General features: G+C 45.2%; 2 protein-coding genes across 4 annotated transcripts; one reads left to right on the top strand and one right to left on the bottom strand.

The window, feature by feature from the left end:
- Positions 1-77596: 77596 nt before the first annotated feature.
- Positions 77597-88799, top strand: ODC1 (ornithine decarboxylase 1). Its single transcript, XM_054023250.1, has 12 exons — positions 77597-77862; positions 80031-80170; positions 80257-80385; positions 80589-80762; positions 80938-81110; positions 81918-82052; positions 82263-82344; positions 82862-82945; positions 85307-85469; positions 85563-85675; positions 86588-86802; positions 88321-88799. Exons 3-12 carry the CDS (start codon positions 80284-80286, stop codon positions 88463-88465), a joined length of 1386 nt encoding a protein of 461 aa, XP_053879225.1. The 5' UTR covers positions 77597-77862; positions 80031-80170; positions 80257-80283; the 3' UTR covers positions 88466-88799.
- Positions 88800-139741: 50942 nt separating this feature from the next.
- Positions 139742-265497, bottom strand: HPCAL1 (hippocalcin like 1). Of its 3 annotated transcripts, none has more exons than XM_054022824.1 (5): positions 265034-265497; positions 240028-240073; positions 148726-149128; positions 147449-147554; positions 139742-140918 (listed from the first exon to the last, which is right to left on the bottom strand). In XM_054022824.1, exons 3-5 carry the CDS (start codon positions 149101-149103, stop codon positions 140821-140823), a joined length of 582 nt encoding a protein of 193 aa, XP_053878799.1. In that variant the 5' UTR covers positions 149104-149128; positions 240028-240073; positions 265034-265497; the 3' UTR covers positions 139742-140820. The 3 variants fall into 3 exon arrangements, with proteins under 3 accessions (XP_053878799.1, XP_053878800.1, XP_053878801.1); XM_054022825.1 differs by lacking the exon at positions 265034-265497 and adding an exon at positions 263955-263975; XM_054022826.1 differs by lacking the exon at positions 240028-240073.
- Positions 265498-288358: the final 22861 nt, after the last annotated feature.

Raw genomic sequence — 288358 nt, 5'->3', positions numbered from 1 at the left:
AGCCCTGATTGGCTAATCAGCCCCACAAGGTGAGCAAGTGGGGAAAGCAGCCAATCAAAGGGGTTCCCTCCCCCAGAGCCCCAGCTTGCTTCTTAGAAATGTATTTCCCAGGTTGGTGACCGGTTGCAACCTGGCTTCCTTTAAGCACTGCTCTATGTCGTGTGTCAAATTCCATCCCCTCCTCAGCATGCTGGCCTCTTTGCCTTCTGTCTAATAAGTGTGGCTTAGCCAACCATAAGTTACCATATGCAGATATTCATTGATCTATATGCATTTATGACAGGACAACTTAGATGCTGGAAAATGTGGCCCAGGGAGCTTTAGACTAAAGCTGACTTTAAAAAAAAAACAAAAACGAGGGCAAAATTATGCCCTGACACATTGAAGGTGCAGTGAGTGGGTGAGCGGCTGAAAATAAGGTCCACAGGCTGGCCTGCTTGTACAGGACAAAATGGTTATGGGAATGGGATCCTAGAAAACATACTGCAAAGCTCTTCCTGATTGCTGTTCTACAAAGAGACAGCATATGCTTCACTAGCACTGGCTCCTAACACTTTCTATTTCTTGTCATGCAGATGCTTCACTACACATTAGCTGGAGGAGGAGATAAGGGGAGGGGTTTGCTGATTCCTTTATGAAGTTGTTTTCTGGTTTGCTTTTTTAAAGGTCCCACAAATCCTGTCCGCAAGTCTAGGGCTGAGGAGAGCTCTTTTGGCCTTCCAAACAGTTCTGTCCTATTTTGCTCTTGCACACTAAGTCAGTGAAAACAGGATGGAGGATTTGCAAAATGGTAGTTTAGGAGCCTCAAGCCTGGCACACAAGTTACTTCTCCCAGCTGCAGGTTGTGGCCCTGATGGCTGCTGACTGACTAGCATATATCACCAGATCAAAGCCAGAGAAGAGGAATAGCATCAATGCTTGAGGGACACAAAGAATCCTGAAAGCAGATCAAGGAAGCAGAGGAAGTAGTAGGAGTTTGTCAGGAGGCCAATGGTGCTGCTAACTTCAGCAGCCTCTTGCTGAGAGTGGGCAGGCTTAATAACTATCCCAAACTGCATCAAGAATCCTGTGAGGAGGTGCAGTGCCTGCTTCCTGCTAGCATCCCAGTGGCAGGGTCAGCTTTAGGCCGATTCCCCCGAATCAGGCCCCGTGCCTAAGAGGGCCCTGTGCCCTAAAGAAGAGCGCCTAACTTAGGCACCTTTTTTAATTTTTTTACTCACCCAGCGGTGGTCCAGGTCTTCGGCGGCACGTTGGCGGCGGGTCCTTCAGTGCTGCAGAAGACCTGGAGCGAGTGAAAGACCCGCCGACCCCCGCCGGGTATTCGAATTGGGCCCCACACTTACTAAAGCCGGCCCTGCCCAGTGGGCAGTAGCTGTCAGATAGAACAGGCATGAGGGTGTGGGGCCATGCCTGCAACACCAGGTTGCTGCCTATGTATATAGATAAGGGAGCATGGGGACACCATCGTAAAGACTGGTAAGGCTGGTGTTGGGAATCTGGTTCAGAGGAAGGTGAAAACTTTCTAGAATGTACCTCTCCAATTATGAAATTGTGTACATTAGGGAAAATATTCTGTCTTGCATTTGATCAGCTAAATGCCCTGAAGCATAGTAAAAGTGTTATTAGAGTTCATAGAGTTAGGAAATAAATGAGAAAGGGAATTCTTGGAAGCCATAGATGATTGCTTCTTGGAACAGATTGTCCTTGATAAAGAGAGGTGTTCATGCTTGGTTTAGGCCTGTGCAAGTTATGGGTGAGGGAATTAACAGTGATAAAACTGCTGGATAACATTAACCTTACTAGAACCATGCAATTCTCTGTCATTGCAATATTAAGGTTGCGACTTGAACTACCAGAAAATTAGGAAATTCAGAATTGAAGTTGCCACAATTCTGCCCAGCTCTATCGATCAAACTTAAAGAATCCCTGCAGTCCACCAGGAGCTGTCTTTAGATCCCCCTGGTCGCTGTTAACAGCACAGCTCTATGCAGGGTGCTGGCTCTCCTTCCTTCTGCTAGAAGCCTGATCATCCCTCCTCGAGCTCCAGGTAGCTACTGAATTTGTTCTGCCCTGCAGCTCTTCTTATATGGGCCGGCCCGGCTCTGATTGGCTGCTCCTCGCAGTCCCTTTCCTATTGGCTGCTTTTTGCACAGCCGCCCTAGAGCTTTATTAATCCCTAACAGGCCAGTGTGGAGCAGGCACCCCATCACATAAGGTAATAAATAATAGCCAACATGGATTTGTCAATAATAGCAACCAATCTAATCTCTTTCTTTCAAGGGATTGTTGGTTTAGTGGGTGGGGGGGAGCAGTAAATGTGATGTGTCTGGACTTTAGTATAAGGCTTTTGACACAGTCCTACATGACATAAGCTAATTAGGAAAGCATGGTCTAAATTACATTACTGTAAGGTGAGTGCATACCTAGTTGAAAAACTGTATTTAGAGCAGTTATCAATGGTTTGCTATCACTCTGGGAGAACATATCAAGTGGAGTCCCATATGGGTCTGTCTTGGGTCTGGTACTGTTCAATATTTTCATTAATGACACCAAGCTGGGAGGGGTGGCAAGCACTTAGGAGGACAGAATTAGAATTCAGAATGATCTTGATAAATTGGAGAATTGGCCTGAAATCAATAAAATGAAATTCAATAAAGACAAATGCAAAGTACTACCCTTACAAAGGGTACATAAATACAAAATAGGCAACAGTACTGGAGAAAATAATCTGGGGGTCATAATGGATCACAAATTGAATATGTCAACAATGTGACGCCCTGGCAAAAAAGGCAAATGCCATTCTGGGGTGTATTAACAGGAGCGTTGTACGTAAGACATAGGAAATTATTCTTCTGCTCTACTCGGCACTGAGGAGGCCTCAGCTGTAATATTGTGTCCAGTTTTGGGCATCACACTTTGACAGATGTGGACAAATTGGAGAGTCCAGAGGAGAACAATGAAAATGACAAGAGCTTTAGAAAACATGACCTGTGAGAAAAGATTGGAAGAGTTGGGCATGTTTAGTCTTAAGAAGAGAAGCCTGAGGGGGAACTTGATAATGGTCTTCATATATGTAAAATGTTGCTATAAAGAAGATGGTGATCAATTGTTCTCCATGTACACTGATGGTAGGACAAGAAATCATCAGCTTAGTCTTCAACAAGAGAGGTTTAGGTTAGATATTAGGAAAAACTTTCTAACTAATTAAGCACTGAAACAGGTTACTTAAGGAGTGATGGAATACCCATCAGTGGAGGTTTTTAAGAATAGGTTGGACAAGAACCTGTCAGGGATGATCTAGGTATACTTGGTCCTGCCTCAGCGCAAAGGATGGACTTCATGACTTCTTGAGGTCCTGTTCAGCTCTACATTTCTAAGACATCACTTATATACATTTTCATAGCAAAAAGTAGATGGAAACAGTGTTACCATTTTGCCCATTACTTTGGGGTATGTTCATTTATTATGGTTACTCTTCTGGAGGAGGGAGGGAGGTTCTGTAATTCTATCAATGTACTGCTTGTGTCATTTGTGTTCTCATATGGAGCTCTACTTCTCCCTTCTGCAAATTCCCTCCCAATGGAGCTATCCTGCAGGACCTAGGTTCCCTAGGGCTGGGTTATTCCAGCCCCAGAATCAGATGTGCACACACACACATATACATATTAACAGAGTGTGTCTGAGAGGACTGGGTTAATCAGCACAGGTACACCCCAACATAGAGATACGATATAAACACAATCCTTGGTGATGGTATGGGAACACACCGATCTGGAGTAAAACAAGGATGGGAGGTCAGGATAATGGATGAGGGTGTTTTGTTCAAGCCAACAGGTACAAGGTGTAGGGTTGGAAACTAACGTCAGAAGAGTAATACAAAACATGTTTGTATCAATGAATAAAAGGCGAAGTCATAGTAGGGACAACTTTGTCCAGGCAAGGGGGCAGCAGAAAGTCCTGCTGCTGACTGAGCTAGTCCATTGTGATGGGTATTCATGTGATAGTGTATCTGTAGCTCCTATGGGGCGCTAGCACCATGCTTTGCCAACAGTAAACCTGACCAAGTGCTTTCCCCACCGAACTGTGCTATCTGCGCAGGACTGGCACAGCATATGGAGAGCAAACGCGTGTACATCAATTGACAACAGTTACTATACAGTATTGTCCATCCATATTATAGGTTACCCTTACTGCTGGTTGTCACCACCTGGTAAGCTTCGCTGGGAAGGAGACAGGAGCGGCTAGCTTCTTTGTTCCATTGGATTGGCCTGAATTATTGTGGCCACACACTGGAATTACGATGTCAAGAACATTCCCGGCATAACAAGTGTGTGCAGTGCTCTTTAGGTTTGCATTGCTCTGTAATACTCCAGTAGTTGACATCTCTACATTCTTATTTTACCCCTCATTATCTAATTCATAGTAAATAGTTCCCTCTGTGTTTTCTGTCTTATCTTAGGGTATGTCTACACTACAAAATTAGGTCGAATTTATAGAAGCCGGTTTTAGAGAAATTGGTTTTATACAGTCGATTGGGTGTGTCCTCACATAAAATGCTCTAAGTGCATTAAGTCAGTGGACCACGTGGTACTGAGGCTAGCATCGACTTCCGGAGCGTTGCACTGTGGGTAGCTATCCCACAGTTCCCACAGTCTCCGCCGCCCATTGGAATTCTGGGTTGAGATCCCAATGCCTGATGATGCAAAAACAGTGTCGCGGGGGGTTCTGGGTACATGTCATCAGGCCCTTCCCCCTCCGTCAGAGCAACAGCAGACAATCGATTCGCGCCTTTTTACCTGGGTTACCTGTGCAGACAACATACCACGGCAAGCATGGAGCCCGCTCAGCTCAGCTCAGCTCACCGTCACCATATGTCATCTGGGTGCCGGCAGACATGGTACTGCATTGCTACACAGCAGCAGCTAATTGCCTTTTGGCAGTAGACGGTGCAGTATGACTGGTAGCTGTCATCAGCTGTCTGGGTGCTGGCAGACGTGGGGCTGCATTGCTATACAGCAGCAGCTCCTTGCCTTTTGGCAGTAGATGGTGTATTATGACTGGTATCCATTGTCGTTGTATTCCTCAGTGAGTTCGATCAGAGGCACCTGGGCAGACATGTTTTGTCTCCTGGAGACTCAGTCCTGCCGGCAGTCCTGTTGAACCGTCTTGACAATGATGGCTAGCAGTTGTAGTACAGCATCTTCTGCCAAGCACCCAGAAGATGCCGATGGCTATCAGTCATGCTGCATTGTCTGCTGCCAGCTTAAGATGTAAAAAATAGATGGACCAGATTTGTTCTGTATTCATTTGCTTCCCCCTCCCTCCGTGAAATCAACAGCCTGCTAAACCCAGGGTTTTGAGTTCAATCTTTGGGGGGGGGGGGCATTCTGGGTGACAGTTGTTTGTGTTTCTCCCTGATGCACAGCCACCTTTGTTGATTTTAATTCCCTGTACCTGTAAGCCATGTCGTCACTCGCCCCTCCCTCCCTCCGTCAGACAATAGTTTCACGCCTTTTTTCAGCCCAGACGCCATAGCACTGGGATCATGGAGCCCGCTCAGATCACTGCAGCATTTATGAGCACTATGAATACCACGCGCATTGTCCTGGAGTATATGCAGAGCCAGTATATGCCAAAGCAAAACCAGCCGAGGAGGCGATTGCAGCGATTGCAGCACAGTGACGAGAGTGATGAGGAAATTGACATGGACATAGACCTCTCACAAAGTACAGGCCCCAGCAATGTGCAAATCATGGTGTTATTGGGGGAGGTTCATGCCGTGGAACACCGATTCTGGGCCCGGGAAACAAGCACAGACTGGTGGGACCGCATCGTGTTGCAGGTGTGGGACGATTCCCAGTGGCTGTGAAACTTTCGCATGCGTAAGGGCACTTTCATGGAACTTTGTGACTTGCTTTCCCCTGCCCTGAAGTGCCAGAATACCAGGATGAGATCAGCCCTCACAGTTGAGAAGCGAGTGGCGATAGCCCTGTGGAAGCTTGCAACGCCAGACAGCTACCGGTCAGTCGGGAATCAATTTGGAGTGGGCAAATCTACTGTGGGGGCTGCTGTGATCCAAGTTGCCAGGGCAATCAAAGACCTGCTGATATCAACGGTAGTGACTCTGGGAAACGTGCAGGTCATAGTGGATGGCTTTGCTGCAATGGGATTCCCAAACTGTGGTGGGGCGATAGACGGAACCCATATCCCTATCTTGTCACTGGAGCACCAAGCCACCGAGTACATAAACCGCAAGGGGTACTTTTCAATGCTGCTGCAAGCCCTGGTGGATCACAAGGGACATTTCACTAACATCAACGTGGGATGGCCGGGAAAGGTACATGATGCTCGCGTCTTCAGGAACTCTGGTATGTTTCAAAAGCTGGAGGAAGGGACTTTCTTCACGGACCAGAAAATAACCGTTGGGGATGTTGAAATGCCTATTGTTATCCTTGGGGACCCAGCCTACTCCTTAATGCCATGGCTCATGAAGCCGTACACAGGCAGCCTGGACAGTAGTCAGGACCTGTTCAACTATAGGCTGAGCAAGTGCTGAATGGTGGTGGAATGTGCATTTGGACGTTTAAAAGTGCGCTGGCGCAGTTTACTGACTCGGATAGACCTCAGCGAAGCCAATATTCCAATTGTTATTGCTGCTTGCTGTGCACTCCACAATATCTGTGAGAGTAAGGGGGAGACATTTATGGCGGGGTGGGAGGTTGAGGCAAATCGCCTGGCCGCTGATTACACGCAGACAGACACCAGGGCGTAGTGTGCATCAGAGTACAGCAGGGCGCAGTGTGCATCAGAGAAGCTTTGAAAACGAGTTTTGTGACTGGCCAGGCTACGGTGTGAAACTTCTGTTTGTTTCTCCTTGATGAACCCTCTGCCCCTGCCCCCCCGCCTCCCCCGGTTCACTCTACTTCCATATAAACTAACCACCCTCCCCTCCCCCCTTCGAGCACCGCTTGCAGAGGCATTAAAGTCATTGTTACTTCACATTCATGCATTCTTTATTAATTCATCACACAACTAGAGGGATAACTGCCAAGGTAGCCCAGGAGGAGCTGGGGGAGGAGGGAAGGAAAAGGACACACTGCAGTTGAAAACTTTAAAACTTTAACACTTATGGAAGGCCAGCCTTCTGGTGCTCGGGCAATCATCTGGGGTGGAGTGACTGGGTGACCGGAGGCCCCCCAACCGCGTTCTTGGGCGTCTGGGTGAGGAGGCTATGGAACTTGGGGAGGAGGGCTGTTGGTTACACAGGGGCTGTAGCGGTGGTCTCTGCTCCTGCTGTCTTTCCTGCAGCTCAACCATACGCTGGAGCATATCAGTTTGATGCTTCAGCAGCCGGAGCATCGACTCTTGCCTTCTGTCAGCAAGCTGATGCCACCTATCCTCTTCAGCCCGCCACTTGCTCTCTTCAACCCGCGATTCAGCCCGCCACCTCTCCTCTCATTCATATTGTGCTTTTTTGCACTCTGACATTGACTGCCTCCACACATTCTGCTGTGCTCTGTCAGTGTGGGAGGACATCTGGAGCTAGCCTCTGTGAAGGAGAAACATTTGCAGCTGGTGGAGGAGAAGGGAGAGGTGGTTAAAAAAGACACATTTTAGAGAACAATGGGTACACTCTTTCACGTTAAATTTTGCTGTTCACATTACACAGCACATGTGCTTTTGTTACAAGGTCGCATTTTTCCTCTTATATTGAGGGCCTGCCGGTTTGGTGTGAGAGATCACTCACGCAGTGCCAGGCAACAGATTTCGGCTTGCAGGCAGCCATGGTAAGCCACAGTCTTTTGGCTTTTTTAACCTTCTTAACATGTGGGAATGGTTTCAAACACTAGCGCCTTCATTTCCCATACCAAGCACCCGTTGGGTTTTCCATTTAAAATGGGTTTGCAATGTAAAAGGAGGGGCTGCGGTTTCCGGGTTAACATGCAGCACAAACCCAACTACCCCCCCACACACCCTATTCTCTGGCATGATCACTTCACCCGTCCCCCATACCATGTGGCTAACAGCGGGGAACATTTCTGTTCAGCCGAGCAGGAACAGGCACTTCTGAATGTCCCTTTAATAAAATCATCCCATTTCAACCAGGTGACCGTGAATGATATCACTCTCCTGAGGATAACAAAGAGAGATAAGGAATGGATTGTTGTCTGCATGTCAGCAAACACCGGGACCATACGCTGCCATGCTTTGTTATGCAATGATTCCAGACTACGTGCTACTGGCCTGGCGTGGTAAAGTGTCCTACCATGGCGGACGGGATAAGGCAGCCCTCCTCAGAAACCTTTTGCAAAGGCTTTGGGAGTACATGAAGGAGAGCTTTCTGGAGATGTCCCTGGAGGATTTCCGCTCCATCCCCATACACGTTAACAGACTTTTCCAGTAGCTGTACTGGCCGCGATTGCCAGGGCAAATTAATCATTAATCATTAAACACGCTTGCTTTTGAACCATGTGTAATATTTACAAAGGTACTCTCACCAGAGGTCCCTTGTGTGCCCTCAGGGTCTGGGAGCACACCTTGGGTGAGTTCGGGGGTTACTGGTTCCAGGTCCAGGATGATAAACATATCCTGGCTGTTGGGGAAACCAGTTTCTCCGCTTCCTTGCTGTGAGCTATCTTCATAGTCTTCATCATCATCTTCCTCGTACCCCGAACCCGCTTCCCTGTTGCGTGATTCTCCATTGATGGAGTCAAAGCACACGGTTGGGGTAGTGGTGGATGCACCCCCTAGCATGGCATGCAGCTCCGAGTAGAAGCGGCATGTTTGCGGCTCTGCCCTGGACCTTCCGTTTGCCTCTCTGTCTTTGTGGTAGGCTTGCCTTAGCTCCTTAATTTTCACACGGCACTGCTGTGCATCCCTGTTATGGCCTCTGTCCTTCATGGCCTTTGAGACTTTTTCTAATATTTTGCCATTTCGTTTACTGCTACGGAGTTTAGCTAGCACTGATTCATCTCCCCATATGGCGAGCAGATCCCGTACCTCCCATTCTGTCCATGCTGGAGATCTTTTGCGATCATGGGACTCCATCATGGTTACCTGTGCTGATGAGCTCTGTGTGGTCACCTGTGCTCTCCACGCTGGGCAAACAGGAAATGAAATTCAAAACTTTGCGGGGCTTTTTCTGTCTACCTGGTCAGTGCATCTGATTTGAGAGTGCTGTCCAGAGCGGTCACAATGAAGCACTGTGGGATAGCTCCCGGAGGCCAACAACGTTGAATTCTGTCCACACTACCCCAAATCTGACCCGCAAAGGCCGATTTTAGCGCTAATCCCCTCGTTGGAGGTGGAGTAAAGAACCCGGTTTAAAGGGCCCTTTAAGTCGAAAAAAAGGGCTTCGTCGTGTGGACGTGTCCAGGCTTAATTCGATTTAACGCCGCTAAATTCGACCTAAACTTGTATTGTAGACCAGGCCGTAGTTGGCTCAGACATTCTGTCTTCTTAGCCTACTGTCTTTATTTACCACAAAAATTATGTTTTCAACCTAATAATTTATTTCCTTCCCTAATCCTATCTTCCAAAAAATGAGGCCTCCCTCCATGTGTTAATTACTTATGTCAGGCCAGGCCCCAGCTTGGTCCTTCATATCAGGACACACAGTGTTGTAAGCCTCCACCACATCATAGTTGCAAATCTGTAAGACAAAAGGGGAAGGAACTATTTCTTGCTGCTTCTTTTACTTACTTTTGTGAGCTTTGAGTTGGCTTCCTTGAACCCAGCTCTGCCCTTTACTTCCCAGGTCAAGCCAATCCAACACCAAGCACAGCCAGTACCACCTTGCCTTTGGGAAAGACTAGTAGGGAGCTTGATCTTGGATCATGACTTTAGATCCCACTTGGTGCTCGATTAGGTCTCCTTTGGCATCAAACCACACTTGGTCTTCTGTACTTCTGCCTTATCAGTTGACACACTCTCCTTTCCTTGGTCTTATTCCTCTGGCTCTGTGGATGAGGGGAAAGCAGTGGGTGTGTTATTCCTTGACTTTAGCAAAGCTTTTGATACGGTCTCCCACAATATTCTTGCCACCAAGTTAAAGAAGTATGGGCTGGATGAATGGACTGTAAGGTGGATAGAAAGCTGGCTAGATCGTCGGGCTCAACGGGTAGTGATCAATGGCTCCATGTCTAGTTGGCAGCCGGTTTCAAGCGGAGTGCCCCAAGGGTCGGTCCTGGGGCCAGTTTTGTTTAATATCTTTATTAATGATCTGGAGGATGGTGTGGACTGCACTCTCAGCAAGTTTGCAGATGACACTAAACTAGGAGGCGTGGTAGATAAACTAGAGGGTAGGGATCGGATACAGAGGGACCTAGACAAATTAGAGGATTGGGCCGAAAAAAACCTGATGAGGTTCAACAAGGACAAATGCAGAGTCCTGCACTTAGGACGGAAGAATCCCATCCACTGCTACAGACTAGGGACCGAATGGCTAGGTAGCAGTTCTGCAGAAAAGGACCTAGGGGTCACAGTGGACGAGAAGCTAGATATGAGTCAACAGTGTGCTCTTGTTGCCAAGAAGGCTAACGGCATTTTGGGCTGTATAAGTAGGGGCATTGCCAGCAGATCGAGGAACGTGATCGTTCCCCTTTATTCGACATTGGTGAGGCCTCATCTGGAATACTGTGTCCAGTTTTGGTCCCCACACTACAAGAAGGATGTGGAAAAATTGGAAAGAGTCCAGCCGAGGGCAACAAAAATGATTAGGGGTCTGGAGCACATGACTTATGAGGAGAGGCTGAGGGAACTGGGATTGTTTAGTCTCCAGAAGAGAAGAATGAGGGGGGATTTGATAGCAGCCTTCAACTACCTGAAGGGGGGTTCCAAAGAGGATGGAGCTCGGCTGTTCTCAGTGGTGGCAGATGACAGAACAAGGAGCAATGGTCTCAATTTGCAGTGGGGGAGGTCCAGGTTGGATATCAGGAAAAACTATTTCACTAGGAGGGTGGTGAAACACTGGAATGCGTTACTTAGGGAGGTGGTGGAGTCTCCTTCCTTGGAGGTTTTCAAGGCCCGGCTTGACAAAGCCCTGGCTGGGATGATTTAGCTGGGAATTGGTCCTGCTTTGAGCAGGGGGTTGGACTAGATGACCTCTTGAAGTCCCTTCCAACTCTGATATTCTATGATTCTATGATTCTATGATTATTACAAGTGTTTCCCCTCCCCCCGAATCTGAACCAGGTGAATTACTCCAGTAACTCCCTGAATTTTCCCTTGCTTTGTCCCATATGACAAGTGCCCTGTCATAGTTATTGCTGCCATGCTGTCTAATAACATTTCCTTTACCCCCTGCTATAGTGGTTTTTACCATGTGGCATCTCCAGCCATCCTGTGAAAGGGGAGCTACAAAAGACAGCTGTGGTGCGGAGGTCTGGAAGCCCTATTGGGAGTTTACCAGGTGATGCTGCTCATTGGGCTGCCCCCCCGGACAGCTTTTCATCTTTTCACTTCTTCCTTTAGTTTTTCTTCCTTATGCTGCCAAAATGGCACCCCGATCTTCCACGTCCCTGATCTTTCCTAATGTGCTCTGTTAACTGTTTTACCAATATAGTGAAAGTATTGTTTGCTACTTCTCCCTCCTGTGCACTTACTTTTCCCATTTTAACAGGCACAGGTCTAGGTCTCAGTTTAAGTTTTACAGAAACCTGGCTCTCATCATACGGTGGTGGTTGCAATGTGGTGGTTCCTGCCCATGGGCTGCTTGGTGGCTGTTAGTTTGGGTCATTCCATGTGTCCCCATTCCATCTTTTCTGTTTGCTAGGGCCTCCTTTTTTCCATTTCTGTCCCATCCTTCAAGCACTATGTAAGTACCTGAAGCCCGTTGTTGTCCAATGAGATTTATAGTGGGGGATGGCAGTTCTCTTTTTTGTAAATTCTCAACAGCTGTTTCCAATTTTCTATTCTGTCCCTATGCTTTCCAGTGCTCTGTTGCTTCTTCTAACTTTTTCTTTGTTTCTGTTACTTGCCTCGCCAAGGTTGTGATGTGTTGTCTAGGACTCCTCACTGCTATGGCCATTCATTGCAATATTCTACATTTATTATTACTTTTTAAAGCCTTGGTCTCTGCCATCACTTTACATGTTTTCCCATATCCTTTTTGACCTCATGTGGATCTCCTTTGCTGGCTACCCAGTGCATCCACACCTCATCAAATTCTGTGGGGATATTTGGGGAGAGGATTAAGGGATCTCCTAGCTCAGAGTTTTCTGCCATCACAGGTTGCTTGTCACTTACCAAATCAGTGGTCTAGGTCACCAATGTAGAAAGGTGGCAAGTTGTTGCTGCGACGCTATCAAAGCCGCTACGCGATTACAGCTGCTCAGTGCTTCTGTCCGTGGTGCTCTGGTGTCAGAGATAGCAGAGAGTGCAGCCTTCTAATTCAGCAGACTTCAATATTACTCATAGAAAAAGACCACAGGCACGGTTTGGTGACAAAGACACTGGGCCAGATTTATTTCCCTCAAAGCACAGTCCTAATGACTCGCACAACTTGCACCAGTACATTAACACAGGAGTGCCCCATGGCAAGGAGTGGCTCAGTCAGCAGCAGGTGTCTCTGCTGTCCCGTAGGCCACACAAAGGGGTACAGTGAGGTACCCCGATATTTATAGACTGAGACAAACAACTGGGATAAACAACTTATGTACTGCCTTGTGTGTTTCATGACATTTGTTTGTTACTTTCCCTTGTTCCTGATATCTCAGACACAACATCCCTATTCATTGTTCTGTCAAACCATCTTATCTTGTACTAGACTGGGGTGTATCTGTACTAGCCTTCTGGAATATATTTACATAAATATCTAGTGCATAAATATCTTTGGCGTGTCTGTTTTAGCAACACTAGTTGCAACTTTGCCAAGTTTATGTACTGGACAGTGGACCTGTAAGCACCTGCTTTAATGAATGGCATGACTTTGGTTCACAGCCTCTCGTGTAGGCCTCAGGTCTTGCACCAGGCCTACTGCTCCAGGATCTCTCTCTCTCTCTCTCTCTCTCTACTACCCGTTCGACTCAGACAGCGCTCTTCTTCAGGTCTGGGAAAGGTACTCCCAGCGTCACAGCTAAATACAAGGTGGAACAGATTGTTTAGCATAGGTAGTTAACTCATATACTAAGGACTGTTCAAAGTAGAGTGGCCTGCTATTAAATCTGCACACCTCTTTGAAAAGATAAGCCTGGGAACTTAAATTCATAACTCTTCTAGATTTATGGCTTATTACAACAATCTGAAACCCACTAACCCCTCGTTTTGTCCTATGACTGCAGGGGTGTTAACAGGTGGTCCCTTAGAATATGTGCATACTACTTAGGCTTAACAATCTGTTCCATCTTGCATTTAGCTGGGATGCTTCGAGAACCTTTCCCAGATCTGAAGAAGAGCTCCGTGAAGCTCGAAAGTTTGTCTCTCCCACCTACAAAAGTTGCCTTGTCCCTATGTCTTCATGGTAAGTCTGTTATAGTGCTTTAGGAGTTCACACTTGTTACTGAGTTGGTGGAATCTAATTATAGAACATACAACCAGATTGGGGTTTCTGCCCTGCTTTTTGACAGTCTGACCTGAAGTTGGCACTCAGTCATGAGCCACTCCAGACTGTGTGATACATGGGACAGGGAATCAGGAGTTTTAATACTGGCTCCACTACCAGTTTATCTGGGCAAGTCACTTAACTCATCTGGTTCATTTTCTCCAGCTAGAAAACAGTGATGTTTAACTATTTTATAAGAGTCTAGTGAGGATTGATTTATTATTTAATGTGTGTAAAAAACTATAAAAGTGCTAAGTATTATTATTAAGCCAGAAGGGTGAGTCAGTGACCCATTTCCTATCTGAGCTTGCCTTCAGGATATTGATGTTTTGGCAGATTACAGAAACTGAATTCCTGCTTATATTGTGCTCATATACCAGGGCAACTAAAGAACTGTTTGTGGGCATTATCTTGCCTAAAGACTTATGATTATAGGAGGAAGATGCATAGATTCATAAAGCTAGTAAATCTATAGGGCCTTCACAGGCTGCACCTATTAGCCTCTCTGGGAAACAGACTATTTGGCTCATACCATATAGGACGGAGGAAGGATGGTCAAGTGATTAATGCTCTAGCCTAAGACTGCAGAGATTGCCTGCTCTCCCACAGACTTAATGGGTGGCCTTGGACAAGTCAGTTCCCTGCCCATGAAGTGGGAAAATATACTTCCCTACCTCACATCGGTGTTGTGGAGGTGCTCAAATACTATGGTAATAAGAGCCATGTAAGTAACTAAGGCTACATCTACACTACAGGGGGGAGTCGATTTAAGATACGCAAATTCAGCTACGTGAATAGCGTAACTGAATTCGACGTATCGCAGCCGACTTACCCCGCTGTGAGGACGGCGGCAAAATCGACCTCTGCAGCTTCCCGTCGATGGCGCTTACTCCCACCTCCGCTGGTGGAGTAAGAGCGTCGATTCGGGGATCGATTGTCGCGTCCCAACGGGACACGATAAATCGATCCCCGAGAGGTCGATTTCTACCCGCCGATTCAGGCGGGTAGTGTAGACCCAGCCTCAGATTCCTCTAATAGATTATATTCACCAAGATTCTGATTCAAGCAACCGTCCTTATTCAACGAAGCACTTAAGCATGTAGTTAAGTCCCACTGAAGTCTACAGGGGTTAAGTGCTTTGCTGACTAATACAGGCTTACATGCTTTCTTGAACTGGGACCAAAGAGCAGGGCTTTGTCACAGAAGTCAGATGGCTTCCGAGGAGGTGCAGAAATGGCTCCAAACTAAGACCATACAGTATCCCAGATAGAGGACATCCCTGACAAATGCCTCTGCAAACTGGGAAGCAGTGGCTAAGACTATTAATCTTTAGGATGCTAAAAACGGTATGGTACAATAAAGAAATACATGATGAGAACACTGGCTTAATCCCAAAAGCTTCTAATATTTTTAAAAGATAACTATGGTTAATTCTATCAAAGGCCTTCTCCTTCTCCTTGAAGTAAGCCTCTCATCCAGATTACAAAATTTGCCAACAGTAAAAACATAATGAATTAAAAAACATTTATCAAAAATACAGCAGTGAGGAATACAATATGTTTGATCAGGGTGTATCAACGAGTCCAGACAGTCCTTCAGCTGGTTAGCTAAGCCCCTGGATAAAATCTTATAGTCAGAACAGAGAAGAGAAATAGGTCTCCAGTTCTGTAAATCACAGAAGTCCCCTTTTTTGTGCAGCCATGTGATCACAGCCCTGCAGCAAATGAGGGTCAGGTCTTTCTCCTGGGTACACTCCAGCACCACTAGAAAAATATCAGGCTCAAGAAGATGCCAGAAATGCTTGTAAAATTCAGATGGCAGCCCATCATTTCCTGGGGCCTTGCCTGTCGAGAGTTGCTGGACTGCAACAGAAAACTCCTGCAGTGACAATGGGGTGTCCAGGCACTGCTGTAGCCCACTAGTCAGACAGGAAAACCCCTGGGGCAGCTCCTCCATTGCCAGCACCTCACAGGCTTCACGGCAGTATAGAATACTGTAAAAAGAAACAGCTGCTTTTAGGATCTTAGCAGGGTCAGCCATCAGATGACCATCCTGCAGACATAGGCATAAAAGCTGCTGACAGGCTATAGACTTTTTCTCCAACCTGAAAAAGAATCTTTTGGGAGCATCAGTTTCATGGAACTGAGTAAAATGGACCTGAACCGGGACACCTTGCAGCTTATCTTCTAACAAGCACCTCAGGAGCTGGAACTTCTCAGCTAAGGTTTGGTGCATCCGTGTCAGATTTTCCATAGCAAAATGTGCTATGAAAGTCCAAGATATCTCATTCCAGGGCACTCATGGCCTGATGCAAGGACCACATGGCAACCTGGGTATAATCTTGGCAGAACAGTTGGATATGGACCTTTCTGACATCCCACCAGTATCTCAGGGACTCATAAAGAGGCTTGTATTGCTGTCAATGCTCCCAAAAAACAGCAACCATCTGGGTGAAATTCAAGTCCTGTAATAATTGGTATTAAATCACCAATGGGAAGTACAGGCAAGAAAAGGAAGAGACACACTGACAGAGATATAATGATGATCAGACAAGTGAGTGGGAGACATGGAAGACCAAACAAACATATTCACACTGGCCTTCATGGTATAAAAGTGATCCAGTCTAGCCCGTAAGACCTGGTTGGGAGTAGCCTTCAGTCAAGAGTACGGCCTAACAGTGGAGTGAGAGAACCTCCAAACTACTAGCCCAAAGGTCAGCTGGAGACAATACATTTCCCTGGCTGATGGAGGGTGTGGCCTCCTCATGGTTCCTGTGGCTGATAGTTCCTGTCTAAACCGTAATCTACAGTGCAATTGAAATCCCCTCCCAGAACAATAATGGTATCAGGGTCACTGCTAAGCATGGCATGGGCAAGTGTCTGCAGAAAGGAGACATGATCTCACCCCAGTGTAGGGACATACACAGTAAAAAGATTAAAAACAATAATGCCAATATGTGTTTCCAGCTGGAGGAGCTGCCCCTCCACAATCGCCTTCACAGAGAGGATCTGTCCCCCGTACGCTGGGAAAAGAGGACAGCTACCTCAGAGGTGACATTGGAGCCAGGGCTCAAGAAAGTTTCCACTTCCCAATCCTTCAACTAGTTCTCCTGATTATCAGGTTCTGAGTGCATTTCTTGCAAAAGGACCACATCAGCCCCATTTTGTCTGAGATAGTCAAAGAGTTGTGCCCTTTTATGACCATCCTGACATCCATTAATATTTAGAGCTAAAATTGAAGAGCACCATAGAGACAAGAAGGAAAGATCTAAGCAATAGAAAGAAACAATGGAAAGTGGAAGTACTTTTTGAACAAAGTGAGCCATGGGGAGGCCTATATATCTTGAACAATCCCTGCACGTACCCTTACTCAACAACCTTTTGAGACTGAAATGTTTCCTAAGATCAACCAAGGTAACTCTCAAGATAAGGTCAGCCGAGTGAACAAAGCGCTGTAAATCAGGGAAATAGGCTTCGACCTCAGCTCCCCACTTCCCTTTAGTGCTATTTAAAAAGTCACTAATCTCCTTCATGCTGTACCCACCTTCCTATATAGCCAACTGGCAGGGACATTCGGAACCAGTGAGGAGTCAGGGAGATCATTGTTGTCTTCTTCATCTACCTCAAACTCCATCAGCTCAGAAGAACATTGAGCCACCACTGTAACATTCCCATCATTCACGAAGGAGAAAGATTCAGTTGGAGCAGCTGGGACATGTATTTTCCCGAGAGTGGTAGGCACTGCAGCCCCAGGCTGGTACCCAGTGTCATCACTGCAGCATAGAGGACATCAGGGGCTTGAGGACTCTCCATACCAGGGGAAGACAGTACCCCATTGGGAGCCCCAGGCATGGAGCTACCTTCCAACCCAATGCTGTCCTCCTTCTCAGGACACACAGCTCTATCCTCAAGCACTGGCAGCAGCTCATGGGCCTCCAGAGTCTTAGTCCTTTTAGAGATACTCCCACATAAATCCATCCTGTGGTTCTGTTCTTCACCCCCATCTCTAGAACCTGTCTCTGTTTCCTCTGCAGGGAGGTGCTCCTCAACCTCCAGGACTCACTTATGTCCAAGCACAAATGATAGGGTCACAACGGAGGGGTCCTTTGGGGGAGCTGCTCCATGGACAACAGCAGACCACATATGGCCTGTGGTGCTGGAACATTGTTAGTAGTGGGGGTGCTGGAAGCCAGCTCCCTTACCCCTGTCCGCACACACACACCCAAGCTGAGGCTGGGACCGGGGCTGTGTCTCTGGAGGGGAGGACCCGTACAGAAGTAAGGGGGCCGAGGCCACAGCTGCGGATGGGCGTGGGGCCAGGAGCAGAGCCCTGGGCCGGGGCCAGCAGCCGGGACCCCACGTGCAGGGCCAAGAGCAGAGCCCCTGCCATGGGGCTGGGTTTGGGGCCCTGGGAGTGGAGCCCTGGGAACAGGACCAAGAGTGGAGCCGGCAGCTGGGACCCCAAGAGCAGAGCCCCAGGCGTGGAGGCTTGGGAACAGGGGGGTGGGGCCGGCAGCCGGGACCTGAGCCCTAGGTGAGGTGAGGGGTTGGGGAGCGGAGTGCAGGCAGAGGGCCAGGAGCAGGGCATAGGCGCGGGAAGCACACCCATGTTTTATGCGCGGAGCCAGTGGCTGGGGAGTGGGGTGCAAGGCCAGCAGCCCTGCATAAAACCTGGGGTTGCTGCAGCACCCCCCACACCCCTAATTCCCATGCCTATGCATATGGCAAGTGGGGGAGATATGGCAAGTGGGGGCAGTACAGATTAAGGCTGTTTCCTGCTGGTACCTTGATGTTTTAGCCCCCTCGCCAGTCCCCACTATCCTAGGGTCCCACATTTTTACCAGGGACTCTTGTATCAGCAGTGTGTAGGCAGGAACCCCTCCAATGACCAATGTCACCACACAGGAAAGATTTTCAGATGTAGCAAACACTATAATCTGTTCCATCTATGTAGTGCTTCAAAACCAAGTTCCAGGGCTGTTCCAAGTTATATAGAACCACATAAACCTGGTGCCAGAACAACATAACATGGCTCACATCTGCGTTCTTGCAGCCTAGTGGAATCATCCTAACATCAGAACCTACCTTCCCATAATGGGAGAGAGAGCAAACACTAGTGTTTTACTGTAAGGGAAAGGGGGAACACACTGGAAAAAACTACTTTCATAGCAGGAGTAAACAAGGGAAAAACTTATACAAAAGACTCCTTGATGTAGAGTCCCTCCTGTACCAAACAATTCACAAACTGCTCCTGTGCCAGGAAAATCACGATAGATTTGCTCATTCAAGAGGCAGATTTTATATTAGCACAGCCAATACCCTTACCTACACTCAGCAACACATCCTCCACAGTGCAGACAGCAGGCACACACCAAACCCCATGCTTGGGGGGGTCAAACTGCTAAACTCATCTGGAATGGACCCCAAAGAGAACACACACCCCCTAACAAAAAAGGGGACAACAACCACAGGTGCCGCTTTTTAAACTACTGGGGGGTTCTCAAGCCCCGGCTCTGCCCCAGGCCCCACCCCTACTCAACCCCTTCCCCCAAGGCCCCCCGCAACCCTGCCTCTTCCTGCCCAGTTCCGCTCCCGAGCATGCCGCATCCCCTCTCCTCCTCCCTTCCCCCCAAGCCTCCCTGCATGCTGCGAAACAGCTGTTTGTGGCAGGTGGGAGGTGCGGGGAGGGAGGGGGAGGCGCTGATTCGTTGGGCCGCCTGCGGGCTGGAGGCACTGGGCGGTGGGTGGGGGAGCTGATGGGGGGCTGCCGGTGAGTGCTCCACACCCACCATTTTTTCCCCAGGGGTGCTCCAGCCCTGGAGCACCCACCCCACGGAATCGGCACCTATGGCACCAGCAACACCCCTAAAACAAAGAAACAGCAAGTAACAGAATAAAAACAAACACCGACTATCAAAAAGCCAGCTAGTGTACAAAGCACATAACAAACACAACCTCCACCGAGACAGAGAGAATGAATTACTCTATATAGCTTGGTGTTTAGCGCATTCACCTGGGGGGTGGAAGACCCAAGATCCAGTCCCCCTAATCCAATAACTCTTTAATTATTTATCCAGAGTGCAACAGCTTCAACGAGTGAGATTGAGGGAGTCCCATATCAGAATAGCCTATAGCCCAATGGTTAGAGCACTCATTGGTGCAGTGGCAGATCCCTGTTCAAATCCTTCTACCCCTCAGATGGAAGGGTGTCTTGAACTGGGAGGGGGGAGTCTACCACACCCTGACCACGGGGCTAAAAGTTACAAGGGAAGTTTTCTTCCTTCCCTCTGGGGCTTCTTGCTAATGGCATAGGCATCTATAGCCAAGAAAGAGTTTGCAGCTGATAATCACAAGCAGAGATAGGCACCTAGGTGGACTTGGGCAATTATCTCCAAGAGCGGGGCAGTGCTCCTCTCATAGTGACATCTTCCATTGGCTAGTTTAGGCATCTCCCTGCCTAGCATGCTGGTTTTGTGGATCTCCATCTGAGGTGCCTAGCTCTTCCCATTTGTTGTATAGGAGCCTAGGTTCCTAACTCAGGCTTTGTGAAGTTCAGTGATTTTTCTAAGTGCCTAAAAGATAGGTATTGTGACACTCAGCATCACAACACCTAATTCCTTTTGTGTATTCTGGCCTAGGTGCCTAAAGATGCAGCTAGGTGCCTAGGATTTTCAAAGGCACCTAAACAGATTAGGGGCCTAACTCCTGTGCTATCAATGGGAGTTAGGCACTTAACCTGTTTAGGTGCTTTGGAAAATCCCACTAGGTGCCTATGTGCATCTTTAGCCACTTAAATGCCTTTGAAAATCTGGCCCCTGATTCCTTATTTAGGCGCCTAAGTAAAAGTGAACTGATTTTCAATGCTGAGCATCTGCAGTTTCCATTGAGTTCATCTAGGCGCCCAGGTTTGAAAATGGTCTTTATCGCTTGCGTGCCTAATGAATATTCAAGTTCCATTCAAAAAATTATGAAAAACCAGATGTTCAAGCATCTAATTAGTTTTTCTGTTTTTGAAAGCTCTGAAGTTAAACAGTCCATTAAGGCCCACATTCTTAGGGAATTAGGATGACAATGCCCTTTTGAATTACTTGCCAAATCTGAACAACACGAATACACAACTTTGCCTCGCCTATCTCTCTGCTCCCACTTCCTCCCACTCGCCCTTTCCCTCTCTGCCCTGCTTTTAATCCTCTCTTTCAACCACTCCCTTTTATTTCCTTTTCCCACTCTTGGCTTTGCACCTTCTTTCAATCCAGCCCTTTTGCTTGGGACAGCTGCCCATTTCTTGCATGTCAAGAAAGTGCCCTCCCACTCCCAACTAAAATTCCTTTCATTAAACCCACTTTTTCCATAACGCTTTTCAACATTGAGCTCCATGTCTCCAATATCCCTTCACCCGCTCAGGATTGGACAGATGTCTGTGATGTGCTATATTTGTCTAAGGGCTTGTCTATACTATGGGCACTACAGTGGCACAGCTCCAGCGCTGTTGCTATGCCACAGTAGCGCTGTAGTGTAGATGCTTCCTACAGCGATGGAAACACCCCTTCCATCACTGTAGGTAACCCGCCAGCCTGAGTGACGGTCACTAGGTCAGTGGAAGCACTATTCCATCAACTAGCCACATTTACACCAGGGATTAAGTTGGCATAGCTACGGTGCTCAGGGGTGTGGATTTTTCACTGCTGTAGCTATGTCAATCTAAATTTTAAGTGTAAACCAGGGCTGAATAAGGAACTTAGACCACAAGCAATGTGCCCTCTAATTTTCCCACCCATGTGCGGAATGAATTTTGTTATGTGCAGCAATATGGAGGTGACATGTGACACATCACCTCCAGATTGGTGCACATAACAAAATTCATGTGGTGGGGGGGGGGGCGAGGGGTTCGGAATGTGGGAGGGGGCTCAGGGCTGGGGCAGAGGGTTGGGGTATGTGTGGAGGGGTGAGGGGTCTGGCTAGGGGTGCGGGCTCTGGGGTAGGGCTGGGAATGAGGGGTTTGGGGTGCAGGCTTCCCCAGGACTATGGCGGGAAGAGAGGACTCCCCCCAGCTCTCTCTTCCTGCAGCAGCACCTGGGCTGGGGCAGGGGGATAGGTACCTCTCCCCTGGCCTTGGGCTGGGGCTGGGCTGGGGCCAGGAGAGGGGCACCTTTCCCCCCAGCCGTGGCAGGTCCGGGGCTGGGCTGGGTTGGGACGGGGGAAGGGTGCCTCTCCCTAGCTGCTGCAGGTCCCGGGCTGCGGGAGAGGCATCTCTCCCCGCTGCAGCCCTGAGCGCCTTTGTGGCACTTAATAAACTGCTGCGCAGCCACGCAGCTGAGAGGGAACTTAGCCCACCAGCTCTATCCATCCATTGAATTCAGTGGAAACTCAGGATGCAGCGACCTTGCAGGATCAGCCCTTAGATTGTTAGCGCGGGGATTTTGTCTTTTTTGGATCTGTAAAGGATGTGCAAGCTCACAGACCTCGATAGGTAAAGCTGTATACATGGAGGGATAATGTTCGTTGATATAGAATAACGTTCTTTCCATCCACATGATGCCCATCCATGACTTTGCTCTTAGAATTTTGTTGGGCAGCAAGATCGTCCAAGTTCCAAAGAAGGAAGAATTACAGTACATCAGCATGGTTCCTGTGGCTTGTCTACACACAGAGGACTACGAGTTTAGGTCGAATTTAGCAGCGTTAAATCGAATTAAACCTGGACACATCCATACGACGAAGCCCTTTTTTTCGACTTAAAGAGCCCTTTAAACCGGTTTCTTTACTCCGCCTCCGACGAGGGGATTAGCACTAAAATCAGCCTTTGCGGGTCAGATTTGGGGTAGTGTGGATGGAATTCGACGTTATTGGCCTCTGGGAGCTATACCACAGTGCTTCATTGTGACCACTCTGGACAGCACTCTCAACTCAGATGCACTGACCAGGTAGACAGGAAAAGCCCTGCGAACTTTTGAATTTCATTTCCTGTTTGCCCAGCGTGAAGAGCACAGGTGACCACGCAGAGCTCATCAGCACAGGTAACCATGATGGAGTCCCAGGATCACAAAAGAGCTCCAGCATGGACAGAACGGGAGGTACGGGATCTGCTCACCATATGGGGAGATGAATCAGTGCTAGCTGAACTCCGTAGCAGTAAACGAAATGGCAAAATATTAGAAAAAGTCTCAAAGGCCATGAAGGACAGAGGCCATAACAGGGATGCACAGCAGTGCCGCGTGAAAATTAAGGCACTTAGGCAAGCCTACCACAAAGCCAGAGAGGCAAACGGAAGGTCTGGGGCAGAGCCGCAAACATGCCGCTTCTACACAGAGAAGCATGCCATGCTAGGGGGTGCTTTGAGTCCATCAATGGAGAATCACGCAACAGGGAAGCCGGTTCGGGGTACAAGGAAGATAGCTCACAGCAAGGAAGCGGAGAAACCGGTTTCCCCAATAGCCAGGATATGTTTATCACCTTGGACCTGGAACCAGTAACCCCCGAACTCACCCAAGGCGTGCTCCTCGACCCTGAGGGCACACAAGGGACCTCTGGTGAGTGTACCTTTGTAAATATTACACATGGTTCAATAGCAAGCGTGTTTAATGATTAATGATTAATTTGCCCTGGCAATCGCGGCCAGTACAGCTACTGGAAAAGTCTGTTAACGTGTATGAGGATGGAGCAGAAATCCTCCAGGGACATCTCCAGAAAGCTCTCCTTCATGTACGCCTTTGCAAAAGGTTTCTGGGGAGGGCTGCCTTATCCCGTCCGCCATGGTAGGACACTTTACCACGCCAGGCCAGTAGCACGTAGTCTGGAATCATTGCATAACAAAGCATGGCAGCGTATGGTCCCGGTGTTTGCTGGCATGCAGACAACATCCATTCCTTATCGCTCTTTGTTATACTCAGGAGAGTGATATCATTCACGGTCACCTTGTTGAAATGGGGTGATTTTATTAAGAGGACATTCAGAGGTGCCCGTTCCTGCTCAGCTGAACAGAAATGTTCCCCGCTGTTAGCCACGCAGTGGGGGGGGAGGGGTGAAGTGATCATCCCGGAGAATTGGGTGTGTGTGGGGGGGGGGGTAGTTGGGTTTGTGCTGCATGTTAACCCGGAAACCGCAGCCCCTCCTTTTACATTGCAAACCCATTTTAACGGGTGCTTGGTATGGGAAATGAGGGCGCTACTGTTTGAAACCATTCCCACATGTTAAGAAGGTTAAAAAAGCCAAAAGACTGTGGCTTACCATGGCTGCCTGCAAGCCGAAATCTGTTGCCTGGCACTGCGTGAGTGATCTCTCACACCAAACCGGCAGGCCCTCAATATAAGAGGAAAAATGCGACCTTGTAACGAAAGCACATGTGCTATGTAATGTGAATAGCAAAATTTAACGTGAAAGAGTGTACCCATTGTTCTCTAAAATGTGTCTTTTTTAACCACTTCTCCCTTCTCCTCCACCAGCTGCAAATGTTTCTCCTTCACAGAGGCTAGTGAAGATTAGAAGGAGAAAACGGCGGACTTGGGATGATATGTTCTCGGAGCTCCAGATGTCCTCCTACGCTGACAGAGCACAGCAGAATGCGTGGAGGCAGTCAATGTCAGAGTGCAAAAAAGCACAATATGAACGAGAGGAGAGGTGACGGGCTGAATCGCGAGCTGAAGAGAGCAAGTGGCGGACTGAAGAGGATAGGTGGCATAAGCTTGCTGACAGAAGGCAAGAGTCGATGCTCCGGCTGCTGGAGCATCAAATTGATATGCTCCAGCGTATGGTTGAGCTGCAGGAAAGGCAGCAGGAGCAGAGACCGCCACTACAGCCGCTGTGTAACCAACAGCCCTCCTCCCCAAGTTCCATAGCCTCCTCACCCAGACGCCCAAGAACGAGGTGGGGGGGCCTCCGGCCACCCAGTCACTCCACCCCAGATGATTGCCCGAGCATCAGAAGGCTGGCCTTCAATAAGTGTTAAAGTTTTAAAGTTTTAAACTGCAGTGTGTCCTTTTCCTTCCCTCCTCCCCCACCCCTCCCGGGCTACCGTGGTAGTTATCTCCCTAGTTGTGTGATGAATTAATAAAGAATGCATGAATGTGAAATAACAATGACTTTATTGCCTTTGCAAGCGGTGCTCGAAGGTGGGAGGGGAGGGTGGTTAGTTTACAGGGAAGTAGAGTGAACCGGGGGAGTGGGGGGGACGGAGGGTTCATCAAGGAGAAACAAACAGAAGTTCCACACCGTAGCTTGGCCAGTCACAAAACTCGTTTTCAAAGCTTCTCTGATGCGCACCGTGCACTGCTAACTGCCCTGGTGTCTGGCTGCGTGTAATCAGCGGCCAGGCGATTTGCCTCAACTTCCCACCCCGCCATAAATGTCTCCCCCTTACTCTCACAGATATTGTGGAGTGCACAGCAAGCAGCAATAACAATTGGAATATTGGCTTTGCTGAGGTCTATCCAAGTCAGTAAACTGCACCAGCGCGCTTTTAAACATCCAAATGCACATTCCACCACCATTCATCACTTGCTCAGCCTATAGTTGAACAAGTCCTGACTACTGTCCAGACTGCCTGTGTACATGAGCCATGGCATTAAGGGGTAGGCTGGGTCCCCATGGATAACGATAGGCATTTCAACATCCCCAATGGTTATTTTCTGGTCCGGGAAAAAAGTCCCTTCCTCCAGCTTTTGAAACAGACCAGAGTTTCTGAAGACGCGAGCAACATGTACCTTTCCCGGCCATCCCACGTTGATGTTAGTGAAACGTCCCTTGTGATCCACCAGGGCTTGCAGCAACATTGAAATGTACCCCTTGTGGTTTATGTACTCGGTGGCTTGGTGCTCCGGTGACAAGATAGGGATATGGGTTCCATCTATTGCCCCACCACAGTTTGGGAATCCCATTGCAGCAAAGCTATCCACCTGCACGTTTCCCAGAGTCACTACCCTTGATATCAGCAGGTCTTTGATTGTGTTGGCTACTTGGATCACAGCAGCCCTCACAGTAGATTTGCCCACTTCACATTGATTCCCGACTGACCGGTAGCTGTCTGGCGTTGCAAGCTTCCACAGGGCTATCGCCACTCGCTTCTCAACTGTGAGGGCTGCTCTCATCCTGGTATTCTGGCGCTTCAGGGCAGGGGAAAGCAAGTCATAAAGTTCCATGAAAGTGCCCTTACGCATGCGAAAGTTTCGCAGCCACTGGGAATCGTCCCACACCTGCAACACAATTCGGTCCCACCAGTCTGTGCTTGTTTCCCGGGCCCAGAATTGGCGTTCCATGGCATGTACCTGCCACAGTAACACCATGATTTGCACATTGCTGGGGCCTGTACTTTGTGAGAGGTCTATGTCCATGTCAATTTCCTCATCACTCTCGTCACTGTGCTGCAATCGCTGCAATCGCCTCCTCGGCTGGTTTTGCTTTGGCATGTTCTGGCTCTGCATATACTCCAGGACAATGCGCGTGGTGTCCATAGTGCTCATAATTGCCACGGTGATCTGAGCGGGCTCCATGATCCCAGTGCTATGGCGTCTGGGCTGAAAAAAGGCGCGAAACTATTGTCTGACAGAGGGAGGGAGGGGCGAGTGACGACATGGCTTACAGATACAGGGAATTAAAATCAACAAAGGTGGCTGTGCACCAGGGAGAAACACAAACAACTGTCAACTAGAATGCCCCCCCCAAAGATTGAACTCAAAACCCTGGGTTTAGCAGGCCGTTGATTTCATGGAGGGAGGGGGAAGCAAATGAATACAGAACAAATCTGGTCCATCTATTTTTTACATCTTAAGCTGGCAGCAGACGGTGCAGCATGACTGATAGCCATCGGCATCTTCTGGGTGCTTGGCAGAAAATGATGTACTACGACTGCTAGCCATCATTATCAAGACGGTTCAATAGGCCAGGAGATAAAACATATCTGCCCAGGTGCCTCTGATTGAACTCACTGAGGAATACGACAATGATGGATATCAATCGTAATACACTATCCACTGCCAAAAGGCAAGGAGCTGCTGCTGTGTAGCAATGCAGCTCCACGTCTGCCAGCACCCAGATAGCCGATGACGGCTACCAGTCATACTGCACCATCTACTGCCAAAAGGCAATTAGCTGCTGCTGTGTAGCAATGCAGTACCACGTCTGCTGGCACCCAGATGACATATGGTGACGGTGAGCTGAGCTGAGCGGGCTCCATGCTTGCCATGGTATGTTGTCTGCACAGGTAACCCAGGTAAAAAGGTGCGAATCGATTGTCTGCCGTTGCTCTGACGGAGGGGGAGGGGCCTGACGACATGTACCCAGAATCCCCCATGACACTGTTTTTGCATCATCAGGCATTGGGATCTCAACCCAGAATTCCAATGGGCGGTGGAGACTGCGGGAACTGTGGGATAGCTACCCACAGTGCAACGCTCCGGAAGTCGACGCTAGCCTCGGTACTGTGGATGCAGTCCGCCGACTTAATGCAGTTAGAGCATTTTATGTGGGGACACACACAATCGACTGTATAAAACCGATTTCTATAAAACCGGCTTCTATAAATTCAACCTAATTTCATAGTGTAGACATACCCAGAGTTATTCTAGAAGAGCTGTTCCTGATTAACTATTCTTGATTAACTCCATGTATGGATGCCCTTATTCTGGAAAAAAATCAAGAATAGTTAATCTGTTTTAAATTCACACCCTACCTTATTCCAAACTAACTTTCATGTGTAAGCAGGGTCTGAATGAACACTCCCCTGACAGCTAGCTGGGAGGGGGAGAGACTTCAGGAGCAAACTGTATTTACGGGAACACACCTACTCTGCTTAGATATCCAGCAGATAGAGCAGTGTTGCTCAAAGTGATCAACTTTGGCTGGTGTTGGGTTACAAATCACTTTAGTACTGAATGCAGGGGTAGTGAAATGATGTTATCAATGTTGTTGTCTTTATTGTATGAATAAAGGGGAGCAGAACTGTGCTTAACCTGTGCCAAATGAACTCTCAACTGAAAGGACCTCGTTAAGCCAGGGGCTTGAATGCCAGACCTCTGTGAAAGTAAGAGGGGTAGGGACAGGTGTCCCAGCCAGTAGGTGTTGATTCTCTCTAAGGGTCCCCGGTCTGGTTTAGCCTGTTCCTCCCCACTGTTCAAAGATAGAGCTAAATAGACTTCATTAGGAGCCTTGTGTTATGTTAAGAACTCAATGAGAGCTGAAATCAGTTGTGGTGGGGCTGTGTTTCTGCCCAGCCTGCTGAGAGCTAAAAATTACTAAGAGACTGACCGACAGAGGTCACAGCAGAGAGGCAGGAGATAACTGATGGGCGGCTGGTGAAAGTGGCAAGCAGTCAGACAGTGAAGTGGCGAGCAGTCGGCAGGGTGGCCGGGCGGCAAGGAGAAGTGGCTGGCAGAGCTGCCAGGCAGTGAGGAACGGCGACTGGCAGAGTGGCCAGGCGGCAAGAAGCAGCAGCAGCAGGGAGGACAGAAGCAGCGATTGTCGAGGCGGCCAGCCAGAGCAAGTGCTCAGATGGCAGAGCATGCCAGGTGTCTTCTTCCCCGGATGGGAGGTGAACTCAGAGAGATGCACTTCTGAACCCTGGGTCCTCATTGACCAAGGACAACACTGTGAGTGGGGTATGGTGAGGAGCAGAAAGGGGCATAGAAAAGGAACTTTTGGTTGTAGAACTCAAAAACATGAGGCGGAACTGAAAAACATGAGGCTCACAGTTTTAGGTTTATGAATCCTGCTTGTTGCATTTTCCCTAATTAACGTTCGGTGACTTCCCTCCTTTCATTAAAAGTTTCTTTGCTACACTCAGACATTTAGATTGTGGGCTGTCTATAGCGGAGCCTGTCCGTTTGCCTCTCAATGATGCCAGATCAACTTTGCTCAATTTACAAGTAAAACAATGGGTTTTTCTACTAGTCAGCTCTACAAACTGCTTGGAACATAATCATCACTTATAATGATTCTATAGCTGTCATCTAGATAACAATTCTGTTAGTGAGGCAAGAGCCAGAAAATAATTCAGGTCATTCTCTCATGGCTGTGTTGGCTTTGCCATGCTACCTAGAATAAAAATACGTTTATTTTGGTCAGTGAAGTAAGTGGGTACGACAATTGTGGAACAGATCAGCTGAGTAGGAAGGTATCATTTTTACAATCATTTTTCAGACCTTAACCTCTCTTTAAAATTTCAAAGTTAAATATGTACAGCCTGAGTAGATGATGACTAATAATAACAATCTACAAATATTTGAAGTAAAGGGTCGATAACTGGGAGAATGGAATGAAATTGAGAGGCAAAATTTAAGCCTAACAGCATGGAAAAACACCCTGACCTTAAGATCTCTTAATTATGGAACAGGCTTCCTAGGAAAGTGATGAAAACTTTGGGACATTTAAGATTAGACTAGACAAAGCAGTAGTAAATGTACTAGTTTGCTAGAAGACGATAATGGCTACAATCAGTCACAGGACTGGCTAAAGTTGATTGCATCTTCATTCGGGCTATCTGGAAGGAGCAATTGAATGACTCTCTGTAGTGATAGCTGGAAACAATAGAAGCCATTCCTCCCCCCTGCCCAGGAGCGGTGCCAGAGTTTTTGCCGCCCTAGGTGGCAGTGCTCCTCCTCTGAGCATTCGGCAGCAGGGGTCCTTCCGCTCCGCGTCTTCAGGGCACTTCGGCGGTGGGTCCCAGAGTGAGTGAAGGACCCGCCGCCGAATTTCCGCCAAAGATCCGGAGCGGAAGGACCCCCCCGTTGCCAAATTTCCGCCGAGGGTGGCAAAATGCCACCCCCCCAAATCCTGCCGCCCTAGGCAACCGCCTAGGATCACCTAGTGGAAGCGCCGGCCCTGCCCCCGCCCCCCTAAGGCACTGACTAGTATGGCAAGGCCTGAGCAGAAGTTAAGCATGCGGGCTGAGGGGCTTCCCTGAGAAGTGATTGCAAACACAGGGGCTAGGGGATTGATTGCAGCTCTGTGTGTCATGTGTGAGTGGCAGAAAGCCAGTAGAGACCGAGAGAAGCAGTGGAGAGCATGCTCCTCAGGGCAGAAAACTTGCTAGAGAGGCAGACTTGGATTTCTGAACAAGGAAACTGCCTCTTGTTTGTTTCTGATGCATTTAGGGAATTTTGGGTACATTATTTTTAAATAAATAGGATTGCACTGAAGAAACACCTGGCTCTTGTAATCAGTTTCTCCTCCTAACAGAAACAACTCAGCAAGCCCCCCAAATATTGGCTAACTGCTTGGCTCCAAGGGGCAACAGTACAATAGGATCCTTTGGCTGGAAGTTAGACTAGATGATTGCTGCCAGGTGTTTTCCATCTCCCACAGCTATCACTCTATGAATATTTAAACCCTGATTTGAAAGGGCTCTCCCTAATAACAATTTCTAACAAACTGCAGGTTCAAAACTCAGATATCCAAACATTTAGCTTTGTTTTATTTGGTGCAAGTCCCCATGGTTGGATAGCTATATTACTATAGAGCTAAATTTATAAACTGGTTGAATAACTAGCTGATGACATTTGAAGGAGGTAACAGAGCACTGAAAGTAAACAGAATTAGATCATGGATTAATTTACTGAATCTCTTATGGATGCAGACTTATAATAGATATTTTGAAATATTTTCCTAGTGTCTGGGAGCTGATGTCTGCACTGGAATACAGCACTGGAATCATTCATTCAGTTTTTCAAAGTCATCAAGTGCCCAGCAGATGTGGCATTTCTAAAACTTTACTGGCACCCATCTAATCCAGATAGACTGAAGTCCAGCAAAAAGGCTGACAGACACAATACAATAAGGAGTTACATAACACACGTCAGTAAATGGTGAGTCATTGATTACACGGCATTTCAGACTAAGTCACGGCAGTGACTCACCATGTCCCACCCTTATTCAGATTCACCTGAATATACACTCCTGCCTGTTGATTCATAATTTACGTTCTGCTTTGTTTTCCCTTTCTGTCAAGCACAGCATTCAAAATAAAGGTCAGTCAATTATACCAAGTACACCAGATCATCTTAAGAGGCAAAATCTTAACCCATCTCACTCCATTTTACCAAGCTGCCCTGTCAGCTTGTAGTGGCCGCTGCTGGAAGGGGTGTGTGTGTGCGTGTCCTCGCCCTGAGAATTCACTCCCCTCTTCAAATAAAGTAATCCACGTTTATTGACCTTTTTAAAACCACCTTTTGGAATGGGCCAGTGGGGAGGGTTGTGGTGTCTGAGGGCATGTGAGAGCTGAGGGGTTGGGATGTGTGAGGTTCTCTTGTGGGATGGCTGCTTTCTGTCAGGTGGGATTGCCACTGTTTTATTTTTGGTTTTATTCTTTGTTCTGAACTGTGGAGGGGAGTTTGAAAAGCACTTGCAACTGGCCTAACTCTGCTCCTACTGAAGTGAATGGCAAAATACCCATGAACTTCAATGAGAGCAGAGTTAAGCCAATACTGAGTGCATTTGGAAATCTCACTCTGTATTGTTAACCCTTGCCAGGGCACCTAGAGCCTGGGATAAGCATGTTTGATGATCAAAGGAAATAAAGCAGACAAATATATTTTCTTTTTCCAAGCCGTTTCCTTTTTGTTCTGTTGCCTAGTTGCCTGAAGATACAGGACTGGGAAAAGAGAAGTGGAAGAGCGAATATGTGTCTATAAGGAAACCATAGCACTCTTAACTGTGTAATGTTAAAGTGAAGTTCTTCTCTGAAACATGGCTCTACAAACAGCATTGGAGGGTTCCAGGAGGATTCAGTCTCAGTGGCTTCCCCAGCAAATTTGCTAGATGTACAAGTAAAACATTTATTTTTTGTTACTATTCACCCAGCACACTCAACCTGATTTTGGAGAATCAAACTGGGTTCTTTCTGGCTCATTCTCATTACTAGTAATAAAAACTCCATGGGCTAAATTCTGCTCTCTGTTAAACCTGTGCAGTTCCAGTGTCTTCAATGGGGTTGCATGTTGCACACGAGGGCAGCAGTTGGCCCCATAACTGGAATTTAGTTACAAATGAAGTTGGTGATGAATGAACTAGAAGAGACTTTCACTTCCCCATAGCTGTTGCCTCTGCTGCACTCTCAGGAGTATAAAATAGCAACAGCTTATTTGTCAGTAAAATCAGTGGAGATATGTCTAAATACACCAGGGAGGTGGAGGAGAATCCTGGCCCCATGCAAGCCAATGGCAGAACTCCCAGTGACTTCAGTGGGGTAAGGATTTCATCCAGGGAGCAAACCCAGGGAGTTAGAAGGTGCCATTGTTACAGTTGCTGTTCAGAGCAGAGCTTCACTTTAAAACGGGAGCCTTAGGTCTGTGGCCCTCTGTTTCTCTTCACCACTCACTGAGAAGGGTGGAGGGGAGCAAACCAATGGAAAAAACACACAAAGGGAAAAGGAACTACCCTCTCCTGGCTGCCTTTCTCTAACCTACCTCCCACGGGGTGGTGAGGTTTGTTTAACATTTGAAAAATGCTTTGGGATCAAGAAATAAAAGTTATACTATTATAGCCCCATTCTTCTAAGCACTGTATGCTCTGTTTATTCATTCCAATACATGATGATTTTGGCCATAAAATGCAATCTGATTGTCTCAGGAGGCTTTCAGCCAGTGATTACTATCTAATAAATGTGGAAGTTGGAACTACAAAGCCTGTTCACCAGGCAGATCACCATGCCACATCCAAATGTGCTTTGTCAAACAATCCTCATTACAAAATCCCAAACCTTTACAATTACAAATATTTAATGAAATCCGTATTGTGAGGCTCTCCTGATCCTCTCTTTGCTTTCTTCTCTCACCTCAGCAACAGCAGACTGAGCAATGCTTTGTAAAAGAAAGATGCTGCTGTCCTGCAGTCACTCACCAGATCAGGAGCAGGGCTCCAGAAGACTGTCTTGCTTTGGTTACTCACTGAGCCGTGGCTGTGGCTTCCTTTTTTCAAGCCTTGTTCAGGCTGCTGCTCCCCAGACAGCTGAGTTGCTGGGGGGCAGGCGTCGACTGTTTGGACCATGTCTACACTGCAAACTTACATCGGTATAGCTATGTTGCTCAGGGGCGTGAAAAATCCACACCCCCCCCCGAGCGACACAGTTATATGGAGCTAAACCCCTAGTGTAGATAGTGCTATGTTGATGGGAGAGCTTCTCCCATCGACACAGCTACCGCTTCTCACAGAGGTGGATTAACAACGCCGAAGGGAGAAGCTCTCCTGTTGGCATAGGAGCATCCTCACTAAACGGCTACAGCGGCGCAGCGCCACCGCTGCAGCTTTGTAAGTGTAGACCTGCCGTGAGTGTGTGAGACCTAGCTCACAGCAGAGCTGCCGAGGGTGGATAGCAGAGAAAACAAGGGACGGGGCTTTTCAATAGCAGAGATTTAAACACTAGGGGGTAGATCCTCAGATGATGTAAAAGAGAACTACGACAATTTCTGCTGGTCTTTATTAGCCATAAGCAGCGTTTCAATGTGTCTCATACTGTCTCATTGTTCAGCTGTGATTAGACTGTGCAGTTACCATTCAAAGACTATTGTCAAATGGCTGAAATTCACCCTGTGGTTGAGGGCCTGATGCACCACTTACGTTCCACTCCGGTCTCAGAACTGGGCTCAGGAGGAAGAATTGAAGCTTGTGCTGGCCCTCTGCACAGGAATGAATTTTACGCTGCATTTTGATCTTTATTATTTAATATTCATTTGTATTTAATTATGTTTTATTTTATATGCCAGTTTACTTTATGACTATTCTCCTGGGTGGATTAATCTGTCATTAATGTATTCAATTTTAAAGGCTTCTCCCCCCCCACACACCCTATTAAATGATTTAATAAGCTCAATAAGAAACGCAGGGTGTGTTTTATGCAGCCAGTCTACTCACACCCTGAGTGTGTTGAGGTACAAAGTGCACACCCAAGTTGTGTACATGCACACATACTGGCCTGTCCTGTTGCTGACATCCTTTCTCCTCCCCAGGCTGATTGAGGTCATTATGCCTTGCAAGAGGTAAACTCTAGACTTATCTCAAAGAAAGCTGTTTATTGTGAGCAGAGCTGAAACTAACTAGCTTAGGTCAGTTGAACTGGATCTCTGCCGGTTTCCAGTGGTCAGTTATAATCCTAGGATCTTGAGCTGTTGTAAGCACTGAAGAGGTGTAAGATATCCGGATCCAGCTGCTGTTTTTAGTGCACTTTGTTTTTTCCATGTTTGAGCCCTGTGCTAAACCAAGTCATTGGTTTCTACAGTAGAAAGCAACTACCACTCACCCATTGTTGCAGATTGTTCCTATAACAACACACTGAGAGACATTGAAGTTGATTACTATTAATTGGACTCTGTCAATCTGTGTTCCCCCCACCCCCCAATACAGAGGAAGGTAACTCTTATGCAGTGTGGGGGAGTCCCTGTGATGTAGGGCTCCTGTAGTGTTTCTTATTCCACCACCCCCCTGGTGTACAGGGCATTCCCCGGACATCCCTACACTGTGGCAATTTCCAGCTGCCATAGTGGACCACAGGGACGATACCTGGGTGTAAATTAAAACAGCCCTGAGACTGCTCTAACCTATGTTGGGGGCTGGCCCAGTTCCTGGCTTATTTGGGGGACTGTAAAACCACCTTTGGTCCCTCTCCTTATGGGTGATGAGCAGTTTAGATGCAGATCAGGATTGGAACTACTGATTTCTTTGCTCTTTATTTCATCCTCTCTTGCTCTGCTGAACATGCTCTTCTACTGCCTGGCCCCTTTTATACTTCCCAGTTGTCTGGTCCTCCTCTTTTTCTGCATATATCTTCCTGCTTTCTGCCTTCCCTTCTCCAGCCATGCTCTGTGGCATCCTCCCCTCCCCCGTACATACTGCCCAGCTTCATTGTTACCTTCCCCCTTGGACATTCCTATCCCACCAGCAGCTCTCATCCCTAAAGGGGCCTTCTGTTTTCTCTCAGATAGCAGTACCTGGTAGCAGAAGCAGCTATGTTGGCTCCACCCCTTTTGTTTGCCACTGCTTTTACAAGCCTCCTCCGGGTGGTTCATTGTAATGCCGGACCCAGGTTTGGGAACTGCTACCTTAGAGCATTAAAATAGAAATAACTTTTAGAATCTAATTCATGTTTCACCAGATCTGATGTATGCCTGGTTCTTGCATTTCCCTTCACGGGGCAGTGAAATTATACCGGTGTATTTCTAGTCAGTTTTGTGTGACTTGCACTAGCACATGTTGCAATGTTTGAGTTGCAAACACTGCTAGGAGCTATTTAAATTAAGAAAAATGTTTTGATTGAACAATTATTTCAGACTAATTTTGAAAACATTTCTATTAATGTTAAGTTTTAAGTTTAAGCTCAGTGGGGTTTGAGCATTGGCCTGATAAACCGAGGGTTGTGAGTTCAATCTTGAGGGGGCCATTTAGGGATCTGGGGCAAAAAAATCTGTTAGGGACGGTAGTTGGTCCTGCTGTGAAGGCAGAGGACTGGACTCATGACCTTTCAAGGTCCCTTCCAGTTCTATGAGGTAGGTAGAGCTCCATATATATATATATATATATATATATATATATATATATATATAAAAGCTTTTAAATGTTTATTTAGACAAAGCAAATCTGATGTCTGCTTACCATATCTAGTGCTTTCAGCTAAGGAGCTTTTAAAAATTAGATTGCAAGCATTAGGTTTTAGCACAGCCCTCTAAGATAGTGAGGTATTATTCCTGTTTTATAGATGGGGGACATTGCGGCACAGAGAAGTTAAGTGACTTGTCCAAGGTCACAGAACAAGTAGTAACAGAGCTAGGAATAGACCCCAGAATTTCAGTTCACTGTTTATTTGCCTTTATAGGTAGTTGTCATTGTACAGATTATACAGTATATTATAGTGATGCTATTATAATAAGAGATGTGCATAAGATATTGCTCAACCGTATGTATTACATATGAATAATGAAAATAAAACCACAGAAAGGACCCACTGAAATACAAGATCAACTTTACCATTAGATCATATATTGACTGTGACAAATAAAATTACTATTTTATGGGGTTGACAGTGCTTACTCAATAGCCACCTCTTTTCTTGAGAATGTGGGAACATGAAGGAAAAGCCTAGAAGGTTAAATAAATTTTGCATTCACTTTAAAAATGTATGTGCATAAAGAAAAAAAAATCCTACTGTCCGCCAAAGGGTAATTCATACATGTGAAAACCCAAGAGCCTAGAAAGCTGCTGACAGATGCAGAACATAACCACTGCAGCATGATCTCATACTAAAACCTATATTTCCTCCCTGAGAGGGCATCTCTCCTAGTGGTACTAACAGGAGTTCTGCACAGGCATCCAGAAGAAACTACACAGGCCTGATTCTAATCTTCCTTACACGTGCAGGGCCCCGATCCTGCAAACACTTATGCACATGCTGAACTTCAGGCACGTGTGTTAAGCACAAGCATAAGTGTTTGCAGAATCACAGCCTAAATCGGGACTAACTGTACTGATGGCAATAGAGTTAAATTGGAAGAGAAGGATGTAAGTGTTACCAGACTCCACCTATATACTACTATCAATGTGTCAGTTGTGTGAGTTTTGGCTGATTCTTATCTTGCTTACCCCAGTTTTATACCTGTGTGACTCCACTGACATAAGTGTGGATTTGTGAGGGGGTGTATAAACCCCACACTGGGACAGAAGGGGTTAAGGAGCAGTTCTGGGCCCAGGTGGTTCCACTCTGCTGCACCTGCAGAGCCTGTTCCAGATGGAGGAGGTGCTTAAAAGAGAGCCAGACAGCTCAAAAGGGGGGTGGGAAATTAAGCTCTATGAGACTATCCAATTTTGTGGCCATTATGACATCTGAATTGGCAGGCATGCTGTTGGCCTGGATAAGCTGAGCTACAGTTCCTATCCTATCTGATTTTTTACTGGGTATAATGGTGATCAGAAAAGGAACCTCAGAAAGCAGAAATGACTTAATCAATGAAATATTGTTCTTAACTATGGAGATAGTACAATTAGATATACCTATAGTAATAGCGTGGATTCTGGTGCATGTCGGGATACCTGGCAATGAAATGGCAGATAAAGCAGTGAAAAATCCCTTAAAAAATGAGGTTGATATAAAGATCCCTCTGAGTACACAGGACTTCAAAAATTTGATAAAGAGAGAACCTAAGAAGGAATGGCAAGAAACATGGACCAAAGAGAAAAATGGACAAAAGTTCTATGAACTATGTCCTAAACTTGAGGATAATATTCTGCTTCACAGCTATGACAGAAGAGACACAGTAACCATATTTAGAGTGCTAACAAGTCACTGTGGCCGGAATGGTAATTTATATCTATTAAATATGCACACAGACAAGTTATGAGCAATATGCAAAGTTAAAGAAACCATTGAACATGTGCTGTGGCGATGCAGGGAGACTTATATGGAAAGAAAGATTCTTTATGAAGAACTGAAACCATCTCAAGGAAAGGATTGGTGAGAGTACTGGGAAAATGGGGCAGCATTACAAAAGCATTACTGTTTTTTTAAGGATACAGGACTTAAATAGCACCTAGTTCTTGAGCTGGCTCCCTGCAAGGGAGTGACTCTCACCCCAACCATGTACAGGATTTGGTGATAGTGACATGATTGGAACCTTACAGAAGTTAGACCCATAACAGTGCCAAGGGGTAAAACGAAATCTCTGTAATATTTCAGGCTGCATGTTGCAGACTCAACCATCATTGCCTTGGGCTTGCAACTGGAAGGGTATCTTCCCTACCACAAGGGCTAGAAACTTTTTTTTTAATTAAAGCTTTTAAAACAAATTAAATGCTGACTATCTTGGAGTCAATGTATCCACTTTCCCCCCTCCACTCTGTAGATCCCAAGAACAGTAGGTGGTAGATGTCCAAGAACAGTAAGGAGCCAGTGAGGCAACCCAAAGGCTTTGTGAAGATGTCCCGGTCTCTGTAGAATGCCTGAGGTAATTTTGGATGGGTGACAGGATTGCTCTGCTCTGAAGAAAGTCTATGTACACCATATATAGTCCAAACTTCCTGGAGTTAGGAACAGAGAAATTGGCATACTGGATCAGACACAACTAACATCTAGTCCTGTACCCTGTCTCTGATAGAAGCCAGGAGATACCCACACTGAACAACCTGGGGTTAATGAGCTAATGTGGGTTCAGGTAGCTCTGCCCTGTTACACCTGTGTGAAATGTCAGGATTGGAGGGAAGAACTTAAGAGGCAGAGCTCCAGCTCAGTTGATGGCAGGAGGTTGGCTAGACTGACAGACTGGCTGCTGAGATGGAAGACTTTCTGACCTCAAATGAAGTCACTCTGGAAGCTGAAATAGAGCCTGTTAGAAAGGGAGAATGGCTACAAAGCAGGAGGGGGGAAAAGAAAAGAGTAGAAGCAGAAGCAGATGATGATGACATTCGCAAAAAAGCAAAGCTGAGGACGGAAATAAATCAAAATGTCATAACTGTAGGATTACTAGCCAAAGAAATAAGATTAGTTGATGTTAACCCTGTGAAAGTAGCTGACTGGATTAAAAAAGGCACAGAGGATATAATAAGAGCCAGGAGATTGCGAGATGGGGATCTTTTAATTGAATGTAAAAACAAAGAGCAGACTAATAACCTGCTAAAAGCTAAAACACTAAGGAAAGTTAAAATAAGTTGCCAGCTACCAAAGAATTGGACTGAAATGAAGGAGGTAATATATGGAGTGCCATTAGACCTGACCAATGATGAGATAATAGAAAGCATAGAAACTAAAATGTTAGTAAGTAAATGACTAAATAGTAAACGAGAAGGAGAAAGCAGGCCATCAACAGCAGTACCGATTATATTTAAGGGAAGGACTCTACCTGAAAAAGTAACACTAGGATTTCAGCTATTCAGAACCAAGACATATACCCCCAACTCTTCTAAGGTGTTGTAAGTGCCAGTGGTATGGGCATATAGCAAATATTCACAAAAGGGAAAACGAGATGTGGTAAATGTGATGGGGGGAACATTTCTATGAAAATTGTATAGAATGGGCAGAGGTCAAGTGTAGTAACTATGGTAGTAATCACAGTCTGGCATATAGAGGGTGTATTGCAGCAAGACAAACTAAAGAGATACAAAAGACAAAAAATTGTTAATAACATATCTTATGTGTAGGGTCCTAACAAATTCATGGTCCATTTTGGTCAATTTCATGGTCATAGGATTTTAAAAATTGTAAATTTCATGATTTCAGCTATTTAAATTTGAAATTTAATGGTGTTGTAATTGTAGGGGTCCTGACCCAAAGAGGAGTTTTTGGGGGGTGGCAAGGTTATTGTAGGGGGGTTGCGGTACTGCTACCCTTACTTCTTTGCTTCTGCTGGCATCAGCGCTGCCTTCAGAGCTGGGCAGCTGGAGAGCGGCAGCTGCTGGCTGGGAGCCCAGCTCTGAAGGCAGAGCCACTGCCAGCAGTAGCGCAGAAGTAAGGATGGCAATACCATACCATGCCATCCTTACTTCTGAGCTGCTCATGGGCAGTGGGTCACATAGGCTGGGGGAGGCTTTGCCTTCCAAACAGCCAGGCGTGACGCCGCCCCCTGCTGTGACCACTCCCTGTATGCGGCTCCAGTCCTCCAGCTCCAGTCCAGCCCCTCAGTGCTCTGCTGAGGCTGGGGCCCTGCACTGCCCACCTTCCCACGCCCTGGAGCTGGGGAGGCTGGGGCCGGCCGCCCCCCACAGGCTGGAATGGCTGGGGCTGCACGCTGCCCACCCTCCTGTGCTCTGGAGCTGGGAAGGCTGCAGCTGGTGGCCGCCTGCCCCACCCCAGGCTGGGGAGGCTGGGTCCGCGCGCCTCCCACGCTCCGGGGCTAGGGCCGTGGCCGCCCGCCCTCCCGGTGCTCCTTTGTGGCTGGGGGGGTGAAGTGCAGGATTTGGCTGTTGGCTGCAGTAGAGAGGGCGGTTCTGGGCTCCGGTGGGTGGGGCACATGGGGAGCTTTGGCTCTGGTAGGGGGTGCAAGGGGCAGGACTTCAGGTGTAAAGGGTGGGGTTTGGGGCTAGCCTTCCCCAGCTGGCAGTTCACGCATCGCCCATGGTGCTGCTGCTGCTGGCAGCTCTGTCTTCTGATCTGGGCTCCTGGCCAGCCGTCGCTCTCCAACTGCTCTCCAGCCCCCCAGCTCTGAAGGCAGCAAAGACATAAGCATGGCAATACCACAACCCCCCTAAAATGACCTTGTGACCCCCCTGCAATTCCCTTTTGGGTCAGGACCCCCAATTTGAGAAATCTGCATAATACAGGGTAAAAGCACACAAAAGATCAGATTTCATGGGGGGAGACCAGATTTCACAGTCCTTGAAGCATTTTACATGGCTGTGAATTTGGTAGGGCCCTACTTATGTGGAAGCTGTATGGATACTCTCAAAACATCAGGTGGAGAAGGAAATGAAAATCAACACAGGAAAAGCAGAACTGCAGACACAACCTCACTCTATAAAGAATATGATAAACATTATGGAAGGAATAGGCAATAATATGCTAGTAGTGGAAAAAAGAAAGGTTTATAGTATTTATGATAGAAGTGATACATCACACATCACAAGCAGGGTAAAAAATCAGAAAAAATGAAAATTATACCAAGGGCAGTGGAAAAATGCTTGTATGTTAGCAATCTGTCAATGGATTGAATCCATGTGATTTTGAATGAGGTTAATGGTGACATATGACTAATATGGGGATCACAATCTTTTGTTGGAATATGCAGAGTTTGATAGCATATGGTCAAGAACTAAAGGAAAATATCCTGGACATGAACGCTAAACGACATTTCATATGTAGCCAGGAACATGGTTAAAAAGCTTGCTCTTAAAATTCCCAGGTATATTGCCTTTAGACAAGACTGAAAACTAGGAAGAGGAGGAGAGGTTAGTACTTTCATAAGGGAAAGGGCAAACAACTTGGAAGTAGAGAACGAAGACATCTCAAATATAATATCTATAACTAATGCGGGAAATTAGAATGCTCTGAGTTACAAGAAATAGTGAAGAATGCCATATATTATATGTGGTGACCTAAACAGTCAAAAAAAATTGTGGAGCAGTACAACAATGGATAACAATGGTGCATGCTTTGAAAAGTTAATTGATGAAAACAATCTAGCGGTTTGAAACGATGGCACCCCAACTAGATTTAATGCAGCCGATGTTAGTTTTTCTTGCTTAGACCTGGGAATTATAACAGGAGGTACTGCAAGTAGATGCAATTGGGAAATAAATAAGGAAGAAGGAATGAGGAGTGATCATTTCCCTACACTTATTAGTATTCACGGGCAAGGTAAGATTGCATGTAATGAAAAAGTACTCACCTGGAATTTTAAGAAAGCTAACAGTAAATGTACTGAATTTGTGAATGATCACGGTGTGAGTGATGACATAGAGAATTTCAATGATAATGTGCTAAAGGGATTAATAGCAACAGCTACTGTAGCCATAGGTAAAATTCTGAAGTACCCCAAAACTGAAAACTCACTTCCATGGTGGAATGAGGAGTGCAAAATGTTGATTAAAGAAAGGAATAAAGCCTATAAAGAGAAAAAAAAAGGTGAAGATCTAATGAAGTATAAAGGAAGTAAGGCAATAGCATAAATAATTATATTTTTTAAAAGTCCAAGAAAGAGTTAGAGGCAGTAGCATTGCTAGAGGGGTGCAGGGGAAGCAGTCACTTCCCCTGAGCACATTTTCTAAAAGCGGTGCCTTTCCGGGCAGTCAGAACTGGGCTCCGGACTCGCCCCAGCAGCTCCATGCAGAGTGAGGCGGCCGCGCGGCAGGGAAGGCAATCACCTCCTGAGCCGTCCCAGGTGAGCTCTTGCTCCTGGGCTGGTGATGCAGGAAGCCGAGACCTTCCCCCAGAGTCAGTATTGAATCAGCGCCGAAGCATGATGCTCAGGGGACACTGTGCTGCCATCTCTCAGAGGAAGCTTAAAACCAACATCCTGACCATGTGTGATCACTAAAGAATCCACTTCCTCACTGCTTAACCCTCCTGTCCTGGCCAGTGTGGGCGATTGCATCCTGCTGACCCATCTTGCCCCTGCAGTTGTGACAGGAGGAGACATTTTTTCACTTTGTCGCCTCTGTTACACCATTGTGGTGCAAATTGGCTGTCAAGTTCCTCCCCAGAAGCAGCTGCATTTCAGGCTGGGATGAATGGTCTCTCTGTCTGTATGGTTGTATTCTATAAAGCACTACGCATGAAGTGCATCAATGGCAAGTACTGGTATCCTGCTGGCATGATAGCCAGGGCACCATGATACTGTGTTGCATTATTTGCATCTTTAGTTGTGATGATCCCTCACTGCAGGACACTATTGTGTGTCCTGGGACACAGTCATTATGCGACACCATCACAATGCACTACATTAACATGCAGCTCTTTAATGGCTCATGCTCATGGGACACAGGACATTTACAACACTGGAATCATAGGATTGGAAGGGACCTCAGAAGGTCTTCTAGTCCAGTCCCCTGCACTCGTGGCAGGACTAAGTATTATCTAGACCATCCCTGACAGGTGTTTGTCTAACCTTTATTAAAAATCTCCAGTGAGGATGATTCCACAACCTCCCTGGGCAATTTATTCCAGTGCTTACCCACCCTGACAGTTAGGAACTTTTTCCTAATATCCAACCTAAACCTCACTTGCTGCAATGTAAGCCCATTGCTTCTTGTCCTATTCTCAGAGGTTAAGAAGAACAATTTTTCTCTCTCCTCCTTGTAACAACCTTTTATGTACTTGAAAATTGTTCTCATGTCCCCTCTCAGTCTTCTCTTTTCCAGACTAAACAAACCCAATGTTTTCAATCTTCCCTCATAGCTCATGTTTTCTAGATCTTGAATCATTTTTGTTGCTCTTCTCTGGACTTTCTCCAATTTGTCCACATCCTTCCTGAAATGTGGTGCCCAGAACTGGACACAATACTCCAGCTGAGGCCTAATCAGCCTATTACTGTCCTGAGACCTCCAGGTGAAGCGGCAATCCAACTGTATGGAAGCAGGAGACATGCATTCAATTCCCAGCTCTGCCAGTGACTCCCTGGGTGACTTTGAATATGTCACTTAGTCTGACTGTGCCTCTGTTCTCCATCTGTAGGTACATTGGAGCTGGAGGCATCATGCCCAGCTGGAGGAGACATACTGGTGCTAGCTCGGATCAAACTACAGTGCTAAAACCAGTAACAGCATGAGCACCAGGAGGGGCTAGTCACCTGAGTGCTTATCAAGGGTCTCAGGTGGGATCACACTCAGGATGGCTAGCTCCTTGATCAGCGCTAGCACGGGTATGTCTACACAAGCCAGAAATTACACCTCCCTTTTCCAGTGTAAACATACCCCAAATCATGGGGATATTTCCTTTCGTCCACCCTCTGTAAACTCTTTGTACTCTATATGTACAGCTTCTAGCACAGCGGGGCCCTGACTTCATGTGAGGCTTCTAGACCCTACTGGACTTGTTATTAATAATAATGAATATGCCACCAAGAAATAAGGGAACCATTGGCTGGAAACCAAGCGTGCAGCACTACAATAGGCACCTGTCACTTGGAAGTTAACACGGCTTCCAAGCTTTCAGTTTTCTCACATCAGGACATCCAAGGAGACCTCGACAGAACAGCACAAAAGCCACAATCTGGTGGGCAGAGCTCCTGATGGCTCTGAAGCCCAACTGGTGCTGGCGGAGGAGGTGGAGAAGGAAGGAAAAGGGGGGTGAGGGGGATGTTTTTTTCTCATGGTCTCTCTTCAGCGGCATCTTTTCTCCACGAGCAGCGGCAGCCCGGGGAATGACTCTGCCACAGCCGAGCCGCCGCTCTGCTCCGGGGGCAAGGGGTGACAATTACAAACTACTGTATTCTGTGATTTACTTTCTAGAATCTAAAGTATATCTAAGTATAATCTAAAGTTCTCCTGTGAAATGCCAGCTGTGCAACCCTTCCGTGGCTGGATCATTCTTATGTTTTTATTTGAAGTACAAATAAATATGTATAATGAATTTAAAAGTATGTAATTAGTAATTTGATGTCGGGTGGCGCCTTTTTTTAATGTGTTCGCTCCCCCGATGTTAGAACCTGGCTACGCCACTGGTTAGAGGAAGTACTGCAGGTGAATAAATAAAGATACTAAGAAATCAGAAATATACAGGCAAATTAGAAGAATGAATGGAATTCAGACTAAGGGCTGGTCTACACTTAGTCCGGACTTCGGACTAAGGTACACAAATTCAGCTACGTTATTAACGTAGCTGAATTCGAAGTACCTTACTCCGGACTTACCGCGGTCCAGACGCGGCCGGAAGTCTCCCCCCGTCGACGCCGCGTACTCCTCTCGGCGAGCTGGAGTACCGGCGTCGATTGTGAGCACTTCCGGGATCGATCCGGGATCGATTTATCGCGTCTTAAATCAAAGTGTAGTTTTCAATCATATTAAAAGACAATTCATTGAAGAGAGTCTTGATCTATTATGCAGTTGAGGTAAACATGAAGATACTACACTGAATGAATGGTTTTGTATGTGGGAACTTGAGAAATCTATTGGTATCAGCAAGAATACATCTCCAGGTAAAGATAATATATGCAACAGAATGTTTCAATAGCTCTCTGAAAGCAGTTTGAGGTTTCTCTTGGAATCATATAACACTATATGGGAAAAACGATATAATAGGGTGGAAACATGCAGTAGTAATTCCAATATGAAAACCTGACAAATTATCCACAAAAGTTGATGCTTATAGACCAATTGCCCTTACAGCCTGCCTGGGTAAAATTATGGAGAGAATGGTGAATGAAAGATTGGTTTTGTATTTAGAAAAGTATGGCATGATAGATAAGGTGTGGAGTTGTTTTAGGAGATGAAGATGCACCACTGATCACACTGTTAAATTAGAAACTGAAATTTTAAAAAATTAGATATAACTATTTTGAAAGGCATACGACATGAGATGGAGGTAAGGCTTATTGTATGAAGTAGGTGCTTTAGGGATAGGAGGAAGAATGTATGGGTGTATTAGAGAATTTTTGAGTAAAAGGACCATGCAGGTCAGAATTGGGAAAGTTATGTCGAATATATATAATTTTAAAAATGGTTCACCACAGGGAAGTGTTATCAGCCCAATCTTATTTAATATTATGATAAATGATCTGCTAAAATGAATAAGTGCTGTGGTAGGTGTCATTCTATTTGCAGATGATTGTGTTCTATGGGTTGGGAACAGGAATATTGAGGTGGCAAAAAAGAGAATAAACAATGCATTCCGAGAGATCTCTGACTCGCAAAATGCAAGGGGTTTCAAAATTTCCATTGCTAAAACCGAAGAAGTGATCTTTACAAAAAGGGAAGGTACAAAGGAATAGAAACTGTATCTGTATGGAGAGCAAATAGATATTGTTAAAAGGTTTAAATTCCTAGGAGTAATACTTGATACTAAATTACTTTGGAAAGATCATATAGACTATGTTAAAGATAAATGTACAGGGGGGATTAACCTGCTTAAAAGTCTTGCTGGGACTAATTGGGGGGCAGATAAGAAAATACTGCTGATAGTATAAAGAGCCTTAATCAGACCAGTTATTGACCACAGCTGCCAAGCTTTTGGGTCAGCATCGAAATTGGAACTTAAAAAAATAGATTTAATATAAGCCCAGGCACTGCAAATTGTGTGTAGTGTATTTATTACACAACCTATACGCATGCGATAGATAGCTTCTAGTTACACTACACATGAAACTACTGAGCCTAACTTTCTGGGCCAAAGTACCAAACAAATATATGAGGATACTTGGGAACTAAGAATGTAAACTATAGCACATGATGTTAGAACTCCACATGCCGTTCAAGTTAACGTATGGAGAAGTGTGCAGAAGTTGAAAGACATGGAAAAGCTAAATAAAGTCAAAAATTTTACTCATGCAAAAATTAGTTATGAAAGGAAAGTTGTGTGTCCAAACATGGATTTACATTTATTTTATAAACTTTAAGATAAAAAAGAGACAGTAGGTATTAAAAATGAAGTATACTAGTATGTAAATGATAAGGATGTAAGCAGAGTCTGAATGAGCTCTCTCCTGACATCTAGTGATTAGCTGTGGAAGAGGACTTCAGGAGCTGATCTTGTTTACATGGGCACACCCACCCTGCCTAGGTGCTCAGTATGATGGGACTGCTTGCCCAAACGATCACTTTTGGCTGGTGTTGGATCCCCAATCTCCTTGTTATTGGGGCAGGAGTAATAAAGGGTTGTTATCCTTGTTGTGGAAATCAAGGGCAGCAGAACTGTACTTGGCATGCCCTGATTGAGGGACTCACCGTCAACTAAACGACACTCACTAGGCAGGGGACATGAGTTTGAAAGCCCAGTGAGTGGAGAGAAGGTAGAGACAAATGTTTGTCCTTGTGGTGTGGGGCGTGCCCAAGGGACCCAGATGCCTTTGTCTCTCTACTGTGTAATAATGGAGCTGATTAAGATTCAATTGAGAGTCATGTTACACACTGCAGAGCTGAAATCATTGAGGATCATCCGAATAGCTGAAATTATTGAGAGCTGTGTTAAGTGGTGGGACCTGAAAACATCTTGGCAGCAGGGCTGGTGCTACCATTAAGGCAAACTAGGCGGTTGCCTAGGGCGCCAAGATTTGGGGGTGCCAAAAAGCGGTGCCCCCAATTTTTTTTTACAGCGTTCCTGGGCTGGGCTGCCAGCGGCGTGCTGACACGTGCAGCTCAGACTCCCTCTCCCAGCGCAGCGGCCGCTCCACTTCTCCCACCTCCCAGGCTTGCGGCGCCAATCAGCTGTTTGGCGCCGCAAGCCTGGGAGGGGAGGAGAATTAGACTGGGGGCAGCGGGGGTGGCGTGCTCGGGGAGGAGGCGGAGCAGAGGTGAGCTGGGGTGGGGAGCTGCCGCACGGCTCCCCGGGTGGGGGGAGCTGCTGTGGGGGGGGCGCCTCAGGGCGGAGTGGGGGGCGGGGAGCTGCTGCATGACGGGAGGGGAGCGCAAGGTGGAATTTTTGCCTAGGGCGTGAAACTTCCTTGCACCAGCCCTGCTTGGAAGGTTGGTGATCAGCTGGCAGGGCAGCCAGCAAAGTGGCTATTGGAGAGGTGTGATGATTGGCCAGCAGGGTGGCTGGTGGAGAAGAGCAGAGCACCAATCAGCCAGCAGGGTGGCTGGTGAAGAGGAGTGGTGAGTGAATCCCTGGGCAGTAGAGCGAGTAAGGTGCCTTCTTACCACCCCCATCCCCCAGGGAGGGAGGTGACCTCTGCAGATGTACCTCTGAACTCTGGGCCTGCACTGATCCAGGACAACAACTGTGAGTGGGGTCAAGAGAAGGGATGGGCATGTTAAAGGGACTTTTGGTTGCTGGATTTAAGAACCTGAGAGAGAAGGACACTGCCCAACTTACTTGGGGGTGGGTCTTTTGCTCATGATTTATGTTTATGAACCCTGTTTGTGGTGTTTTGCCAGTTTGTTGCTGGGTTATTTCCCTCCTTTTATTAAAAGTTTCTTTACTACACTCAGACTCTCTGCTTGCAAGAGGGGAAGTATTGCCTCTTAGAGGCACCCAGGGAATGGTGCGTAATTGTCCCAGGTCACTGGGTGGGGGCTCCAGATGGTTTTGTGTTGTATTGTTGAAAAGAAACCCCTAGGTACTGAACCCAGATCTTGTTGCTGTCAACTCTGACTGGCAGAAAGGTTATAAGAATGGCCATACTGGGTCAGACCAAAGGTCTATCTAGCCCAGTATTCTGTCTTCTGGCAGTAGCCAATGCCAGGTGCCCCAGAGGGAATGAACAGGACAGGTAATCATCAAGTGATCTATCCCCTGTCGCATATTCCCAGCTTCTGGCAAAGAGAGGCTAGGGACACATCTCTAAGTGGAGTCAATTTTGTTAAATATATACAGATGGGTCCAAATAAGAAAAGACTGGAAGAGTAGAGAAGGCATATTTTATTCCAAAATTTGGAATTAATACATCTAAAAGACTATCCAATTTTGTAGCTGTTATGACAACTGAACTAGTAGCATTGAATTGGATCTAGGATGTATGACCAGGAGCAGCGGTCATTTCTTCAGAACCAAACTCAATCCTTATATTGATAAAAAAGGGCATCTCAGTAAGTAAAAGTGATTTAATCAATGGAATTACTCTAATAACAGAGTTAGTACAGATGGGGATATATGGAGCCATTAGTTTGGATCCCAGGGCATACTCGGACAAGGAACGAAATTGAGGACAAAGCCACTAAAAATGCTGTAAGAGTGGAAGGATAGACATAGAAATAACCTTGAGTAAACAGGAAGTCAAAAGCCTACTACAGAAAAAATTAAGAAGAATGTTAAAAAAAGTTTTAAAAAAATATAAAAAGATTATTTTGAATTGTGCTCCAAAGTATAGGATAACAACATACTTCAGGGCCTGGATTGGAAAAATGAAGTGATTTTGTTTAGATAGGCCATTGTAGCTTAAACAAAAATATTTTTTGAATAAATAGACACAAAGATGGACTATGTGTGCTCTGTAAGGTGGAAAAAACAATTGATCACCTTTTATGGGTATGTAATGGCTTTGATAAAGGGAAAAGTTTTATGAGGCATTTAAATGTCGGGGGGAGGGATAGCTCAGTGGTTTGAGCAGTGGCCTCCTAAATCCAGCATTTGTGAGTTCAATCCTTGAGGGGGCCACTTAAGGATCTGGGGCAAAATCAGTACTTTGTCCTGCTAGTGAAGGCAGGGGGCTAGACTCAATGACCTTCCTAGGTCCCTTCCACTTCTAGGAGATAGGATATCTCCATAAATTTAACAAAAGTTCCATTGTGTTGTTTAGTAAAAGTATCAGGGAAATGGGGCATTATTAGAAAGGCGTTGTTATATTACCTGAAAGACACAGGGCAGAGCAAAAGAATATAAACTGTAAAGTAATTAGGAATGATAGTTGGTGGCAGCTATAGATTATTCAGCCAAGTCTGCTTTGCCATTAAAGAAAGAAAGAATTGATGGCAGACCAGGGAGGAGGTCAGACCTTCAGAGCTCATTTCCTGAAGAGAGGCCTGACTGCAGGCAGGAATCCCCTAGCAAACTGTTGCACAACAATCTCTCACTGAGGAAAGGGAGGGACAGATATTGATGCAACTTGAATGGGAACCTCTATTACCTGTGATACAATTTATTTGAGTTTTTATTCCTTGACCACTCTGGAAGAGAGACATTAAAGTGACCTGGCCAGAGGGTCAAGTCACAGGAAGAGGCAGACCACCGCAGGTCTGGAGTGACCGTTTGCAGGAGATACCTGACAGGGAGCAAGATGCTATGTCTGGCCACAAGGAGGTGGTAGTCAACCCATTCACAGGCAGGGCTGGCTCCAGCTTTTTTGCCGCCCCAAGCGGCGAAAAAAATAAATAAATAAAAGATAAAACCACGATTGGCGGCACTTCGGCAGCAGCTCAGCCGCGCCGCTTAATCCTTCGGCGGCAATTCCTTCACTCTGAGAGGGACTGAGGGACCCGCCGCCGAATTGCCGCCGAAGACCCGGATGTGCCGCCCCTTTCCATTGGTCGCCCCAAGCACCTGCTTCCTGTGCTGGTGCCTGGAGCCGGCCCTGTTCACAGGCCAGTCCAAGATGCTTCAGAGGAAGGTGTAAGCACTCTGCAGTTGTGGTGTAACCTGCCACACACACTTCACTTCCTGGTGTCTAGTACTTAGGGGTTGGTTCAAGTCCTGAAGCATGAGGTTTAACATCGTTTCCAAAATTTTTGTTGTCATTAATCATAATTCTGAATATTCTTGATATCCATATAAATATCTAGTCCCTTTTTTAATCTTGTTAAATTCTTAGCTCAATGAGTTCTACAGTTTTATCACACCTTGTGTGTAAAAGTATTTCCTGTATAAGTTTTTAAGTTGATTCTAGCTTTATAGGCAATGTTATGGTGGAGGTTGGGTGAACCCTCATTGAAGTTGGTGGGTGTGATAGCTGTCTTTTATTCAGGATAAATGTAAGAAGCAATTTAGCTCCTTCCTGGAGTAAATTAGCTGAAACAATAGGCACCACCACCCATAACCTGGGCCACATGCAAGGCTGGTCAGAAGCAGAGCTACATGGGCAGAGGGGTTTTGCTGGTATTTGATGGAGGTGTCTGAATATGTGAGCAAAAGAGCTCAGAAGCAGCCAGAGAAAAGCAAAAAGCCAAGCAGACAACAAGAAAAGAACTAGAAGTATGGCATGGACAGAAAACTGAGAGCGCTTTTTGGACACAATTCTGGCTAGAAAGAGGCTTGGAACTGTGAGCAAAGAAACTGTCCCCAGTTGTTTGATTCCTACTGTGTTCAGAGAAACGGGATTTTGTGTACATTTTTTGTAAATAAACAAGATTGCATCAAAGAAATACCTGACTCCATAGTCCATTTTTCCTCCTGACAGAAACAACCCACTAAACCCTGAATATTAGCTAACTGCTTGGGTCAAAAGGAGTAACAGTGTGTAACAACCAGCAATAACACATCAGCTTAATCTTTTTCCTCAAGCTTGGCTTTTCCCAAGGTCTTGCCTGCAGGATGTCCTCTATGTTAGATCTCTCCCCTCTCTGAGTGATAGGCTGGAACTAACAAAATCCACTTGTCAGCATAAGTCAGAAGAAATTACCATGGATACAGGGTTCCAGCACTTACTTTTAGGGTGACTCCACAGAAGAGTTCTACATTTTTATGCTAAGTCTTGATAGGCACCATCCTGTTACAATGGCGTCCATTCAAATGTTTTAGATTACCAAACATTGTTTAGGGGCTTTCCAATTTTCAGATTTTCCTCCCACAATCACTGCTGTAACCAGGAAGTTATCCATATACAATTACACTTTCCCTCAGGACAAAATGGAAACTAATATTGAGCAATATCTTGATTTCACAATCAAACAGGTGGGACCATCTATTTTGTGCCTTAATTGTAGCACTTCCATTTTGGGTTGCAATGCTGAACTTTTTCTTGCTTTCCAGTGCAGGTCAAATGATTATTCGTTATTTTTACAGTGCCCAGAAGTGTGGTACAGGCTCTACCAAAGCATATAGAAAGGTCTGGACCCAGATTCTCAAAGATATGTAGGTGATTAACTCCCATAGACTTCAGTGGGCAGTAGATGGTAAAATACCTTTAAGGATTGTTGGTGTGCACTAAAAAGTCTCTAGTGTGCTTTAATATTAAAGCCTACTAGGGAACTTTTAGTGCACACCATCAGGGTCTATGCCGACCAATTAACATGCAACATGTTAGTGTGCTTTAGAAATCACACCCCAGTAGAGCACACACGTTACCCCACTGTATAGACATGCCCTAAAGTCCTGATTCTGTAATTGACTCTGCCTAGGCACTGGTCTCAGATGGTTCACTGAACTCAATGGGTATTTGCATAGAGGCAAGGATGTGCCCATGCACAGTCAGCTGCACAATTTTTAGATTTGCTACAATGACAGGGGGACAAATAGGGTGTATAGGGGAGAAGAGCTAAAGAAGGGCAAGTTTAATATTGCTATCATATGGTGACTCCACTTTGAAATAAGCACGTAGTAAGACTCCGCCACATTTTTTTTAAAATTAACTCACTTTTTGCTGTTGGAATGGCAGCGAGTTTTAAGGAAGGCTTAGGGGCCTGATCCAAAGCCTATGGAAATCAATAGAAAGACTCCCACTGACTTCAGTGGGTCTTGGATCAGACCCTAAGGCCCAATTCAGGAAAGAACTTAAGCATATGCTTAGGACCCTTGAAGTCAATCGGACTCAAACACAAGCTTAAAGTTAACTATGTGCTTTAGTGCTTTCCTACACTGGGGCTACAATGAGGAGAGGATGGTGTTTGGCAAATAGGGATTGGTGATTGGTGGGGGGAGAGGGGAGGAATCCATGTATAGGAGTGGCCTGGATGAGGTTGTCAAGGCTGGTATCCTTGGCAGCAGGGAAGAAGTGGGGGAAGGTGCACAGCATGATAGGAGGCAAGGTTAGAGATACAGGCCAGGGCAGAGCCTTGAAGCAATAACATCAAGTGTGAATTGACACGCAGGGTAATGGAGAGCCTGATAAAATCTCATGCTTAAATGAATTCCCCATTTGGAAATTTATCAGTAAAGATTTTTAGGATTGCGTCTAGATGATCAGTGCGACTAGGTAAGGAATGATAAATGCTCCAACAAGGAAATACACTAGCAATAGGGAATGTGATTCTGTCACAGACCCACTCCAAGCCATCTCTGCATGTGCTGGGTTATGGACACTGGTGTGTTTGAAACAATATTTATTGTCCACATAAGTCAGGGACATTCTATCTTTTTTTAAGAGCAGCTTCATCTCTGGCTAGTCTGGACAACAGTAACAGAAGCAGAAATTCTTTTGTACAGATGCTTATCAGTTAATTTTGATACATGAGGATGAGGCAGGTAATATAATCAACTTCATGGAGGAAGCTTCTAATTATATCATGAACAGATCTGAGCTCTTATAAATTAAGCCAGTTACTGTAAGTACAGACATAACACTGTCTCAGATATCACATCATTTGAGGGCACATTACAAGGTTCCCCCGACTTGAGGTCCTGCCTGTTTCTCTGAACCATACTGCTGCAGCTGGGAAAGGCTGAGGTGGTGGAGCTGAATAGTCCTTGGTTTAAAAGACAGGAGACTGGTGATATAGATACCTCTCTATGAGGTAGGGTGACCAGATGTCCCGATTTTATAGGGACAGTCCTGATATTTGGGGCTTTTTCTTATGTAGGTGCCTATTACCCCCCATCTCCTGTTCTGATTTTTCACACTTTCTATCTGGTCAACCTACTGTGAGGGACTCTGAGATTTATAACCAACTGCCTCCCTAGCCCCCCTCTGCCTTGGTCCAAATGAGCCTGGGTCTGCTACATTATGCAGCATGCCCTGAAGAATCATCCATTTCCGCAGGCTTTTGGAGAAGGAGGGCTTAATGGGTGTTGGAGGCTGGTGTGAGGGGTGCCTGAGTCTTTTGTGAGGGGAGGGAGGCTTAGCTGCTCCTTTTCTTATTTGTCTGTAACCTTTGTCAAAGGCATCTAGAGGTACCTTTCTGTTATGTCTGATGAAACATTAATACAGTATTTTGGTTTAGTTAGAAGCTTATTATTCACTATTTGTATTACCGAAGCAGTGCCTAGGAGCCCCCCCCCCCCTCCCCCCCCCCCCGTCATGTATCAGCACTCCATTGTACTAGGTGTTGTACTAACACAGAACAAAAGGAGCCCTAAAGAGACGAATTATTCATGATTCTGATACTTTACATGGGTGGGAGGTGGGGTCATTTAAATCCACAGAGCTTAGGAAATTGCCACCCAAATGAATTATTTAACTCTGGAGTTGCCACTGTGTGGGAGAGAACAGGATGATAACACTGACCCAGGAACCTATCCTTGTAACAAAGCCCGATGCCAACTCTGTCCACATATCTATTCAAGTGACATCATCATAGGACCTAATCACATCAGCCATACCATCAGGGGCTCGTTCACCTGCACATCTACCAATGTGATATATGCCATCATGTGCCAGCAATGCCCCTCTGCCATGTACATTGGCCAAACCGGACAGTCTCTACGCAAAAGAATTAATGGACATAAATCTGACATCAGGAATCATAATACTCAAAAACCAGTGGGAGAACACTTTAACCTGTCTGGCCATTCAATGACAGACCTGCGGGTAGCTATCTTACAACAGAAAAACTTCAAAAACAGACTCCAACGAGAGACTGCTGAGCTGGAATTGATATGCAAACTAGATACAATCAACTCAGGATTGAATAAGGACTGGGAATGGCTGAGCCATTACAAACATTGAATCTATCTCCCCTTGTAAGTATTCTCACACTTCTTATCAAACTGTCTGTACTGGGCTAGCTTGATTATCACTTCAAAAAAAAATTTTTTCTCTTACTTAATTGGCCTCTCAGAGTTGGTAAGACAACTCCCACCTGTTCATGCTCTCTGTATGTGTGTATATGTATATATCCTCAATATATGTTCCATTCTATATGCATCCGAAGTGGGCAGTAGCCCACGAAAGCTTATGCTCTAATAAATTTGTTAGTCTCTAAGGTGCCACAAGTACTCCTGTTCTTTTTGCGGATACAGACTAACACGGCTGCTACTCTGAAACCTGTCAGGATGATAATGTCATCCTTCCTATTTAGCTGTTCTCCCAGGAGAGAAATGTTTAATCCCTTTAACTGCTCTTTCCTCTGACAATCACTAGGATTGGGAGCAATGTCAATAATGTACCTATTTCTTTTTTAAATAGAATAAGGTGGAAGGGATAAGAATGGAGAATGCTAGGAGCTTCATGGAGAAGGGTATGCACCAGTGTAACCCACATGCTTGCATTGCAGCACTTAGTCGTGTAATTAAGGGAAGAAACAGTTGGGAGGTTGCATAGATCTTATTTTTGTTTTGGGGGACTCTGTGTGCCTACAGACTTGCCAGAACTGGGCTCTGCTGGACAGGCCACAAACATCCAGAAATTGGATGAGGTGGGAATTAGACATATTCCTTAGCTGTTTGAAGCTGCTTGGGTGATTTCCATTGTGGGCAAGCAGCCTGGCAGGATATAACTAGAGTCACTTTCTGAGAGTGGAAGGGGTAGGACTTTGTTTTGTCAGAAAATGCCAATTCACTGGACTTTGAAATGTTATGTCGAATCTATTATAGATTCAACTAAACTTTCACTGAAACACAAGCAGGTTTCCACTGAAATCAGAATGAAAGCAAATTCAAAAATTCTGACAATCTAAAACCCACAAGTTTCAGCCAGCTATAGTCTGCTGTAAGGCTTGTGTTCCAAGAACTTTCCCAGACTGTCAGATTTAGACTTCCTCGTCCCACTGGAGAAGAGGCGGTCTAAAATTGGTTCAGGCTGTGCAAACCACAGACTCTTGTTGCAGAGACTCAAAAGGAGTATCAAGGAGACTGTGGCACTATCATTTGTTTCTGAGACTTTAAGGATCTTGCATGTCCTATAGAGAGTTTGGATACCACTCCAGAGAAAGGTTTCAGAGTAGCAGCCGTGTTAGTCTGTATCCGCAAAAAGAAGAACAGGAGTACTTGTGGCACCTTAGAGACTAACAAATTTATTAGAGCATAAGCTTTCGTGGACTACATCCGAAGAAGTGGGCTGTAGTCCACGAAAGCTTATGCTCTAATGAATTTGTTAGTCTCTAAGGTGCCACAAGTACTCCTGTTACTCCAGAGAAACTAAGAGAAAAGCCCTAGGGGAATGTATGTGTGTGATTGAACTTGTGATAGTAACAAGTATTAATACTTGGGGAGCGAGCGCCCTTAAAATTTTGTCAGTAACAACTCTTTCAAATACAATATCCACAATTGTTTCAAGGGTTATAGTAGAATCGTAGATATGTAGGCCTGGAAGTGACCTCAAAGTCATCAAGTCCAGCTCCATGCTCTGAGGCAGGACCAAGTAAACGTAGACCATCCCTGACAGGTGTTTGTCCAACCTGTACTTAAAAACCTCCAACGATGGGGATTGTACAACAATCCTTGGAAGCCTGCTCCAGAGCTTGCTACCCTTATAGTTAGAAAGTTTTTTTCCTAAATCTCGCTTGCTGCAAATTAAGCCCATTACTTCTTGTCCTGCCTTCAGTGGACATGGAGAACAATTGATCACAGTCCTCTTTATAACAGCCCTTCAAATACTTGAAGCCTGTTATCACTGTCTTCTTTTCTCAAGACTAAACATGCCGAGTTCTTTTAAGCTTTCCTCAGAGGTCAGGTTTTCTAAACCCTTTTATCATTTGTTACTCTACTCTGGACTCTCTCCAATTTATCCACATCTTTCCCAAAAGGCGGCACCCAGAACAGGACATGCTACTTCAGCTGAGGCCTCACCAGTGCCAAGTAGAGCAGGACAATTAATTCCCGTGACTTACATATGTCACTTTGAGTTAATACACCCCAGAATGATATTAAATGTTTTTGCAACTGCATCACATTATTGACTCATATTCAATTTGTGAACCACTATAACCCCCAGATCCTTCTCAGCAGTCCTACCACCTAGCCAGTTATTCCCCAGTTTGTAATTGTGCATTCAATTTTTCCCTTCCTAAATGAACTACTGAGGAAACTGTTATGTATTCACATATATGTAAATGTTTTCCTTTAGAGATTTGGTGTGGCTCTCATTCTATCAGAGACTTAACTCCCATGTAGAGTCCTGAACAGACTAAACTTTGGTCTGTACTACAGCAGAGAGGTGAGCTGAGGTACAGGCAGGGGGGGGAAATATACCACCTGTCATTAGCATATTGATTTCCCCAAACCCGTTACACCAGCCAGAGCCTCCTGGTTGAGGCAAGAGTAGGAGGTAGGTTGAAGTAACTGGTGGCTACTAAATTTTGCACTTTCTCTACAAATGTGGCTGATATCCATCCTAGGGGTAGGCTAGGTGACATGTAATCTCTGTTTCAGTTAGCAAAGGTTTTTGGGATCAGAGGTGCTGTATAAATACAAAATATTACATGAATGTGTGTCCGTACACCAGCCCATTTGACAAAGGCCACTAGCCATCAGATGTTAGTGGCCTGATCTAAAGCCCACTGAAGTCAATGATAGTCTTTCCACTGACTTCTGTGGGCTTTGGATCAGGCCCTAACTTGAACATGATCCAGTCCAGGGGTAAGAGGCTCTGTATCTCATTACTAATCTCCTGAACCATCCTGTCTCCCCACCAGATTTATTGCAAAAAAATAATCTTGTCCTCAGTCTGACTAAACTGGCAAACATCCCAGCAAAAGTGCCAAAAAGCCCTGAGTGTCTGATGTGACTAATGTCTCTACTAATGTCCCCTTAGCCACAATACCTTTACCATAGCAATTGCTGCAGCATATGATTTACATCCATCCTTGAGATTCCTGAAAACTTACGGTGACGTCATGTTTAAAGGTCTTGGAAGGAAGAAGTGCTTATACTGCTGATGGCTATGTAAGTTCATGTGTCTCATAAATCTGATGCTGAAGTGTGTTTTTGTCAAAATCAGAGAGTGCCACACACAAGCTGAGGTCTCTCTGCTGAAATGACGCAAATCCTAAATCTTATTTTGATGCAGACAGCTAGCGAGAACACAACTTCCCTGCATTCTTATCCTCCTACAGAACTTGAAGTGGGGATTCTGAGTCACAGCACAGGAGATCATGCCTACACTACAGCCCGTGTCCTTGTTAGTGCTGCCATCAGCTTGAAGGACAGATCAAAGGTGTAACCTGATCCTCTCTCTAGCAGAGGACTAGGGTTTTAGCATCTTTGTTGACTTTGTTTTTACACATATATACATATATCTGGGCCAGCCTGTTGTTTCACAATGTCCTCCCCCTCTTCCTGCCCCCGCACACACACACAGTTGCTGCCTCTGTCCCACCTCACCCATGCTATTCAATTCAGGCCTTATGGAGGAACTACAGAGATACTTCCAAAGGGCTGGTAGAATGAAAAATGAGGCAGCACTCACTCTTCTATGCTCCCTCCACCAGATATACCATTTCTCTTTCCTTCCACTTCTATGACTGAAGAGAATGATAGAGGTCTGAGTAACTATGGTGGAAAATCTGTTGGTGAGCAGCCTGCCTCTGAAATCTTAGCTCCTTCCCCTATGAGCTTCAAACCATAGGGCTACACTTGGAATGGTACAGAGGGGCCTAGCACTGGTCCCATGTACTGAGGGGAATGTCACCTTCAATGCATAGGCTGCCAAAGATGAAGGGCTAGATTCTGACTATATGCCTGCAGAAGGGTAATTACTCATCCTTAAAGCCCTCAGTGGGCTACCCAGAGCTTGGGTCTAGGTATGAAGGAGAAAGCAAGACTGCTTTCCTGTTTTCCTGTTGGAGCAGGTGGGCAGAGAGTGGGTGGGGAAATAGGTGAAGCCTTGCCCATTGGCCAGTGCAGCAGGGGGAGTAGTTTATTAGTACAGGTCTATACCAGCAGGAAATTACTACCCCCTGGCACTCCCCTCAGGAACAAGAAGGAAGCAGGGGATAGAAACTGTGACTCAGACAGGTGTCTCTGAGGCACAATGCCTCCAGGGACTGACTACTCCTGGGTTGATGCCGCTTATGCATCACCCTTTGCTCAGAGCAAAGCCTAAAATCAGGATCTAGCCTGAACAGGAGATGAAATAGCGATCAAATTAAGATGAATTGCATTAAAAGCCATTTCTTGTCTGGTATTTTGATTCAGAGCTGTAATTTGTGGCATTCTAAGTCTTCTAAATGGCCTCCTCCCTTAAGAAAGTAACTAACGCCCAGTGGCTAGGAACTATGAAGACAGCTCTGCATGCTAATATCAAGATGTCTACTCCCTGCAAGATCCTCTCTGGGACCAAGGCTTAAGGATGTTATGTTTAGGGGATGCTTTTAAAACTGTAGTAAAAACTGTGGTTACATTGAATCTCTCTGTTAGTGAATCCGTCAAGGAGGGAGTTGCAGAGGTTAGTTTAAGGGTAGAGCCTACTGCTTTAAGGGGATTGTCCACTCCAGGTGCAGAATCATTTGGGAGAGATAAAAGGAGCCAGGGAGAGGATTGTCTGCGATCAGTACCATTCAGACTCTCATCCAATGTAGTCAGTATAGAGGGGCAGAGACATTGCTGGTAATGCAGGGTAAGAAATGACTAATTTATTATTATTAATAAAATGGGTATTGTGGTAGCACCTAGAGGTCCCAAGTGAGATCAGGGCCTCATTGTGCTAGGCACTGTACCTACACAAAGAAGGCCCTGCCCAAAGACTTACAGTCTAAATACATGTGACAGCCACAGGGTGAAAAAAGCATTATCTCCTTTTTTACATGTGGGGAACTGAGGCACAGACCGATTGAGTGACTCGCCCAGGGTCACCCAGGAAATCTGTGGCAGAGTCAGGAATTGTATCAGATTTCCTGAGTCCCAGTCTAGTGCCTTAATCCGAAAACGATCCTTCTGAAACTAGCAATAAGAGCTGACTTCATGGGCTCTTCCATGATGATAAAAAACTCAGTCTCCTCTTAATCAGGACCCAGACAACAGGCTAGCCAACAAGGTATCCCAGTTAAGAACACTCTATTATAGTAACAAGGCTGTAGGGATCAATTAGTTAATGGTTGTTTCATGTTTTGCAGTGATGAAATTATCCAAGGATAAATAGTAGAGTACTGTATATAAATAAGGTACATTGGCTTACAGGGATTGATTACGATCACACCCTTGAAAACTTGCCAAGTTTTCCTTTGCTAATGAGATATTACCTTAGTATTTGCAGCTTTCCCTGGTATTTCCCCGTTCCTACAACCTGAATACTTTGAACATTACAGATGCTGAAGTAAAGTTATTCAGTGTAATTATCAAAGACAATTGGTAACGTTTTAATGGCAACTCTTGTACATAAGTGTAAATCTCTTGCTTTCAAGGGGTCAAACCTTTGTCACAAAATGTAATTTGACCCATTATTATGAGGGTAGATGAGAATCACGCTGAAAGTCTTTTTACAGTATTTTTCAGGCTACTATAGACTTCAGAGCCTGATTCTGCTATCTTTACTCACATGGAATAGTTCATTACTCCACAAACAGTCCTATTGATTTGAACAGGGCTAGTAAATTATTATTCAGATTGATTTAGGGTGTTAGAAAATTGGGCCCTAAATGGTTCTAGCATGCCTTTCAAAAGCCATTTAACTTTTCACACTCAGATGTTCTTTTATATGAAAGAGTACAATGGTATAAAAAAGGTATACAATGGAATAAACTGAAACACAAAAGATATTCGATACTAATCCATCAGTTCATCATTATGGTGTTCTACAGACCCAAATACATATGAAAAGAACCCCTAGGCAGCAGTCTTTGTTGTAAAGTATTCTGTTAACAGTGCTTTGAATACAGTCCCAAACTTAGGCTGACACTGCAGGAGAAAGGCTTTGAGTTTTGATCTATGCAAACTAATCTATTGAAGCAAGCAGTGGGAAAGGATTATTCTGTATAAGCAGCTTCATTTGTATTGTTAAACCATATCAGCAAAATAATCTAGTTGCTATTATTTCCTAGACTCCTTACATGTGTGAGGGTGAAATCCCTCAACTTGATTCCAAGTATGATATTTGATTGCTTAATGTGATACAATGAAGCCTTCAGTTTATCTTTAATGACTCCTTTACCTATAGAACATTCTGTTTTGGTGCTCTCTCTCCTACAAGTTTTCAGAACTGGCTAGAATTATAGGGAGAGATCAATACTATAGATATAGCTCTGTGCAAAGGATGATGTGTAAACTGCTTCACCCCAGGAGTAGCTGTGGGAGGCACTGGAATTCAGAGACAAGCTTCTAAGTTGCTATTCCTCTCCTGCTTTGTTCTTGCTTTTGGGATGTATCCTAATTTATTACAACCTCTGCACCAACTCAGCTGTGCTGGCCACATGTAGGGAGCTACAGTCAAGGCTCTACCCATTCCTAGGCCATTTCCTAGCCACCTGCTCTGGACAAGTACCCTTGATTACTGCTATGTATCCAGATACAAAGTCTATCTAGTCACATAGAAGTGTAAAGGAGATTCTTACTGTCCTGTGTGTTTGTCTAGTGTGAGTCACAATCTAGCCCATCACGATTTTTCTTTAATTAGTATATATTAACATGAATGCATTATTGTCTCTTGAATTAAACTGCATTGTGATGGAGTTACTTTTCTGTTTAGAAACCTCATATGATCCTTTTAAAAGTTTTGTGCATGTGAGTGACAGTATTCAAAAATATATCTGACACAATTATTTCTTTGGGAAAAAAAGAAATAATGGAGAGAAAACCACATTAAAAATCTCCAAGTTAGGCTAACTGTACTGCGTAGGCCTAGGACATTAAATAGAATAACTGACAATGTTGCCACTCCTCAGGGTTCTAAAATATTAGGAAACATTGGAAATACTGGGCTTATTCTCACTGGAAAAGAGGAGGGTTAATGGAAGTGACCTAATCGAAGTTTTCATGATTAAGGAAATGATATTGGGCCTGCATGGGAGCTTTGCTTGAGTAAGGACTGCAGGACACAGATCACTCAGTAGAGACTCATACTGATAGGAGGTTAAAAAGCTAGAGGATGTAAGATAAAAATTAGGAAACTCTGGAATAAATAAGAAAATCAGGCAGAATTCATTCACACCAAAGATAAGCATATGGAACAGGGTGCTGGAAAAGGTAACCTGAAGGTACAAATGAATTCAAGAGATTTGCATTTGTTTCTAGAGAATGAGGGAATTAAGGAGCATGATGGAAGAGCACAATGTTGGGATTAAGGTAAACTAAAAATAGGCAAGTATATTGCACTGGACAGTCTTTTCCTGTTTCTGAAATTTATTGTCACTGTTAGCACTGGTTGGTCTGCTCCAAGCCTTAATGGCCCAGGAAGGTTATGGGTCTATTACAGGAGGGGATGGGTGAGGTTCTGTGGCCTGTGATGTGCAGGAGGCCAGACCAGATGATCACGATGGTCCCTTCTGACCTTAGTCTATGAATACAATGCTGGCGCCTTTCCCCATCACAGTGAAAGGCTCCAGCAGTGAGGGGAAGGGGAGTCTGCCAGTCCCTTTCTCCACTGTCTCACTCTTGCCAGAGCCTTTCCCCACTGCTGGATTCTTTCACTGCAGTGGGGAATGACTCCATCAGCCTTGAGTGTGTAAAGTACATACCATAGGGTTCAGGCATGTAGGGCACTCTACTCTGCTCTACTCATCTAAGAAGTGCCTCACCATTTACACTGCTATTTATACCCATGCTAGCTGTGTCAAACTCTATAGGCCACCACAAGTGTAGATTTACCCTGGGTCTCCTCTATCTTTATTTGTCATCATGGTGCTGACAAAATTATGTAGAAGCTGAAGAGATCTCCTTATCTTAAAATGTTTTATTCAATTTGCCTCAACATTTCAAAAAGATCCTAATTGAGGACAAGATCTTGCATGTGAAATTTTTGTGTGTATTGGTTTAGTGTTGGCAAAGTTAGTGGGCAGTTAAAATGAGACTTATAATGGAAAGCTAGCTGCTAACTGTCTCTCCAATATAGATGGTACAAGAGTATTAATTAATTCATGTTTGTTAAGTACTTGAGAACCTATGATGAAAGATTCTATAGAAATGCAAATATTATAATTATAAATTCTTTATGAGCTCATATGTTTTGCCTTAGAGGCACAGTCTCATCCTGAGGTGTGTAGTTATATACGTAAATCTCTGAACATTATGATGAAAATATACCTCAAAGGGCCTGACCCTTCCTTGTGAGCTGTCATTCCGCCCACCAAACTCCCTTTGACTGCACTCAGTTCTGCACATGGAACAGCTGTAGGACTGGGCACTGCGTTCGTGAAATGAAAAGACCCTTGTATGCCTACTGGCATTACAATGAGGCAAGCTTTTATTTTCATTTAATACAAATTTTCCTGTAGCTCCTATTTTAGTCTGTCTTACTAATAGAGGAGATGAGATCAGGCCACAAAATTCAGATCTGGATTTTGACCACCCCTAAGCTCATGGTATTCAGAGTTTTGGTTCGACTGGCAATATAAAGACATCCTAACTCCATTTAAGTCAAAGGGAGTTTTATAACTGACTTAAATTGAACTAAAATTTCACCCATAAGCTATTTACAAAAATTGAATCCATATCCTGGTTTAAAATGTGAACAACTCCCCAAGTGTGGGGCATTCAGCTCTGGGATTTTGCTTCAGGCCCATCTCCAGCTAATAATATTGAATGAATGTAAAACAGGAAATGAATTGGGCCTATGGATATTGTATAGTTAAAGCTACTTATAGAAAATTGTAATTTACATGCCTCATTGTTTGAAAATGCTTTACATGTTTTATGAGTGAGTGTCATTTGGTGATTTCAGTTAGTTATTCTCCTTTAGACTCATTTTCTTGCTTTTTAAGGGGCTAATTCTGCCCTTACGTTCTGCCCAATAACTCTGCTGGGGCTGGTGAACTCCATGCAGTTAAGTGGGGGGCTGTTTGTGGAGAGGGAAGAGAGCTGCTCCACAGAAGTTACTCCAGCTTAATAACACCCATCTCTACCTTTGGGTCCCAAGGCATCATAATAGTTATTTAGGGTCAGGTTCTGAGAGCTTTACCCATGCTGAGTAATTCCTCACTCTGCGTGAACCAGTATTGAATGATTGCGGTTGCCTTTGGAGTAAGGTGCTACTCAGCATAAAGGCATACTCAGACTCTGACCATCAGTACTGTGTGATAAAAGCATTGCACATCAGATGCCACTCACCCCAACTGACTTCAGTTACTGTCTACCAGAAGAAGTATGGTCTGTCGGTCTGAGCATAGCAGTGATGTGCTGGCAGAATTTTCATTCAGACCTTTTTTTATCTCTGTTCCTGATATAGGTATCATTCCTCTGTTCATGTATATAAAACAATCCATCAATTCCTTACTCTTTCCCCTTAGTCAAATGCATTAGTACCATACTATATCCTGAGCCTCAGATTTCAAACTGATGGTATCACTTGAATTAACCGGGCCTTCTTGTCTTTGACATCAGTGGGAATTTTGTCATTGATTTCAATGGGAGTAAGATGAGGTCCATTGTTTGTCAGGATTTGAAGCACTATAAAGAGCCTCAGCATTATTATTATAATAGTACTGAAGCCAAATCTTGAGGTTCAGAGTGCCCCAGTGAGGTTCTGAGCTCCTTTAACACCTAACCAAACGAAGGCTGAGGGGAGATATGATTGCTCTCTATAAATACATCAGAGGGATAAATAACTTAAATAACTCCTCTCCCTTCCTGGTAAGTGTGAGTGCTGACAGAAGAACAAATGGATATAAACTGGCCATCCACAAGTTTAGGTTTGAAATTAGATGACGGTTTCTAACCATCAGAGGAGCGAAGTTCTGGAACAGTTTTCCAAGGGGAACAGTGAAACCTAACTGGCTTCAAGACTGAGCTTGGTAAGCTTATGGAGGGGATGATATGATGGAATGCGGGGCGGTCCATCAGTGACTGCTGATAGCAAAACCTCCCAACAGCTGGAGATGGGACACTAGATGGAAAGGGCTCTGAGTTACTACAGAGAATTCTTTCCCAGGTATCTGCCTAATGAGTTGCCCGCATGCTCAGGGTCTCATTGATAGCCATTTTTGGGGTCAAGAAGGAATTTTCCCCCCAGGTCAGATTGCAGAGACTCTGGGGGGTTTTCGTGCTCCTCTGAAGCATGGGGCTTGAGTAACTTGCAGGTTTAAATTACAGTAGAACTTCAGAGTTACGAACACCAGAGTTACAAACTGACCAGTGTGACACTCTGTACCTCGGGGGGAACACCCTGCACCTCCATGTTCATCCTTATAATATGATTGTGTGGTATCCAATGCAAAGTATGTCATGTCGGGTGTCTTCGGAACAGGGCCGGCTCCAGGCACCAGCTTGTCAAGCCGGTGCTTGGGGCAGCCGCTCCGGAGAGGGGCGGCACGTCCAGGTATTCAGCGGCAATTCGGCGGACGGTCCCTCACTCCGCCTTGGAGTGAAGGACCTCCCACCGAATTGCCGCTGCAGATCGCGATCGCGGCTTTTTTTTTTTTTTTTTGGCTGCTTGGGGCGGCCAAAACCCTGGAGCCGGCCCTGCTTCGGAAGGCTCATGATGCACTGAGCATTGTTGTTATAGTAATGTTATAGGTTGTAATTTCGTGTATATAGTTATGAGGCTAAAAATGTGTCTTCTGGGCTTAAAACTCTCCAGGAGCAGAGGGGCAGTTCACACCTCATCCGAGCATGTATGAGACAAACCCAGCCCAGCCTCACAGGAACAAAGGACACTGGCCTAGGCAGCGACAAAGGATCTGTTGGACTCTCGAGTAAGTCACCCCCCTTCCCTTGGTCAGTTTGGGACTATTATGAGGTAATGCTCACCTGACTCTGAAGGGGTGGGCAAAACCAAGGGGGAAGAAAGAACTTGATAAAAGGGAGATACGTTTGCTATGCTCTCTCTCTTCCACCTACGTCTACAGACACCACCACCAAGCAACTGAAGCACTGAACAAAGGGGCGAGTCTGGCTGAAGGGCAACCAGCCAGCCTGTGGTGAGAAGCATCGAAGTTTGTAAGGGCACTGAAAGTGTTAAAATCAGCTTAGAATATGTTTTGCTTTTATTTCATTTGACCAAATCTGACTTCTTGTGATTTGACTTATAATCACTTAAAATCTATCTTTTGTAGTTTATAAATTTGTTTGTTTCTTCTACCTGAAGCAGTGCGTTTGGTTTGAAGCATGTCAGAGACTCCCCTTGGAATAATAAGCCTAGTACATATCAATTTCTTTGTTAAATTGACGAACTCATATAAGTTTGCAGTGTCCAGCGAGCATAACTGGACACTGCAAGACGGAGGTTCCTAGGGTTGTGTCTGGGACTGGAGATATTGGCTAGTGTCATTCGGTTGCACGATCCAAGCAGCGGCTGGCTAAAAGTGCTCACTCACATAGCTGGGAGCAGCTTACATGCTAGAGGCTGTGCAGGGAACAACCCAGGAGTGGGGGTTCTCACAGCAGAGCAGGGTAAGGCTGACTCCCAGAGTCGAGGATTGGAGTGACCTAGCAGATCACTGGTCCAGATAACACCAGGGGACTGTCACAACCAATCAACCACACACCACAATCAGGCAGTAACAGAGACAAAAAAAAAAGAGCAAATACAGTACTATAGGCGCCAACTTTGTGGGTGTTCCAACTCTGGAGCACCCCTGGGGAAAAAAATGGTGAGTGCTGAGCACCTGCTGGCAGCCACCCTATCAGTTGCCCCCCGCAGCACCTCCCGCCCGCCGGTGGGCCCCGCGGATCAGCGCCTCCCTCTCCCTCCCCTTGCCTCCTGCCTGCCACCAAGAGCTGTTTTGCAGCATGCAGGAGGCTGGGAGAGAGGAGGGAGGAGCGGGGATGCGGTGTACTTGGGGGAGGGGGCAGAACTGGGCGGGAAGAGGTGGGCGGGACAGGGCAGGGGCGGGAAGAGGCAGTGCAGGGATGGGGCCTTGGGGGAAGAGGTGGAGTGAGGGCGTGGCCTGGGACAGAGCTGGGGGTCAAGCAATTAAGGAAATTTGGCTCCGGAGTACAGTACAGTACTGTGTTAAATGTAAACTACTAAAAAAAAGGAACATTTGGAAAAAAAATTGACAAGGTAAGGAAACAGTTTTTGTGCTTGTTTCATTTAAATTAAGATGGTTAAAAGAAGTATTTTTCTTCTGCTTAGTAAAGTTTCAAAGTTGTATTAAGTTAATGATCCATTGTAAACTTTTGAAAGAACAACCCTAATGTTTTGTTCAGAGTTACGAACATTTCAGAGTTACGAACAACTTCCATTCCTGAGGTGTTCGTAACTCTGAGGTTCTATTGTAGTGTAAATAGTGAATTCTCTGTAACTGGAAGTCTTTAAACCATGATTTGAGGACTTCAGTAACTCAGCCAGAGGTTAGGGGTCTATTACAGGAATGGGTGGGTGAAGTTCTGTGGCCTGCAACATGCAAGAGGTCGGACTAGATGACCACAATGGTCCCTTCTCACCTTAAATCTATGAGTCTACTGAGTTCAATACTCCGCACCTGACAGAATCAGGTCCATTATAGTTACACATATATGATGGTGTCAATTTTGTTTAATAGGGATATTTTATCTATGAGCATGAGTGAGTGAAAAACGAATCATCCTTCAGTGGCATGAAATTGTTGCTGTATCAAGACAAAGCCTTTGCATCTGAAGAAGTGAGGTTCTTACCCACGAAAGCTTATGCTCCCAGTACTTCTGTTAGTCTCAAAGGTGCCACAGGACCCTCTGTTGCTTTTTGCTGACCCCTGACACTCATCAGTGAATGATGCAATTTGAATGTTTTAGAACAGCAATCTGCTAACAAAGACAAATTAAAAAAATAAAACTGCACTGCTGCTATTGAACTTTAAGCAAAAGTTTCCAGTTACATCAGAAGTCTCTCTGATACTTGATCTCCCTCAGACTTCCTGCCATTGCCAGCAGCTATGTCAGTTCGTCTCTGACTCTCAGATCTACGTCACATTTGTAGCAAGGAGAGGAAAGAAATAGAATTCAAACCATATGAAAATATGCTAAAAAAAGAGGGAGAAAATACATTGAATTGTTAGGCATGTTGGACTTGAATTTCATTGAGCCACGTTAGTATTTCTATTTGCTTAGGGACAGACATGGGTGTTGCCCCTCCTCCTGAAGATTTGCCTTATGCAATAGCCAGGCACAATGGCAGTGCAGGGAACAGTGCCTGCAAGAACTGGATCCTGGGTGTACCTCTGGGGTACACATTAGTTCAAAGGAGGCAGGGAAAAGCAAGAGGAGGCAAAACCATGGTCCTGTACCCCTTTCTAAGGGCTGGTCCACACTAACCCCCCACTTCGAACTAAGATACGCAACTTCAGCTACGTGAGTAACGTAGCTGAAGTAGAAGTATCTTAGTTCAAACTTACCGCAGGTCCACAAGCGGCAGGCAGGCTCCCCCGTCGACTCCGCGTACTCCTCTCGCAGAGCAGGAGTACCAGCGTTGATGGCGAGCACTTCCGGGATCGATCCCAGAAGATCAATTGCTTACCGCCGGACCCAGAGGTAAGTATAGACGTACCCTAAGTCAGCTCGGTGATTGCAGCCTTGTACTGCCCCACTGCCCCCTATGAAGCTTGTGATAAGATGGCTCCATCCCCACCCGCCAAAGCAGGGCTGTGTTTAAATCCTCACACAATGTAGCCCAGAGGGGAAGGATTCTCTTCTGCATTTTACACAAAGGTTTGGGACCCAGGAAATCCGATTTCTATTCCCACATTTGCCACAGACTTTGTGTGTGACCTCGAGTAGGTCACTTAATCTCTCTATGACTCAATTTCTCTGTCTGTTTAAATTGAACTATTTACTAGGGTATCAAACGATTAAAAAAATTGTGATTAATCTGTTAAAGAATAATAGAATACTTTATTTATTTAAATATTGTTGATGTTTTCTACATTTTCAAATATATTCATTTCAATTACCACACAGAATACAAAGTGTACAGTGCTCACTTTATATTATTTTTGAGTACAAATATTTGCACAGTAAAAAACAAAAGAAATAGTTTTTTCAATTCACCTAATACAAGTATTGTAGTGCAATCTCTTTATCATGAAAGTTGAACTTACAAATGTAGAATTATGTACAAAAACATAACTGCACTCAAACATAAAACAATGTAAAATTTTAGAGCCTGCATGTCCACTCCGTCCTACTTCTTGTTCAGCCAATCGCTCAGACAAACAAGTTTGTTTATATTTGCAGGAGATAATACTGCCCCCTTCTTGTTTACAATGTTACCTGAAAGCGACAACAGGTGTTTGCATGGCACACTTGTAGCTGGCATCACAAGATATTTACATGCCAGATGCTTTAAAGATTCATATGTTCCTCCTTCATGCTTCAACCACACTTCCAGAGGACATGCGTTCATGCCGATAACGGGTTCTATTTGATAATGATCCAAAGGAGTGTGGAACAATGCATATTCATTTTCATCATCTGAGTCAGATGCCACCAGCAGAAGGTTGATTTTCTTTTTTGGTTGTTCGGGTTCTGTAGTTTCTGCATCGGAGTGTTGCTCTTTTAAGACCAGAAAGCATGCTCCACACCTCGTCCCTCTCAGATTTTGGAAGACACTTCAGATTCTTAAATCTTGGGTCGAGTGCTGTAGCTATCTTTAGAAATCTCACATTGGTACCTTCTTTGCGTTTTGTCAAATCTGAAGTGAAAGTGTTCTTAAAACGAACATGTGCTGGGTCAACATCTGAGACGGCTATAACATGAAATATATTGCAGAATGCGGGTAAAACAGAGCAAAAGACATACAATTCTCCCCCAAGGAATGCAGTCACTAATTTAATTAACTCATTTTTTAAACAAGCATCATCAGCATGGAAGTACCCTGTTTCCCCGAAAATAAGACAGTGTCTTATATTAATTTTTGCTCCCAAAGATGCGCTAGGTCTTATTTTCAGGGGATGTCTTATTTTTCAATGAAGAAGAATACGGTACACATTTTTTGTTGAACAAAAAAAAGTAAATTTATTACCTGTATACGGTACAGTAGTAGTGGTCATCACAAACCAGCATAACCAGACAAACTGTGAATCCTACGGTATCAAGAATTTCTTGTTACTACCATTTCCATGTACAACAATCTATGGTACATTTACTGATACTGATATTTACTGGTATGAACACACAGTAAGATTTATTCAATGACAGTCATGTCATCATCTTCTGGAACATCATCATAACAATCCAAACCCTGAATTTCCTGGTGAATTTCTTGTGACTCCATTTCTTTCAGAATCAGTGGGCCAAATCTCTCATGTTTAGCAATAGCACTGTCCTTAAATGAGTACTTCTTGTCAAGGTAGCCTGCTCATAGTGCATTTGCAATGCAACTGTCAGTGATTTTCTCCCATGAATTCTTCACCCAAGTCACAACCTCTTGCAGTTTAGGTTTCACAAAGTTTCCACGCTGATTTCTCTCCATTCTATTTTCAATGTAGTCGTTAATTTCCATGCGCAAATTGTCCTTGAATGGCTTGTTTATTGCAATATCAAGAGTCTGGAGATTGGCCGTCATTCCTGCGGGAATCATTATTTGATCTATTTTTCTTTCGTGAAGAAATTTCTTCATGTCTTTAGCGCGGTGAGTGCTGGCTGCATCCCAGACTAGCAGACCTCTTTGGCTCCCTCGCATAACAAGCGGCAGCATTAAATCGACCCACTTCCTTATAACTGCTTGTGTGGCCCAGGCTTTTTCAGTTTCAAGAATAAAAATGCCCGAAACACGTTCAATCTTTTCCTTCTTGCCCTTAGAAATGATTAAAGGTGGGATTTTAGTGCCATCCAGACGAATTGCCAAAATACAGGTAACACGTGCACTTTCGTAAGCAGTGGAGGGAATGTACACTGAGGAGACACCCCGCTGTTCAATTGTTGTTTGAGATGATTGGCCCATAAACACTGCAGTTTCATCCATAGCAATCATGTTGGAAAGATTGTATTTAGAGAAGTCAGCATCATCAATAAAGGACTTGAATGCAAGTGCTCGCTGAATAACTTGAGCATCTTCCAGCCTAAACAGTGTTGTTGATCTTCTTAAAGACAGTTCACTTCGCTGAAGGAAATTATCCAGCCAGTGTTGTGATGCTTTGAAGTCTTCGGGGGCTATGTCAAACTGTGGTGCCATTGCAAGGGCAAATTCTTGAATCTGAGCCCTATTCACAACCAAAGCCTTTGCTCTCCTGTCAACAACCCATTCACAGATTAGGTCTTCCAGCTCGGAAAATAATGGTTGCCGACCTGATCCACACTTGCGCTTTTTAGCATTTCCCTTGTCCACTTGTTCAATGAGGTTACCGTACTCTGCTCGCCATTTTCGGACCAATCGGATATTCAACATCTTCTCTTTGCAGAAAGCAGTAAGATTTTGGCCCCAAGAGTCTTCCACGATTCCTTGCTTGTACTCCATGGAGTAGCTCTTTCTTTTTGCGCTCATGTCTAGGGGTAAAAATATACCAGCACTGTTTACCAGTATTTCTTGTATCAGCAGAAAAGCAGTCACCCCCTAAAGTGACACACTGGATCAGAGTGGGGATTGAAATGGGGGGATCACTTAAAATGACACAGGGGGGATCAGAGGGGGGAATCAATAAAAATGGCACAGGAGGATCAGAGGGGGGATTACCATTTTAGAACCTCCTGTGCCATTTTGATTCCCCCTTTCTGATCCTCCTGTGCCGATTTGATTCCCCCCCCCTCAAATCCACCATGTGTCATTTTAAGTCATTTTAAGCCCCCCTTCCCCCACCCCTGTGCCAGTGGACAGTTTAGTCTCTCCCCCCTCCCACCTTCACCAGACATCCCCCCCACACCTCAGTCACCCCTGTGGCGGCGAGATAACACACAATGTGCCCGACTCCTGTGTCTGGCAGCGGCGGCACGGGCTCTCTGACGGGCGACGTTCCCCTGCGCAACATCAGGGACGTCGCTCGTCATCCAGAGAGCCCGCCGCAGCTCACTGATTTGAAGAGACCTCGCACTGCCTGAACAGCTGCGGCCAATCAGTGAGCTGTGCGGCGGTGCCTGCCGCTACCGTACGAGAGTCTAGAGTCAGATGCCTTATGTTCGGGGGGTACCTTACGGTATGTTCGGTGGATGCCTTATTATCGGTGGATGCCTTATTATCGGGGAGGTCTTATTATCGGGGGGATGCCTTATATTACAACGAGAGGCAAAACTGTAAGTAGGCCTTATTTTCGGAGGACGTCTTATTTTCGGGGAAACACAGTATGTCCTCTGGAATGGTGGCTGAAGCATGAAAGGGCATACAAATGTTTAGCTTATCTGGCACATAAATTCCTTGCAAGGCTGGCTACAAAAGTGCCGTGTATTTTAAATGCCTGTTCTCACTTTCAGGTGACATTGTAAATAAGCAGGCAGCATTATGTCCTGTAAATGTAAACAAACTTTTCTGTCTTAGCGATTCGCTGAACAGAAATAGGACTGAGTGGAATTGTAGGTTCTAAAGTTTTACATTGTTTTGGTTTTTTGAGTGCAGTTATGTAACAAAAAGAAATCTTCATTTGTAAGTTGCACTTTCATGATAAAGATATTGCATTATGGTACGTGTGAATTGAAAAACGCTTTGTGAATTGAAAAACACTCATTTTTACAGTGCAAACATTTGTAATAAAAATAATAAAATAAAGTGAGCACTGTACATTTTGTATTCTGCGTTGTAATTGAAATCAATATATTTGAAAATGTAGAAAAGCATCCAAAATATTTAATAAATTTCAATTGGTATTCTGTTTAACAGTGAGAAAAAAAGTGCGATTAATCGCGATTAATTTTTTAAATTGCGATTAATTTTTTTTTTAGTTAATCGCATGAGTTAACTGCGATTAATCGACAGCCCTAATATTTACCTTATCTCATGGGGTCTTGGACAATTTAATTTCTTAATGTAAAAGCACCATGAGAGCCTCAGATGGAAAGCATTACAGAAGTATTGCTATTCACACCAAAGTCTAACATCCTTCACCAGAAACAAAATTGAGTATTTCCCAGTAGAACACTTCCCCTGCAAGCTACCCTAGTTCCAGCTACATACACTTACTCTTCTGCTAGCCCATACATTATATTACATTATTATTATTGTTATTATTATCTATACCAGTGGTTCCCAAACTTGTTCCGCTCCTTGTGCAGGGAAAGCCCCTGGCGGGCTGGGCCGGTTTGTTTACCTGCCGCGTCTGCAGGTTCGGCCGATCGTGGCTCCCAGTGACCATGGTTTGCTGCTCCAGGCCAATGGGAGCCACTGGAAGCGGCGGCCAGTACGTCCCTCAGCCCGCGCCGCTTCCCGCAGCCTCTATTGGCCTGGAGCAGTGAACCGCAGCCACTGGGACCGCGATCGGCCAAACCTGCGGACATGGCAGGTAACCAAAGCGGCCCAGCCCACCAGGGGCTTTCCCTGCACAAGCAGCGGAACAAGTTTGGGAACCACTGATCTATACAAAGCCTAAAAGTATGCTTGGTGCCTTACAAAACCAGGCAAGATCCTTGCCCAAAGATCTTACATTCTAAGATTAGTCAAAACACAACCAGAAGATAGCAAAAGGAAGAGACGGGGTAGAGGAAGGGGAACATGATAAGAATGTATGGTAGCGTATGAAATACATTCTTCTGCCACAACAGCATAAACTTCCTCTTCTGCCAGACAACAGTGGACCATGTAACTATTAAATCTAATGTAGTCTCTAAGGCCTTATGGAAGTTGGGAAGGCTCCGTGTCAATATCCCCATGGGATCCCATATGACGTTGGGTCTGCTCTTCAGACTCAGGTTTTGGACTGTCACCAAGTTTGCCAATGCTTCTGTTTCTATCGTAAGCAGCATATTACAAGTTCTTGTTATCTTCAGAACACTTTTCTAAGTCTTTTGACAGCTTGTCCACTGGAGGAAAAAAAGAATAATTGGCAAGCTTCCTTTGTTGTTGACTATTGAGCATGACTGGTAATCTCAGGTTGGCAGCCAGCATTGAGACCCAGGGGATTTTTCTGTGGGAGGACAAAGTAAGAAGCAAAGATTGCATTTTATGACAGTTTGTGTTTCTACATTTTACCAGTTTAGGCCTTCTTCTCATTTATATATTTGAATACTTCCATTTTACTAGTTTAGGCCCCCTTCTCATTTATATACTTGAATACTTCTCCAGCAAAACCTAACCTTCCCCCCAATTCTCCCTTAAAACCAAACACTTTCAAGGGGGTCAAGAGATAATCACCCAGCAAAAAAGTTTTTTTGGAAGGAAATAATGCAATACGTCAAATATTGGAATGCAATTCTAAAGCAGCCAATACAGCATCAGGAGAGCTTAGGAGTGAACCAGCACCTCAGGTAACTACAACCCACTGCTGTTATCTGGACCTCTTTCCCTTGTATCCCTTGAGTTCCCTCGCCAAATATGATTGCATTCCCATGCCCCTTCACATATTCCTGCCTTCCTATCCAGTATAATTGCTACTTAATATTCATTGCCTTTGCTCTCTCATCCAGAGATCAGGTCTCCCTCCATCTAATTACAATTGCTTGTCATCCCCAGTTTCTCTCTGCATTTAGATCATCTAATGAACCTATTAAAATGTGGCCTATTCATCTGTCATAGCATTGATATGCCCCAAGAGGCTCTGAATGGCACACCCATTATAGGCAATATAGCAGAACCTTCTGAGACACATTAGCACAGCTGCTGGTCAGCAGACAATGGCTGGAAAAATAACAGATTGAGGGGCCCGGTGAGGCATCAGTTATGCAACAGGCCAACAATAAATAGAAGTGACCTCAAAAGTTTGGATGCTTATCAAAAATTACTTGAGGTGGGCCCTGCTGCATTCTAAAGCTCAAAGGAGTAGGCCCAAGTTATATCCATGATCATCTCTTTTGGCCTCAGCCTGATGAGTATTTGTTTTCTGACATCACCTGTCATTTAGGGGCCATATTGGGTCAGCAAGCAATTGTACTTTTGCTGTAGTGAGCCCTAAAGTGACACCCCCGTGGCGTCCATCTCAGTCCATCCTTCCTGACTTCTAACACATTAAACAAAATTCCCAGAGATGTTTTCAGCATTACAACTATTCACCCCACATTTTAGGGGGAGGGAGCGGGAGGTTCTGTTAGACATCCCCTGATTGATGATGTTTTGATATATATAATTTTTGTGCAGTACCACGAATGTCTATATGGAAAGGAGCACTTCAAAAATAAATTAATGTTGATGTTTCATGCAGGCTTGATTCCCCCCCCCCTACTTCCTGGATTTAATCATTTATTAAACCTTCCTAAAGTTAAGCATGCGTGTGCACGCACGCACAATTTCAAAACATTCATTTTTGGAGATTTTTTTTTCTTTAGTTGGTTTATTTTTTAACCCACCTCAGTAGCATTCCCAGACCTTTCATTGGCTGCTGCTCAAACTTCTCTTCTGTTTCTTATCTACCTGCTCTTCTAATTATTTTTCTTTATTTTAGTCTGTGACAGGGTGTACCAGGCATTCACTGACCCCTGCTGGAAGCCTCACTCTCTTTTCACACGCTGCCCTAAGAAAGTGTTCTGCTGGAAGAGAAAAGCAGCAAGTTCAGACATCAAGGGGATGCACAGACGCCCTCCTTGGCAGGCGGCAGACCATTGTGGAACCAGGACACAGGGGGGCGCTAGAGAGGAAGAGTCCCTGCGATGCTGTGCCCTGACACAGCTGGGCGCTCTGGTGGTGAGTGCACACTATAACACAATCCGTAAATGGGAATCCTCTGGGATCCTATTCTTCAGCATCACACTCAAAAGACCTCAGGAGAGCTGGGTGCAGCTCCTTCCGCCTTCCAAAGAGGCTCACTCAAGCAATGAGAGACTATCCTTCCTGACTGTGCCTGAGTATCTCTTGCCTTGCATCTTGTGTAAGTCAGTTCCACCTGTGCAAACTGGATGCAAAATGCTACCTGGTTAGCATTTCCCACTCACTTGCACCAATGAGCAGCATTTTACATCAACTTTTCACAGGTGTAACCACTCCTACAAGGCACAATGCAGCAGAGAGTCAGGCCCGCTGCTTCAACAGTACCCCTAACTGACGGCTTGGTGGGCTATCCTTACAATTTGTGGCACCCCATGCAAGAATCCTAACCTGCTTAAGAGGGAGGAGTGAATCTGGGCCAAGTGTATCTTCTCCTTTGTTCTCATTACTTGTCATTTCTATATTTTACTCCTGAAGACAGTGGCAAAACTCTGACTTTAATGAAAACAGGAAAATTAGGGGAATTAGGAAAATGCTCAACACCTGAGCACAGGTCACCCTGATTTGTCTTTTTGTGATAGCAATTACTTGTAGATTTCTTGCTTTTCTTAGAAATAATCAGAGACTTTTTAAAAAAAAATCTGCCCTATGGTTACTAACTTTGGAATCAGTCTTGTATCCACTAAAGAAAATGGCAACACTCCCACTGACACTATGGAAGCAGGATTGTATCCTTTAATTTCATCTGAAAAAAAATGTTTAATCTAGGACTCTTTGAAAATAGGAGCAGAGGGAAAAGAAGTCCCAGTGTAAATATAGTGCCGCTCTGAATGGTAGCAAGGGCAGTCACTCCAGGAGGAAAACATTTTTACTTTTAAAAGGAGCATTATTCATGACAATATATATATATGTGACTTTCCCCCCCTTAATTGTTTGTGTTTTGTTCGTGTTTTTTTTCTAGTAACAAAAAGCCCACCACCAACACACACAAAAAATCAATGCCAGTAATCGAATCCCATGCAAGCAGCCCTACAATAACCAGCCAGTGTACCAGGAGACAAAATAACTCCACTAAGGAAACAGATTTCACTGTCAAGACAACAAGGGGAAAAAATTGTCAAAGTTCTAAGAAGTGTTTTGCATAACATCCTCTAGATGCTGCTACCATTTCCCTTCCTCTGCCTTGTTATGGCTATGGCAGGCATCTCTGTGTACAGATGACAGTTTTGACATACATAGCATGTGTTGAAAAAATATAGGCATATACAGGTTAGCTTTAAGAGATGTTCATCCCAAGTGTAACTCCATCAACTTCAGTGGAATTACACTAAAGATTAATTTGGCCCAGAGTGTCAGCTTTGACTCTGAATTTCCTTTCTTCAGTTGGTGCCAAAAATGTGATGTGTCACTTCATTTTCGGTTTGTGTGTGTGAGTGACTCTGCTCCTATTCAAGTCAATGGAACTTTGCCACTGATTTCATCCTATGTTAGATCATGCTGACTTTATCATTACAATCCCCTTATGTAATACAACAGAAAACTGTGAAACAGATCAGTTAGATAGTTTACATTTTCTTTTGTTTTGCAACTATCAGTGGGGGAAAACTGTCTCTGTTAAATTTAGTTTCACAACAGGTGAGCTAAATCCTGAGATAGGATGAGCAACTCTCAACGAAGTCAAGACAATATTTGGCTTAGCCTTAAACCTCCCCCAAACTACATTTTTAGTACTATATACATTTTTAAGCAACATATACCTTACTCCCCTACTTTTTAAATTAATATTGGGTCAAGTTCAGATATAGTGTTAACAGGGTTGGTGAAGGGTCTGCTTACACCAGAACTGAATTTGGCTGGAGTGCAGGAAGTCATTTTCTTCCATGTACTGCACACTTCAGTTAAAGATTTAGGCCCTGATTCTGCAAAGACACATGTGCTTAACACATGCATAGTCCCGCTATGCAGACTCCTGGCATAAAATATGATCTGATTTAAAAAAAACACACCCACACAAGGAAACAATGTTGTGCAATGTCTTACGTGTGAAATGTATCATAAATGGGTCTAAGCATCATAAGATTAAATAACCAAATTACAAGGTTCAAATCATACACTTTAGAGGGAAAATTAAGTAGCAGCAAAATATTTATTTTCACTAAAGCTAAAATTGTTGGTTCTATAACATTGCAATACAGCAGCTTATTGACAATAATAATTGCATCACACGTCTACTGCATTTTTCAGCCTAAAGGATTGCATATAGTATTGCGAAACTACAACCGCTACTGGGGTGAAAAGTAGCAACAAATGAGTGTACAACACACCAACAGTAGGGGAGGGGACATTTTGGCACAGGAAACCAGGACACACCCCTTCCCCTGTATAAGTCTCTTTGATGATTACTCAGAGACAGGAAGTAAAATTTTCACTCAGGAGCCTAAGTCTGTGAAGTGCTTAAATCCCCTTTGAAATGGGACTTAGGCTCCTAAACCCAGATCCTCAAAGATGCTTAACTCCCACTGAAATCAATGGGAGCTAGAAACCTAAATACAATGAGGATCTGGGCATAGATCACCCAGATGCTTTTGAAAGTTTTAACTGGAACCTGTCTTTAAGGTCTCAAGTGAAAGACAACACATGGTCCTCAATTTATTTACTCTAGAAAGGGAAAAAGGTGAGCTGACCCTCACTGCAGTCGAATCTAAACTGCCCAGCTGAGATTTGAATCTAAATTGATTTTTAAGAGGTTCCCAGTCAATGACCACTGCAAACCGATGAGAACGTCAATGGAAATCCCAGTGCCAGGAAGGGGGGATTGGGAGCTGTCTCAACACGCCAGCTGTTATGAAACCCATCCCGGAAAAGGAGCAGGACGGCAAGAGGGAGCAGGTGGAGGGATTGCAGCAGAGAGGGCAATAGCAAAGGCAGGGGTAGCAGGAGTGGGTGCACAGGAAGGGGAACAGCAGCGAAGAAGCAGGAGCAGAGAAGAACGGGGAGGATGGAAGCACCAGCAGGGAAGAGAGGAGGGGGAGGAGGAGCCAGTGAAAGGTTGCCTGACTGGTCTGGACCCAAGGCCTTAGAACGCGGCCCCTGAGGGGAGGGAGGAGAAGGCGTGGCGCACCCCGTGCGCGTGTTCGAAAACTCTAACGTCACAATAGCGGCCGGCGGCGGCGGCGGCTCCTGCCCGGTCCCAGCCGATCGGGGCTGGTTTGAGCTGGTGCGTTGTCATAGCGACGCCGTCTGGCCTATAAATACGAGCTCTGCTGGCGCTACGGCTTTTGTCAGTCAGTGCTCTAAAGCCGGCCGGCAGCGCCTGTGGCGGCTCCTCCAGCCCGGCTCCTCCTCGGGCGGCGCGTCCACTCCGGCTCCAGCAGCCACCGAGCTCAGCGGGGCCCGTCTCTGAGGAGGAGGCACGGGACTAGGGGGCCGACCGGCTGCCGGGCGAGGCGCTGAACCATGACGGGCGCTGACTGAGGTGAGGGGCCGGGCGAGCGGGGTAGGCAGCCGGCCGGCCGCTGGGGCCACGTGTCTCTCCAGCCCCGGCGGAGGGACGGGCTGGGGGCCGCGCTGCGCAGCGGCGATGAACCAGCCGGAGGCGCAGAAAAGGGGCGTCCCGCGCGGGGCGGTGAGGGGCCGCGGAGCCGGCAGCCGCGCCGGGAGAAGGGGCTGCGCGGTCCCTTGTGAGAGCCGGTCTGGTCCGCCATGGCCTTGCGGGCGCGGCCTCCTCCTGCGCCGCGGGCTTGGCCCCGGATCTCGGCTGCGGCGGGCCCGGCCCGGCCACCGCAACGGGATCGCGCGGTTGAAATGGTACAAAATCGCCCCGGTGGTTGCAGTAGCGATTCCCTCCAAACCAGCGGGCACGTAGACTGCCCGGAATCGCTTACGTGGACGGGGACTTGAAAGTTTTCCTTTATTTTGGCTCCTTTAAATTGGCCCGCAAGTGAATGCCTGAAATCGTCTGCCTTTTGGAAAACATGCGACGCTGTTAATGAGGGGGGCTTTCCTTGGGCCGGGGGATCTCCGTGTAGCTGTTGGTCGTAGTACTTTGGAGCGAAGGAATTAAACATTAACTTGAACTTCTAGGTTTATAGTGCTGGATGTGAACTTTCTCTTTGTGAACTAGGCACCTATGTCAGTACTTCTTGGGGGATGCAGGCCGTGTGTTCATTTAGAAGACTTAATCTGTAAGAAGCTGCATGCAGGAATAGACACTAAAGTGATGCTGCAGACTTCCTGTGTGTTAACTCAAGCATGCGCTGAAACTACCGGTAGAAGAGTTCGGTGATAACATGAAATTATAGCTCTCATTTCCTCATAGTAATGGTTGAAAGAACATTAAGGTTGCAAAGTCAAGATGCGAAAGTTAGGAAATACCATTGCTAAGGTTGCCCGTGCAATCTAAATGCAGCCCCCTTGTGTATTAGGATACAGTTTTAATTACATGATGCACAATTTTTTTCCATAGCTTCCTTGCTTCTTTCAGTGCATATGGCAAACAGGACTCACTAAATGTGACTATTTAGCATTTTATAGCAATTAAAGGGAGCTGGGATTTGAACATAGATGTCAGTTGCACATGATTAAAAATCAGGTTTCCATTTGTCTCAAACTGGGCACCCAGAAAATGAGTACATAATTGACCACCTGTAAAAAGTTTAGTTTAAGTGACTTGCATAGGAACTCTGTGGCAGAGACGGAGAGAGAATCTGCCAATTCTCCAGGGTTGCATTCGGCTGCCTTATTCTTCCAAAAGTCCCCTGCCTCATTTGTTAGACCTTCCAAACTTCCCCTCAGATGAGGCAGCAGTCTTACAGACAGTAGCCTTGTTGACTATCCAACCCCGATTTATTTCCTGTCCATTGAATGAAGGAAGGTTCTGGGAGAGGTGTGAGGCTAATGGTAATTAAAGACCCCCCAATGTATACAGCACTAGGGCATTTCCTGAGTACTAAATTTTGCAGCCATAACCCTTTTAACTTGCGGTGTTTTATGTATTTTCCTAAGAGGTGTGGTGTGTGGGGTTTTTTTTTTTTTTTTTTTTTTTTTTTAAGGTCATGTGGAACCATACCAAGCTCTGCCAAAATCATTATCAAGGTTGGGGGTCTAGTGGTTTCAGCCCTTGTCCCCTGGCATTTGAGTGAGGCTACTTTCTATTCAGTTGCCTGTGTACCTGTGGGGGGGGGAAGCATTGGCAGAACAGGAGAAACCATCTCCTGTCCTCCTTTATTGTCACACCAACTTGGCAGCCATGTGGAGCAATTGCAGGGAAAGGCCTATTCACTCCCTGGTCTGGAACATGTTCTGTAAAAACAATGTTTAGAGAGTTTAGCTGCCAACCTCAGAGTATGTACAGATAGCAATTTTCAGAGTCATAACTTGGCCAGATGTTTGTTGCATATCTAACTACCTGTAGAGTGACTGGAGAGATGAAATGATGAATGGTAGTAAACAGGCATGTTTAAAAATACTTGTGATGTTTTTATATAACTTGCTCTGCTTAGTGTGTACTCTTCAATGTATTCCTGTTTCTAAAGTAGAAAAATGACAATTTCAATAAATTTGATATGGAAGTTAGGGTGTTTTTTTTTGTTTTGTTTTTTTTTTTACATCATTCTTTTTTTTTTTTTTTTTTTCTATGAACAGTTTCAATGCAACATCATACAACTGCTGTACAGAGGACAGAAAACTTGCCTTGATCTATCAAGACTTTGCTTTTCTGAAGCACGTCTTTGGGCGCACAGTTGAAAGAATTTGAACAAAGCTGATATTTCTTAGTTGTCCATGTAAGTTTGTGGATCTTGACTATCGTGTGTGTGTGTGTCTTTGCTAATTTGAATGAACTAACAAATACTTCTTTCGCTATCCACAGTTTGTTGCACTTACACTCTTAGAAACAATGAACAGCTTCAGCAATGAGGAGTTTGACTTCACCTTCCTTGATGAAGGCTTTACTGCCAAGGATATTCTAGACCAAAAAATAAATGAAGTTTCTTCCTCTGTAAGTATGCTAGCAAAACACGAGTGCATTTTCTTAAAATACAATTTTATGTTAACTGTACTCTGTACCATATTTCTAAGTTTTACTTTCTGCTCAAAAAATCCTGTACTGTAACTCTGCAGAACACTGAGCTAGGGGGCATAACTGAAGATGACCTGTTCTGTTTTTTTGTTTTTTTTTTTTCTTGTTTTTTTTCCTTTTAGGATGATAAAGATGCTTTCTATGTTGCTGACCTTGGGGATGTCCTAAAGAAGCATTTCCGATGGTACAAAGCACTCCCTCGAGTAACACCCTTTTATGCTGTCAAATGTAATGACAGTAGAGCTATAGTGAAGACACTTGCTGCCCTTGGTGCAGGGTTTGATTGTGCTAGTAAGGTAAGATCTTCAGTTTTTGATGGTAACTTCATATATGGATGTTGCATACAATCAAAGCTGAAACAACTAGGAGTGTTTCTTGATTGTCAATGCTGCATCTTCACACATTCTGGATGAGATCATCCATTTGTTTGTTTCTAGCTAGTAGTGTATAATCTGTTTCTTCTTTTTCCAGACTGAAATCCAGTTGGTACAGAACATTGGTGTACCTCCAGAGCGAATAATATATGCAAATCCTTGCAAACAAATCTCTCAAATTAAACATGCTGCCAACAGTGGTGTGCAGATGATGACTTTTGATAGTGAAGTAGAGCTAATGAAAGTTGCAAGAGCTCATCCAAAGGCAAAGTAAGGGGTTTTTGGTTTTGTGCATCTTAATAGGCTTAACATGTTTAAAGTCCCCTACCCTGTATTTGCTGTGTGCCTGGGTAACGCACACATTCAGCTTGATTTCTAAGCTTTAACACTAACACAAAACTGGAAGAGAACGCAGACCTTTTTCTGTCCAGATAAACATGTCTGTCAAGTACAGTTTTGTATCCTACTGGCTTACAAAGAACCAAGGACAATACAAACTTGCTTGCATGCTAAATTAGGTCCACCTTTGTTAAGCCAACTTTGCTGTAAAATGTTGTTTTTAAATTTGACTTGCTATAAGTCTCTCAGCGGTTCTCACTGTGGGTTGTTACCCCCAAATGGGTTGCAACCCTGTTTTTAATGGGGTTGCCAGGGCTGGCGTTAGACTTGTTGGGCCTGGAGCCAAAGCCCGAGCCCCTCTGCTTGGGGTCAAAGCCTTTAGAGTTTTAGCCCTGGGTGGTGGGGTGCAGGTTACAGGCCCCCTGCTTGGAGCTGAAGCCCTGGGGCTTTGGCTTTGCCACCCTTCCTACCCCTCCTTCCCAGCCTGAGGTATGAGGCTCGGGCTTTGCCTTTGTTCCTCCACCTAGGGCAGAGGGACTTGGGCAGGCTCAGGCTTCAGCCCCCCTCATGACTAGAGTTTTGTTGTTAGAGGGGGGGTTATGGTGCAATGAAGTTTGAGAACCCCTTCTCTAAGTTACAAACCCCATTCTCCTGACCTGAAACCTATTTCAACCAGATTGTCTGTCTGCTGCTCTAGAAAATCTAGAGTGTTGACACTAAATTGGACACTGTTTCTAGGCTAGTCTTGCGCATCGCAACTGATGACTCCAAAGCAGTGTGTCGCCTGAGTGTTAAATTTGGAGCTACCCTCAAAACTAGCAGACTTCTTCTGGAGCGGGCAAAAGAACTTGACCTTGACATTATTGGAGTCAGGTTAGTAATAATAATATACTTTGATCTGTATATACAAACTGTCAAAACATCCATCTAGAAATATGCATTGTAATCAAGGTCTACATAAATATGTAAATGACTTGCCCGCTCACAAGAACTGACACCTTAATCTGCTACTACATATTACTTTTGTCTAAATAGTTACTTAAATCTTCCAAAAGGCAACTGAGATTTGCATCTGTCTTCCAGTTTCCATGTTGGAAGTGGCTGTACTGACCCAGAGACCTTTGTTCAAGCTATTTCTGATGCCCGTTGTGTCTTCGATATGGGAGTAAGTATGAATTTACTTGCCTAAGAGCATTGCTTCTGGACCACTATTTTATGGTACTGACCATACAACTGACTTGTCAGAATGAAATGCCACTTGAACAAAGTAATGTACAACTTTGGAACCAAAAACTTAAAATAAGAAGCTTTATAACCTTTCCTGTACAGTTAGTATTCAGTGTCATATGGTCAGTTACTTTTTGAATCTTGGTAATCCTTTGATAGTTGACCCAATATTTAAGTTTTGTGGGGGGGAAAAGACTTACTAAATCTTATGACCAATTTAAAAAAAAAAAAAAAACTTTACCAAAAACAATATAGAATCTTAAACATTCCCTGTTCTTACAAAGCACTAGTGCAGGAGAACTAGCAAGTTAAAAATTTACTAGTCCGTTTTCTTTGTCAGAAGTATCAGTAAAATGGATTTTTTTTGTTTAATCTTCAAACTGAGTTGGTTTTGACCTATGTTAGACTATTCAAGAATCACTTCTTTGCTTGACTGTCCTATTTTAACATTGCAGACAGAGCTTGGTTTCAGTATGCATCTGCTTGATATTGGTGGTGGCTTCCCTGGTTCTGAAGATGTCAAGCTTAAATTTGAAGAGGTATGATGATTTCTAATTAATACTTGGTTTATCAGGTTGTGAAGATACTTTGATAGAGTAAACTTGGGCAGACACTTATTTACCTGGTATCTTGGTTCCCTTTGATTTGTATTAAGACTAGTGGAATCTGTTTTTGATTCTGAACTGAAGTCATAATTTCTTCTGTTAATTGCAGAATCAAGTAGATGATGGCCTTAGCCCTTTAAATACATATGACGTTAGTTAACAGACCAAGTAAATGCTAACATGGCAAAGGCTTGTGTTAGAGGGCTTTCCCTTCCTCCTCCCACTTCCCTGGTTCTTGACACAAGCAGCAAAAGACCAGAAGTCCAAAGTGCACACAATGCAATGTTTGTTTGGTATTAGTTTCCAAGCAAGCATATTCCGAAGCCCTTCACACCAGTTGGGCTTATCTCTCTATGCTGATTAGTCTTTTCCCCAGTGTTCTCTTCCCAGCTCTGACGCCACAGAGCGTTTACCCTGTTATTCCCTGTTCCCGTTCTCCCTCCTTAGCAAACATGATTCCAATTTCCCTTCCACTTCCTGTTTGACCCCAGTTTATATAGTAATAGTCTCAGCTATACCGTAACCAGTCGTTTTACTGAAATTTAACTAACCAGTCCTAACACATTGTAACATAATTTTCTAACCAATTATATCCCACTACCCTAATTAACTTACACCTAGCAAAATTAATTGTACAGCAGACAAAACAATTAGAGAACCAGATAAATTAACAATAGAAAAGTGGGGGGCCATAAAGATAAAACAATACAGAAATGGGGGTTCCACAACCATTTATAAGTGATAGCATCCTATCTGGCAAGAAATCAAACAAAGTGTTCTTTAACCATCTTAAGATCTGTTTCTTTATCTGGTAGTGATGGGAACGATCAGGACAGGATTGTCTTCATAACAGCCCAATACCACCTTATTTCAATGTGACTGGTTTGGAATGTGAGGCTGTGACCATAGGTTTCCTAGCTTATGGCTGCTCCTGCTGTTTAGCAAAAGGCCTTAGTTGGAGGCCTTGCTCTTAGGTGAGCCTAGGGAGAGAAGGCCCATACACAGGCAGACAGTGATTTTGATTCTTTGTTTTTATACCTCTAACCAGCTAAGTGACTAAAAATACATCTCAGATCTTAAAGTATAGGCCTTTACAAGCAGGCCTGAATATCTATATTCTAACACTCCACCCCTTTCTTTTTCTTTTGGAATCCTCCTGCCCAGGTATCCCTAGAAAAGCATAAGACATATGGCAACACTGATAGGGCCAAGCATCAATGTGTGAATGCTCCATCTGTCCCACTGCCCCTTGTGTAGTACAATGCCCTGCACCTTCTCTTGTACAGGCATACTATGTTTATTCCAATTAGTGTTCCAGACTTCCCAGTATAGTGGGCCTGAGAAGGTTGGGTCCAGGTTGTCTAGTGCACTGGTGCGGGGGGGGGCTTACTACATTACTTATAGGTTCTAATTAGTGGCCGTTCTTTAGAGGGTTGTGCCCCTCTTGACTGTTTTCCATATACAACGTAACACAAGTATACTTAACAATACACCAGCCACTGTGATAACCCACAGCAACACTGAGAGTCCTGACCATTGTAGTATAGTCAAACATCCTGGCCACCACCCAAAAAACTGCTTCTCCTCCTTTGATGGGTCAAAATTTTAACACCATTTTGGAGAATATATTTTAAGTGGTGTCCAGTTGCAGTGAGCTGCTGCTGCAGTCTTCACATGCTTTTGTCCATATCATGAGTCCACTGGATATTTACAGAAAAATGGGGTATTGTCCAAACGAGCTCAACCATTTTGCATGGAATTGGGTAGTATGCACTGGTTCGTTTGTGCACAGCAGTGCGTTCCACAGATCCATATGTGCACCATAGTCCTGATGGCACTGTGTAGATGTGTGTAAGTGTGCCAGATGCTGGTGGAATTGTGTCCCCAAGTGTTGTGTACATTCCTAGCAAACACATATATATCACATCACCCGCGTGTGGACCAAGGTAAGTTCGAACTAAGGTACTTCGAACTTCAGCTACGTTATTCACGTAGCTGAAGTTGCGTACCTTAGTTCGATTTGGGGGTTTAGTGTAGACCAAGCATTAGTTTTTGCAGACAGCAGGGTACTAATTTCATACCAGTAAAAGCTTAAACATGGAATAAAACACAACATGGGGAGACGCTAAAGCTTTTAGACCATGCAAATTGCTAATGCCATGTACTGATTTTAGCGCTTTATGACTGGGCTGTTTTAGATTCTTATCCTTTTGGCTCTTGCAATAGCCAGTTTAATAACCTTTTTAGTTTGGTACTTTGTACAGTCACTAACAACCTTACATGTCTCTTGATTAGATCACAAGTGTAATCAATCCAGCATTGGACAAATACTTTCCTTGTGATTCTGGAATAAGAATTATTGCAGAGCCTGGCAGATACTATGTTGCATCAGCTTTCACACTGGCCGTTAACATAATTGCAAAAAAAGTTGTATTAAAGGAGCAGTCAGGTTCTGATGGTATGTAAAACTAGATCTCCTAATCTCATTTGCAACCAGATAGAAAACTCACTTTCCAAAGGTTCTTATTTTCATATTTTCATCTCCTTTTAGATGAGGATGATATTAATGGCAAAACTCTTATGTACTATGTGAATGATGGAGTGTATGGATCATTCAATTGCATCCTATATGATCATGCACATGTTAAGCCAGTCTTGCAAAAGGTACAGTATACCTCCAGATCAGGGGTGGGCAAAGTGTGTGGTGTGTGTGGTTTTTCCCCCTTCTCCTGAGGGTCACATTGGGGGAGGGCCAGATAAGAAAGGCTGTGCCTCCCCAAACAACCTGGCCCCTGCCCCCATCCACCACCCTCTATCTAACTGCCTGTCCCCTGACAGGCCCCCTGGGACTCCCACACCTATCCAACTGCTCCCTGTCCCCTAATTGCCACCCAGGACCTCTGCCCCTTATCCAACCTCCCTGCGCCTTTACCATGCAGCTCAGCTGCTAGTCCAGTGCTCTGCACTGCCCGGCCAGAGCCAGCCATGCCACTGTGCAGTCTAGAGCACCGGGGCAGGCCAGCGGCTCTCGCAGCTGCGCTGCCTGGCAGGAGCTCACAGTCCCGCTGCCCAGAGCGCTGACGGCACAGCGAGCTGAGGCTGTAGGGGATGGGGGACAGCAGGGGAGGAGCCAGGAGCTAGCCTCCCCTCCGGGGAGCTCAAGGGCCAGGCAGGATAGCCCCGCAGGCCAGATGTGGCCTGCAAGCCATAATTTGCCCACCTCTGCTCCAGATGCTAAATCAACATAGACTGCTCATTCCACTGTGCAAATAAACTCCAGCATACAGCCTTCATATTCCACCACCACCATCTTTACCATCCTGCCACCACTCCTGACAAATGCCTGGGTTGGCAAATGTGAACTCTGGGCCATTCAGTGGAGCAGATTCCAAAGTTGAAGATCACTTATGTAGGAGGCTCTGCCAGCTGGTGTTTTTCTTGCACACTTTAGAGCTGGAGTTCTATGCTTTTAATCACCTCAATCATGGCAGCTATTTGTTTGGGAGAACTCCTGCTTTAGTCCTGTGTAAGAGGAGTGGTAGTCAAAAGTAATTTGTAACTTGCTTCTCTCTTCAGAGACCTAAACCAGATGAGGGCTGTTATTCCTGTAGCATTTGGGGACCAACATGTGATGGCCTGGATCGTATTGTTGAGCGCTTTGATATGCCAGAGCTGCAAGTTGGTGATTGGATGCTATTTGAAAATATGGGTGCCTACACAGTTGCAGCTGCTTCCACTTTCAATGGATTCCAGCGGCCAGCAATAAATTATGTGATGTCAAGGCCAGCATGGTTAGTAGCTTGTCACACTTCTGCTTTAGATGGGAGACCTTTACTAGGTCTGCCAAGAGCTCTTGATAGTTTTGTTTCAAGTGAATAACTCCTTGTTGACTATTTATCCAAAGGTCCATTTATTATGAATTGACAAGTGTTACTTCACGTAGAATTGTCTTCTATAGCTAGCAGGACTTAAAGGGATGCTCTCTAATTATAGTAGCCTAAAACCACATTGAGTTTGTGGAGTGTTTTGTTTTTTTTGTTTTTTTTTTTTTAAGGGGGCCAGAGGAAACAAATATCAGCTCCCATTTGTTTTGTTTTCAATGGGATTTGGACACATTGCCTCGTTAAATGCTTCTGAAAATTCCACCATAACATTACTTAGTGAAACTCCTTGCATTTGTTAGCACTGTATCTAGAGAATATAGTTTCCCCTGTGTAGTAGGTCATCCCTTTGCATGGGTCTTTCACATAGCAGCTAAGGTGTTAATTTTAAAATGGGGGTGGGGGAGGTCTTTTTTGTAAAACCACAAATTTGGCTGAGAAACTTATCAAGTGAACAGTAGGCTTAAAAATGTGTCAGTCACTTGGGTTGCTTTACAGATAATATATTGAATTACTATTGTCATCTGACAGGAAGAGAATTTTTCCATTTGCCAGAGTGACTATTTCTACGCTGGAGTGCTTAAGCTCTCTAGTGTGGATGTAGCTATACTGGCAGTTGCCCCCCCCCCTTATTATTTTATTTTATTTTTTAAACCAGTACTGCAAAACCACCTCATGAGTGAAACTAGCTACACAGTAAAAGCACAATTCTGCCAGCATAGCTGGGTCAGTCAGGGATTGTACCTCTTCACACCCCTCATGTTACATAGCTATGCTGCCAGAAGTCTGTGTAGACCTGGTCCAACTTAAATTAGTGGTGTCCCAACATGTAGCCTGCTGGTATGCATCTAGCCCCTTTAACACCATTTAAATTGCAAGATTTCATTTTAAGTGTCTAGCTTTCTGCATTCATATTTGGAAACTTATTTTGAAAGAAGTGTGAACTAATGTAGACTGACGTCTTCAAGAACCTTGGGTGTTCCCTCACTACCCAAGTGAAATGCTCAGTTTGTTGTAACAAAGTTTAACATTCCTCTGGCCTGGCCTGCACTTAAATTCTGCTGGTGTCAAGTAGGAGTGGAAAAACCACATGCCACCCAAAATAACTGCATCTACATTAGGGCTTTTGCTGCCAGCAAAATTGGGTGGATGGGGGTATAACTAGGGGTATGGAGGGGAGACTGAGTAATTGAATGTGCCCAAACAAGTCATTCTAATTAATCAGTGATGCTGAATGCAATTCTAATTTAAAGCTGTTACTTCATGATTCACATTCTACTTCTGAGCAAACCTGTTATCAGTAGATCTGGGGATGAAGTTAGATCATAATTTGACCTGCCCAACAAGATCCTTTTTGATGCTGGAATCCATTAAATCAGGGTAAAATATATAGACTGTTTTCTGACTTATTTTTTTCCTCTTATTTAGGCAACTAATGCAACAGATTAAGGAGCAAGGTTTCCTAGCTGAAGAAGAGGAGCAGGATGTCAGTACTTTGCCACTGTCTTGTGCCTGGGAAAGTGGAATTGAACATCATCCGGCAACTTGTGCTTCAACTAGTATTAATGTATAGATATTGTTTAATTGCAAGTTTATTAATTGAATCTCTAGGGCATTTTGGGGACCATTAACTTAAGTCTTGCTAGAATTTTTAAATGTTTTTGTTTTTTAAGTCTAGGGTCAGCATAAATGCAACAAAATGGATGACTAGGAGATGGGGGTCACATTATCTGTGTTCCTATGGAAACTATTTGAATATTTTATATGGATTTTTACTCACTTTCAAGTATGCTACTAAAGAATAACCCTTGACTGTCAGACAAGCATTTGTAGCTTGTATATTGGCAGAATGGGCTGAGCTTAGTGTTGTGACCTAACTGTTTTAAAATAAAGTATTGAAATAACTAGCTATTCTCTGGTGTACATGAATTTAAAACTGTCATGAATGGATGTTAAAGTATTGGTGGTTGCTCTATGCCAAATAGACCTAGTAAAGGATGTGCAGTGGATTTAGCTGGCATGCTTTCAAGACAGTTTTGCAAGGCTAAGTTTAGCATTGCATAGTGTACAGTAAACATGCTCTTCTAGGTTTTATGGTAATACAAATGAGAGCTGAAATACTTATGCAACAGTCAGCACAGGTGGCTAGTCCACTTCTCTAATAGACTAAGTCTGATTTTAATGTCACTGACTAGTAAAAGATAATGCAAACTAGAAGAAGCTGCTAAAAATAGATCAACCCCACGCCATGAGGACGTGAGGGAAGTTGAACTAAGATACGTCTACTTCAGCTAAACTATTCTAGTAGCTGAAACTGCATATCTTAAGTCGATTTTTTTCTCTCTCTCTTCCATGTGGACCAGGCCAAAGACTTAATAGCAGATATATGAAGGATAAACAACTCTCTACCAGCACATCCACTGATATAGTCAAGCTTTAGCTCTTTAAGATTCGCTAACAATCTCTAAAATACAGTTCTTAGCTTTAGAACTTTCAGCCACAGTTGACTGACTATTCCACAGGCTTGTGCAGCTAGGCTCATTGCATAGGCTTTATATAAGCCTATGCAATAATTTTTTTTTGCCCTTTCTGGTCTTCAGTTGAAAATCAGTTTTTAACTCTTTCAGAGTAAAAGGTCATCCCTGCTTAAAACCATACCAGTTTCCTAGGCTCCTATGTCACAAATTAAATAAGATTCATGATTAAATGACAAATAGATGCTTAACATTCTCCACTTTTCAAGACCTAGTTGTCTGTATAAAAATTGAGGCAGCTAGAGAAACTTTGACACTGACTACGGATGTGCAATATCCCAGGCTGCTTGGGGCGGGGCTGTGTTTTAGTTTCTCAAAAAAAAATTCAGTGCATTTCAACAACTGTCTTTCTTGAAAGCAAAAGGCAAGGCACTACAACCGTTAAATACCAAAGTCCATGAACACTAAATGTGACTGACATAGAACAGCTAGTGCTTCTGCACTGACAATTGAGAAGTTTAGGGAAAAACTATAATGCGGTGAGACAATGCAACACTTTAAGCAACCTTGCACTGGGGAAAGTTGAAGAGGATGCTTTGGTGTTGTGCCTCCGAGGGGAAATCTAGATTTCTGTAACTTAATGGCACATGATTCAATTGTGTGCTCTATAAAGAAGTCTTCCAAAGTAAGTTTGATTTTAAAATGAGCAGTTGAACAACTGCTCAAATACAAACTTCAGTTAATTATTTGTTTAGGTCTTGTAAACACAGTAGCATGGGTTCAACTTAAGGTGTGATTTCTTTTTATTAAGGTGATTTAGTTGACTTCACAAATTTTTGCACCTGTTTTAAAATCTTAAACTGCTGTAACTTTTTCATGTAGACATACCCTGAAGTTTGGCATCTGCCACTGAGGTTCATGACCATGCAAGTCCAGCTCTAATGACCTTGAAAATGGAATTACAGGACTATGCTGCTTCAGACATGATACAGTAGTAAATTGACACACTTCCCCAAATATCTGTTTGTTTCATAGGTTCACCTCCCACTCACTAATGGGTAACACTGTTACGGGAAAGTGTTATAGTGGGGTTTTTTCTTTTCTTTTTTTTTTTTTTTTTTTTTTTTAAGCTATGTTAGTACATTGTGTTGTCCTGTCTTCTGTGGGAAATATTTTTGCTTTTCACTTATCATATCTGTTCTGTTTCTCCCAGAAGCTACAGCTAGCACCATGGGACCAGCCAACTGCTCACAGATCAGTTTGTCTTCTGTAGTTCTATATAAACTTCAAAACCAGAAAAAATACATTAAAAAATGCAGCCTAGAGTGCTAAAATGCATCATTTTCATACACTGAATTCTGTACTACAACATTCATGATGGATGAGTAAACCCTGTCCTCAAACTGCTCCCCTATGTAACTATAGCAGGTACTCCACAACCCAAGTCTTGCTACGCAGGCCTTTTTTAGCCAAGGAGATAAATGTTTTAAAAAGATAGCCAACAGATTTTAAACAGTAGCATTTATGGGTTCTGTACCTTTTTAAAAACTTCTTAGCTGGTTATTATCAACCCAACAAGAAGTCTAGGGTCTATCATGAACAGACAGATTTAACACTTCTAAAAACCATCTACTACTACTAGCCAACATGTTCCTAAAGACAGCCCAACCTATTGTCATACTCTAGAGATGGCTACGGTGAGACATTTTCTGAACAGTTCTGGGAAAAGGCTGCAGAGCCTTGGGTTATGGTAGCAATCTTCATCCTGGCCATGGCAGCTCCTCACCTCGGCTCAGCATAAGGATAGTAAAGTATAACCAAGTTTTGCTACATCCAGTGCCATACTCCAAATGGCAGGGACCTGACTCCAGCCATACATTCTAGCTATGGAAGGTCCCTCACAAGCTGAGTAGACTGCCTGAAGCCAGCTCTTCACTTGAGGTGTGTGACCAGCCTCCAAAGGGGTTGAGCCACCATTTAGCATAGCAGAGCAATGGATATGGGTGGGGACTGTAGGGTATGCTGTAGGCTGCTGGCTAAAGGTAATTTACCTTCATCTATGAACCTGCTGGGCCATCAAATCCTCCATTCTTGGTCACCACACTTGTCAGTCCAAACCCAGCTATATTGTTTCTTGCTCCCTAACAGTGACTTTTTGCAGGAATTCCACCTCTGGATGCACATCTAGTTTGAGGTCCTCCTGTGTCTCAGGTCTCTCCTCCCCTGGCATGTGCTAGTTTCATGCAAAGCTGATGTTTGGACCAGACTGCAGCACTACTGCATGCCAGTGACTGCCTTGTTAGATCAGCATCTTCTGGGAGAGGCCACTTCGTGGTGGAAACAGAGCCTAAGCCAGCTCCACTGTATGGGCTGTGCACCAGCAAAAGCAGTCCCTTCTGCTAGAGGCACCCAAGGACTCTCTACCCGTCTGACACCAGCAATTTGTTTCTTTCCTTCCTGGGTTCCTGCTTGAAAGCTGAGCCATGTTAAATAAAAGGCATAGCTCAGAAGCCTGCCAAGAATTCTCCTTTTTGGCTGGTCACCTCTCACTAAGTCTTACTCCGGCATTGAGGCCAGGTGGTTTGATGATCTCCCAGCTGAAGTTAAGTCTTCATTTTAATCTGTGGTTGGGCACCTCTTGCAAAGGGGTGAAATCCCATGGGATGCTGTCCAGGCATAGGGGTCAGTAAGTGCGTGAATACCTTTGCAGACTTAGGACCCAATCCTGCAATCGCATCTGTACAAATAGACCCTTACACCCCTGTGAAATCCAGTTGAAGTTGACCAAGGTATTGCATGCACCTCAGCCTGCAGAATCTGATCGATGTGGGGAAGAGATGAGCACGGAGAAGGGAAAAATTTTAACCGTCCTATACAGCTTAATAAGTAGGCCAGAAAAAATGAGTTTTCCTTTTAACAGCTCTGAACTAAAGAATTCTAACAGATGACACAAGCAGTTGGAGATTATCACCTCAGATGAAAAACATAAATATGCTTTAAAGAAAGAGTTCATATGTTTAACCTAAATACATCACACATCGGGGGGGGGGGGGGGGGAAATAACACCAAAGCTTCCAGTATCTCTGTGTCCCAGGCTGCTTTGAATAAACATGCCACAAATGTTTTTAATTCTAATTCATGCTTGTCTAAAGTAAAACAATCCAGCTGAGTGTCCTAAAATAGAAAGGAATTTGCACTAGGGAGGTAGTCTAGGCACATGAAAAGCTATGTCTTCTGACAAGCCTTGCTATTCTTCAGTTGTAGTTAAACAATTATCGAATATGGTCAAAATATGCTGTAAATCATAACGGCAGCGTGTTAGGAAAACAGTCTCAGCATTCCAGTCCAGCTAGTGCCAGTCTTAACATGAGACATGGCAGAATTAAATGTTTATTTTCTTTAATCATTTCAACACATATCCTGAGTTTATTTTGTAAAGCAATTTAAATTTTCACAGTTGTGCTCAATAGATGGGTGTTTTAAGCATTTTTTTTTCCAATTTAAATTTTCACAAGGGCAGGAAATTGGGAGGGAAGGGTGGTTTGGTCAGATAATTGCTGCAGGCACAAAATAATTATCAAATGACAGTAGATGTGACTCAAAAAGTTAAAGGTTTATAACCATAAACATTGCAAACTAAATATCATTAAATCGCATGTTAAGAAAGTCTCTAGCTGTATTTTACTTACAATGCTGGGCTGTATCATCAATGGCAATATTTTTTTCATTGGGTTGGGGGCAGGAGGTAAGCTCATCGACACTTACCAATAAATTAACTTATCTTTCCAAGCCTACTGATAGAGAGTAGCACCTTTTGTCGTGTAAGCCACTCAAATAAACTGAACTACTCATAAGGTAAGGCACTAGGCTGTCAGAAGCTGCTCCACTGAATGTAGTGCTCTAGCAACTAGAAACATGATGCTATAACCATATTATAATCACACCTTCGGGTGCTCCAATCCCTTTGCTAATGTTAAAGACTAAAGATCACAGTTAAGGGCACAAACATCTCCATCCCGAAAGGTTCATAAAATACTAGGACATGGCTGCAGCAAAAATGGGGGGAGGGGGTGGAATAAGTGTCTAGGTGGTAGTACTGCTGAAAAGGCTCTGAGGGTTGCAGTGGATCATGAGTTAACAATGTGCTGCAGCTGTGAAAAAGGCTAATATTCTGGGGCATAGTAACAAGTGTGTAAGCTATGGGCGGTAACTGTCCTGCTGTACTTGGCAATTGGGGAGGCCTCACCTGCAGTACTGTGCCCAACTCTAGGTGCCACACTTCAGGAAAGATGTGGACAAATTGGAACAAATCCAGCAGTAAGCAACAAAAATGATAACAGATTTAGCAAAGCTGACCTGTGAGGAAAGGTTTAAAAAAAACTGGACAAGTTTTTCTCTTGAGAAAAGGTGTGGGACGGAGGTGGGGAACCTTAGTAACGGTCTTCAGTAGTTAAGGGCTGTTAGTAAAGAGGCCAGCGATCGATTGATCTCCACATCCACTGAAGGTAGGACAAGAAGTGCTTGGCTTAATCTTCAGCAAGGACGAGTTAGGTTAGATATTAGGAAAAACCTTTTAACTACAAGTGTAGTTAAGCTCTGGAATAAGCTTCCAAGGGAGGTTGTGGAATCACCATCCTTGGAGGTTGTTAGGAACAAGTTGGACCAACATCTGTCAGGGATGGTCAAGGTTTACTTGGCCCTGCCTCAGTGCAGGGAGGCTGGACTTGATGACTTCTCAAGGTCCCTTCCAGACTTATGTTCCTATGATTGTATTAGGAAAGACAGAAATACATGACTGTGGAAATACTGCAGATTCTGAGGACTTCTCACATACTTTGTTGCAGAATATTAGTAGTTCTTTGAGTGATTGCTCATGTCAATTCCAATTAGGTGTATGCATGCCGCATGCATGGCTGACGGAAGATTTTTCCCCTAGCAGTATCCATCAGATCGACCTGGGCACCCCCAAGAGTCGTACCTTCATGGTGCTCAATAGAGAGCCCTGTCGACCCACCACCCCCTCAGTTCCTTCTCACCGCCAGTGACAGTTAGCTGGAACTTCACCGTGCTCTTGTCTCGACAAGCGCATTTAGCAGTTTCTTACATTGTTCTCCATTAGTTTTCCATTGTTCATTAATAGTTCATTAGTGTTAGATACGTTTCCTTGGGCGGGGAATCCCCTCCTACGCTCTGCCGGGGCATGCCGGGTCTCTGGGCTTCGAAGCCTGCGGCAAGTGTATGTCCAGAAGCGATCCTCACACCTCGTGTCTAAAGTGTTTAGGAGAGGGCCATCAGAAGGATCATTGTGCCATTTGTAAGACCTTTCAGCCCAGGACTTTAAAAGATAGAGAGCAACATCTGAAGGTCCTGTTAATGGAAGCAGCACTCTGCCCCGAGTCCGCCCCTGGGTCGATGGACCCTGCGCTGAGTACCTCCTCCTCAGTGTGGAGTGCTCTGGCACCATCAGCACGAGCACCGGTGCCGGGTAAGGATAAGGACTCACGGCACCGTCCAGGCTCCACTCGCGACTCACATGCCACACGCAGGCACCATTCGCAATCGCTGATGCCACAAAAGAAGAAGAGGCCAGAAAGAGGTCACTCTCCCCCTGCTAGGTTGAAGGAGTCTGCCACTGTGAGACCTGAGTCGGGCCACACTAGTGCTGCTCCACCAGTGACGGTCGTGCAGACTCCTGCCCCAGTGGAAGACTCTGACCCCAGCACCTAAACTTGGGCTTGTGAGTCACCTGATTGGAATCGACATGAACAAGCATTAGAAGAAGAAAAAACGGTTACTCACCTTCTTGTAACTATTATTCTTCTAGATGTGTTGTTCACGTCCATTCCAATACCCACCCTCCTACCCCTCTGTCGGAGTAGCCAGCAAGAAGGAACTGAGGGGGCAGTGGGGCGGCAGGGTTCTATATTGAGCACTATGAAGGCGTGACTCCAGGGGGCGCCCAGGCCGACCTGACGGATGCGGCTAAGGGGAAAATATTCCGGCTACTGTGCATGTGCGTGCACACACACCTGATTGGAATGGACATGAACAACAAATCTTGAAGAACTACAGTTACGATAAGGTGAGTAACCATTTTTTCTTCTTCAAGTGGTGTCCCTGTGAGTGCTCCACTCTAGGTGTCAGTGCGGCCTTGCACTGGAGATCGGAGACTTTTTGTAGCAGTGTTTGGTCTGGTCGTGCGTGCACAGTAGTTGTCTTGCGGTGCTGTTGGCGCCTCATATGGCGCGCACACAACTTAGTTTGTTCTCAACCGTCCTCGGCTGCAGACGGAGCTCAGTGGCAGTGCTGCCTCTTTGATCATTTCTGAAAGAAAACAAATTTAGATAGTAGTTCAGTACTTTAGTCTTTAGATAGTTTTTCAGAGTATAAATAGTTCTTCTTAGAGACTTTTCTTAGTTAAAAAAAACCCTTCTTTTTTCTTTCTTCCTAACCCATTCCCTAGTCTAGAGTTAGAAATAAGTTTCTGCTTCTAACATCTTTAGATTATTCCTGTCCTCATCTCCCCAGCAGGTCAGGAGACCTAATGGACGATATGTCGGGTTCACCCAGTTTTTAAAAGTGCAACATGTGCCATGAGCCTATGCCAGTCTCTGATGGCCACTCATCCTGTGTCTGTCATCCAAACTCATCCTGTTTCCCCCAGAAAACTCATATCCCCCAGAAATGTGGCTATTGTAACAACTTAAAAGCAAGGGAAAGATGAGACAGAGACCTCCATTTGAAAATGGTACTGATGGAAAAGTCTCTTTAACCTCTTCAGGAAACATCATTCACAGAGTCACACAGCAACAAATCCCTCAGCAGTGACAAGGCTCCAACTTCCAAAACTTCTAGAAGGCAAGCCACGACCTCCCCAAAGCGAGACTCTCATAAAAAGAAAGCTTCTCCAGCGAGGTCTCTACCCTCGGTGCCGAGCTTGTCCAGACAGAGCACCTCTGAGGCACCGGGCACCTCCAGCACCATCCCCTGTGGACCTCTGCTGAGCCCCAACGCACTGAATTGGAGTCAAGATGTCACGTCTCCCCCACGGCACCGACAACTCCAGTGCGGATCTCAGCGCAGAAAATGGCACGGCCACCAATGCCACTGCCACCAGCACCGACTCACTCGTTGGCTCCGGCAGACAGACCGAAAATGGCACCAACTGCCACCACAAAGACTGACCGCAATTCTAACATGGCACCAAACACAGTGGCATCAGTACAATTCCTATACCAGCGAGATATAGCGGTCTCCTCGGTTCCGCAATTGCCACTGCTTGGCACCGAACATTCCCCAAGCTGCTGGTCTGAGCAGCCTCCTTCGTCTCCCACTCCTCAGTCCATGCATAGTAACGAGGAAGGAGATTTTGTCCCAGCCAAAGCGATGGACTTTCTGTTTTCGCACCATCAACCCAATTGTTGGTCGAGGCTTCCAATCATCACAGCAAGCAACCCCAGTTCCATTCCACACCACAGGATAAGGCACACAAAAGACTAGAACTGTTTTGGCGCAAAATATATTCCTCAGCCACTCTTCAATTTAGAGTCGCCAATTACTCTGCTCTCTTGGCTAATTATGACTACTCTAATGATACTAAATTACAGGATCTCATAGAAGATCTCCCTGAGCAGAAGCGTCCTCAACTTAAGGCCATAATCAATGAGGGTCAGATAATAGCTCGCACGGTGCTACTTGCCTGAATGGACAAGGCAGACACAGCTGCTCGAACAACGGCCACAGCAGTGGTCATGAGAAGGGCGTCCTGGCTGCAAGCATCAGGGATCCCAAAAGAACGGCAGCTAAAAGTGGAGGACCTTCCCTTTGATAGGGAAAAGCTCTTCTCGTCCAAAACAGATGACATACTCCATACCATGAAAGACTCTCGGGCGATGTTGCACACACTAGGCATATACACCCCGCCTAATAAGCTTCGAGGTTATACACCATACCAGAGATCATGAGATACCTCTTTTCACCATCAACAGCAATGATACTTCGAGCAAGGTACAACCACTCTACGTAATAAGGTGCCGCCTCTCACCTTGTACATGTTGGTTTAAACAAAACAACTCTATTCTTCATCATTCTTTTTGGCCCTGTTATTGGGATGTGTCAGCTTGTTCCTTGTTATCTGTGAGGAATGTGCAAGTATTGGAGTGTTCTGATATCTAGTGTTCAGTACCTTTTAGGTATGTATCTTCTTGCAGCATCAGCCCTTTCCTTGCCAGCTTCTGTGAGCAGGGCCTGCCTCTGGCTCACGGCTTAACTTTGCTTTATGTTAGCAAAGTCTTGACCATTACTTTAGGTCAGGCCTCAGGCCTCATACTGGGCCTCTGATAAGGGTTTTCAGGGCCTCATCTTACTACACTTCCCACAGAGGAGAGACAAGTCACCAGTGACTGCCTGACCCCCCATCCCATCAAGGGGCAAGCCGGCAATGATGGCGCGCCAATCCCTGTCTCCGACATGCCTCTCCCCAGCATGGTCCACCCATGTGGGGGAGCCGCACTGGTCCCCCAATCCCTGGCACCGCTTGCTGGCACCGCGGAGCACTGCTCCTCTGTGGTCTTCCTTCTCAGAGACCTCGGAGTTGGAGGTGGAATCCTACCACTCCAATAGGACCAGGAGCAGTAGGTCCAGGTCCTGGCGTGACCGCCAGCCCTATCCAGTGCCGTGGCTGGTCCAGTGGCAACCCCCAATGCAGAGGCCCTTCTGGATGCCCTGGGCTTACCATCAGAGCCAGGGACCGAGCCAGGGATCGAAGTCCAGATTGGTGTCAGTGGCATTGGCATACTTTGTCCCTCCCCAGGCACCGTCTGCATCAATACCATCAGTGGCAACGATGCCCCTGCCTTCACCTGTGGCATCAGCACTGGCGCCGTTGACAGCGGCGGCGGCGATAGCTTTGGCACTGACGACCTCGGCACCAGTGACCTCAGGACCGCAGACTGTGGAGGCAGCGGCATGGCAACATCGGGTGCCACGTGACCCTCTCGGCGCTGAGGGGAGTGAGCAAGGCCCACTGCCAGGGCTTTCATCCTCGTCCTCTCCAGATGAGGCTGTTGCAGGTACATCAATTGCCCAAGCCTTGGAGGACAGCAGGGTCTTGCAGAAGTTGCTACGGTGGGTGGCCCAGAACCTGGGGATCCAGGCAGAGGAGGTGGTGGAGGACACTGACCCCATGGTGGACATCCTCTACCCCTCCGGGCTCGCCCGCATTGCCCTGCCACTGATTAAGACCATCAGTGAGACCACAAAGACCTTGTGGCAGACCCTGGCCTCTTTTCCCCCTACAGCCAAGAGACATGAGAGGCGGTACTTTGTTCCCTAAGGGATATGAACACCTATATACCCACCCACCCTCCCGATTCCCTGGTTGTGGACGCAGCCAATCAGCACAAGTGCCAGGGCTACCAAGGACCCTCCCCTAAAAATTGGGAGGCTAAAAAACTAGACCTTTTCATGAGGAAGGTCTGTTTGACCGGGGAGTTGCAACTCCGCATATGAAACCAATAGGCCGTTGTGTGCAGATATTCGTACACCACCACCTGTGGCATGATGGCCAAGTTTGCGGAGCTGCTGCTGAAGGACTCCCGCCTAGAATTCTCTGTGCTGGTGGAGGAAGCGAAACTGATTGCACAGGCCTTCCTACAGGTGGTGTTGGACGGGGCAGACGCAGCCTCAAGCCCATCCTGGACCTGTGGGGTCTCAACAAGTTCATGAAGAAACTAAAGTTCCACATGGGCTCTTTGGCCTTCATTATCCCTTCCTTGGATCCAGGGGACTGGTATACCGCTCTCGACTTGAAGGACGCGTACTTTCACATAACAATAATTCTGCCCCACAGAAAATACCTCAGGTTTGTGGTGAACAACAACCACTATCAGTTCACTGTCCTCCCATTCGGCCTGATGGTGGCACCTTGGGTGTTCACCAAGTGCATGGCAGTCGTGGCGGTGTTCCTGCGCAAGCGGCAGGTACAGATGTTCCTGTACTTCGACGACTGTCAGATCAAGGGCCGCTCCAGGTCTCAACTGGAGGCACAGGTCAGCTTCATAAGAATGATGATTGACAAACTGGGTCTCCTTCTAAATGAAGGGAAATCAACGCTGTCCCCTGTCCAAAGGATAGAGTTTATAGGGGCAGAGCTGGACTCGACACAAGCCAGGACATACATCCCAGAAACCAGATTTCGGTCCCTGGGCGACATCATACAAGGTCTCAGGCAGTTCCCCACCACTACATCAAGGAATTGCCTGAAGATCTTGGGACACATGGCGGCTCCTACCTACATAGGACAGGATGCCACACTCAGGCTTCGACCACTTCAGTCGTAGTTAATGTCAGCGTATTGGCCAGTCCAGGACAGTTTGGACAGGATTATAACCCTGCCTCACCCGGTACTCGACTCCCTCCTGTGGTGGCTTGACCCACAGGTAGTAGGTGCAGGGGTCCCCTTCACCAGCCCTCAGCCATCCCTCTCGTTAGTGACAGATGCGTCAGACCTGGGCTGGGAGGCACGTTTGGGAGATCTCAGAACACAAGGCCTCTCATCTCAGGCGGATCTCACTCTACACATCAATGTCAGAGAGCTGAGAGTGGTGTGCCTGGCATGCCAGACTTTCAAAGCCCACCTAGCAGGGAGATGTGTATCAGTCCTGGCAGACAACACCACGGCAATATTTTATATCAACAAACGGGGTACACGCTCCTCTCCCCTGTGCCAGGAAGCCCTCATGCTGTGGGAACGACAAAAATCTCTGCAGATTTCCCCATATTGGGGAAAAGGAGAAATTCCGTTATTTGCCAAAATTCCTTACCAGTTTCTATAGTGCCCCGGTTTGGGAGTCATCTGGCTGTGCCTTGTGCTTCTAATCCCCCAGCAGAATGATTATACCTGGTACAAGTGTAGCGCCCCCTCTCCACCCAGTTACCTTCTTTAATGCCAATCTGCTTACAGATTTTGATGGACAGGTCTGGGTTCTTCTGGATCCCGCCAGTCACTCAGCAGGGTGTATCTTCTTTATTTTTTCCTATGAATTTATTTGGTGGTGCCTCCACCCCACTTGCTCCTTCCTGGCAGCGTTATCAGGGCAGCTTGGGAGGAAAACTCTAACCACAGGGTAATCCCCACTTACTTGCCAGATAGTTGGAAACTTCCAAGAAATAACACAAACACATACAATATATTCAACACAATAATTATATTAAACAGGAGACAAATATACATAACAGGGTAAAACACTATTTTTAGGGTCACCGGTGCCCACGCTGCTAATACCTGGGACTTTCCCCAATCACATGTGTCCCGTTGGTACGCATACTTTGTTGGGGCCCTTGATGACCTATGACCACAAAATTCTTCTCTGCAGTGGTTTAGCAGTGTGGCTGACTGGGTTCAGTACAGCCCAAAGAACTCACAAGTGGGAGGAGGGGGTAAGTCCCTACACAGGTTTAAAACATAGCAGGCTATAAAATCATCAAACCCTTACTCCCTGGCATGAGGACACAGTTCAAGGAGTAGGGGGTCCACCAAACAATTTCCCTGACTAACTAAAAGATGGTGCACTCACAAACTCCATGAATGATCCTCAGGTTCAGAGATGACTCTGGACTTCTCAGTCACTGCAGTGGGGCTGATCTCTGCTGGCAGGGATCCTCTTCAAGCAGGAATCAGGCTGCTTCTGGTGTCAGGATTTCTAAAATCCAAACTGTAGGCTCCTAGCCCAGCATCCAGACACACTCACAGCTAGGGTTACCATATCTAATAAATAAAAAAAGAGGACCCTCCACGGGCCCTGGCCCCGCCCATTTCCCCACCCCTAGCCCCGCCCCAACTCCACCCCTTCCCGCCCTAACTCCGCCCCCTCCTCCCTCCCACTCCCAGCCAGGGGGAAAGGGCTGCCCCAGCGCTACCGGCTTCAGGGTTTGCCGGGCAGCCCCCAGACCCTGCGCCCCCGGCCGGCGCTTCCCCAGCGCAGCTGGAGCCCAGGAGGGGAAGCGCCCAGCCGGGGGCGCAGGGTCTGGAGGCTGCCCAGCAAACCGTGAAGCCGGTAGCGCTTGGGCTTTGGGCAGCCCCTATGCCTCCGGACCCTGCGCCCCAAGCTGGACACTTCCCCTCCCGGGCTCTGGCGGCGCAGGGTCCGGAGGCACGGGGGCTGCCCAAAGCTGGTAGCACTTGGGCAGCCCGGCTCTTAAACAGAGCCGAGCTGTCCAAGCACTACCGGCTTCGGGCAGCCCGCGTGCCTCTGGACCCTGCGCCCCCAGCCGGGCACTTCCCCTCCCGGGCTCCGGCGGCGCAGGGTCCGGAGGCACGGGGGGCTGCCCGAAGCCGGTAGCTCTCGGGCAGCCCGGCTCTTAAACAGAGCCGAAGAGGAGCAGAGCCTCCAGCCGCGGCGGCTCTGCTCCTCCTCGACTCTTCGGCTCTGTTTAAGAGCCGGGCTGCCCGAGCGCTACCGGCTTCAGGCAGCCCCCGTGTCTCCGGACCCTGCGCCGCCGGAGCCCGGGAGGGGAAGTGCCCGGCTGGGGGCGCAGGGTCTGGAAGCACGGGGGCTGCCCGAAGCCAGTAGCGCTCGAGCAGCCCAGCTCTTAAACAGAGCCAAAGAGTTGGGGAGGAGCAGAGCTGCCATTTTCCCGGACATGTTCGGCTTTTTGGCAATTCCCCCCGGACGGGGGGTTGACTGCCGAAAAGCCGGACATGTCCGGGAAAAAGAGGACGTATGGTAACCCTACTCACAGCAGGCAGCAGCTCTGAACTAGCAGACAGAGCAGAGCTGACCATGTGGTGACTGGGTTCATCTAGGGAGCTGGAGGGCTAACTTAGGGTTACCATACGTCCGGATTTTCCCGGACATGTCCGGCTTTTGGGGGCTCAAATCCCCGTCTGGGGGGAAATCCCCCAAAGCCGGGCATGTCCGGGAAAATCGGGAGGCTCGGCCGGGGCCTCTTTGTGCGGGGCCGGGGGCATGGTGTCCGGCCGGGAGCCGGGCCAGGGGCCAGGCCGGGCCAGGGTCGCAGTGCCGGGCCGGTCCGGGCCCGCGGGGCCGGGGAGCCGGGCCCGGGTCGGGGAGCCGGGCCGGGCCCGCGGGGCTGGGAGCCGAGCCGCGGGGCTGGGAGCCGGGGGCCGGGCCGGGGCCGCGGGGCTGGGAGCCGAGCCAGGCCCGCAGGGCTGGGAGCCGAGCCGTGAGGCTGGGAGCTGGGGGCCGGGCCGGGCCCGTGGGGCGGGGAGCCGGGAGCCGGGCCCGCGGGGCGGGGAGCCGGGAGCCGGCCCGTGGGGCGGGGAGCCGGGAGCCGGGCCGGGGTCGGGGAGCCGGGAGCCGGGCCGGGGAGCCGGGAGCCGGGCCGCGGGGCTGGGAGCCGGGGGGTGCGCCGGGGGTGGTCGGCCAGGGCCCGAGCCGACCCAGGCTGGAGCCGCCGGGGGCCAGCCTGGGCCGCGCCGCCTCCTCCCCCCCCCCCTTACCTGCTTCAGGCTTCAAGCAGGGGAGGGGGCGGAGACTTTGGGAGGGGGCGGAGTTGGGGCGTGGGCGTGGGTGGGGATGGGGGCGGGGCCGGGGCCCCCGGGAGTAACCTCCATTAGGAGGCACAAAATATGGTAACCCTAGCTAACTCAGCCTGGCTGGGGAAGTTTCCCAGCAAAACTCTACAAATTGGGAATCATCAGTGGAGCGGGAAAAACCCAGCTGAGGGATCTTGCTTTCAGGACCCTAGAGGCCAGTTCTCAGGGGGAACCCTGCATGCAGGCCTGGGACTCATCAGCTTCCCACAGAGCCAGTGCTGCCCTTGCCCTGACTGGCTCCAGACTGACTAAAAAATGGCTTCTCCCCTTTCCTGAGCTCCCTAGGAGGGGCATCTCATGCCCTATTGGTTGCCAGGCAGACTCTGCATTTGCCTTAGCTCCCCCTCCCTGAGCTGCCAGCAGACAGAGCCCCAGGAATCTAGGTAATCTCCTTGGGGGGTTACACAAGCAAAGCAGATGAGCAGTTGAAAGGAGAGCCTAGCCCTGTTCAGTAGTTGCAGACTAACTAGCCAGTGCAGAGGAATGAAAGAGAAGGGGATGCTTTGAAATTAAACCCACATTTTAACTGTAAGATTACAGTATAAGTAATATGTTATTAGCTAGTAAAAATATAAGTAAGGGAATACGAGAAAAAATATGCACACCACGCTGCTTAAAAGACCGCCTGGTGCAAACTATCTCTCCCATGCAGCCAAGAAGAGGAGAATTCTGAGGAAGACCCAAACAGGACTATTATTTAATACACAGAACAAGACTGTGCAGGCCAATATTTTTTGCAGTAAATGGGTGATTCCCATGCTGTGCTCTACAGAGCTCTGGCAGGCTCAAGAAGCCGTGCTTCCTCTTTGCGGTCCAGTCTGAGACTCTGCTGAGGGGTTGGCAAACTAAGCCTGATTGTGCCCCTCTTTATGTCCTTCATTGTCAGCTGTTTCCTTTGGGGGTAAATCCATGGTACTTATACAGCCCTCCTTACCATGGTGACTCAGCCCCTCACAGTCTTTATGTATTTAGTCTCACAGCATCTCTGCGAGGCAGGGAAGTCAAGTAATGCTACTTCCATTCTACAGGGAAACTGAGGCCCGGAGCTTCAAAGGTAGGCCCCTATCTGCCTCTTTAGGTACCTAACTCCAATGTATAGACACCCCTGACATTGTGAAACCCATAGCTCAGCTGCCACCTACCGCCACAGGTACCTCATTCCCCCTGTGGACATGCACAATCCCCCCATAGTTTTGATGCCACCCCACAGCTAACAAGCAGCTCAGAGGCCTAGCTCAGCAGCTCCAAAGTGGGATTCTCAAACTAGGCAGGGAAATGCCTACCTCACTCAGAGCACACCAAGAACCTTATGGCTGTCAGATCCCCACGGCAGGAGGGCCAGATGCAGGTCACCCATAGGTGCACAGGGAAACATTGGGTTTCATAAGCAGCTCACCTGCTTAGACACCCAGCTCTGGGCTAGGGCTTGCAGCAGAGGATGGTGAGTGGCGGGAGCCACATGCACCAGGTCAGTCCCTTAGGCCCCTCTCTTCTCCCTGACCTTTCACTCCTGGATAGCTTAGGCAGCTTCCCACTCCCCTGGCTGGCTTCTGAGAATCCCTTTCGTTGGAACCTAACTTTCCCTGTGTATTGTATGTGGAGCCTGGCTCAGGGCTGAGGATCCCACGAGGTGGCAGACTCAGGAATAGACATTGCAATGATGAGCAGAGCAATGACTAAGTACCTTTGAGGATCTAAGCCTAAACAAGCTGCCCAAGATCACATAGGCAGTCTGTGGTAGAACTGAGACTTGAACCCAGGCTGCCCAAGCCCCAGGGTAGCCCCTAACCACAGGCCCACCCTTCCTTTCCCTGATCGAGTTTGTGAGAACACAGAAACCAGAGAGTGAGCAAACAAATCTGAAGATAGAACCAACCTGCAAAACTGACCTTTGAGAGATTAAGGCAGCGGGAGCTGTAGTTAACTAGGGGAGACGTAGTACTATATACAACAGGGAGGAATGGAACAACACAAATAAAAAGCAGCTGTATATGTTAGATTAAGGTGAGTTTATTTTCATCTTGTAGCCTTAATAACTGTCCTAATATTACATCTTCATGTACCCAGGTACTACAATTGCCCCAGGGAAGGCATGGACCTGGGAAAGGGATGTTGAAGCGAGCTGGTCCATGACTGAATCGCCTAAGCTGTAAATCAGAATAGGAGACAGTATGAGCACCATTGAACTGAAAACCTGAGGCATCCCTTGCAAGAAACATTAACACCATGTGTTGCTAGATGGCAGCAGCAGCTCACACTGAAGGCAGTCTTGTTTCATCAATTCTTGCCGATGCATATTTAATCCAGAAATAGTGAGTTGACATTTGCTGCCATCTGCTTCTCACAGGAAATGAGACCTTGATCGCAAAGACCTTCCTAACAATGTGGTTAATTACAAGCAAACATGACCGATGTTAACTTGTGGAAAAAAGAATCTCTTTCTCCATCAAACAAATCTACCTGCTCTCAGGGAAACAGCAGTAAAATATTGCTCAAGGGGAAAAAGTAATTCATTAGATAATGGTTCATCAGCTGTCACTAAAAGCAAAGGACAATACACATGGTCAAAGGAACTTATCATGATCTCTGTTTAATATTGCTATTGCCCTAGAGACAATGGGCTGGATTCATCTGGCTGGTACAGAGTGGTGCCAATAGTAACTCCTCCTGCAAGGGAAATTCACCCTGAAGAAGGTGCAGGCATTCCTACCAATGGGAAGGGAAGCTTTAGTTCTCAATGGAGCTCTATCAGGTGTTCTTCTGATGGGCACTGGCAGTGGGGAATGACCTGAATAAATGCACCCTTCAGCTACTCTGTTCATGTTCCTCTCTGGCCAATATTGCCCATTTTTCAAGTCTCCTCCCTCTGGAGAAAAAGTTGCAGCCACCATAACCTCCCCACAGTGAACTACCAGCTCCTGAGGACCTGTGTCCCAGTTTACACTGTCAGAATCTGGCATGAAGCTCTGGTCTAGCTATTTGTTTCCTGATTCTCTTAGATTATTGTTATATGCTGAACAACTTATCATAGAAATGTAGGTCTGGAAGAGGTTATTTAAGCTATCCCCCATGCAGGTTTTCTGCACTCAGAAACATCATACACTGACGGGTAATGCATCTTTAATAAAGGTGTAGGTCATTAAAGGTAGTAATAGACATGGCACATGGGTATTTACATCATCCTTATTGGTCAATGCATGGCAGTTGTTTAGTACTTGTTCTAGCTCAACCAGACATTATGGATGTGATGCAGGAAGTACTGGGTAAGGTTCTATGGCCTGTTTTATACAGGAGGTCAGAGGAGTTGATCATAGTCGCCTCTTCTGGCCTTAAAATCTATTAAATACTTGGCACCATAACATGAAAGTAACAGCAGGAAAATACCTAATTGTGGTATGTACTTTCTGGAAAATAAATAGCTTGAAAATTCAAATTGGCAAGTTAGGAGACAAAGACACAAAAACATTAGCAGAGTGATTGAGACTGGAGAGCCTGGAGGGCCGAGGCGGAAGCGCAAGAGACACAGCCAGTGAGAATGTTGTGAGTTAAGCTAAGATACCCCCGAGTTCTACATACTTTAAGGTAGTGGTCCCCAAACTGTGGGGTGTGCCCCCTATGAGGGGTTCAAAGGAACATCCAGTAGGGGTGCGGCAGACCTGGGCCAGGCCCCTTTGGGAGTGGGGAGGTAGCACTACACAGCCCTGCTATGCCCCGAGTTCTGCTCCAGCCCCAGCCGCAGCTGCAGCTGGGGAAGACTGGAGGAGCACTCCAGGACGGCTCCAGTGAGAGCAGTACCAGCAGCTTCCCTCCCCCCACACCTCCGGCCTGCTCTGAGTGCTGCTTCCCCTCCCACATCCTGCCCCAGTCACCCCACCACACCCCCGGAGCACGGCTCCCTCTCCCCCAAGCCCTGGCTCCCGAGGGGGCACAGACCAAGTTTGGGGAGGGGGGGGGAGAGGTGATTGAAAAAATTTGGGAGCTTTAAGGTCATTATTTCAACCTCATCTTTTGGGTAACTGACTAAATCTCTCACACTTTGCGCTTATGCTGCCACCAGATATTTTTTAAGCTGAACTAGCAGTTTGTAACCAGATATGCTAGAAACCCCATTGCTATTGTATTGTTCACACACACTTCTCTGTGTTTGGTCTATATAGAGTCCAACGAGAGAGAGAGAGAGAGAATATAGCAATGACACTTAAAACTCACTAATTTTATCTAAGGTGGATTTTATCTTAGGCCTGATCTACACTTAAAACAGATCAACATAGCTATTGGCGCACTCGCCTGTGAAAAATCCACCCGCTCCTTGAGCACCGGAGCTATGCTGACCTACCCCTGTTGACCTAGCTCCCATCGCTCGGGAAGGTAGTGTTCCTACAGCCTGGGCAGCAGGTGAACCAGCTGTTGGGGGAGGCTAGCCCCTAGCCCCTCCCCTTCTGCCCCTCTCCCTTGCAGCAGCCCAGGGCACATACACCCCACAGCTCCCCGACCCCAGCCCTGGGCCACCTTAGTGCACCTCCAGCCCTGGAGCTCCAGGTGGTGTGGCTGCAGTGCCCCCAGCCCCAGATTTCCATGCAGGTCCCCAACCTCAGTACCAGGCGGCCGGACAGTGTGGTCCCAGCACCCCGAGTGCCAGGTGGGTGGCTCAGCCCGGCCCTGGCTCCAGCCCCAGCCACCCCAAGTCCCTGCGGCACGCCAGCATGCCCTAGCCCTACAGTGTTGGAATAATCCCTACTGTCGCTGTGGACTGCACCTGTGCTACACGGTTATGCCAGCAGAGCTATAGTGCTTTAGCTATGCCGCTATTTTCCCCGCAGTGTAGCGCAGAGGTGGGCAAATTATGGCCTGCGGGCCACATCTGGCCCGCGGGACCGTCCTGCCCGGCCCTTGAGCTCCTGGCCCCACCCCTACTGTCCCTCCTCCCCCGCAGCCTCAGCTCACCATGCCGCCAGCACTGTGGGTGGTGGGGCTGTGAGCTCCTGCCGGGCAGCACGGCAGCATGGCTGGCTCCAGCCGGGTGATGCAGCTGCCAGTCCTGCTGCTCTGAGTGGCATGGTAAGGGGGCGGGGAGAAGGGGCAAGGGGTCCCAGGGTGGGGCAGTCAGGGGACAGGGAGCTGGTGGGGTCCTGAGGGGCGGTTGGGGCGGGGGGGGGCAGGTCTCGGGAGGGAGTGATCAGGGGACAAGGAGCAGGGGGGTTGGATGGGTCGGGGGCTTTGAGGGGGCAGATGGGGGGGCTGGAAGTGGAAGGGGGGCAGATAGGGGACAGGGGACAGGCTGTTTGGGGAGACACAGCCTTCCCTACCCGACCCTCCATACAATTTCAGAAGTCCGATGTGGCCCTCAGGCCAAAAAGTTTGCCCGCCCCCCGGTGTAGACATTGCCTCAGTATCAGCACTATGCCATTATATTTTCCCATACTTATTAGAGGAAACAGCTTGAATACGGAGGTTAATTGCCAATAGGTATTTAGTTATCTAAAGTGACTAGCAAGTTTTTAGGCCCACAATTGTGACTCTAATGTCCCAAACACTTTATTTTGGTGCAATGGGTAAAATTACTGAAAGTGACTAGAGGGTAGATTTAGGCACCTAAAGACTTTTTAAAAGATCTGGCCCTTAGGAGCCTAAATTTCATTGCCTTTCAGTGAGACTTTGGCTAGGCCTGGGTGGCGTGTATAAAAGGCCAGGGGAGGTTAAACCTCCCTAAAAACAACTGACTATGCATGGGGTGAAATGCCACGGATACGGCACGGGTCACCCCTCCAGAGGCACGCTGGCCTGCCGCCGCCTTTGGAGTGTTGGATGTGAGGTTCCATAGAAATGGAGGGGATCATCGGCACGCAGACTGTGGTCCCTTCCATGCGCCGCACCACCCCCACCCTACCTCGTCCCCCGAGGCCTCACCCTCAGTCTGCCTCTTCTCCCCAACCCCACTCAGCCTCGTCTCCCCCGCCCTCCGCCTGCTCCTTTCCTAAAACAGGAAAAAGTGATGGGGCCATGGCCCAAGGCCCCCTGATGGTTCCCCCCGTTCCAGGAAGGGAATGGAGAGGAGCGAGCGGTCAGTGGGTGGGTCCTCGGGGGAGGGGGTGGAGAGGAGTGAGCGGCAGGTGGGGGTGGGCTCAGGGGAGGGGGCAGAGAGGCACAAGTGGCGGGCGGGGGAGAGCTCACACAACCAGGGCCGCCCAGAGTTTTCAGAGGTCCCCATGAGAGTTTTTGGCGGGTCTTTGGCGGCGGGTCCCGGAGCGAGTGAAGGACCCGCCGCCAAACTGCCACCAAAGATCCGGAGTGGAAGAAGCTCCGGGTCTTCGCTCCGGGTGTGTTCAGCGGCACTGAAGGACCTACCGCCGAAGACCCGCCGAAAACTCTCATGGGGGTCCCTGAAAACTCTGCTGGGGGCCCCTGCGGGGCCTGGGCAAATTGCTTCACTTGTCCCCCCTCCCGGCGGCCCTGCACACAACTGGGTGATTGGACAACAAAATGGCAGATGCCAGTCAATGTTGATGTGTGCAGAGTGACGCGCATTGGAAAAAATAATCCCAATAATGCATACAAAATGATGGGTTCTAAATTAGCTGTCAAGGAAGAGCTCTTGGCGGCATTGTGGCTAGCTCGCCGAAAACATCTGCTCAGTTTGCAGTGGCAGCCAAAAAAAAACTAACAGCATGTTAAGAACCATTAGGAAAGGCAAAGATAGTGAGACAGAAAATATCATAATCTCACTACATTCATGGTACGCTCACATCTTGAATACTATGTGCAGTTCTGGTCACCCCCTGTGAGTCGGGTAGACCAGAAGGCAGCTCTTCTCAAGGCTGTAGGCATAGCTGAGCACTGACAAATTCATAGCTGGAGACTGGACCAACTCACCTGTATGTTAGTGTTGTTCAAAATAGGGATTAGACTTGTAAGGATGTGTTTCGGACGTATAAAATACTTGCAAGTTGTTGCATGCATTAATCTTACGTGTAATGGCTGTATCCTATGCTATAAGGTAATATTACTCCTGAGGGCATTCTGCACCAAAAAATTAAAAATTATGCGTACAATATTTTAAAATTCTACAAGTTTTATTTGTCAATAAATAAATACAAAGGCTCCAACATGGCAGCGGGGAGCACAGGCCACTGGCTGCACAAAGTTGGGAGATCAACCTGCAGCCCCCTCACCCTGAGGGGGACAGACTCAGCGGTGAGGCTGCACTCAACCCTGACACAGCACAAGGCCTGGGCCTGCCCCAGAAACACCCTGGGGCCCTGCCTAGGGTTACCATTCGTCCGGATTCCCCCGGACATGTCCGGCTTTTTAAGCTAAAAATAGCGTCCAGGGGGAATTTGTAAATGTCCGGACTTCCCCCCCATGCAGAGCACGCGCGGCTAACAGTGCTGCCGGCCGGCCAGTGTCACTTACTTGGGGCTCCGACACTCAGCCAGAGAGGGCTCCTCCTCCTCCCTCTCTCCCTCCCTCCCTGCATCACAGATCGGCTCCGGCAGTTTGGAGCTCCTGCCCAGCAGCTCCGGCCGTTTCTGAGCAAGTTCACCAGACATTAGGTGAAGAAAGGCCAACAACAAGGGGGGCAGGGGGTCGGAGAAGGGGCAGGGAGGTTCTGGAGGGGGCAGTCGAGAGACGGGGGGGTCGGGAGTTCAGGGGGGGCTTTCTGGGTTTGTGGATAAGGTTTTGGGCAGCCAGGGTACAGGTAGGGGGTAGGGTCCTGGGGGGCATTTGGGGGGGGTCTTAGGAGGGGGCAGTTAAGGGACAAGGCACAGGGAGGCTTAGGTAGGGGGTGGGGTTCTGGAGGGCAGTTAGGAGCAGGGGTCCCAGGAGGGGGCAGTCAGGGGACAAGGGGGGGTCGGGAGTTCTGGGGGGGGCTGTCAGGGGGTGGGGAGTGGTTGGATGGGGCCTGGGAGTCCCAGGGGTCTGTCTGGGGGTGGGGGTGTGGATAAGGGTTGGGGCAATCAGGGTACAGGTAGGGGGTAGAGTCCTAGGGGGCCAGTTAGGATGGGGGGAGGGTCTCAGGAGGGGGCAGTCAGGGGACAAGAGGCAGGGAGGCTTAGGTAGGGGGTGGAGTCCTGGGGGGCAGTTAGGGGAAGGGGTCCCAGGAGGGGGCAGTCAGGGGACAAGGAGTGGAGGAAGGGTTGGGGGTTCTGAGGGTGGGAAGTGGGAGGGGCAGGGGCGGGACTAGGGCAGGATGGGGCGGGGCTAGGGCAGGACAGGGGCGGGGCTCCTCCCATCCTCTTTTTTGATTGCTGGATTATGGTAACCCTAGCCCTGCCCCTCTGCGCCAGGTGCACCAGATATGGGGCAGGCAGGCTCAACCAGGCAGGATCCAAGTGTGGAGGGATCCAGGCGCGCAGTGAGAGGATTCTGTGGGACAACCTGGGTGCAGGCAGCTCAGTGCAGGGTCTAGCTCTGGATACACAGAGTTTCATGTTGTGGGGGGAGGTCCAGGGGCATGGGCAATGGGACTCTGCAGGGGTTCCAGGTGAAGGTGGTTGGGGCTCAGCAGAGGGATCTGAGTGTGTGGGGGGGTCTCAGCTGGGGGGGGTCTCAGTGTTGGGGGAGTGGGGCTTGGTGGGTTGTGGGGTCTGGGTGCAGCTAGTTAGAGGTCAGTGGCATGGGGTCTGGATATGGGGACTCAGGGTGGTTCAGGGCATGTGGCATCAGAATGCGGGGGTTGAGTGGGGGGATCTGGGTGCAGGGTGGGAGGTCCAGAGGCAGGGGGTCCGGGTGTAAGGGGGCTCCAGATGCAGGGGTTGAGGTTCAGTGGGGTGGGGTTTGGGAATGGAGGGCTAGGGGGGTGCTGGATGTACCAGGTGATGCTTGGCAGGGGTGTCTGGATATGGGAGGTCCGGATGCATGGGGGTTGGGTGGATGGGGGAGCAGCTTCCTGTATAGTGACCCCTCCTGCCACAGCTGAGGAGCAATGGGAGGAGGAAGCAAGGAAGGATGCTGAGCTTTCTGCAGCTGGGGGATCATCTGACACTCTTTGCAGGGGAAGAGGAAGTCCTGTCCTTTGCTGCCTCCAGCCCAGCCAGGACTAACAGCCAATGGGAGCTCTGGGGGCGGGGCCCGTAGGTGGGGGCAGCACGCAGAGCCGCCTGCCACGCCTCTGCCTAGGAGCAGCCGAGACAGGTCGCTGCTTGCAGGGAGCTGCCTGAGGTAAGCGCCTCCCAGATCCAGCACCCCGCACCCCCCTCCCACGCCCCAACTCCCTGCCCTGAACCCCCTCCCACACTCAAACTCCCTCCCAGAACCCACGCTCAGCACCCCCACCCCCAGCCCCACACCCCCTCCAACACTCTGAGCCCCTCATGGCTGTTCCTCCACCTAGGAGCAGTAGGGACATGTCGCCGCTTCTGGGAAGCCATGCAGAGACAGATAGGGAGCTTGCCGGCCCCGGGCTGTAAACTGGACTTTCCATGAAGATTAACAATGCTGGTTTATAAAGATTTCCAGTTGGTACAGGGCCGGATAACACAGCTTTTACTATATGTTGCCTGCTTTAATCTATAAATAACCCTCTCATTTCTTTCTCCTAGTTAATAAATCCTTAGAGAGTTTACTATCGGATTGACTACAAACATTGTCTTTGGTGTGAGATCTGAGGTACAAATTGACCTGGGGTGAATGACTGAATTTTTTGTGCAAGGCAACCAGCTATCATTCAGTCCAGCTTGCCTGAGTGACAAGATAGACTGGAATGCTCGAGCGGAGTGATTCATTTGTTACTGGGTTGGTGAAATCTAATTATAGAACATACAATTAGTTAGGGGTGTCTGCCCTGCTATTTTGACAGTCTGTCCTGAGGTTGGTATTCACAGCTGTGAACCACTCCAGACAGCGTGAAAGCCCCATCTCAAAAATGGATGGAAAGGTATAGAGAAGGGCAACAAAAATGATTAGGGATATAAGACAGCTTCCATTTGAAGAGAGATTAAAAAGACTGGGGCTGTTCAGCTTAGAAAAGAGATGACTAAGGGGGGATATGATACAGGTCTATAAAATCATGAAGGGTGTGGAAAAAGTGAATAAGGAAGTGTTAGTTACTGTTTCACATAACACAAGAACCAGGGCTCACCCAATGATATTAGTAGGCAGTAGGTTTTAAACAAACATAAGGTAGAATTTTTTTCACACAACACACAGTAAACCCGTTGAACTCTGTCAGGGGCCAAAAAAGAATTAGATAAGTTCATAGAGGATAGGTCCATCAATGGCTTTTAGCCAAGATAGTCAGGGACACAAGCCAGACTCCAGCTGTCCCTAAACCTCTGATTGCCAGAAGCTGGAACTGGATGACAGGGGATGGATCATTTGATGATTGCCCCATTCTGTTCATTCCCTCTGAAGCATCTGGTATGGCCATTGTCGGAAGACAAGATACTGAGCTAGATGTAACATTGGTCTGACCCAGTATGGCCATTTTTATGTTCTTAGTAACTGAAGGGTGATTGAAATAAAATTACTGAGGAGGGAACTGAATGAATAATCTTAAAAGACAGAGCTGTACTGATCCCTGATTGAAATTGAAACTTAGAAACAGTGCACAAATCATGCTCCATGATTGATCCAGAAATTGTACATCAACCTGGAGAACAATGGAAACAGAAAGAGTTGATTATTTTATGCTCTTGGTTTCATTCTTAGGAAAATGCTTCTAAGTCTACTCCTGGGGGGATTCTGCACCACTGGGCATGTGCAGAATTCATGTCCCCTGCAGATTTCTTTGCTTCCCTGCAGAAAAATGACTTTCTGAAAGTGAAGCAAAGGGAAGCCACAAGAGCAGTCATGCACCATTCCCCAGGGTCATGGGTGCATTGTTTTAGGCACCCGGAGCAGCCAATGGAGTGGTAAATCACTGGGAAGGGGGGTTGGGGACACCCAGGCCAGTGGTTCCTACCCTGTGCCAGGCTCAGCTACTAGTCCTGGCTGGGCTGGGGAGGATAGGATTTCCTCTTCCCTGCAAGGAGCGACCAGGGCTGGGTCAGACCCACCCCCAGAAACCTCTCCGGCTGCAGGAAGTGCCGCACATACACCCTGATTTCTGCTCCCATCACTCCTCAGCTGTGTGTGTGGGGGGGAAAGGGTCACTATACAAGGAGCTGCTCCCCAATCTGCCCAACTCCCATGCATCCAGACCCACCTCATACCCAGATTGCCCTGCCAAGCCTCACCCCCTGCACCCAGAACCCCCCCCCCACTGACCCCCTGAACCAGAACACACACCCCAACAGGCCTCACCCTCTGTATCCAGAGCCCCCCTGAACCCAGACCCCCTTTGGAGCCCCACCTCCCAGCATCTGGACCCACCCCTGCACCCAGACTGCCTCCCACATTCAAAACCCCACCCCAACAAGCCCCACCACACCTGCACCTGGAACACCGTGACTAGCCCCCCACACCCAGACTCCCACCCCAGTGAACCCCACCAAGCCAGCACCTGGACCCTGCCCCCACTGAGCCCTCTAAAACCAGACCTGCTAAGCCCCAATCACCTTCACCTGGATCCCCCTGTAGAGTCCCAGTGTGTCTGCACACAGAACCCCCCTGTAATGTTCCCCTCTGGTGTTGCCTGGACCGTTGAGCTGCTAAGTCACTCCAATCTTTGACTCTGGGAGCCAGCCTTACTCTGCTCTGTTGTGAGAACCCCCACTCCTGGGCTGTTCATGCACAGCCTCTGGCATGTAAGCTGCTCCTTGGATTGTGCAACCGAATGACATTAGCCAATATCTCTGGTCCCAGACACATCCCTAGAAACCTCCGTCTTGCAGTGTCCAGTTATGCACATTGGACGCTGCAAGCTTATATGAGTTTGTCAATTTAACAAAGCAGTTGATATGTACCAGGCTTGTCATCCCAAGGGGAGTTTCTGACACACTTTAAATCAAACGCACTGCTTCAGGTAGAATAAACAAACAGATTTATTAACTATAAAGATAGATTTTAAGTGATTATAAGTCAAAACATAAGTCAGATTTGGTCAAATGAAATAAAACCAAAATGCATTCTAAGCTGATCTTAACACTTTCAATGCCCTTACAAACTTAGAAGCTACTCACCACAGGCTGGCTGGTTGCTCTTCAGCCAGGCTCTCCCCTTTGATCAGCACTTCAGTCGCTTGCTGTGGTGTCTGTAGATGTAGGTGGAAGAGAGAGAGCATGGCAAATGTCTCTCCCTTTTATCGTGTCCTTTCTTCCCTCTTGGCTTTGCCCCCCCACCCCCTTCAGAGTCAGGTGAGCATTACCTCATCGCAGTTCCAAACTGACCAAAGGAAGGAGGGGTGACTCCCTCGAGAGTCTAACAGATTCTTTTGTTGCTGCCTAGGCCAGCGTCCTTTGTTCCTGTGAGGCTGGGTTGGGTTTGTCCCATACCTGCCCTGATGAAGTGTGAACTGCTTCTCTGTGCTTGGAGAGTTTTTGCCTGGGCTTATTTTAACTACATACATGAAATTATAACCTATAACATTACATAACAATTACTATAACATCACTGTAACAACCAGGCTCAGTGCATCATGAGCCTGCCGAAGACACACAACATGACAAACTTTGCATTGGATACCACACAATCATTTTATAAAGATTAACATGGGGGTGTAGTGTGCTCCCCTGAGGTACAGAGCGTCACACACCCCCAATAAGCCCCTGTTCATCCAGATCTTCCTTGCACCTGGACCCCTCACCAAGCCGCCTGCACACAGATTGTCCCACACAGAACCCGATCATCCCACACCTAGATCTCCCTACACTAAGCCCCTCCACACTTGCATCCTGCTGGGCTGGGCCTGCTTGCCTACATCTAGTGTGCTTGGCACAGAGGGGCAGGCCACGGGTTGTTTCTGGGACAGTCTTGGTCCTTGCACTGGGTCAGGGTCAGGTGCAACTTTACCGCCGAGTCCATGTTGGGGGTGGAGGGGGAGGGGAGGGTCATCTCCTACCTCTGTGCAGTCAATGGCCTGTGCTCCCCACTACCATGCTGGAGCCTCCTCATTTATTTACTGACAAATAAAATTTGCAGAATTTTAAAATACTGTGTGCAGAATTTTAATTTTTTTGGCACAGAATATCCTCTGGAGTATAAGTCTCATGGTGCAGATAGGCAGCAAACATGAAAGGAAATGGTCTACTTGTATATCTATGCACGTCCATGCGATGCTGTGTGCCTTATCTGATATGCAGACATTTCCAAATAAATCACCTAGTTCAGTGGCTCTGAACCTTTTTTCCTATTGCGATGCTATGTAATAACAGAAAAAAGTTTCAGGACCACCACCAGCCCATCTAGCCATAAAGAAAGATGGTGTTTTGTTACCTGCAAATAGCATGACTTTATTTATTTACTATGATGCATAGGTGCCAACTCTGTGGGTGCTCCAGACTGGATCAGCCACAGAAAAAAAATAGTGGGTGCTCAGCACCCACCGGCAGTCCTGCTGATCAGTGCCTCCCTCCCCCAAACACCTCTCAGCCACCGCGGATCAGCTGTTTAGTGGCATGCAGGAGGCGCTGGGAGGGAGGGGGAGGAGTGAGGGTGGGGTGCACTCATGGGATTGGGGTGGAATAGGGGCAGGAAGCAGGGGCTCCAGGCACCAGCGCAGCAAGCATGTGCCTGGGGCAGCAAGCTGTGGGGGGCTGCGTGCCGGTCGCTGTGAGGGCGGCAGATAGGCAGTCTTCGGCGGCATGCCTGCGGGAGGTCCGCCAGTCCCGCGGCTTTGGCGGTGGGTACGCTGAAGGCACGGGCCTGTCAGAGCACCCGCAGAAATGCCGCCGAAGCTGCGTGACCAGCAGACCGCCCGCAGGTGTGCCGCCAAAGGCCACCTGACTGCCATGCTTGGGGCGGCAAAAAACATAGAGCCGTCCCTGGCGGGAAGAGGCAGGGTGGGAGTGGGATTTGGGGCAAAGGGTGGAGTGGGGGGCAGAGCGGGGGTCGAGGCCCCCCCCCAGTAACTCATAAAGACAGTGCCTATGCTATGATGCACAAAATGACTAGTTCCAGGTGCTTTCACAATAGGAAAACAGTTAACAGCGAGGGCCACAAAACAGGCCATTTCATCCATCCCCCAACGACAATTAATACACCTTGTCAATTTAACTGATCTCAATTTTTAAGTGAGCAGATTAAGAAGATGAAATATGTCCTAAAGGCTGAGAGGCTTGAACGTTGGTGGACTTTAACTGGGAGTGAATTCCAGACCTGAGAGATGGCCACTGAAATCATAGAAATCATTGAATTGTAGGACTGGAAGGACCTCAAGAGGTCATCTAGTCCAGTCCACTGCACTCATGGCAGGACTAAGTATTAGCTAGACCATCCCTGACAAGTGTTTGTCCAACATGCTTTTAAAAATCTCCAATGATGGAGATTTCACAACCTCCCAAGGCAATTTATTCCAATGCTTAACCACCCTGATAGGAAGATTTTCCTAATGGCCAACCTAAACTGCCCTTGCTGCAGTTTAAGTCCATTGCTCCTTGTCCTATCCTCAGAGGCTAGGAGAACAATTTTTCTCCCTCCTCCTTGTAACAGCCTTTTATGAACTTGAAAACTGTTATCATGTCCCCCACTCAATCTTCTCTTCTCCAGACTAAATAAATCCATTTTTTTTCAGTTTTTCCTCACAGGTCATGTTTTCTAGACCTTTAATCATTTTTGTTTCTCCTCTCTGGGACTTTCTCCAATTTATCCACATCTTTCCTGAAATGCGGTGCCCAGAACTGGACACAATACTCCAGTTGAGGCCTTATCAGTGCTGAGTACTATGACCTCCAGATCCATTTGTTTCTGGGACAGTCTTGGTTCTTGTGTATGTATGCAACTGATTGTTCCTGAGTGGAGTACTTTGCTTTTGTCCTTATTGGATTTCTTCCTATTTACTTAAGACCATGTCTCCAGTTTGTCCAGATCATTTTGAATTTTAATCCTATCCTCCACAGTACTTGCAACCCCTCCCAGCTTGATATCGTCCACAAACTTTGTAAGTGTACTCTCTATACCATTATGTAAATCATTGATGAAGACTTTGAACAGAATCAGACCCAGAACCAATCCCTATGGGACCCCACTTGATCTGCCCTTCCAGCTTGACCGTGAACCACTGATAACTACTCTCTGGGAATGTTTTTCCACCCAGTTATGCAGCCACCTTATAGTAGCTCCATCTAGGTTGTATTTCCCAAGTTTGTTTATGAGAAGGCCGTGTGAGACAGTATCAAAAGCCTTACTAAAGTCAAGATATACCACATCTACCACTTTCACCCATCCACAAGGCTTGTTATCCTGTCAAAGAAAGCTACCAGGTTGGTTTGACACGGTTTGATCTTGACAAATCGATGCTGACTGTTACTTATCACCTTATTATCTTCTAGGTGTCTGCAAATTGGTTGCTTAATTATTTGCTCCATTATCTTTCCACGTAAGAAGTTAAGTTGACTGGTCTGTAATTCCCCGAGTTGTCCTTATTCCCCTTTTTATAGATGGGCACTATATTTGCCCTTCTCCACTCTTCTGGAATCTCACCCATCTTCCATGACTTTTTAAAGATCATTTTTAATGGCTCAGATATCTACTCGGTCAGCTCCTTAAGTATTCTCGGATGTATTTGTCCAGGCCCTGGTGACTTGAAAACACCTACCTTGTCTAAGTAATTGTTAACTTGTTCTTTCCCTATTTTAGCCTCTGATTCTACCTCATTTTCACTGGCCTTCACTATGTTAAAAGTCCAATTGCTACTAAACTTTTGGTGAAAACTGAAGCAAAAAAGTCATTTAGCACTGTGATGGGTTGCCCCCCTTAGGATGTCACCTGATGTGCTAAGATACCACTGAGCCTGTCTGTTATGCTAGCCTGGGCACCCTTTTAACCTGTTTTGCTGAGTTAAGCTATTAAGCCTCCTTCAGCACACACATAGGCAGGGCCACAACCTAACTGCAGAACAAAACAGACACTGACATCAGTTCTGGGAAGGCTCAGCTTAAGGGACTTTTCCCCAGTACTCAGATATCCACCTCCCTGGGAGTGCAGACTCAAAGATATATTATGAAATCTGCCTTCTCCCTCAATGTGGAGAAAGGTATGCACCACCTCTTCTTCCCCCTCCCCCACAATTGTGAATTATACAAACAGGGTTATATTATTGTGACGGGTTGCATCACAGAAACCCCCTTGGGAACTGCCAACTGATGTGCCAAGACTACTTCTGCCCCTGCTTTCCCTGCCCGCCTGGGACTCCAGCACCCTGTCTTGTTGAGCCAGACATGCCAGTCTGCTCCAACACAGACCCAGGGTCTGAACCACATGCCCCAAAGCTGCAGACTTAGCTGAAAAGAACTTGAGAAGTGTTCCTGTCTTTAACACTCAGATGCCCAACTCCCAGTGGGGTCCAAACCCCAAATAAATCCATTTTACCCTGTATAAAGCTTATAGAGGGTAAACTCATAAATTATTCGCTCTCTATAACACTGATAGAGAGATATGCACCGCTGTTTGCTGCCCCCCCCCCCCAGGTATTAATGCATACTCTGGGTTAATTAATAAGTAAAAAGTGATTTTATTAAATACAGAAAGTAGGATTTAAGTGGTTCCAAGGAATAACAGACAGAACAAAGTGAATTACCAAGTAAAATAAAATAAAACACACAAGTCTGAGTCTAATACAGTAAGAAAACTGAGTACAGATAAAAACCTCACCCTTAGAGGAATTCCAGTAAGCTTTCTTTTACAGACTAGTCTCTTTCTAGTCTGGGTCCAGCAATCACTCACACCCCCTGTAGTTACTGTCCTTTGTTCCAGTTTCTTTTAGGTATACTGGGGGATGGAGAGGTTCTCTCTTTAGCCAGCTGAAGACAAAATGGAGGGGTCTCCCAGGGGTTTAAGTAGACTTTCTCTTGTGGGTGGAGACCCCCTCCTCTCTCCTATGCAAAGTCCAGCTCCAAGATGGAGTTTTGGAGTCACATGTCCATGCATGACTCAGTTTTTAGAGGCAGCAGCCATTATAATAATATATGGAGATATACCTATCTCATAGAACTGGAAGGGACCTTGAAAGGTCATTGGTTACCTGCTACCTTGAACATCCTCATGTAGACTTCTTATGCGGATTGGAGCCTCCCAAGATCCATTGTCCTTTAAGTGCTTCTTGACTGGGCACTTTATTTGCACATTCCTTTCTCAAGAAACTGACCAAATGCGTTACAAAGGCTACATAAAAATCAAGCCAGTTCACAGCCAATATTCATAACGTTGAATACAAAAATGATGCATGCATACAAATAGGATGAATAGATTCAGTAGATCATAACCTTTACAGAGATATGTCACATGGCATATGTAGCATAAAACATATTCCAGTTATGTATAGTCATATCTATACATTCCTAAGCATATTTCCATAAAGCCTTATGGGGTGCACCGTCACAATTATAAACAAGAAATAAGTTTATTAACTACAAAAAGTGAATTTTAAGTGAATATAAGAGATAACAGACAGAACAAATCAGATTATTGAGCAAATAAAACAAAATACGCAAGCTAAACTCAATATACTTAAGAATCAGGTTACAAAATACAATTTCTTACCCTAAATGTTATTTTAGGCAGGTTGCAAAGTTTCTGTGGTTTACAGTCCCAGTTATATTTCTTTTCAGACTGGACTGTCTCAGTCTGGACTCCTCTCTTGCCTTCCCTTCAGGTGGCTTTAGCAGTCTTTCTTCTTGGGCAGACAGGCCAGGGAGAGGAGGAGCCTTGTTTGCCTTCCTCCCCACCCTTATATAAGATTTACACAAGGTGGGAATCCTGTTTCCCAAACTTGACCCCCCCCCTTCCCTTTCAGTGGAGAGTTACAAGAAGTCCCAGATAATATTTAGTATCAGGTGACAAGACCACCTGACCTAGTAGTGTCACAGTTACATCCCTGGATGCCTCTCAGGAGGAAGAGAGATTAACGTCTTCATGGTCTTGTTGTTCCTTCCTGATGGCCCATCAAATCTGATGGCCTATTGTCTGGTGGATGTCTTCCCAATACACACCCAGTTGTAACTGTTACATAGTCCATATTCCTAATTTTAGATACTAGGTTAGCCAGTCTGAATCCAAATATGCTCTTCCCCTTCCTCGATAGGTGGATCCCATCTCTGCTTAGCAGTCCTTCTTCCCAGAACAGCATGCCATGGTCAAGGAAGTTGAAGCCTTCCTGGTGACACCATCCTCTCAGCCAGACATTCACCTCCAGGATGCATCTCTCTCTGCCTGCCTGAGAATACCCTTTGCCCATTCCCAGGGTTTCAACCCTGGTGACAAACAGCAGGAGCATTCCAGCTGATTGCAACTGTCATGACAGGTTATAAGGGGAGAGGTGAATGTCTCAGGTCACTTAGCTGATAACCAACACCTTGAACTGCACTCAGATATCAGTGCAGAGTACGGAGCATAGGCTTGTCTACTCATGCTATCCCAACCAATTCAAAATGCAGTCAGTTGCATTGCATTCTGCACTATCTGAAACCTCCACGTGGTCCCCAGAAATCTCCATGTGCAGATGAACAATGGAAGCCTCCTGGCGAGATCTGCAAGTTTACTATTCGCTACCTCTTATTCATGGACAATTTAAGGTGTAAGTAATCATGCAGAAACGATGTTGCCTGGCAGGATTGTGGATCTCCTAGAGCCAGCCTGCATGAGGCTGGTGTGTTGAAATTGCTGCCAGATGGTGAGATATCAAGAGTGGGAAAGAGTTAAAAGCAACAGCAAACTAAAAGTGTCTAAATGATTCGGCACTATTGTAATAGTTTGCCAAGTTGCCTGACATTGAAGAAATTAATGATCAGGAATGAGTTAGTTAATCTAAAATTAAAACAAAACAAAATAAAAATCAGGACCATATTGGACTGTGTCTTGCATCATCCATGTGTTACAGGATCCAAAATGGGAGACTCTGAAACGTATGACCCCCCTTAGTGATATGGGAGTGATTTTTGCAGCAACTTGATAGAGTGTAGCAAGGTGATGAAAGAGAAAACAAATCTGTATAAATGCCAACAAATCGAATGTTCCACCCTTCCATAGTGCTTTGCATCTTCAGAACACTGCACAGATATTAGCGTAGAAGCTGGTTTCCTGCATATGTTTTGCTGCAGGGACATTGGTTTGTGTTGTGCTCCTTAATTTTGCTATGGCAATGCTATTTTTTTATCTTATTGCCCTTGTAGTCTCTAAGCAAAGAACGGATTAGTTAAAAGGGAAATGAAAGTATATTATTGCAGCCTGGGAACCGAGAGGGGAAACTGAGAAAGTATCAAATATAGAGAGATTCCAATTGTTTGAGCTGCTTGAAGAGCACTAATTCGGGTGGGCTAATCGGGTATTTATTAAATTGGGAGCTGCCTTTTGAGTTTCTAAGCTCCATAGGAAAGAAACTCCCAAGATCTTCAGGAGCTTGAACTCCCCCCTAGCTCATTTAAAGCTTGTGTATTGGGTAGATAGGAGTATGTCAGACAGTAAGATTTCAGGATCCTTCAGTACTCCCTGGTCCTATAGGCTGTAAATCCAAAACCACCCCACCTCATCCCATCGCTTGGTGCATATTATAATTTATGTAGACTGTGTAGCACCGAGAGACCCCAGGGCCCCACTGGATAAACACAAAGTACAAGATTAACTATATTAGTAATAGTTACTATTTATATAGCTAGACACTTTACCGGACAAATATAAAGACACAGGGCCAGATTCTCATCTGGTGCAATGAAGCTAGGCTGGTTTATACCAGCTGAGAACCTGGCTCCCAGTCTCTGCCCTGAAGAGCCTACAGTTGTATTTGCATGACAGAGTGAAATAATCCATACTCGGGGTGTGCAAGGAATGACAATGATCACAGCAATACGATCAGGCGGTTACTCAGTGTACATCTCCCAGTAGCTGAACACCACTCTGGCTGCTCCTTTATGTACAAAAATCTTGTGGGAGATGAGAGCAGCCATATTTTCCCTTTCGGTTCCCCTTGCTATAATATTACCCATTATGTGTTTTCTATCTGTCACAGAAACCTGCTTAAACCTCCGTGGCACCCCCCTGTGGGGAAGCCTCGCTTATTTGCTGGTCTTCATTACTATGGCTGACTGTGTGCAATACAGAGATTTCACCTTCAGCACATGTAAAAAACACTGGGATAGCCCAAGGCCAGGGGTCTGTTTGCAGACCACACTGCAGGAGTGTGCAGCTGTTAGCATCTGTACTGGCAGCCACCCAGAACCCCATGGAGTTCAGTGGAACTGTGCCCAGGAACTGCCTCCAGCAGATGCTGGTGCAGGATCAAGGCCATAGGCCCTTTGCTTGACTAACCTTCTCCTATAGTCTGTGCATTTCACACTAATAGTGCAAGTCCCTGTAGCTCCTCCAAGGCAAAGTATCCCAAAGCAGTTGACATACTATCACTTTGTCCTAGCTATTAGCCAGGATGGGCAGGGATGGTGTCCCTAGCCTCTGTTTGCCAGGAGCTGGAAATGGGCGACAGGGGATGGATCACTTGACGATTACGTGTTCTATTCATTCCCTATGAAGCACCTGGCATTGGCCACTGTCGGAAGACAGGATACTGGTCTAGATGGACCTTTGGTTTGACCCACTATGGCTGTTCTCTAGGGGAAATTCTCTTTGCCTTCCCCCACTCCTCTATCAAAAAAGCCACGTGTGTTTGTACAAAGGAGTTTTTCTCCCTCTCATCTGCTCTTCGTCACAAGGGTAAATGCCACTAGCCCACTTGAACTCCTGTTCAAATTTCATCAAGCAGGATATTTTGAAGCCAAGTGGTCACATGGACCAATATGTGTCCCAAAATTTAATAGAAAAGCAAAACATTGGGGGCGCAAAATTATCTGAAATGGAATGGGGATATTTTTCAAGCAAGTTTTTATTGGGGGTGGGGAGATAGAAGAGGAGAATCCTTATTTTTGCATAGCTCCTGTAGAGAGACTTCCATAGCAGCATACCCCTCCCCCCTCTTCTCCTGTCTGTACAATAGCGCCTAGATGCTCCGGTGATAAGCGCATCAGGAGTGTGTAGTGTAGACAAGACCCACTACTACTACTGTCTCTTTTCATGACCATCCACACACTGATCATGAGAAAACAGTTTGTCTTGATTTCAGCTCACTTTCCCTCAGCAGTATTAACAACGAGCCAGGGAATGGGCTACCAATTGTATTAATTACTACACTACATGTTTCTTGGATATGCTCTACTTCAAATGTATATTGAAGGAAGAATGCAGCTGCTTTAAAAATAGCAATCTTCACCATCTTTTGTTCTGGTGCAACAAACACCTTCTTAGGTTTTATCTTCAATGCCAAAAATGGTGTGTTTTTAGAGCAGTGTAACTAAGGTACTTTAGCTAATCTGCTGTAAAACCCTAGTGGAGATAAGGCCCTGTACTTTTACTTGGAGTGGCTAGGCCAGATCAGCACTGTACTCCCACCCATTGGTTGACTTTGCTTAGCTACCTCACAGTAAAACTACAGGGCCTTATCTCCACTAGGATTTTATAGCAAGCTAGCAACTCCCACCTGTGCATCCCCCTCCCGTCCCCGTCCCCCCTACTTTTTAGTAGTGAAGCCAAAAGGCAAAGACACAAGTAGAGAAAGTAGGAGCTGACTTTCTGGCCTGATTTTTTGTACCAGCCTTTGGCGAATCACACAAATTCAGGCTCTGATTTGGATACAATTAAGGAGCAACTCAACTGAAGCTAATGGAATTTAACTCTAGTGGGAGTGAGATGAGAATCCGGCCCTTGGTCTTTAGGATCCATGGTGCATTTAAATAGATTCCTAAAACATTTGCAAACGAATCCCACTGTTTGACAAGGGGCTGTCTCGGGACTGGCTTGCTCATCTGTAGAACTATGATTCTGTGGCAAAGAAAAATTCCATTTTTGCAGGAAACTGCCTAATGCGATAGCGCTACCAGTGTTCCATATACTGTACTATGCAGCTGTAAATGTGAAGCCTGTTTACTGTAGGCTTTTCAAATATTAAAAATTCAGAAGCTATGTATTCCTCACAGAAATAACCTGGGGGGACACTCTATTTTAAAGCAGTCTACACGAATTGAGGATTAAATCAGTCAGAATCTTTTATTGTTTCTAACAAAGGAGAATGCATTTAATATTTGTACTGAATTCATGCTTATTAACAATTAATATTAAATACATCAATTATGTTGAGCTTTTCAGGACCTGAAGAAGAGCTCTGTGTAACTCAAAAGCTTGCCCAACAGAAGTTGGTCCAATAAAAGATATGACCTCCTCCCCCTTGCCACACTAATTTTTTTAGACAGTATGTTTTGTCTTCCTATTAGAAAATTTACTGTGATTTGCTAATGATCTTATATAATTATTTTCTTCTTGATTACAGACTTGCATTTAGCAATTTGGAAGCCCTTTTTTTCCTCTCAGAGGAAGCTGAAAGCCCTTTATAAAATTATGCTCTGCACACAGCTCTTGTCATCCAGCACTGAAATGAAGCCACCTTTGCAGTGAAAGGCATTCGTTGTTTAATTGTGAGCAGCAACGCTACACAACAGTTTGGCACAGAATGAGAATACCTTTGGATATGTATTTCTCAGGCACCTGTAGCTAAACATTCTACTCCAGTCAGGGGTGAAAGTAAGTTAAAGGACTTACCAGTACACCGGAGTCCTGAGCAGAGGCGGGGCCCTTAAATCAAGATTTAAAGGTCCCAGGGCTCCAGCTGCGGCTGGGAGCCCTGGGGCCTTTAAATCACCCCCAGAGCAACCAGCTGCAGAGGCGTCTGGGAGCCCCGGATCTCAGGGGCGGATAAAGGGCCCGGGGTTCTGGCCGCTGCTACTGCAGCGGAGCTCTGGGCCCTTTAAATGGCCGACGGAGCCCTGCCGCTTCTACCCCAGGGCTCCGGCAGCGGGGCTCAGGAGGCGCTTTAAAAGGCCCGGGGCTCCGGCCACTGCAATCACCAGCCTGGGAAAGCCGATCCGGACTGGTACACTGTACCAGACCGTACTAGCTTACTTTCACCTCTGACTCCAGTTGAAATTTAGTTGGGCATAATGTGATTACCTAAACTAGAATCTGGTGATACCAGAATTAACACATATCCTCTTACAAAACGTACCTTTGAATCTTGTGACTGTACATGGTCAGGCCTTCAATTTTATACCGTATTTGAAAAACAGCACCTGCAACAGTGTAATACCACAGCATAACTCTGAGGAAGTGTCACTTACTGAATTGCTAACATCACTTTCTGCAGAAGCCAGGTTCTCAACTGTTCTAGCTTCCCCTCAGTAGCCTCACCAAATTCACATACCAAACCACCAGTGTTAAAAATATATCCCTCTAAACCAGTGGTTCCCAAACTGGGGTTCACAAAATGTTACAGGGGGTTCGCGGGAAAAAATTCCCTAGTGGCGGACAGAGTTGTCCATAGGGACCCCCATAGGGCCAGCAGCCCCTGGACTTCCAAGAGCTAAGCAGATCAAAGCAAGCATATCTATCACACTGAGATTTAAACTTCAAGACTCCTTATAAGAAATGGAAAGGGAAGTGGCTATTTTTTGCGGTTTTTAAAATTAAATAGGCAGCTAGTGTTCTTCATAATAATTTTAAAAACAATAAGTTTAAGCTTTGTTGTAACATGCGTTGTTTGCCTGGACTGCTCAAGACCTGAATGCTTGTGGAGGAGGAACTCTTCAAGTTGTCTTCTTAAATACCTTCATGCTGTTTCACATCTGATACTCCTTGATGAAACATAGGAGCCTTGTCTTATAACAGGCTTATTCAACATGATACAAGCTACGAAAGGAAAGTGAGATCTTCGAAGAGTGTTGCTGTTTTCATAATGTAATAAAATACTGTAATGATGAATAGTAATTAATAATAGTGTGTAATAAGCATGTCATAAAAACAAATTTTATATTTCCAAGATCACTACTTTTATAATTTATACTCAGGTAAAGGAGAAAATCCCTGGATATATTCATTTTTAAGGAAGGGGTTCGTGAGACTTGACATTTTAGTGAAAGGGGTTCACAGGTTGTTAAAGTTTGGGAACCACTGCTCTAAACAATGATAGGGTTGGGGGAGGAGGGGGAATGAGGAGGTAGAGATCTTCATGTATTAATACACAATTTAATACATTTGTGAGGCACTGATGCATGAACAGGTGTAGTGATCGATAGATCTGCATCTTATCTCACAGTGGCTTCATAGGAACAGTGAGCAGGCAGAACAACAACATGAGCATCATGACATAGGACTTATAGCCCCACCTAATTTCCATTTTATTCATCAATGCATCAGACACATTAACTCCACTTTCAGTTCTTTGCCTCTTTTGCTGCAGAATCTCTACCAGACTTGCTGGCTCCTTTCACTCATTAATGCTCCATTTACACTAATGGGACGTCAGACCACACCTGTTTCGTTCTAGGCAGATCTAGTACAGGCCATACCTAGAAATTCTTGGTAGCAAGTTACCAACGCTGAATCTATTCAGTTCCAATCTCTCCTCTCTCCCAGCTCCGCACCTTCTGGGAAAGGATTTTAACATGAAGCACAAAAAAGGGGATTTGGTATTTTATATCACATTTCCCCCATACGCAAGAAGAGATTCCTGAGCGACCCTTCCCTTCGTGAATAATTTGAGGCATTTTGACATAGCACATACCATATTCAAGGTGATCTCCAGCGCTGTTACCTTACAGTACATCCGGCAGCCCTTTTTCCAATTAAACTTCTTTTCCCCAGAGGAGAGAATGACACAGTTATTAGTAATCTCAGACTTCACCAAGGCTTGTAGTCCTCAAAATGTCAGTCTTGTATTGGAAGAAGATCTCTACAAACCTACATGAAGTTTATTTTGCCCATCGGGTCATTCAACTAGCTGACTATTTTTAACCTTTTAGATATGAATAAAGGGCACCTTGCATGATGGAATGAGGTCTAACAGACTATTACACTGTCATGGAAAAGCTGAGAGATAGCGTGTAATATATACATATAAGCGTTTCTTTCCCTCTTCAGCTTTATAAGAAAAGTTGCCCCCACTCAGAGGCTAGTTCCATGCATACATTGCAAGAGGCATTATCTAAAAACAACCTTTGCTCAGGCAAGAGAGAAAAATGGATGGGTTCAAAAAATCTCCATCCTTATGGCTTCTGCTAGAGCAGGGATCAGCAACCTTTCAGAAGTGGTGTGCCGAGTCTTCATTTATTCACTCTAATTTAAGGTTTCGTGTGCCAGTAATACATTTGAACATTTTTAGAAGGTCTTTCTATAAGTCTAATATATAACTAAACTATTGTTGTATGTAAAGTAAATAAGGTTTTTAAAATGTTGAAGAAACTTCATTTAAAATTAAATTAAAATGCAGAGCCCTCCGGACCGGTGGCCAGGACCCTGGCAGTGTGAGTGCCACTGAAAATCAGCATAGGTTGCCTACCCCTGTGCTAGAGCCTTGAATAGGCTACTTTACTTGCAGACTGAACCACAGAGAAACTAACAATTTGAGATTTAATGGCTTAACTTTATATTTGTGTAATAGGCATTGCATTGTATAGAAAAAAGTCTGATCTTCTATACTAATTAGCCACAGCTTTCAGAGTTACACTGATACCCTGGTGGTGGGACTTTACATCAGCTGTTGAGAGAACAGACAGGCTGTTAAGGTTAGGTGAGACTGGATCTGTCTGTTAACCTTTTCACTAAAATGCCAGCCTAACGAGCCTAAAATAATACAGCTAAAGGATAAAATTCCAAAAGCACTTAAGACTCAGATCCTCAAAGGTACATAAGACCCAGATTTTTAAAGGTATTTAGGTGCTGCTGTGCTCAGTGATGCAGTGCTTAATTGATTTAGGGGTCTAAATCTAATTTCAAAAGGGATTTAGGCACTTAGGAGTTTGACGGGTTGGATCACAGAAACCCCCTTGGGAGCTGCCACCAGATGTGCAAAGACTACCCCTGCTTCTGTTTTCCCTGCCAGCTCAGGACTCCAGCACCCTGTCTTGCTGAGCCAGACACTCCCGTCTGGCTCCAGACACAGATCCAGGGTCTGAATCTCCTGTCCCAAAGCTGCAAGTTTACCTGAAAACAGCTCACAGTAGTGTGCTTGTCTTTAGCACTCAGATGCCCAACTCCCAATGGGGTCTAAACCCAGATAAATCCGTTTTACCCTGCATAAGCTTTATGCAGGGCAAACTCATAAATTGTTCGCCCTCTATAACACTGATAGAGAGATATGCACAGTTGTTTGCTCCCCCAGGTATTAATACATACTCAGCTAATTACTAAATAGAAAGTGATTTTATTAAACACAGACAGTAGGATTTAAGTGGTTCAAAGTAGTAACAGACAGAACAAAGTAAGTCACCAAGCAAAATAAAATAAAATGCGCAAATCTATGCCTAATCAAACTGAATACAGATAATTTCCTCACCAGTTCCAGAGTGCTCCCTTTTACAGGCTAATCTCCTTTTAGCCTGGGTCCAGCTATCACTCACACCCCCTGTAGTTACTGTCCTTTGTTTCAGTCTCCTTCAAGTATCCTGGGGGGTGGAGAGGCTCCTTCTTTAGCCAGCTGAAGACAAAATGGAGGGGTCTCCCACAGGTTTAAATAGACGCTCTCTTGTGGGTGGAGACCCCCCTCCTATGCAAAGTCCAGCTCCAAGCTGGAGTTTTGGAGTCACCTGGGCAAGTCACATGCCCCTGCATGACTCAGTCTTTGCAGGCCGACGCCATTGTCCACATGGCATCTTGCATGTCTCCAGGAAGACTTCTCATGTGGATTGGAGCATTCCAAGATGCATTGTTCCCCAAGTGCCTCCTGATCAGGTACTTAACCTGGCGCATTCCTTCCTAAAGAAGCTGACCAAATGCCTCACAAAGCTTACTTAGAAATCAGGCAAGCATACAGCCCATATTCTTAACCTCGAGTAGAAAATGATATATATGTACGAATAGGATGAATAGATATAGTAGATCATAACCTTTACGGAGATATGTTACATGGCACAGGCAGCACAAAACATTCCAGCTACGTCATACATACATTTATAAGCACCTCCTCCCCATAAAGCCTTATGGGGTACACTGTCACAGAATCCCATTGACTGTTGATGAAATTTATATGCCTAAGTGGCTAAATCCCTTTTTAAAATAAAAAAGACGGTTACTCACCGTTGTAACTGTTGTTCTTCGAGATGTGTTGCTCATATCCATTCCATTAGGTGTGCGCGCGCCGCGTGCACGATCGTCGGAAGATTTTCTACCCTAGCAACACCGGCGGGTCGGCTGTGGAGCCCCCTAGAGTGGCGCCTTCATGGCGCTGAATATATACCCCAGCCGACCCGGCGCCCCCTCAGTTCCTTCTTGCCGGCTACTCCGACAGTGGGGACGGGGGGCGGGTTTGGAATGGATATGAGCAACACATCTCGAAGAACAACAGTTACAACGGTGAGTAACCGTCTTTTCTTCTTCGAGTGCTTGCTCATATCCATTCCATTAGGTGACTCCCAAGCCCAACTTAGGTGGTGGGGTCGGAGTGAGACATTGCTGTGTGCAAAACCGCTGATCCGAATGCAGCATCGTCCCTGGACTGTTGCACTAGTGCATAGTGAGCTGTAAACGTGTGGACTGATGACCAAACCGCCGCTCTACAAATGTCCTGTATCGGAACATGTGCCAGGAAAGCAGTCGAGGAGGCTTGGGCCCTCGTGGAGTGAGCGGTGAGGTGCGGTGCTGAGACACCTGCCAGGTCATAGCAAGTCCGGATGCAAGACGTAATCCAGGAGGATAGGCGTTGTGAGGAGACCGGTGAGCCTTTCATTCGGTCGGCCACTGCAACGAAGAGTTGCGTCGTCTTTCTAAAGTGCTTTGTGCGGTCAATATAGAAGGCCAGGGCCCTTCGTACGTCCAGGGAATGCAAACGTTGGTCCTGGCGAGTGGCATGTGGTTTGGGATAAAAGACCGGGAGAAAGATGTCCTGGTTGATATGAAATGGAGAAACCACCTTAGGGAGAAAGGCAGGATGTGGACGAAGCTGCACTTTATCCTTATGGAAAACTGTATAAGGGGGCTCGGATGTAAGCGCCCTGAGTTCAGAAACGCGCCTTGCTGAGGTGATGGCTACGAGGAAGGCTGTCTTCCAGGATAGGTATAGAAGTGAACAGGTGGCCAGTGGCTCGAACGGAGGACCTGTGAGTTTGGAGAGAACCAGATTGAGATCCCACGTCGGGACGGGATGACGCTGTTGTGGGTACGTCCGGTCTAGGTCCTTGAGGAATCTAACGACCATCGGGTTAGAGAATACCGAGGACGCGAGTTCCCCTGGGTGAAAGGCCGATATAGCGGCCAGGTGAACTCTAATTGAAGATATCGCCAACCCCTGTTGTTTTAGGGAGAGGAGATATTCCAAAATGAGAGGAATGGGTGCCTGCAACGGGGACGTGGCTCGTTGTTCGCACCAACAGGAGAACCGCTTCCACTTGGCCAGGTACGTGGTCCGTGTTGAGGGCTTCCTACTGCTCAGCAGAATCTGTTGGACAGAGTGCGAGCATTGCTGCTCTGCCTGGGTGAACCATGGAGCAGCCACGCCGTGAGGTGGAGTGATTGCAGGTCGGGGTGACGCAACCGGCCGTGGTCCTGAGAGATGAGATCCGGACATAATGGAAGCGGGATCGGTGTCTGAACCGAGAGTTCCAACAGTGTGGAGTACCAATGTTGTCTCGGCCACGCTGGAGCGATCAGAATTACCTGTGCCTGGTCTCTGCGCAATTTGAGCAGTACCTTGTGGACCAGAGGAAACGGAGGGAATGCATAAAACAGGTGGTCTTTCCAGGGAAGGAGAAACGCATCTGAGCTCGACCTTGTAGGGAGCAGAACACATGGCACTTCCTGTTGTCTCGAGATGCAAACAGGTCTATCTGGGGAAACCCCCACCTCTGGAAGATGGAATGTATGATGTCCGGACGGATAGACCACTCGTGCGTCTGGAAGGACCTGCTGAGTCGGTCCGCTAGAGTGTTCTGGACTCCAGGGAGGAACGATGCCGTGAGATGGATTGAGTGGGCGATGCAGAAGTCCCACAGGCGAATGGCCTCTTGGCATAGAATTGACGAACGTGCTCCTCCTTGCTTGTTGATGTAAAACATGGCCGTGGTGTTGTCGATGAGAACTAACACACAGCGGCCACGTAGGAGATTGAGGAATGCCTGGCACGCCAGGCGCACCGCCATCAGCTCCCGAACATTGATGTGCAGGGCTAACTGGGGTGCAGTCCACAGGCCCTGGGTATGGTGTTCGTTGAGATGGGCGCCCCAACCCAGAGATGACGCGTCTGTGACCAGGTGCAGAGAGGGTTGTGGGGCGTGAAATGGCATCCCCTCGCAGACCACATTGCGATCTAGCCACCAGGTGAGGGAGGCCAGGACCGAGTTCGGGACCGTGACCACCATGTTCAGGCTGTCTCGATGTGGACGGTATATTGATGACACCCAGGTTTGAAGTGGGCGAAGCCGAAGTCTGGCATGCCTGGTTACGTACGTGCAGGAAGCCATGTGACCCAGCAGGGTAAGGCACGACCTCACCGTGGTAGTTGGGAAGGCCTTGAGCCCTTGAATGAGGTTCGTGATGGTGCCAAAGCGGTTGTCTGGCAGGATGGCTTGCGCACGCCCGGAGTCTAGAACTGCGCCGATGAATTCTATTCTCTGGGTAGGTTCTAGAGTGGATTTGTCCTTGTTGAGTAGGATGCCCAACTCGTTGAATATGTGCACTATTCTGTGGACGTGAGCTTGAACTTGCTCCTTGGTGCGACCGCGCACCAGCCAGTCGTCTAGGTACGGGAACACCTGTATTCCTTGCCGACGAAGGTACGCTGCCACGACAGCCATACATTTCGTGAACACTCTTGGGGCCGAGGATAGGCCGAAGGGAAGGACTGTAAATTGGTAGTGCACCGTGTTTACCACGAATCACAGGAAGCGTCTGTGAGGTGGGTAAATTGCAATATGAAAGTATGCGTCTTTCATGTCGAGGGCGGCGAACCAGTCTCCAGGATCGAGGGAAGGGATAATGGCCCCCAAAGAGACCATGCGGAACTTCAACTTTACTACGAATTTGTTGAGTCCGCGCAAGTCCAAGATGGGCCGCAGACCTCCCTTGGACTTGGGGATCAGGAAGTAACAGGAATAAAATCCCCTGCCCCTTAACTCTATCGGAACCTCCTCTATGGCCCCCATGGCAAGGAGCGTAGAAACCTCCTGTGTAAGAAGTTGCTCGTGAGAAGGGTCCCTGAAGAGGGACGGGGAAGGGGGGTGGAAGGGGGGGATAGAAGAAAACTGGATAGCGTATCCCCTCTCCACCGTGCGGAGGACCCAACGGTCCGAAGTTATAAGGGACCAAGCACGGTGGAAGTGGGAGAGGCGATCCCGAAAGGAGGGAGCTGGATCCTGGGGGATGACTGGGGCGCCGTCCTCGACCGCACCTTCAAAAGTTCTGTCTAGGACCTGAAGGTGGTCTTGGTGGCCCCTGGTTCTGACCGGGTTGAGGGCCAACCCATCTTCTCCTACCACCTCGCCCTCGCCTTCTGGCAGGGTCCTGTCTCTGACGAGTTGGAGGGGGGTAAAAACGTTGAGGCTGGGGCCTAAATGGTCTGCGCTGGGGACCCGCAACATGCATCCCCAAGGAGCGCATGATTGTCCTGGAGTCCTTGAGGCTCTGCAATCGAGAGTCCGTCTTCTCCGAGAACAACCCCTGTCCTTCAAAGGGCAAATCCTGTAGGGTCTGCTGTAATTCAGGGGGTAAACCCGAAACTTGGAGCCAGGAGGTCCTGCGCATAGCGATACCTGCGGCCAGGGTTCTCGCGGCCGAGTCCGCTATGTCCAGGGAGGCCTGTAAGGAGGTCCGAGCCACCTTCTTACCCTCCTCAACCAAGGCCCCAAACTCTTCCCTGGACTCTTGGGGAACCAATTCCTTGAACTTCCCCATAGAGTTCCAGGAATTAAAGTTGTAGCGGCTCAGGAGCGCCTGCTGGTTAGCCGCTCTAAGTTGCAGCCCTCCAGCTGAATAAACTTTACGGCCAAACAAATCGAGTCGCTTAGCCTCCTTTGATTTGGGCGCTGCAGCTTGTTGACCGTGGCGCTCCCTTGCATTCACTGATGACACCACCAGTGAACACGGCTGGGGATGGGTATACAAGTACTCGTAGTCTTTGGAAGGGACAAAGTACTTTCTTTCCACCCCTCTCGCTGTAGGTGGGATAGAGGCAGGGGTTTGCCATATCGTAGTTGCGTTCGCCTGGATCGTGCGGATCAGGGGCAACGCCACTCTTGATGGGACATCCGCCGCGAGGATATTTACAATGGGGTCCTGCACCTCCACTATCTCCTCCGTCTGTAGGTCCATGTTACGGGCCATCCTACGTAACAGGTCCTGATGAGCCCGAAGATCTATCGGGGGTGGACCTGTGCACGACGTGCCCGCCACTGCCTCATCCGGAGAGGAAGAGGAGGATGCCTCTGGTGGTAAGGGATCCAGGGGAGGATCCTGGTCTCCCTGTTCCTGGGTCGGAGCATCACCTGTCCTTGGGTCCGGGACGTCAGGTGGTGCGGATACAGAGGCCTCCATGCCCCCTGGAGGAGGGCGAGAGATGGTGGACTCTGGTGCCCTTGTATCAGAGTGACCCGAGCGAGAGGTTGTTGGAGCCCCTTGCGCCTGGTGGTATGCCCACGGGGTCCAGAACGACCAGTGAGATGGGCCCTGGTCAGGGTCCTCTGCTCCCTCTTGCCAATGGCCTAAATCTTGCTCCCCGGCTTGCCCCTGAGGGGGGTATGCCGATCTTGGCAGGTCCTCAGAGGAGCGAGACACCGATCTCGATGGCCATGGCGGTGCCGACTGCGCCGAGACGAATCCCGTGGGATACGGTGCCGTCCAGTGCCGATCTAGAGATGTTCCATCTCTACGCGGTGCCGGCGATCGGTGCCGAGATCGCGATCGGTGCCGATGGCCTCGCCGGTGCCGGGAGTCGGACCTGGATCGAGACGATGACCTAGAGTAGGCCCGGTGCCGGGAGCGGCCTCTCGAAGTCAAACGTCGATCGTACCGGTGCCGAGAGCTACGTCTCGACGTTGATCGGTGCCGACGATCATAACGGTGCCGAGATGTAGAGCGGTGCCGCGATGATCTTGGCCGCGAGTACGACCGGTGCCGAGGTGATATCCGGCGCCGGGACTGCGAGCGGCGAGGGGACCTGCTTCGGGACCTGGATCGGTGCCGCGGTTCCAGCCCTTGCGATGGAGGGCGCATCAAGGCAGGTTTTCCCCTAGATTGGACCGGGCGAGTCAACGGTGCCGACGGTGCCGGTGGTTGTGGCGGTGCCGGCTCCGTGAGAGCGATCAAGTCTCTCGCCGTCGCGAAAGTCTCCGGTGTCGACGGGAGGCACTGTATCACCGCCGGTCTCGGTGGTGACTCTGTCTGCACCGGACTCAACGGCCTTGGAGCCGGAGTCGACGGTGCTGGAGGCACCTGTTTTCGGTGCTCCACAGGTGGACGCGGCTCTACCCCCGGCACCGGGGGAGCCGGCGTCTTCGGCACTGAGGTCCCCGCCTTATGGGATTTTTTATGTCCCGGGGATGATGAACGGCGCCGAGGCACTTGTTGTGAGTGCGGTGCCGATGAGGTCCGGTGCCGTGGAGGCTTGTCTGCCGTGGTCGGCATGGTCGGTGCCGCTGGGGCACTGCGCACCGAGGTGCTAGGTGCCGGGGCCTGGCGCGCCGATGGAGCGTCCGGGCTAAGTGCTGCCTCCATAAGGAGTTGCCGGAGTCGAAAGTCCCGCTCCTTCTTGGTCCTCGGTTTGAAGGCCTTACAGATCTTGCACTTATCTGTTTGATGGGACTCTCCCAGGCACTTCAGACACGAGTCGTGCGGGTCGCTCGTTGGCATAGGCTTAGCGCAGGAGGCGCACTGCTTGAAGCCGGGAGCCTTGGGCATGAGCCCGACCACGCGGCCGGGGAAAAAGGGGGGAGACAACCCCCTTAATCCCCCTTTTTTTAACTATATAACAACTATAAACAAGTGAATAACCAACTATATAACTATAAACAACTAGAACTACAACTATAACTGTGAATAACTGGATAAGCTAGGGAGAGTGGAGAACAGCTACGCCGTGCTCCACAGTTCCAACGACCGTCAGGGGCGGTAAGAAGGAACTGAGGGGGCGCCGGGTCGGCTGGGGTATATATTCAGCGCCATGAAGGCACCACTCTAGGGGGCTCCACAGCCGACCCGCCGGTGTTGCTAGGGTAGAAAATCTTCCGACGATCGTGCACGCGGCGCGCGCACACCTAATGGAATGGATATGAGCAAGCACTCGAAGAAGAATGTACGTTTCTAAATCAGTTAGGCATTGCAATGCTGTGTGCAACACCTAAATACCTTTAAAAGGCTGGGTCCTAAATACTGTTGAGGCTCTGGACTTAAGTGATTTAGGAGCCTAAGTCCCACTGGCTTTCAATAGGACTTAGGTGCTTTTGGAAATTTTACCCCAAATTCATAGATAGCTGTGGTGAACTTCTGGCTCCTATGAGAGCTTTCCATTGACCTCAATAGGGCCAAGATTTCACCCCGGTTTAGAATGTCATCCAGCACAATGACAATGAAGCACATTTTTGGGGACCAGTTTAGTATAGGCACTGCTTTCCCTCATTCCCCAGCGTGTGGCAGGAGAGCAGCTCATCCCTTTGAAAACCTCCTTAGCGACCATGGCCAAGATTTTCAAAAGTGACAAATGGCCAATTTTTTAGTGCCCAACTGGAGACCTGAAGGGTGCTTGATTTTCAGAGGGCTGGGGCTCAGCACTTTAAAACACTACCTGGAGACACCTGAAAGGGGGCTGATGTTCTGAAAGAACTAATGTCTGTACTACCCCATCGCAAGATATTTTTCTCATTTTTTTTTTTTTTACAGCGCAAAAATATGAAGAATCCTAGCAAGATCACGTAATGCCAATTTGCTCAGAAAATAGTATTGACCTAATTTGTCCTGAATGTAACAATAATGATAAAAAACATGCAAAACCCATTCCTTTCTTTAATCTAATGTTTCATCAACAACTGTCAGCACTGCAGAGTTAAGGTTGAATGAGAGAATGGTCTCATATTACATATTGTATCATTTGCCAAATAATTTAGTAGCTCTCAAGGTTTTCTACAGGTCACGGTATCCAACACCCTGGAATTTCTTACGCAACCATACCTAGGTGTCGTGCAGTAATACCGTATAATAGAGTCTGCAGCTAAGCTGATGAATTGTCACACGAATTATTTATAATGGGATGAGTACACTAGGTAGCACAAGACTGGGAAGCTCTGGGATTTTGAAATCCTCATAATACATTGTACTATAGTAGCTGGTGCATATAAATCAGGAAACTAGTGACAGGGGACACAGAGGGCCTGCAGAGGTGATGGGTGGAGGGGGCTGAAAAAGCATCAGGATGATGCAAGAAGGGGAGAAAATGATGCTGGGGAAGGAGAGGGAAGGTACTTCAGGGAGAGCTAGAGGGGAATAGAGCGCATGCTCAGGCAGCCAGTAAAATCTGGGAATGGGACAAAATCCCTGTTTGAATGTAGCTGGGCAGAATCCCATCAAGCTGCAGCAATCTTGCAAAACTTGCAGAGCTGGTGGGAAAGTCTGACATTTTGGAATTAGTTCTGAATCAAGATGGAAAGTTGAAAGATTGAAAAATTCCACTGAATGAAAAATTCTGAAAAGTTTTGAAATGAAAAATGTTTTATTTCAAAAAGTCACCTCAAATTTTCATTTTTCCAACTGAAAAAATGTTTTGGAGATGGACATTTTCCACGGGAAAGATTGTGAGGCAGAAATTTTTTGACTCACTCTAGGAAGGTCTCTCTCTTTGATGATCTCTAAGGTCTGATTGGCCTCGCAGAGAAGGAGAAATCTGGGAACAGAAAGGGAAGGAAATGTGCAATGGCAGAACAAAGAAAAAGACAATAAGAGGAAAGAATGGATGGAACACACACCAGTCTGATATTTGTCAGATCCTAATAAAATAATTTTGGTTACCTGATCCTTACAAAATTATTTTGTGATATTTGACTAAACACATAACCAACATATTTTAAAAATCACACAAAACAGAGGGAATTCAAAAATAGTCCTCTTCACTAGCATAATTCTGCTTAGTTACACAGTATAAATTTTTAATGTGTGCAATTTGCCTGAGCTATGGCTGCTGTGAGAACTGTAACTTTGTATCTCTCAATGTTCAGTTATAATTACATGCAAAAATGTCATTAATGCAACAGTGGTTTACAATTCAAATGCTGTAGCATTCTAGTGCATGAGAACTTGACCGTGAAATAGACTAGAAACAGACTATAAAACAAGTATGAAACTGTTTAGTTATTTGTTTTTTCACTTGACTTGGACAGTTATTGCAGAGTGAAAATTACTGATAATAAACCTAATCTAAGATGTGATTTGTAACATCGGTGAGAATTCTTTTTGTTAAATGATTTTAAAAAGAGAAAAATTTTAATTAAAAAACCCAAGTTCTTTCCTCTCTTACAATCTTCACTTATTAAAACTGGAAGAATTGCAAACATCATTTTGTTCACTTGTTACCGGTCATGTGGTTTACTTTTAGCATTTCTTCCAGCGTGAACAAGGAAAAGCAGACAGATCGGTTTTAGTTAGTTTTCCTTTCAGCGTGACAGGGGAATGTTTGTTTTTCTAAGAGGTTCAAATTGAATTCCCTTAAAAAAAATAAAATCATGGAAACATTTCTCAGTCTCAGGTTTGGTAAAAGGTCACGTTATGCCAAATTTCATCCAGCAGTATCTCTGATTGGGTATTGGAAGTGGCTCTTTCCCAATTTATTTTTACAGTGAAAGTGCATACTAACACCTAATTGCTGCCATCTTGGATCCTGCTTCCGCAAACTTTGTCTATTCAACTAAACACTTATGGACATGTTTAATTTTAGGCACACACTAAAGTCCCCATTGACTTGAAGGGGACTTAAATAGATGCTTAAGCACTTTGCTGTACTTCAGCATGTGCTTTATAAACATGGGTCTAGGAAAGCTTTGCATATTACGTCATTGATGCCAGACATTGTTTCAGTGGCACATACCTCGCTGAAAGGTACTTCTGGCTGCACAAATCCTCTGTATACTGGAAAGGAACTTGACATAGTATTTTTGGTCCAATAAAAAAGGCTGCATTACTTAGCTGCAGGATTGTTGGGGGACTGGATGGCACAGCACACTGGTAATAGGACATAGAGCCTCACACCATTATGTTAATAAACAATACTAGTAACACTAAGCACAAATACAGTGCTTTTTAGGTACAGAGAGAAGCAGGAACTCACACAGCGAGTCAATGGCAGAAGCCAGAGATAGAACCCAAGTTTCCTGACTTCTAGTACCTGATGCTTTATCTACCAGCCTAGGCCAGCGGTGACTTGGAGCGATCAGCTCTTCAGTGGACTGTGTGAAATCACTGTGTCATAGTCTCAGTCTAGTTTCCTTTGGGGAAGGGTTCCCAAGGACCATCAACGTAGTGGGCACTAAAATACTCTTGTTTGCTGGCTAATCTCAGCAGAGACGTCAAGGATGGAAGGACAGTGGGGACTAGGTCGCCTCCCCTCCCCTAGATGAGGAGATGTAAGGAAAGGAAGGGCAGGAAAGCTTTCAGTATTCTTGTCCTGACTGTATTCATCACATGCACAACTATGGAACAGTAACTTGTACCACTGGTTAAAATAAGACCGTTATTGACAAGAAAAGTAGTCTTTTATTTCAATTAATATTTCTTGGCATTAGGCAGATATTAAATAACACTGAATTGCACAAGACTATTAACATATTGACAGCAAAAGAATGGCGAGCATAGCAAAGTTTAGAACAACAGCGTGAGTCACATCACCTCATGTCACTCAAAAGCCAGTTAATCCCTGCAACCACCACTAAGTGGGACTCCACCGAGAAATACAAAATGAGGATTATTCCTTTTATTCTTTTGTTAATACAGTAAACGCTGGAACGGTCAACAGTAAAAATGAACAAATATTTGCATACAGTAATTAAACAGAGTGAAATAGCCACAAATTGCTAGTCATGCATTTTTTTTTAACAGCAATTTGCTAATGCATAAATATCTCAAAAACAATCTTCAAGATTTGAATAAATCACGGACAACAAGAAGAAATTAAGCTTGAATTCTACTTTATGCATAAATACCTGACCTACATATTAAAATTTTACTTCACTATTTTATATATATATATATATATATATATATAAAAAGAAAGTAGACAATTAGATAAGTGCAAGCAATTTTCCTCAAAAGCACAGACAATTTGGAACCATGCCCAGAAAAGCTTCTCTCTTCTTCTTTCTACTCCATTCAGTTCACATTTTGCTTCAAAAATGACGACCTACCATCTGCTATGTTGGATAAAAATTCTATCTAGTATCTTCTTAGGGCTACTAGAATATCATCGTTCTTACTGACTAAAAGATGGGATCTTTCACCAGAAATTTGAACTCTTTGTATCTGCATGTAAACATACCTTTCAATTACATTAATGGTGTAGAGTGAGTGGTAACATTGGAGGGGAGGAACAGGGAGAAAAACAGAACTGCAAAAGGAACATTGCACTCATGTTAGTGAGAGGAGTGAGGCAGTCCTCACTCTAATACACGCACATGCGCGCGCACACACACACACACAATCTGGCAATGGAATCTTATCCACTAGCAAGTTGAGGAATGATTGAGAAGGCATCCATTTGCGAGCAAAGCTTGAACAACAAGCCAGCAGTTTCTTTGCAAACTGTCCAGAGTTTAATTAGAATTGACTTGCACTGCTTGGATCACATTGTAACAATCGCACAATAGAGGGATCACTCTTGGCACCTTTAATAAACTCTTCCAGGGACAGTTTACCTTGAAAGGAGAAAACAAAAACAAGTCACTTGCATTGCAAGATCAAACAGAGCTTAAAAATAAAACCTTCACAGAAAGCTTAAAAACACACATATCCTACTGCAAGTGGATTTAGGGTGAAACTGGCTGCAGTGCAGGGGAACCAGGCACTCCCTTCCTCCTCAAACCAGGATGCACTATTTTTTCAAGTAAACGAATCTAATATTTTACTTTACATTTGACATTAAACAGGGACATTATCAAGTTAAAACAATCGTACTAATAATGCCACCTTAGATCAATAATTTAAGCAGAGAACTGGCTTAATACAAAACTGGAGTACAAACATTCATTAAAGATACACACAAACTAGTCTAGAAATAGTGCTTCAATCAAGGGTGAGATTTTAAACCACACAGAACCCAGGATATTTGCACCATATGCACTGATAGGCGATCATGTAACAGTGTCCCTAACACTGGGCAACGTGATGTAGTTTATTCTACATTTGTTAATTATTGCTATGGTCAGTTGTGCTGTGGTACAAGAAACAGGCCTTGAGAGATGCTGAAGCGACAGGGCCGGCTCCAGGCACCAGCCCAGCAAGCAGGTGCGTGGGGCGGCATGTCAGGCTCTTCTGCGGCGGGTCCCTCACTCCCTCTGGGAGCGAAGGACCCGCTGCCCAATTGCTGCCGAAGGCTGAAGCAGCGGCGGTAGAGCAGATTGCGATCGCAGCTTCCCCCCCCCCACACACTTCTTTTCTTTTTGCTGCTTGGGGCGGCAAAAATCCTGGAGCCGGCCCTGTGAAACGATGCCCTGTTTGCTGAGCTGGGCAAAACCTTTGCAATCAGACCCCTACAAATTAATTTTTCAGGCTTTGTTACAAACCTGAAACTTGGGCCAACTTCAACAATTTGGGCTGATTTAAGGGGTTAGGGTTGAAAACCATGAAAAAAAATCTGTGGCTCTAACTGGCTTCTAAAATTTGAAACTCACAAAGGTGTGAATGCCCATTAATCAAAACAACCAGAGTTTGCACCGCTTGTAATTATTTGTTAGCCACCATTGCTGAAAAGTCTAGAACTGTTCTCTTATAACAGTTTCACTCTGGGACCACACCTACAAGCCCTGGGCTGGTGGAACTTCCACTGAGCTCAGTACAAGTGCTGTCTACAGAGGCTTTCAGGATCGCCTTCATTAACTGTAATTTGAACAACAGTATTGAAATAGAATTACATTTTTCTGATCAATATTTTGCATCTGATGCATGTGCAATGGTATTCTCTTGTATAGTATGTTACACACCCACAGATGAAGAGAAATAAGCAACAAAACATTTATGAGAAATGAAATGGCTCTTTCTAGGATGATTTCACTGGGCCCGATGATTCCCCCCTTGAGTCAATGTAACCTCGGGTGACTGAAGCATGCTGAATTCCTGAAATGCCTTCTGGCTTTTATAATCTGGAGGTTTATTACAAGCTGGCAAAGTTTAGAACAGTCCTGAATTCAATGAACCTACTTCCATGTCTATAAAGTTGTAGGTCTGGGATAGTTATTAGTAGATGCTAATGACCTAAATACTCTGTAAAAGAAGTTTCTTATACATGTAATTTGTTTAATCAGCAGGTTTTATACTTTTTAATAAAAATATTTGCTACTGGGATTGTCTATTACACAAAATATTTTGTCAGTCATGTCCATTTACATTACATCTGTATGAAGTATTTCATATAATAATTATATACCACAACATTCCATGGCAATTCTTACCCATTTAAATTGCCCCCATTATAGAAATAACCACATATTTTTATTTTGCCAAGAGAAAATAAACTCTTTGGAGAACAGCGTGGCACATTTTGCATAATCTTATGTGATCACTTATACCGAAGCCCCAATCATACTGCACATGTATTAGGAAGTAGATTTTAGCTTAGATCCTCAGCTGAGATTTTAAACCCACATACAATGAACATACTCAAACAAACATTCCACTGTGAGAACCACCTCATCACGTTTCAGTTCCACCCCTTAGGTTATATTCTTTAACATTTAGCACTGCTTTTAGCTCATATTGCTTTTTTTTGTTTTTAATTGCTCCTTTCATGTGTTTAGTTACATACTCCAGAGTACGGTATTATTTACAATTTTTCTTCCTACAACACTCATTCCCAGAGTATCAGAGCGTCTCAATGAATTACAGATGCATCTGTTCTCACTGTTCTCACACTCTATTTTTACTGTGGTTTTTTTTTTTTTAAAGACTAACATATATTTTATTGTTCCAAATGGAAGCTTCCTACCACAGATTCAGATTTTGCATTTGACTTTTGCTCGTTATCCCTTTTGCTACAAGTGTAAGGCCAGGGGAGGGAGCAGATGTGTTACAACATTTGTTTTTATTAAAAATATTAGAGAAAATGCATATAGAGATGGTCTCAGCCTATTGTGGGGACAAGGACCGGATTCAATGGTCATGCGCCAGTATTAGCTCACCTGACCAAGGTATGTCATGTGCCAGGAGAGCAGAGATATGCAAGGGCCCAAAGCAAGACAAGGCACTTATATACTGGGCAAGCTGTTTTTTGTTAAAACACTGGCATTTCTGAGAAGAATTTTTGCTAGTCAAAGTTTTCACAAAACTTCGCACAAGTTGATTTTGTTTGTGTGCAACACTCCAGAACAAAGTACAGTACAAAGCAAAATCTGGCAGCACTGCCCCACAGCACAGCAGACAATGAGAAGCCATTCAAGTCCCATCAATGAAGCACACACACACACACACACACACACACACACACACACACGGTGCTATTCTCCGCTCTCTCGTCTGATAATGCAGGAGGGACAGCTAGAGGGGTTGAAATGTAAGCACTGCTCCATTACAGCTCTCAGTATGCACACTGCTTAGCAATACATTACTTACAGGAGTGACATTTTGCTAGTTATGGAATTGCTTTAATGAAACTATATATTCCAGGTTTTGCCACATTGCCCTATCACGTATCTCTGCATGCCACATGTCACAGAAGGACTACTTTACATGTTTTAGTTTTGTATCCCTCCACACGTAGAGCCAAAGAGTGAAATCCTGGCCCCACTGAAGTCAATGGCAAAACTCCTGTGGATCTCAGCAAAGCCAGGATTTTACCCCAGGGCTCTATCTACTGTCAGTTCAACAGAACATGACTCAGAGGGAGCCATAAAAATCTCTAAGGGTATGTCTACACTACCCGCTAGATCGGCGGGCAGTGATCGATCCAGTGGGGATCGATTTATCACGTCTTATTGTGTGTAGACTAATCAACCCCCGAGCCCTCTCCTGTTGACTCCTGTACTCCAGCGCCTGGAGAGGCGCAGGCAGAGTCGACGAGGGAGCGGCAGCAGTCAACTCACCGCGGTGAAGACACCACAGTAAGTCAATCTAAGTACATCGACTTCAGCTACGTGAATAATGTAGGGGAAGTTGCATAACGTAGATCGATTCCCCCCTAGTGTAGATCAGGGCTAAGACAGAACAGCTTTAATAATAATAAAAATAATAATAATTAATGGAGATATCCCATCTCCTAGAACTGGAAGGGACCTTGAAAGGTCGAGTCCAGCTCCCTGCCTTCACTAGCAGGACCAAGTACTGATTTTGCCCCAGATCCCAAGTGGCCCCCTCAAGGATTGAACTCACAACCCTGGGTTTAGCAGGCCAATGCTCAAACCACTGAGCTATCCCTCCCCCTTTTTACACCAAAGAGTCATAACTTTAAAAGTCGGATATCTCCGGCCTTTTCAGAGCTAGAAGCAACTGCTGGGTCCCACTGAGAAACTGAACACCTCTCCTTTTCCAATAGGCAAAAGCTCCCGTGTCTACTCTGTTGCACCTTGAAATATCAGATTTTAAACTCTTGAAGGGCATGTCTGCACAGCAAAAGCTGCAAGTGAGTGAGCCTACATGAGCCAACGTGAGTCCAGCTAGCACGAGTAACAAAAGCAACGAAGACAGTGCAGCATGGGCTTCAGCTTGGGTAGCACAAGCCTGGTGGCACAGACCCTGTACGTACTTTGCTTGCCAGCTTGCTCCGAAGCCAGCACTGTGCTGTCTTCACTGCTATTGTTAGCCATCCTAGCTGGATTCAAGCTAGCTTGGGTAGGGCTAGCCTGTGTACTACCTTTGCTATGCAGATATATCCTAAGAGCTGTCGCAGACCCAAGACTGAAGGCTGCCCATCTTGGGCCTCTAACCAAGGTAGTTTACAGGGAAAATTTCACAACTGATGGGACAAGGTGGAAACATTTCCTTGGCAGGGTGATGGGGGAAAACAATTGATTCTATTTCCCAGTTTCAGTCTGGGGAGATGAGTTAGTGGGCAGAGGGGGTTGCTAAAGGTGTCTGATAAATTAATTTATCACATGGTTACACAAACTGCAATATTGGTATTGCCTCCAAACGTGGTATATATTGCAATGAAGCGATCTCTTGATGTAACAAAAACAAACCTGCAGCAGCTTTTGGGGCGGGGCAGTGAGAATCAGCAGCGCCAGGACCACGGAGACAAAGGTTGCAAGTTTGATAACTCTCTGCGTTAGACACATCATCCCAACAGCATCCCCCACAGCTCCCTACTCTCACTGCCCACTGTTGTATTCCTGGGCCATCAAAGCTTTTCTATGCAAACCATAGATCTAAGTTCTGGGTTTGGATAATGCGGCATTAGAAAGTGCAGTTCAGGGCCAGATTTTCAGAGGCACAATTTTGCAAGGACAAACCCCTGCCTTCCAAAAAAATCTGGACCTACATGATCACTTCTACAGCTGAATGGAGCTAGAAAAATCTAAAGATAGATGCATAAAGCAGGAATGTAAGACTGCAGGGCTGAGAAAAGAATGGAGGTACAAAGCTGAGGCCAAATCTGGCTCTCCTCATGCATGCGAGTAGCCTCACAGGAGGGAACTGTAAGGAGAGCCAGACTTTGTCCCTAGTTTGTACTTTCCCAGTTGAAGGCACTGAAGCACGAGCTGAAGGCACTGAAACTATAGAAGTTTCAGAGGAGCCTTTTCACACAAAAAGATAACGACGCGGTGGAACAGATTGCCAGAGACAGCAGCAGGAGATGAAACTGAACAGGAAAAAAAGAGAGTGGGCGGAAGAGAGAGGCAGTGAAGTGGCTAGCAGCTTTGCCTCCCCTCTAAGTAGGCAGATGCATCTATTCAGGCTGCCACTCTCCCAACAATTACAGTGGGCCATAGTCCGAGATGCCTGGGTCACTGAATACAATTTTAAGCATAGCTCTGACTTGGTTCTACTGGCAAGGACTACTTAGATGGATGACATAAGATGGCTCTATGCAACATGCAACTAGGATGTTTGCAGAAGCAGTTACTCAGGTACTGCCCTGTAAAACACTGCATGAGATTGATTTGGGCACAGGCCCTCATAGGAGCAGGGTGATTTTTGCAAAGGGAAAAATGAGGGCACTCTGGTCACTGAGCTGGCACAGGGAACAAGCGGGACAGGCATAGGAGAGGTGAGCAGGCCGCATTTGGAGACGCAGCAAGGGAGAAGAGGGTCCTCAATCTTCTCTTCGCCTCTCCTCAGGCAAGAACCCCCTCCCCCACACTACCTGCCATCCTCTCCTCTTGCAGTATACAAGCTGGGGGGGAAAGCACACTACTGGCCCGCAGCAGCCCCTTATTCTTCTCTACCAGTCCCCTCCTCATTCACTGTATTTGCCACCCTGTATCTGTGTTCTCTCTCTGGCTTCATACTCCTCCTCCCGTTTCTATTCTTTGTTCTATTTCCCTCTTGCTCATTCTACAATCTAGCTCCTCCCTGCCTCTGTTACCATTTTGCCATCACTCTGCCCCACTCACAGTCTGCCTTTTCTTTTGCCCTCCAGAGCGAGGCTCCCATTTGCCTTTCCTGTGCCATACCACAATTTGTTACCCATTGACAGTGCAAAGGCAAGGTGGAGAAGCAGGGCTGCTCTCAGTGTTCTACAGACAGATGGCCATGCAGCTGAGCTGCCTGGAGTCCAACAGGGTAGGGTGCCTGATTCCAGGGGTGGAGGGCAGATAAGGTTTGAGAAAAGATTTCACACACAGGTGTGTATGAAGGAAGAGATCAGAGGGCAAGGCAGCGTAGCAACATCCAGCAAACCAAGCCTGGGGACAGATCTTACTTCTGATGCACATGCACTTAGCTTGCTGCCAATTTCACTAGCTTGGTTTGTCAGCAGATAGACTGTCTGAAAGGGTGAGTGTCGCAAATAAAGGGCCACGCCTTTTTACAAAAAAGATCAGTACAAGTCTGGAAAATAGGGACCTTGTTGGTTTCTACAAACACAAAGGCTCATTCTCCTTTATTTTATTTGGTTACAGACAACAGACACTCAGATGTTCCTGTGACTGACACCACTGTGAGATGACAGACAGAACTGAAGCCTCCCTGAAAGCAATTTTTTCTTTTAATTAAAAGTTAAGTGTTATCAGTATGGTATCAGACAATGCATGTTTATTTTTAAGACCTAATTAAGGACTTCTGGTGGAAATCATACCATCATTGTTTGTGTCCATCTGTCTGAAGATTTTGTCTGTTCGTTTCTCCGGAGTGGACTCATCTTCTGGCATTTTCATTACAGATGACACCATTTTGTAGATTGCCTAAATATAGAAAAAATAATAATGAAAAAAAAGCTATAAAGCATCAGGACTGAGGAAAGGAATTTAAGCCTTCAGCAGACCTTGGCAGACAGCTGAAAACCCCTATAAACCAAAACAAATAAAAGGAATTACAAACTTGATCTGCTTTTTCCAGCATTTATTTCTGATTTAGAAAATCAACACAACTGCTATGTTAGTCAATCTAGTAGCCAAGTCAGTATTTAAGTTAACACACTAAAATACAAGAGCTAAAATATATAGGAAAAAAGTTCCCACATGTAATTTTCCTTCCTTCCATTTGAGTCTGGGGAGTGGTCTCATTACTTCAGGATGGCTTTTAATGCACCTGCATAGGCACTTACTGCTCTTCAATAATTATTTGTGTACAGTGGGCTGGGAGGTAGCTACATTTCCATGCTACGGAAAGGTGATGGACTGACTAAACTGAATACCTATTATCCATTGAACTCATGAGGTACAGCATGGGCAAGACAAACTCCCCTGCCAATTTAATTTCTCCCCAGTGTGTTCTAGAGGAACCATTTCTTGGGGGAGAAAAGTTGTTCACGCTCCAGCTAAATTCTGTTCCTGGCAACACTTGCTGAAGCACTCAGAGAAGTTAACTATGATGGTGGTTTGGACACCTGTCCAGTAGAACCCGGCCTGAGAGCACCAAGAGGCCTTTCACTTTAAAAGCACGGGAGGGCTCAAACCACAGAATTTGAACTTCAGAGTATATTACATTCATATCTGGAATTATGGTTCAATCCATTATAATCCTTGGGGCTGTTTCCAAAATTTGAGTCCAGATCTGGTATCGATTTTGAACACCTCAAATGGAGGGGGTGGGAGGCAGACAAGGTGACTGGGGTTTTGGTTCAGGCCCATTTCTCCTCAGAGCCTCTACACATTTGTAATTTGTGGGTAGAATTATTTTCTGCAGTGCCATTTGGAATGACAGTGCGAAGAACTGCATCAGGAACATGCTCCAGCACCTATGCACTGGCTGCAACTCCTTTGAAGTACCAGCAGCTAGCAGAACGGCTGGTAGGGTGTACCTCTACCTAGACCTGAAGTCTCTAGCTCAGCAGGCAAGTGGTTCCAGCAATATTAATTCAAAAACGGTAATTTTTTCAAAAGGTAAGTTTTACAAAACGAGACCATTCCTCACCTGCACAATTTCAAGCATTTCGCCACGACTGATATATCCATTGCCATCAAGATCATACATGCTAAATGCCCATTTCAGCTTCTGTTCGAGCTTTCCCCGAGAAGTGACGCTCAGCGCAATGATAAATTCCCTAAAGTCAATCGTCCCATCGCCGTTGGTATCAAAAGTGCGGAACACGTGCTCTGCAAACTTCGATGCATCACCATAGGGGAAAAAATTTGCATATATCTTTTTGAATTCCTCAACAGTCAAATGACCCGTGGGGCAATCTTTTAGGAAGCCTTTGTACCACTCCTGAAGCTCATGGTCTGTGAATTCTGTATTCTCCCGGAGATCCTGGAGTACCTCAGGTCGCAGCTTACTGTTCTGCTTCCCCATTCTGTTCTCGGTGAGGATCTAACAGCTGTAAAACAAAAGAGCAAGCACGTCACCTTCTGTGCCACGACTGAACTCCAATTGATATGTAACGCTCATGGACTGTAAACAAGTAATGCAGTGGAAAGATGGGTATTGATATGTGGACATCCAAGAAGTACAAACATATCAACTGATGAAGCCACCCCGCAGAGAGTACTTCTGCACTGCAGAGAGCACTGGGCTGTTAAATATAAGCATCTGCATACAGCTTTAAACAAGAAAGTGCTTATCTATTTCATTAACCTTCTCTGTCAAAGAAATATCTGATTTCACTCTCTCCTCCCCTTTTTCCAAGATCTCCCAGTTGCTGATGCTGCCTGTGGAGGGGTGGGGGGGCAAGGGAGGGTGGGGGATGGAGAAGAGAAGAAATGGGTGGTTTTGGGTGACCCTGTGCATACCTCCTTGCTCAATCATGTTCCTCTCCCCACAGCTCTACCCCAGCTTACCCTGCTACACAGCTTGGGACCCTTGAGTCCAGCTTGCAATGTGCTTTTCCAGCCTTTGACACACAGCCCTGCCACAGGCTGACATGCTGCTATTACTGGGCTGGGCCAGGGTCCAGCACGGGAAGCAATGGGGAGAAAGCTCTTGAAAAATGTCCATATTTAAAGACTGAAAATCTTCCCGTTCGAAATCAAAGACACAAAGGGCAGTTACAGTGAGCGTTCAGTGCCTAAGTCAATAGGAGTTGAAAGCGCCCGTCTCCTCCTAGTGCCTTTGAAAATCTCCTCCTAAAGCAGTACTATCCCCCTTTACTGCTACCATCAATCAGTATCAAAGGCTCCTGCCCCGGATCTGCAGCAGAGACATTCAGCAGAGCTGGAGCCAAGTCAAGGCCCTTCGGAATGCTTTGCATTGCTTGAACCCATGTTCAAACAGCGTAAGCAGGATGGAATAACAGAGGGAGATGGGAAGGGACAAAGGACAGAAGTGCTGCAGGGAGATCGGGACTGAAAGCAGGCCCCACATTTAATGGGATCAACCCAGAAGACCTTTTCCTCCCTTCTCCCAACACAGTTGCGGCAGCATGAGCAGCCGGGTCACCAAAGGAGAAGGAAAGGCATACGTGATTCAGCTCTTTTAAACACATTTTAATTCAAAATGTTCCTAGGAACCTATACAATGAGATTTTAAAAACAAAATACTTTCTGGGTTTGCAATCTGGCTGAAGCGATTGCAATGGCCTGGCATATGCATATGATGGGAGAATGACAAGGGTCTGGCTCCCTGTTGAGTCAATCAGATTGCAGCTATTATATGAGCTTATTCAATGATAGTGCTCAGTACTTCAGAATGTAACATTCCCAACCTGAGCAAAAAGGCATCTCAATAATCTCATGGTTATATCAGGTGTTCAAGAAGGGTCTGAGTGCAACAGACATCCTCAGCCCATTAGACAGGAGGGAGCCTTAGTGCTATGATGGCTTTGGTCACTTGTTTATTTCAGTACTTTGTAGACATTTGGAGCAAGCTGAAGATGTTCACCCATACCAGCCGCACACAAGAGAATGAAGGGCCACTCACCTAATTAGAGGAGACGCGCAAGCGTGGCTCCGCTAATTATGTGGATGGACCCTGGAGAAGATGCACATCTAAGGTGAGGTGGTGGCCTTGGGGAGAATCAAGGGTAGGTGGGAGGGGGCAGTGGGGTGAGGGGAATTTGGGATATGCAGGGCTGCGGTAGCCAGAGAAAGAGGCGATTTTCCCAAGCTCCAGGGCTGTGGCTGCCGGGGAGAGACCCCCCTCCTTCCCAGTCCCAGCTCAGGGGCTGCCACGGCGCGGGAGAGAGGGCACATCCATCACATTAGAAAGGTAAGACTACTGATATTAAAATATGAGTTGTGTGCTTTTATTTGTAGAATAAAAAAAGATTATTCTTATTAAGTTTTTTTATATAGCACTTTTATCGGAAGTGCTTTACAGTAGTTAGCTAATAGTACAAACATTTGGAAAGATCATTAAGTGGTCCGCCGAGACCCTCAGTAATTTTCAAGTGGTCCGTGAAAAAAAAAGTTTGAGAACCACTGACCTAGATAAATTGGAGGATTGGGCTAGAAGAAATCTGATGAGGTTCAACAAGGAAAGTGCAGAGTCCTGCACTTAGGACGGAAGAATCCCATGCACTGCTACAGGCTGGGGACTGACTGGTTTAGCGGCAGTTCCGCAGAAAAGGATCTGAGGATTACAGTGGATGAGAAGCTGGATATGAATCAGCAGTGTGCCCTTGTTGCCAAGAAGGCTAACGGCATATTGGGCTGCATTAGTAGGAGCATTGTCGGCAGACCGAGGGAAGTAATTATTCCCCTCTATTCGGCACTAGTGAGGCCACATCTGGAGTATTGCGTGGTTTTGGCCCCCTCACTACAGGAAGGATGTGGACAAATTGAAGAGAGGCCAGCAGAGGGCAACGAAAATGATTAGGAGGTTGGGGCACGTGACTTATGAGGAGAGGTTGAGGGAACTGGGCTTATTTAGTCTGCAGAAGAGAAGAGTGAGGGGGGATTTGATAGCAGCCTTCAACTACCTGAAGGGGGGTTCCAAAGAGGATGGAGCCAGGGGCGGCAAGTTGTATGGGCCCATGCTCCAGCAAAATCAGGGCCTGGGGGGGCCAGGCTCCACCAATGTTCGGAGTCGGGTCTTTCCCTCGGCCCCTCCTGCCGTCCCCGTGTGCCTCCCCCGGCCCTTCCTGCCGCCCCCGGAGTGTCCCTTGGCCCCGCCTGCCACCCCCGAGCGCCTCCCCCGGAGCGTCCCTGCCTGCCCTGGGCAGTGGGCGGCTGCTCCCTGCAGCTGGCTACAAGAGAGTGGCACTGGGGGCAGGCTAAGGCCGGTGCTGTGCTTGCAGAGGGAGGAGGCGCATGCCAGTGTCCCCCCCCCAGCAGGCGACTCCGAGGTGGGGGGCTTATCCTGGCTAGACCTCCTGAGCAGCAGCCGGGGGGGGGGGGGGGGGGGGAGAGGGTCGGGTGAGTGTCATGCCGGGGAGGGCCCCACTCCCCTGGAGCTCACTGCTGCTGGTGGGGAGAGGGCTGGGGGAAGTCGTCCTCTCTGGCTCCCCACCCCAGCCCCAGGACAGCCTGCCTGCTGCACCCCAAACTCTTCATTCCCAGCCCAACACCCCAACTCTGTCCCAGCCCAGAGCCTGCACCCAACCTCCCTCCCAGAGCCTTCACCCCTTCCACACCTGAACTCTCTCCCAGAGCCTGCACCTCACACCTCCTCCTGCACCCCCTGCCTGAACCCAGAGCCTGCACCCAAACTCCGTCCCAGAGCCCGCACTCCTCCTGCACCCAAGCTTCTTCCCAGAGCCTGCACCCCACACCCGCTCTGCACCCAAACTCCGTCCCAGAGCCTTGGGCGGGGAGGGGTGGGACTTGGATCCGTTCTGGGCACCAGCAAAAATTATACAAACCTGCCACCCCTGCATGGAGCTAGGCTGTTCTCAGTGGTGGCAGATGACAAAACAAGGAGCAATGGTCTCAAGTTGCAGTGGGAGAGGTCTAGGTTGGATATTAGGAAAAACTATTTCACTAGGAGGGTGGTGAAGCACTGGAATGGGTTACCTCGGGAGGTGGTGGAATATCTATCCTTAGGTTTTTACGGCCTGGCTTGACAAAGCCCTGGCTGGGATGAGTTAGTTGGGGTTGATCCTGCTTTGAGCAGGGTATTGGAGTAGATGACCTCCTGAGGTCTCTTCCAACCCTAATCTTTTATGATCCTCTGTTTCTTTGAAAGGTGCTCAATACACTCTTATAAAAACAGTCAGTAACATAAACGTTTTCCCCTCTTACCATCCTCAGCCTCTCGGTTACCCAGCAATATCAACCACTAACTGAGAAGACAGAGGAGCTCAAGGTTAGCAAACACACACTTAGCTACATACCACGGAGACTGACTTGATACCAGACACCTCTGTGTTCCTGGGGACCCAGGGTGCAGTATCCAGCCGGACTCATGAAAGACACTCCCCCTCCACCCCCAGCCTCTGCTTAAACCAAAACCCATCAGAAGAAGAAAACTTGCAGAGAGCAGTGAAGGGCGTTGGGAGACACACCTAGACCCCTCCTGACAAGGGTGACAAGATTAAGACATCTCCATTAGCATACAGAATGGAGAGCAGAGACAACTCCCCTAGCCTCATCTGCATGAAAGATGGGACAGGAAGACATCTCAATTTACATAAAGAATGGAGAACAGAGAACCACACTGAATTCTGGGACCAGAAAAAGCAGGGAAGCACTGCATCATGGGAATCTCTGCTCCAGATGCTAATGAACCTATGTCTGCACACACCCAGCTCAGCAATTATCAGACCAATTCTAATAATGAATCCTTAATTGATATCCAAATACTGAAGCAGCCTAGTTGCATTGTGAGCTCCCTGGAAGAAAACACCACCCATAGCCAACAGTGATCAGCTCCTATTGTCTAGTCTAAAGAAAACCCTTGAGTCATCAGCTTACCTATAAACAAATCTAGTGTTTTCCCTTGAACCACTGTAATTTCTCTACAAAAATCCCTACTCACCCTCTAGTCAGGGTTCTGATGCTTAGATCCACACTATGCATCAGTTCCACTGGAACTCCATCTCCTGACTGATCGTGCTGGGGGCTCTGCCTGTCTCCAGCGTTCAGAACCCTCAGCTACCACCATCTGGGAACCCTGACCAGTTCAAGCCTCATGGAGTGAGTTCAAGCCTCTCTCTCGGTTTTCCTTTCTACCTTAGGTATTAACCTTTAATCATGTATGTTATGTTGGTTTAGTCCTCCTTGTGTAGTTATTACTATTTATTCAATAAATAACTTCTGTGGTTAAGTTGGTTGCTTCTCTCTCTCTTGCTGAACTTTACTCATTTGTGTTTTTAGCTTCCCCCATTCACTCTACAGCAACGCTTCTTTTACCTAAGCTAAAGATCCCTGCAGCGCCCAAAATACTGTGGGGTTTGCTCATCGAGTAGGTTACTGCCAGTATAATTGTGTTGGGGGAGTGGGGATAGGGACGTGCTGAATTTGGGACGCATAAGGGTAACAGCTTGAAAATGCTGCTTGACCCAGTCCATGGAGCCCAGGGGCATACAAGGAGAGACAACTTGAAAGTGCTGCTTCCTCCAGCCCAGTGAGTCCAGAGACATATAAGGGGGTCAGCTTGACAGTGCTGATTGACCCGGTCCGCTCAGACTTGCTCTGTTAATGTACGTGTGGGTGTGTGGGTGTTCATCTGGTTCTGGGGTGGGAGTAACCCAGCCCTAGGGACCCTAGGTCCTGCAAGATAGCTCCATTGGGAGGGGACTTGCAGAAGGGAGAAGTAGAGCTCCATATGTAAACACAAGTGACACAAGCAGTACATTGACAGGATTACAGAACCCCCTTCCCCAGAGGAGTAACCCGAATAAATGAGCATACCCCAAAGTAATGGGCAAATCTGGTAACACCGTCAACCTGCTGACTAAGGGCTAGTCTACACTAGAAGCGCTGTAGCGCATCTGGTGAAGATGCTCTATGCCGACGGTCTATACCAGCGGTTCTCAAACTTTTGTAGTGATGACCCCTTTCATACAGCAAGCCTCTGAGTGCGACCCCCCCTTATAAATTAAAAACATTTTTTAAATATTTAACACTATTATAAATGCTGGAGGTGAAGCGGGGTTTGGGATGGAGGCTGACAGCTCGTGACCCCCCACCCCAGGTCATAACCTCGCGACCCTCAGAGGTCCCGACCCTCAGTTTGAGAACCTCTGGTCTATACTATGAGAGGCTGTAGCTATGTCGGCAGGAGACGCTCTCCTGCCAACATAGCGCAGTCCCCACCGGCACGGAGGTCGGTGTAACTTACATCGCTCAGGGGTGTGGCTTATTCAGCCCCTTGAGCCACATGTGTTATACCGACATAATCTGTACTTTAGACAAACCTTAATACTGCCAGCTCTTTATTATGACAAAGGAGGTTCTTCGTTTGCAGCATCATCAGCTTTTGCAAATCGAAGTTCTGTGCAATGTTATGCCTCATTTGTATAGACATTGGTAAGAGTTCAAGAACATGCACTAACGTACAAAAACCTACCAGAATCTCTCACATTGCTACATTAAAAAGGTTTGTACACTCGTGATTCAATTTACTCTTAGCCGAAATTAAGGACCTAATTCTACGTTGCTTTGTATAGTCATTTACACCACTAAGTGAGTGCAAAGTGCATGTAGTGACTACGAGCAGACCAGGTCATGCATTGTGTGCGTGTGCAGTACTGTGCCCTACCTACATTGAGAAACAAGACAAGCGGAACACCAAGACGTGACACGACAAATGCAGTGAGATAAGACATCTGATAACTAGTAAGCACTTTGCAGGCAGCAAAAGCTCAGTTCATGCACCAAAACCTAAAAAATGTGAAGGGTCACCAAAAATAACTGCAATACTTCAGAGGATTATCAATAACTGAATTCAACTGCATTTTATTTGTATTCCATTTACCTTCCACACAGCCTAAGCAATATAAAATCCACATCCTGCTCTGCGGCTTACTGCTTCGAAACAAAAACCAACCAGCTGCTCATTAATAAAACACACCAGGTTCAACGGAAAACTCTGCTGATATCATTAGCTGCTTCTGTTTTGTCAGAAACCACAAACATTCCAGCCCACTAGCATTATGTCTAGTCACTCAGTCACAAAGTTTGCTCTGTTCCTTTGACACATCCCCAACTTGCTTCCAAAATGCTGAAACTAAACTGGCAGACACTAAAGCAGCAGCCATTTAGAGACACAGGGCACCTCTCAAACTAACTGCAAGTTTGCAGCTACCAGTACTTCCTCTCCATCTGTATTTCAAACCCACTCTGCTCCACATATTCATACTCAAATGAGTTTGTATGCACAGGGCAGGGAACACAACCATACTTTCTACTCTGCTGCATTTTAAGGGGTGGTCAGGCCGCTGCAGAGAAGGGCAGATCAGAGTGAACAAAATCAGTCCAGTTTAGGAAGCCAATTATTTTAATGTAATGCTTCTGGCCCTGTATGAACCTTTCCCCCCTTCCCTTTTCCCTTCTAGAGGCCTCATCACCTGCTAAGAGTTACTATCTCCTGGTCAAAAGCTACTGAAGTCTGTGGGAGCCTTTCCATCGAGTTCAACAAGCTCTGAATCAGATCACAGGGCAACAGCAGCAGCATCTGAGAGAGCAGCAGAGGCTGTTTAAGGGCAGAAACCAGGAATAGCCTCAGATACATGGGGGAAATGCAGGCATGATCACCATTTCTTCACTCCCCACCCCAAAAACTGGTGGCTCAAGGAGGCGGTTGGGTAGGCAGATCTCAGCATTTTCCCCTTCCTCCTGCATCCTCATCAACTCTGAGAGTGACAGGCAGCTGGCCATGGGAGGGGAGGGAAAGAAAGGGAGATCTTGTAGCCTGGGAAGCCAGGGGACCATCCCCCCACTGAATCGAATGTTGGCTACAGGGCTGGGGAAGGGGAGACTGGAGAGCTGTGTGGGAGCTCAGATAGCAGGCCATTGCATAACAGGCAATGGGAACCTTCATTTCTCTAGAGCCCCCCCCAAACTTCTTGACAACTGTTAAAACATGGCATTTCCACCATCCTCCAAAGGCTGTCCAATCTTACTCTCTTCCCAGGGTTTCTTTCATTATTAACTTAAACAGTGACTGAAAACCTCAGCCTGAGCTTGACTATTTTCCTAATGTTTTTCTCCCTGTAGATTCTCTGTTGCCTGCCCCTCATTCTCATCCATGCTACAGAGATTCAAAACTTCTCTATACATCATGGTTGGAACATACATAACACACCTGCTCTGGCTGCCAAGGTGAGTCAGCAACACAACTCTCCACCTTTATGCAGGTGTCAAACACCTGACACCCTGTGTTTCAACAACCCTGTGTTCAGAGGTAAGTGATGTTCACTGAATTAGTTTGGCCCTACAGCATGGCATCTACTGGGTAACATGGAAGGGACCGAAACTGTGAGAAACCTGTGGAGAGTGGTATCGGCAGGAAGAGGAAAGGGCACTGGTAGCATTCTCCCACCATTGACATTGTAATTGTTTCTAACCCTTCTGTGGTGAACTCTGTGCAGTGTGGACAGGGATGTGTGACTAGCTTTAGGAGAGAGTTGACTGGGATCAGCCACTGCTCTGTGAAGAATCCTCCACCTGAAACTGACTGATCTTTGGACACAATTTCTTCACACATTTCTGTGAATATGAACAAAATCACTCTCTGTGGTTTTTATACCCCAGGGGTAGGCAACCTGCGGCACACATGCTGAAGGCGACACGCAAGCTGATTTTCAGTGGCACTCACACTGCCCGGGTCCTGGCCATCGGCCTGGGGGGCTCTGCATTTTAATTTAATTTTAAATGAAGCTTCTTAAACATTTTAAAAACCTTATTTACTTTACATACAACAATAGTTTAGTTATATATTACAGACTTATAGAAAGTGACCTTCTAAAAACCATTAAAAATGTATTACTGGCACACGAAACCTTACATTAGAGTGAATAAATGAAAACTCAGCACACCACTTCTGAAAGGTTGCCGACCCCGTTATACCCCAATGAGCAGTGCGGCAAGGAGACTGTGGAATCAGGATCCAGGCATGCAAATAACCAGAGATTTAGGACTGGTCTGTGGTAATCAGAAACTCCAAAGTTATCCTCACAAGGTGACCACAAACACACTATTAGTAGGGGGATCAATTTAAGAGCTCTTTGGGGCAGGGACTGTAATTTACTACATGTTTGTGTTTTGCCTAGTGCAAGGGGTCTTGACCTGGTGGATGCCTCTAGTTGCTACTGCAATATAAATGCTAAACTAATAATAAAGGCTGTGTTGATTCCATTTACTGGAATATCACTACTTCCTTATGTGAGGAGAAAAGAGATTTATTGCAATTAGAATGAAATTCATTTGATATTAACTTCAAAAGCTCTATACTCCAATAGGCCTTTGCATTCAACAAATTATAGGTTACCTTAGGGGACTTCAGACCCATCTTTTAGTTCAGATTATTTTAGAAAAGTAACATGCAATGCATTAAAATGCAATTATTCTTCAGTGTCTGAGCTTTTCAAATGGATTCTTAATGTGCCAAACCCAAATATAAACCTGCAGTTGTGTAACCAATTTGTTAAGAGTAATTAAGTAAGTGACATTAATGTTAATTTATTAAAGCACATCCAAAGAAATAGCTCTTCGATAAGACTTGTGTTTCAGGTAGCTCCTGCAAAATGAAATGCCCAAATATCTCATTAATCACGACAAGAAACCCTGCTGCTGGCATCCAACTGACATTTCATTCAATTGCTCTAAAACTCTTTCATCAAATCAGATTCCCGAGGCTCACTAGCTGTTGTAGCCTTAGAAACACTTGGGAGGATAGTCAGTAATGGAAATCACAGGTAGTAGGCTCTCAAAGAGGAAAGTTTAAGTCAGTCTTATGATTAGTCTCTCTTTTGCCACATGATTTATACATTTCAAATAATATACTGGATAATATCAGAGGGGTAGCCGTGTTAGTCTGGATCTGTAAAGAGCGACAAAGAGTCCTGCGGCACCTTATAGACTAACAGACGTATTGGAGCATAAGCTTTCGTGGATGAATACTCACTTCGTCAGATGCATGAAGTGGAAATTTCCAGAGGCAGGTTTAAATATGGAGGCAAGAATCAGTCTAAAGATAAGGAGGTTAGTTCAATCAGGAAGGATGAGGCCCTCTTCTAGCAGTTGAGGAGTGAACACCAAGGGAGGAGAAACTGCTTTTGTAGTTGGCTAGCCATTCACAGTCTTTGTTTAATCCTGAGCTGATGGTGTCAAATTTGCAAATGAACTGAAGCTCAGCAGTTTCTCTTTGAAGTCTGGTCCTGAAGTTTTTTTGCTGCAGGATGGCTACCTTTAAATCTGCTATTGTGTGGCCAGGGAGACTGAAGTGTTCTCCTACAGGTTTTTGTATATTGCCATTCCTAATATCTGATATATACACATTTCCACTACATGCATCTGACGAAGCGAATATTCACTCACGAAAGCTTATGCTCCAATATGTCTGTTAGTCTATAAGGTGCCACAGGACTCATACTGGAGAATATACACAAGCATTGGCTAAAACACGCTGCTGATGAAAATTCTTCCAGGTTTGAGAAAGGTAATGGTGGTATGAGGAAGAAGATTAAAGACTCCTGGAGCCTTCACCCACCTATGAGCACTGGTTTAATCTTGCTATGCTTCATAGGACACACTGGTCTACAATTTTTGAGAAGTCGTCTGCTTCAGAGATAAAATGTGCTATTTATTATGTATTTTGATGTGCTGAATTCAAATATGACAATTAAAACAACTGATTGGCTACTGTTTCTAAAATATTTAAGTTTTTACATTTTATGTCTATGTATATTGTGTAGATAGTAGAGTTTGAATCATAAATTGTAAACCTAGGTCTTTTCATGTGTTTATGGTTGCTTTACATGATAATATTTCACCTGTCCTGTTTATGTAACACTTTAAAAATCAGCAAAAGGGTTATATAAATAAAATTTATTATGAAACAAAAAGGCAAAAAACTATTCTGTACATAGTTTAGTCCTATTCAGTGTCTACTCGGCGCTTCTTGGCTTGTCTCTTGTATTCATTAAATGGAGCATCTCTTGTCACTGTCCAGCAATAGTCTGCAAGCATTGATGGGCTCCATTTGCCATGATAGCATTTCTCCATTGTTGCAATGCCTGGTGAAATCACTCGCCGTGCTCGTCGCTCACTGCTCCGCAGTTCGGTGGAAAAATATCTAGATGAGAGTGCAAAAAATGTATCTTTAGTGACATGTTGCAACCAAGGCTTTTGTATGCCTTGAGGAGGTTTTCCACCAACAACCTGTAGTTGTCTGCCTTGTTGTTTCCGAGAAAATTTATTGCCACTAACTGGAAGGCTTTCCATGCCGTCTTTTCCTTGCCACGCAGTACATGGTCAAATGCATCATCTCGAAGAAGTTCACGAATCTGAGGACCAACAAAGACACCTTCCTTTATCTTAGCTTCACTTAACCTTGGAAATTTTCCACGGAGGTACTTGAAAGCTGCTTGTGTTTTGTCAATGGCCTTGACAAAGTTCTTCATCAGACACAGCTTGATGTGTAAGGGTGGTAACAAAATCTTCCTTGATTCAACAAGTGGTGGATGCTGAACACTTTTCCTCCCAGGCTCCAATGACTGTCGGAGTGGCCAATCTTTCTTGAAGAGTGGGAATCTCTTGCACGACTGTCCCATTCGTAGAGAAAACAGCAGTACTTTGTGTATCCAGTCTGCAGACCAAGCAAGAGAGCAACAACCTTCAAATCGCCACAAAGCTGCCATTGGTCATAGTTTATGCACCTCAAAAGTTGTTTCATGTTGTCATAGGTTTCCTTCATATGGACTGCATGACCAACTGGAATTGATGGCAAAACATTGCCATTATGCAGTAAAACAGCTTTAAGACTCGTCTTGGATGAATCAATGAACAGTCTCCACTCATCTGGATCGTGAACGATGTTGAGTGCTGGCCATCACACCATCGATGTTGTTGCAGGCTACAAGATCACCTTCCATGAAGAAGAATGGGACAAGATCCTTTTGATGGTCACGGAACATGGAAACCCTAACATCACCTGCCAGGAGATTCCACTGCTGTAGTCTGGAGCCCAACAGCTCTGCTTTACTCTTGGGTAGTTCCAAATCCCTGACAAGATCATTCAGTTCACCTTGTGTTAGGAGGTGTGGTTCAGAGGAGGAGGATGGGAAAAAAATGTGGGTCCTGTGACATTGATGGTTCAGGACCAGAAGTTTCATCCTCTTCCTCGTCTGACTCAAGTGAGAATGATTCTGGTGCAACAGGAACTGGCAGTCCTTCTCCGTGGGGTACCGGGCGTATAGCTGATGGAATGTTTGGATAATGCACAGTCCACTTTTTCTTCTTTGACACACCTTTCCAAACTGGAGGCACCATGCAGAAGAAACAATTGCCGGTATGATCTGTTGGCTCTCTCCAAATCATTGGCACTGCAAAAGGCATAGATTTCCTTTTCCTGTTCAACCACTGGTGAAGATTTCTTGCACAAGTGTTGCAGCATATGTGTGGGGCCCACCTCTTGTCCTGATCTCCAATTTTGCAGCCAAAATAAAGGTGATAGGCTTTCTTAACCATAGTGGTTATACTGCACTTTTGTGATGCAAAAGTCACTTCACCACAAACATAGCAGAAGTTATCTGCACTGTTCACACAAGTACGAGGCATCTCTGCTCACTTTGGCTAAACAGAAATGTGTCCCTTTGCAAAATCAAACACTGACAAATAAGAGCACGACACTGTATGATTTCTAGAGCTGATATAGGGCAATTTGTTCAGCAGAGTGATGTAAGCTTCGTTATGATTGCATCATCCATGACTTCTAGGAATAACATGATGCAATTCATATCATGTATGATGCAATACCAGCTTCAGATTGCATCATTCATTGTTTTGCCTAAAAAGCAAGCACTGTCCAAACCCAGTCATAGATTTATTCATAGATCCAGTCAAAGATGTATTTTAGGCATTTCTGGTTTAAATTGAGATCCCTTCCCTTTATAACTCACTTATCCTCTGCCATTCCCAAGTCAAGGGTCGTATATACTGACCCAATAGCATATCTTGAAAACTAGAGTCAATCAACAATTTTAAGCATCATTTTCGTTCTCAGTGACCCAGAATTAGTAAAGTTTGACTACATTTATTTCAGAAGCATTTTGGCTGTAGAGCAGTGACATTGTACTGCTGTTCTGGTTGACTCTCCCACAATTTGGGGACCTTACTTAAAAGGCATTTAGCTCTTAGCATTTGCATGTACAATGTGTTAAAAGAGGTAGATTTAGACTGATGATAGATCCTTTGCTGGCAGATTAGTTAAGAAACCACCAGTCTGTCCCTCAAAATAGATTTCTTCATCACCTCCAAACTAACCACTGAGAAAGTGGCCAACCTTCCATCCTGGCAAGGTGTAGGAGAAAAGCTGTTGGTTTAGTAACAAATGTAGTATTGAAAAGAGATAGCAAGACAAAGCCACCAAGAACAGCAATACTCAAAAGAAATTAAAGGAGGCTTTAAAAATTTCATCAAGGGATTTGTAATGTTGTAGAGCAAATGAAAAATAGGAAAGCTCAGCTTTTGATAGAAATTTAAATCAAAGGTACAGGAAAGTAAACAGGCAGCTCCATAATGGATTTTGCATCTACTATAAAGGGGACTTCTTGGGGGAGTGAATAGGCTTGGAGATTCAACGACCTTCCCCTAATTTCTCACTCTAGAAGTAGTCACTCCATATCAGGGATGAGACATAATATAAAGGTGCTATAAGGGAAGACAGCATGCATCATAGCCAGTCCTATGCCTATTTTGCTTGATAAACAGAGGTCTTAGTTTTCAGGGTGATCACCTGCAATTTTCATAAGCATGGAATTCCTGACAGTAACAAAAGAAGAGAAAAGTAAAAAGGAATGCATTATAGATGCATAGACAAGAACTTGAAGATGTAACAGACCCTTAGGCTTTGGAATGTGCAGTTTACCAGAAAGACAAAATGTTATAGCAGATGATTCACTGTGTAGGGCCCAGGAAGGGAAAAAACAATGAAAAAGGATTTTTGTTCAAGTATCGTGCCTGGAGTTTTGGTAAATGTTAGCTGTATATTTAATCATACTCCCCCTACCCCCTAAAACAACACCCCTGCTGTAATGAGGTCTAGAAGTATAGCCAAGTTAGAAATTAAAATGCAGAGAATAAATGGATTACATTGTTCTAAATTTCCTTCTCATATAGAATCACCAGAATGTAGTCAATGATCCTACAACAAAATCCTAAGGAAAAGTGAATCTGGATTTTTAACCACGAAAGATGAAGACTCACTAGAAAGTAAGTGCAGGATACAATAGCGAACAACCATATCCACACATTTCAAATGGCTTGAAGTATCTAGCCAGTAGCCAGAAATACCAGTTATTGCTAAATTAGAAGACTGGGTGTTGGCATCACTAGAAAAATTTCAGGTACTAATGACAAAGTTCCATTTACTTTAGATTTTCAACTCTAAATTGAGCATTGCTTATTGCAGGTAAAATCTCTCTCCGCATGCACAACTCAGAAGCCAGGAGACTGACTACTTTCATTTCAGCCCTTTGGAAGACAAACTCTTTGAACTGAATTCCTGGTAAGATGTGTTAGTGAATCAGTTAAAAAAGCCTGGGGAAGACAAAATCCTTAGAGGGATACACTTCCTTGTGGTATTTCCTTGCCTCCTTGAGTGTTGATTTAATGTTCATAAAAAGAGGAAAATGTATAAAATACCTCCGTGTATGTGTGTGTCTACAGTATTCTTCGTCAGGGAAGGACTGCACACAGAGAGATGTAATAAATAATCTTTGTATATGAGAGCATTAGTTTTGCAGGGAGAAAAAAAATCTAGCATCATTCCAATCTCACTGAGCTACAAAGAGAGTAAAATCATGTATAAAAACCATTAAGGTCTTGAAATAGGTTGCATTGTGCCTTTGGGACCCCAGCAACACTCAGCAAATGGACAACATGAGCCAGGAATATTGTTATATGAGATTTTGGAAGGCAAGAGATGCTCCTATGTCAATAGATATCTTTTTAGAAACAGTTAAAATGTCAGTCCAAACATCTGATGCACTTCTCTTGAAACTGCAATGGTACTTTAGGTGGGCACAGGCCCGCCGACAGCAATTCCAGGCCCCAGGGCAGAACAGTTAATGGCCTCCCCTAGAAAGGAATGGCTGAGATTTATGACACTATAACACATTAGAACCCATGTGTCAGTTGTGGCGTTGTTTGATCTAGTTAACTTTTTTTTCCAGTTACAGCACCAGTATTAAACAAATTGTGAGCCTATATATAAGATGTAGAATGTGTTATTTTGAATTATCTATTTAAATTAAATAAACACATTATGGAATGAAATTAATATATAAAACATTTAAAGAATCACAAAGTAAGAAAACACCTAAAGTATTAAGTAGGCTAATTAAACACCTAATCATGATTCATGTGCAATATAAAGACAAGGAAAAAACTGATATACAAGATGTAACTGAATATGACCAAAGTTAAAATATACAATACTTGCACTGCTGGTGCTGTAGGACATCAACTCCCAGAGCAATGAGGAGACAGCAGGCCTGGTGTGCAACATCTACTGGGAGATCTCCGAGGCGGCGGTGACTAGGGGCAAAGACTGAGGGAAAACCTGTGCCTCATTCCCTGGCTGAGCGGTGGTGGTGGCCCCTCAGCCTGCGCTCGTGATAGCGGCTCGCCAGCCAGTGCTAGCTGCAGCGAATGGAGGGGCTAGTCCCGGCTGCCTCTCAGCAAATTTAGGGCAGCTCAATTGGGTGGCTGAACTTGCTGGCTTGTGTCTGGTGAGGAGCTGCAGCCCTGGGGGAGGAAAGCGCAGAGGGAGCTTGTTCCTTTTTAAAGTCTCCCTGTCCTCAGCCCCACAGCCGGAGAGCCAGCACGGCCGGCACGGCGGCTTCCGAGCAGCCAGAGGAGGCAGCAAGCTCCGCAGTTCCCAGGCTGCTGTTGCTTATACTCTGCCAGACCAGCAGGGTCCAGCAGCGCTTCGGCAAACTGTTACTGTCACAATGAGCGACGGCGCTCTGTACAGAGCAGCAGCAGCAGGAAACCGGATTTCTATCTTAATTTTTATTAAAAAACATATGTATCTATCCCATCCGCCCAGGCCCTTTTATATCCCCGGGCCCCTGAGCAAGTAACCCCTTTGCCCCCCCGTCGGCGGGCCTGGTCGGGGAAGAGATAAGAGGACTTGACCTGCTGTGGCCTTGTGGACAGCACAGAAAGGCTGTGTTTGGGAATAATCTCAGGATTGCTGATCCTAAGGCTGGCAGAAAATGGGAGCAGCAGCAAGTTTATGCTCTCTGCCTTCACAGCATGCTTTGTTGACCCCCAGGTGGGAGAGCTTTGCAATACCTCTGTGTATTTGAGAAGAGAATGAATATAGGTAATTAGAGAAAATGACAGAATCTCGGGCAAAATTTTACCCTCTCCATGAGAGGCTGCCACTGCATTACAATCTAGGCATGAGCAGGGACCAGCACAACTCCTTCCTACCATGTTTCTGCTGGGAAGTCTTGCTATGAGAGCACAAGACATGTCGCCTCCAAGTGAAAAAAGCCTGGCTATTTATTTCAGGCCAACAAGAGGCACCAAATAAATGAAAAGTTTTATTTTCTGTAGTTTGTTCTTTTATTTAATCCCTTATGTAAGGACTGTCCTTGGGCGAGTAACTGATAAGAAAAAAATGGCTTTCAGCTGCTAAGTATCTGCACCAGGGGTGAAACTAACTTAAAGGACTTACCGGTACTCCGGAGTCCTTAGGAGGGGGCGTGGCCTCTTCCAGAAGAGGCGTGGCCTCTTCCAGAAGAGGCGTGGCCTTTAAATCCCCAGGCACCTTAAATCAGGATTTAAAGGGCTCGGGGCTGGAGCTGTGGTAGCAGCAGCTGGGAGCCCCGGGCCCTTTAAATCACCCCTGGAGCTACCAGCTGCAGAGGCACCTGGGAACCCCGGGGGTGATTTAAAGGGCCCGGGGCTCCAGCTGCTGCTACCGCAGCGGAGCCCCGGGCACTTTAAAATCACCATTGGAGGGGGCCCCGGCCTCTGGAGGAGCTTTAAAGGGCCCAGGGCTCCACTGCAGTAGCATCAGCCGGGAGCCCTTGGCCCTTTAAATCACCGCCAGAGCCCCGCCACCGCTACCCCAGGGCTCCAGCAGCGGGGCTCGGGTGGTGATTTAAAGGGTCCCGGAGGGTAGCCCCGAGCCCTTTAAATCGCCACCCAAGCTGCACTGCTGGAGCCCCGGGGTAGCAGCGGCAGCCGGGAGCTCTGGTGATGATTTAAAGGGCCTGGGGCGGTGGCGGCTACCGGAGCCCCGGACCCTTTAAATTGTCCCGGGAGCCCTGCTGCCGGAGCTCTGGGGAGGTGGCGGCAGGTCTCAGACGTCTATTTTAAGGGCTGGGGCGGTAGCGGCTGCCGCAGCCCCGGACCCTTTAAATAGCTGCTGAGCCCTGCCGCCGCTACCCCAGGACTCCGGCAACAGGGCTCTGGCGGCAATTTAAAGGGCCCAGGGCTCCAGCCGCTGCTGGGAACCCAAGGCCTTTTAAATTGCCACCAGGGGAAGCCGATCTGCCCTGGTACGGTGCACTGACTCTTGCTGGTACACCGTACTGTGGCGTACCGGCTTACTTTCACCTCTGATCTGCACTGTCAGGTTTTTGTAAGACATCCACAAGAAAACACACATCTGTTTTGTACTTTTTATACCAGAATTAATAGAAAGTTTTTTCCCCTTAAAACAAACAAACAAAGCTTTGTGCAATAAATCAGTGGCCTACTACACATATATCACAGCTGTCAGCAGGAACAGAGCCTTGGATCTTTAGCACCAACAATTACCACTTATGCTCAAGGACTAACTTATCTGTCAACAGATGACAGTCTCTGTATGAACCAGCAGGTAGAGAGAGACAGGATCACACTTTATCCAGCATATTCCATTTGTACATCATATGAATTAACAAATATACTCTAGTCTGAGGAGACTAAGCCTTGTCCCATTCTAGGCTTCGTTAGCAGCTTGCCAGGACCCAAGAACTGCACTTCATTTGCTTGAAATGGAGCAGAATGCCCTCAATACAAAATGCAGCTCAGATTTTGGCCTCCTATGATTTAATCAGGGCAGCCTTCCACTCTTCAGAGAAGAAGCAATGCAGACTGGGACCTATTGTCTCCACAGGCTGCACCTGTGTAAAGGTAAGGTTGACTGAAGGCAGCCTGGTAGAATTCAATAGGCTGCATTTTGATCTTTAGACCAACAGCATTGCTGCAGGATTGTAACATGCCGAACAGCTTCAGTGAGCCAAAGCCATTAACATCAAGCATGCAAACTGGGATTACAATGACAAGTATGTGAACCACACCCCACTTGCTTTGCCCAAAGAGAGTCAGTGAGTGGGCCTACTTGTGAGAGTAAGGCAAATGAAATGTAGAAGTATACGGGTATCTGACAATAACTCTCAGGTAAAGAGCCGTTTTTGTTGTCTGTTTACTGCCAGTATCCTAAGCAACAGCCTCAAATAGGTAGGCTACAGGACATATACAAACATGTTGCTATAGAAATCTGGTCCTTCTTGGTAAGACCATGTAAACCTTGCTGCAAAAGCAGCTATTTAACAGGACACTGTCAATTTACCTTTGACCCCAAATTTAAATCTGGTAGTAACTACGTTTCATAAAATTTCAGCCCAGAGCCTCAGCCCTGTCGCCCATGGTCTGACAGCCCTGGGACCCAGCTCTGCCACCCGGGTCTGACAGCTGAAGGCTCCAGGCTGTACTGTACCTGTAGTTGGGATCCAGGTTCATTATTAGCCAAAGGTTCGTAATAACGAAGGGCGTTATAGCACGGATGTACTGTAGTAAACAATACAACAGAATGAATGACAAATCAATTGGATTGTTAATTTTTTCATTTTTAATAATCTGTACTGTTATTAATATAAAAGTGAAGAAATGCTGACCTATAACATAATTTTTAAGTTGGCAGTGTCCTTTTGAAAAGGTTATTTTTTAAAAAGTGAAAGTGAAGTTAGTGGAACCTCCCCCACCCCCTCACCACATACAATGTTTATGGCAGAATTTTCAAGAGTTCAGTCCCCTTTTAGGCACCACAATAAGTAGCAACGTTTTTTTTTAAACAAACCTCAGCATGTTGGATGCACGTCAGGTGCTGAACTGTTCTGAAAAACTGGCCATAAGCATCACAATGGGTGCTGAGCGCTTATAAGGGCAAGATGAGCATTATGAATATATATCTTCAAGCTCTCTTGAAAATCTGCATTTATGGACAAAGGCCTGGACCCTGCATATGACTGCATGCGGAGAGCACCCTTGCGTCTGCACAGAGCCCCTTTGATTTGGTTGAGACAACTGCAGTTGGAACTTAAGAAATTCACCTATGAGCCTTCCCATTACTGGGGTGGGGCATCCTGGTCCTATTGAAGGCAGTAGGAGCTTTGCCACTGATTTCAATGGGGGCAGGAGTTCACTTCTGATTTACTGAGCAAATCTAGCAGTGGATGGCACCCACCAGCACTGCATTCATCTGAAAACCACCTCACTTTCAAATAATCTTGCTACAGGACAGAGAGAAAGCATTGACAGAATATCATCATTACTATAATATTTTCATACACATTGTGGTGATACGCTGTACAACCACCTCCTACTTCAGTGTGAAATCAAATTCCATCACCATCCTAGACAGAAGTTCATGACTGAGCGTACGGTGACAAATTAATCACTGTACCAAAAAACACTACTCCAAAAAACAAACACAAAATCCCACCTATCCTTGGCTTGCTGCTAAGTGAGTCTCTCGATCTTCCCCATGCCCCCTCATCTCCTCTGTCATTTGGGTTACGGAACCAGAAGTTACACACACAAGTCTATATAATGCTGTGCAATTCAGAGAGAAGGTACTATAAGTGCAAGAGGCAAAACACTCCCAATGCAATGACAAATAAGACCAACATTCCAAGGAAGGCAAGATGATGTGTTCATTTGGGTGGGAACAGATTAGGCAGGGAGTGTAAGATTTTATTAAACAAACAAAACGCCCCAAAACCTAAGGGTTTTTTTAAAATGGAGTTGAGAGAAAGACAGCTGACTTCCATTCTGTCCTTCTTTAGCAGATGTCGGAAACTAACAAGGCTTAAAAATCAAGTTAGTTTATATGGTATTTCATGACAAGGGAAACCTCTCAACATTAGGTTTTTAAATGTAAGGTCATTTTACAAGGTGGTTGGACTGAACAAGAAAAAATCAAGTGGGATAAGGAGTTCTTTAAATGCCTTTCACATTATATAAATTTAAGATGTTAATATAATTTAAGCATTAAAATAAATTTTCATGGCAAGTGAGCATACAGGATGGCAAATGGTACCCAATATAGACTGGAAAATAAACAGGAGAGAGCATTTAATCCTCCCAATTTCATTCCCCTTTGGAAATTATCAAACAGCCAAAAATCAGAGCAGAACAGAAATAACCATACAATAAAAAAAAAAAAAAAAGAATGAATGTGTATTTTAACTTGACTTTTTAAAATATGTAATACGAGTTATTAAATTTAGAGCATAACCATCTTTATATCCTGTCCATGCCAGATGTCCTTTAGCTGTCAGCCCAAAGCCTCTTTAAGGCTTAGCATTTTTGTGTACAGGGTCAATGAAAGAACTCTGCTCACAGTGCAAACAGCATCTAGGAGATGCCAGCAAAACAACAATGACATTGTGCATCAATAAGAAATTGTCTATGCTGTATTACACACTGAGTACTCTAGAGAGAAAACAGTCTTTTTTCCCTTTTGGTTTATCAGACTTATTATATGTTTATACCTTTCAATTGTGTGTTCTACTCTGACAAATGACTATGTAAGAATGATAATTTCTTATTTACCAGATCTACTCCCAATGCATTGTGGAGTCATATCTGCTGATTTCAGTGACAAATATAGTTTGGGGTCGTCTTTTTTTTTTTTTGGCCTTTTATACTTCTGTAAGCTCTACAGATGATCACAGTTAAAGGAGAAAAAAAGAGCTGCATTCAACTCCTTTACGTACATCTACAGAATAAGTTACTAAATCCTAAGAACAGGACCAATCAACTTCACCTGTGCAAACCAACTGATGGCAGTAAAATTGGCATAAGAGTAAGGGAGAGACAATGGGATTACACAGATAATGACCAGATTAGATCAGGCCCTAAAATTTGGTCTGCAGAACCTTTATTGCTGGTGATGCTGCACAAGAGGAAAGAAATGCAGTCTGACTGTCAAATCCAGGCTGAGTTGGGTGGGCTGTGACATCTTTTTGTTACTAAAACGGATTGATATTTTTTAAATTCACAAAACGATGTGAAGTTACTTCTGTATCATATGGTTTGAAATGGACCCAAGCTTTTGTTAAAAAAAAAAAAAAAAAAAAAATCAAATTGTGATATTTGAATACAGAAACATATAGTAAAAAGATCAAAAACATTACAATTTTTGTTTACCAACACAGCCAAGTTTTCAAATTTCAATAACAATGTAGGTTTTTTATTAAAAAATGCAGTAAACATTGATAAGAAATGCTGAAAAAGCTTCAACAAAAAAAATTTAAGTTTTTCTACTAAAGTTTTCATTCCCAAGGTGGTTTTTTTTAAATAAAAACAAAACAAAACAAAAAAACCCTTTTCATTTGAAAAATTCTCAGTTTTATTTTAAACTTTTTGACTGGGCATATCCAAAACAAAAACAGTAAACCGGAAGCCCCATAAATGCAGTGTTACTTTTCACATATCACCTCAGTTTCAATAGCACAAAACCACTAAGCATTTTACACTTCCACCCACCCCCCAAAATATCCTTTAAATTAGAGCCTTAAAATTTTCTGGCTAACCCTAAAATAACTAAACAAGTGGTTTCAAACCTTTCCCTCCTATTTGAGCAAAACCCCCAAAACAAAACGAAAACCACAACCTAACACAATTGCTCTAGTACTGAAATCTACATATAAAAGCTTGTGGCAAGCTCTAGACAGCACAAATAGTAGTGGCAGCAAACACAGCAACTGACTAGAAAAAAGCCAGGGTGAAATCCTGGCCCCACTGAAGCCATTGGGAATTTTGCTATTAATTTCAATGTGGCCAAGATTTCACTCCTGGGCATTCCTAGCTGTGCCCATCTGAGCCATTGAGACTGAAGGTTAGTCAGCATCATTATAGAGGGAGACAGGCAGTAGGGAGACCAAAAGATAGCAAACATGAGGCCAGATCCTCTGCTAGTGTAAACTTAGATAACTCCACACCAGCTGAGGTTCTGGGCTGAAGGTCTTGATACAGATGAGTGTGCCAGCCACAAATGAATGTTTCAACCTGCATATAATTGATATAAGCTCCCTTTATCATGGAGATGATACCATCAAAAGTTTAGTGGTTATTATCGACCATCTGCTGGCACGGAAGATCTTTATCTAGCACAGGGCTCGAAAGATTTACCAGACGCCTCAGACACGTGTCAATGTAAGAAACCATAGTACCATGTTTCAGTCACAACATACTTACCATACAATGTGACAGGTTTCAAAGTGGTAGCCATGTTAGTCTGTATCAGCACAAATAATGAGGAGTCCTCGTGACACGTTAGAGACTAAAATTTATATGGGCATACGCTTTCGTGGGCTAGAACCCACTTCATTAGATGCACTGTATTTTCCACTCCATGCATCTGATGAAGTGGGTCCTAGCCCACGAATGCTTATGCCCAAATAAATCTGTTAGTCTCTAAGGTGCCACAAAGACTCCTCATAGTTTTTAGCATACAATGTAAGTGTAGAGCTCCCACTCAGATGGCATTAGAGCTACCATGAACCTCTGTCCTCAAAACAAAACAGGTTTCAGGGTAGCAGCCGTGTTAGTCTGTATCCTCAAAAAGAACAGGAGTACTTGTGGCACCTTAGAGACTAACAAATTTATTAGAGCATAAGCTTTCGTGGGCTACAACCCACTTCTTCGGATGCACATATATATATATATATATATATATATATGTGCATCCGAAGAAGTGGGTTGTAGCCCACGAAAGCTTATGCTCTAATAAATTTGTTAGTCTCTAAGGTGCCACAAGTACTCCTGTTCTTTTTGAAAACAAAATATGAAACCCATCTGACTGATCCACAACAAAACAAAAAGTGGTTGCGGGAGGTGGCGGGATGTAGGGATACATATACAAATGCTGTCCCTGGGCCCTGATCAGAGAGCTTCAGTTTTCATATCACCACCACCAGACTGCTAAAAGGGAGGCAGGCTATATTTGGTTTCTTTGTTTTTTTTAACAGTGCATTCTAACAGGCCATGCATAAGCTTGGTGATCTGAATAATAAGCCCATTTCATAGCAAAATCTATATTAAACAATGGAAAAATTCCTTCAGGAAGCAAACAAAACAGGGTTGTTTTAGAATTCAGTTCAGCAGAATGGGACAAATGAGGGCACTATGCCATACTAAACTGTCAGTACTTGCACTTGCTGAAATGCTTTGTATTCAATTCCTAAAGAAATCAGAGTAACACATAGGCCCTGATCCTGCAAAGACCTGTGCCCACACTTAGCTTTATATGCAACGAATAGGTCCCATTATGTAGGACAATAGGACAATAGGACAGCATCTATATCTGTAGAGGAGAAAGGGGGCAATTCCTACTAGAGGTGATAACTACAGGATGTCTATTCCAAAGTCACAGTGACATTTTCCAGTGGTAGAACAGCTAAAAAAAACCCCCCTTTCTTTGCTAGCGTTTGTATGAGATACTCTGAGCCCTTAATCTGAAAGGAAAGTCATCTCTGAAGGAATCACAAAACAGCAGTTAAGACAACACTAATTTCATTGAAGTATACTGATGAACTCAGCTCCATGATCCAGGCTGTATAAACAGCAGTATAATACAGAATATATTTTCCCAAGCTCCGTGGTCTGGTATGTCTGGAATGAACTCTCTAGGTGTGGTGATGGGTGGGAAGGTTGAGTCAAGTTCAACTACATTAATTTTGCATTAAAAAATCTGAGTTATCAGTGAAGTCCAGGCTCTGGTGTATTTTCCTTTTTGAAGGAGGAAATAAAAAAAACACGTTTGATCTTTCTTTTAGAAAGAGCTTTGATTTGGAACAAGTACTCAGACTTGTGTCAAATGTAAAGTGCTAACTGTACCTGCTACCACACCAACAAAGAGAGCAAACACAGCATACTTTCCATATCCTGTGTCAGTCCTATTCTAAATGCAAAACAAATGCAGAGTTCAACTGGAAACATAAAATCTGATCTCTGAAGCTCCACCATTAACAAATTTTAAGCAAAAACTATGCTCCAGCCATTCGTGATGCCAAAATGCGGCGTCACTTGCAGTAGACTGTGTTAATCCCTATGGTTTTGTCTTCACTAGAAAAAACGGTGTACTTTTAAACATGTTAAAATCCTAGTATAGACAAGGCAAACTAGTTTTAACATGTGTTATCTGATCAATGTGTTAAAACTACAACTTGCCTACACTAGGATGTTAACATAGGCTAGCTAACACGTGCTAAAAATGCACCTTTTTCCCAGTAGGGAGATACCTTTTAATGCAAGTCCTTTCCTGAATGTTTAGTTAATGAGTGCATTCCTGATCAGTGCTGACATTTAAATTATCACTATAAATCGGAATCAACAATCCAAGGTGGATAAAAAACAATTTTTTTGAAAAAATAAATAGATAAAATAAAAGATCAGATTTGATTTAAATCAGATTTTTTTGATATTTAAATCATACAGTTTTCTTTTTAAAAGTAACCTGTTTAAAATGAAATCTGAATTTAATACAAAATATGCTAAGGCCTAAACTAATAATCTCTTAAAACATTTTATTATAATAATTATCCACGAGCCTCTATCCAAAAATTGAGTTAAAGACCGCTTTTCTATATATAGAGAGAATCGTGTGTGTGTGTGTGTGTGTGTGTGTGTGTGTGTGTGTGTGTGTGTGTGTGTTTGTTTGCGGTGGGGAGGATGGGAGGGGGGAGGAGGGAATCTACCTTTTGAGGTCAAGCTTTATAAAAAATGGCACAATAGGTCATATATTGTGTTAAGAGCTTATTTTGTTTAATAATAATACATATTAAATGCTGTTTTGTGTGTTTAATTAAATTCCAGTTACATCCTAATGCAGCTTGACACAAGTCATAAGCAAAAAGTTAATTATCAATAAACAAGCAATAAGCTACAACACTGTAAACAATATATCATTCACCATTTTCTAACATACTAAAATGTAAATTAATTATTAAGAATCTGAAAATATTAACGATATATATATATATATATAGAGAGAGAGAGAGAGAGAGAGTGTGAGTGTGACGGTGTGCCCTTCTAGGTAGCAAAAAATTGTGCCAAATCTAGTGTAAAGGTCTATTTAGTTGTAAATCAACATATTTTAATGGTTACATCAACCAATGAGAATGCACCTTTCTTTAGAAAATAACTGAAGTCTAAATGGAAAAGTTGATTAAAACCAATTATTTAAATTGAGGCTTTCCACTTGGTAATTTAAATCATGATTTAAATTGCCTTGATTTAAAATCAATCCACTCTGCAACCCACTGAACTGAGTGGGGGCAGTTCACACTTCTCTCAGATCTATTGTTTCTGGTGGTGTTTACAGACATTACCACACTGCTTTATATTTAACAAATTCCCTTTACAACCATAAAGGCTATAGAAATTTTTTAAAAAATTGCTTAACTTCTGGAATAAGAGTACTTTTCTGTGGTGGCTACCTTACATAATAAGTATGTCTACACCACTATAGAAGGTGTGATTGTAGCACGGGTAGGCATACCTGCATACTGTGTGGTGGCACGGTCTTCAGCATGGACTAGCTGTCCTAGTATAAGCCTGCAGAGGACCCTGGGTAGGTACTCAGCTTGCTAGCGTGTGCCAGGGACCTCCCACACAGAGTAATCATGTCTAGACTTTGAGCGAATACCCTTAAAGAAACCCAACCAGAAATGATTGAGAGTGAAACTATCAGCGTCCATTAAAGACGTGTAGCACCTACACACACACACACACACACTACACTGTGGTGTCTACGGATTCTAGGCCTTGTCTCTATTGGGAATTTGCCTCAGTGCCAGCAACTGGTGGTAGGCCACCAATGTAGCTGCACAATTGAAAGCCACAAGTCTAGACAAGGAAAGCTACAATTTTCATCGGTGTAGCTTACTGCTGCTGGAAAAGAAGGTAAATTTCACAAATGCAAATTGCAGCTCTACTGATGCAGTTTCATCTACTGGAATCGAGACCCAATCCTCAATGAAGGCAAGGGCTCGGCAAATTTACTAAGAGGACAGCTACTGATCCAGTGAATTTCTTGATGTTCTTGGCCCAGATCTGTAAAAGGTATTTAGGCATTGTGACACTGAGTGCACAAACTAATTTAAGAGCCTAAATCACATTTTCAAAAGAAGTTAGGCACAAACTCCTTTTGAAAATGAGATTTAGGCTCTTAAATCAGGTAGGTCTGTGATGCTGAGCACAGCAATGCCTCAATACCTTTACAAATTTGTGTCCTTATGTTTATGAATTAGGAATTACAGTAATCTGCATCTAGACGGATATGATTTCTACCAGTTAGTGTCTGTTCAATTATCAGAAACGATACCTTTTGTCAGTATGTGCTTTTTGTGTTTTTATTGCATAACTTAGTAACACAGGAGGCTATTTTAGATTCTTTTTAGCCTAGCTACACTGTTAAAATATTATTGCTCTTAAGACATTTTTTTTTAAACTGGAAAAGAAGACGACGACATATTGTATTTAATAAGCATTTTCTGTTGGATTTACACTTTTATCTATCATCATCTGAAGTTATACCATTCCCCTGGATTTTAAAAATAAAACCTTGAAAGACATTTCCATGGGTTTTGTAGACTGCCCTTGAAAATGTGTGACAGTAGGGTTTTATCCCCTAACCCAAAAGGGCAACAGATCAGGGGGAGGGATAGCTCAGTGGTTTGAGCATTAGCCTGCTAAACCCAGGGTTATGAGTTCAATCCTTGAGGGAGCCATTTAGGGATTGGGGCAAAAGTCTGTCTGGGGATTGATCCTGCCTTGAGCAGGTTGGACTAGATGACCTCCTGAGGTCCCTTCCAGCCCTGATATTCTAGGATTCTCTCTCACCAGACTATCATTTAAACCATATTGTCATTTATTATCTGTATTATAGAAGCAGCTAGCGGCCCCGGTCAAGGCTCAGCGTCCCACTGTGCTAGGTGCCGTTCAATGTCAACAGATAGCTCCTGCCCCAAAGAGTTTGCATGCAGACCCTTGTGTCTAAATTATGGAAAGGCACAACAGGCAGATGAACCAAAGGCAGTGGAGGTAGGGGCAGGTGGTAACAGTAAAGCAGGCAAATTATTGTAGATTAAGCAGGGGCCTTGTGCACCAAAAGCCTTGCTGCATTCTTAGGATACGTCAACACTGCAGTTGGCAGGGTGTTTCCCAATTCAAGTAGACACGTGCTAGTTCTGCTCAAACTAGTGCACTAAAAATAGCAGTGTAGGAGCAGCAGCTTGGGCTGGCCAACCAAGTACGTGCCCAAAGGATTGGGTGGAATTGTACTCTGGCAACTTGCTCCACCACCTGTGCCACTGCAGTTAAGCTAGCATGCTAAAAATAGCAGTGTAACAGAGCTAACAGGGATCTGTCCACCTGTGCTGGGAAGCAGGCCCCCTGCTACTGTGTAGACACGCCCTTAAGGGGACAAATGGGGGCAGATTAGTTCCATATTTAGGTTGATGGGTCTGTAAAAACTGCCTACCTTGGACACCTTCCAATATGTCCCCATGATTTCTACTTTAAAAATACAATGGAACAAAAGTAAATATTTAGTTCACATTTGATCAGTGTAATATACAAAAATTACTAGTAAACTACTGTTCAAAAGTTTTCAAGATGTTTAGTCATTTCTTCACCCACCATGCAAGTCCTTGTGTTAGCAAAGGAGTTCAAACTCTGCTATTCGTTTTTTTTATGTTTTACTTTTTAAACCTGCTTTTAGTCTGAATGATGACAGACACAAAAGTATGAGTCAGTAAAGCTTCTGGAAGGAAAGGCTTTCTGATCAATAGCATCTTTTATATCTCTAACCAGTAAAACTCTGCAATCAGTTTGATCACAGGCTGAGAATTTACAGCAGCTCTGATTCCAAGTGCTGCTAGGTTAAGTTTTATCGGATGATGCTTATATTGACTTCAAAAGTCTCTCTCAAATGGGAATCAAGTTACCCTCTGGTTTAGTGAGATTTTATTTTCCTGGTCCCTGAGAGGATGTTTACATTGCAATCTAAGCCCACGGTTTGAAGTCAGACTTAAGCCTAACCCCCCGTTCGGACCACACTAACCCATGTTCCTAAGACCCCATGGGAGTGGAGGGTCTGAGCTGGAGTCAAGCCAGGAACCAGTGTTCAAGCCCTATTGCTCTGCAGTGTAGATGCTGACTAGACTTGTGTTCTGCCAAAAGCATTCCACAATCCCATGAGCTGACTTCATTGTCCACTAAACTTGAGTGTCCAGAGGACAAAATCAGTTTCTCCACACTGCACTACGAACAAAGTGGCCACATTTTGGGAGGGTGCTAGGAAGTCTGGGATATGGGTGGTTGGACTTGGGCCCATATAATACAGTGTAGAAGCTGGAGCCCCAGGTTCAACAATTCCTAACATGGGGTTAGCCCTGCTAACTCGAATTCTATTCACCCTGGGTTTACACAGCAGTGTAGACATGCCCTGATTTATGCTCACTTCCCCATAGGTTGACATTTTCAAAGGTCCTGTCTATGTTGGGAGAATGCATTGCATTAATGCTCTTTGTAACAATAAGCACAATCTTAAATATGATTTTTCCCTTAGTGCGGACCAGGACAGTTGTGCTTTGAAAATGCATTTGCATGTTGTGATTAACCCGTAGGGGCAAAGCCATGTTTAACACCATACCATTAACACATTTTCTAAGGTGACGCATTCTCTCAGCACAGACAGGGCCAGTGGGGCAGTGTTTTTCTTTGGGCATGCAATAGGGTGGGTGCTTCTCTTACCTTGAGCCTTGTTTATTTCATTTTGTTTGTAGTAAATTAAGAATCAAGGGATAGGGAACATATTGCCGCAACCTAGCAGGTTATAAGACCTGGAATAAGCATAAATATTTGGAACTTTACTGGCTTCAAGGTGGAGTGCTAAGACAGAGCTCCTACAGATTGGTGGAAAGGAACCTTCATGCCCTCAATTCCAAGGAGTTAGATGCAGCATAGATCTTGAGAAAAAGGGCTGGAACAGGCCAGAGAGGCTGCGCAGACCAGCAGCCAATCAGCAAAAACCTGTGGAGAGCCAATCAGGGCAAAGAAAGAGGCAGCCAATCAGGGCCGGGCTAGGTCCTATATAAAGGCTGCCTAGCAAAGGAGAGGGCAATCTTTTCCTGACTAGCAAGGGAGAAGGACTGGCTCCTGAGATAAGGAGGTAGCACCTTGGATGGAGCAGTGCTGGGCAGGCTCAGGGGAGCAGAGGAGAGCTCTGGCCCAGTTACCTGCCAGGCTGCGGCCCTGCTAAAAAGGGTCAAGAAGGTGCACGGAGTCAAAGGGAAAGTGGCCCAGGGAAGACAGGCAGATAAGAGGGGAGAGAAGGAGGGCAGAGAGAGGCTGCTGCTAGAGGGTCCCTGGGTCGGGACCCAGAGTAGCGAGTGGGCCTGGGTCCTGCTCTCCCCCCGCCCTTTGCACTGCACCTGGCCATGGAGGAATGTGGGCGAGACAGACTGTAACTTGCCCCTAAGATGAGGGGCTAGACTTTGGGGTTATGGTTGGCCACTGAGGCAGGAGCAAGCCGAAGGACTGCAGTTAAATCCCTCCCCTCCCCCCCAGAAGGGGGTGAGAATGGAGTAGTGGGTGCTGCTGGAGGGCAGTGTCCTGAAGCAGACACAGCTGAGCGGGGAGCAAGGTGGTTCCCAAATCAGCAGAGCAGACAACGGGTGAGACACCATGCGCAGAGGGTGCTTCACAGCTGACAAGAGCTAATTCCCAGAGCAACCAGCAGGAGGCGCCTGCAGTGGTGAGTCTAGACCCCGTTACAGTTATCATTTCAGCACAAGGGTTTAATGAAATCACTCCTTGGCCTTACAGATGGATGCATGGTTTCTGAACTATTCCCGCCAGTGAAAATAGGTTACCATTAGCACAGACTATTTCACAATTAAAAGATTCAAAATTGAAACAAAGAATCAGAAAATGTGATTCATGTTCTCAACGGAAACTCAATTCCTGCATTTCCTTTCCTCATTGGCAAGACTCCAAAGGGAGAAGGGACAGAGAATCAGACACTTATTGAAATAGGTCATTCCAAGATCTTCCACGACATCTGACTTTTCATTTAGGAAACATTCTATTTTAAAAAGGAACGGATACATGCTTAAGGATGAACCATTTAAACAATACCATAGCAGACTCTAGATATGATTTTGGAGTAGCTCCAAATTGGGGTGGGGTTGCAGAGAAACAGACAAAAGCACCACTGGAATTTGGACAAAGATCTATTGGGAGGAAGCACTTCCTACTTCCTCATCTCTTCTGTGGAACACAGAGCTTTAAATAAACCTCCTCGAGTGCTGGTGAAAACGAAGTTGTTTTGATTGAAAATGAGACTTTTTGCAGGGGTTCTCAAACTGGGGGTCAGGACCCCTCAGGGGGTCACGAGGTTATTACATGGGAGGTCGCGAGCTGTCAGCCTCCACCCCAAACCCCGCTTTGCCTCCAGCATTTATAATGGTATTTAATATATTAAAGTGTTTTTAATTTATAAGGGGGGGGGTCTCACTCAGAGGCTTGCTATCTGAAAGGGGTCACCAGTATAAAAGTTTGAGAACCACTGCTTTTTTGCCATGCTTCGTCTGATTTCTCTGCTCTGTTAGAGACATATATATATATATATATATATATATATATAATATTGGGTATTTTTTTTTAAGTGTAATTACCTCACCAATAAAAACAGGAACGTTTCATATGATTCCAATACAGCTACTGTGTTTTACAGAACACAACTCACTAGATAGATGAAGAGTCAGTCAGCTCTCTGGATTCCCCTTAAGGAGAGGTGCACTCCTGCATAATCATTCCCTATGCTTAACTAACAAACAATCAAAGAAGATATATAAGTAAGATCTACGATGTATATTTACTTACCTGTATAAACCATGACCTAACAAAAGAACTAAAATTTTCACTTCATATGTAAGGCTTTTCCCACCACATCAACTTTGAAGCCCACTGTTCTTTGATGCAGCCATCCATGGGCTAAGTATTATTACAAATGAAGATTTATATTAATGGAAAAACAATACAAGACCATCCAGTTCTACTTGCTACACAGAATCACTGCTATTTTTCTAGTCAACTTGCATTTGAAGAAGCTTCTCTTGTCCAACAATTTATTCTGCAATTTCATTATACATCTTTTACTGACCCTATTCTCAGAGCAGGCACATGGAAATGAAGGCTTTTGTAGCTTATTTACCAATCCATTGTGTGTGTGTGTGTGGGGGGGGGGGGGGGGGGTACATACTGCCGCATAACACAAGAAAATAATGCATGCTCAAGATGTCTAAATTTGCTTACCTGAGAACTTCAGTAGGATGGAAGATGTAATAAGGGAAAATGATGGCGGGAAGGAAAGAAATCACAGGTTTGGAAAAATCATGCCAGACAGAGTAAGAAGCCATGTGAAAAAAGAGTAACAATAATAATAATAAAAAAAAAAGATACTGGGGGAAAAGCACTGAATGTACACACACATTTACCATGGTCACTGCCTTGAAATTCAAAACATACAAAGCTTTTTATTTTATTATTATTTTTTTTTAAAGGCAGCTTCCTGGAGGAAAAAAATTAGTTCATGAATGGCTCAGCACAAAGCAATTATCCACTGGTTTGGAGCAGACATCTGTTGTGTTGACCTATTGAGATAATCATACAACTGTGCAAGCTCCAAAAATGGAAAAGACAATTTGCACCCCCTTCCGCCAGTCTTACTGGTCCCAGAGTAATAAATCACCATCACAACAGCCTGCATGGTTCTAGCAACATTCAGTGAATGACTAAATGCTAAAAATAAAGGCAATACTGCTATTTTCATAAGATTTCCAAATGACTACTATTTATCATTTATATTACTGTAGTATTTAGAGGTTTTAACTGAGATCAAGGTTCCATTGCACTTGGTGGTATACTAAGACATAGTGAGAGACATTCCCTGCCATGAAGAATTTATAACCCAAATAGACCTCAGAGGAAGGGAGAAACAGGCACTGAGAGATGGAGTGATTTTCCCAAGGTCACACAGGTGTACAGTGGCAGAGCAATGACTAAAATGCAGGTCTCCCGATTCCTAGTCCAGGGTCTCAGGCACTAGACCATGCAGGCTCCCAGTTAATGTTTGTACAGGCATTGAAAAGGTTACCCCATTTACTATGTGAGCTAGAATAGAACAGGACAGAACAAGGGAGCACCCCTAAAACATCACCGAGATTTTAATGGGTGGTGTCTCTCAGCACTATCATACTTACCATGAGCCTTTTAAACAGCAATGAGTCTGAATGTCTAAAAGACAAAGTGTTGTAGCTGTGTTGGTCCAGGATATCAGAGACACAAGGTGGGTGAGATAATATCTTTTGTTAGAGAAAGACAAGCTTTTGAGCTTAGACAGAACTCTAGACTTGAATAGCTCTGTGTAGTTTGAAAGCTTGTCTCTCACACCAACAGAAGTTGGTCCAACGAAGATATTAATTACCTCACCCACCTTGTTTCTCTAACAGACTTAAAGCACGGCAACTCCTAGTTCTATGGCAACTACAGCTAGTATTGGGGGAAAAAACCCTAGTTCTCATCATACAATGGCTTTGAATGTCACGTGTGAGTAACCACACTCTCCTTGGTGTGCACCTGTCAGCCAATGCATGTGCATCCTGAGTAGCCCTCATGCCCTATCGGGTTAAAGCCCTGTCCTGGCCGTCTCAACTTTATTGGCAAAAGTGGGCATTTGTCCCGTTTGCTCTTGCCAAACTGATCAGCTGGCAAAAGCAAATCAGACAAATCAAATGCCCACTTTTGTCAAAAAAGTGGGGTGCAGAAGAATGTGTGGGGGGACGAGCAGTGATGCCAGCCCCACATGGGGGGGAGGGGTGGGCACTGCTCAAGTGAGCAGTGACGCCAGCCCCAGCCTGGGGGGGGTGGGGGAGGAGGGGAGCTCGGGCCACCCCACGGGTGGGTGGGTGTGAGTGTGAGAGAGAGAGATGGCGCTCGGGCTAACCCCACATGGTGTCCTGTTTTCCCTTTGGGAAATATGGTCACCCTAATGATACTGCAGTGGCTAAAAAGTGAGGCCCACACATTACCCTCGATCTACAGTGGCTCTCCACTGGATAACAACGAGGGACTTGCAGAAAAATGGTGGGCAAAATACAGTCCGTGGATAGCAATTAAAATTATGGTTAGTTCTGTTGCATTCAGCACCATTCTGAGTGAAGGGATTCAGGGAACTTTTAAGCACCACTGCTATTTCTGCCCTTTGTTCATTTGCACATGCAGTTCCCTGACTTGTACATACAGTTGCTGTACTCAAACTGCCCTGTTTCAGAATGTGGTCCTAACTAATAGGGTAACATCTCTTCAGCTGTACAAACTACAATTGGCAAACAGAAACAAACAACAAAGGCTTTACTGATGTGAACTTTTTATACTGCCAACATTAGAAAAGTATGGCAGCCTCTGAAAGACTTAACTGTAAAAGGGTGAGGCACTGAGGTCACCATGCATGATATTTAAAAATAAAAAGTGACGCTAATAAACTAGTAAGTGGTGTCAATTCTGAGAAATTACAGATCAGATAACTTTTTTAGGTCATTTTTGGCTCACACTTGCGGGCTCAGGATTGTTTCAATTTCCCATAAGACTTTGTCCAACTTAGTTATGTGTGATTACACTGACTTCAGGGATGAATTTGTCTCAATACATTTATATTCTCAAATATTAATATTGATTCAATCCAGACAAAAAATTTTGCTTCGTCCCAGAATCATCACATTTAGAACTTTAAGGGGACAAACTTGGTGTCAAAATTTAGATTTTGAAAACACAAGCATTTATGAGATTTCAGACTAGTCAAGTGTTTCCATGATTGCCTATTAAATTCAAATAAAAAGAAGGTTTAAAGCACACAGGTATTCCCCTGCCCTGCTTGGAATCCAAACATTGCACATTCAGAACCTGAAAGTGAAACAGACTGTAACCAAGAATTAAACTGACTTCAGTGATTTTCATGATTCAAACTCAGACACATGCCAGAAGTACAGTCTAGGTGATAGGGTGCTGGACTGGGAGTCGAGAACCTGCGTTCTATTTCCAGCACTGTCCTCAGCCTGCTTGGCAAGTCATTTCACCTTTCTGAGCTTGTTTCCTCCCCATCTTGTCTATGCAGACTGTAAGCTCTTTGGAGTAGGGATTGTCTCACTATGTGTGTGTACGGTGCCCAGCACAATGGGGCCCTGATTCCAACTGGGACCTCTAGGCACTGCTGAATATAATAAATAAAAAACAACAATGAAGAGCAGGGAAAACAGTGGATTTTTAAAATTCTTCTGGTTATAATAATCCAAGTTGTTATTTTTTGTAACATATAGACACATGCTTGCTTATAACATACGGTCTTTATATTTTGGAAGCAGTACCGTGAAAGCCACCAGACTCTCTAGGAATTTTAAGGTTGTCAGGAGCCCCTGCACAATACCCATGTTTGGGTCTGATGCAACCAGACCCATTTCCATTCTTGTGGTCAGAACCCTTCCCATAGCACATCCACTTTAGCATGCCTATAAATGCCTTCATCAGACTGCACAGTCTTTGCAAAGTATGCCCGAGACCCTGCAATCTCTCTGGAGGTTCTAAACTTTAGAACACTTAATTTTTTAAAAAATTAATTACCTAGTCTTTCCAAAAATACTCAGAGGCATTAGTTCTTACTGGGAAAGGCAGAATCAACCAAGGCCCCAATCCTACCTTGAGAACCGGGTGAAGGTATGTGTCTGAGCAGTTCTCTATGCCAGTGGTTTTCAACCAGAGTTCCGGGGCCCCCAGGGGGTCTGCCAAGCAGGGCTGGCATTAGACTTGCTGGGGCCCAGGGCAGAAATCCAAAGCCCCATCTCATGGGGCTGAAGCCTGGGGCCCTAAGCCCTGCCACCCCAGGCTGAAGCTGAAGCCTGAGCAACTTAGCTTCATGGGGCCCCCTGTGGCATGGGTCCCCGGGCAGTTGTCCTGCTTGCTTTCCCCTAACGCTGGTCCTGGCTTTTATATACAGAAAAATATTGTTGTGGCACAAGTGGGCAGTGGAGTTTTTATAGCATGTTGGGGGGCAGGAGGGCTCAGAAAGAAAGGTTGAGAACCCCTGCTCTATGCGAGCGGAGGGCCTACATACAAAGCTTCTAAGCTGACCCATTGGAGATAACACCTTTCAAAAATGTGCTAGAACAATTATGCTAATGTAATCCACACACCTTCTGGGTGTGGTGTGTCCCATCTAGTGGCACCGAGACCACTTACAGAGAGAGATAAAATGAGTCTGCTTTACAGCCTTAGCTATCAGCCAGTTGGCTTTTAGCTCACGTTGTAGAGGCTCATGCACTAAGCTCCAGAGGTTTGATCCTGCCCGCCGATGACTGGGGTCTGTCGGTGTTACACTAACATGAAAAATCTTTTGTATTTCAAATTCCTATCTCACAAATGCATTTGCCCAATAATCCTCAAACTTCTTTTTCTCCAACCCAGACAGTCCTCTGACAGAGGAGCACATGTCTGACCCCTTTATTGTTGTTGGACAAGTTGGCGGTAATGTGGTTGAGTTATATAAACAAAACACTCAGGCCTAAAGCGGAAAGCTAACCACAACCTGACCTATGGAGAGACCATAGTCACGCTAATATACAAGTCCTACTGAAGGACCAGTTATAACATAGTTATAGCAAGTGGAGCTTCTTGTGTATGTACATTTATATTATATGTATTTAAAAGCCTCTATTGTGCTGTTTTTCTAAAGAGGAGAAGATCAGAGACTTGGCAGTACTGAAGGAACAGCCGCAGCAAAAAGGAAGGGCCATCTGGAGTCAACTAAGAAAATGGTAACCTCCTAAGCAATCAAGAAAAGGATTACTAAAAATATCATTGGAAAAAAAAAATGATAGTACATGGCTCCCTAAGAATGCAACAGTGCCACAGATCACCTCTTCTGGATGCAGAATTCAGCATCCAGCGCACACACATTGTACTTATTTGGAATGGGCGAGCTGGTGATGAGAAAAAGCACACACATAGTTGGGTTTTTCTTGCGGGGGAAGGGACGGGGCTTGTTGACATTCCCCTCTCTGAGCATCAACCTGCCCTGTCCCCTATAGTGTAATTGCAACAGCTCTGCTGGACCTCACAACTGCATCTCTGGTGCACTCACCTGGCTGCTCTGTTCAAAACCTAGTGTGTTCTACAGCTTCTCTGGGTCACAGGGGCCCTCACCACAATTGACTGAAGATGCTCAGAAGAGAGACAAACCTGCCCGGACCTTATGATGGGTATATCAATATGAGCTAGAGCTGTGGGGGTTGGGGGGAAGGGAGATAAAAGGTCCAGATGGAGAAAGTTGCAAAGCACTGGAAAGATTCGGACTTGGATCATTTTAATTCAGTCAGATTTTGCTGTAACAATTCTACATGGAATTACCACAACAGGGCTCAGCAAGATGCAGCTCCACCCAGAAAGAGCTAGAAGCAAACAATCCTGTTGATCTACACACACAGCTATCCAACTGGATTTTACAAAGATGAGCATTTAAAGAAGCAGTTACTGATCTTTACAAAAGCTCCCAAACAGGTATTTGGCTCCAGTGTGTTTCCTGTAAGTTTTGTGTACATGTATGCACACAACTTTATTTATCTACTTTTCCCAAAGAAAATTAATTTATTGCTTGACAGAAACAGTTCTCCTTAGCTACTGGAAAGAATTAAGATTGCAAATTTCCTACAGGCTTGTATTACAAAGCAACAGAGGCTTCCACAAGTAGCAGACTTTTTTCATTGTAGGCAAATATTACAGCCCTTAACAGAATTATACAGCAGAAGTCATTATTTATTAAAAAAAAACAACTATATGTCCAATTTCTTGATATTACCCTCTAGTAATTATTTACTGCATCTTGAGGCTTCTGCTTTTTGTCAGTTGAAAACAAATGAAACACACATACACTATCACCATATTTTAAATCAGTAACTTTCAACAAGCATGATTACACACAGCTGCATAATAGACAGCCGGTATCATCCTCTCATTTCTTTGCTTAAGATGCCACATCTACCTGAAAATAAAAAACACCTTACTAAGCTGTAATTTCCTTCCTAGAATCTGAATGGAAAACTGATCAGTGGGTTAGAATAGCGGTCTGGGAGCAGTGCTCCTGATTCAAGTGTGCGCCTTGGAACAACTCATTCAACCTTTCAGTTTCCCTGTCCGTATTATTGTCATTTGTATTACAGTTGTACAAAGAAGCCAAAACAGAGATCAGGGACCCACTGTGCTAAGCGCTGTACAAACAGATAGTAAGAGAATCCCTGCCCTATGGAATTTATAATCTAAACAGAAAGGTATTATCCCCACTTTACAGATGGGAATCGACACACAGAGAGATTAGGGGACTTTCCCAAGCTCACATAGGAAACCTATGGCAGATCCAGGAATTGAACACAGGTCTCCTGAGTCCTAATCCAGTGCTTTAAGCACAAAACCATACTTCCTTTCTCTCTGTCAAATGGTTGTATCATCTATTTCACCGTGGTCACAAGGCTTAATTAATATTTGTAAATCACTAAGACCCACTGACGAAAAATTCTACATAAATATATATTACTATTCTAAAGTCCTTAACAGCACAGAATGCGACCTTCAACCCTGCAGGATGCTCAAGCAGATGATTCCTCTGCAAGTCAATGCTCTGTAAGCGAGTTGGCAGAGATGTGTCATGCGTGTATGTGAGAAGAAAGGAGAGGGTAGGTAAATGGTGTAGCCTAGCAAACAAAGGAAACACAGGTTTCCTCTGAATTCTAATTTAGCTGAAAGGTTATATAAAAAAAGAAAATGTCAATAATTTATCCCCACAAGAAATTACTGATGCGTTGTGTTTTTAAGAGCCAAATCCTGCCATCACATATGCAGACAGTTAATGGGAATTTTTCCTGCTTGTATCTAGTAGTGTTTAGCATTTACTTGGTGCTGAATGTTTTTTGAAGAGTTATGCAAACACAAATTGCCTTGTGAGGTAAACAAATGCAGGACCAGACCCTAACAGACACGACTGATTTAATTATCTATGTGTTGTAACAACATACTAGGGTTACCATATTTTGAGGGTCCAAAAAGAGGACACTCCATGGGGCCCCGCCCCCAGTTCCGCCCCAACTCCACCCCTTCCCCAAAGTCCCCGCCCCAACTCCGCCCCCTCCCCTGCTTCCCACGAACATTTGATTTGCGGGAAGCCTGAAGCAGGCAGCAGGTAAGCTGGGGGTGGGGGGAGAAGACGCGGCCCAGTCTGCCTCCCCCCCCAACCGAGCGGCTCCCTCTGGCGGCCGGCCCCGACCCCAGCCCGAGCCCCAGCGTCTCCAGCCTGGCTCGGCTCGGGCCCTGGGGTGCTGGCCCCGGGCCAGCCCCCGGCCGAGCACCCCCCAGTCCAGCCCCGGCCTGGCCCCCGGCCCAGCACCTCCCTATTTTCCCGGACATGTTTGGCTTTTGGGGATTTCCCCCCAGACGGGGATTTGAGGCCCAAAAATCCGGACATGTCCGGGAAAATCCGGACCTATGGTAACTCTACAACATACAAGAAAAAACTGTATAGTGCTTGCTTTTATAGAAATCTCCCTGAAACAGTACTCAGTTGGAAGACCATACACACAGCTAAACCAGGCCCCAATATTTGAAACGGCATTTCCTCAAAAGCTCTTTTTAAAATCTAATACTAAATTTAAAGTTGACACTATCAATTTAAGATCCACGTTATAAACAAATGTGTTACTAGCACCCTCTTAAAGCACTAAAAGTAAAAATTTTCAAACTCGGATTTTCACTAGTTATACTCTCCTTCTCTTTGCATTTCTCTCAACTTTGTAAATAAATACAAAAATTAAAAAAAACAGTCCGTTTCACTTCCAGGTTGACCGAAGCAGTATCTGGGATTTCAAATGCTACTATGGTATTATTTTTTAATTTATTAGTGATGATTTTCAATGTAATTTAATAAGATGTGGAAACATTTTCATTGTGTTTATATTTTATAAAACTTTTACAAAAATATAAATGTTGGGCCAAATGTAAATTGACTGTATCCCTTAGAATTGCAAACACATGCACACAGCAAAGCTTTCCAACCCTAATTTGATGAAACAAAAAATGCCAAAGTCCCGTTAAGAAGAGCAAGGCCTCTGATGCAATGTTATGCTTAAGTCAGTTACGTAACTAAGAAACTGTAGGGTAAAAGGGCAGGAAAAGCTCTACAGTCAGTTTCTGAGCAGCAGCTAATGTGTGAGCTTTGGAAAGCTCATAAAGAGCTTTTGCTGGAATCAGTCATCTGCAAGAATAAGCTTGAAAGTGAAGCCCTATTCACAGGGTCCTGCTGCTGGTACCTTGTGTGTAATTATCATGCACAGTGATGAGATCAGGCTGTTGCTAAATGCCGAGTCACAACCTAGGGCCTTGGCTACCCTTGCGGATTCACAGCGCAGCGCTCTGAAGCGCGAGTGTAGTCGCGCCGCCAGCACTGCAAGAGCTCTCTCGCAGCACTGCAAGTACTCCACCTCTCCGAGGGGAGTAGCTTGCAGTGCTGTGAGCGAGCGTGCAGCGCTGCAGGCGCTGATTACACTGGTGCTTTACAGCGCTGCACTCGCTGCGCTCGGGGGGGTGTGTTTTTTCACACTCCTGAGCGCAGCAAGTGCAGCGCTGTGAATTGCCAGTGTAGCCAAGGCCTAGGTCTCTGGAATTTTCTCCCCCTCACACAACAGAGCTCATCTGTACTATCTGTCAGGGCAAAGCTCAAAATGGTTTACTTTCAAATTTTATGGTGGGTGGGTGGGTGTGAGTGAGTGAGAGAGAGTTGGAAAATGGATTTATTTTGCCCATTGATTTTTTAGGTTTGTTCTGAAAGTGCCCAGTGACTTTTGGACACGGATATCAAACATTACAACATATTAATAGTTCATATTTCAAATGGAAATTTGACATTTCTGCTAACTTGTTTCCTGCATACAAATTTCCTTCAATGTTCTTACTGTGATGATTGCTGAAATGCACACTGGCAATCTCATTCATGAAAGTAATACTGAAAAAGATTCATCATGCAGCAACTAAAATTAATTTTTAACAGAGCTGTTCAATAATTAACATATTTTAATTAGACCAATAGCCAACAGAACTAGGAGCTATTACTTTAGTGAATCTAAAAACACTTGCCAGAAAATTTAAAAGTAACTGCTAGTTTAACTAAAATCTGAACAAGAACTTTAATAAATAAAACTGCTTCAATCAATTCTATAACTTGTACAAGAACAACATGGGCCTGTGGTCTTGGCTTCATACATTGTATTCCATGTGTGAAGCAATTACAGTCTTAAAGTGCAACATTTACATTAGGTTCATTGTTCTTCACTAACTATGCTAAGCTATTTTCAATATTCCTGCATCCAATGTTTTCATAAGAGAGAAACAAGGGGATTAATAACCTACTTTTTTTAAAAAGCAATGAAATCCTTTCATCCTTTATTATATGCAATACCATGAAAGGAAAATGGTCTGCATCCATATTGCCACCTTAGACTATGATCTTGTCATCACTGGATTCACAAATGAAGCAGGACTGCATCTGGCCAGCATGTGGATGGGAGATGTCCCCCACACTCAGGGAAAGCACATAGTGCTGAAGGAAGCGATGATGGGGTTTATTACATGGCAATAAATGTGAATCAGTACCAAACCAAATGCCCCAACACAGTGTTGGCAAGCACTGTGCTTGTGCTGTTGAAAGTGCTGGGTGACATACAGGTCCCAGTGAAGTTAATGGGGCCAGGATTTCACCCACTGTCTTTTGGATGAATCAGACAGCCCACTTGTGGCCACTAAGGGCCTTCTGCTGGGAAGTGGATTTCAGGCACACATTGGCAGGACTTGCAAGCTCTTACAACACTAATTTCTATAATGTGGCCACTTACCCAAAGATGCAAGTGTCACGCTGTCTGGAGTGGGTCATGACTATGAGTGCCAACCTCAAGGCAGATTGTCAAAAAGCAGGGCAGACACCCCAAACTGATTGTATGTTTTATAATTAGATTTCACCAACCCAGTAACAAATGTGAACTCCTGAAGCACTATAAAAACTACCATGCAGTCACAGACAGTACCCTTGGGCATATCCAGGCCAGCTAGACTTAGTGATGGTAGTTATACACCAAAGATCACAAAAAATTCAGGTTGTATCCAGTCCTAAGAGACCAGTCACTTACCCCAGGTCACTTTGTACCTCTGATCTCACACCAAAGACAACGCTTATAGCCAATCCTATAGTAAACTAAGGATTTATTAACTAGGGGAAAAAATGAGAGGGTTACTTACAAGGTCAAAGCAAGCAAAAAACTTATATACACAAATGAGTCACAGTTTATGGTTTTAAAAGATGACAGAGTTGTAGTAATCTGTCAGCTCTGAATGTCTTTTAGGGCTAACCCAGGTTGACACTGGGGATCTCTGCTTCTGTTTTGTAGCTCTGCCCTTGTCAGAGTCCACACAGCAAAAGAGATGAAAAAATTTCTCATCCATTATCTTTATTTCCTTCTTCCAGAATTCAAGCTGATGGGGGGCACCCTTCTGCATGTAGTTCCTCGCAGTCCTCTCTGGTCCTAACCTAAATAATTTTGCACCATCCGAAAATCTGCTACCTCACTACTCACCCCCTTTTCCAGATCATTAATATATTAAACACAGGACCGAGTATGGAACCTGCACGGCCCCATTAGCTTTTTGCCATGATGAAAGTTAATAATTTAATCCTACTCTGCTTTCTGTATGTTCGCCAGTTTTTGATCCATGACAATATTTTGCCTCACATTCCAGAGCTACTTAACTTCTTTAGTAGCCTATAGTATAGGACCTTATTTAAGGCCTTTGGAAAGTCTGAATAAATCACAGAGACATGGTGTGTGAGGCAATATCTTTTATTGGACTTAATTCTATTGGTGAAAGATACAAGCTTTTGACCTTACACAGAGGTCTGGGAAAGGTACCTCTGTGTCGCAGCTAAATGCAAGGCAGAACAGATTGTTTAGCATAAGGAGTTAACATGTTGTAAGAGACCATTCAAGGTGAAGTGGCCAGTTAACACCTCTGCAGTCAGAGGACAAAGGAGGGTTAGTGGTTACAGATTGCTTTAATAAGACATAAATCCAGTGTCTTTATTAAGTCCATGATTTTTAGTGTCTAACAAAGTTATGAATTTAAGTTCCCAGGCTCATCTTTTGAAGGTGTTGTGCAGGTTTTCTACGAGGAGGAGGACCGAAAGGTCAGATATGGAGTGATCATTCTGTGAAGAGTGGTTGCCCATGGGTGATACAGTGTTTTTGTCTCATCATTTTTATGTGTGAGTTCATTTAAGAGCACGGTGATTGTCTGGTTTCCCCCACATAGTTATTGGAGGCATTTAGTGCACTGGTACATCACCAACATATGTACACCACATGTTATGATAGGAATGTGTAGAACCCAGGGATCTTGAAAGGTTTGTTGTGGGGAGTACTGATCATCATAGCAATGGAGATATGTCTGCAGGTTTTGCATCTGTTATGCCATGATTTGGTGTTGCTTTGAGTGGGTGTGTCCTGGTCTGTGGGAAGCTTGCTTCTGAGGAGCATGAAAGCTAGAAAAGGGGGTTCAGGAAAGATTTCTTTCAGGATATGGTTCCCATTGAGTATGGGTTGCACTTGTTTAATGATACCCCATACAGTTTCCAGTGTGGGGTGGGATGTGACAACAACAGGCTGTGGTGAAGCAGGTTCTCGGGGTATTTGGTGGCCCGTTGCAGGATGTGATCTACTTCTCAGGTGGAGTGTCCTTGTTTGTTAAAGGTGGTTTTAAACATGTTAAGGGTGTGTATCCTGGACTTTCTCCTTGGAGGATATTCTGTGGAATGAGTGCCTGGCTGTAGATTACAGATTTCTTGTTGTGTTTGGGGTAGTTATTATATCTGTAAAGGTAAATGTGGTGATCAGTGGGTTTCTTCTATATAGTTGTCTATAGGGTTCCTTTGCTGAAGCTGACCGTGGTTTCCAGGAAGCTGTTGCTAATGTGTGAGTGCTCTAGAGAGAGTCTGATGGACAGGTGGTGGTTTTGAAGGAAATTTATGAGGGAGATTAGGTCTCCTGTCCAGAGGATGAAAATATCAATGTATCTCAGGTATATCATTAGTTTTGTGGTGCATTTGTCCAGAAATTCTTCCTCGAAGTGGCCCACAAAGAGGCTGGCATATTGGGGAGCCATCCTAGTACCCATGGCTGTTCCCATGGTTTGGACTAAGTGTTGTTGAATGTAAAGTTGGCATGGGTGAGGATTAAAGGGTGAGTTTGCCGATGTGTTTGGGGTGGATCGCTGAATGTTGTCTTATCTTGTAAATATTTGAGGCAGGCAGCGATGCCATCATTGTGAGGGGATGTTGGTGTAAAGGGAGTGACATTCACGGTGGCAAAGATGGTGTTTTGAAGGAGATAGTTAATGTTGTGGAGTTTCTGGAGGAAGTCAGTTGTGTCCTGAAGGAAGCTGGCCCCTTGTGTGGTGAGTGAGTTTGAGGATGGTTTCAGTGAGTTCCCATGGTCCTTCAGTAAGAGTGCTGTCACCAGATATGGTGGGTCTGCCTGGGTTCCCTTGTTTAATTTGAATAAATTAGGTCAACTGGTTTTACTTCATCAACCATTCTATTGACATGTTCAAAGAATTCCAACAGATTAGCGAGACATGATTTGCTGCTTAGACTTTATCATATCATATTCTTCCAGATATTGTTATTTTATTTTAATTATAGTTTTAATCCATTTACAAGGTACATCTGAGAGACTTACTGGTCTGTAAGCACTTGGATCACCCTTATGGCCTTTTTGCTATCTCCAATCCTTTGGAATAGTGGCTGTTTTTAATAATATATTACTCTTTTTTTTAAGCTGCTGAACAGCTTCATATTTAATCTCCTTCAGAACTCTTGGTTATATATAATCCGCGCCTGGTGATGTACTACATTTTAAATCATCAATTTGCCCTAGCACCTCTTCTTTTTGCATTGGGGTAGCTGCTCCACTGCAAATCCCTAATGTAGATACAATGCATGTGTGTAAACCATGACTTGGGTGCAGAAAGGTTTGCACTGGTATAGTTAATCCAGTGTAGCTACACCAGTGCAAAACAAAAAAAATGGAGAAATTGACATTCGCGAAGGGACTCTCAAACACAGGGATTACACAAGAAGAAATCAGAGTAACCCTTTTGTGTATTAACCAAAACCAAATATAACTCATCCCACTGATTGTATCCAAACGCTGACTAATCAGAGTAAAGCAAAACAGAAAGAAAATGTTATTTTAACAAGACATGTGGGACTGGGTGGGGGCGGGGGAAGTGAGGTATTTGGAGCAAGTTAACAAAACAGTTCAGAAAACAGAGACCATGAATGGCCAAATTAAGCCATTTACTTATCTGATTGGTACTTTCCTGTATCAGATTAGGCTTTTATAGAATGAAACCAAACTAGAAGAAAACCAAATGTGGAGGCAACTGTAGCTACCAAAGAAGGAAAGAACATAGACACGAAGGTCTGATGTGATATAATGATCCAAGGCAGGAACAGAGCTTAGTTAGGCTCAAATTAATTTTTAAAAAGTGGTTAACAAAACATGGGATACAAAAAAGACCATTACAACATATAGTGAGCACACCACTCACTGGTGGATCAGAGAAACATGAAATGCAACCTCTAATTAATGAGGATTAGGAAAAAATTCTGCTAGCCGGTTATCCCATAACGGCCTATTGCAGAGTTTATGGCACCTTCCTCTGAAGAACGTGCCACTGGCCACTATAGACATGTCAATGCTGCCATTAAAAAGCTGTGGCTGGCCTGTGCCAGCTGACTTGGGCTCTCTGGGCTTGAACTAAGGGGCTGTTTAACTGCAGTGTAGACATTTGGGCTTGGGCTGGAGCCAGGATCTAGGACTCTGAGAGGTGGAAGGGTTTCCAAGCTCAGGCTGCAGCCCAAGCCCGAACATCTACACTGCAACTAACAAGCCCCTTGGCCTGAGCCCTGTGAACCCGAGTCAAGTGGCACAGGCCAGCTGTGGGTGTCTAACTGCAGTGTAGACACAGCTTATCAGAGACAGGATACTGGACTCAGGTGGAGAAATTGCAACCTGATGTACAAGAACATATTAAATCTATATATAGTGTTTCACTGCATTTGACAGCCTGTTTTTATAATTATTACAACCATTTTATTTGTACATATTCACAATTATGTATATCTGGGAGGATTTTTTTTTAGCTAGATCGATAGATCTCTCTTGCATAAACATGTGCAGGTAAAAAACCCTTGCATTTCATCTGGGTTTAGTAGGGCACACCACACTCAGGAGAGTCCAGGATAAGACTATTAACAAGGGAAACACTTTCCTGTAAACAGAGTATACTTAAACAAAAATTATTTACTGTGTGCATTGCAGCTTTGTTATAGACCTCATAGAATTTAAGGCCAGAAGGGACCATTGTGATCATCTAATTAGTCTGACCTCCTACTCATTGCAGGCCACAGAACCTCACCTGCTCTCTCCTGTAATAGACCCCTAATCTCTGGCTGGGTTCCTGCAGTCCTCAAATCACAGTTTAAAGACTTCTAGTTACAGAGAATCCACCATTTAGTCTAGTTTAAACCAGCAAGTGACCCGTGCCTCATACTGCAGAAGAAGGCGACCCCCTGCCCCCCAACTCAGGGTCTCTGCTAATCTGACCTGGGGAAAATGCCTTCCTAACCTCAAATTTGGTGATCAGTTGAACCCTGAGTACGTCAGCAAGGCCCATCAGTCAGACTCCTAGGAAAGATTTAGCTGTAGTAACTCAGAGCCCTCCCCATCTAGTGTCCCATCTCTGGCTGTTGTGAATATTTGTTACTAGCAGTCACAGATAGGCCACATACCATTTTAGGCAATCTCAGCATATAAATTTTCAGTTTAAGCTGTTCTACGTTCAATGTTATAGCTAAGAAATGCCTTACTAAATAAGACTGTACCATTATTGTACAAAAGGAGAGAAAGGTGCTTTTTTGGAGATACATTTTACAAGATATGGGGCATTAGTACTTGTGCCCCAACCGAACTGGGTAATTACTTTCTGCCAGACTTTAGTTTCCCCTGTAGTTTCAATCAGATACAGTATGCTTCACTTCCTGTCTGACACTGTTACAGTAAAACCTCAGAGTTAGGAACACCAGAGTTACAAACTGACCAGTCAATCACACACAGAAGTATGCAATCAGGCAGCAGGAGAGACCAAAAAAAAAAAAAAAAAGCAAATGCAGTACAGAACTGTGTCAAATGTAAACTACCAAAAAAATAAAGGGAAAGATTTGACAAGGTAAAGAAACTTTCTGTGCTTGTTTCGTTTAAATTAAGATGGTTAAAAGTAGCATTTTTTTCTGCACAGTAAAGTTTCAAAGCTGTATTAAGTCAATGTTCAGTTATAAGCTTTTGAAAGAACAACCATAACGTTTTGTTCAGAGTTACGAACATTTCAGAGTTACAAACAACCTCCATTCCTGAGGTGTTCACAACTCTGAGGTTCTACTGTAGGTTGTATGTCTGAATATTGGTAGGGCCTGACTTGCAAACACACACAAGTAACTTTACTTACCCATTGCCCACAAGATTAAAGTTACTAATGTGAATAAATATTTGCAGGACTAGGCCATTTAACACTAGTTCTGTTTCTCTATAGGAGCTGATGAAGTAATTATATACATGTATGTCACAGTGACATCCATCAGTTATGTAGCTTTGATTCCCTCACCTTTACTCTACCTACTAATCCATAATTTCCTATAACATTCCAACCCTCTGAATACCTTCCAGAGGACTGTGGCTTGCTTGGTTTTTAGGCTGTAAAACCATCAACCACACAAATGATTCCTTTCTTCCACAAATTTACACATCTAAGTTCCAGGAGGAGCAATATTTTTTGCCTGGACTAATGATATAAAATTCACTCATGCGTGAATGATCAGGTCCAAAAAGCCCTGTGTACTGACTCATTCTAGTATATGCACACTACGTGGGATATCGATATACATATGCATAACAGTATATATGCAATGCAAATATATATGATCAATGGTGCCACAGAATAAAGGCTTTATTGGCATGAGTGACACCACTGTGTGTTCTGTCTCATGTGTATATATAATAGTTATGCACACACAATAGTGTAATATTTCATGTGTTGTATATTATGCAAAATAGGTTTGTAAAGCAGTTTCGGATCTTCAGAATGATAGGTGCTACATGAAGGCAAGTATTAAAGATTGACACAATCTCTCAACCCTATAGTTAAAGTTTTGGTAGGGCTTGCAGGGTAAAAGCCCCAAAACTCCTGCACTCTTTATTTCTAGATCTTCTTTGTTAAGCTACAGTCCCTGTCTTTACCTCCTGGTTAGAGGCAGCTGAAGTAACTGTGCTAGTGAGACTGGGAAGTAAAGTAGTGTCTTCGCTGAGACCTGTCACAGTGATGGAGCTATCCCCATTCGTCCAGCTTTGGGAGGCCAGATCACAGCTGCTGATTTGCTGCAAAGGCCGGGGTGGGGCAGGGAGGGAAGCTACCTCCCAATCCACTCCCAGGAAAAAGCAATATGCCCTCACCATTTCCCATCTGGCACCCCCACCCAAAAGTGAGGGGGAGGGGGAATGGCTAGATGAGTCTGCCTCTTCACTGGACACCCCCATTTCCAGCCTCACAGAGCAGTGGGAGGAGGGGCAGCCTACCTCCTCATCTCTCATGGTGGTGCTTACAAAGGAGCAAGCAGAACCAGGACATGTAGGCAGCACCATCACATTCTAGGGACCAGCCTGCTTTGGAGGGGAGAATGGTAGTGGTTTAGAGGCAGATACAACCAACCATTCCCCATATTCCTGCTGGGGTTCCCCAAGCCAGGTGGGCAGAGAGAAAAAGTCACTTCTCTCCCTGGGCATGGAGTTAGAGAGATGGTTACATTAGGGGAGCAGCTGGAAGCATGCTGCAGCCAGCTCCAGTCAAACCCTACCATCAGCCGGAGCTGGATGGGGGGCAGGAGGAAAGTTCCCCTAGTTATGACAGTCTCCCCCGGCTCTAGCTGAGAGGCTGTCTGCTGTGTGTCTGCTCCAGGAAGTGGAGGCAAGGGCTGGAGAGTAGCAAAAAGAGTTTTGTTTTTACTTTTCAAAGATCTAAAAATAAACTACACACAAACCCACTCATTCACTCACCCCCCGCCCCCCAACTTATACTGGTTTTTATACTTAAAGCCCTTCCAACATCTTAAGAATTGGGGGGGGGGGGGTGAAGACCTACACCAAGCACTGGTAAAAAGCTGCTCAAGATCCCTGCACTGCTGAAAAATGAGCCCATCAAGCAAAGGTATGGGATGCATAGATCATTACTTGACATAGTGTTGTGAAAACAGGTCACTTGGCTTCCCTCCAGAGAAAGTAGGCTACACTGAAAATAATAAAAAAAGCAGCTGCTGCTTCTTACAGCTGAGCCATTTGCATGGGCTGTAGCATGAACTGCACAAAACAGAGCTATCCTGAAAGAGAAGGCATGAAAAGGAAATGTACTAGTGTACGTATTTAGCAAAAATAAATAAGGCAGCACGAATGGAGGGAGGGGAGACAACATGGCAGACAGAGGCAGAGACACACACCCTGTGTGTGGGAGAGAGAGAGAAGAGAAGGCATGAAAAGGAAATGTACTAGTTTAAGGCCTCAGCTCAGGTTTCCCCCATGTCCCCCACTGAAAAAAAAGACTCACAACCTATGTTAAATATAATTAAGTTTTACAGTCAGTTAGAGCACTGCAAGATTGTTTTATTACACAGCTTGAATGGTGGCACTGGGTTGGACTGACGATGTATCCTCTCCCCCAGGGAGGTTAGTTATATCACACTCAAACATATCGTAGGGGAACAAGAAGAGGGAGTCTTGTTTATATGGAGGCAGAGCTTGGAGGCCCCAGTCAGGATCTGATTGTCTATTGTGCAAGGTGCTGTACATACACAGAGTAACAGAGTGTCCTGGGCCCAAACAGTTTACAGTCTAACTAGAGACAAGACAAAATAAAAGAAGAGAAGGGAAGAGATTAATAATAATTAGATTGTATGACTATCTACAGAACAACCTGAAGGTTCCTGAAGGTACTTTTTTTGTTTGTGTTTTTTTAAACACAAAGATCAGCTGCCCCCACTGATGCATGACCAAACATCTGCAGAGTTGTTGCAGGTATCAGGGGTGGGTCTTGCAGTGGGATTTGGAAGAGAAAGGGTAGATATCTTAAGGGTTAATTCAAGGAGGATGTTCCATGTATAAGGGGCAGCATGAAAGAAAGCACAGATGACTGCTCTACCTTTTTGTGAGCTTGTTCCACAAAACAAGCTGGCATCAGTTGCAGGACAGACAGCAGAGAGCATGGAACATAGGAATCGCCATACTAGATCAGATCTCAGGTCCAACTAGTCTGACACTCGCCAGAACCAGATGCTTTGGAAGATGGCATAAGAACCCCATGGTAGGCAGGTGTGGGATAATCTGCCCTTCACATTATTAAGTCTCATTCTGATCTCTAACAGAGATAGGTTTAACATGCCTTTGAAAATTTCAACCATCATTAATTATAACTCTGAATATTCTTGTTACCTGTACAAATGACCAATTTTTTTTTTTATTTTTTTTTTTTTTCCAGCTTTGCTAAATTTTTGGTGGCAATGAATGCATGTGGCAGTGAGTTCCAGATTTATGTGGGTGTCAAGTAAGAGACAAGACAGGACAAGTAGGAAGGGGCAGAGCTGTCTGAGGCTCTGAAGGGGAGGGCAAGAAGCTTGAACTTGATATGATGGAACAATGAAGACTTCCAAAGAGAGGAGGCTGTGGGGTCAGAGCAACAGGAAAAAGAAAATGATCTTAGCAGCAACATTTTCAAGGGATCAGGACAAGGTGATGTGCATCACAGAGGAGGTGGCTGCAGTAGTCAAGATGAAAGTGGAGTGCTCAAGATACATTTTTAGATGTGTGGGCAGAAAGAAAAGGTCAGATTTTGGAAACTGTACCAATCTGTTGCTCCTAGACAGACTCAGGAATCAGCTGCATGACTTGCCCGATGCAAGTGTGTGTGTTGCCTTCCTGGGAACATCTGGTATGACTTTTAAAAGTTAAAACAAAGGGAAATCCCAAGACAGCTCAGTGCTAAGTGCCCAAGACTTCCTAAAAGTTTGTTGGTTTAGAATTTTGGCTTTTCTTTACTCCTAATGTAGCAAGATTTTTGCACTAAAATATGAAATGTTCAAGTAGCGAAGTAGTTTATCTGATATGCAAATTCTGCCAACAAATGGACACAATAACTACATGTTCAGGACATGTATGATACAGATTTAAATATTCCCTTTTCAGCCACTTGTTGCAGTGAGCCCAAGTAAAATAAATCCTTTCTGCAGTAATCCAAACTGTACTAAATTCTTTTTAAACTGAAAACCAGTGTCAGAAGAGGCCATTTATGCAGACATTATTAGAACAGGCACGAACATTTCAGATAACCTAGAAACTGTAAGTCTAATTAATCAGGACACCATCTTTATGGCAGATTGTTGCAAATGCTGTAAAGTTCTGGAACAGACAGCCTTATAATATCCTACCCCTCCTCCGCCTCCTTTAATGGCTACGCTCTTTCAAGTTAGTTAAAGGTATGCATGAATACCTAAAATAATAAATACTGTATACTACTTTGGCAGTGTGGCCAAGTTAGCATTGCTGTGAGAATCATAATAAAAACACCACACCAAGACAATCCTGACTTATTAAAATTTGCAACCCTAAAATGGCATCCACATTGATTTTTTGGCATCTAGCTACTGGTTTTTGCTTTTAAAAGAATAAAATTAGCTGTGTCATTATGGAATTGTGCAAGATAAGACTGCTGATGTACATCTTTTAGACACACAGAAACCCTGTCTCCAGCAGTATGGAGATGGACGTCAATATGAGAACCTGTAGAAATAGAGATAGCTAGAAGCAGAAGTAGCTGGTTATCCAGGATAAAAGTCCTACTCTAGGAAAACCCTCAGGGCCTGTCTACACTAGCATAAAAGGTGTATTTTAAAAACAGGTTAGCTAACACACTTTAAAATCCTAATGTAAATAGGGTAAGCTGTATTTTAAAAATATACTAGCTGGTTGCATTGTAGCCTAAGAAGGAGCCAAGGGCTCACCTTGACCAGCTATTACATGTTAAAATACAACTTGACCCATCTACACTATGGTTAAAAATACCTTTTATCCTAGTGTGGACAGGTGCTCATATCCCAATGTAGGCAGACAACACAGTTGTTTTTCCACATTTTCATTAGATTTTTCTTGTATCTATGGAGCTGTGTAGCTTATAAACTCTATTTGTGAAGCTAAGGGGTTTGGTCATAATACAAATAAATCCTAGTAACCATTTTTACTGAGTCTACTACAAAAATGAGTATTAGCTGCAATAAAACACTGGGTTGCACAGCATTAGGTCCTCTGCTCTGCTGGTGACATTCCACAAAATAGTACTACAATACAATTTCAATTCTGACCAGTAGCCTTGTCTGTATTTTATCAGCTACTCTCCAATGCCCATTCAACATTACAGATGAACATCACAGACACAACTGGCACTCAATGGTAGTCTCAGCAGTGAATCCAAATACTACATGCAGGTAGAAACTGACCTTTTCATCTTTGCAGGTTCCTACCTGGAACAAAACAAGAATCCTTTCACGGTGTTCCTTCTTGGACAGAAGACCTGAATTAAAGACCTGTCAATCTAATGGCCTTTATGCATATTACACTCACTTATTGTGGGATAAGTATAAAATTAAAGAATTAACATTCTCTTAAGTTTGGTTAAGGAAATATGTATGTGTTATAAAGAAAGACCCTGACTAGCAAGTAGAAAGAAGGCCCTGAAAATAAGAAGTTCTAAGGCAGAAGGAATGAAGTAGAGAGGATGTCTGCTTTAAAGAATAACTAATGAGATGGGGAAGGTTCTAAAAAGAAGGCCTGTGCCCGACAGGGGTGACTGCAGATAGTTTTAAATTAACTAAAGAGAATCTGTCTTAAAATGAGCCCACACAGCCCTTTCCCAACCCACACACCAATGTTGAAGCCTCTGTGAACTCAGGTGTAATGTGAAAACTGTTGGACAGCAAGAAGGAGGGGGAGAAAGGCCTTGGGAAGACAGGAGGTTGTAAATCTTATCTGGATTAAGACTGGAAATAAGGGTGAACTGTGTCAGATTGGTTTTTAGCTGAAGTCAGTCACTGGCAAGGACATCACTTGTTAGAGGGTATAAAAAGTAAATTCTAAAAGGGTTCGTTGCTAATACCTGCCTGACCATACTGAAGCTGACCGATACGAGTCTAAGCACCCCTGGGTTTAGCCCGTTTGATCAAATACTTATAAGTGTTTTGTTACTGTTTTGATGTAGTAAATTCATTATTAGTTAGGCCTTTTAGGCATGTTTAGAGCAATTGTATAAATATAATTTGGCCTTTAGGGAATTTATGGTTAACTTAGTGTTTGGTGGTTTCCCATATCAATATTAATAACTCCAGCACTTGCACATCAAACAAAGCTATTCACAAAGGCATACACAACTTCTTTTTAAGGAGTATGGGAAGTACTATCTCAATCATTTCTTTGGTCAGGAAACTATTTTCCTCTTGAGCATGGCAAGTGTCTGAATCCCTATTGATACAACCTTCAGGTTTAATTTGCTCCTTTGCCTACTCCTGTAGTCTGGGAGATCTGCTGCCTGTAACAGAGTCATCTGCTTCTCTCCTTATGAAACAAGAATCTTCAGCAGTGATCCAGTTTCCAGGTCTGCTTGCTATTTGGTCTGAGCATGATTCCTCATCACCACCTGGAATTCGTATCTCCATTAGCTGGAAGGGACGCCAGCATACAATGCGCTACCCACTCAAACCAACTTGCTTCTCTCAGGGAAGGCTTTACAGGCACCTGCAGACCCAGTGAACTAGGGTGACCAGATGTCCTGATTTTATAGGGACAGTCCCGATTTTTGGGTCTTTTTCTTATATAGGCTCCTATTACCCCCCACCCCCGTCCCGATTGTTCACACTTGCTGTCTGGTCACCCTACAGTGAACACAGAAGAGCTCTCAAAAGAAGCACATGTAATGACAATGGATCCCTCATTCCAGTGCCTCCAGAAGGCTATGTAGGACTTGAAGCTAACAGTCTTTTAACAGAAGCATCTCTCCTTCCACTAACTTCGCCAACCTAAAGCATATTTTGCAGAAATATGAAGGCAATTTGTAACAGGCTGGGAGCTAAAAATGGAAGTGATTAGTTCCCACCCCGGTTTACGTCACGTGGGAGGGAGAGGTGGAAAACATCTTCCAGCTTCATTTATTTCAGAGGTCAAAATATAACAAAATGGTACTTGTGGCACCTTAGAGACTAACAAATTTATTTGAGCATAAGCATCCGAAGAAGTAGGATGTAGCCCACGAAAGCTTATGCTCAAATACATTTGTTAGTCTCTAAGGTGCCACAAGTACTCCTGTTCTTTTTGTGGATACAGACTAACATGGCTGCTACTCTGAAAAATGGTACTTGTCAGCTAATCAAGACTCTGTAAATTGACAGATGGTTCCTGATGAAAATCAGAAGGAACTAAATCTCAAAAAAAATTCTTATAAATTAAGTAGCTGAATGTAATTCAGTAACAGTACAGAATATTAGTATGTTTTATTGACATAGCTGTTTCCAATTTGCAGCAGCATCCCACAAGGGACTGGCCCTGCTGCAAAGGCACCAGCTTGGATTCCCTCCTGGGGCGGAGGGGCTCTAGGCAAACTAGTTTAAGAATCTTTAAAATCTTGGCTTTCAATCATATTTTAGCAGTATCAAGAGAATGAGAATTTCTGCTCCAATACTGTTTTGCTGCTTTAAAACAAACATTGAAGCAACTCTTCGACATTCCATTAGTCCACTAACAAAATGCCACAGTATGATCTAAAAATAGGAGTATGAATTTGCACTCACAAGGAGATCTGTGTTCAAATGCCAGACTACTTGAGGCAAGCCGTAGAAATGCATCCAGCATATGCCCAAAATGGACTCCCCAGGAAGACTGCCAGCTTGCCTTCTGACTAGATAAGAGCCACTTCCTGTGGAACGCTCCTGTTAATCACATGTGCATGGAGATGGTGCTTATGAGAAAGCATGGAACACACTTAGAGATTTACTGCCCAGCTACAATAGACAGACACAGTTTGTGTTTACCTAAGTGATTTACTTCCTCAGACTAAGTCTTCATCAGCTAGGGTACACCAGAAGGGATGCACAAGTACGCCCTTCTGGAGGGACGATAAGTACATCACTTTTTCTTTGAAATCTTCTACTTCAGGCTCAACATAAGGTACCCTCCCTGCAAAATTCTAAAATAAATCACAGCATGTTTGTCCCCACTAGCCCATGTTCCAACACACACACACACACACACACACACACCTACCTCTATCTCTATAAACATAAACAGGTCTCCATTTGTGAGCTATAAATGTAACTAATTTGCACCCAGGAAGACAAGGTAAAAAGTGATCACAGAACAAACTGCAAGAGTCAAGGAAATGCCAGACTGAAATGCACATCACTGAATGTAATGTCTCTTCAAGCTCTTAAACCCTACGACCAACAAATACATTTTTCCACCAACTTCCAGAGCAGAAGACCAAAAGACAAGGCATGTGTCTTGGCTCTAACCAAAGCACCTACTGAAAGAGGGGTAAAACTGTGATTCTATTAAAAAGAAGGCAATTGGAGCATCTTATTCCACGTTTACTAAAAAATGATACTCGTACTCTTTCCCCATCTTCAGGGTGCAATAATCAGACCGAGATAATATCTAAGACTATGATTTAGTCCTGGTTATTTTTAGTAAAAGTCATGGACAGGTCACGGGCAATAAACAAAATTTCACAGCCTATGACCTCTCCAGGACGTACTATAAATACCCCTGACTAAATCGGGGGGGAAGGGGGTAGCACTGCTGTTGGAGGGGGTACCCTGTAGGGCTGTTACTGGGGGGCGAGGCCAGCAGCACCAGCGGCGGGGGCTGCTGAGCAGTGGCTGCCCCGGGTGTGCTTCTGGGGAAGGATGGGGGTAGGGGGGAGGAGAAGGCGGGAAAAGCAGGGCCAGCGGCCCCAGCTGCCTGGGGCTGCCGAGCAGTGACTGCTCCAGCCGTCCTGGGACTGCTGCCAGCAGCCACTAAGCAGTGGCTGCTCCGCTTGCCCCAGGACCGTTACAGAGAGGGAGGGAGAAAGAACCATGGAGCTGCTGCTCGCAGGGGTGCCCCGGGGGGCCGCTGCTCAGGGGCCACTGTTGAGGGGGAGCTGGGGCCAGTGGCTCCAGCTGCCAGGGGCCGACAAGCAGCAGCTGCTCCGGCTGCCCCCAGGACCGCTGCTCAGGCGGACCCTAGAGTCAGCTGCTTGAGCGGCCCTGGCATCAGCCACACTAGCCGTTGCAGAAGTCACAGAAAGTCATGGAGTCTGTGACTTCCGCGACTTTTGTGACAGACACAGAGCCCTTGTAATGTCATGTGGAATGCTGCCCTTATACTTGTAACAATTTTACACATTCCGTTTTTCTAGATCCCCCGCCCTTGGCCTCATTCAAATCACTCCTAACCACTCAGTTTTTTTATCATTGTTTACAAAGTAAGGATGATTACACTTGAAAGCAAACATTTGAAGCACCACATATAGGAGGCATTTCCCAGCTTAATCATAATGAATGCACTCTGACACCCAAAGTTTAAGGTTCCATGAGGGAGGGCTAGGAAGAGGATGAAGACTAGTATTGCATCTACTCTCATTAAAGAAATATTTGGATGTTTTGAATTCTGGTTACAAATCAATCTACCTACCTTAGGTACTAAGCCAGCCCTGTATTGACACAGTATCAGAGCGCTTCATGATCTTTAATATATTTCTCCTCACAATGTCCCGGTGAAGTAAGAAGTGTTATTATCTCCATTTTACAGATGAGGAATTGAGGCACAGAGAAACCAAGTGATTTGCCCAAGGCCAGAGGAAGCCTGTGGCTAGCAGGGAATTGAAATTAGGTCGCCAAGTTGTAGGCTAGCGCCCTAACCATTGTGACATCTTCCTTTCTTCTAGACCTACCACATACAGATCTCCCACTGAGGCTAGTGGAATTCCACCTTTGCAGAGGGCTTAAAGGATCAATCCCATAGTTCAGAACTGGAATACTGAATGTGCTTCCCCCACCGACAGCTTGCGCAGTCTCCACCTGATTGGCTAGTTCCGCCAGAGTCCTCTTGGGTTCTCTCTCCTTAATTACACCCCATACTTCATACTGCTGTCACACTGCAAGGAGGAGCCAACATTCACTGCTACTGCTGGGCAGGACATGAAAAACATTGAGAGGGTGGGGATTGGGCAAGAGCAGTTTCAGTTTTCCTGCCCAAATGAGGAACCTGGAAGAGCCCAGACAGACAGCAGTGACGTGCTCAATCTCTCTTCCTTTCTTACCTGAGTACTCTTAGTGGCTGAAGGGCATGCTGTGTACCTAGATATTTATTAATTATGTCTGACTATGATAACCAGCAACCCAACCAAGGTTCAGAGACCCAGATACAAACAATCCAATCCATGTCCTAGAGAGAACTTATGAGAGAGGATAAGGTAACAATAAAACAGAGTCAAGCAGGAAGTCATCAGACTCAGCCCAACACTTGCCTAGAATTTTTCTATTTTTGGTTTTAAAAATGTGACTTGCCACATTACAGGCTATCGAAGAGTCCTGGTATCTGAATTGCTGAACAGGTAAAGGGAGTGCAAATCTTCCAAGCTCTTTGATTGATTGATTTTATATATATATATACACACACACACACACACATTGATTTTATATATATATATAAAATCAATGTGTGTGTGTATGTACGTGTGTACACAATACTCTTAATGCAGCTATAAAGAGAATCCTTTGAACTCAAGTTTTTTAGACTGTATTAAAAACATTTCTGACCCAATAGGATTTGCTGGTAGCCCAAACCAGCTACAGTAGTTAGCAGATGGACTTTTGTTTATGGAAGAGGGGAATTGTTGCAACAACTGCACATCATTTTATGCATCTTTAATGTAATACTTCTGAATGGTTCAGTTTATAATATTTTTTTATTTTCTACAAGAGGAGGGATGACCAACAAGGGGGCAAAATTTGTAGAAGACAAAATTATTTGGTTAACCAAGACTAGCAAAGACTGTGAGGAACTCCAGAGGGAACCAACAGCTAAATTATTTACATTGCAGCAACTAGAATCACATGTTTTCTAATTAAATGCCATTTTCCCCTTTTAAAATATATTTTTCTATATAGTAAAAAAGGGAAAACATTGTTTCTTCTTTAAAATGTGGGTTTACATGGCACTTATAACAGCTAAAAATAGATAATATCTTAGAAACATGGCATTTTTTCTCTTTCAACTTCATCTTCACATTTGGACCTTCTGAAAGAATACAAAATCAATTCTAAAGGGTGCTGTGGTAAGTTACCAAATAAATGAATAAGGTAACAGTATAGAATTCAGATATATAAAAATCTCATCACTTAGATCGTAACTAAATAGTACATCCTTGATATTTAACCAAACGTTATATTATTAAGACCTGACACTGGTCTTTTCAGAAGCACTATTGACTTGAATACTGTTGCCAAAATAAATCTCCTGCCCATCGCTTCCTAGTATGTCCATTTGGTTTTTGCATCACTTTACTGGCCCCTCATTCTGTTGCATGTGAAATTCAAACTTCTAGTCCTAGCTTTCAAGACTCTACATCCCTCGCTTCTCTCTCTCTATTCTCCTATCCTCTTTATTCTCCTTCCCTTGGCCCTGTCCACTGCACCAACACAACTAGCCTCAACACCTCATTGCTTTCCCTCATGAATGTCACCACGCCTTCTTTCATGCTGCACCTTATGCTTGGAACACCTTTCAAAAGCGAATTGCCCAGCCCTTGCCTGACAAAACACATTCCTAAAAACTCACTCACTGGTGACATCATCTGCAAAACGTGTTTATACTTATGAAAAACCCTGAACAATGGGACCATCAAGACTTACACCTTTATAATCAAACTTCTATAACATCCTGATTCACCCCTTTCTGCCTGATGTAGATTATAACTCATCTATCACGTGAAACACGTAGGCCACAATCCCATAAATGCTTATGGCTGCACAGAGCGTTACATGCCTGAGTAGTCATGATAAAGTAGTAACGTGACAATTCACAATGAATGGGGACTGTTTAGAAACATGCACTTCACTGTATGTGCCCATATTTGTAGGATCAGGGCCTCAGACTGAAAGCTTGTCAGGGTAGAGATCTCTCTTATATCTATTTCCTGTGAAGTGCTTGGGATGCTGTGGGCACTGTAAAATAATAAAGAGGATGACAAAATAGCGAAGCTGGCCTCATGAGTGTCTAGTCACTCTGACAGTATAGCAGCTATAGCATAACGTGTTATGGAAAACACTAGTGAAGGAAAGGATCCTGCTTTACTGCCTAACACACTGATGTGTTGCCTCCACTGCTTTAGTGTTTACTACATCCCAAGAACAGTTAATACAGTAGCCAGGAACACCAGGCAGCAGCTGATTACAAAGGGGCAAGTAGTTTAAAATGTCATTAAATAAATGATTAGAACACAATCTGTGAAGTCAGTCAATTCACTGGAGGCCAAAATGTTGCTAAGGAAAATTACGATGCTCCCCTTGTAAATACCCTTATCTACCTGCAGCAGAGATGAACCAATAGCTTAACATTTTTGTTCAGCACACATACTGAGCCAGATTAAAATGGTCATCATTAAATAGTTAAAAGTAAACAGCAAAATTTAATAAGCTTCGACAAACCAAGTGAGCTGGTGGCAGGTTGCTCTGCCAACAATTTCATGTGCTCAGCCCTTTCCTAGATGGACTACTTTAGATGGCATGAAAGAAGTCTGCCCTTTAAGAACTGTCCAATCAACATGAATAATAGGCGGATGGTTGCTTCTGTAAACACATCTCCACCTCCTCCCCCACGCTTCTTCTGCACAAGAGGATAATATAGGTCAGAAAAGATTAACTACAGGAGAAAAGGTAAAGTGAATGCTTGGGTGTTAGAGTGAGCAGCCACCAACCAGAAAGAGTCTAGAGGAAATTAAGCATTTCAGTGAATTTATAATAGGGAAGAGAATGACTTACATCTCAGAGGCCTGCAAATTAACTTGGATGCGGGCTGGGAAGACAGCGCTAGTCTTCTTTCAGAAATGTAAATATCCAGCATACATTTACAATCCAGTCGCAGGCTAAAACTGTAAGAAAACTCAGTGGAAATATGATTTACCACCTACCCTCTTAATGGAAAATTAAATACCCAGCTGTAGAAGCAGCAAACCCAACTTCATCTCCCAGCCCTAGGAGATGCTGTAAGATGTTTTCATGCCATGAAGGCCCCTTTATGGACATATTTTGTTGCAAGTCCATAGCTTACACTCCAGTGGGTGCTCACTTGGTATCCTTTCCCCACCTCACGTACTCCTTCTGCACCACACTTCCCTTCCTTTCTGTGAATCTGTCTCCTCTATTTTATTTCCAACTTATCTATCCATCTTAGGTACTTATCCCCATTTTACAGATGGGAAACTCAAGCAGAGAGAGACACTAAGACCCAGATTCTCAAAGATTTCAGTGGAAGTTAGGAACCTAAATACCTTTCAGGTTCTGGGCTTAAGTGACTTACCTACAATCACACAGGATGCCTATGGCAGAACAAGGTATTAACCTGGGTCTCGAGTCTCAAGCTAATGCACTAGCCACGGGATCATTTTTCGGAGCCTCCTCCCCCTTCCTTCATACAGGGGGTATACGAACATCGATCAATCTTTACATGAATCCGCTTCTCAGACCTTGAATACTTTCTTCCATGCCTCTGTCGACTAATCCACAAGGCCAATACTCTGTTAGAATTCCTTCCAAAGACCCATCTCTGCCATAATGCTTGTGTCGAAACTAGCTGACGTACAGAGGAAAGCATGCAGAGTAATTAGCCATAATTAATATGTTCAGGGGACGGGGACGACTCCAAAACCCATTGTGTCAACATAATATTACCAAAATGTAGCCAATGACCATCTCAACCACTTTATATGTAGGCTGCACCTCTTCCATGTTTCCTGCCTGTTTTAGACCATGAGCTCCTTGAGGGAGGGACTATGCCTCCTTTTGTTAGGAAAACACTTAGCATGGTTTAGTACAGAAAGGAACACCACCGCCAATATAGTGGTACTGTGACTTTTTTTTTTTTTTTTTTTTTAAACATTTTATTCTTCTCTTAATAGGAAATGCTTCAAGCCAAATTGAAACCTTAAGTGTCTTTTAAAGTTTTCCACCCATTGTTGTTTTGCTCCAAGTGAATGAAGCTTCTTTGTATAGGATTTTCTGTGATGCTCCTCACCATTGCATCAGAGCACCTCACATACATTCATGGATGTGTCCTCAACACCTGCCCTTCTTTTCCTTGGAAGGAAAGGAAGAATTATCCCCACCATTTTACAGACAGAAAAAAACAGAAGCACCAATACATGAAGTGATTTGCCCCAGGTGGCATGGCATCTTGCAGAGATAGAAACTGAACCAAGATCTCCCAATTCACAGTCCAGTGCCTTAACCACAAGGCCATCCTTCCCCTGTTCTTTCATTAAACGTTATATGTTGTTAGATATCTATAATAAACATCTTAAAGATGAGACTAGCACAGTGCCCCCATCTGATCCAGAGGTGATAGGGCAGCATGGATAGCACTCTCAGTGTGCCAACAACTCCAATAAAGGGGAAAGTGCCAATACACTGTGCTGGTGGTGGTCTGTTCACTTTTAGCCTTAAAAAATAAAATAAAATAAAATAAGCTAACCCTCACCTCACCAATCTTGGCCAGAGCACGCACCCAAGGCAGATTTAAGATTCAAATCTTAATTACAATTGCAAAAAAAAAATATTCCAGCAACATCGACAGCCAAAATTTCAAAGTACAGTTAGCAGTATGTGACCAGTAAACAAAGCAAAGTAAATAAGACTGTATGCTTACATTCAGCTTTGTGAAACTTCAGTTAACTGGTAAGGATGCAAACCTAGTCAAATATAGTAAACTTACATATTACATTACAAGAAAGTAAATGTCACATCTATTATTTTATAGTTATCTATCATTTTTATGTAGCACTTTACATGTGGTAGCATTTTATATTTGCAATCCAGGTGTTCTGGACACAGACAAAATTGCAGGATGGCATTTAGTTTATAACTTATGCTGATTCCTATAAAAAGTCATCAGCTTTGATATTAGAGGAACAGTGATGACTGACAACCATCATGTCTTCAGAAAGAAACTACAACAACAAGATAATGGAGGAGTTTCAGAGGGCCCCAAAGAAAACTGCCATCTGTAATATTTCAAGGGAGTTTTATTGTTCAACCTTCAGTAAGAAACTGGGACTAGCTGTAATTCCAAGCAGGACTGCACTGGTCCCATTCCTCCTTTAATACATTGATCCTCAACACCTAAACCCGTGACACAAAAACTGCCACTGGTTCAGCTAAAATAAATGTTAAGTAGGTGGAAGCTGCAGTGCAGATGAGGCTCTTGTAGCCTGACCTGCTCTTTACCATTTCAATTAAAAGCATTTCAGAAGGTGCTACTACAGTGGTTGTAAAAATGTGGCTAGCCACTAGTGCCTTGTCTGCATGACAACAACTTTTTGACTGAAAATGTATTGGGACCAGGAGAAAGTTTTACTGTAATAACCCCCTGTGTAGCGCAAACAGTGCTAGAGTTTACTTCTGAACCTAGGCCTCCTGCATGACAGCAGCTTGCAATATTTATTTAACCAACTCAATGCAATTTAAAATAAATCTTTTAACTAAGTTAGCAGCTGGGTTTAAGGTTTTTTCTTTGAACTTGAAATATAAACAAATAAATAAATGATAGGAAAAGTCTGACCTTTAAGCCTTTTCTTCCTCCACAAGTTACTAAGAGCATGATGTTGCCTTGGGGGGGGGAACAAAATATCATAGGCAAGGTTTGAGTTAGACTTGTACCAATTTCTTTTTAATGAGCTCTACCAGTTGGGATAGCGTGGGCATGATCGGATTTGTGGATATGTCAAGCTTCTATTCAGCTATGTATGTAGTAATTGGCTCCATGTCTGCAGTTTATTGTTAGCTGAAGTCAGTGTCTGCATCACAGAAGAATTCCCAACACACAAGGCAGCAAAACAAAATGATCACTGTGCGACTTACAAGAAAAACAAAACAAAAAAAAAGAAGTGAGATATTACTGGAATAACTGTAACCAAAAGTAAACTTAAAAACACCTATTAAGACCCAACCCTGCAAATGTGAATAACCTTATACATGCGAGTAGTCCCATTGATGGGAATGGTCCTACCCATTTGCTAAGCCAGGGGTGGCCAACCTGAGCCTGAGAAGGAGCCAAAATTTACCAATGTACATTGTCAAAGAGCCACAGTAATAGGGATCCCATATTTCAGCAAGCAAAAAAGAGGACGGGAGGAGCCCCGCCCCCGTCCTGCCCTAGCCCCGCCCCTGTCCCTCCCACTTCCTGCCCCCCTTAGAATCCCCAACCCTCCCCCCTTTCCTTGTCCCCTGACTGCCCCCTCCTGGGACCCCTGCCCCTAACTGCCCCCCAGGACTCCACCCCCTACCTAAGCCTCCCTGCCTCTTGTCCCCTGACTGCCCCCTCCTGAGACCCTCCCCCCATCCTAACTGGCCCCCTAGGACCCTACCCCCTACCTGTACCCTGACTGCTCCAACCCTTATCCACACCCCCACCCCCAGACAGACCCCTGGGACTCCCACGCCCCATCCAACCACTCCCCACCCCCTGACAGCCCCCCCCCCCAGAACTCCCGACCCATCTAAACCCCTCTGCTCCCTGTCCCGACTGCTCCAATCCCTCTCCCCACCCCTGCCCCCTGACAGCCCCCCCCCAGAACTCCCAAACACCCCCCCCGCTCCTTGTCCCCTGACTGCCCCCTCCTGGGACCCCTGCTCCTGACTGCCCTCCAGAACCCCACCCCCTACCTAAGCCTCCCTGTGCCTTGTCCCCTAACTGCCCCCTCCTGAGACCCCCCCAAACTGCCTCCCAGGACCCTACCCCCTACCTGTACCCTGACTGCCCAAAACCTTCTCCACCCCCCTCAAAAAGCTCCCCCCCCCGTCTCTTGACTGCCCCCTCCAAAATCTCCCTGCCCCTTCTCCTGCCCCCTGGCCCCCTTACCCCGCCGCTCAGAACATGGTGTTGGGCTCTGCGCGGAGCCGGACACGTGGCTGCGCTCCCCAGTGCAACACACAACCCGGTCCCTGCCCCTGCACAGTGCTGCCGGAGCGGGGCGCTGGACAGCAGGGGAGGAAGAGCTGCCGAGGCCTGATGCAAACAGCCCGGCAGGCCGGCCGGTTCAGAATGCGGGGGGGAGGAGGGTGGCGGGGAGGAGGAGCTCTACAGCTGCTCCGGAGTCCAGCCCGGCAAGCTGCGGGGGAAGGGCTCTGGCTGCCAGAGCCCCATGCGAGCGGCTGACTTTCCTGCAGCCCTCCCAGCCGCGCCTCGCTCTGCATGGGGGGGAAATCCCGGACATTTTTAGTGATTTACAAATTCCCCCCCCCCCGGACGCTATTTTTAAACACAAAAAGGAGGACATGTCCGGGTAAATCCAGACGAATGGTAACCCTACACAGTAATACATCAGCAGCCCCACTCCATTAGCTCCCCATCCCCGCTCCCAGTGCCTCCCACCCACCGGCAGCCCCACCAATCAGTGCCTCCCCCTCCCTCCCCATCAGCTGTTTTGTGGTGTGCAGGAGGCTCTAGGGGGGAGTGGGAGGAGCGAGGACATGGCAGGCTCAGGGGAGGGGGCGGGAAGGGATAGAGTGGAGACAGGGCCTGTGGCAGAATCAGGGGTTGAGCAGTGAGCACTCCCCAGCACATTGGAAAGTTGGGGCTTGTAGCTCCAGCTCCGGAGTCGGTGCCTATACAAGGACCCGCATATGAACTTCTGAAAAGCTGAATATGGCTCCAGAGCCACAGGTCGGCCACCTCTGTGCTAAGCATTTACAGGTTCAGGACCATAGTCTAAGGTAGCATCGCTACTCATAGGCTTAACCTCTAACTTGCAAAGCAATATTTTGAAGACATCTATGCACAGAGACATAGGTAGACAACTACTAGGAACTATGACGCATCAGCCTATAAAAGTTTCCATTCCATCAACAACACAGACAAGAGTGTTTTTCTGAGTCAACCGCATAGATATCATTTTGTACATGATATTGCACCCATTTCTGCAAAATGCTGAATATACAAGCTTACAAAAAATAAAAATTAAGTTCAGGGCCTTCTAAAAAATTAGGACCTTCAATTCTGCCTCAAGTTTTGAGCACACAAGTAGTTGCATTTTATAGTTTAGTCATCTACCTAGTTATGTCTGAATATCAGACAGCTGGTTGATGAAGTCTGGAAAATTCTCCTTCAAGAGCATGAATTCAAAACTGGAAGCTATTTCTGAAAAATCAGGGCCAAAATAGATATATTCTTTTTATACGTTATTCCAAAGAGCAGAAAAATCATTGATCAATAATTCCCCAAGTTATGTATGGTCTCTTCTTCCATCCTACCATCACTTAGCAATGAGAGCTTGATGGCCCCAACTCAACAAAAGCATTTAAGCATCCCTATTCATCAGAGCATAAACAAAGTCAACAGGACTTAAACATGCAGCTAAAACTAAACAAAACCTTGAATGCTTTTCTGAATCAGGACAGACTGTAGAACAGAAGTCTAAGACTAATTCTAAAGCAGAGTTAAAACAAATAAGCTGGTAATTTAAAGGAATGTACATGTAGGTAGGTAACCAGGCAACTCCACTTTCATTATAGGTCAATACTTTACTGTGCTACACAAAATCATAGCAGTGAAGAACAGAATTAGGTTGGCAGAAGAAGCGACTACAACAATTCCAAGTATCTTTTTTGTCAAATGTCTTATCTTTGAGCAGATGATGTAAGCAGTATTATAACGGGCAGTAGGCTCAAAGAACCATAACACTGGCATTGTTCATGTGGCTATATTTTTACTAGCTTTTTCAGAAGGTTAATCAAAACACAAATGCCCACCTACTGACAGAAATAATTGTTTTGGGATGAGTCATTATTGCAAAATTCTGCAAAGAGCATAGACAAAGTCAGTCAAACCAAACTTAACTCTTCCCGATTCAGTTACATTTAGTCTACTCCATCACACCTCCACTAAGAAAGAACTTCAATGAGAAAAATCTCACGTAGATTAAGGTTTATTGATCACCAAGGCAACAATTCTGAGACTGTAAATCAGAGATCTCTCTTCAAGCGAAAAGGAAGAGACAGTATTTACAGAAGCAGCCTCATCTTCTAATGAGAAAGCTTCAGGGCAAAAAAGGGAAAGCACGACAGTATAGGGAATCCACCTTATAGATTATACATAACTGTTCATCCTTTTTGTTGTAGCATTTTCTTATACAACTCTCTTACTGTTCCCCTCTCTCTTATTTGGATGAATCAGGAAACACTATTACACTCTAAAAATCAATGACCGCTGTTAAGTTCACTGATGCTGTTTTATATTGTAATGATTATATGTAAAACCATTTTAGCTTTGCCTCTGACCACTTCTCCTGGTAGCGCCTGCATTTTTACAAATAAACTGCAACAACACAGATGTCGCTGAGGCACTTTTCTTTCCTCTACTTGGACATTAAAAGTGAGTGAACAGTTTCCCTGGAAGGTTCAAAATGAACGAGTGATTAACTGATCATGGGAAAGAAAAGTCCCAGTAAAAGGTAAACACAAAAGCCAGGTTCACTTCAGGTCAAACACTAAGCCTAACAGAAACCATTTTTACAGAAAAAAGTGTAAGTCCCCACAGCCTTCTGATGGACCAATCATGCTAGAAGTAGTTTACTGAGAAGTTTCCACTGTTAGCTCAGCAGCTCAATTTACAGAATAAACTTATAGAATCACAGAAATGTAGGGCTGGAAGGGAACTCAAGAAGTCATCAGCCCCCTGCCCTGAGGCAGAACCAAATAAACCTACACCATCCCTGACAGGTTTGTCCAACCTGTTCTTAAAAACGTCCAGCGAGGGGGATTCCACAACCTCCTGTGGAGCCCTATTCCAGATCTTAAAAGACGGTTACTCACCGTTGTAACTGTTGTTCTTCGAGATGTGTTGCTCATATCCATTCCATTAGGTGTGTGCGCGCCGCGTGCACGATCGCCGGAAGATTTTCTACCCTAGCAACACCGGCGGGTCGGCTGTGGAGCCCCCTAGAGTGGCGCCTTCATGGCGCTGAATATATACCCCAGCCGACCCGGCGCCCCCTCAGTTCCTTCTTGCCGGCTACTCCGACAGTGGGGACGGGGGGCGGGTTTGGAATGGATATGAGCAACACATCTCGAAGAACAACAGTTACAACGGTGAGTAACCGTCTTTTCTTCTTCGAGTGCTTGCTCATATCCATTCCATTAGGTGACTCCCAAGCCCAACTTAGGTGGTGGGGTCGGAGTGAGACATTGCTGTGTGCAAAACCGCTGATCCGAAAGCAGCATCGTCTCTGGACTGCTGCACTAGTGCATAGTGAGCTGTAAATGTGTGGACTGATGACCAAACCGCTGCTCTACAAATGTCCTGGATCGGAACTTGTGCCAGGAAAGCCGTCGAGGAAGCCTGGGCCCTCGTGGAGTGAGCGGTGAGGTGCGGTGCTGAGACACCTGCCAGGTCATAGCAAGTCCGGATGCAAGACGTAATCCAGGAGGATAGGCGTTGTGAGGAGACCGGTGAGCCTTTCATTCGGTCGGCCACTGCAACGAAGAGTTGTGTCGTCTTTCTAAAGTGCTTTGTGCGGTCAATATAGAAGGCCAGGGCCCTTCGTACGTCCAGGGAATGCAAACGTTGATCCTGGCGAGTGGCATGTGGTTTGGGATGAAAGACCGGGAGAAAGATGTCCTGGTTGATATGAAAAGGAGAAACCACCTTAGGGAGAAAGGCAGGATGTGGACGAAGCTGCACTTTATCCTTATGGAAAACTGTATAAGGGGGCTCGGATGTAAGCGCCCTGAGTTCAGAAACGCGCCTTGCTGAGGTGAGGGCTACAAGGAAGGCTGTCTTCCAGGATAGGTACAAAAGTGAACAGGTGGCCAGTGGCTCGAATGGAGGACCTGTGAGCTTGGAGAGAACCAGGTTGAGGTCCCACGTCTGAACGGGCTGACATTGTTGTGGGTACATCCGGTCTAAGCCCTTGAGGAATCTAACGACCATCGGGTTAGAGAATACCGAGGACGCGAGTTCCCCTGGGTGAAAGGCCGATATAGCGGCCAGGTGAACTCTAATTGAAGATATCGCCAACCCCTGTTGTTTTAGGGAGAGGAGATATTCCAAAATGAGAGGAATGGGTGCCTGCAACGGGGACATGGCTCGTTGTTCGCACCAACAGGAGAACCGCTTCCACTTGGCCAGGTACGTGGTGCGTGTTGAGGGCTTCCTACTGCTCAGCAGAATCTGTTGGACAGAGTGCGAGCATTGCTGCTCTGCCTGGGTGAACCATGGAGCAGCCACGCCGTGAGGTGGAGTGATTGCAGGTCGGGGTGACGCAGCCGGCCGTGGTCCTGAGAGATGAGATCCGGACACAACGGAAGCGGGATCGGTGTCTGAACCGAGAGTTCCAACAGTGTGGTGTACCAATGTTGTCTCGGCCACGCTGGAGCGACCAGAATTACCTGTGCCTGGTCTCTGCGCAATTTGAGCAGTACCTTGTGGACCAGAGGAAACGGAGGGAAGGCATAAAACAGGTGGTCTTTCCAGGGAAGGAGAAACGCATCCGAGAGGGAGCCCGGAGCTCGACCTTGTAGGGAGCAGAACACGTGGCACTTCCTGTTGTCTCGAGATGCAAACAGGTCTATCTGGGGAAACCCCCACTTTTGGAAGATGGAATGTATGATGTCCGGACGGATAGACCACTCGTGCGTCTGGAAGGACCTGCTGAGTCGGTCCGCTAGAGTGTTCTGGACTCCAGGGAGGAACGACGCCGTGAGATGGATTGAGTGGGCGATGCAGAAGTCCCACAGGCGAATGGCCTCTTGGCATAGAATTGACGAACGTGCTCCTCCTTGCTTGTTGATGTAAAACATGGCCGTGGTGTTGTCGATGAGAACTAACACACATCGGCCACGTAGGAGGTTGAGAAATGCCTGGCACGCCAGGCGCACCGCCATCAGTTCCCGAACATTGATGTGCAGGGCTAGCTGGGGTGCAGTCCACAGGCCCTGGGTATGGTGTTCGTTGAGATGGGCGCCCCAACCCAGAGATTAAGCGTCTGTGACCAGGTGCAGAGAGGGTTGTGGGGCGTGAAATGGCATCCCCTCGCAGACCACATTGTGATCTAGCCACCAGGTGAGGGAGGTCAGGACCGAGATCGGGACCGTGACCACCATGTTCAGGCTGTCCCGATGTGGTCGATATATTGACGACACCCAGGTCTGGAGTGGGCGAAGCCGAAGTCTGGCATGCCTGGTTACGTACGTGCAGGAAGCCATGTGACCCAGCAGGGTAAGGCACGACCTCACCGTGGTAGTTGGGAACGTCTGGAGCCCTTGAATGAGGCTCGTGATGGTGCCAAATCGGTTGTCTGGCAGGATGGCTTGTGCACGTCTGGAGTCTAGAACTGCGCCTATGAATTCTATTCTCTGGGTAGGTTCTAGAGTGGATTTGTCCTTGTTGAGTAGGATGCCCAACTCGTTGAATGTGTGCACTATTATGTGGACGTGAGCTTGAACTTGCTCCTTGGTGCGACCGCGTACCAGCCAGTCGTCTAGGTACGGGAACACCTGTATCCCTTGCCGACGAAGGTACGCTGCCACGACAGCCATACATTTCGTGAACACTCTTGGGGCCGAGGATAGGCCGAAGGGAAGGACTGCAAATTGGTAGTGCATCGCGTTTACCACGAATCGCAGGAAGCGTCTGTGAGGTGGGTAAATTGAGATGTGAAAGTATGTGTCTTTCATGTCGAGGGCGGCGAACCAGTCTCCAGGATCGAGGGAAGGGATAATGGCCCCCAGAGAGACCATGCGGAACTTCAACTTTACTACGAATTTGTTGAGTCCGCGCAAGTCCAAGATGGGCCGCAGACCTCCTTTGGACTTGGGGATCAGGAAGTAACGGGAATAAAATCCCCTGCCCCTTAACTCTATCGGAACCTCCTCTATGGCCCCCATGGCCAGGAGCATAGAAACCTCCTGTATAAGAAGTTGCTCGTGAGAAGGGTCCCTGAAGAGGGACGGGGAAGGGGGGTGGGAGGGGGGAATAGAAGAAAACTGGATAGCGTATCCTCTCTCCATCGTGCGGAGGACCCAACAGTCCGAAGTTATAAGGGACCAAGCGCGGTGGAAGTGGGAGAGACGATCCTGGGGGATGACTGGGGCGCCGTCCTCGACCGCACCTTCAAAAGTTCTGTCTAGGACCTGAAGGTGGTCTTGGTGGCCCCTGGTTCTGACCGGGTTGAGGGCCAGCCCATCTTCTCCTACCACCTCGCCCTCGCCTCCGGGCCGAGTCTTGTCTCTGACGAGGCGGGGGGGGGGGGGGGGGGTAGAAGTGCTGAGACTGCGGCCTAAATGGTCTGCGCTGAGGGCCCACAACATGCATCCCCAGGGAGCGCATGATTGTTCTCGAGTCCTTGAGACTCTGCAGGCGAGAGTCCGTCTTGTCCGAGAACAATCCATGTCCCTCAAAGGGCAGATCCTGTAGGGTTTGCTGCAGCTCCGGGGGCAAACCCGAAACCTGAAGCCAGGAGATCCTGCGCATAGCGATACCCGAAGCCAGGGTCCTCGCAGCTGAGTCTGCTATGTCCAAGGAGGCCTGCAAGGAGGTCCGAGCCACCTTCTTGCCCTCCTCTACCATGGCCCCAAACTCTTCCCTGGACTCTTGGGGAATCAACTCCTTAAACTTTCCCATAGAGTTCCAGGAGTTGAAATTGTAGCGGCTCAGTAGCGCCTCTTGGTTTGCCGCTCTAAGTTGTAGCCCTCCGGCTGAGTATACCTTACGGCCAAACAAATCGAGCCGCTTAGCCTCTTTTGATTTAGGCGCTGCAGCCTGCTGGCCGTGGCGCTCTCGTGCGTTCACTGATTCCACCACCAGTGAACACGGTTGGGGGTGGGTATACAAGTACCCATAGTCCTTAGATGGGACAAAGTACTTCCTTTCCACCCCTCTCGCTGTGGGTGGGATAGAGGCAGGAGTTTGCCATATCGTATCCGCATTGATTTGTATCGTGCGGATCAGGGGTAACGCTACCCTCGATGGGGCATCCGCTCCAAGGATATTCACGATCGGGTCGTGCACCTCCACTATCTCCTCCGCCTGCAGGTCCATATTACGGGCCATCCTGCGCAGAAGATCCTGGTGAGCCCGAAGATCTATTGGAGGTGGGCCTGTGCACGATGTGCCCGCCACTGCCTCATCCGGAGAAGAAGAGGAAGATGCCTCCGGTGGAACAGGATCCAAGGGCTGGTCCTGGTCTCTCTGTTCCTGGGCTGGAGCATCACCTGCGCCTGGGTCCAGGGCGTCAGGTGGTGCGGACACAGAAGCCTCCATGCCCCCTGGCGGAGGCCGCGAAATGGTGGACTCCGGGGCCCCTCTGATGGAGTGACCGGAGCGAGAGGTCGAAGCAATTGGAGCCCCTTGCGCCTGATGGTACGCCCACGGGGTCCAAAACGACCAGTGAGATGGGCCATGAGAATGGTCCTCTGCCATCTCCTGCCAATGGCCCAAGTCCTGTTCCTCGGCTTGCCCCTGAGGGGGGTATGCCGATCTCGAGAGGTCCTCCGAGGAGTGGGACTCCGATCTCGATGGCCACGGCGGTGCCGAGAGCGTCGAGACGATTCCGATTGGCTGCAGTGCCGCACGGTGCCGGTCCGGAGATGATCTATCTCTACGCGGTGCCGGCGATCGGTGCCGGGACCGCGACCGGTGACCTCGTCGGTGCCGGGAGTCGGATCTGGACCTCGACGAGGACCTGGAGTATGCCCGGTGCCGGGAGCGGCCTCTCGACGTCGAGCGTCGACCGTAGCGGTGCCGAGAACTACGTCTCGACGTTGATCGGTGCCGACGATCATAGCGGTGCCGAGACGTAGAGCGGTGCCGCGAAGATGATCTTGGCCGCGAGTACGACCGGTGCCGAGGCGATATTCGGTGCCGGGACTGCGAGCGGCGTGGGGACCTGCTTCGGGACCTGGATCGGTGCCGAGGTTCCAGCCCTTGCGATGGAGGGCGCATCAAGGCAGGTTTCCCCCTCGACTGGACCGGGCGAGTCAACGGTGCAGTCGGTGCCGGTGGTTGAGGCGGTGCCGGCTCCGTGAGAGCTATTAAGTCTCTCGCCGCCGCGAAGGTCTCTTGAGTCGACGGGAGGCACTGTATCACCGCCGGTCTCGGTGGAGACGCTATCTGCACCGGACTCAACGGCCTCGGCGCCGGAGTCGACGGTGCTGGAGGCACCTGTTTCCGGTGCTCCACCGGCGGACGCGGCTCTACCCCCGGCACTGGGGGAGCCGGCGTCTTCGGCATGGATGTCCCCGTCTTATGGGCTTTTTTAGGCCCCGGGGATAATGACCGGCGCCGAGGCACTGCTTGCGGTGCCGACGAGGTCCGGTGCCGGGGAGGCTTGTCTGACGCCACTCGCGTGGTCGTCATAGCCGGTGCCGCCGGGGCACTGCGCACCGAGGTGCTAGGTGCCGGGGCCTGACTTGTAGATGGAGCGTCCGGACTAAGTGCCGCCTCCATCAGGAGTTGCCGGAGCCGAAAGTCCCGCTCCTTCTTGGTCCTTGGTCTGAAGGCCTTACAGATCTTGCACTTGTCTGTTTGATGGGACTCTCCCAGGCACTTCAGACAGGAGTCGTGCGGGTCGCTCGTGGGCATAGGCTTAGCGCAGGAGGCGCACTGCTTGAAGCCGGGAGCGTTGGGCATGAGCCCGGCCCCGCGGCCGGGGGAGAAAGGGGGAGACGACCCCCTTAATCCCCTGAACTACTTAGAACAACTTTTAAACTATTTAACTATTTAACTATAAACACTATAACTATAACTATCACTGTGATACAACAAACTAAGCTAGGGAGAGTGGAGAACAGCTAAGCAGCGCTCCACAGTTCCAACGACCGTCAGGGGCGGTAAGAAGGAACTGAGGGGGCGCCGGGTCGGCTGGGGTATATATTCAGCGCCATGAAGGCGCCACTCTAGGGGGCTCCACAGCCGACCCGCCGGTGTTGCTAGGGTAGAAAATCTTCCGGCGATCGTGCACGCGGCGCGCACACACCTAATGGAATGGATATGAGCAAGCACTCGAAGAAGAACTACCCTTATAGTTAGAATGTTTTCCTAATCTCTATCTCACTTGTGGCAGATCGAGCCCATTACTTCTTGTCCTACCATAAATGGACATGGAGAACAAATACCATCTGCTTTGTAACAGCACTTTACATATTTAAAGACTTATCGGGTCCCACTCAGTCTTTTTTTTCCCCCCCCAAGACTAATCATACCCAGTTTTTAAACTTTTCCTCATTGAACAGGTTTTCTAACTTTTTTTTTTTAATATAATTTTTATTGTTCTCTGGACTTTCTCCAAGTTGTTCACATCTTTCCTAAAGTGTGGCACTTGTACTTGTATATGACACTCCTCTTAATACACTGCAGAATACTAGCCTTTTTTGTAACCACATCACATTGTTGACTCATTCAATTTGCAATCCACTATAACCACCTTGCTATTTCCCCACTGTGTAGCTGAGGATTTTATTTTTCCTTCCTAAGTACTCTGCACTTAGGAAGGAAAAATAAATTCAATTCTTTATTGAATTTAATCTTGTTGAATTAAGACCAATTCTCCATTTTGTCAAGGCCATTTTGAGTTCTAATCATATCCTCCAAAGTGCTTGCAATCCTCCTAGCTTGGTGTCATCTGCAAATTTTATAAGTGTACTCTCCACTCCATTATCCAAGTCATTAATGAAAATATTGACGAGTACCAGACCGAAGACTGACCCCTGAAAATAATACTAGTTATGACCTTCCAGTTTGAAAGTAAATCTTGATAACTATTCTGAGTATGGTCTTTCAACCAGGTGTACCCATCTTATAAATTCATCTAGACTGCATTTCCCTCATTTACCAATAAGAATGTCATGTGAGATTGTGTCAAAAGCCTTACTAAAATAAAGATGCGTCATTTCTACTGTTTTCCTCCATTACGCCAGTAACCCCGTCAAAAAAGGAGATTAGGTTGCTGCGATATGATTTGCTCTTGACAAATCCATCCTGGCTATTCCTTATAACCCTATTATGCTCTAGGTGCTTACAAATTGATTGCTTAATAATTTATTCCAGTCTACTTCCAGGTATCGAGGTTAGTCTGACTGGTCTATAATTCTCCAGGTCCTCTTTGTTCCCCTGTTTAAAGATGGGTACTATGTTTTCCCTTCTCCATTACTCTGGGACCTCACCCATTCTCCTTGATAATTGCTAAAGGTTTTAAGATTCCTTCAGCTAATTCCTTAAATACCCTTGGATTAATTTCAACAGGCCCTACCAACTGAAATACATCTAACTTATATACATTTTCTTTAACCCTGTCTTTCCCTATTTTGGCTTGTGTTCCTTTCCCCTTGTTGTTAATATTAATTGTGTTGAGTATCTGGTCACCATTAACCTTTTTTTCAAGTGAAGACTGAAGAAAAATAGGCATCACACACCTTAGCCTTCTTGATGTCATCAGTTATTAGTGCTCTTTCCCTGCCAAGTAGAGGACCTATGCTTTCCTTTGTCTTTGTTTTGCTCCTAATGTATTTATAGAACCTCTTCTTATTCCCTTTTATGTCCCTTGCTAGGTATAACTCATTATGTATCTTAGCCGGTCTTATTTTATCCCTACAGGCTTGTGCTTTTGTATTCCTTCTTAGCATTTGGTCCATTTTCCAGTTTCTGCAGGATTCTCTTTTGATTTTTAGGTCATTAAAGAGCACCTGATAAGAGGCCAATATGGCTCTATTATTCTTCCTTCACATCGGGGTAGTTTGCAATTGTGCCTTTTAACACTATCTCCTTGAGAAAGTGCCAGCTCTGCTGAACTCTTTTTTCCCCCCTTAGATTTTCTTCTCAGGGACCTTACCTACCATTTCTCAGAGTCTGTTAAAATCTGCTTTTTTTAAGTCCATGATCCTTATTCTTCGGTTCTCCCTCCTTCCTGTTGCTGAAGGACTTGGGTCACTTTTCCTCACGGGAAGTTAACAGTCTGCTACAGATACAAAGAAGCCCTGCAAAGCTAATCCTCATTTCACCCTCTTCAATCTGCCTCTAATATGCCAAGAATGTAGAAAACATGAACTCTTTGGATAAACAGGCAAACTTGAAGATGCGTTTCAAGCACCTCCAGCTGTAAGTACTAGATTGCCATCTTCAAAGGGAAAATATTGATGGTGTTAGCACTAATATTGACAACTGCTACACCTGCCTACAGGGGTGGGAACAAGAGGCTTTTAAAATAGTATCTCGGGGGCTGGCTGGTCTCCTTAGAGCAGTGGTTCTCAACCTATTTACCACTGTGGGCTGCATATGTAGCTCTCAATGTGTTATGTGGGCAACCTCCACACAATATATACGCTACGATGTTACATGGGCCAGAACTGCGTGATTGGGCAGCAAGTGGCCCCCAGGATTGAGAACCACTGCCCTAGAACATGTGAGTGAGACTCTTTACTTTCTACCAGGATCCCATGCATTTTCTTGCCTCCAGATTTTTACATTAGGTAATCTAAACCTTCTACCTGGCATCACAACAATAGATCCTGTGGACCTACCAGAAGAATTGGCAGGTGGAAAGGTGGTGCTGGAGAAACTGAATGGAGAGGGAGGAGCGATAATTGGAACAAGGCAGAAAGGAGCAGTATTCTGAATGGTTCTCCAAACTGATCTTGCACTGGTACTGCTGTGTAAACAAATTAGTGTAGCATAGTGAGCAATAATGTTGAGGGAGGATCTTAACTGAATTACCAAATATATTTGTATGAGACGGGCAATGCTGTTTGAGTGAGGAGATAAGAACAGTTAAAAGAAATCACTAGCATTGAGAAGAGAGACCGATATTCTCAAAGCACCAAGTTTTTATTTACAGAAGATAAACCGAAAAAAATGTAAGCCCTGGAGATGGCCTGTCTCGGTGTGGCTTTGATAAAAGGCTCTTCATTTTGACTGTGGGCCAGTTATATTTCATTTCTGCAGCTCCACGGACTAAAAGAGCATTACAAATAATTAACAAAAACTGATTTTAGGTTTAAGCCTAGCCACTTGAAGGAATCAATAAATGCTGAGTGTGTGCATTAGAAACAAATTCTCTTTTCCGTATGTGACCAAAAAAATCCCTCACCGCCTCCTCTTTACTCAGCTTTCAGCTATTTAGCACCTAGAAAAACAGACCCTCTGGAAACCAAAGGGGCTCCTTCAAGATCTCAAAAGACAGGAGACATTTTAGGCAGAATGTGCAAAGCACCAGTGAAGCTAACTGAGGATTCCATGAAGTTCTGTGGTAAAATAGTAAATTCTACAGCATATTTACAGTCAGATTGTGAAGTACAAGAAACCAAAAGTTTAAAACCTCCTGCAAAATTCTAAAATTAAACTAAACTATTCAGTGTAACAAAAGTCAACCATCTGTTCAAACATTCAGGTTATATTTAACTTGACCCTTCTTCCTATTCTCATCTTCAGGCCCAAATACCACTCCACAATAATGGGAAAATATTACTTAAGCCACATCATTGTTACATGACCACTCTCTGGAGGCTTTTTTTCCAATAGAGGACTATCTGTAAGAGGCCTGTTCTTGGTAGAAACAGGGTAAGGAAGTGAATGGTGAGCCAAAGGTATCTGAAAGAACTGTAGTGTAATACAGGACTACCCTCCTAATCCAAAGATCTCAGGGAACAACTAAAGCCTTCAGATAACCAGGGCTTCAGATGAATATGGGGCACTAATGCATCAGGCTTTGACATTTGCATGAGGGCTTCATGGTACAACCTTCATGTGCTTTCAGTGGTGATTATATAAATTTCCTAGGGATTTAAAAAAAATAAAAATAAAATCTGGAGCTATTTGGCTAGAGAAATCATGGTCTGTGATTAAAGCATCGTACCAGGATATATAAGAAATATGGATTCAATTTCCAGCTCTGTCAGACTTGCTGTGCGATCTTTGGCTAGTCACACACTCTCTCTCCCCTATTCCCCATCAGTTAAATTGGGCTAAAAATACTCTCCTTCTCCTATCCATTGTCTGACTTGTCTATTTAGATTGTAAGCTCTATGTGTACAGTCAGTGCCTAACACAACAAGCTTCCCCTACCCCCATCTCATGCTACAATAATAATGTATTAAGACACCACCAGAATGCCATATCCCACCTCAGGAAGTCCATATGAGAGCACCTTCTCCAGGGAAGCTTAGAAGTGGAATAACAAATGAGGCAATGCTTCGGAAGTTTTCGATAACCAGTTAAGATTAGGAGGTACACATAGTACAGCCTGCCTTTGGAATGTTGCCAATACTTATACCAACTTCCCTGCATATGTGCAAAGTGTATGTTTATAAGGCTCACAATTAAGTCAAGCCAAAGGCAGGTTTTCCTGGAGCACTCACATGCCCTTCTCCTTGAAGAAAGATGGTCCAATGGTTAGGGTGCTAATTCAGGACTTGTGTGACAGACTAGGGAATTGAATCTGTCCCACTTCCTATGTGACCTCTTGTAGGATATGTCTACAGAAGCTGAGAGGTGCAATTCTCAGCTTAGGTAGATGTCCATGCACTAGCTGGATTTGCATTAGTGTGCTAACAACAGCAGTATGGCTGCAGGGGCATGGGCAGCAGCTTAGACTAGCTGCCCTAGTATAATCCCATCCAAGATCCTACAAACATATATAGGGATCTAACCTGAGCTGCCAGTACCACACTGCTATTTTTAGAGCACTAGCTTAAGTGGAGCTAGCGTGTGAACATCTGCTCAAGCTGGGAGTTACATCTCTCAACTCCAGCAGGGATGTACCTTTAGCTTTTCAGCGTCTCATCTGTAAAATGGGGATAACTGCACTCCCTGTCTCATAGGAGTGTTGTGACAATAACTGTGAGGCGCTCAGATTCTCTAGTGATATATACATAAAAACCCAAGATAGACATGACTACTTCCATGATGTATTTCAGCACTCTACATGCAAAGTATTTCAAACTGTAGAGCTCTAATATAATTTCCTCCCCCCTCAAAAAATAAGAGTATTTTGTTCCTTCCCCCATTCTCCTCGTAATCAAAAATGCCTAAAGCAAACAAATACCATAAAAAGCAAGCACACCCCCAAAACACCCCTTTCAGCAAGAGCCTGAAAAAGTCAGCAAAAGAGGTGAAAGCTGTGACCAGCTGACAAAAAGATTGTTAGAATGAAGACTTCTGCAACCTTAAATACAATTGTCACTACTATTCCTGCTAGAGTACCTGACACAAGGCAACTCTCAGTGCATTGTCAATTCTGATGGGACACGTTACAAATCTTTTCACAGAGCATCACTCAGCACAGTTGATGCCACAACTTGGTGGGAATATGTAAATAGAGTAGGTACCCTGCAGCTTGATACCAAGAAATCCCCTGGATTACCTATTTGGCTGACTGTCTTGAAATGCCCTTTTAACTAATTGGCTGAGGCATTTCCCAATGATTGGCTGTGCCCCTGGGAAAGGTCTTTGGCACTAGAGAAGAAGAGACATACACATCTGACCACCCAGGAGGATGGTTCCAGATGGGAGAAGAGGCAGGTCAGATGTTGCATTGTGGACTCTGTGTTCCCAGGCTGCAGGATGGAAGTGAAATTATGACATTCAAGGGGAAAAACATGAAGCAGTTATTAACAAACTTCAGGATCATCTTCTGTGGGGCAGAGCGGTAAAAAACCCTTAGCCCACTGCACTGAAGCACTCTATCAATATATTGGATAGTAGGGATGGAAGAAGAAAAGAAGTTATTATGTTCCAGGTTAGAAATCCACTTTGGTACAGGCATGAATATTTGGTATTGGTATCATTTCAAGAAAGTGGGATTATAATCAGTGAACTAATTTGGAAATGTTGCTGTTCATTCTTGTCTCACTAAAAACACTGCCTTAAAACCTATAGAGAGATTGGTAGTTTGACCTTTAGAAGGAATGTAAAAAGCACTGCAACAGAATCAGAGTATTTTCCAATTTGTAAAAAGCTAAGAGGCCCCTGTATAATTTGAAAAATAATAGCCTATGGAAATTATTTTATTGTAAAACTGTTTAGGTAGCTGCCATTAGTTTAAAGGCCCATTTCTGTTTAATGACTGCAGTTTCTCATTCTCCCAATACCATGTATCATAACTGTCATCACTAAGCCTGATTTTATGGAAGCCTCCAGCAGCATCATTATACTCAAGGGCCTGCTAGCATTTTCGTCATTAACCCACTTCTCTCAGATTTCAGCTTGTCTTTAGGGTAAATCTTAGGCTTTATTCAGACATTTAATTGCTGCACCTGTCTATCTTCTGCATAAGCAAAGCATGCATAATAATCCCTGTATTGCACCTGGTCATTCAAGAGCCTGTCCATATCAAGCCAGGCCATTAACAGGGGCTGGGAACATGTACACTACAGTTCATGTTTTAATCATGGTGGGGACAAGTATTGTGTCTTGTTCCAATGAAGTAGGAACTCTGCATAGGGTCCTTATTCTAATCCTCTTGCCCTTATATAAATCTATGGAACACCCACATCTTGAATACTGTGTACAGATGTGGTTTCCTCATCTCAAAAAAGATACACTGGCATTAGAAAAGGTTCAGAGAAAGGCAGCTAAAATGATTAGGGGTTTGGAACGGGTCCCATATGAGGAGAGATTAAAGAGGCTGAGACTTTTCAGCTTGGAAAAGAAGAGGCTAAGGGGGGATATGATAGAGGTATATAAAATCATGAGTGGTATGGAGAAAGCGAATAAGGAAAAGTTATTTACTTGTTCCCATAATATAAACTAGGGGCCACCAAATGAAATTAATGGGCAGCAGGTTTAAAACAAATAAAAGGAAGTTCTTCTTCACACAGCACACAGTCAACCTGTGAAACTCCTTGCCTGAGGAGGTTGTGAAGGCTAGGACCATAACAGGGTTTAAAAGAGAACTAGATAAATTCATGGAGGTTAAGTCCATTAATGGCTATTAGCCAGGATGGGTAAGGAATGGTGTCCCTAGCCTCTGTTTGTCAGAGGGAGGCGATGGACAGCAGGAGAGAGATCACTTGATCATTATCTGTTAGGTTCACTCCCTCTGGAGCACCTGGCATTGGTCACTGTCGGTAGACAGGATACTGGGCTGGATGGACCTTTGGTCTGACCCAGTATGGCCATTCTTATGTTCTTAACTTTCCAGTGCTACTGCTTCATCCTAGGTAACGCAAGGCATAAGAAAGGGGACTGGGATATCCACAATTAGAGGATTTTGTTTTTCCTTTGTAAGGTTTCCCTGTTTTGCCCATAAGTAGGAGGGGGCAGACTGGTTTTAAATATTCCACAAAACAATTTTCAAGACCCAATTAAGGCCTTGTTTATATTAGAAAGTTGCACCACTTTAACAGAGGTGAAGGTAAGCCGGTCCACCGCTAAGAGCCAGTACACAGCTGACCATACCAGAAGGGCCGCTGATGTGGGGGGCAAGAGGCACAGCTGCCCCGGGGCCCGGCAATGTAAAAGGGCCTAGCAGCTGGAGCTCCTGACCCTTTAAATCGCCGCCGTAGTCCTGGGGCTCCTGGCCGCTGCTACCCTGGTGCTCTGGCAGCGATTTAAGGGCCCTGGGGCTCCCGGCCACCGCTGCCGCCAGCGTGCCCGCAGCCAGAGCCCCAGGCCATTTAACTCACTGCTGGAGCCCCAGGCAGCGCGGGCCAGGCAGCGCTGAAGGGCTGGCTGGGGGAGTCTTCCCCCAGCCCCGCCCCTTCTGCCCAAGGCCCCGCCTCTTCTGGGGACCCAGAGCCGGCCCCCCCACCTTGCCCAGGGACCCGGTCACCCTGTGCACTGGTAAATCCATTAAGTTACTTTCAGCCCTGCACTTTAATTATACTGGTATAGCTGAAACACTACATCTCTGCCGCAGCATGCAGTTATATAGGTATAAAGGTACTTATACCAGTATAGCTATTCCTTCACAGAAAGGGAAACAACTGTACTGGTGTAAAGCACCTTTATATCAGTATAATTAATCAACCCTACAGCTTGTACTGATTGATTATTTTATTTACTTATTTTATTGAAATAGTTCTATCAATCATACCCATATCCCCAATAGTTCTAGTGGTACAACTTTCAAATACAGACCAGGCCTTAAGATGCTAAGTGACAAGAACATATTTCTCGATCACATCATTTACAAAACTCAAGTAACTATGAGCAAGAAAGGAAAAGACTAGAAAGGACTAAGTTTTCCACTGGAACAAACTGCACACTTTCTTATCCAGTGTAAAGAAATGTGTGTTTTGTCAAAGCACAGCAACCTTGAATGACCACTGACTAGCTGGAGCAAGTCTTCAGGAGCTCACATGAGCCTCTTGTTAAAAAGAGAGTGGACCTTTGAACACAGCTATGAATGTAAACAAGAATCTTAGTTTTCAGGGGAGGGGAAGGGTAGTACAGAAAATGCAAGCCAATGGCTAAAGTCGAAGAGATGAAGCAACTGGAGTCCAGTTCTTCGATAGGATGCTGGAAAAACCTATAACTCATCAACAAAAATGGTTAACTTTGTAATTAAGCCTCTATTTTCTTCAAATACAATCAGTGCATGAGTTTTCAAGGCAATTTAACATTATAGAAAGTACAGTAAAACCTCAGTTACAAACACCTCGGGAATGGAGGCTGTTCATAACTCTGAACAAAACGTTATGGTTGTTCTTTCAAAAGTTTATAACTGAACATTGACGTAATACAGCTTTAAAACTTTACTATGCAGAAAAAAATGCTGCTTTTTCTTTATTTTTTTTTTTAAAAAGCTCAGAAACAGTTTCCTTACCTTGTCAAAAAAAAAATTTATTTTTTTTAAAAACATTCCCTTAATTTTTTTAGTAGTTTATGTTTACCATAGTACTGTACTGGTTTTTTCTGTTTTGTTTTGTTTTTTTGTCTCCGCTGCTGCCTGATTGCATACTTCCAGTTCTAAATGAGGTTGTGATTGACCAGTCAGTTTGTAACTCTGATATTAGTAACTCTGAAGTTCTATGTATGAAAGGAGTAGAAACAAGACTTACTTTTCTATAGGGTGACACAGATTTATTAGATAAGGGTCAATGTTTCAGATTGGGGTAATTATATTTTTCAATCTGTACTTCAAAAACACTGATAATTTTTCTTCAAACCTTGCAGATATATTTCCTTTTGCCTTCAGTCCAAGTCTGGCAACTTTCAGATCCAACAAGCTTTCCAACTCAGTTATTCATAGATTTTAAAAGCAAAAAGGGACAATTTATAATCTTCTAGTTTGACCTCCTGCATAACAAAAGCCATAGATTTCATCCAGTAATTCCTTCACCTAGCTAAACAATTTGTCGTTATTAGGGAGTGGGATTAAAATAGGGCTTTATAAAGGAAGCTGTTTGCAACACTACTATGGAAAGTAACATTACTGCATCTTCATAATCTATTGATTTTATTATCAAGAAACGCTGTATAATGGAACCATTCTATTTCACAGACTGACCTCTGGCTCTGGAGTGCTTCAACCCCTATGACTATAATAATTTAAACTGCCTAAAGTGGAATTTGTGCTATGAAATCAAACTAAATGCAAAGCTTATCCAGATGGATACTGTCATTTAGAGTTCCTGGTTATTAAAGAGAGAGCTGAAAAGATTCCATTCTGATGTTTCTACTCCCACTTTAGATTAAGAACAGAAGACAAAAAGTAGTAATAAAAGCTAAACATTTTGAATGGCATGAGGCTTTGTAAATTCTTGCATTTACAAACAACAAATTGTGGGCCAAATTTGACCGAATCATGTTCGCTTAAAGCCATTAAACCTAGTGAACAAAATTTTCCAACTTGTATATTGAAAGTTAGGTGCCTAAATATACATTTTAGGTGCCTAAATTCAGGCATGCAAGGTTAGAAATTTTGGCCAGCAGTTCTGATGAGAGTTGAGTGAAGAAAGGGAATTCTATTTCATGGAGGATTTTAATATTTCAAAATTTGATTTCATTCTTATTTCAAACACTTCAAATTTTGGAATTCTCCAAAATGGGAAAGCCCTGGGAGTCCACGATTCCAGGGCAGTCCACCTGGCAGGCTGCCCTGAAGTCACAAACCCTGAAAGCCCTGGGGTCCTCAATTCAGGGGCCGCCCGCCCGCATGGCAGGCTGCATCCAGAGCTGCAGACCCTGGAAGCCGTAGGAAACCAAGCTACTGAAGAGCTGCAAGAGCTCGGAAGCCCTGCTCTACATCAAGCGAGCTTTAGAGGAACCTAGGAAACTGGGAGCCTGGGCTTCCAGGCTCTTGACTCCCCAGCATGCTACCAAATGACAAGCTGGCAGGAAACTGCAGAGCATTTCAATTTAGATGAATCTGTATTCACAGATGGAAAATTTTCCACCAGCTCTAATGTTAATGGCTTTCAAGGAAATTGTTCAGTCAAATCTTTCAAACAAATGTGGCCTGATTTTCCAAAGTGTGGTCCCTCTGATGCATCTGGCATTGGCTAATCTCGGAAGACGGGATATTGGACCAGACAGGCCACTGCTGGTACTGCTATTCTTATGTTAAGGTTATATTCCAGCAGCTCCTGTTAACTTTACTGAGCCCATTTTCAAAATAAGCAACTTTTTTTTTTTTTAAACACACAAATAAAAGGGGGGGGGGGAGAGGGGATTTAATTTATTTATTTTTGGTAACTAGCTTTAAATTGCCTAAATCTAAAAAACTCAGCCACAGTTCATACATAACTTCTGTCCAGGTTTCTTTAGTTTCCTTTCCTTTGCATTAATGACAACAATTGTTTTCTTTTGAAATCTGAAAGTTCTATATTGTTTCATGTGACAGGTCAGCCACGTCAAGAAATTATGGAAGTCAGCGGTCAGTTCTGCCCATAGGAATATTGTCAGACCATCAAAGTCAATCTGACATACTATTTGTAGACAGCTCTTACTGTATTTCCCCAAGCAGGATTGACCTCAGCTACCGGGCATGGGCATGCATTTCTTTTTCTCAGGATACAAGCTATTATATAGTGATAACAGTGATGAACATGATGGAGGTTATCATCAAGAAATTTAGAACCTGATCCAAACCCACTGTAGTCAAAGGAAAGACTCCAAGGACTTCACTGTGATTTGATCTGCTCCTTAAACATGCACCTCATTTTATATTTTGACTAATCAGAGTCAAGACTTGTTTGTCTGAATTAGTCAGGTAACTCCATAAACATACAGATGCATAAAACCTCTACTAGATACAGTTCTAGGAGTTAAATATCAGGGAGTAGCCATGTTAGTCTGTATCCACAAAAACAACAAGGAGTCCGGTGGCCCCTTAAAGACTAACAGATTTATTTGGGCATAAGCTTTTGTGGGTGTGGTTGCCCAGATAACTGGATAATACGGCCATGTATTAATATAGTCTGAATGTGTCTCATTCCATTACAGTCCTTCTTTCTCTACACATCCACATGTTTAAAAGGAAAAAACCCCAAACAGAAACTGTTGCAGTTGATCAGTTTTAGCTGATCATCTCTACAAGGGTAATACGATTTCGAGTATGGGACCTGATGCTACCACCTTACTTCATGTAAGCAATCTTTACTCACACAAGTAGCCCCATTAAAATCAATGAGGTTATCTGTGAGCATTTAAGTGTTGCAAGATTGCGTCCTGTGTTTCCATGCACCATCATACATAGTGATGAGAAAATGCTGTACCACAAGCCAAGTATGACTATTTTGTTCCAAAACTGGCCAATACGGTTTAGGTTGTTATGGAAAACAAAAAAAAGTTTAGCTACTCACTACTGAAGGAAAAAGAGTGAGCTCATGACTAATCTTTTCAGTTCTTGGTACTGACAGGATTTATACAGCCATACTGATTTTTATAAAAATAGTAAATCGTATTACCTCTATGCTGCAAGACCAAAGATGCACAATGATACCTTAATACAGATTAAATAAAAATAGCACTACCTGAGTCAATCTGAGGATGATAATGCTTTGTAATCCCACACTATTAAAGGATGAACATTTGTATAGCAGTGAATCAACATGAGATACTTGCAGTAGGATACAATTCTTTTTTTGTTTCTTGTACTATACCAACATTCATGCAAAATTTGGAAGGAAGGTGTGTGTAGTAGGTTCAGAATGTGGAGAAGAAAAGCACTGCTGTTAGAGAATGCCAAGCTCAGTATCTCCTTTCACTTCTGAAATATTAGTCCATAATTAATTTTTCAGCAATACTACTGATATATTTACATTTCAAGCAAGGTTGTCTCTGAATTAGTGCTGTTATCTTTTAAACACTCACTGAATAAAACTAAATTTTTAGAGCTTTTTCAGCATTGGAAAGATCAAGAAGTTTCCAGGAGTTGATACTGCAAGTCCCTTCATTAAAGTGAAAAATATGAAGCATACCTGAGGTGTTGCACATCCATCCTAATTAAAAAAATAATTCTTGAATTATTCAAGGAAACATGCAAAAATGTGATAAATATTAAGTACAATACGGAAGAACTTCAATAGTGAAAATATTAGCAAAACTGAATTATACAATGAACATGAAGAAATGAGAAAGACAAAAAAGCAAGAAGAATGAAGGGAAGGAAAGAAGCTGGGTACAGGAAGAAGCAGAAATATGAGTAAAAATACATTCTTCATTTAGTAATATAAGACAGGAATGGTCCCAAGATTAAATTGGCCTAATTACTTTGTAATATAGCAGATGGCCAGGTCTGTTATAGTTAAGGTTTATCTATACACATTACTCTCTTACGCAATATTCTTCACTTCAATGGTAGTGTGATCCACTTGTTTATGTTAGGCTTTCAGTACTTAATTTATCCATGTTGGACATCCAGCTCTTGTAGTTACTACCAAAAGGCGGCGAGAGATAAATGCCAAAATTGAAAGTCAATGGAATTCTCTTTTACAAAAATTTGTGGTATATTCTTTATCTTTTTATCAGCTGAAAGGCAAAATGTAGCACAAGCTGCATTGCCACATGGAGGAGGAGGCGGTGCCTTAGGGCATGTCTACACGTACAGCACTGCAGTGACGCAGTTGCACCGCTCTCCCATAGGCATAATAAAACCATCTCTATGAGCGGCAGATGCAATGTCAGCGGGAGCAGCTCTCCCACTGACAGCACTGTCCACATGGTGCTTATGTCGGTGTAATTTATGTCGCTCGGGGGATGGTTTATTCTCACCCCTAAGCAACATAAATTCTGCAGACATAAGCTGTAGTGTAGACATAGCCTTATACACCTAAGCCAGTCATCTGGCTGACTTGAACTGGGGTCTGAGCTAAGAGAAATCAAAGGGAAAGAGACACCACAAAGTGCAACTACTGAAGAATGGAGTTTGCCAACTGTGTATCACAATGGGAAGCCCAAAATAGGGGAGGAAATCTGGCAAGAAGAGGAGATAATTATCTTTGTTCTAGCATTACCACAGAGTAAAGTAAAGGTGAAAAAAACTGTTCATGATGGGGAATGAGTGGGTAGCATTAAAAGAGGTGCTCTGGGTCCACCACCTTTTAGGGCTTTGGGAGAAAGCAGGCACAAATTAATCTAGCTGTCAGTAAACAAGGGACCATGTTAACTACTGCAGACTCAGAGGTCATGGACTGAATGGGCAAGGAACTATATTACCTTCTCATCTCCAGAAGTTCCCCACAATCCCAAATCAAGGAAGAGGAAAATTAGGAAGAATCAGAAGTTGCACTGCATAGGGTGACCAGGATTTAATCCTCAAGCTAGGGAACAATGTTTGTAGGGAATAAGAGTTCAGAAACACTCAGGAGGGTTTGGGCTGCTAAACAGGCATATTAGGGTTCAGGGCACACTCAGGGCCATGCGACTACTTGGTAGGTTAAATGGCACTCCCCTTCCTACAGGTCCCACCTTTCCCCCCCACTTTATGCTTTAGCACAGTCTAAATTATTTGCTTTTCTGCTGCCTCCTCCTTTCTGATTCCATCACACTAGGGGAATATATAGTTACAGTGTGGCTGGGAGTTGAGGTACAAAGACAGATGTGAGGGAGGAGAGTGAGCAGAGACAGAGAAATAATAGGGGCTGTGCGGACAGGGGGAACAAGTTGTACTGCACGCCAGGAGGAGATGGGTAAAAAGACAACTTAATATAGAGGAGCTATCCAGCAGGAGTAGCTAGATTGGCAATGGCCAGTTTTTAATGAAACTGGGTGTTGGGGTGCAAAAAAAATCCCACACAACTTCCCAAAAAACCCAGACTCAGGAGCACTGACTGCAATTCGAGATAATTCCAATACAACCAGGGTACCTGGTCACTCTACCCTACCATTTCCTGGGCTGTAGATAAAGGGTTTTATTTCCATTACTATTACTGTCAGTCCTGTGATATTTCATGGGTAAGAAGTCAACCTAATACCTCATACACCCTTCCATTTGGTGGAGTTTTCAAGATATAGGGGCATCTTTAACATCCCTTTAAGATAAAGACAGTTCAGTTTTTGATTAAAGTGTTTAGGAAAGTCGGTTTATTGCCCGGATAAATCTCTCTTGCTCTGGATTCTGCAACCACTTTTAGACTTCTAGTTCTATCATTCTGAATCCAAGAACTTGCTAGTTCTGGCTGTAGGTTTCAGTGCTGAACCGGAGATCTTTCTCCATACACTGTGGAACTGGAAAAGACTGGTTAAACCAAGCAGCCCATTTACCTGCCAGAAAAAAATTGCTTTCTGTGATGTTTGCAGTGTTTTGTCCTTCAGACCTCACAGTATTAGATCTGCCCAATACCACCTCCACAACAGTGTATGCACACCACTGCCTCATGCCCTTGTCCTCTCTCAGCCACTCATTCGTGTAGATTATAGCAATTCCTTCCTCTACCACCTCTGAGCATCACTCTCACCAAGTCTCCAGTCTATTCAGAATAACGCTGCAAATATGCTCACCAACAAGAATACACACTACCGCTTTCCCCACATCTCATCCATAGAATTTGGGAGATTTCTGTCTCCTGGATTTCAAAACCCTTCGTGGCTATGCCCCTCAATCTACACTATATCTGATCTCATTCTCCCAATATCTTCACTTGCTGCCATTGATCTGCCTCCTCTCAGATCCCAACCCAATCTACTCTGTTCGAGGTTGATCTCCTGCACCAGCTATGCAGCTCACCAATCCTTAACCACCACCCCCCCCAAAAAAAAACCCAAAAGAGCTTGATACTCACCTTATCGACACTATCAACAGCAGCTGTTGGTTTCCCACACTGGTGGTTATCAGTTCCCTAGGCATCTCCTAGTCTATTAACCCCCCCATCCCCCAACCCCATCATATCTAGCGACCATTGCAATGTCTGTGCATTGTGAGACATTCGCATGAATGACATGCAAACATTATTACACCAGAATAATCCATCACACCTTACATACACAGGTTGTAAATATAGGCAGGACACATGACAGAGTCTCATTGCATTCCTGTTTATACCTGATATCGTGCCTCTGTGAAAGCTCAAGTCACATGGAAAAACAGATTCTAAAAACAATTCATAAATTAAACCAGAAGGGCCCAATTTTAAAACATTAAGTGTGTCATGTTTCGAGCATCACAAATCTATTTCTGGAGGTGTATCATGCTATCATTAAGCTTCTTGCACAACACAATTAAACCTTGTGAAAACCCTGTAAGAACACCTGCAGCATCATGTAATGACAGATTGTTCACCCCATAAATGCCAATTAAATTACAGTTCTAAAACTGTCAGTTTTATTCAGAAAGCTATTCGCCAACACAAAAATTGAAGTTGAAAAGAGTTTAAAGTAGGGATTGAAAAACTTCTAGCTGCAAGATTACATATGCATCATTTGGAATGTATTTTATTAACTCAGTACTCATTAACTGGATATTTACTGGTATGTCAAACCAAATTATAAGGTTACAGTTTGCAGTATGCAGATGTATTTTATTTTATTCTGAAAAAAATACAAAGGTAGAACTTCGTTAGTCAAACTTTGCACAGAGAGCACATCAGTAAAATTCTAATACAAAGCTGCACAAATGCATGACTTAACACTGCACAATGGAAGTCTTTAAAGTCGAGAAATACAGAAGGAAAGGTTCCTATACCAATGTTAATTGAGCTGTTCTGCTCACATAGGCCCCAATTCAGCACACATTTTAACCACATGACTAACTTTAAGTGCATAAAGAGTCCCAGTGGGACTACTCATTTGCTTAAAGACAGGCATATGGTTAAGTAGATTGCGTGCTATGGCATAGGCCCTGATTGAACAATCTGGGAAGCACATAAGCACATGATTAAGTACTTCCCTGAATTGGGACCATAATTTTTTTCCTATTGAAACATTCATCTTAAGATATTACTGTTTAGGCTATACAACATATACATTGCACACTTCAATTTGGTGAGTTACTATTGCTTTAGGACACCACCAACTCAAAATTTGAACTTTTTTCCAAATTGAATAAAGTAATTTCAGGTACTACTTAGGTCTCTGAGACCCCCACAAACTTTCGGGGGCTTACAATATATTTCACCTGCCATGTTTTTCCTATATCCTGTAGCTTGTGAAAATCCTAAATAAAGAACAGGAAAAATTAACATTTTCAAAAGCACCTCAGTGACTTAGGAGCCCAAGGGCTGGTCTATATTGAAAGCTGTACCAGTGTAATTATGTCAGTGAGGGGTGTGACTTTTTGCTGATATAGTTAGTCCAGTAAAAGCCCTAGTATGGACACAGTAATACCAGTATAAAAAGTGCTTTATACTGGTACTACAGTTCCCAAACCAGAATAAGCTATATTGGTATAAGCACTTCTATATTGATATAACTGTGCTCACACAGAGGAGTTGGGAGAAGAGGGGTTTGCTGCTTCAACTACACACATATCCATAAAGGTTATGGTGTTAGCCATAGGAGATGTCTACTTAGACTTAAGCCACAAATTCAAATCCTAGCAGGCTTGACTCAGTCCTTTGTCCTATGTAAGAAATTAGGGTGTCATGCACCATGTGTGTGGGGGGATGTCTTTGTAAAAGAATTTAATTGATGTCCTGTCTGTTCTGCATGGACAAATTTAATGGCTCTTTATTAAGAGTAGTTTTCAGAGTAGCAGCCATGTTAGTCTGTATCCTCAAAAAGAACAGGAGTACTTGTGGCACCTTAGAGACTAACAAATTTATTAGAGCATAAGCTTTCGTGGGCTACAACCCACTTCTTCGGATGCATATAGCATTAAGAGTAGGGGTTCTTGGCAGAAATTCACCCCCTCCAACATGGGCACACAAAATATTGTGCAGCATGCTATGCAAAAGAGGTGGCTGCATTTCAGTTGTGCTGTGTGTGGACAGTCGTGAAATACACTGGGATCTTCTGTAATGAAAAAGATATTTATTTTACAGAAGGGGAGGTAGTCCAGAAAATTAACTGAGGTTGAATGCCCCAGGCCTTTTAATCTGAACACACGATCGCTTTAATAGCTTGTATCCTGTGCACTGGGGAAATGAAACTAAAGAAACTTCCTGAGCAATTAATGTGTAATGATATAATTGTGTTAATCTTATTGGGAAAAATTTAGCATTGAAAGGGGAAATGCAGTAGCAATAACTACACATTTATCCAGGAACAGTAAGAGACTACTACTGACCAGATCCGCAACTGGTAGCTACACTGATTCACACCAGTTTAAGAGCTGGCTCTTGCATGTGCACAATGTGGTCACATTAATATTTCTGTAGGAACCTTACTTACCTTTTCCCATTTGCTGAGTATTTTAATGTTTCGTTTACCTAATTTTAACTACATAGAGACACATGGCATACATGAGTATGCTATGAAGACATAAGTCACATTAATCAGAGGCAAAGTGAGTTATTCCGAACTTTAAAATTCCATTCTATTCTATTCTATTTAAATAGGTTAGTTATGTTCTCAAGGAAGTCGTCCTTTGAAATGGAAAGAAGGACTTTGCCCTCATGGGGCAGCATAGACTATTAGCTCTGAATACAATCTAATTTGTACAAATTTCCCCCACTGGAGATAAATTAGCTTAAAAAGATAAAAAACTTAATTACTGAATTCTCAAGAAATTCATTCTGGTGTGAAGATAAAAGTTTTTAACACTGATGTAAAGACCAGACTTGTCCTTCAGTTCAACAATTAAAGCATCCTGACCATAAGTGTGACCCCAAATTTGGCTCAATGCAGAGGATTAACACTTGCCGCAAGCCAAGTTTTGAGGCTTACATTTTCTGTTCTTTAATATCATTGGGTGCCTTGAATGGGGCAGAATCTGGGGGGGGGGGGGGGGGGGAAGGAGGGGAGGGAGAAACAACAACCCTTACCTCTTATTTTGAATCTCCTCAGAGCAATTCAGATGCATTCACTTGCCTGAAAGAAAAAGCATAAGACATACATAATGTACCTAGAGTTTTCCCCCAAGTTACAGTCTTTGGGACAAATCTTGTTTGTGGCCATCCTGTGGACATCTCTTGGGTCAACAGGGCTGCACAAATGTAACAGAGAACAAAATCTGGCCCTTAGTGTGAAAATTATGAGTATTTTTCAGTAGTCACTCCAAATTCATACAGCAGAGGTGGGGAACCTACAGCCCGTGGGCTGGATTTGGCCCGCTGCTTCGTTTCAGCCGGCCTGCAACAAGTCTCGGCGCCGTGGGCCAGAAACCCCGAGCCTCGGCCCCCCGCCCCTCACCTCTTGGGACTGGAGCCACAAGTGCCGGCTCACCCTGCTGCGGGGGACAGCTGGGGTTGCCAGACTTAAAAATTTGGTCAGCTCAGCGCAGCTCCCAGAGGGGGCTGGCATGTCCCTATGGCCCCTAGGCAGAGGGGCCATCAGGGAAGTTTTGTGCACTGCCCCCCACTGCCAGTGCTGACTCTGCAGCTCCCACTGGCCAGGAAACACGGCCAATGGGAACTGTGGGGGCGGTGCCTGCGTGCACCAAGCAGAGCCCCCTGGACCCGCTGCCTGGGTGGCGCGGAGCCTGCCTTAGTCCCACTGCCTCACCGACCGGGAGCTACCTGAGGTAAGCGTCCCCTGGCTGGAACCTGCACCCCAAACCCCCTGACCTAGGTCCAAACCCTTCCCACACCCCAACTCCCTCCCAGACCCCACAACCCCAATCGCACCCCAACCCCCTGCCCCAGATCGGAACTCCCCCCTGCACCCAAACACCCTCCCAAAGCCTGCACCCCGCACTCCCACCTCCTACCCCAGCCCTGAGCCCCCTCCCGGAACCCAAACCCTGCATCCCAACCCCTTGCCCTAGCCCTGAGCCCGCTCCCTCACTCCAAACCCCTTGGCCCTAGCCTGGAGTCCCGTCTCACCCTGTAGCCTAGGGGAAGCCTGAGCCACCCCCACCCCCACCACCGACTGATGTTTTCTGTGGGTCAGTGGTCCCTGATAGAAAAAAGGTTCCCCACCCAGGCATAGAGCTATGAGACTTTACAGCCTAAATGTACATTCTATTTGTCCTGAAATACAGAAAACTGCTAGGGAATTGATCAGTATGTAGATTTCTCTTATTGTGCATATAAAAAAAAAAAAAAAAAGAAAAACAAACCCTCAATTCTACTGGCCTTCAAAGTCCATTTACACCATTCTCCCTGCTTGATAATGTTATATGTTCTTCAGAAAGAACGAGTCAATTTTAGCTTAAAGAAAAATCCCAACATGCAAGCATTGGTCTTGAACCGCCAAATATTACAATTTATCCAGATCTAGGAGTAGGAGAAAGGCAACCGAACTACATGGACACCAGTTTAGTTTTCTGGAGCCATTAATAATGTTATGAAAGATTAGAAATGGCTTCTCTTACAGTCCGTTATCTTACTTCAACAGAACAGAGAATACTACTACTTTGGATCTCTGCAGGGCCTGCCAGTCAAGGATCCTAAAGCTCTTTACAAACATTAATACAGAGTTTTTAACCCAGAAAAAGAAGTGTCAAAAGACTCCAGGAAGTCCACTAGGAACTTTGCTATTACTATTGATTTTACATAGAAGGTGCTCAGATACTACAATGAGGGGTGGCGGAATAAAACCCTTAGATAATTAATTTAGTTTCAACATCCCTCTGGGAGCAAGTATTCCCATTTTTCAGATAAGAAAATTTGAGGGTCAGGTGAGTTTATAAACCAAATCCAGCCCCCACTAAACTCAACGGAATGACTTCAAGTGGGAGTTAAATCAGGCCTTAAATTACTTTCCCAAAGACACAAAGTCAGTGGCAGAGGAGGAAACCAAAACAGCTCATCTGACTTAGTCATGTGCTTTTGCCATAGAACTATCCTTCCTCCCCCACTTACTGTAACAGTGTAAGTTACAGAATACTGTATTTGATCACTTAATTAATAACTTTGAATTAAAAGCTATTTCCTCCTCCTGGATTAGAATATACACAAGTGTGTGTGTGTGTGTGTGTGTGTGTGTGTGTGTGTGTGTGTGTGTGTGTGTATTCCCCCACCTCCACCCCCATTTTAAAGGGTTTTCAGGAGAAGTACTGGACATTGTTACCTAAAATCATAAGTCCTGGCTCCAATCCTAAAGAGCCTAGTTTAGCTGGGCTGGAGAAGTTAGTCTGTATATTTAGCATGAACCATTAAATCTATTGTCAATGAAAAGGGAGGTATAACTGAATTAGCAGAAGCAGCTTATGGCAGAAATTTAATTACGAGGCAGAATTAAAGGAAGATAATCAATTTTTGGAGGCTGGACAAGAAAGCGTTGTTAGATTTCTAGTCCACCATTTGCCTCAATACTAGTGTCAAGTTACCAGTCTGATGGTTCTACAGAATCATTTTTAGGGTTATCCCTAATAAGAGGCCGTACTGACAGACTGAAGGAAAGAAGAAAGTAACATGATGAATGACCCCTTGATGTAGTTCCTACCACACTTTGCTATATAGAGCTGGTGGAATGCAACCAATTCATCCCAAGTCACACACATGACTCAACCTGAACATAGCCAAAGATCCCTTTAAATTCTAAAACGCTTATTAACTAGTAATCCTATCTTACACACACACACACACACACACACACACACAAAGACAGAATCCAAGGTCTTCAACATTAAAAGTCCAAGTCGCTACCACTTGAGCTGAAAGAGTAACTCCTTTAACTATAAAGAAATAGCAAGCTCTTATCCTCAGTCAGAGCCAACTATCAGAAGGAAACCAGAACACAAGCCGCTAGCCTGCTGCTTGTAAATTATACAGACAGCCCTGACCTTGGGAGAGCTGTGTCCTGAATATGGACCTGATTTGAACTTAGTTTCTATATGTACCATCCATAACCCTGAACACACCATAACAGCCATGTGGGGTTTTCAGCACAGCCAGGGTTAAGCACAATGTATATTTGTACTTTAATTCTGTTGTCTCTATACAGGAAGTTAAGCATCCCTTTGTAAGGTACTAGGATTTGCAAGAGATTGTGCTCACTCACTCCTGTTACCTGCAGCATTTTATTATGTACTCTGAAGCTGCTCCATCCATGTGGCCATTATTCTTATAGAACATTCCTCTCAAAATGATGAAGGAGCTGGAAATGAACTCAGCTCTTTTTTCCTCATTAACAGCTACTGCTTCACCCTGCACTGCTCCAATGTCCATTCATTTCCCCTTTGCTGATAATATTCTCAAAATCAATAGGAGTAGTAGGCAGTAAGAAGACACCTACTCAGGTCTTGAAAGTTCAGCTTTAACAGTCAAACAGCATTAGGGCAAATCGGTATTGTTATTAATGCTACCTTTGCGGTCAAGTTTCTCACTACCTCATCTTTCAGAAGTGCTGTGCATGCCAGCAAGCTTTCTTCATTATAGAGCGGAGGCTGTGTCTATGTTCTCATCTAGCAGAGCTTGCTCACTTACCGCTCTTATTTTGATTGGGATCTGCTGGCATCCCACCTGTAGCTCTTTTTGAATGAAAACAAGTACTCTAAGCCTTGAGAACTATGCACTCCCGTCTCTATTTTTGTGGTCATGTCAGAAACACCCCAGATATCCAAGGGCTGCAACTCTCCCACCATGCGACAACCTTTTCTTTTTTAACAGGACGCTTTGCTTGGCCAGTTCTACAGCTCCTTTAGCCTCTCTCTCTCTCTCTCTCTCTCTCACTACTCCACTCTTGTGCACACTGCTATCCAAGCATTTACACTTCACTCACGCTCCTTCCCTAGGCCAGATGACACACTGCATCTGTCCAATACATGCTGGCCAGCCACCTACTCCTTTGGATCCCTCTGCTGGCCCAACTCTCCTCTTTAAAAGAGTGTCCTTCAAATTGCTACATCCACAATCTCTCATGGACCTATTGGGCAATATGGCCATGTGAGCATGCAGGTGTAATTCACAAGGTCAGCATCAAGCAGTCAGGAAAGAGATTCATGCTCCCTGCAATAAATGGTGACATGCTAACCCTACATGTAAAACCTCAGAGGAGCTGAGAAGCCAAAGTCTCATTCAGGGTCCCCCCCCAACCAAGTTCTACCAATTTGGGGGGGGGGAGGGTCTGGGGGGAGAAGAGGGAGAAGCGATAAGATGTGGCCAGTTTGCCCTATCCTGCTCAAGAGCTTTTCACCCAAGTCCATTTCCATTCAGAAATGTGCCCAAACCCAATGATGATGTCATAAAGAGCAGTTAATACTCCACAGCTCTTCTCCAGCCCCTCCGCCACACACAGGCACACACAGGCACACACAGGCACACACAGGCACACACAGGCACACACAGGCACACACAGGCACACACAGGCCAGCAGAGCCAGTACTACATGGAGGGGCTAAGCAGCTGGAGCTGTTAATCCTTCCTTCCTCTGCTTTGGACAGTAACACACCACATTTTCTATCTATTGAGGCCCTGATTACCATAGTATTGGAACATCTGAGGCTTCCTAGTGTATTTATCTGCTCAGCTCCCCTGAGCAGATACTATTATCCCACTTTACAGATGTGGAACTGAGGCACAGAGACACCAAGTGACTTGCCAAAGATCACACAGGAAGTCTGCGGTGAAGCAAGCAACTGAATCCTGGTCTCGTGAGTCCCAGGCTAATGGCCTAACCACTGGGCCACGAAAGATCTATCTGGGAGGGTCTTCGGCAGCAATTCGGCAGAGGGTCCTTCAGTCGCTGACGGTCTTCGGCGACATTTCGGCGGTGGGTACTTCTGTCTTTGGCGACAAAGTTTATTACCTGCCGCTGAAATGCCACCGAAGACCGTCAGCGACTGAAGGACCCTCTGCCGAATTGCCACTGAAGGCGGTCCCGATATTTTCAAGTTACTATCTGGTCACCCTATTCCCTATAGATTTTGTTGGTTAATTTGGAAAACCACTTACATCCACTGAATAAAAGGACAGATTCCCAGGCTACTTTGTTTTCTCACGCTTTAGAATAGTCGGTTTTCAGTTAGAACACAGATGTGTCCAGCAATGGCCAACTCCTCATCTTCAGTTTTTCTCCTTCTGTCATCTGCATACGAAGCATTCCATCATTAACCTTTGCAACATGAAGTGTGCCTCAGGCACCCGCCACAAGTATTACAGGCACCCGCCACCTGCTTACTAAGCAAAACGGACAGTGTTTGAGAAGTTTAATCTGCAGCGGTGAAGCTGAACACAGGCAGGCTCATCTCCCTGCAAGTGGAAAGCCAGAGAAAGAAAGTGTGATGCTAAATCACCAGCAAAAGCAAGTTTAAAAAAAAAAACCGAACACAGTTTTGGCACTGTAAGGTCTCACTCCAGTAAGTGAAAAGTGAAACAAGCCAGAGGCAGCAAACTACAAATTAGCAGATCCTGAAAATACGCTACTATATGCACTGGGTGCTTACACAAGCTCTCAAAACACAGCTTCCCCTTTTAGAGAGTCTTCTCTACATAAAGTTGGAATCCTACTCCTCTGATTTTTTTTTTAAATTGACAATGCCTAATGATTTAATGTGCAGTTGCACTTATATATTACTGCACAGGCAGAAGCCTCTTCCTTCATCCATTACATAGAAAGATACAGGATTGTACTAGTCAGACAATATCTATTAGATCATCTAGTATATCCCCTGCTCTTAAACTGGAATTTTAAAGAAATAATCCAAGATACATTGACATGGTACATTGTACCCGTGTGTGTTTTATGTCGGTTTTGTTTAGGATACAGAAATATTTTTACAGCTTATGTACATCTGACAAGCTTGACTCTAAATTGTGGATGACAACACTCAAAATGAATAGTTACTGTTCATCTCCAAACAGCCAGATTCACAGCATCACCAAAAGTTAGTTTGTTTATTGGACATTTTTTTCCTCGAGGGCTTAACAGACACTACAGAAACGGCCAGAAGTCTGCCTAGTGCAATGGAGCCTTGACTGACACTACCTTAATGCATTGCCGCAATACAAACAAAACCAAAAATCAATTATCCTTGCCAAATTCACAAGAAAAGAGTTAGAGAACAAAGTTGGTACAAAGAATAAAAATATTCAAGACTTCTACAGAAGGGCCTAATTTGGGCCAGATTCATTTTAGTGCATGCAGATGCAACTCTATTGACTTTAAGGGAGTTTTGCCCTCCTACAGCAAGGCTGAAATTGCACTTTTATGTTACATTAGGTACTTGACTTGAGTACTTCTTACTAATGGATGCTTTTTATAAATTGGTCAATAATTTCCCATTGAGGGCAAACGCACTACAATGTCCCCTTTTGCAGAAGCTTACTGTCTAGGCATCTTCGGTGACCAATTTAGTTCCTAATGTATATTTGAAACTTCCAGCCCATTTTACACAAGCAGGGACCTTGTAAACATCCAGCATGATCTTGGGTTCTATAGAAACAATAATAGATCACGTTAAGCAGCAGTACAAATTTAAGTAAGTTTAAACAAACTATGGGTAAGACCTCTTGGAAATAGTGACCATAATACAATAGCATTCAACATCCCTGTGGTGGGAAGAACATCTCAACAGCCCAACTCTGTGGCATTTAATTTCAAAAGGGGGAACTATGCAAAAATGAGGGGGTTAGTTAAACAGAAGTTAAAAGGTACAGTGACTAAAGTGAAATCCCTGCAAGCTGCATGGGCGCTTTTTAAAGACACCATAATAGAGGCCCAACTTCAATGTATATCCCAAATTAAGAAACACAGAAAAAGAACTAAAAAAGAGCCATCGTGGCTTAACAACCATGTAAAAGAAGCAGTGAGAGATAAAAAGACTTCCTTTAAGAAGTGGAAGTCAAATCCTAGTGAGGCAAATAGAAAGGAGCATAAATGCTGCCAAATTAAGTGCAAGAATGTAATAAGAAAAGCCAAAGAGGAGTTTGAAGAACGGCTAGCCAAAAACTCCACAGGTAATAACAAAATGTTTTTTTAAGTACATCAGAAGCAGGAAGCCTGCTAAACAACCAGTGGGGCCCCTTGATGATCGAGATACAAAAGGAGCGCTTAAAGATGACAAAGTCATTGCCGAGAAACTAAATGGATTCTTTGCTTCAGTCTTCATGGCTGAGGATGTTAGGGAGCTTCCCAAACCTGAGCTGGCTTTTGTAGGTGACAAATCTGAGGAAGTGTCACGGATTGAAGTGTCACGAGAGGAGGTTTTGGAATTAATTGATAAACTTAATATTAACAAGTCACTGGGACCAGATGGCATTCACCCAAGAGTTCTGAAAGAACTCAAATGTGAAGTTGCGGAACTGTTAACTAAGGTTTGTAACCTGTCCTTTAAATCGGCTTCTGTACCCAATGACTGGAAGTTAGCTAATGTAACGCCAATATTTAAAAAGGGCTCTAGAGGTGATCCCGGCAATTACAGACCGGTAAGTCTAACGTCTGTACGGGCAAATTAGTCGAAACAATAGTTAAGAATAAAATTGTCCAACACATAGAAAAACAAACTGTTGAGCAACAGTCAACATGGTTTCTGTAAAGGGAAATAGTGTCTTACTAATCTATTAGAATTCTTTGAAGGGTCAACAAACATACGGACAAGGGGGATCCAGTGGACATAGTGTACTTAGATTTCCAGAAAGCCTTTGACAAGGTCCCTCACCAAAGGCTCTTATGTAAATTAAGCTGCCATGGGATAAAGGGAAGGTCTTTTCATGGATTGAGAACTTGTTAAAAGACAGGGAACAAAGGGTAGGAATTAATGGTAAATTCTCAGAATGGAGAGGGGTAACTAGTGGTGTTCCCCAAGGGTCAGTCCTCGGACCGATCCTATTCAACTTATTCATAAATGATCTGGAGAAAGGGGTAAACAGTGAGGTGGCGAAGTTTGCAGATGATACTAAACTGCTCAAGATAGTTAAGTCCAAAGCAGACTGAAGAACTTCAAAAAGATCTCACAAAATTAAGTGATTGGGCAACAAAATGGCAAATGAAATTTAATGTGGATAAATGTAAAGTAATGCACATTGGAAAAAATAACCCCAACTATACATACAATATGATGGGGGCTAATTTAGCTACAACAAGTCAGGAAAAAGATCTTGGAGTCATTGTGGATAGTTCTCTGAAGATGTCCACGCAATGTGCAGAGGCGGTCAAAAAAGCAAACAGGATGTTAGGAATCATTAAAAAGGGGATAGAGAAGACTGAGAATATATTATTGCCCTTATATAAATCCATGGTACGCCTTCATCTCGAATACCGCGTACAGATGTGGTCTCCTCATCTCAAAAAAGATATACTGGCATTAGAAAAGGTTCAGAAAAGGGCAACTAAAATTATTAAGGGTTTGGAACAGGTCCCATATGAGGAGAGATTAAAGAGGCTAGGACTCTTCAGCTTGGAAAAGAGGAGACTAAGGGGGATATGATAGAGGTATATAAATTCATGAGTGATGTGAAGAAAGTGAATAAGGAAAAGTTATTTACTTATTCCCATAATACAAGAACTAGGGGTCATCAAATGAAATTAATAGGCAGCAGGTTTAAAACAAATACAAGGAAGTTCTTCTTCACGCAGCACACAGTCAACTTGTGGAACTCCTTACCTGAGGAGGTTGTGAAGGCTAGGACTATAACAGAGTTTAAAAGAGAACTGGATAAATTCATGGTGGTTAAGTCCATTAATGGCTATTACCCAGGACAGGTAAGGAATGGTGTCCCTAGCCTCTGTCTGTCAGAGGGTGGCGATGGATGGCAGGAGAGAGATCACTTGATCATTGCCTGTTAGGTTCACCTGGCATTGGCCACTGTCGGTAGACAGGATACTGGGCTACATGGACCTTTGGTCTGACCCGCTACGGCCTTTCTTATGTTCTTATGACTTCCTCAGTACTACATCAGCAAAGAAGTGCTAAGCCAATATTCATAGATAACGCCAGGAGGGACAATTGTGACCATCTAGTGAGTCTGACCTTCTGTATAACACAGGCCACAGGACTTTCCTTAATTCATTCCTGATTGAACTTGAGCATATCTTAGATAAAACTTCCAATTGTGATTTAAAAATAATTGCTAGTAATGGAGAAACCACACAACCCTCAGTAAATTGTTCCGATTGTGAATTACCCTTACTGTTAAAAATTTGCTAAGCTAACTTTACTTATCTACTCCAAAAAGAATGTTAATTTCAAGTTATCATGTGATTGATCCCAACATTTAAGCAATAAGATCACAAACTGTACTAGACCCACACAGACTGTTTACAAGAGAAAGAAAGAAGCATGGAAAGTCTAATTCTCCACTATGACTAAGCATATTAAATCTAATTTTGCAGGCCTTCAAGTGTCATCATGAAATTAATTTATTTCACATAGCTATTTTTTTCCTTCCTGAATTGAAGAGGGGATTGACAAATGCCACATACTGTTTTGGCCTGACTGGGCACAAACTATTGGCTTAGAGTAAAAAGAGATAAAGGCAGTATGGGATGGAACAGTGCCAGTTATATTTACCCCATTTCCTCTTTTAATGCTAAACTCTTTCCAATAAGATTAACACAATTATATCATTATACGTTCATTGTTCAGGAAGTTTATCCTTCCCTTCCTCTTTTTATCCTCTTTCTGTTGCGTTTCCCTGCTTCACAGGATGCCAGCTATTAAAGCTATACACTGTGTGTTTGGCTGCACTATAAAGGCTTTTTTTGAGGAGGTGGGGGGGAGCGCAAGGGGTGGCATTAACTGCAGTACAATTCATCAAGTACATCCACAGGAAAAAACAAGCCCTTTGTTAAACTAGAGTTAAGGTTGTAAATATGCATCAATAAACGTACTGGGGAAAAACATAATAGAACACACAATATTTTGAAGAGCTTGAACTTTTGAAAGACAGGACCTTTTTTTTTTTTGGTAATTTTTAGAAAGGGTAAAATATGGGATTGTAGAGTTAAAGTACCTCGAAAACCCTTAACTCTGCCCTCATGCCCATGCTGCCCTATATATGGAAGGGCCATAAAGAAAGCCCAGTGGATTTCCCAGCCATGGAATTTGCAACATAATTTTTCACAACAGAATCTCATCTTAAAATACAATAATAATTATATAAAATAATATAAAAGTTAATTTAATAATAATAAAGAATTATGTTTCTAATCTTTATGGTTGCAGAGAAGACCTTGAAAATGGGCAATGAGTACTGATGTACTGGTGTCTTGCCAGCTCTTAAATTAGAATTTTAAAGAAAAGTCTGCCGAGAGCCTGAAACAATAGCTCCAAGAGGCAGACACTGCCCCATTCACCTCAATCATGACTCTGTTAACTCTGCAATTTCATAACCATGGAAAATGAAGTCCGTCCGTCCCTCCCCCCCCCCCAGCCACAAGATGCCATGAATTTCAGCTTCTTGACTGGGGAATTTTGCTAATTCACTGCAGCTCTCCCCTCTTGGGACCTGCCTGCAGCTGCCTCTTGCTTCCTGCTCACCCCACAAGAAGTAATTCATTGGAGTACCATGCACACTCTTTGCATTGTTCCATGGAATCAGGCAGCAGGGATTTGGGGAACCACAGCTGGAGTCCAGTTTGCAGCCAGGGAGCAGGGGCGAGCCAGATGTGCAAACTGGCGAGCTGAGCAGCCTGGAGAACAGCACTACTGGCCGGCCTGGGGAGCCAGGGAGATGAGACACTGAAGCTAGCTACAAGCTCCCCCTTCCTCAGCATACATGGGGGAGAGGTGGAGGAGAGAGGTTTGACTTGGGTGACTAGATAACATCACATGAGCTAAGGCAGATGTGGGCAGATCTCCCCCGCAGCCTCAGCACGACGCAACGCCAGCGCGCTGGGCGGCGTAGCTGGCTCTGGCTTGGCGGCTGTGAGCTCCTGCCACTTTGAGCGGCATGGTAAGGGGACGGGGGTTGGATAAGGGGCAAGAGGTTCGGGGGGCAGTCAGGAGACAGGGAGCAATTGGATGGGGGGCGGTCAGGGGATGGGGAGCAGGGGCGGTTGGATAAGCGTGGGATTCCGGGGGTGTCTGTCAGGGGATGGGGGTGTGGACAGGGGTCGGGGCAGTCAGGGGACAGGGAGCGGGGGCGTTGGATGGGGGTGGGGTCCGAGGGGAGTCAGAAGTTCTGAGGGGGGCAGTCAGGGGGCAGAGGCCAGGCTGTTTGGGGAGGCACAGCCTTCCCTATCTGGCCCGCCATACAGTTTCGCAACCCCAATGTGGCCCTCAGGCCAAAAAGTTTGCCCACCCCTGAGCTAAGGCCTACCAAGCCAGGCTACCTAGGGAACAGCCACAAAATTGTTCATATATTTTGCATGCATCGTAAAAATAAAGTAATTGTTAAAAATAAAGATACATTAATTTTACATCATTGAGCATTTTCAGCAGGGAGCCATTCCTTTGTCTGCGAGGGAGCTTGGGAGGGATGGGAATGAGGGCTATTTTGTGAAGAACAAACAAACGTTGTGGAATTTAGAAGCGCGTGCCACAGAATGTTGTTCCATTGTGCTGCAGAGCACACAGAGTCCTGTTTACAAGCACATTTAAGATTAAAGCGACTTCCCTCTCAATCTCTGTCTTGGAGGTTGATAAAGGGCATCAGTGACTGATTTGGGGAGTCAAGACAGTCTGAACAGCTGTTGGAGGCAAGAGGGACCAACAGCCCGGGATGAGAAAAGAATACAAGTCTGAGGGAAGAAAGGATGTCGGGATTAGGCTGCTGCTCGGCCACCAGCCCTCTGCCGAGCAGAAGTCTACTTGCTCCTCTCCTGGAAGCTGCAACCACTGTCTCCCCATTACCCCACTCCTCCCTGTGCAAGCTTCCTTCTCTGACTTATGGTCTGTGGGCAAGGCAAGGAATTAAGGGAGAGGAAACAGCCACTGGACCAGCTGGGGAAGGAGCAAGGATGCCTTCACCACTCTTATCTAATAGAGGGTCAAGGTGTGTGCAATAGACTGATCTGACCCCTCTACAGAATTCCCATCATCTTATTTAGGCCCCTTAGCCTGCTGCCTCTCATATAGGGTTGCCACCCATCCAGGCTTTACTCGGAGCGTCTGGTTTTTAGCTTCTGTGTCCCGGAGCCATTTAGGATTCCCAGATGCCCAGTTTTCAACCAGAAAGTCCAGTCAAAAAGGGGACCTGGCAACCCTAAATGGCACCAAACCCAAAAGTCCAGTCACCTCAGGGCTGGGGCAGGCACCGGGTCATGAACCCACACAGTCCCTGCTCAGCAGGGGATGCCTCCTACCTGCAAGCAGGTTCCTTGAGATGATCAAGCAAGTGACAGGGGTGGAGCCTTGGGGGAATCTGGTTACCAGCAATTAGAAAGGTGGCAACCCTACTCTCATACTGCAACACTACTTCCCCTGAAGCTCAAATACTGAGCCTGCTGTCCTGAACCTTAAGGGTACGCTTACACTAGAACCAGGTGTAAATTCCAGCTCGAGGAGACATCTGTGCTAGTTCAACGTGAGTTAAAAACAGCAGCACAGCCATGGCAGCACCAGCAGGGCTAGTTGTCTTGAGTTCGATCCCATCGGAGACTCCAGGTACGTATGTTGGGCAGCTGCCCCTCTTACCACTCATGCGGTCACAGCTGTGCTTCTATTTTTAGCATGCTCGCTCGATCAGAGCAAGCACAGAGCTGTAATTTACACCGACTGCTTGGTGTAGGTTTCCTCTTAAAGGGAGCAGCCATGGGTGCAGAGAGTGGTGATAGAATGAGGCTGCCTTAATCCTAGAGATTCTGTATCATGACATCCTAAATGCTGCTGGAAGCACTGTTTTTCTTGTACCATGGTCAATGCGGCCTCTTACTGCCTTTAAACTGGAAGCACCGGTGCTGGCTGTCAAATATTTATTGTTTAATATATATTAGAACACCAAGAGGCCCCAATCAATATGGGGTTGGGGGCATTTTGCAGGGTATAGTACAAGCACATAGGAAAACATGGAGCTTATAATCTATGATGTCCTTGTGACGGGTTGGATCACAGAAACCCTCTTGGGAGCTGCCACCCGATGTGCAAAGACTACTCCTGCTTCTGTTTTCCCTGCCAGCTCAGGACTCCAGCACCCTGTCTTGCTGAGCCAGCCATTCCTGTCTGGCTCTAACACAGATCCAGGGTCCGAATCATTTGTCCCAAAGCTGCAGGTTTACCTGAAAACAGCTCACAGTAGTGTGCTTGTCTTTAGCACTCAGATGCCCAACTCCCAATGGGGTCTAAACCCAAATAAATCCGTTTTACCCTGCATAAAGCTTATGCAGGGCAAACTCATAAATTGTTCGCCCTCTATAACACTGATAGAGAGATATGCACTGTTTGCTCCCTCAGGTATTAATACATACTCTGAGTTAAATGGAAGGGTCTCCCACGGGTTTAAATAGACTCTTGTGGGTGGGGACCCCCCTTCTATGCAAAGTCCAGCTCCAAGATGGAGTTTTGGAGTCACCTGGGCAAGTCACATGCCCCTGCATGACTCAGTCTTTACAGGCCAACGCCATTGTCCACATGGTATCTTGCATAGGGTTACCATATTTCAGCAAGCAAAAAAGAGGACGGGAGGAGCCCCACCCCCATCCTGCCCTAGCCCTGCCCCACCCACTTCCCGCCCCCCTCAGAACCCCCAACCATGCCCCCCGCTCCTTGTCCCCTGACTGCTCCCACCTGGGACCCCTGCCCTTAACTGCCCCCCAGGACTCCACCCCCTACCTAAGCCTCCCTGCCTCTTGTCCCCTGACTGCCCCCTCCTGAGACCCTCCCCCCATCCTAACTGGCCACCTAGGACCCTACACCCTACCTGTACCCTGACTGCTCCAACCCTTATCCACACCCCCACCCCCAGACAGACCCCTGGGACTCCCATGCCCCATCCAACCACTCCCCACCCCGACAGCCCCCCCCCCCCGAACTCCCGACCCATCTAAACCCCTCTGCTCCCTGTCCCATTGACTGCTCTGATCCCTCTCCCCACTCCTGCCCCCTGACAGCCCCCCCCCAGAACTCCCACCCCGCCCCTCGCTCCTTGTCCCCTGACTGCTCCCACCTGGGACCCCTGCTCCTAACTGCCCTCCAGAACCCCACCCCCTACCTAAGCCTCCCTGTTCCTTGTCCCCTAACTGCCCCTTCCTAAGACCCCCCTCCCTAACTGCCCCCCAGAACCCTACCCCCTACTTGTACCCTGACTGCCCAAAACCTTATCCACACCTCCCCCAGAAAGCCCCCCCGAACTCCCAATCCCCCCCACCCCCGTCTCTTGACTGCCCCCTCTAGAACCTCCCTGCACCTTCTCCGACCCCCTGCCCCCTTGTTGTTGGCCTTCGGTTCGCCTAAGGGCTCTGTGAGCTTGCTCAGGAACTGCCTGAGCCGTTCTCCCGGCACGCTGGGCAACAGTGGGGGAGGAGCTCCAGACTGCCGGAGCGATCTGCGAATGCAGGGAGGGAGGGAGTGAGCTCTGCTGCAGGGGGGAGGAGGGGCTCTCTCTGGCTGTCGGAGCCCCATGTAAGTGGCACCATCCGGCTACCCTGTTAGCCGCGCGCGCTCTGCGTGGGGGGAAAGTCCGGACATTAACAAATTCCCCCCGGATGCTATTTTTGTTCAAAAATCCGGACATGTCCAGGGGAATCCGGACGAATGGTAACCCTAATCTTGCATGTCTCCAGGAAGACTTCTTATGTGGATTGGAGCATTCCAAGATGCATTGTTCTCCAAAAAAAAAAAAAAAAAAAAACAGGAGTACTTGTGGCACCTTAGACTAACAAATTTATTAGAGCATAAGTCCACGAAAGCTTATGCTCTAATAAATTTGTTAGTCTAAGGTGCCACAAGTACTCCTGTTCTTTTTCCGGATACAGACTAACACGGCTGCTACTCTGAAACCTGTCATTGTTCTCCAAGTGTTTCCTGATCAGGTACTTAACCTGGCGAATTCCTTCCTAAAGAAGCTGACCAAAAGCCTCCCAAAGCTTACTTAGAAACCAAGCAAGCATACAGCCCATATTCTTAACCTCAGTAGAAAATGAAATATATATATGTACAAATAGGATGAATAGATATAGTAGACCATAACCTTTACGGAGATATGTTACCTAGCACAGGCAGCACAAAACATATCCCATTTATGTCATACATACATTTATAAGCACCCACTTCCCATAAAGCCTTATGGGGTACACGGTCACAGTCCTATCCTGCCAACACTTAAGCACACGCTTAATTTTAAGCACAGGAGTATTCCCACTATTTCAATTGGATTATTAAGTGTTTGCAAGATCAGGGTCTAAGTGGACAAACAGAATAGAGAAACCCATGAGTGAAATGCACAGCTATATGCGTTGTAATATTTATAAAACACCACTGGCTCATGTTTTTGGGGCACTCACCTGGTTGGCTCCTAGAAGCTATTGCAATATTGATATTAAATAATCTGGGGTTTTCATACATGCACAGTAATATCTAGGGTGGAAGAAGAATTCTGAGTTTGCTCAGGAAATGCTATTCATTTATATAGCCCTTATATGTATGGCAGGTAAGGGCTTCTGTGATGGGCCTCTCCCCATCACAAGGCAGGAAGCTAGAACTGCCACTAGCTACCCTTAGCAGACTCAACAACAGATCAGGCACCAAGCAACTAAATACAAGAAAACACAAAAATGGGAACAAAGCTAAATCTCAGCCAAATCACCCAAACACAGAACAAAATAAATGGACCCCATAACAAGCTTTGAAACTCCCCAGACTCAGGCTCTGGCATGCTACTATGGGTGAGCAAATTCCCATGCTAGGAAATCCTCAATTGAAGGTGTCCTGCTGCTAGCCAGAACAGTCAATCCTATGAATGAAAGTGATCTATAACCAATCAGGATGAGAGAGGGTCTCTCTGAGGATCAGCACTCAGACCATTCAGACTTCTAAAGATAACCACTAGCACCATGAATTGTCCCTAGTGTGCATTAGTGCAAAGATCTGAGTAGTGGGCACTTGTTTGAGGAGCTGACAGCAGCCGGTCTCACTCAGAAAGTGGAAAGGTGCCTTCGGACCTGTTGACCTGGATGTTAAAAGGATAAACCTAAGCAACATGCCATACTGGGCCCGCCTGGAGGGAACAAAGGCACAGATGAAAGTCAACCAGTGAGGAACAGTTACAGCCACTGCTGCTGGAGGGCAGGAAGAGCATGGATGCAATAAAACTCCCAGAAGACAAAACCACGTTGACAAAAAGTGGATGTATACCCTCAGTGACTGGTGCAGGCATTCCTTCAGCCTGCTCTTTTCGAGCATTCCCTTGACCCACAAGCATCACTTCTACCTTACCAGGCCTCAATCCCAGCCAATCTGCTTCCATGCAGACTCCCTCTCACGGCTGCTCAGTGAGAAAGAGAAACTCGGGAATCTGTTTTCAGTGACAGAGGCAGAGCTCTGCAATGAAGTTCACCCTGTGAATAGCAATGAGTTGATTGTGCAATCTGATCTATGAAGGCAGACCCTTACTCCTATGAATAATCCCACTGAAGTCAACTGGGCTCTGCAGGAGCACAGGGGTTCTGCCTGTACAGATCAGACTACAGAATCAGGGCCTTATTTAAGAAGAAATCGCAGCATTGGGAAAGTAAAGTGTAGGTTATATCCTAATGGAAAGGAGTCTAAATTATGTACTTTTCTTTAATATGGTAAGAACAGTCTGCTCTCCATCTGTGTATTGTCAGAGGAAAAATGTCCCTTAGAAATTATGACTGATCTCTATGAAAGGCTGAACTTTACAATACTGTAACATAAACCAACATTCTCCAGAATGAGCACTGTTTTCTCTCACTCACAATGTATGTTTCAGAGATCAGAACTGAGTGCAGAAAACAAAGTTATGTGAATTAGAAATCTTCTTGCATCATAGTAACGTCAACAGGTAGTTCTAAAGACTTGCTCCTATTCTCTTTCAGGCCCATCAACTCCGAAGGAAACAGGATTAGACTCTAAAACAATGTTTTACACAGATTTGAAAAACACCAGCCTGGGACTTGCTTTATCTTGAAGCTGTTGCTTCTAAAAGGTATTTGACATTATGGTTAATAGGATTCTTCATGCTTGTGTGTTTGGCGGGAGGAGGGGGGGGGCGGAGAAGAGGGAAAGAGAGGTGAAACTCTTGCAGTCTATTTAGTTTAACATCCTAGGGGGAAAAAACCAAACAAACAAACAAAAAAACCAACCTCCCTAATCTCCTGCAAAAACAACAACAAAAAATCCAGCTACCAAGCATTTCACTGGAAGTCAATTTCCTAAAGGCAATCCAGACATTTTAAACGAACAAAAAAAAAAAAACCACACACCTTACACATAATACTCCTCAACTGCACAAGTGTATCTTAGGCCTTGTCTACACTAAAGGGGAAAGTCAATTTAAGCTACACAATTTGAGTTACGTGAATAGCATAACTCAAATCGACGTAGCTTAGATCTACTTACTGCAGGGTCCACACTACTCTGTGTCAACGGGAGACGCTCTCCCGTCGACTCCCCTTCCTCTTCTCGATCTGGTGGAGTACCGGAGTCGAAGTCCGAGTGATCGGTGGTCGATTTAGTGGGTCTTCACGAGACCCACTAAATTGACCTCCTGTGGATCAATTGCTGCAGCATCAATCCCAGCTGTTATGTAGACAAGCCCTTAATTGACTTCAGTGGAGTTACTCGCAATTTACACCTATGTAAGTCAAAGGAGAATTAGGTCTGGTCTACACTTAAAAGTTAGGTCAACATAGTTACACTGCTCAGGGGTGTAAGTGCCAAAGCTATGCCGACCTAATCCTTGGTCTAGACGCAAATAGGTCAAATCGAAGAATAGCTATGCCACTATAATCCCTGCAGTATGGGCTGAGACTTTTTGGTGTCTGCAGAGAGATTTTAAGGTCCCATCAGTGAAAAGCTGAACCATTTACTCATACTTGCTGTGCTTTACTGGCCAATGGCACCAGTAAAAACAACATCCCACGAGGATGGGAAGGAAACATCAGCATCCTTAGCATTGGCACATGTTACAATGTTCACTTAAAAGGTTCTGACTGCATTACAGAGATTAATCACAAGGCAGCAATTTAGAAAATATCTGCATTTGAAACACTCATTTTAGGTTATGGTATTCCCCGGGAGTGGGGGTGGGGGTGGGGGGGGGGGAAGAGAGAAACTGGGTTCAGTCCGAGTACTTTCTGTGCCACCTATTGCACAAGATCATTAGTTTCTAAGAAAGCCCTTAGAATCCTCCTGAAGCAAAGGAACATACATAAGCTCTGAGTGCAATAAATCCCAATCCAAAAGGAAAAAACAACCGAGTGGTGTCTAATCACCACTTGCTTTCTACCATCTATTAAACCTAATTCCATGCTTATCTCGCTTCTCCTCCCCCTTCCTCTCCACCTTCTAGAATTCACACCAAAGTTCACTGCTGCTAAGGAATCCTCTCTTTCAGTGAAAAGACAACAAGGGCTTGCAATATAATCTAATATGCTTCACAGATATTAATATTTTAATTAAGTAAAATAGTAATAAATCACAATTAGACCATTTTTTAAATTCTACAACAGTTTAATAATTAAGTGTGTGAAAATGAAGTGCTAGTGGTTATAAACCCACACATAAAAACCTACCAAACACTCAAGTTTCATAACTCATGCTCTACTTTTTTAAAAACAGATCATTTTGCTACCACCAGATGACCTTTGTTCTAAGAAACGCAATGCAGTAAGTTTTGGGAAAGATTATTTACTGCTGAACACCCAATCAAAATAAGAGAAAACAAGTGACGCCCTCCAAATGAGGATCAGACTATCGGCAGTACAACTACAAGCTTTCCTCCCCCAATGGGCACAGAGCCAAGAATAGAGGAATTCCATTCACAATACACTTTACAGAACCGAAAAAAATCTTGAAACTACAGAGCAACTAAGGCGTCCATTCTGTACCAATGTGCTTGTCTGCTCAGTGTTGAGGCGAATTAAAAACATGGAAAGAAAGGCTCACAATACACCCACACAGACTTGGCTTTGGGCCCCTAGAAGGCATTCTTTTTTCCTCCCCACCACCCACACCACTGCCAGTTCTATAATGACTTAGCACAAGACACTTGCCAACTTTCAGCCAACAATAAGATACATTTCCTTAACTGAAGCCTGACCTACACCATCAATCTCTGTCAAGAGTAATGTTTGTGTTTTCAATAAATTACAACAGCCTACAACTTAATCACTAGAACTAAACACACACCAAGACATTCACAATGAAGTGTTCCTGGCTTTCTTTTCGGGTAGTAGATTGCATACACCAACATGCTTGTGTCTGGGAAAGAACAAAAACAAACACCTTTACAAGATGATCAATACACTAGTTAATTTGTTACAATAGAAACAGTGTCCAAAAAAACAAAAATCACAATCTGACTTCTCAACCAGCTGCATGATCTTTAGCCCTTAAAGATGGCAAACTTGTCAGGTCATCTCACACTGTCAAACTCACTTCATACTTCTAATATTCAACCTCCCTCATAAAGTCTCCATATGTCTATACTGCACCATCTAAATGTTTTCTAATAACATTATTGGATACTTAAAAGGGACGCCATCTATTTTAAAAAGTCTTCTTTCTGAAGATGTCCATATTACTATCACGGAAATATTAGAGGCACCTTAGAGACTAACAAATTTATTTGAGTATAAGTTTTCGTGGGCTACAGCCCACTTCATCGGATGCACAGAATGGAACACACAGAAAAAAGATATTTATACATACAGAGAACATGAAAGGGTGGAAGTAGCCATACCAACTGTAAGAGACCAATCAATTGAGATGAGCTATCACCACATCAGCCACACCATCAGGGGCTCGTTCACTTGCACATCTACCAACATGATATATGCCATCATGTGCCAGCAATGCCCCTCTGCCATATACATTGGCCAAACCGGACAATCTCTATGCAAAAGAATAAATGGACACAAATCTGACATCAGGAATCATAACATTCAAAAACCAGTGGGAGAACACTTCAACCTCTCTAACCACTCAGTGATAGACTTGAAAGTGGCAATTTTGCAACAAAAAAAACTTCAAAAACAGACTCCAAAGAGAGACTGCTGAACTTGAATTAATATGCAAATGAGATACAATTAACTTAGGTTTAAACAGAGACTGGGAATGGTTGGGTCATTACACTAATTGAATCTATTTTCCCATGTTAAGTATCCTCACACCTTCTATGGGTCATCTCGATTATCACTTCAAAAGTTTTTTTTCCTCCTGCTGATGATAGCTCATCTCAATTGATTGGCCTATACTTCCACCCTTTCATGTTCTCTGTATGTATAAATATCTTCTGTGTGTTCCATTCTATGCATCCGATGAAGTGGGCTGTAGCCCACGAAAGCTTATGCTCAAATAAATTTGTTATTTTAAACAAGTACTCCTGTTCTTTCTGCGGATACAGACTAACACCGCTGTTACTCTGAAATCTGACATAGAGACAATTATTTTTCCTGGTTTGTTTACTGCATACCCATTCAGTTACGTGACTACACCAGGGCAGTCAATCTGCTTGGCTGTCTGTACAAGTATGCTACAACAGGGGCAAGAAAAGCCTTTTTAAAAATGCTATTGTAAAACCTGCAGAGGGCCTCAAAGGCAAGTGTAGGAACTGAGGCTACATTTACTTCATGCTTTTGAGTTGACTAGTTTTCAAGTAGACTCTCTCTCAGGTAGTTTGATCCAAAAAATACCGGGGTGGGTGGGAGTCTCAGTTTTCAACTAGAATGCTTCCTGCAGGAAATGTCTGATTCAGAGCAAAACACACTTTGGCTAATGTGAACTAGTAATAAGAATTCACTGAACTACTTGGTTCCTGCTTAATCATGAAAGGATCAGACACAAAAAGGACAAGGAAGAGCTGCATATATTAGGAAGAGAGGGAGTCACAGAGTAGCATTTGTGCTTTCTTCCAAGTTGGTAATTCAGATGCCTAAAAAACACATAGGTCTTACTAGTCACCTTATGAATTATAAAGAATACTTTTTAATAGCAATTACATCTCTCAGCCAGTGCACTCCAGAGGAATTACAGCACATCTCAGATTGTTAAATCGATTCAGCCTCAAGCTCGTACCTTATAGCACCACTGAAGTACTCAAGTACAAAGGAATGCACTTTTTATTGTATATTTGAACCAACAGATCTCCTGGTTAAAAAATAACAGAATGCTGAACTTCCAGAGACCCACAAGATTTCCAGAAGAATCATTTCAGCATTTATTCTTTCAGCTGTAAATTCGGGAGGCAGACAGATATTTGACTTCAATATTTTGTTTAAGAGTACTTAGATACTTTGCTATTATACTTTGAAGCAGAACATGACAACAGGCAGAAGACCTATTGGCTGGGAGACTCAATGTGTTGGTTTAGAGGATTATCATACCACCACAAGCTTGTGAAAGCTTTTGTTCAGCAATAGACTGGCAAAGTGAAGATAAAATAAGCTTATAGATTTGTTCAACTTCAACATGCTGCCATTCTATTGTAGCATTTGGAATTTCAGACATTTAAAAAACATTTTATGCTCATTAAGGTTAAAACTAACAGCTCTGCAAACTGAAATCCTACAGTCACAGACAACCTATTGCACAGACACCTGATGCAGCATGTTACTTCATTAATACAGTCAACATGATCTGGAGATTAATTTCTGTTGGCAAGAGGTAATTTACTTAACATGAGTTAAGCTCTGTTTCTTCTCCGTGCAGCCCAACTTCAGTATACATTTTCTGATGTAGACTACGTCCAAGAGGAACTGATCCTAGATCAAAACATTTTGTTTAATACTAGAAACTGAGGGCTGAATACAGTTTTAAAAATTGATTTCTCTTGCAGTCAAGGGATGACAGACTTTTAGTTGTTGAACTGACCTAAAGTCAGGTTTTAAGATCAACATACTCAGAAAAGCAACATCCCCAACATCAGCACATTCTACACTCGCACAGCTGTACATAGGCTGTATATCCAACGCATCACTCATCACCATAACATTAAGAAAAATCTACAACCCAGAAAGTTAAGCTTGAATTACTAGCACTTCTGCCCCACTCAAGTCCAAACAACGGATACATTATCTTTTTTTGGAATGTTACCATTTCTAGCCAGTGGCTCATGTGGCCCCCCTGGGGAAAAAAAACAAAACAAAAAAAACAGTCATACCCCAACTTTAATATCATTTGGACCACAAAGTAATCTGTATTATTAATTCAGAACAATAGTACCCTGCAGTCTACCACAAGGAAAGAGCTGTTAGGATGATCAGAGGTTTCCTCATGTCTCACTAGATTAGGGCAGGTTTCAGAGTAGCAGCCGTGTTAGTCTGTATCCGCAAAAAGAACAGGAGTACTTGTGCCACCTTAGAGACTAACCTCTTAGAGACCTGTTCTTTTTGCGGATACAGACTAACACGGCTGCTACTCTGAAACCTGTCATTATGCAAGGCACTGCATTCAGCTGTATGGAGTGGAAATCCATTTAAACTTGTTAGTCTCTAAGGTGCCACAAGTACTTCTGTTCTTTTTGTAGATTAGAGCAGTTCTCAAACTTCATTGCACTACGACCCCTTTCTGGCAAAAAAAAGTTACTACATGACCTGAGGAGGGGCGGGGACTAAAGTTTGAGGCCACCCAAGCCCCACCAGCTCAGGGTGAGGGGGCGGGACCCAAGCCCCAGGGTGTGGGAGCCAAAGTCCAAGGGCTTCAGACCCAGGTGGGGAGGGGGGCGGGCGGCGCTATAACCTGAGCCCTGCCACTCAGGGCTGAAGCCCTCTGGCTTTGACTTCAGCCTCAGGACTGTGGCTCGGGCTTTGGCCCCAGGTGATGGGGTTTGGGCTTTGCCTTCAGCCCCGGGCCACAGCAAGTCTAATACCAGTTCTGGCAACCCCATTAAAAAGGGCTTGCAACCCACTTTGGGATCCCGACCCAAAGTTTGAAAACCCCTGGATTAGAAGATATCTAACATTCAGTTGTTTGCATGCACCACGGAGCCAACTGTAAGAAAAAGAACATTCAGAAGTCACAGCAATATGCTTGTGGTTCTACTCGGCTTCAGATGGTCAAAGCTGTTCCCAAAGGAGAGTAGGCAGGGCACTTCAAAGTCATAGCAGATTAATTGTTCCCATGGCTTTACTTGCCAATGACAGCAGGAAGCACTGAAGCAGTGTTGGCATGAGTATGCAAGACAGCTTTATCATGATAGCGGTTTACTGAAACTCTCCATAGTCTTGATAGAGCTGCATTTTAGGCGATAGGAGGTTTTGAGGCAGAATTACAATGAATGGCTCAGAGCCACTGGAAAATACCCTAAATATTGAGAGGAGAAAGTGGGGAGAGAGAGTGCATTCTCGGTCTTCATCCCTCTCTCTCCCTATTACAAGAATTACAGTCACAGGTTTTTGTTTGCAGCTAGGTACATTATACTATGATCTCATGTCAAAGTTTATCTGTAAACATTCCTGGATGTGACAAAGTCCCAATTTAAAAAAAAAACAAAAACAAAACAAACATCTAGTGGTGACTAAACACCACACTGAGCATATACAGTATTTGAAGACAAAAAGGTTCCATTTCAGACACTGCATTACTTTCACTCAGGAAAGGGTTATTTGTATGGAAATTCATTGGTAAAAACATAAGTGTGCCATTTTATATATAATTTCTTGTAAATTTCAACATTTCATAATAACCTCAAATACTCACTCTCTTTTTCTACAGATCACTAAGCAAATGACAACTCTAATGCAAATGTAAATCAACAAAACCCTTTTCAGCAAAGAACCCACTAAAGTGTAAAAAGGTAACTGTTCAGACCTAGGGTCTCTCTCACCAGCCAGCCTGGCTTTTGTTTTTCTGAGCCGTCTCTTGAAGACGCCAGTAAAGGATCATAAAGACTTTCTGGAAGGACATTCTCTACAGTATGGCAAGTAGGAAGTTCCGTTTTTAAATAGTTTGTTTAAACACAGTGTAATGTTTATGCATTTGTAAGTCTGACTGGTAAAAGATTAACCATCATTAACGTGAGCCCTGGGGTTTCTGCATAACTTTAATCATCATATTTTTCTGCTAAATTAGACAATTCACATGCACGCCCACATACCCAAACACATACACACAAATATATATACACACACACACCTAGGTGCGTACCTGTAGTCAGGCAGAGAAAAAAGCAGCCCTTCTCATTTCACATACCCACAGTCAGAGTAGTGGTTTAACTCTGAAATCCAAAGGGGCTAGAGAAGGAATTAAATAGTAAATCTGCACTGTACAAACGCGCTGGAGAGAAGACTACTTTCGTAGATCATAAGGAAGGGTTTTGGGGAGAAAGAATGATTCATGGTGAGTTCAACAAAATGTATCATGATCTACTAGACTTAACAAAACACCACAACATTGTTAGGAAGCTACTGGAAAGATGGGTCCCCAGAACTGCTAAGGTCACAGACCAAAGGAGAAGGAGAGACTAACTCTGCTGACTGGAACCCTGGAGGAAAGGGGAAAGGGGAAAGGAGAAAGGACCCCACCCACCCCACCTTGTAGCGGCTTCCCCGGTGGAAGAACATGGCCAAAAGATGCACGCACGCACCCCACTGACAGCTGGCACCGACTGCATCGAGTTGGAGGTTTTAAACCCAAACTTATTGGAAAATCGCCGGCCGTATGAAAGGGGAGCTCAACTGTTGTAACCAGGCTGCAAGCAGGGTTTTGCATTTCCCCTATTCCCAAGACTAGGAGATGAGCCGATTAACTCCCCCCACTCCTCCCCGAGAAGGGTAACGGGGATGGGGGGGGGGGCTCACAGTGGGAGAAGAGAAAACAAGCATCAAGCCGAAGGCGGGTCCCCCCCAGCAGCACGCCAAGGGGGCACAGCCACCGCTCACTGCCCTTACCAGGTCCTGGGGCTGGGCTGGTCTCGCCGCGCTCCGGCTGCCGGGGTGGGACGCTCCCTCGCCTGACCCGCGCGAAGTGAAGCGCTCGCTGCTGCTGCTGCTCGGCGGCGGCCGCGGTCCCCGGAGCCGGGGCTCCGCTTCGGGCTGCGAACAGAGAAAGGCGGCGAGGAGCGAAAGAGGAAACGAGCCGCCGGCTCCTGGCAGGGGGAGGGAGCGGCAGCCGCCCTGGGACCCGCGGGGAGACTGAACTTCGCAGCCGCCGGAGGAGGGACGCTGGCCTGGCGGAGGCGGGTTGGCCAGAGCGGCGCTCTCCGCGCGGTCACTGACACTGCCCCATGCTGCGCCCCGCGCTGCCGCGGCGCAAACTCCGCGCTGGTCGCTGCCCCCGAACCCCCACTGGGCGCGACGGCCTATTGGCTCCGGGAGCGGACCAACTGCGGGCAGGGGGGCGGCGCCGTCGGGCCCGCCCCGCGCACCCGCCCCTCTTTGCAGGGGAGCCGCGGGGGGCGCTGGCGGCCCGGGGAGCAGCCGGTGCCTGCTACAGCAGGAACCCGTTGGTCTCTCCCTCCCCGCCCCACCACACCACGCTGTCCCCGGCAGGGCAGGAAGTACAGAGAAGTCCTGGAAAGTAGCGCGCGCTGCTGCATGCGGCGGGTTAGTGCACACACAGCTGCCCCCAGACGCCACGAGCCCGGCCCGAGCAGCGCTGAGTCCTCAGCACACGTACTAACACCCAACCCCCTTTTCAGAGTTCTGGCCTACCACCTGGGGAACCGAAACAAAGCCACGTGACCTATACATTCAATCAAAAAGAACCACAAGTCTTAAATTTCCGATCTTTCTGAGTAGTCACAAACAGCCCATGAGCAAGAATTATTCGCAGAAAATTACTTTGTCATTGTGACCAAGTTTGAATAAAGGGCAAACGAGAAAATTGTTAACTGCTCCCAGATCATTTGCAACAGAAAAGGACGCTACATTTTTGGAATAAGACCTTGGTTATTAGTTATTTCCTCAGCTCTATCCTCTGTCTTCTCTGTAACATATGAGAATGGGAGCTTTGTTTTCACTGTGCATATGTTACTAGGACACTTGAATCCTGCATCTGAATGCTAAGATCAATAGGTAAGCATGGGCATTCCCATTGTATGCACATAAGTGCCAGTTTGAGCATCCTATTGCAAGATCTTATTGTCCTATTAAAGTATCTGCATTTGGAAAATTGGACCCAGTGGGTGTATTTAGCCTACTTGAACATTTTTTAAATGACATACCTGCATTAACTGCATCCTTAATACTCTCGTATAATGGTGCAGTGCAATACACAAACCACAGTGCTTTAACTGCTTTTGTATCTCACCTTTATTTTGATTTTTGTCTTCTGCTTCTTCATTTTATTTCTATAGTGGGAAGAAAGAGAAGTCGAGACTAAATTAAACTCATCTATCTCCTTCAAACTATATATTGAATTTGATTAAGCATCAGACAACAGAAGCAGGTTCATACAGTGTTTAAACCAAATGATTCATGCAAATTAAAGTGTGTGTGTGTGTGAGAGAGAGAGAGATGCAATGCACGGTTATTTCTACTCCAGAAACATCTACTGTAATTACCTGTACTTCAGTAACAGTATTAAGACTCCTGTTAATGAATGTGATAGCACTACCTGCCCTCCTATCTTTAGAAATGACTAACTCAGGATATTAAAGGGATATGTACCTTTTAAATGATTCACTTCACATTAGAGCCATTTGCCTGCCACTGGTGAGCTTTTAGTAGCACCAGGCTACATCCGAAGAAGTGAGGTTTTTACTCACGAAAGCTTATGCCCAAATAAATCTGTTAGTCTTTAAGGTGCCACCAGACTCCTTGTTGTTTTTGTAGATACAGACTAACACGGCTACCCCCTGATACTTGACACCAGGCTTGGCTGTAATTTAGCAGTGTGTGTTTAATCAAAACCAGAGTTTGTATGATGGTCTTAAGCATTAATGCTTAAACAATTGCTTTTAACAATACCAGAAAAGAAAGGATGAAACTGATGGTTAGGATTAGAGTGCTTAGACCATTTCCCCTGTTTGCCTAATAAGCCCCATCACAGCTCTTGCAACTAAGGCGATCAGTCAGCAAGGGCCTCTTTGCCTCACTGCCTTGGAGTTTTAAGTCCCAATGACTTCAGTGGAGGTACTTCTGAGAGCCAGGAAAGCAGGATTTGGTCCTTAGTTGGTGCATTAGAAAAAAGCCCTCTGAGTCTGATCTTGCTCCCGCCGTAGAATGAGAATGGAAGCAACCCTTTGAACTTTAGAAAGAAGACTAATCTAAGGTCTGATCTTGTAGTCCTTAGTCAAACGGCACAATTGAGCACTATCGCACCAATCCTGCAAATTATTCTGCATAGTGAGGATGCTAGTGGCAGAGAATCTGCAATCCTGAGAGCATCCCTATGCCAGAAGCTCCCTGGTATCTAGCAGAGAGTTTCTGTTGGCCTGACCAGCTCTGTGTACCCCAACTCCCAGTTGTTATATCTGTCTCTAAAAGGTGTCATGTAATATGTCATTGGAAGACTAATAACTCAGTGATCATTAATATTCTTGCGTGATGTATGTATGGTCAATCCACAAAGATTTATATGGATATACTGGAATTATGACTAATATGTTTAAACCAGACATGTCAGGGAGAGCTGATAAGCATTTTTTTTTCCAGACAAGAGAATGTGGTTCCGTTGACCAAAGCAATGAAAACCACATTTGCATGCCAGGCTAAAAAAGCCATCAGGAGAGCAAGTGGGAGAAAAGTGATCACTTAACCTCAACGGGGGATGGAGACTTCACCCTAGGAAGTCTTCCTGACTCCTGAAGCAGGGTCAATGAACTTTGAGAGAGAGAGTTTTCAAAGATTTACTGGACTATAAAGAGAGGGGCAGAGAACCCCTAAGTGATCTTTCACCTAAGGAGACAAGGAAAACCAGTGCCTTGGCCTCTATGGGAATCCTAACTAAGAAGTAATCAGCCACAGTTGGAAAATGAAGATTGATGAGGAAACTACCTTGAACAAGGAATGTAACTTGCTGGAGTTAAGTGTTAGTTTTAGAAGTATAATTTTACCTTTTTGTGTAACCATGTCTGTCCTATCTTTTTGACCATATAAATTTGTTTGACTTTTTATCTAAACCAAGCCATGCTGTGACTGAACAGAAGTGAATGTTCACTCCAGTCAAGATAACAAGCTGCTAATTCTGTCTCTTTAAAGGAGCAGCACACTTAATTAGGAGAAAGTTGGACACTTCAGGGAGACAGTTTGGTGGAAATTTGGGACTGGGGGATGTTGGGGCAAACAGAAACTGGGCGGTGGAAGCCAGTAGGTGACCTTCATGCATGTCTGTTGGATGGCTGTGTTCAGGCTGTGAGCCACGGCAGTGTAGCATTTAAGGCATCCAGACAACCCATCACTGGTCTAGGTTGAACCACAAAAACTTTGTGGAGGAAGCCACCTGCATGGAATAGCTTGTAGGATCAGAGCCTAAGTTATTTCATGTGAGGTGTGTAGGGCAGTTACATTGATTTATGTAGGTACTACTTTATCAATCATCTTAAAATGAACAATGTGGCAATTGAAGAAACCTTGTAATTATTTTTTTCATCCTGCTTTAATCTTGCTTTTGCAAATCTCTTGCCAAAAGTCACTTGAGGGGATTTCAAATGAATTACAGTAATAAAGTCAGAAGCATCAGAAGGGTAGCCGTGTTAGTCTGAATCTGTAAAAAGCAACAGAGGGTCCTGTGGCACCTTTGAGACTAACAGAAGTATTGGGAGCATAAGCTTTCGTGGGTAAGAACCTCACTTCTTCAGATGCAAGTCAGAAGCATGTGTCTTTGATGGCAATGTTTTGGGAAATCTAAGGCCAGTTTGTCTACACAGGACTGTTTCCTTCCAAAAGCTGGCTGCATGTCTGTAAGTTGCAACAAATCTGTCCTTTTGGTATCAGATGCTAATGATTGAATCTTTGCCTGTGGCACTTCAGCACCTCGGTGCTCTCATGCTCTGCAATGCCAGCCAGGGCGCAGAAAGCAAACACACCTGAGAAATGCCAGCTGCACAAGTTGCTGTCAGCTACAGTACAGACAATTCATGTCACTTCAACAGAAAGAACTAATATCTTGTTTACATTGAAACAAATGCATATTTCTTTTTTCCAATTGTCTGCATTACAGGTCTGCAAAGTCATCTTAGTCCTCCTGTCCAAGCAAGACTGCTCCCTGCAGTATTTTCTAGTGTGCTGTCCAGTCCAGCTTTAAATGATCTAGCAGAAAGGGGTTTCTGCTACTTCCCTTCAGAGTCTCTCTCTCTCTCTCTCTAGTTTTGAATACATAGAGAGCAAATAAGTAAAATGTGCATGTGACATATAAAATGAACTGCACATTTTTTTAAAATACTGTTTAATGTGCTCTTCTTTTCCCACCACCCCCATTACTTGCTATGCTTGTGACTGTACCGATAACACAAGATTGATGTTTATTGCAAAACTATAACAAGCAGTGGCAATACCCTGTCACTGCATGATTGCTCTTTTTTCTGTCTGGGTGGTGCCTCTCTCCCCCGGCAAGGAAGAGTGAATTCTAAGAGCCGTCACAATATTGTGGTGATTGGAAACAAGCCTGAAAATACCAGATGTGAATCTGCACAGCTGGACAGAGAAAAAAATGTGCACTTCAGTTTCTATGATGTTATTAAGGTTGCCCCAGGGGTACCACAGTATCTATGTGTGACTAAGCATATGAACAGTGAAAGTCATAATGCGCATTTACATATAGAAACATGTATTTTGTATCTTTTTTAGATCAATGAAAGAAAGGACTAAAGCAGCATAAAGGAAACTTGGCTGCACAAAATGATTTTTCTTAGAGAACAGAGTGATCAAGTGCATAAATACAAAAAGCTAGGTCTGAATAAAGCTGACAAAGGCAAGGAAATTCTAGATTAAAAACGCACTTTTTCACTTTTAATTCCTCTGCCTGCTTATTGCATGGATCTCCAAACTGATTTTATAGAGCACATGTGCTTCAATAAATACAGTAGGCACAAAAGTTAGTTAATGTTTTCAGATAAGATTTGGTATGAAGCTTTCTTAGGTTTGAATATAGGAAAATCCTGTAAAAACAGATTACACCCTATTTCCCTCTGAAATGTTGTTGTGCATGGGATTAGGTTTAGTAGTTTTACAAGCCACTTATGTCACTTTGTTTGCCAGAATTTGTCATAAAACCCCCCCCAAAAAATACTAGATAGCATTTTAGCTATGCCCATAAAAAGTCCTACTAACATGAACTGGATTTGTCATGCTATTCAAGGTCTGCGTACACTACCCTTAGTTACATACATCTCATTGTCACAACGCCAGTCGAGTGCCACTCACCAGTCTGCTGTGAGGGGATCTAACCACTGGATCTGGTGAGCTTTAAGCCTCTGGCATCTAAACAGAATCCATGCCCTGCTCCTCACTGCGGATCCCTAGGCATACGCTAGGGGAGCACCTCCTCCTGAGAGCTGAAACCTCCCAGACCAACTGCCTAGACCCTGGGCTAGTACTGACCCCTTCAACTCCCCATAGCTTAAACACACACTCTCCCAGAACTCCAGCCACCTGGGTGTACTGGGTCCACAAGTTAGCTGTCAGGAGATCAGGTCACAGGCAATCAGACCTAGTGCTCAGAATGGGAGTCAGGCCTAGTGCTCAAAGTCCAAATGCCAAAGGTTGAGACAGGACCAGAACCAGGAAGTAGGGACGAAGGTCAGAATCCGAGACAAAGTCTGAGTGGCAGAGCCAAGGATCAAGACAGAGTTGGAGCCAGGAATCAGAGCAGAGGGTCAGAACCGGATTACCAGGAGCCAGGGAAGGCAGGAGCAAGGCTGGGAACAAACGGGATCTGGGTTGGAGCTGTGGAGGAGCAGAGCAGGGCTTGGTGAGAGACAAGCACGGGGAGGCAGACAGTCCAGGTGCAGGTGTGTTGAGCAGCCAGCAAGCTATGGCTGCTGCAGAACTTAAGAACCAGCCTGCTCACTTCCTTAGCCAGTCTGGGAGGGTGGCCTGTCAAGCAGCCCCGCTGGTTCATTAGGGTCTAAGGAGTACTGAGCAGAGGCAGCTGCAGGCCTTACTCCTGACATTAACTCTTCAAGGGCATGACAGATGTGACAGACTGCACAGGATTCTAAGACACCAGTGCTCTTTACTATTACAAGAAATACACAGATATATACAAAAATAATAAATCCTACATGTGTTTCCTCACCACTCCAAAGCATTCTTTGGGCTGCGCTCAAAGTCCTCCAGGCCATTCATGGTCTTTCTGCAACAGCACTTGTCTTGTCTTTTCAATCCTGGAGCCCCGTTTGCTTTTTCTGACCTTTGTTAGTCCTGCAGCTAAACCAGACCCCCTCAAAAGCATACAACCCGAGTACAGTAAAGGTTAACTACAGTCCAGTCTGGGAGGGATGTGCTTAAAGTATCTAGTCTGGGAGGGATATGCTTAAAGTCTTGACAGTTACGATGGATAGACAGAAGCATTCCGTGGAACAGCAATTTTCATAAGAACAGCTTCATACTATCTTCTCAAATTCACAAGATTCCCCTGAAGGTCACACTCCTCTTGCAGTTGGATCGGTACAGGTGGACCCTTACCGCTGTGCAGATTGACATGAAGGGTCTGCCGGCATGGATCTAATTGCAGTGTGCAGGCCCTAGTATGTACCATCTTGGAAATTCTGCCCTGCTGTTTCCAGACCAAGTAGCAGATTTTTCAAAATACACATGTAATGCATAGCCATTCATACCCGTGAATAACTCTTGGGCCTGCAGGATGGAATGGGGAGAAAGCTGAACATCAACATGCAATAGTTGCTTTTCATTTGTGCCACAATCCCTTCTTAAATACAGATGACTTGACAATTTCAATGTATGTTCAACATACCAAGACAGATTTTGTAGAGAAGGGTTCAAAAACTTCGTGATGACCACTGATCAGGAAACAGAATTTTCATCCAGTGGAAAACCAACATTTTGAAATTTCTTTCCGTTTCAAATCACGACAGAAAATTGAAATATTTCATGGGATGAAAAATTCCAAAAAGTTTCTAAATGACCATTGACATTATGAAACAAAACTTTTCATTCTGATTCTTTCAATCCGAAAATTGAAAATTTCTCCCCTGCAGAATTTTGACAAAAGCCACATTTGCACCTAGAAACAATTTTAGTGCAAAATATTTCAGCCAGCTCTACTTGTGATATATGGTCCATGCAATGATCTCATGCAGAGTCACTGGGCAAAGGTTCGCTTTTTGGAGAGAAGAGATGTCCTTCAGGAATCACTTCCCCTTCCCCAAGGCCATATGCCACTGACTTTCTCTTTACCTAACAGGTACAACTTTGAGTGTTATCCACAGGAATAACTCAAAATACACCCTCAGCCTCTGCAAGGCTCCCCGAGACGCAGCTAGCCCAGGGAACTAGGGAAACAGACTAGATCAGGAAGACAATGTGATCTAGTGGATAGGGCACTGAACTAGGACTAAAGGACTAGAACTAAGCAGCAGACTCCCAGTTGAGATTGAACATAAGGCGTACGTTTGTAATTATGAGAGTAATTACCCATTGGAACAATTTACCAAGGGTCTTTGTGGCTCCTCCATCAATGACAACTCTTAAATCAAGATTGGCTGTTTTTCTAAAAGATAGGCTCTAGGAGTTACGTTGGGGAAGTTCGATGGCCTGTGTTATGCAGGCGGTCAGACTAGATGATCACAGTGGTCCCTTCTGGCTTTGGGAATCTATCAGACCTGGGTTTTATTCCCAGCTCAGCCACTGATATGGTGAGCAACCTTGGGCAAGTAATTCAGTTGCTCTCTCTGCACCTTTTTCTGCTCCCACCATTTTCTCCTCTCTTGTCTATTTTGACTGTAAGTGCTACTAAATCAAAATAATACATCCCCACATAGACTTTGCAAGCCTTCTTATTTTTAAAAAACCATTTTGAGCAATGCAAGGATTTCCAAACAGGCCATAGTACTTCCAAAACAGTAGTGGCAAAAGATACAAACTTGACTCCTATTGGGGTGGGGTTTTTTTTTTTTTGTTTGTTTTTTTTAAAGTATTACACTCAACCTGTATATCAGGTTTCTGCTCAGGAAAGACTGCCTACACCCATAAAAGAGGACTTGCTGCTCTTGCGAAATCTTGCAGGGTTTTTGTTTTGTTTTTTTAAAGGTCAATGAATTTTACAAGAATAGTGACAGGGAATTTGGAACACTTTCCACATGATGATCTGGGCCCCAATCCTGCAAGTTGCCTTTGCAGTTGGGCTCTTGTGCCTGTATGAAGCCCCACTGGAGCTCTGTGTAGGTGAAGGAGTCTGCTCATATGGAGATTCTTGGAGGATCAGGGTCTACAGCTCAATTCTGCAACTCATCTGGATCATTACTGACTACAACTGAGCTCTGCATGGGGCCGGTTATTTATTGTAATGGACTGTGGGTCTTGAGCCTAAAGTATGGGGTGCTTTATTATACCTAAACCAACATATAATATTTTTAAGAAGTTAGATTAAATTCTGCCCAAACATGGCAGCTATGGAGAGCTCTTGTCTTGCTCCTGTTGGTAATTAAGGAAATGAAAATCACAGGGGAGGAAATTAAAAATACCAATTAAAAATATTTTAAAGACAAAAAAGTTAGTAATTTTTAAAAGGAGGGTTATTGCAGAAAAGAGTATTTAAGTAAGATGTTAAAAATAACTCAGCACATTGTTGGCATTTAGCAAATACTACAAGCTAATCATTAAATTAGGATTATGATTAAAATGTTTAAATATCATCTGACTTCATTGCAGTGGGAGCAGAGAGTTGGGAGCAGTCCCCTTGTCACAGCAGCAAGGCCTCAGTTCTGCAAACTGCAAAGCTCTCTGGCTCCAGTCCAGCAAAGCACAAAGAATGTGCTTACCTTCAAGCACATGAATAGTCTCATTTAAGTCTTTACTAGGAAGAAAACTGCATTCTCACCTGGTGTTACCTAACACAAGATACCTATCATGTGATACAATCCCAGTGAAGTCAAGGCAGTTGTAGTTTTAACTTGAGTTCGCAGGTTAGTGTAAACGCTAGGCTCCCCCTTAGTCTTTATTTTAATCCACTTGCACATGTGAAAACGTTTTCTTTACTAGGATTGTACTACATATAAACTAGCACAAGGCAAAACCACACCTTTTTCCTCTAGCCCAATGAGATAAGTATTAGCTTAATTTTAAGCACACCACTAAAGTGCTTTGCTGGATTTGGGCCAGTTTCTAGGACCAAGCCCTAAATCAGGCACAGAAGCTACTTTATAGGCTAAGGCCACCTGGTGCTGCCCAGCCTGTCATAGAATCATAGAATCATAGAATATCAGGGTTGGAAGGGACCTCAAGAGGTCATCTAGTCCAACCCCCTGCTCAAAGCAGGACCAATTCCCAACTAAATCATCCCAGCCAGGGCTTTGTCAAGCCGGGCCTTAAAAACCTCCAAGGAAGGAGACTCCACCACCTCCCTAGGTAATCCATTCCAGTGTTTCACCACCCACTGTCTGTGTAGCTTGCCATTTTTCCTAGCATGACCAGATTTTCAGAGAGAAAAACTGGGCCTAATAGTAGCAGGAGAGGAAGGCAGTTCAGAGACTGTTTATTAGAGCTAGGCAGAGACCAGATTTTCTGATGTGTGAGAAATTCCAGGATTTCAAAACGGGACAAAAACAAAACATTTCAAGAGTTCCCACGAAATGGAAGTCTAAAAACAAATGAACAAACAAACCAAAATCTTGATCCAGGTTAATCAAAACGTTTCATTTCAGTAAAAAGCAAAACATTTTGTTCCAATGTCAAACTTAATATAAATATAAACAAACTATATAAAAATCCAATAATTTAGTTTCAAAAGGTTGTTTTGAAACAAAACAAAATTAAAATGTTCTGAAAATCTTGAAACAAGATGCTCTGACGTTATCAAAATACTTCGTTTCAGTTGTTTTCTAAATGAAAGTTAATCAAAACGTGACACTTTCTGAATGTTCTGATTTTCCATCTCAGAATCATTTTGATGAAGAATTTCTGACCTGCTCTACTGACCATGTTGGGGAGCCTGAGGAGGTGCATGCACTAGAGGCATTTGGCACCTGGGAAGGTGAGAAACAGAGAGCTCAATGGTTGGCCTTGCGGGGAATGTAGAAGACAGGGATAACAACAAGTGGCAGGCTTCGCAGGTGTAGGTCTTTGGGGCGCACACGTGCTTAGCCAAGCTGTGATCAGCTTCACTGATTCAGCAGGCCAGCTGCAGCTTCTGTTCACCACCCTGGACTTGGTGGGTGGGCAGGAAGGTTAGTGATGCAGTGGAGCCAGAATGCCATTCTGGGACTATTAAGCAACAGCAGTGTTGTAACTGAGCCAAAAGGGGGCCTGGTCCCAGTATTCTGTCATCCTTGAGTGCTGGGGTGGATGCACTAACCCACGAGGAGCAGCACGTTGCGGGCTTGGCCTCACAACACTCCAGAGTGAAGAATAGCGCTCCCACTGCAGCCAGAAGAGGTACACGGTGACCTCGCACCAGTTCCCTTCCAAGCAGGACAGGGGGCTTGGTGGCTCCTTCGCACTGATGTAGTGTCAAGGCAAGGTTGTAAGCAGCCACACCTAGTAGTCAGAGCCAGAGTCCACAGTCATGAGACAGGAGTCAATGGTCAGCTGGAACAGGATAGCTGGAGGATTTCAGAAGCATGAGACAAATTGGCGATCAGAACTATGAGTCAGGAACCAGAATCAGGCCAGGTCAGGATACCAAGAAGCCAATTTCTTTCTCTTGAGAGTTAGGAAGGAACTTTGCCTGGGGGCAGGTTATCCCATAACTAGCTATTGCAGGATTTCTTGGACCTTTCTCAAGCATATGGTACTGGCTATGGTTACAAGACAGGATACTGGACTAAAGGGCACTGGAGGCTGATTTCTCAGGCCAATTCTTATGTTTATGAAAGCAGTATCAAACATTAACTGACAGAGGCAAAGCCTTGCAAACAGGACCATTCCTAGTATTCAGGGGTGCAATGTCACCCTCTTTCTTATCAGATGTAGTTCAATTCAGGCAGAGAGAATAGGATTAAAAAAAAAAACAACCCACAATAACATGAGAAAAAGTCATCATACCAGCATCTCAGACCAAATGTGGCACTGCCTGCATTCCCATCAACATCCCACCAGTGTTCTGGCAAGACACCTAGATCAAGCAGGCACCAGACAGTGGGTGTAGTTTCCGCTGATATGCCCCACAGTGTTTGAGGCAAACACTACCAACCGCATATTTATTTTTGTCCCAACAGCACTTCAAATGCCCACAGTCTTAAATGCAAATCCTGCTAGATTCTTAACATTATCAGTGATACCAGGAGTCCTATTTTATATCAAATAACATCCAAACCAGTTAGAGAAATCCCTTATCCAGTGATTTGTGTGTCTGTATTTTGTCATCTCTGTCTGATTTAGACTGTAAGCTCCTTTGGGCACCATCCATGGTTTCCCTTCTGTTTGTGCATGCTGGAAGATAGTAATAAATAATAGTAAAGGGCACCAGATGAGTTTCTGGATATTTAAAAGTGCTTGTCTCCATTACTTTTGTTATATAAACTGTTGGACATCAATCTTTTTGTATCTTCTTAATTAAGTTTAGGTTTTAATATCTGCTGTAAGTCTCAAATACGAAGGAGAACTTCTTGTTATCCCTGCATAGAAGAGTTCACAAGCACAGTATCACTGAGCAAAAGAGCAAGAGCCCTAGAGCGGTTACATGTGTCAACCACAGAAGTGCTATGGGGTGTTACAGCGCCGACCGGACTGGAACGTACGGCTGCAAGACTTCTTCACCAGCGACAAAGGACAGGAATATGATGCACCTAAAATCTAAAAAGGCCCGCACATTTCCCAGAGTCACTACCCTTGATAACAGAACATCAATGATTGCATGGGCTACTTGGATCACAGCAGCCCCCACAGTAGACTTGCCCACAACAGCAGCGGTGACGGTGAGCTGAGCGGGCTCCATGCTTGCTGTGGTATGGCGTCTGCATGGGCAGCCCAGGAAAAAAGGCACAAAACGATTGTCTGCCGTTGCTTTAACGGAGGGAGGGGCGACTGACGACATGTACCCAAAACCACCCGCAACAATGTTTTTGCCCAATCAGGCATTGGGAGCTTAACCCAGAATTCCAATGGGCGGCGGAGACTGCGGGAACTGTGGGATAGCTACCCACAGTGCACCGCTCCATAAGCCGATGCTAGCCACAGTAATGAGGATGCAGTCCGCTGACTTAATGCGCTTAGTATGGACATAGGCAATTGACTGTATAAAATCGATTTCTAAAAATCGACTTCTATGAAATCTACCTAATTTCGTAGTGTAGACATACCCTTAGGAACTGAGATTTCAAATGGCTCACAAAGGATTTTGAAAGGACATCAGAGCAGAAAACGCTGGGCACGAAGTGTGTAATATTAAAGAAAAAAAATCACTTCCTTTTCACTCTGAAGTATCGGTGTGTGCAGACATTCCACTTTACATTAGTTATATACATTAGTGTCCATAAAAGCCAGTGGGAAAAGCTGCTGAGCGCATCCATGGCTCTGAATAATTAATTGCCAGGACTATAAAAAACTGTAAAATGATGACACTTCAAAAAATCCAATTTTAGGATAATTATAGAACAAGTTGGGAGAACACTTGGACTCAAGACAGATCTATTAGTAGGACAGTTAGGCACAATGGGACAAGTTCATCCCTGGCATAACTCCATTGGTTTCAACAGAGCTGCTCCAGGGATGGGTTAAGCCCGATTAGAGAAAGCAGACCCTTCAGTTAGAGTGATGTAGTGAGTAGAAAGCTAAAACAGCATATCTTGTTATAGAAAATGTGAAAAAATTGAGTGAGGTTATTCCATGATGGCATTTATGCCCCAGGTGCAAATACTGAGTGATATTTTCTTTAACACCGTGTTCTAACAGCATTTTAATTCTCAACTCACCCTTTCTCATCTCGTGTCCTGTGTTACCAACTCCCAATTTCATTGCAAATCTCATAATACTTGGTGTTTTTCATAAAGCTCCAGCGGCTGGAACAAGGTTACTGCCTGAGAATCTCAGCCGTCATTAAAAAAATCAAATGGAAGTTTCTAGCCCACACTGTTGCAGTCAAAAGCTTGAAAATATGAACTCTAAATGCTCCAACATCAGAAGGCAAACAGAAGAAATTCAAAATGATTAAAAAAAAATCTCATGATTTTTAAGCCACTATCAGTATTGTTTTGGGGGGGGGGGAGTAGAGAGGCTGATATATTTGGCAATATACTGCATGCCTAATTTAAACCATAAGCTCAGCAAGGGAAGGACCTGTACTTTTATTTGAATACAAAGTGCCATGCACATCTATGGTTCAGTACAGATCATAGATTAGTTGCATATGTAACATTTTCTTTGTACGTATGTACCCTATGATTCATAGATTACAACAGCAGAAGGGAATACTGTGATAATCTAGTCGGACCTGAATAACACAGGCCATAGAACTTCCCCAAAATAATTGCTAGAGCAGATCTTTTAAAAAAACACCCAATCTTGATTTCAAAATTGTCAGTGATGGAGAATCCACCATGACCCTGGGTAAATTGTTCCAAGGGTTAATTATCCTCACTGTTAAAAATTTATCCCTTATTTCCAGTTTGAATTTGTCTAACTTCAATTTCCAGCCATTCAGTCATGTTATACCTTTCTCAGCAAGACTGTAGAGCCCATTATCAAATATTTGTTCTCCATGTAGATACTTAAAGACTGTAATCAAGTCACCTCATAAGCTAAATAGACAGAGCTCTTTGGGTATGTCTACACTGCAGTTAGACACCCGCAGATGACCTGTGCGAGCTGACTCAGGCTCATGGGTCTTGAGCTAAGGGGCTATTTAACTGCAGTGTAAACATACGGGCTTGGGCTACAGCCCGAGCTCTGGGACTCTCGCACCTCGCAGGGCCCTAAAGCCTGGGCTCCAGCATGAGCCCAATCATCTACACTTCAATTAAACAGCCCCTTAGCCTGAGCCCTGCAAGCCTGAGTTAGCTGGCACAGGCTAACCCTGAGTTTTTAATTGCAGTGTAGATATACCCTTTGAGTCTAGCACTATAGGACATGATTTCTAGTCCTTTAATCATTTCTGTACCCTGAACCCTCTCCGATTTAGCAATATCCTCCTTGAATTGTGGACACTAGAACTGGACACACAATTCCAGTAACAGTTCCACCAGTGCCAAATTCAGACGTAAAAATCTCTTTAATAATCTCGAGTTTCTCATTTATGCATCCAAGGATCACATTGGGAGCTCATATTCAGCCAATTATCCACTCTGACCCCCAAATCTTTGCACGATTACTGGAGGTTTGGGATGTTGGAAAGAGAAACGCACACTGTAATAAAATTGCCATAGAATCCAGAGGTGGGTAGATCCAATTGTGGAGAATGGCCCTAAAACTGTAAACCTGCTCTTATGGACTGGGATGTATGTAGTCTGGCCTACTAGTCAGAGCAGGAGTCAGGTCTAGAGGGTGGAGCAGACATCCAGGTTGGGGAACAAAGCCCAGGGTCAGCACTAGTCAACTGCCAGTTACCAGAGCCAAGGGTCAAGCCAGACTCAAAACCAGGAATAAATGCTGAGGGTCAGAGTTCAGGTGAAACACCAAATTCCAGAGCCAAGGGTCAACCCAGACTCGGGGTCAGAAGTTGGAGGCTAAGGTCTGAGCCAGGACTGGTAACTGATGACTGGAGAAGAGGCAAGGAGCAGGAGCATGGTGGGAACAGGAGTGAAGGCAGTGGTGAGGCAGGAGCCAAGCAGGAATCAGGAACAGAGTTGGGTGCAGGAGGCAGGCACAGGCATAATGCATCCACAATAGGAAATCACCACGTTGCTCAAACAAACTTCCTATGCCTCCTTCTGCCTTAAACAGTGTAGTTGGACCAATCGGTGAAGTCAGGCGATCCTCCAGTCAGGGCTCCCATGGGTGGTGCCTTGGCTGAGGCTATAATCCTACTAGCTTCTCAGCCCACCACGTTTCAGCAGACATTATGGGGAGGTCAGGATGCAGCAGTTGTCTGGGGAGTAACTATCTGTCAGACTGATGGAATCTTCTACCTGGAGCACCTCACGGATGCCAGCAGTCGGCAGCGGCACATATATTATATGAAAGGCTGTTCATATATTATATTAAAAGCAAGAGGGGCTTTGAGACATCCCCCAGGATACAATTGGAACTGTGGAATCATTGTGCCCCCTTAACTCTCCAGCCCAGGGTGTCTCTAATACTGCTCTGCTAGTGAAAAGCAGCCTCTCCAGGCTTCGCTCTCACACAGCCATCAGCATGTGAAGGGACACCCAAAGTTACGTGAATGCTCTTCCACCCACTCATGAACTGTATACAGGGAGACACCCACAAATCCCCCCAGCCTTACACCCCAGAAATGTTCATCTTAGAACCCCCTGGACAGTGTAAACTCATAACTCCATCATTTTATCAAAGAAAAGGAATATGCACCAGTCCTTGTTAACCTGAGCAGAGATTCCCCAACCACTTCAGTCAAAGCTTACGGGTTTAGATAAACTATTACAAGAAGTTATTAAGTATAGAAAGATAGATTATAAATGATGCAGGCATAAAAGGTCAGAATTGGTTACTGTCAGGACTGAGATCCCCACTTTGAACTTTAGGGTACAAATGTAGGGGCCTGCATAAAAACTTCTAAGCTTAATTACCAGCTTAGCTCTGGTTCGGCTGCCACCATTTTCAATGGATTCCCTCCCTGGGAAACCTTGAAAAACCTTCACCAAATCCCTGGTGAAAACAAATCCAACCCCTTGGATTTAAAACAAGGGGAAATTAACCATTCCCCTCCTTCCTCCCACCAACTCCTGGTGAATCAAGATCCAAAACCCCTTTGGATCTAAAACAAGGAAAAAATCAATCAGGTTCTTAAAAAGAAGGTTTTTAATTAAAGAAAAAGGTAAAAATCATCTCTGTAAAATCAGTATGGAAATCAACCTTACAGGGTAATCAAACTTAAAGAGCTCAGAGGACTCCCCTCTAGTCTCAGGTTCAAAGTACAGCAAACAAAGAGAAACACTCTAGTAAAAGGTACATTTACAAGTTGAGAAAAACAAAGGAAAACTAACACGCCTTGCCTGGCTATTTACTTACAAGTTTGAAATAGGAGAGGCTTGTTTAGAAAGATGTGGAGAACCTGGATTGATGTCTGGTCCCTCTCATTCCCGGAGAACGAACACCGTCCCAAAACAAAGAACACAAACAAAAGCCTTCCCCCCCCCAAGATTTGAAAGTATCTTGTCCCCTTATTGGTCCTTTAGGTCAGATGCCAGCCAGGTTACCTGAGCTTCTTAACCCTTTACAGGGAAAAGGATTTTGGAGTCTCTGGCCAGGAGGGATTTATAGTACTGTACACAGGACAGCTATTACCCTTCCCTTTATAGTTATGACACGCCCCCCAAATCACAGATAGTGTTGGATGTTTGGTTCCACACTGGCTGTGATTTCTTCCTGGAGTTCTAGGAGAAAACAGAGTTAATAAGACACATGTACCTTTAGACATACTACTGATTATATAAAAACTAACAATATGTTTCATTCCAAGAACAATTGTTAATCAGTTAACTCTGGGAAACTTTCCCGGGAGAGTGCATCAGCCACTTTGTTAGAAGCTCCCGAAATGTGTTGTATTTCAAAATCAAAATCTTGGAGAGCTAAACTCCACCGAAGAAGTTTTTTGTTATTTCCCTTGGCGGTATGAAGCCACTGTAGCGCAGCATGGTCTGTTTGTAGTTGGAAACGCCGTCCCCAAACATATGGGCGTAGCTTTTCCAGCGCATACACAATGGCATAGCATTCCTTTTCGCTGATTGACCAATGGCTTTCCCTCTCAGACAGTTTCTTACTGAGAAATACGACAGGATGGAATTCTTGATCCGGTCCTTCCTGCATTAAAACTGCTCCCACGCCTCGCTCGGACGCATCTGTGGTTACTTGGAACGGTTTGTCAAAGTCTGGGGCCCTTAGCACAGGGTCAGACATTGTGGGGATGTATCATCCCTACACCAACCTAATGAAAAGTTCCATGAGGAGGTAAGGGTCACGATGGGATACTTGCCAGGTAAACAAACATGGCCTTATGTAAGGCCCCCTGGTGGTCTAGGATTATATAAGATGATCATGGCCTTATGTAAGGCCCACTGGTGGTCTAGGATTATATAAGATGATCATGGCCTTATGTAAGGCCCCCTGGTGGTCTAGTATTATATAAGATGAGGTAAACAAATCATGGCCTTATGTAAGGAACAGTTGAACCAATCGGTGTGGGGCTATACATGTGATAAACACATGATTCTCCTTCTTGTCCAATCCGTAGATGTGTTATTATAGCCTAATTGTGTTATGTAATGTTGAGAAAAACTATAAAAGAAAGCTTGCAATAAACAGGATTCAGATTCAGCTTGCAACCACATTGGTCGTGCGTTTTATCCGCTCCGCCTGGGACGCCACAAATGGTGACCCCGACGTGATTCGGCTTGGACATCAAGGCAGCCAGGACTTTGCCCAGAGTGAGCTAGCAGAGATCATACTAGACACAGCCGCCAGTGGAGCAGGGATCAATGTTCTCAGACAGTAGACCCAACAGGTGTTGTCTCAAAAGCTGAGCAAAGAGAAAGCAGATCCAACCAAAAAAAAGGATCTGAGTGGTCAGACTCTATGTCATCTCTCATGAAGAAACTGGAACAATTGAATTTAGATATTGAAGAGGCTCTCAGTGCTGGCTCTTCTCCTTCCAGAACTCCTTCTTCCAAAAAGCGCAAACAGCCATGCCCTGTTAAGGTGGAGACAGGCCTTCTTCACAGAGATAAAGGGAATCTGTGGGAATAAGAGGGCAGGGTACCAAGATTTAAATGGTTTGCCAAGCTCAGTGTCAACTGGAGCACGACCAAAAACTGAACATGGTTTGAGAAAAGGCGGAGGTGGCAGCCGCAGCAGGAGGTACCGGAGAATACCGGCTCCTGGTCGTCCGAGAGAGACGTTCGTGAGCTCACAGCCGACTGAAGCGTTCGGTGAGGAAAGGCGGAGGTGGCAGCCACGGCAGGAGGTACCGGAGGATACCGGCTCCTGGTCGTCCGAGAGAGACGTTCGTGAGCTCACAGCCGACGGAAGCGTTCGGTGAGGAAAGGCGGAGATGGTAGCCGCGGCAGGAGGTACCGGAGGATACCGGCTCCTGGTCGTCCGAGAGAGACGTTCGTGAGCTCACAGCCGACGGAAGCGTTCGGTGAGGAAAGGCGGAGATGGTAGCCGCGGCAGGAGGTACCGGAGGATACCGGCTCCTGGTCGTCCGAGAGAGACGTTCGTGAGCTCACAGCCGACTAAAGCGTTCGGTGAGAAAAGGCGGAGGTGGCAGCCGCGGCAGGAGGTACCGGAGGATACCGGCTCCTGGTCGTCCGAGAGAGACGTTCGTGAGCTCACAGCCGACTAAAGCGTTCGGTAAGAAAAGGCGGAGGTGGCAGCCGCGGCAGGAGGTACCGGAGGATACCGGCTCCTGGTCGTCCGAGAGAGACGTTCGTGAGCTCACAGGTGAGCGGCTGCTTTTAATAAAATGGGCTCTGCTTTGTCTGCAGGGGAGGAGATGGTGCATGATTTTTTATTACGCATCGCTAAAAAGTGGGGAGAGAAGCTTCCCTCTGACGCGTTGTCCCGTTTGTTGAAATGGGGGCAGAAACGCGGGAATGTACAAACAGGGCCTTCAGCTACAGGACATGCTGAATCAGTTGTCCCATTTGGCCGGTGAGAGCCATCCCCCGCAGTCCCACACATTGCGAGCCCTGAACCAGCCCGGCTTTCCTGTCACCAGTGATGTTTGTACCCCAGAGTTCCGGGCGGAGTTCCCGGGGCAGGGTGAGAAGTTGCGGAATAGGTTGAAAAGAATGGCGGAGCCAGGCTTATCTAACTTTGAAAGGACATATAGGAAAAAACCGCCAGATAAGATCCCTCCGGCGGATGATGTAGCTACCCCCTGTCCTCATTGTGGTTTGTGGGGCTGCGCGATTGGGTGCACTGGACGGGATAACGTGTCCACGCACCGGCCACTGGATGTCGCCAACCCGTTTGCTCCAAAGCCTCCGGCATACTCATCCGATGTTTCCACCCTGCGACATGCTTCGGACAATATCCCGGGCGGCTCGGGCCCCCCGGACCCCGTAAGGCGTTGGCACGGACTTATTAGGGAAGCCCATATAGAGGGGGAATTTGCGCCTGAGGCTTATCCAGTAGTAACACCGGATCCACAGAACCACGTGGCACCGGACTTGCACTTGTTGTTTGTCACAGCCTAAACACCTAATAATGCTGTACTTCTGTTTGTTCAGACTCCTTATTATAGGAGAAGGGGTCTTTGTATGTCCAAACTCTGTACCTTTTGTTAACCCACGACAAAATGTTTGTATCACCTGGGCGAACCAGACTGGCCAAAAAGCCCTTTTTGCTTGTCCATGGCCACCCCATCGGATCCCTTTAGAACATGTCTTATTGGCTATCCTTATTTACACCCCAATGGTTTTCGTGGATATTTATGTAATGTTATGTTTTTTAATAGTTCTCCATATATTTCCCAGTTGTTAAATGTCACCTGTCGTCAGTTTTATAGGTTCAAAAAAAGTAGTCAGGTGGCTAGTAATTGTCCTAATGTTAGTTGAACCCTCCTATAGGCCTTATTTAAGAAAAAGGGGGGAGGTGTGGGGATGTATCATCCCTACACCAACCTAATGAAAAGTTCCATGAGGAGGTAAGGGTCACGATGGGATACTTGCCAGGTAAACAAACATGGCCTTATGTAAGGCCCCCTGGTGGTCTAGGATTATATAAGATGATCATGGCCTTATGTAAGGCCCACTGGTGGTCTAGGATTATATAAGATGATCATGGCCTTATGTAAGACCCCCTGGTGGTCTAGGATTATATAAGATGATCATGGCCTTATGTAAGGCCCCCTGGTGGTCTAGTATTATATAAGATGAGGTAAACAAATCATGGCCTTATGTAAGGAACAGTTGAACCAATCGGTGTGGGGCTATACATGTGATAAACACATGATTCTCCTTCTTGTCCAATCCATAGATGTGTTATTATAGCCTAATTGTGTTATGTAATGTTGAGAAAAACTATAAAAGAAAGCTTGCAATAAACAGGATTCAGATTCAGCTTGCAACCACATTGGTCGTGTGCTTTATCTGCTCCGCATGGAACCCCACAAGACATGAGTGTTGCCTTAAGCTGGTTAAAGGCCTTTTGACACTCATTAGTCCACTGAACTGCATTTGGCTGTTTCTTTCTGGTTAGGTCTGTCAGCGGGGCGGCGATTTGGCTGTAGTGGGGTACAAATCGCCTATAATATCCAGCCAAGCCTAAGAAGGATTGGACCTGTTTCTTAGACTTTGGAACCGGCCACTTTTGGATAGCATCCACTTTGGCCTGTATGGGATTTATAGTTCCTTGACCCACCTGGTGCCCCAGGTAAGTCACTCTGTTTTGGCCTATTTGACACTTTTTAGCCTTAACAGTTAGTCCTGCCTGCTGGATGCGCTCAAAAACTTTTTCCAGGTGCTCCATGTGCTCTGCCCATGAATCAGAAAAAATGGCCACATCATCGAGGTAGGCAACTGCAGATTCTCCCAATCCCGCTAGGAGACCATCTACAAGTCTTTGGAAGGTGGCGGGTGCATTTCGCAACCCGAAAGGGAGTACATTGAATTCATACACCCCTGCCTGGGTGACGAAGGCTGACCTTTCCTTAGCGGGTTCATCTAGTGGTACTTGCCAGTACCCCTTGGTTAAGTCTAAAGTAGAGATGAATTGGGCATGTCCCAATTTCTCCAATAGCTCATCTGTGCGTGGCATTGGATAGTTGTCAGGACGAGTTACAGCATTTAGCTTACGGTAGTCCACGCAAAAGCGTATTTCCCCATCTGGTTTGGGAACTAGAACCACTGGAGATGCCCATGCACTCTTAGAGGGGCGGATTATACCCATCTGTAGCATGTCCTGGATCTCCCTTTGTATAGCAGTTTTGGCATGAGGTGACTCCCGGTAGGGTGGGGTTCTAATAGGGTGAGCATTACCTGTGTCAATGGAGTGGTATGCCCGTTCGGTCCATCCTGGAGTGGCTGAGAAAATTGGTGCAAAGCTTGTGCACAGCTCCTTGATCTGCTGTCGCTGCAGACGTCCAAGGGTCATGGAGAGGTTCACCTCTTCCACGCCACCATCCTTTTTTCCTTCGTAGTAGACACCTTCAGGCCACTCCGCGTCATCTGTTTCCTGGGCTGTAAACTGGCAAACGTTTAATTCTCTGGAATAAAAGGGCTTAAGAGAATTAACATGGTATACTTTAGGCTTTATGTTGGAGGCGGGGGAGGCTATGAGATAGTTAACAGCTCCTAGGCGCTCCTGGACCGTGAATGGTCCTTCCCACGACACTTCAATTTTATGGGCCTGGATTGCCTTTAAGACCATGACTTGGTCTCCTACTTTGAAGGACCGTTCTCTGGAATGTTTATCATACCAGGCCTTTTGCTCTTCCTGAGCATCCTTTAGGTTTTCTTTAGCAAGGGCCAAAGAATGTCGGAGGGTGTTTTGTAGGTTGCTTACAAAATCTAGAATGTTTGTTCCTGGAGAAGGCGTAAACCCCTCCCATTGCTGCTTCACCAACTGTAATGGCCCCTTAACCTCACGGCCATACACAAGTTCAAATGGTGAAAACCCTAAACTGGGATGTGGTACAGCCCTGTAGGCAAAAAGCAACTGCTGCAACACTAGGTCCCAATCATTGGAGTGTTCATTTACAAATTTACGTATCATGGCCCCCAAAGTTCCATTAAACCTCTCCACCAGGCCATTGGTTTCATGGTGGTAAGGGGTGGCAACCAAGTGATTCACCCCATGAGCTTCCCACAGGTTTTCCATGGTTCCTGCCAGGAAGTTAGTTCCCGAATCTGTAAGGATGTCGGAGGGCCAACCTACCCTGGCAAAAATGTCTGTTAATGCCTGGCACACACCTTTAGCCCTGGTGTTGCTTAAGGGTACTGCTTCCGGCCATCGGGTAGCAAAATCCATGAAAGTCAGTACGTACTGCTTTCCTCTGGGTGTCTTCTTTGGGAAAGGACCCAGAATATCCACAGCTACACGCTGAAATGGGACATCAATTATGGGTAGTGGCTGGAGAGGGGCTTTAACCTGGTCTTGGGGTTTTCCCACTCGTTGGCACACCTCACAAGACCGGACATAATTAGCAACGTCCTTGCCCATTCCCTCCCAGTGGAAGGACTTCCCCAACCGGTCTTTGGTTCTGTTCACCCCAGAATGGCCACTGGGATGATCATGGGCTAAGCTCAAGAGCTTTACCCGATACTTAGTGGGAACTACCAACTGCCTTTGAGGATGCCAGTCTTCCTGGTGCCCACCAGAAAGAGTCTCCTTGTATAAAAGTCCTTGTTTTACAACAAACCGGGATCGGTTAGAAGAGCTGAGAGGCGGTGGGGTGCTCCGCGCCGCCGCCCAAGCTTTCTGAAGGCTGTCATCTGCTTCCTGCTCGGCCTGGAACTGTTCCCTTGATGCTGGAGACATCAGTTCCTCCTTGGACTGTGGACTGGGGCTTGGTCCCTCTGGAAGTGAGGCAGGTGCTGGGGCTGTTTCCATTGACTGTGAACCGCTGTCCGCTGGTGCACTATGTGGTAACTCAGGCTCTGGCTGAGCCTCTTGGGTAGGGTTATCTGCTGCTTCTGCCAGTTCAGGCTCGCTGGTGCCCTCTGGCATTGGAGTTGTAGACGGGTTTGCAAGCGCTGGACTCAGGGCTGGCAATGGTTCTGGTGCTGGTTGCGTTGCCAGTTCCGGTTCTGGGACTGGCTTTGGCTGGGTCTCTGGGATTGGATCCACTACGGCTGTTGCAGTCGTTGGCAGAGGATCCAGTTCCACCACCTTTGTCTGGGTCTCCGGTAACACAGACGGGGCCTTGGTGGACGGCTCAGGAACAGGGATGGGGGTGAAAGCTTGCTTAGCCTGGCTGCGGGTGACTATTCCCACCCTCTTGGCTACCTTCACATGGTTGGCCAAATCTTCCCCCAGCAGCATGGGAATGGGATAATTGTCATAGACTGCAAAAGTCCACATTCCTGACCAGCCCTTGTA

The sequence above is a fragment of the Malaclemys terrapin genome, chromosome 3 (assembly GCF_027887155.1).
Source record: "Malaclemys terrapin pileata isolate rMalTer1 chromosome 3, rMalTer1.hap1, whole genome shotgun sequence".
In the NCBI taxonomy this organism is placed as follows: domain Eukaryota; kingdom Metazoa; phylum Chordata; order Testudines; family Emydidae; genus Malaclemys; species Malaclemys terrapin.
This window is presented reverse-complemented; position numbering and strand designations above follow the sequence as displayed.

Excerpts from the sequence above, each read along its gene's own strand:
- ODC1 (XM_054023250.1), top strand. The coding sequence starts at position 80,284 with ATGAACAGCTTCAGCAATGAGGAGTTTGACTTCACCTTCCTTGATGAA. Across the intron at positions 85,470-85,562 it reads GGAGCAGTCAGGTTCTGATG|ATGAGGATGATATTAATGGC; the intron begins GTATGTAAAACT and ends ATCTCCTTTTAG. Across the intron at positions 85,676-86,587 it reads TTAAGCCAGTCTTGCAAAAG|AGACCTAAACCAGATGAGGG; the intron begins GTACAGTATACC and ends TTCTCTCTTCAG.
- HPCAL1 (XM_054022824.1), bottom strand. The coding sequence starts at position 149,103 with ATGGGGAAGCAGAACAGTAAGCTGCGACCTGAGGTACTCCAGGATCTC. Across the intron at positions 147,555-148,725 it reads AAATGCTTGAAATTGTGCAG|GCAATCTACAAAATGGTGTC; the intron begins GTGAGGAATGGT and ends TTCTATATTTAG. Across the intron at positions 140,919-147,448 it reads GATGGACACAAACAATGATG|GTAAACTGTCCCTGGAAGAG; the intron begins GTATGATTTCCA and ends TCTCCTTTCAAG.